The 225,576-nt window shown below is 35.2% G+C and overlaps 1 protein-coding gene across 4 annotated transcripts; it reads left to right on the forward strand.

Moving 5' to 3' along the window:
• The first annotated feature begins 25,227 nt into the window (after positions 1–25,227).
• Positions 25,228–207,603, forward strand: NIPBL (NIPBL cohesin loading factor). 4 transcript variants are annotated; one of them, XM_037063192.1, is made up of 47 exons: positions 25,228–25,642; positions 96,434–96,576; positions 98,467–98,632; positions 100,805–100,932; positions 103,809–103,908; positions 104,471–104,622; positions 110,241–110,401; positions 111,350–111,446; positions 115,890–116,516; positions 122,306–123,928; positions 137,804–137,986; positions 142,015–142,212; positions 142,454–142,525; positions 142,624–142,713; positions 145,182–145,285; positions 148,240–148,326; positions 150,539–150,770; positions 151,550–151,701; positions 152,268–152,348; positions 153,056–153,156; positions 154,531–154,669; positions 159,509–159,591; positions 160,183–160,315; positions 163,001–163,144; positions 165,711–165,800; positions 167,447–167,661; positions 167,769–167,871; positions 168,140–168,238; positions 168,334–168,480; positions 170,625–170,759; positions 171,591–171,689; positions 172,777–172,830; positions 183,066–183,174; positions 184,814–184,950; positions 189,925–190,065; positions 190,176–190,269; positions 190,684–190,838; positions 191,340–191,430; positions 193,735–193,908; positions 194,485–194,675; positions 196,591–196,698; positions 197,170–197,370; positions 200,299–200,445; positions 202,219–202,493; positions 203,803–203,977; positions 205,889–206,118; positions 206,634–206,727. In XM_037063192.1, the coding sequence occupies exons 2-47, from the start codon at positions 96,513–96,515 to the stop codon at positions 206,638–206,640; spliced, it is 8,094 nt and encodes a 2,697-aa protein (XP_036919087.1). In that variant the 5' UTR covers positions 25,228–25,642; positions 96,434–96,512; the 3' UTR covers positions 206,641–206,727. The 4 variants fall into 4 exon arrangements, with proteins under 4 accessions (XP_036919087.1, XP_036919085.1, XP_036919089.1 ...); XM_037063190.1 differs by having other exon boundaries at positions 25,233–25,642; positions 205,889–206,077; positions 206,634–207,603; XM_037063191.1 differs by lacking the exon at positions 25,228–25,642 and adding an exon at positions 64,323–64,368 and having other exon boundaries at positions 205,889–206,077; positions 206,634–207,603.
• Positions 207,604–225,576: the final 17,973 nt, after the last annotated feature.

The raw sequence follows: 225,576 nt of genomic DNA on the forward strand, positions 1-225,576 counted from the left end.
TATATTATAAGCCTCAATCCATCTTTTTCTCCCTGAATCAATGTCAGAAAACAATTCTTCTCTTATTAATACAGACTAACAACAAGAATAAAGGGTACTGCCCTGGCTGGTATGGCTCAGTGGATTGAGTGTTGGCCTGCAAACTAAAGGTCATCAGTTCGATTCCCAGTGAGGGCCTGTGCCTGGGTTGTAGGCCAGGTCCCCAGATGAAGGCATTTGAGAGACAACCAATTAATGTATCTCTCTCTTGCACAAAGATGTTTCTCTTCCTCTAGTTCTCTCTCCCTTCTCCTCTCTCTAAAATTAAATAAATAAAATATTTTTAAAAAAGAAAGAGTAAAGGGCAGTTTAACTTTTTAAAGTCAATTCATTAAAAAACATAGGTTAATTTATTTTATCTCAGTAATTTGATAAAATAAACTAAAGTTTAACTTGAGCTTATCATGACAATTAGCTAGGTAGCACTAACAGAAGTGTTCACTGTAGTACCATACAATTCTTAGAAAAAGATACACAGTAATGATAGTCCAGACACAATAAAAAGAATGAAAGTGAGGAAATATTTTTTTAAATATATTTTATTGATTATGCCATTACAGTCTTCCCATTCCCCTCCACCCTGCATACCCCCTCCCCCCACATTCTCCCCCTTTATTTCATGTCCATGTGTCATAAGTTCTTTAGCTTCTACATTTCCCACACTACTCTTGCCCTCCCCCTGTCTATTTTCTACCTACTGTGTATGCTACTTATTCTTTGTACCTTCTCCCCCCTTCTCCTCCTCCCACTCCCCTGTTGCTAACCCTCCATGTGATCTCCATTTCTATGGTTCTGCTCCTGATGTAGCTGTCTGCTTAGTTTGCTTCTGTTTTAGGTGTGGCTTTCTGTCCTTTCACTGTTGATATTTTTATCTTCTTTTTCTTAGATAAGTCCCTTTAACATTTCATATAGTGAGGGCTTGGTGATGATGAACTCCTTGAACTTGACCCTATCTGAGAAGCATTTTATCTGCCCTTCCAATCTAAATGAAAGCTTTGCTGGATAGAGCAATCTTGGATGTAGGTCTTTGGATTCCATGACTTGGAATACTTCTTTCCAGCCCCTTCTTGCCTGTAAGGTCTCTTTTGAGAAATCAGCTGACAGTCTGATGGGAACTCCTTTGTAGGTGACTGTCCCCTTAGCTCTTGCTGCTTCTAGAATTCTCTCCTTCATTTTAATTTTGGGTAATGCAATTATGATGTGCCTTGTTGTGTTCCTCCTTGGGCCCACCTTTGGGACTCTCTGAGCTTCCTGGACTTCCTGGAAGTCTATTTCCTTTGCCAGATTGGGGAAGTTCTCCTTTGTTATTTGTTCCAATAGGTTTTCCACTTGTTGTTCTTCCTCTTCCCCTTCTGGTACCCCTATAATTCAGATGTTGGAACATTTCAAGATGTCCTGGAGGTTCTTAAGCCCCTTCGCATTTGTTTGAATTCTTGTTTCTTCCTTCTTTTCTGATTGATTGTTTCTTTCTTCCTTCTGGTCCACTCCATTGATTTGAGTCCCAGTTTTTTTCCATCACTATTGGTTCTCTGTGCATTTTCCTTCATTTCACTTAGTGTAGCCTTCATTTTTTCATCTAATTTGCAACCAAAATCAACCAGTTCTGTCAGCATCCTGATCACCAGTATTTTGAACTATGCATCTGATAGGTTGGCTATCTCTTGTTCTCTTAAAAGTATTGGCTCTGAGGCTTTGATTTGTTCTTTTGTTTGAGCCATAATTTCTTTGGTCAGGTCACGCCTGTTACATAGTGAGGGGCGGAGCCTTAGGTGTTCACCAGGGCAGGGCAACCCAATTGCTGGGTTGTGATGCTGTATGTGGGGGGAGGGTCAGAGAAGGAACAGTGGCACTTGCTCTGCTCTCTCTGGGATTTCAGTCCCTCTGCCACTTCCCAAAGGCAAATTGGGCCCTTTTGGTGCTGTTTCCCAGGTGTGTGGGCTTGTGCGCATTCTAGGACCCTGGGAATTTCTCCAACAAACTGTCCTGTGAGGCCAGGAGCCTCTCCTGGCACCTCACCCCCGGCAAATGTTTTCAACTGGTGCTTTTAGGCTTTATTTCCTGGTGCTAGGGCCCTGGGTTTTGCAGTCTGTGTCACTGCCCATTTTTTTGCCTGGTTTAGCTTGGTGAATGTGTGACCGTGGTCAGCCAGCTGCCTTGTGCACCTCATTGGGTTGGGTCTGCTCGTTTTCTCCCCATGCCCTGGTCCACTAACCACCGCCTTTTCCTTCTGGGACCCCTCTCTACACTGGCCATCGACTCCACCCCTCCTACGGGTCTGGATGAGTGGTTTGTTGTTGTTGGACTTTGGTACAGTTCAATTTTCTGTCTGCTTTTGGTGGTGTTTTTATTTCTAAATCTTTGTTGTTCTTAAACTTGGTTGTGCGAGGAGTCACAATATTTCTACCTATGCCTCCATCTTGGCCGAAAGTTGAAATATTTCTTTAAAAATACTGTAACATGCTCTTAAAGAGATATAGTTTTAAAAAGTAGTATAACATTCACTGGATAAATTAAGAATATTTCCAAAATGGTCAGATAACAATTCTGGCCACCTATTAAGATAAAAATTATATAGCAACAGATTCTTTCTATAATATTTCTGTCTGGTCACTGAAGAATAAATCAAATCATGCAATATTAACTTGAATCAAATGTTCATAAACACTTTACCATATGCTTTATTTTTACCTTGCGTGAATTTTAATTCAAACTCCATTCCAAGAAAATTAAAACAATTTACAAATAAAGGTTATAGCAACTAAGTCAGTCTATAAAGAAGTTCTATTTCCCTATCAGCTTTATTATAGGGAACATTTTTATTTTTTTAAAGTACACTGTGATATTATAGAACACTATGTCATAGGCACTAGCATCAATATTAATGTCTGAGTACCTACCTAAAAATCACTATTTTGAAGATTAAATATTATTCCAGATAAGTAACTTGCCCTGGCCGGTGTGGCTCAGTGGATTGAATGCCAGCCTGTGAACCCAAGTGTTTCCAGTTCAATTCCTAGTCAGGGCTCATATGTGGGCTGTGGGCCCAGTAGGGGCTGTACAAGAGGCAAAGTATCAATGTATCTCTTGCACATGAATGTTTCTCTTCCTCTCTTTCTCCTTCCCTTCCCCTCTCTAAAAATAAACAAACAAATAAGTAAATAAATAAAGTATTTTATTTTTTTAAAGATTTTATTTATTTATCTTTAGAGGGGAAGGGAAGGAGAGAGGGAGAGAATATCAATGTAAGTTGCCTCTCGTGGGTCCCCTGCTGGGAACTGGCCTGCAACCCAGGCATGTGCCCTCACTGGGAATTGAACCGAGTTCCTCTGGTTCGTAGGTCCAAGCTCAATTCACTGAGCCACACCAGCCAGGGCAAATATTTTATTTTTAAAAAACCAAACAGATCAGTAACTTATTGACTGTGTTTACTCAGGTCCTGGTAGAGTGCCAAGCTCAACAATTTATTGCTAAGCAAAGCAGATTACTTATGAGTGTTACCCTATGGCCAGGTGCTAAATAAAAGCCAAAATAAGAGAATTATTTTTCGTGTTTCAATCAAACCTTCACATTTAAAATCACTTAATTGAATGGATTCATCAAATCGAGATTAGTGTTCATAACATCTTTGAACAGTTAAAATGTAAGCATATCAAACTGTATTTACATTTATAAACACATAATTCTGCCTGGATTTTTGCAAGTGCTATCATCCAATGGTAATTATTTTCTTGTACTTATAGCTAACACATTTTTAAAGCCTGTCAGCTCTACTTTTTAAATACATCTTGTCCCCCCACCTCCACCAATCCAAACTCCTTAGGCTCTCACCTAACTGTCCAAGGAACTTTAACTGGTCTGTCTCCCTGTTTCCACCCTTGTCTCCTAAACACAACAAAGGGCGATTCTTGTCAAGTGGGTCACAGCATGTACCCCTCTGCTCATGCCTGTCCACCGGCACCCCGCCTCACTGAGAGTAACTTTGAAGCTTACAAGCCCCAAACAGTTCTGCCTGCTGCTGGCTGTGAATGGAACCTCATCTCCTCCCACTTTCCTCTTTGCAAACTTTTCGACACTCTCAAAGCATCTTTTTGCTTTTCTCTAAGCATCTCGGGGCTTCAAAAAGTACTCTTCTCCTGCCTGGGTCATTCTTCCCCAGAGATCTGTGTGGTTCCCTCCTTGTCCTCACTGACAGTTCTGCTCAAAAGTTGACCCTCTGAGGAAACGTCTGTCACCCCTCTATCTAAAGCAGCACTCATTTCTTTCTCTGGCCCTCCTGGTCTGCTTTCTTATCATCGCCCCATGTGTACTTACTCGATGGTTTATTTATTTTGTTTGTCTCTCTCCCCGTGGTATGATGTAAGTTCCAGGAGAACTGGGATTTGTCATTTGGCTCCTTCTCTCAGAAACTCCACTCTTCCAGAAACAAAATATCCTTCTTGCTGTCTTAGAACATGCCAAGCTCTTACTCATCTTGCACATCTTACTGTTCTTTACTCTTGTTTTGTTTTGGCTTAGAAAACTGTTCCCCAGACACTCACGTGGCTCACCTCTCCTTTCATTCATGTCTTACACACGGTCTCCGCAGAGAGGTCTTGCTCCAGCCTTCTGCCATTGTTCTCCACCCTGTTTGTTTTTCTTCACAGCACTTATCACACTAGCATATTCAATATTTATTTGTTCTTTTCCTTATTGACTGTTTTCACTCACTACAATATGAACTTTCTTGATCATCACTGCATCCCTAGCATTTAAAATGGTTCCTCAATAAATATTGGGTAGGTGTTCAATAGATATTTGTTAACAGAGTGAATGAATAAACTATAAGAGATACTTTGAATGACAAGAAATTGGTCTTACTGATACCTCTCCTCATATCTAATCATTTAACTGCTTTTATTGGAGGATGGCTCAGGCTCATCAAAATAAATGTTTTTAAATGTAACTAATAGCCTTAAGGAAAAATGTATTGATTCAAGCCAAATGTACTGGTGTGGCCAACTTGTGTGCAATATAGTTTGGCTAACACCCCCTAAAGAGTAGTCCATAAATTAAATGAACAAATGACTAGGTTTTTCAATCTAGGTGAAATTTGTCAACGTATTGAGATGCAACCTTTATTGTTGCTGTAACTATAAAAAGAAAAATATCAAGAAAAATAATAAATATTAGGTTTTGCTTTAAATTTCAATCATTTCCAAATATGTTCTCTGTTTAGATCCTCACAATCCTGAAATAGAGGTAAGGTGAGGGAGTATGCCCAGAGGGTGGATATACCATGAAATGTAAATTTCAGGACCCCTCATTTGCATGATGCTTCTAAGAACAGGCCCTGGATATGTTTTTGATTTATTTTTCTTAATATGATCTCCATGTGTTGTTTTTTAGAGAGATGTTTTTGATCACCTACACCAAATGACACGATGTTTCAAGAACACCCTGAAGAATGAAAATATGTTGGGTGAAGAGCACGCAGGAACTTAGCTCCTGGGAAGAAGGAACTGTGTACTGAGGACCAGGGACTGAGTTTTCCTGAACTAACAAAGTGAGGGGCGCATGCTGAGACGGAAAGTATGGATAGAGGTCAGATCGTGGAGGGGCTGAAAAGCACGTTTAGGATTTCGGACTTATATTGAAGTGACTTTAGCCTTGAATTTTTATTTTTTTAAAGTTTTATTTTTATTTATATTTAGAGAGCGAGGAAGGGAAGGAGAGAAACATCAATGTGTGGTTGCCTCTTGTGTGCCCCCAAGTGGGGAACTGGCCTGTAACCCAGGCATGTGCCCTAACTGGGAACCAAACCGGTGCCACTTTGGTTCACAGGCCACGCTCAATCCACTGAGCTACGCCAGCCAGGGCCTACCTAGGCTTGTATTTTTAAAAGATCATTCTAGCTGCAATGTGGAAAATAAACACATTTTAGGGCCAATGTCAAATTTGATTACACCTGTGAAATGACTTTAAAGAGAAAGTGAATCCAGGCATTGAGAATAGAATGTGTTGTTCAGTACTTTTCTGAACAACATGCTGTTGTTCAGTGTTCTTCACTAAAAGGTACATTTTCTTTGTTTTACAATTTTTACAGAAATTCAATTATTCCATTTTTTTCCTATTTTAAACCTCTAGAAAAACAGTAAATTTTATCACGATTATGAAAGATTAACACTAAACACAAAGAAAAAGAAAGCCTAAGGCATGTAGTAAAAGCAAAGAAATATAAACTGAAACCAAAATACATTTCTTTTTTATGCTTAGTAAACTAACAAAAATTATTAACACTAAAAACTACTAAAGCTGAAATGGAATAAAAACACAAACAATTTTACTGGTATTCTCCATTTGGAGAAAAATATAATGCTAGGTAACAAGTGTTGCATGAATGTTTATACTCTTTGATCCCATAATCCCAATTTGGGATTTTTTCCCCCAAAGACTGTTTAAGAATAAAGCTTTCCAAAAAACAACATTCATGGAGGCTTTAGCCAAAAACAGTGGCAGTTAATAGTGACTTATATCCTAAGGCAAAGAGGCACAGACCTGGTGATGTTTACCAGGATATAAAAGTCTGAGGTTAAAGCTGGGTATACTTTTCTGATACTGGAGATTTCAGAGTGGGTTACTTTCCTTGGGCAGACTAGAGTCTGTGTGAAGGTTCTGGGATCTGGAAAGAATGAGATGATGTGCAAAAGGATTGTCCCTTAGTTTAGGGTTATTTTCTGGTTACAGTATTGTGAGGCCATGACATTCCAATGAAATTTTTCTGGGCAGGCTTTTGTAAAACTACTTTTGAGATGGCAGAGGAGAAATCACTCAAATGAAACAACGTAACATGCCTCAGAAATTGGTGGAGGTGACAGCCTGAGAAAAGGTATCAATTCCATACAGAGGTATCTTTGAATTTTTATACTTTATAATACAATTCTATAACCAAGTAGCAATGTGCAGATTTAGTAATTTTGAATAAATATGTGTCTAAAATACATTTTGGGTAAAATTACAAGGCAAATAATTCAGAGAAACATGTTTGCTTTTGTTAATATAAACAAAAAATTAATACATTATGAAAGAGTTGTTACAAATAATTAACGCAGGTGGCTTGCTACCACAGAAAAATATGTAGATGACATAAAAATGCCAGAAGATGAAATGCAAATAGACAATAAACAGCTTAATTAATAACAAATATGCAAGAAAAGAAAAACTTTCTGGATAGTCGAAGTTTAAAAAAGATTTATAATAGTGATGTTGAGAGTGTTGAGAAATGAACATTCTCTCATACTTGACAGGGTTATAAATTGATTCCATATTTTGGAAGGCAGTTTGAAAATATATACCAAACTTTTAAATGGGTATAATTTTTGCTCCAGCAATACTGCTTCTAGAAATGTATCCTAAGGAGATAACCCAGCAAATACTTGAAGATGATATAATAAGGATATTCTCTCTAGTATTATTCGTGTGTTATGAAAAAATTGGAAACACTGTAATTGTCCTTGAGTAAGAGTTGGTTGATCAAACAAGTTATCACCCAACCATATACCCAGCCCTATGGAGTCATGGCATTGGAAGTTATACATAGCATAATGTTTTGTCAGAATGCAGTGCACAAAGCAGTGTGCAGGTAGATCATCCAGTTATTTAAAATCATATGCAAGTGTGTACTATAAGATGGCTAGGAAATTGTTCAACACAATATTAGTGGTGCTTTTCTCTGAATGGTGAGATTTCAGGTGATTTTACTCTCTTCACTCATGCCTTTGTATATTGTTTTGATTTTTTAAATTTTATTATTAAAAAGATTTTTAAAATTTATTTTTAGAGAGAGGGGAAGGGAGACAGAATGCGAGGAAGAAAACACCAACGTGTGGTTGCCTCTCTCGTGGCCCCCACTGGGGACCTGGCCTGCAACCCAGGTATGTGCCCTGACTGGGAATCAAACCAGAGACCCTTTGGTTCACAGTCCATGTTCAATCCACTGAACTACACCAGCCAGGGCTGTCTTGATTATTTAAACAGTAACCATGCATTACCATTAAAGTCAGAAACACATAAAACTCTTCTCATTTGAAAAAAAAATACCACGTTTTATTTCTCACTTTAAATTCCCCAGTGTGTGCTTTTTATTTAGAAAATTATTCATGGACATCCACTTTATTCAAATCATTGTCAATTCTGTAAAAAGTAAAAGTAAAACTGGTTCATTGCATTGTGAGCATCCTAACGTCACTACAATTTCTTTTAAAAATATTTTCTCTTTTTTTCCCAGTCTTTAAAGAAAATCTATTTGGACCAGCCAGCTCTTTAAATGAGAAAATTGCTTCCCCTTTACTATGATTTACAGCCCCTGCCCCCGCCTTCTCCGCGGCGCACACGCGCCCGCACACACGCCACACACTGAGCCACCCACGCAACCGCACGCACGGCCCGGAGCGCAGCGCAGCGGCGCCGGCCGAGCGGAGCCCGGACCGCAGGGCGGAGAGACGGCCAATGGACGCTCCCACTTTTCAGAGCGGCGGGGGGAGCCCCCTTAGAAATATAATTTACGCCACTAATTAATAAAGGAACTTCACGATCACCAATGAAAGACATAGGATAAGTACAAATAAACCAGAGTGTGCTATCAAATGCCTGAATCTGAGGTGAAAACCTGAAGTTGAGGATTCCCTGGCGCTCTCCTACGGGAACTCGCCGGGCGGAATGGTTTAGCCCGAGGCTTCCCGCTCAGGTAAGAGGCTCCACAGTTCTCTCCTCCGCTCCCCGGCTCCCAGGCGCTTCTCCGTTAGGTCCCCGGCCCCGTGGGTGGGTCCTCTCCCAGGAGCACAAGCACCCGTCCTGCCCTGGTCACGAGTTCCCCCCCAATTTGCACAGCAGATAGAGAGGCTTCGTCCTGGACCTGCCCCCTCAGGTGTGCAGGAGGTCGGGCTGGGAGGGCCCGGGGGACGGGAGTGCTGTAAATAGCACCTGCACGTGAACTTGGCACGCGCACGGTTTTAGACCCCCGAGAAAGTGGGCGGGGGGAGGGGGAGGGAGAGCGAACGTCTCGGATTTACCGGGGCAGCCCTGGTTTCGTGCCAACACGGTCTTCAACGAAGGTGATTCCTTAAATGTAAGTTTTCTCTTTTAACGTGGGAAACAACTAGAGGAGCATCCCGTGCCCGCATTTTGGGCTCCTCGCCGGAGCCTGGCCGAAGGGAGAAGTCGAGGCTCCTCCACGAAACGGGAGCAGCGGAGGTTCGGGGAAGAGCCGCCAACTTTCGCCCAGCGCCGCCCGCCCTGCGCGCTCACCGGGGACCGACACGCGTGACCTCGCCGACTTCCCACGGGAAGAAAACACGCTTTTTTCCCACGTGGGGCGGGCCACGTGCGCGAAGACACGCAACGAGTGGAAATCGGAGTGTGAGGGCACGGGCCCAGCCCGGACTCCCACGCCCGCGCGTGTCCCACGGCAGACAGAGGCGCGCTCGGCGACAGGCCGTTGTCGTCCTGGGCCGCGCGGCCGGGACGTGGCCCCACCGCGGCGGGTGCGGCGGGTGCAAACGCAGACGCCGGGGGCGGGGCCGGCTGCTCCCCTCCCCCCCCCGCCCCGCCCCCGGCTGCGAGCGTCCCACGGGGTCTTTTGCTTTGAACCAAAGCAGAGTGGAAGATGCGGAAAGCACTTTTTAAAATCCTTTAAAAGGAACTAAAATCTCGAGGACGCCGGCGACATACTAGCAACCTGTTCTCTAAAGCCTGTGATGAGCGGTCACCCGTGCGGCTGCGGCGCGCGCCCGCTTCCGGGGTGGCTTGGGCGTCGGAGGCCTGGGCTTTTCTGTTTACCTTAGGTGCTGGTGAGCGTTTACTAGGGATGAGAAAGGGTGCAGCTTAGTTTTGCCCTTTCTATAAATCCTCTGTGACCCGAGTCAGTCATTTTCGAATAGTTCATTCTTTAGTGAAATTGGTACAATCTTGTATTACCTGAGTCACAGCATATTCATTTCTTAATAAAGCAGATGATGTTTCTTGGTTTATAAGTTTGGTAACATGGAAAGCTCCATAAAAATCTGTGCAAGTTTAACTGGTGGTTTTTATTTGGGGGAGCAGGAGAGAAGTTAAAGAGTGACAGCATTTCTACATGTATTATTGCCCCTAATCTTGACCCTTACCTGTAAGAGTTAGCCACAACCATAATTTCTAATTTATAAGTGAGGGAACAGGTTTAGAGAGTTAAGTGACATTTATAAAAAGTAAGTGATTATCCTAAGTTCTAGCAATTACTTACTTAAATCTAATTTTTTAAAGACTTTATTTACTTTTAGAGGAAAGAAAGGAAGAAAGGGGGAGAAACATTGGTATACAAGAGATATATGATCAGTTGCCTCTTGTATACCCCCAACTGGTTGCCTGGCTGGCAACCCAGGCATGTGCCCTGCCTAGGAATAGAACCCATGACCTTTCTGTTTGCAGGCCTGCACTCAATCCACTGAGCCACACCAGCTAGGGCTACTTAAGTGTAATTTTTAAGGTATGTGCTTGATGAAATTCTCTATTTCACATAGAAATGAAATTTCAAATTAATAACAGCAAAGACTAGACAAAAATATAACATTTTAGGGTATAATATGTGCTTTTAGTTTATGAAAATAGGCTAAAATTGACCCATTCTTGCAAGATTGCATTTTGTATGTAAATACTAATACTTCAAATTTTTAAAACATTTTTATTGATTTTACCTGAACTAATGACTTATATTGCACAAGCTTCTTTTAAAACTTAAGATTTAAATTATTAAAAGTATTGAAAAGAAAAATGTTACATGTGTTGATTTATAAGGCAAACTTATTTCTAAAACAAAACCCCATTAGTTTTAAAGATGTCTAATGAGAATTGGGCCTGTTTTAGCCATGTGGGCCTATTTGGTATAGTTAGAAAAAAATTCTTGAACAATGTCCATTCACAGCATGCTGAAAACATTTACACACTTATTGTAATGTTCAACTTGGAATTAGGTAACGTGGTTTCCTACAGAAAATATGTTTTCATCTATTATTCCATATGAATTTTAGATTAATTTTTAAGTTCTACAAAAAGAATACCTATAGAGGACAATTCTCTTCTAGATTTTTTTATTGTTCTCAGTAAAAAGTTTTATACATTTTTATATAGACTCCACACATTTCTCATTAGTATTATCTGAAGTTTTTGTCATTGTCATTGTGCTATTCTAAATGTAATCAATTTATTTTATTTTTTATTTTATTTTTTTAAAGGGAACACTTTTAAAAGATTTTATTTATCTTTAGAGAGGAAGGGAAGGAGAGAAATATCAATGTATAGTTGCCTCTCATGAGTCCCCTGCTGGGAACTGGCCTGCAACCTGGGCATGTGCCCTGACTGGGAATCGAACCGCAATCCTGTTTCACAGGCCCGTGCTCAATCCACTGAGCTACACCAGCCAGGGCCTAGTTAGCTTATTTTAATGCAGTAAAATGGCTAGATTGTGGCAACTTGTCAAAGAGAGCTACACTGATGCTACTTTAGATCTAAAACTTTTGGTAATTAAAGGGATGCAACTTTGTCTGATCCTGTCTTGGTCATCTTGGGCTGTGATAACAAAATATCATAGACTGAGTGGATTAGAAAACAGACATCTATTTTTTACACTTCTGAGGCTGAGAAAGCCAAAACAAGGTGCTAGCAGATTTGGTTCTTGGTAAATGCTCTCTCTGTCTTGCAGATGGCCACCTTCCTGCTGTATGGCCATGTGGTGGAGAGAGGAAGCTCTAGTGCCTCTTCCTCTTATAAGGGTACTAACCCCTTCACAGGGGCTCTACCCACATGATCTCGTCTAAACCTAATTACATCGCAGAGCCCCTGTCTCCTAATGTCATCACAATGATGGTTTAGGGCCTCAACATATGAATTTGGGGAGGAACCAATATTTGGTCCATAACAAAGCCCAAATAGCTAACATGATTGTATTTCATGTTTGGTGTTGCAAGCACAATACCTGAATATACTGAACTTGAAACTGCAGAGGAAGAAAAAAAAAAAGAACTGATGAGTTGGTGAAGGAACTATAGTTATTAATGTTCAAATCAGAACATGGGAGTCGGTAAATGTTACTTGGAGTGTGCATTCATGTCCCTTATCAGACTGCCTTGTGCTAAATAGAAGCACAGAGTTTGAGGAACTGCTGAGCTATTTGACACAAACAAAATCAGAATTTCTGAAGAAATTTACATTAGCTGAATTATGCTTTGAAGTTTCTGCAGCTGACTTTAGAGTGATATATTTGAATTTTTTGAGCACATGCCTTGTCAACATGGCTCTACTTCAAGAGGAACCAGCTGAAGTGAAAGCAGACTATGTCCACCAATAATCAGTAGTATCCCTAGGACATTGAGGATAATTATATACATCACACATTTCTATTCTGAAATTTCTGGCTCTGTGGTCAAATTCTTGCAATATATGAGTCTTCCAACTTTTGTTAATTTGTATTATACTCTTTGCTGAAACAGTGGAAGTGAAATCTGAGGGCTACTTTCAGTAATGTAAACTTGAAGTGACATTGAGATGTTTCTTGTCTATATATGTACGGTCTTTGTTTTTATTTAACAGATTTATTGAGACAATTCACATACCATAGAATTCTCCCATTTAAAGTGTACAATTAAGCGGTTTTTAGTATATTCACAGATATGTCCAACCATCATCACAGTCAACTTTAGAACATTTTACCCTGTACCCTTTAGGTATCATCCCTTTCATCCACTCAACATGCTCTCCACCCTTGCCACCCCCCCCCCCCCCCCACACTTCCTGGGCCCGGCAGCTTTAAGCAACTGCTAATTTACTTTACCTATTGATTTCTCTATTCTGGATTTTCATGTGAAAACAATCATATAGCATGTGGGCTTTTGTGACTGACATATGATTTCAGGATTTATTCATTTGCAGCATCTATGTCTACTTCACTCCTTCTTAAGACCAGATAATACATGATGGAGCAAAAGTAGGTTTACAATTATGAGTTTATTCTTGTATTATTATTTATTATTTTCTTGCCCCACCCTGTATATCCCAAAATGGATATACTGCATTTTGTTTACACATTTTTCAGTTGATGGACATTTAGGTTGGCTCTGCCTTTGGTAGATTCTGAATAATGTTATTATAAACATTTGTGTATATATTTCTGTGTGGGCATGTTATCATTTCGTTTGGTTATATCATAGGAGTAAAGTTGCTGCGTCCTGTAGTAACTAGATGTTCAATCACTTGAGGAACTGCTTGCTTCCCAAAGTGACTGCACTACTTTGCATTCCCACAAGGAGTGCATGATGAGGGTTCTGGTATTTCCACATCTTTGCCAATACTTGTTATCTGACTTTTTTATTCTCACCATTCTATCCGGATGGAGTGTTAACTCATTGTGATTTGGATGTTTTTCCCAATGATGACTAATGATGATGAACACCTTTTCATCTGCTTAGTGATCATTTGCATTTCTTAAGAGAAATATCTATTCAGATCTTTTATGCATTTTTAATTGGGTTGTTATTGAATTGTAAGAGTTTATATATTCTAGATGCAGATCCTTTATCAGATAAGATTTGCAAATACATTCCCCATTCTGTGTGGGGTTTTTTTCATGTTCTTGTGTCTTTTGAAGCAGTTTTTAATTTTGGATCCTAATATATCCTTTTTTTTTGGTTGCTCATGCTTTTGTTGTCATACCTAACAATCCTTTGCCAAATCCAAGGAAATTATTTCCCCTATGTTTTCCTCCTAGAGTTTTATAGTTTTTGCTCTTATATTTAGGTCATTGATCCATTTTGAGTTAATATTTGCATATAGTATGAAGGATCCAATTTCATTCTTTTGAATCTAGCAAGTTGTCCCAGTACCATTTGTTGAACAGCCCTTGGTTTCTGAGCAAAATTTGGTCTGTTGTGTAACAGTATTCTCACTGGTTTGTCAAAATTTATTGAAGACTAGTAATTGGCCAATAATCACACACTTTCCTATGAATAAAGCTGATTAGACTATTTGGATAGTGTAATACTAAGTATTTTTGAAGTTAATAGATTATAGTTCTATTATTGTTATGATTTAAAGTGTATGTGGCCTGCAGACATGGATTTCTGATTGTGGGTTACTACCAAAAAAACAGATCTCTGGAATATATGTTTTGCATAATCTTCACTTCCATCCTGTTATGCTATTTTGTCTTATTACTAGATGACTGGAATGATGAAGACTGTGATATTACCCTTGACTTGAAGAAGTCAAAATATGTGGGGACAATAGAATCCAGTGACTGGATAGATATTATACGAGAGGAATATTAGTAAGAACATCAGGATTGAGAAGGAATGATTTAAATGAAACAGCCAGAATAGTCAGAAGTGTGTATTGGATTGGAGTGGCACCTTAGGGCCAGTACAGTCAGAAACTACTTAGAAAGTTTGGAAGCTGTAACTAAACTTTCTAGATCTGAGATACAAGTATTACATAATGTTAAGAATTTGCTGCTTAAAAATAAAATGTCATTAACCTTTTCTCTTCTTTTTGGAAATCAACCTCTGGTCTATTCTCCCATTTCAAGTAAAATATAAGAGAAAGACACAGTAATTGAACAACTTCCAGGATTAGATAGTATAAGATGTTATAGGTTGATTTTAGAATCAAGAATGTATTACAATATTTAACTAAATGTCATAAATAAAAAGGGTTCTTTTCAAAGTATTGGATTATGAAACCATAGCAATCTTTGGTAGCTTGCTTTTTCATTAATGGTCCCTGTAATTATTTGTACATTTTATAAATTCTCCCTAGGTTTAACTCTGTGGCTTCAACCATCACTTTTATGAAGATGGTTCTCATGCCTTTAGCTTTATCTCCTGAGTAGCCACATATATTTTCAACTGTCCACTAGATATTTCTAAATGGAAGTCTAATAGGCAACTCAATTTTAATTCATCCCAAATTTATTCTTACTCCTCTCTGCTCTCAGCCTACACTTTCTCCTGTATGTCTATCTTATTTAATGACACTGGAATCCACCTAAAGAACTAAACCAAAATTGTCAGTAATGCTTGAGTTCTCCCCTCCTTTTCATACTTTATATGTTCATTGGTGAGAGTCTTCAATTCTACTTTATCTTTTTTAAATCTGCCTCCTCCTCTCCAGCTCTGTTCCCATAGCCAAGCGCTCATGTCTCACCTAAGAGATTAGCTTTCTTACTGATTCACGTTTTTCTAGCCTCTCTCACATTCCACCCTTTCTTCATTCAGTTGCCTAAACTGCTGTTTTAATTGAAGTAACAAAAGTAATATGGCCTCACCAAGAGTCCAGATGAGAGAGTACTGTTTTTATTAGAGGATGAATACTCAGCTGGGCACATATTTCTAAATTGTATGAAACTTCTAGGTTCCCCCAAATTTCATGAACCTTTTCTAATGCAATATGTACTTTCTAATGTTAATTTGCAGTTATTCTAACATGCAAATTTCATCATATTGTCTTTGGGGTAAAATCCAAACACTTTGTTCTGGAGTAGTAGGTCTCAGTCCCTTCACCAAAGCAATTTTCAGATATGAAATACAAGGAACTTTCTCATGCACATTTATACATATATAAGTAATATATTTTTCATCTCCTTTCGACTGATTTTCTCCCTTCCTTTCTCTGCCTGGAAAGTTATTTCTCTTTCACTAACGTCCTCACCTATGAAGCTTTCCCCAAACCTCCAGGTATCTTTGGTACTTTCGTAACACTTTTGACGCAGTTCACTGTGTCATTTACCTCACTTTTAAATTTGATCTATTCTTCCACTGGACTTTGTGTTACATGAGGAAAGAGAGAAAGGTTATTCATTTGTATTTACTGATTCTAGCACATAGGTGCTGGGCACAGGCTTATGGAATGAAGAGTCTATAATAAAAATGTGCATTCACAAGAACAATTTATCCCCCAACTCTGGATGTGCCAATTCAAAATTTCTTTAAGAAGCATGCTCTCTTCTGATACACTTAGAATATAATAACATTTTTAAAAAATTAGAAAATAGGAGAATCATTTATTCAGAGGTCATACTTAACTCATAACATATGGGATATGATACTTATATGATAGAATAGTTTCAAACCAGTTTTGGGGTATTTTGAAAGAGCCAGATTTCACAACTATGATGTTTTACAGCAATACCATAGCTAGAATTGGGGGCAGGGCAGGGAATATAAAACAGAAAACTGTACTTGAGTAAGAATTAAATAAAAAAAATAAAAACACAAGGAAAAAAATACCATAGGTAGAATTAAAGTTTAAAAGGTCTAATGTAAGCACAAGATTAAACATTAAATCATGATCAATTCTAAGCTCTTAGCCCAAAATACTCAAAAAATTGTACAGGCCTATAAGATGTACACTAAGTTCTTCAAATTAAAAATACTTTAGCATAATGAAGTATTGTCAAGGACTACTATAGATCTTCTAAACTCATAATGTAAGCTATTTTTTCCAAACATCAAGCAAAAGTTATGTACTTTGCCTGGTTTGGCTCACAAGGAATCATCATATATATTGGAGAAAGCCAATGGATACTGATGGTAGAATTAGGAAGAATACTGAAAAAGCTATACCAGAGAGGTGCTTTAGAAAAGGTACAGAATTCAAGCCCTGGCTGGTGTAGCTCAGTGGATTGAGCGCAGGCCTGCAAACCACATGATCACGGTTCAATTCCCAGTCAGGGCACATGCCTGGGTTGCAGGCCAGTTCCCAGCAGGGGACTCACGAGAGGCAACCATACATTGATATTTCTCTCCTTCTCTTTCTCTCTAAAAAGATAAATAAATAAAATTTAAAAATCTTTTAAAAAATTAAAAAAAAGAAAAGGTACAGAATTCAATAGTGTAACACAGAAAACTGATAAATTAGAAACATTAGAAACATGACTACAAAAAGTTTGGGTTTTGGTGCTGTTTTTTAAAAAAGAAAATATTAAACACCTGAAGAGCAGTGTTAAAAACAGTAATTCACGCATGGGTATACATTCCTAACTAAAATTTTGTATTTAATTTTTTTTTAGGGAGAGCAAAATTCATTATTCAGACCTCCTGATTTTGTTCACTGGAAGTCACATCCTTGGTGATTTTCCTAATATCATCATTCCCTACTCAGAAGTAAGGTATGAGCTATTTTCCTTCCTTTGTTTGGTTTTGGGTTTATCATTCTAAAATGCAAATTTCATCATACTGTCTTAGGTGTAAATTTCCTTACCTGTTGAGTATGGGGTAAAATCCAAACACTCTGTACTGGAAATAGCAGGTCAAACTTAGGAGTATTAAATACAAATTAGATAAAACAAAAAACTTACACGAATATTTAATAGGATCTTAAAATTTTGATTTTGGTTACAAAGTTAATGTTTTTTTTAAAAGATTTTATTTATTTATCTTTGGAGGGGAAGGGAAGGAGGGAAGGAGAGAAATGGCAATGTATAGTTGCCTCTCATGCGTCCCCTCACTGGGAACTGGCCTAGCAACTTGCCCTGACTGGGAATCAAACCTTGATCGTGTGGTTTGCAGGCACATGCTCAATCCACTGAGCTACACCAGCCAGGGCCAAAGTTAATGGTTTTTATAGGACTTTTATATAAGTTAACCCATTATTATGCTTATCAATAATTAAATGGTTCATGGCAAAGCTATTGCTACCTTATTAATGGAATTTTTAAAATATTATAATATTTTTCAATGGGTGGAAACAGTAACAAAATAAAAATATAATTAAAAATGTCAGACTGTTTATACAATTCTAATAGCCCCTATCAATCACAACTTCTGTGTAAAAGCAGCACATTAGTTGTAGTAGTACAGGTTGAACTGCTTTTTTGGCACAGAAATGTTTCTAGGGCTGATAATGGATTAATTTTACTTCTTAGATATCACTGCAGTGATAAACTAATTTGACACCAAATGCCAATATACTTTCCAATATATAATGACAGTATAAAGTTAGCATTATAAAAGAATGGAGCTACACAGTTTACAATCTACCTTTTATTACTTAGTATCAAATTATTTACTTCTAAGTATCATCTACTTGGATTCAGTAAGTTGCATATCAAATTTCTATGATTTTATGTTCACAAAGTATTAATAAAATTAAATCATTCAACAAGATTTAAGAATTTTGTCTAGTTTATAACAAAGATATGCTCCATGTCCTATGGAGATGTTAAGTGTTCAAAAGTAGGTTTTTGGAATGAATAAGCACATGAGCAAATGTAACTATAGCTAAAACTCATCTGAATCCAGTCCTTCTATGCTTTGGACAGTGTATTTTCACAAACATCATGAGTAAGTGGCTAGACTAGCAGAATTGAATTTACTTAACTAAAATTGCTTGGGCCTTTAAACATTTATTTTGATGCAGTTAGCTAAAACCCAGCTGTTATAATTTTACTTCAAATAATAATTTTATCAGGCATTTTGATGTTCTTGGAATATATTAAATAAGCTGCCAGTATAGTTATCAGTCATTATGTTCCTCCAAACATGTCACAAAATAGGTATGACTTTTTGTTGGGTTAATAAAGGGTAGTGAAAACAATTCCACTTTCTATTTTTAAAGTAAAAAAAAAAATCTCATTATCTTACTATAATCATTTCTATTAAAATTTATCCCTTGCTTCTTAGGTTGTCAAACTGCATATAAATTTAATGAAAAGTCAATCTACTTATTTGTGTAAACTTTGTAATTTTAAAAAGTGCCTATTTAGAGTCTAATTTCACTCTAAACAAAAAATTGGATTAAAGAATGGTTCACTGTTGTATCTGGCTAGTAATTCTTTGTGGCTCTAAGGTACTGTTTACTATGGTTTTCCATCTTAGGCTATAATAGTGAAATACTTCTACTTGTATATTTCTACTTTAATTTCCTTTGCTTAATGGTTGATAAGCTTATCATTGCTTTGCTCTGACCCACCTAAGTTTTAGTACTTGTAGTAGGAAGGAAATCAATATAATAGCATATTTTCAATCCATTTTTAACATCTGGTATTAAAGAATTCTTTTATGCCAAATATCCTATCTCTGGGCTGTCCTTAACAGAAGTATTTCCTTTCAGTTTGCTTCCTGTGAGGTGATTTTGATAGTTAAAATTGTCGTCCTATCTACATCTGATACATTTTTAGCCTTTCTATACTTTAGTTGGCTTTTTGGTAAACTAAACTCAAGAACAGCTGCCAAAACAGTCCAACTCAAAACAGGAAGTCATGTGGTCTTCCTTTGTACTCCTACCTTTCAGGACTGACTTGGCTCCCTCTGCTGGTTAGTAATATAATTTCTTCAATTCAACAGGGTATAATATATATTATGTTAGTAAAATACTTGGGAATAAGCCTTGGTTCAATAATTGACTAGAAGATTCTTATTTTAGCTCCCTAGGAAATTTTGTGTTTCACTAAGATTTTAATCAAAACAGATGTTAAATATCCATAACTGAAAGGGAGCTAGCATCATGTCTGAAAGATTTGAATGTTCTTAAATAGATGTGCACAAGATTACAATAATAAAATCTATTCTGAAATAAGGAAGTGTTCAAAATCTTATTAAAACATTTCAGTACAACATATTCCCTACCTTATTTTCTGTATGATATTTTTCACCACGTATACAGTACATTGTCTTCGTTTCAAATTCTACACATTTTATTCATTAAAAAATTCTGTACAAAATTTTAAGTACTTAATTAAATATATGAATGAGTTGGATGTCAAATGAAAGTTAACCATTTACTTAAAAAAATTATTATTTACTTTGACTAGAGAGAAAAACCATACTGAAAACTGGTTAACATTTTGGAGGAAGAAAAAGTTTCAATCATTTTCAGGGAATAAATTCTTATAATAATTACTCTGTGAGTAATGGGGAGTAATGTGAGAAGATGGGAAGATTATAAACCGATTTTTTGCCTTATATTTGTTATTTTGCTGTATTGGGCATTTGAAATTAGATGTGCTATAACAAATCAATAAGAAAAGTCAAAATCTAAACATAGCAAATTTAGCTCCATGAGGAAAATAATTCTTCACAAATACATTTTACATTTTTACATAGTTTACCTACTTTTTACCTTAAGATCATCTTTTTGAAACCAACTATCAAATCCCCTAGTACCTCCTCTAAAATTCCTTTTTCACAGGCAATCAGAACTTCCTAGTGTTTTTTTTTTTCAATTTTCTAGTGGAGGAATAAAAAAATAAACTGCACATTTAAAAAAAAGACACCAATTTGTTCGGCCTATAATCCGCATTACAAAATATACAGGGGTGGGCAAAAGTAGGTTTACACTTATGAATGGAAAGACATGCAGGTTGTGATTATTATAATGGTTTTATTAACTCAAAAGAATGTTACAATGGCGCGGTAAACCTACTTTTGCCTACCCCTGTGTTACAAAGTAACCTAGCACATGCACACCCATAAATGAAATGTTCATGTAAAAGTTATAGACCTTATCATCTGTAATGTACTTAGATTTTCTATTCTCTTCTACATTTTAAATAAAATATGCTTGTCACAACCCACTGAATTTATTTCATGACTCATAATGGTACATGACCCAGTTTTAAACCAATGGTCTAGGGAAGAAACTCTGAAATGAATATCACAACTACTCCTTCCATACCTATTTTAGATGTTTTTAATGGATTTTGTATTCTTCCTTCATAGATAAAAACAGTTTAAAATCAATGCTGGTCCAGATTAGTTTACTATTAAAATACATGTATAGTTTAATTCTCTGGTTCACATTCAGCATATGTGTAGGCTCCATTAAGATTAGACTTCTGTGAAAATTTAATGACTAAATAATTTTATACTGAAATTATAGTTCAGAAATGCATTTTTTGAGGATGCTACCCTATGCAATGCACAATAAAGCTTGTAATCTAGTGTAACACATAACTGGTCACTTTGATTTAGGAACATAAAGCACATACATGCAAAAATGTAAACAATAATATAGGAAGGTCATAGGACTATAAATGGATGGCATGGACAATAAACTCCATGAATTTAGAGGGGAAAGGGATTATTGAAAGGACAAAGCTTGTTCTTTAAGGACAAGAAAGTCATCCAGGGGAAAAATTATTCATTTCTACCATCTTAACATAAATAAAATATGTTGAATAATCTTCATAGATACTATCACAAATCTGATTAAGTTGACATAATCAGATTTGAGGGGGCGTAGTGGGGTATTTACTTTAAAAACTTGAAGTAGGAACTTATTTACAGACTGTTAAATTGTTTGATATTTTTGTAGCTCACCCTCAAATCAACATCTATAATGAACTCTTCAAAGTTTCTTAAGATAAAAATCACCGCCAAAGTAACTTAATTATCCTAAATATGAAATAACTTTGGTAGAAACAACTTTGAAATGTCAAAAACATACAAATGCTATACAGCCTTTACTTTTTTAGTATATTTAAGAAATCTGTTCTTGTAAGAGTTAATTTTGCCCTGGCTAGCATGGCTCAGAGGACTGAGCTGGTACACCTGTGGACCGAAAGGTTGCCTGTTTGATTCCCAATCAGGGCATGTGCCTGGGTTGTGGGCCAGGTCTGCAGTTGGGAGTGTGCAAGAGGTAGCTGGTGGATATTTCTCTCCTCTGGTTCCCCCCAGCCCCATCTCTAAAAATAAACCAATAAAACATTTCTTTAAAAAAGAGTTAATTTTATCACTAACAAAGTATAGAACTGGTGGGCATGAAATATTAAAATGATTTTCTAAAAATTTTCATTGCTATCATTTTATGAGAAATTGTATTTTTCTTAAGGATAAGTATTATCAGTAAAAATAATTCATAATCTGTTAATTGCACCAATTCCTCCTGATAAATCAATAGTTAATATTTAAAATCCACTAAAAATATTTTATTAAATATACAATTTATTGATCAACTATAAATCAACCCATATTTGACAAAGTCTCAAAAATGGAAGAGCAAAATAAGTGGATAATGTTGAGAAAAATAGTAATTAGGCAAAACACCCCAAAAAACAAAAAACAAGAAATGAGACAATAAAATCAAGAAAACGCTAATATTAAATTGATAGCTTGTACACAAGATCTCAACTTGGATACTTAAAGTTTGGCAAACAAAACACATTTATTTAATACAGAGACATTCTAATATGCACTGAAACAATTTCTTTAACTCTATGATCTAGAAAAAGTTGGTATAAACTGTATGTAAGTTAAAATCTTAAAGGCAGAGACCTTGTCTGTTTTCACTCACTAATATACAGGAAGTACCTATCATAAAGCTAATGAGCACTTAATAAGTCTCTAATAAGTAAATGAGAGAAGAAACTGAAAAATAAAATAGCTAATATTTGAAAATAAATGCTACAATAATGCCAAGACTTCAGTTACCCAGACATCCAAAATTATAGTTTATCAGGAACATTTTAAGTATGGATATATAGGAAGATAATTGTGTTTCCTTGAGTGAATTGAAATTTTAAGTGTTTTGGAACTGAATGAAAAACATATTCCAACCCTCTGTATAACACTTAAAGCTGTTCTTAAAGATTAATGGAAAAACTTATACTTAATAGACTGTTGGGTTTATTAAACAATGGCTAATTAATTAATGGTTATAAAATAACTATCAAAACTGTCTTGTTTAAAAATTCCATAAATGACTATTTATAATTTAATAGCCAAAGCTTTATTGCAGTTTCTAGTTTGCAGGTATACTTACTTATTTTAAAAGGTCTGTTTTTTCAGCCACCAGGAAATAAAAATTCTCAATTTTTTAATAGTTTTAAAAATTAATTTATTGATATACCTAGAGCTATCATAAATGTATATAAATGAACAGCAAGCTAAAAGGTGAAGTAAAAAATCTCCATACTGATCCTGCCCTAAGCTTCACTGACCTTTTCTTCTGAAGGAAACTGTAAAAATAAATCTCACTAGCCTTTGCTTTTTCCTGACAGCGTAAATGAGTAGTAACCAGAGTAGCCCGATGTGCGCCTTTATATAAGGCCTCAGAAACACGCACCTTTTGAATCACTGACTGGCACACATTTTGTGTGTGAACTTGCTGAATGAACTTTTCCAGTAGCGCTGCATTTGGGCTAAGCCAACCAACTCTTAACTTTAATTCAGTGAAAATAAGCATGTATTTTGCAAGAAAAAAGGGCAGTGGGATGAACAAGTCGGTTTGTAATTCAGGAAGAGGGCAAAACTAATGGGCCCAGTAAGAAAACGATCACGTGATCAACCCACTGTCTGATAGCAAGCCCATTTACAGAAGCCTAAAAAACAATATTATCACTGGTTTGTGGCCTTCTGGTGTTGTGAGTTTTTCAAATGTCTAGAAAGTGCCTTTTTCCAGAACTCTAATAAATTTCCATCCCTCCCCGCTCGCCCAGTTTTCACATCTCTTTCATAAAGTTATCTGTAGCACATGAAAGTATAAATTAAGGTACAGAATTCAGAAACTGGTGTGTGCGCAGAGGAGTAGGGGGCTTATTGGCTTTTATTCATTCATTAACCGAATACTAAGCATCCACTCTGCTTAGCCACCATTCTGGGCATATTTCCTCCACAAAACACCAACGGAGGAAAACAAAACCCCTTGCCCTCCTGGAATGTATGTTTCACTGGGTAATACAGATAATAAATACGTATGGTATGTAAAATACCTGAATGGTAAAATGGGAAAGGGAACTTGCAGTTTAAAGAGTAGCCACCGGAGCCCCGAGGTGACATTTGAGCAAAAACTGGAAGGTGAGGGTGCAAGCCTTACTGTTTACCTGGGGAAAGAGCCTGGCAGAGGGAACAGGGAAGGCAGAAGTTTGCTAGGTCGCCGGCGCAGCTTCTCCCATCCCAGCGCGCCAGGCCTTCACCCTGCCAGCACGGCTTTGGCTTTTACTCTCAGCTAGATGCGAAGCCATTTGAGGGTCAGAGTAAAGGAGTGACAAGATCTGACTTAATCTCTCCAGTAATTTTTTTTGACCCAAAAGGAATAACCTGTAGGCAAAAATTCCCATTTACAATTAATATCATTTAACAAAATTCATGAAAATATAACACAAATATCGTCCCATTTACTAAAATTCGCGTACCTACTGCATTTCTTAACTACAGAATAGTGCCCCTTTAATTTATCCAAGTAAACTTAATCAAGAACTCTAGAACCATAGTTCTAGAGTGTTACAGTAAGACTACAAGATGCATGGTACGCTACACGTAATCACATTTGCGCCCCAGAACCTCAGTTTCAAATCTATCAACGAAAGGGATGTCTGAACTCGCCCCGCCGGGGTCGCGCGGGCAGCTCTCCAGCGCGCTCGGCTCCACCCACACTAAAGAGGAGCGCCAACCGCGCGCTCCAGACCGCCGCGGTCCAGCCACTCGCTCCAACAGCGTCGCCTACAGGCCTTTATCCCGACAGTTAGGGAACAGCCAGAACCACCGCCAACAAAAAGGAGGTTCAGAAAAGACCACTTATTTCCAGAAATAAATGCATCACAAACACGACTCCAGTTCGATTCAGCTGGGAATCTTCTTCACCTCCAGGGGCTGCGTTCTTACCCCGCAGAAATAATGCTGAGACAGGCGTAAAGTCCGGCCTCTTAAAAGGAGAGAAGGTGTACGATACATCCACCAGGCTGCAGGGATACCATTAAAAAAAATGCAGCGTCGCCGTCGAATCTCGGGCATCCTCTACGGGTCCGCCCCGCGCTCGGCTCCCTAAAGCTAATGACGACCCGCTGGGGCAGCGAGCGCGGCCTGCGAGCCGGGCCGGGCCACAGGGCCCCCCGTGCACTCGGCCTCCACCGAATTCGGACACCAATCCGGTCGGCCTCCAGGAAAATAAAGACCCGAGGGAGCCGGCCCCCCCGCGCCGCAGCGAAAACGCCGCTCCGCAGGCTCGTCAGTAAAAAGCAACATCCACAGCCGCCTTGAGGAGGAGGAGGAGGGCGCGGAGCAGAGCCGCTGCCGCCTGGCCGCCGACCGCGCCGGGCCTCGGAGGCCGTGCGGAACGAAGCGGCTCGGCCGAGGCCGCGAGCCGAAGTGGCAGCGGCGGCGGCGGCGGCGGTGGCGGAAGTGGAGTGGGGAAGAGGGGGTGGTTGTTAGTGTTTGGCGCCGGTGGAGGGAGTCATTCCTGCAGCTGCACTTCCGGTCGGCATTTTGTTCTGAGAGGGAGAGACGGAACGAGAGAGAGAGACACACAGGGCTCCTTACCCCCCCCGCCCTCCCCCCCCTCCCTCCGTCGGTACCGACTCACCCGACACCACCAAGCCGCAGGGAGGGACGCCCCCGCCGACTGGAGGATTGGTTCCCGGGCCGGCGGCGATGCGCCCCCGGTAGCTCGGGCCCCTGGCTGGGTGTTTGTGAGTGTTTCTATGTGGGAGGAGGAGGAGGAAGAAGAAGCAGCGATTTGTCTTCTCGGCTGGTCTCCCCCCGGCTCTACATGTTCCCCGCACTGAGGAGACGGAAGAGGAGCCGTAGCCACCCCCCCTCCCGGCCCGGATTATAGTCTCTCGCCACCGCGGCCTCGGCCTCCCCTCGGATTCGGCAGCCGATTCGCCCAGGTAAATTCCTGCTCTTTATTTCGGCGGCGGCGGCGGCGCCAGGTCCTCAGCGTCTCTCCTCCTCGCTCCCCTCCCCGCCGTTTCCTTAGCGGCCCCAGGTCTCCTCCGCGGGCGAGTCTGGAGTTCGCTCCTCTCCGGTGGCAGGCGCCCTGGTCGCGGGGCTCAGTACCCTCTCCCGGCCGCCTCCGGTGGCGGGCACGGCTCCTGCCGGGCGGCCGGGGAGGCGTAGGCCCGGCGGAGAGTGCAGGCCGCGGGCCAGCGGAATCTACTTGAGCTCGGGGATTAGGAGAGCTCCGGGCGGAGCGGGGCTGCCGCTGGTCGGTGACAGGCCTCGCCCGGGAGGGGAGCCGTGGCTGGTGAGGAGGCGGAAACAATACAACTAACAGCGACGGTGCCTGCTCGTCCCCATATTTACAACTTTCCTGGTCCCGGAGTGGGGAGCGTCCCAGTGAAACAAACAACCCCCCTTCTTCCCCCTGTGACCCTACGAGGGGAGGAAGTAGTTTCAGTTAGTGAGAGAAATGTAAATACTCCGACACGGATCCCGTGGTAATTCCTTCCCCGTGTAAAACTTGTTTGGACGTTGGAAAGTTCATAAAGGCTCCTTTTCTTTTTTTGAAGAATTAAGTCGTTCACATGAATATTTAATGCACAAGACCATAGTGTTGTAGGCACTGCATTATGTCCCCCCTCCACGCCAAAAAAAAAAAGCTTTTATGTTGTTTGACAGTGTTTGTTGCACATGGACTTTTTATTCAAAGAGAAGTATAAAGTGCTTGACAGGTTTACCCTGCCACTTTATATTTCTATGTGTTATGTAAGGTCAGTTTTAAACGGTTGTAACATAAAATACTCGGGTACTTCCTGCTTTAGCTTTGTAGAAGCATATAAAAACAATTTTAAACGTTTTGAGAATTGTGCTGAGATACAAGTAAAACCAATTTTCTTTAAAAGTATGCAAATCAAGTTTTGCTTAAAATCCCTGGGAGGTTAAAAAAATGTAGAAGGTGCCATCCTTCATGTCAGGGCAGATCTTCTTGAGGTCCCAGGATTGTCATTGGCTGTTTGTGCCCATGATGTTTGACTGTGTAATGAGAGAGGTGTCATTTTAATAGGTCAAATTTTCTGTAAATGCTGGAGAAAAATACAAGTTTTATCTTAAATTCTAATTGAAGTGTAAGTTAAAGTGTTTTGAGCTTTTTTATGGGGGCGTAGATTGGTAGAAAGGAAAACAACCAATTTAAAAGTTTTCAGCCATACAAATTGCATAGCAAGATAAATGTACCTGCGTTAGACCATTTTGATACTTTGTACTATGGTCAGTGTAGGGAAACTTTTATTGGTTAAAATGAAGCTACACTGATCAACAATGCCCCTTGTTTTATAAACTGTGGTGGTGGTACATTGGTTGGAATTTTTTTGTTTGGTAAAATTGTCATTGTAGACGAGAGTAACTTTTCTGACGGTTACTTTTGAGTTTAGTATTGTGTTTAAGATAAATTGTACCACATTTACTGCGTACGTATGGAAAAATGTTAAAAAGACTGAAGTTAATATAGCTGTCACGTACTAGGTATGTTTTTAATGCTATAAATCCGTGTAGTAGTCAGTAGCGTGTCCGTGATTTGTATTGGTCAGGGAGCAGTTTGAATTTTAAAAAGCCTGAAGCTCCTGCTGAGCCCCAATCCCGGCCTCCCTCCCTCCCACTAATCTCCCATTCCTGTCTTTGTGCTGCCAGCTTCTGTTAGACACTGTTTGCTACTGGGCCTCAGGCCTACCCTGTTGGGGGGCATGCGAATGGGGGCCTGCTGTGGGAGAGAATGTAGAAGGGAGAAACACTTAACATCTTAAGCAGAGGGTTTGGGGTTTGGGGAGGCAGATAAGGGCCTCTGTATGAATGTTTAAAAGGCCCTTACATGAACCTGTAATTGTCATTACAACTTAAAATACAGAGACATGTCAAGGGCTGAACATATTTTTGTTAAAGGTAATGGGAAGAAGTTCTGCTTGCTTAGTTTTCATCAACAGAAGGAACTTTTAGAATTTTTACTGAAAGACAGCTTGCTTACACAGATGTTTAAATCTATGTGTTAGTAATCAGTTTAGGTGACTGATTTTTTTTTTCTAGTGACTTTGGAATTAAATGAAAGTGAATTAATTATTATCAGATCTTATTTTCCCAGTTGTACATAGTTAGCAATCTCTAAGTAATAGATTTTGTAATAGCTTTTTTTATTAAATGTTTAACAGCGTAAACACTTCTTTAAAGTAGATTGAAAATGTTTTTATTTAGTCAACTAATTAAGTAGGTTATTTTTAAAGGAGAAAACATTACAAAACTTGGGTAAAACCTAAACTTGAACTTAAAATTTTTGATAATTTAGTTGGAATGAATAATTTGTGTTTCCCTAGAGATTATGAATAGCCTGCTCTACCTCCCCTGTATTGGTTGGAATAGTCATCAGTGGTTAATCTTGTATTCCCTTTACTCCTTTTTTAATTCAATGAAGGGAGACAGCTGTAGTGCTCCAGTAATCTTACATTGCTAGTTACTATATTATTTGGAGAAATATTTCCTAATATACCTAAAGGAAATTTCAACATTATGATTTACTGTTTCTCTTTAGTCCACAGACTAAAAGGCCATTCAATATTTGTTTACTAGTTATTTAAAAGCATTTTGAACCTATGCTAGGGGTCATTATAATACTGTCCATCTTTGAGAAGAAAAAAGACTATCTTTGAAAGAAAGATTTTGAGAGTCTCTTTAGGGAGGAAAAGTGCAAGTTTTCAGTATGGTCATAAATGTACTTTGGTTTTCTGCATAGTGATCATTATTAAATTTCAAAAATATTATTAGCAAAGGTATACCCATTCAAACATGAAATTTTCTTTATTTGGAGCTGGACTACCCAGCTCAGATATGAATTTTTTAAGACTTCCTAAACTAACTTCATATTTGATTTTTTCAGTAGCAATCCATCATCAAACTGCTATGCTAGAAACATTTGAACTTGTCTGTATTATATTTTGACATACTGTAATGTGGTATTTTTACCTTCTCAAAATAAGATTTAAAAATTAGTAATACAGGAGTAAATAAAAATTAAAGAATGAGTTTTATATAATTTCATTTAACTTTCCCTACCCCATTGCTTATTAAGAAGACCATAATTTGTAAGTAATTCTAAAATTTTAAAAAAAGATTTTGGCTTCATATGAAGTGATCGGGAAGACTGAAGTATTACAAGTAAAAATTCCTTTCGGAGAAATGTCACTTCAGTTCTGTTTATCACTCTTATTTGCTATAGAATGATTAGGAAGTTACTAACTAGGAACTTCATAGAAGTCTGGTAATTAAATGTTTAGTTGAAGGTGTTTATTTTAATAGCTTAAACATACTAAGTTGGCTTTGGTGATAATTTATTGTTTTTTTATAGTTTTTGAAAATCATTTAAAAATCCATACTCCAGGATATATTTATTTTAGAGAGAGAGCAAGAGGGGGGAGAGAGAGAGAACATCAAATGGTTATACGTGCCCTGATTGGGATTGAACCCACAAGCTAGATGTGTGCCCTGATCAGTGATTGCACCTGCAACCTTTTGATATATGGGATGATGCTCCAACCAACTGAGGCACTTGGCCAGGGCTTTAAAATATACTTTCTAAGTAGAGTTTTCTCTATTTTTAGTAGTCATTTATTACTACTCTTTGTAGGGGGTTTTAAAAGATTTTATTTATTTTTAGAGAGAGGGAGCAAGAAAGAGAAGGACAGAAACATCAGATTCTTGTATGGCCCAACGAGGGGGGTGCCTGGCCTGCAACCCAGGTGTGGGCCCTGAGTGGGAATCAAACTGGCAACCTTTCAGTTTGCAGGCCAGCACTCAATCCACTGAGCCACACCAGCCAGGGTCTTTTGTAGTTTTAAATTGGTCCTTTTTCAGGGTGATCTGAGTTCCTTTAAAAATATTCTCATTTCCTTGTGGAAGAAGGGACCAGTACGATTGCCATTTTTTGTTGAAAAACTTGACATCAGAGGCCACATGATTGGTATAGATTCAAGTAGTGAGTCAGTGGGAGAATAAGGGATTCCCTGACTCTTAATAGTTTTTTATTAGAGTATATTGTTTTAAGAAATATTTGAGGTCTGGTCATGCTGCTATGCACTGCTCAGTATTGACACTGATACCATTTGTAACTTTTTCAGTTATCTGAGTCCAAGGTGCTTTTCCGTCTTCTTTTAGAGAGATTGGATCTCTCTCTCTTGGTTACATTTTCTTGGTATGAAAATAGTACTTTTACATCAGAAATTATATTAGAGTAGAATTTTAGTGTTTCTAATGAATTTAAAAAGTTTTAAACACCTGGTCTTTTAATGTAAGGGCATAATTGTAATTTTAAAGAGTGTTTTATGTGGTTAGAATTTCTTGTCCAAGTAAGCAAAGTATTAAAATGATTTTAGATATTTATCTTATATACTGTTGTGTTTGGTGTAAATCTGGAGTCAGTTTTGATGAACTGAGTTTGTTATTTCATTATGTCTTAAGACATATTCCTTTCTATTCCCAAAGTGATATTATTAGGAGAGATTATTTTTGTTTTATACAGCATTGCCAGCTAGTTAATATTTTAAAGCCTTATTATTTGTCCAGAGTTGTGTTAAATATTTCCCTATAATATTATCTTATTTAATTCCTCTAAAATTAAGCTCATGAATTAGAGGTAGGTAACCATGCACAATTTACAGGTGAAGAAAATGAGGGTGGAAAGGTTAGAAAATTGCTTGCTGTCTTATAATTTTATTAATAGTAAATGATCAACTGGGTGTGTGGGGGGGTGTAAGGGGACAAAATGGTAATGGAAAAAATACAGCGAAGATTAAATAAGAGCAAATAAAAAATTAAAAATAGTAAACGATCAATCTGATTTATCAACGTATGTGTTGTGTTGATAGGGATTTAGGATTCCACATTTCTAGTTTTAGTAAAAATCTTAATATTATCCTTTGGTTGCTCATTTGATTCAGTACTTTCAAGTAATGTAGTCAAGGAAATTGTTTACTTTAGGCAAAGAACTGTAAGTAGAATTCAGGGTACATATCGTATATATGTATATGTAATATCTTTGAAATCAGCAAATCTTTGCTATCTTATATTTAAATTTGAGTTGTTAAACAATCTGATATTTTTACTTGTAATTTTTTATCTTAACTTGAAGTGGTCAAAGTATCTACATTCAGAAAGGCAAAATTCATCTTTAGGCAGTGATTTCTTTCATAGAAATCACTGTCTAGACCAGTTGTCATATCATAATGAATCTATAAAGTAATATGACTGATCATTTTTTTTTAAAGTTCCAGTATTTGTATAACCAAAGAATTTGATCCTTTGAAAGTCATCCCCTTGAAAAGTTGTACACTTACTCCAGAGCTGTTGCTGTTGCATACAGCCTTGTGGGGATTCCTTTAGCAAATACCTTCAGAACCTTTGAGGTAGTCTTTTTCTTATCCTTACTGGTAAATCTTCATTTTCAAAAGTGAATTTTAATTTTAGAGAAAGTAAAAAGTAACTTAGAACTTAGTTTAAGAAAACTAAGATTTAATAAGATTTTTTTGTGTGTGTGGCAGGCTCTGTATTAGGTGCTTTTCATTTGTAATATGTAATATTATTGAGTGATTTTCATGTGCCGGAAACTGTGCCAGGGGCTTTATATGGATTTTCTCAATTCTTTTAGGTATAGTATGAGTTTGGTTGTATTTATTATCCTAAGATATGTGAGAAAATTGAGGTATCTAATGATTAAGCAACTAGTCCAACATCACACAGGTGTGGAAGTGGAGAAAGGACTGCAGAGTTAATGCTTCACCCATCAACCTTAACCATTACACTGTATATTGTGATTTGAACCACCCAACCACCCAATGAGGTTAGTGATTATGTTATTATTTTACAGACAAGGAAATTGAGGTTCCTCATGTTTAAGAAACTTGTCCAGGGTGGCAAAGACAGCAAGTGTTAGAAAGGAGATTCCAACCTAAATATTTCCAATTCTGAAACTTCTTTCCATTTTCCCACACAGGGTAGGCTTGATTATAGAGATGTGAGATTGTTATTCTTCTATAGTTTAAAAAGAGATCTTGAAGATAATTTAAAAACAGGAATTCTGACATGTTGTGGTCAGTTATCACAAATATATCATTAGGTTACAGTCTTTTAAAAAAACATGTTATTTTACAGCACATACAATGTACAAAATGTTTGTATGTATAACATGCATTTAAAAAGGACATTATTTTTAAATACAGGGTGGGGCAAAAGTAGGTCTGTAGTACATATGGAAAATAATACTATAATTAATAAATAATAATGAGAATAAACTCTCTTTTGTGTACTCAAACCTACTTTTGTTCCACTATGTCGCATGCTTTATCTGTGTAATAGATAGCTTTTGCAAATATAGGAAAGCCAATTTATTTTCATAATATTGTGATTCTTGAATTATTTTTAATAAAAATGTTGAGCATTAAAAAATATTCCCCCAAATACATTAAATTATCAACATAAGTTATGTAGGTAAATTGTTTTGCCATTTTACATCTGTGTAACATAGCATTTAACATAAAAATACCAAACTCTTAAAGTTTTCTGTGGTGTATATTTGCCCTTGGGCAGAAAGGAAAAATTTTTTCAGTATGCAGAAACATGGAATTAGCAACATTAATTAATTAATTTATTTAAATAATTTGTTACACTTTTACACCTGAGAAATTCAGGAACTCTGACATTATTTTGAAATACTGGATTTCTTTTTGTTAGAGTTAAGGTATTTGGGTCACTTATACTTCTCAGACCTTTAGTCGTGCTGATAAAATGCAAACTTGTTTTTGATATGAGTACTGTTTTTTAAGAGTAATTATTCTAGATACCTTAAAAACTAACAGTGCTTGAAATATTAATGAATTATTAAAATTCAAACATAACTTACTCTAAAATATCAGTCTTTATGACTGTATATTTAATTTTTTATTTGTAAAACAAAAATGTCTTTGAAATTAATCACTGAGTTTTCTCAGCACTGCTCCTTGACAACCCTTTGAGAATTTAAAATCACTTTTACTTATCTTTATCTAATAGGATTGTGGGTTGCCAATTTTCATCTAAAGAAATTGATCATCTGAACATAGGCTATATGTAATTTAGTTTTTCCTTGGTGATGACCAAGTGGAAAAATGTAATGGCCTTAAAGCTACTGTTACTATTCTTTGCATTTTGAGACAAAAATTAGGAATACAGTATTTATGCCATAATCTGCCTTCCGGTTACCTTCAAAGACATATTGACATATATTTTTCTTTAACTGTACTAATCTTTGTACCCCTTTTTCTTTCCCTTTTCATATGTGTGTCTTCCTTTCTCTATCAGTGTCCATACAATCTTTATCTCCTCTTAAGCAAATTTTTACATAGCGCGGTGAATATAGGTGTTGTTAAAGTGCATGGTCCTGTAATACATTTCTGTTGATCTTCGAACAACACAGTTTTGAACTGAGTTCATTCACTTATACAGTACATAATTTTTCAATAAGTACACTTTCCTTGATGAAACCTAGAACAGTTAGAAAGGCCTAAAATTCTGAGATCTTCCTAAGTTCATAATGTTGCTGGTGAAAAAACATTGACATAATTTGTATAGCATTCCTGCTTTCTTCTGTAGTCATGTGTTACATCTCAAAGTATCAAGTTAAGGACCAGAGTTTTGTTGGTTTTTTTTTTTTTTTTTTAAGAGAAAGAGAAAGCATGTCCTTTCTTGTGAAAGTTTCCCTGGCCATTCCATTTTGTAGCATTTGTCAATGTATTACTTGTATCTCTTGATAAAATAAATTATTCCTGTGTCCATCAGCCATACTTAAATCACCAGTGCTGTAGTAGTGTTTATCCTATGTTATAGTTATTCAGCATGTTTTTGTTGAATTGATGAATTGGAATTGAGCTATATAATATTTCTTCAGGATATATTTCTAAATCTAAGATTTGTGAGGGGCAATTATATTTTTGTACTAATTTCAAAATACAATTTTGGGGGGGGTATAGATTATGACCTTGAGGCTTATTTTTGGGTGAGAGCATTTTATTTGCATACATCCTTAATGGTACATACATAATGTAACTTGTGTATAAAAATAAATCAAAGTAAAGTTTAAAAGAGTTCCTTTAGGTGTTGGTAAGGATTGTATTGTTTTGATCCCTTGGGCAATAGAATTGGAACTAAGATATTGGGGTTTTTTTGTAAAAGGGAAGTTATCTACTTTTCTTGTTTTTAGCTTGAGATTGATTTATTACAGTTTTTAAAAATGATTTTATTTATTTCTTTTTTAGAGAAGAGGGGAAGGGAAAGAGAAAGAGGAAGGGAAACATCAATGTGTGGTTGCCTTTTGTGTGCCTCTTACTGGGAACCTGTCCTGCAACCCAGGCATTAATTGAACTGGCAACCCTTTGGGTCCGCAGGCCAGCACTCAATCCACTGAGCCATACCAGCCAGGTGACTTATAGTTTTTATTTTCTTTGCTAATTTAAGTAGTATGTATAGTACTGTAGGTAAGCTAACTATAGTGAGAAACACATTACAGCACATTGAAAATGCTATTCAGCCCTGGCTGGTGTGGCTCAGTGGATTATGTGCCAGCTTGCAAAGCCAGGGGGTTGCTGGTTCAATTCCTGGTGGGGATACATGTCTGGATTGCTGGCCAGGTCCCTGGTAGCAGGCAGGTGAGAGGCAACCACACATGGGTGTTTGCCTCCCTCTTTTTCTCCCTCCATTCCCCTCTAAAAATAAACAAAATCTTCTTAAAAATGCTCTTCAACTAAAATAGTGATAATGATGTCTTAATTTTGTTTTTAATTTAAGTAAGGCTTATTGAGGTGCAATTTACACAGTAAAATTCTTTGTTTTACGTTGACAGTTTGATGAGTTTTGACAAACATACAGTTTTGCAACCACCACCACAGTCAAGATGTAGAATATTTCCATCACTCCTGAAAGGTCCTTTATATTTTTTTGTATTCGGTGTTTTACCTATCCCAGCCCCTGGCAGCCAAATCTGATTTCTGTACTAGCAGTTTTGTCTTCTCTAGACTGTCATGTAAATGGAATCATATAATATGTAGGCTTCTGTGTTGGATTTGATTCACTTAGAGTACGGGTTTTTGAGATTCATCCATGTTGTTATGTATATTGGTAGTTTATTGGTGACTGTGTTTTGAAATGAATGTACTCTTTAACTTTGATATTACTGTTTGTCAAAAATACTTTGAACAGCTTTAGACATTTCTCTGTGGCTGCTTTATTTGTGGACATAATTTTACTTGCTCATTTTTACCCCTCATTCCAATAATCTTGTAGCTGACATTATATGGCATTAATTTGTATTAATTCTGTTAGGTTAGATGCGCTACAAAGCAGGTAAAACAGACATTACCCTCTTCTCCATCATAATAAGAGCAGGTAGCATCATGTATTTGGAACATACAGCACATAGAAACTGGAGCAAGAAATGAGGGATGGTACAATAATAACTTACCAAAAATTGTGTTTATATTTTGCTTTAAGTTTAATGTTTGTTTTTTATACTAAATATAGAACATAGGTTATTTTGAATAACAGTTATTGCCTCTCTTCTAATGCTTCAAGTTAGAGAAGCAGTGCTCTTTAAAGGGTGGGCCAGATAACAGGAAAGGGGCCATTTTCTGGTCAGTTTATTTGACTTCCCAGCCCCCATCCCATCCCCGAAGACCCTTTGAAACAGCTTTCTGTCTTAAATTCAGGGATACATCAGTTTCTCCTTGTTCTTCCTCTATGTATTTGGCTTCATTTGTAGACTCTTGCCATTCTTCCCTTTGCCTGCCCTTAAACATTGGTATTCCTGAGGTGGTTTTTCAACCTTTGTTCTTTTCTCTCTTCCTATTGATCTCATCTATTCACATGACTTTTTACTTGCTTACTACCTGTGTGCTGATGACTCACAGATTTATGTCCAGTGTATATTTCTCTTCTGAGACAGAGCCAACAGTCTACCAGGCACTTCCTGATGCTCCATAAATATTATAAATTTGAAAATGTATAAATCTGAACTAAACCTTCACTTCTTCCCTACTCTTACCCCTGTCCATACCAAAAGGAAGAAAGCTGTTCTAACAACTATGTGAAGTAGGTTAATGTTTCCACTATCATCAGCTGAGTCACCTAGGCTAGAAACTTGGTGATAATGCTTGACCCCTCTCCTTGACTGTACTGCCAATCCAGTTGTTCACCAGTTCTGACATTCATAACAGCTCCCTGAAAATCCAGGGAGGACTTAAATCCAGTCCTCGTCTACTCTTTGATTCTGAGAGTAGACATGTACATAAAATTTGTCAGATGAAATTATTCCTGGCATTTTAAGAAAGATGTAGAGGTAATTGTAAAAGATGTATTTACTGTTAGGATACTCTTTGCTCATATACTTGGGCTCTGGTATTTAAAATTAAAGTGTGATCTTTGGTAACATTCCTGCTTTATAACCTAAATGTGATGGATTGTCTTCTATACTCATCTCCATTATTTCTAAAATCTGGGGCTTCTGACTTACTGCCTAATATGTCAACTAGAACCAGTTTGAACTCAGACTTTAGCTTTCCATACCTGACTTTTAGAGTACTACATTTCATGGATGTGTACATTCATATCAGTATTGCCTGTTTGTATGTTCAGGAACAGAGTCTGAGTGGAGAAGAAAATGGGAATGTGGAGGGGAGAAGAGTTAGGAAAGAGCCTTTAAATTGACTTTCCTATTTTGTGAAAACAAGTTCACTTCAATAACATTTTCACTTTTCTTGCAGATAACAAAAAACTAAAGAAACAAACGCCGTGGAATATGATACCATTCAGTTGCTAGGAATAATGCATGGCATATTCTTTTAATGGCAAGAGCCAGATATGTTGTAACTGTATTACTTGTTTGTGAATTTGGAAGTTATTGCTCATGGCTTAGTATAACCTTACAGTGCTTCTTCCTTAGAGTAAGAAGTTACTCTCCTGTTTGAACAAAACATTCTGCTTAGAGTTACTGGTGTAAGTAACCTGAATATCTCTTGTGTGTAGGACATCCTAAAATGTGATGCTGTCTTGAAAAACAAAGTAAATATTTTCTTCACTGTATCTAGAGTTTATAACTAAAGAAATAATAGGTGCTATATTTTGCTTTGGTGCTAATCACCATGTTTTTGAGAAAATGAGATCAATTCAGACACGTTTTCAAAGGCCAGTGGGAGAATCCTGCCTAGTTACTGAGTCTCTATAGTGGCTTGCCCATAAGTAAGCACTGAACAAACAATTGTTGAATACACAAATTTGTATTTCAGTTTTGGTATATAGGGTTAATTGGAGTGGCAGAAAATGGGTGGGGCTTGCTAAATATTGAGCAACTTAATAGAAGAAAGAAAACATGAAGCTCAGAAAAGGTAAAATAATATAGCATTTAAATCCAAGCTTTGGTGTAATTTAATTAATTACTTCTATCTGGACAAATAGATTTGCTTAGGTGGATAAGAGAAAGATCTCTATATTCTTTTATTCCCACTCCAGCTTTGTTGGGCTTTCATTGACTGCTAAGGGACAAATTTATAGGATCAGTGCTGAAGTGACCTGCATAATCCAGAAATGGGAGGAGTTGTTGAGAAGGGGAGCAAGGTACTACAGTTCCTTGATCTTTTCCGTTATTTATGGTTTGTAGTGTATGTCATAGTGCTATTGCATGTCCTCATTGTTCAGATGAGGGGGCCTAAAAACTAGAATTTGAAGTGACTTATAATTTATAAGTTGGTGACTATTTTAGCATGTACTGTTTGAGTCTGTACTGTTTTACCTAGCTGTTGAGCCATGTTGCCACCTACACTAATTATTGTGGTTTTACTGATTCTGATGTTTTCTACTAGAAGACAGCCACAAAAATTTTAGTGTTTTTAATAAAGTTTTATAGTTCAGCAACTCTTCATGCCCATAGTTTTCTTGAAAACTACTTACAGTTTTCTGGAATGTTAAGTAAGGCTAAATTGTATAATTTAGAACTTAAAAAATTTTAAGAACCTCAAAAGTTAAAGACATTTTTTTTTCAATTATAAAATGTGAAGAAAAACTACATGCTTTTTGGAAAAGAAAACATTTAGATAAATGAAAGAAGGGAGTAGTTCCTAGAGATACAGTTGTAGTTAAGGGATCATCAGTCTTCAGGAAAAAGTGAAAAGTAGATGGAACATACTAAAAAGAAACATCAATTTTTACATAGATGCTATTACTTAATCTTAATATTTGAAATATGAAACATCTAGCTGGATATAGACATGGCACATTCATTAGACATTGAATGTTTTCTACATGTTGGGACCTGTAATACTTTAGAAGTGGCAAAATAAAGACTTCAATCGTGATTTCAAGGATCTTACAGCTTAATATAGACAAATAAAGAAAGATAGTGTTACGTTATCCAGGTTAACAAAGAGTACAGTAGCAGTATTGGGGGCAGGGAACACCTAATTTAGAGTAGAGGTAGTATGTAAACTAAGTGTTTTAGTTCATCAGTTAGACGTAGGAACTTGGGGCAATGGTTCAGTATTGGAAACTGCAGATACTTAGATTATGGGAGCGCAGGGCTGGAAAAGGAGTGTACCAAAAGATTTGAAACCACAGAGAGGGACAGAGTTCAAATTATAAAGGAATGTATATGCTTTCAAGCAGTCTGCATTTTATTTTAAAGGCATTGGGGAACCAAGAAGTGAATTGTTTAGTAATGAAGTATATTTTGCATTTGAAAAATATTTTTTGGCACGGAAATAGACATTAGATAGTAGGCAGAAAGAAAGGAGACAAGGAAGGCCATTTAGGAATTGATGAGGTCCTCAATTAAGACAATGTGAATGTGGAGGAGAAGTTCATAACATATTAAGGAATTAGCCCGGGTGTAGTTTGGTGTTTATATGTAGGTAGGTTGGGTAATGGAGAGTGAAAAGAGTCAAGGATGCCTCTTTGATTCTCAAATTTCATACCTCTGGGACTTGGAGTATGGAAGTTCCATTCTTTAAGATTAGAGGAGGAGAAGGTTATACGAATTGGGCAGCAGGGATGTGGAGGAAAGAAGGGAAGTTATGCTACAGTTTTAGGCATGTTGAGTTCAAGCAAACTATGGGACATTGAGGTATATGGTGAACATGGGATTTAAATACTTTAAGTTTTCAGAGCTCAGAAGACATTAGGCTTTTCTTTGGCAAAGCATATAATTATGAAGTGATTATTAGAGGATTATTTTCATGAGAAGATGTTTGTAAATCTATGTTAACTTTTTAAAAGGCTATATAGTCCTGGTTGGTGTGGCTCAGTGGATTGAGTGCAGGCTGCAAACCAGTCGCCAGTTGGCGATTCCCAGTCAGGGCACATGCCTGGGTTGTGGGCTAGGTCCTCAGTGGGGGCCCTGTGAGAGGTAACCATACACTGATGTTTCTCTCCCTCCCTTCCCCTCTTCTCTAAAAATAAAGAAATAAAATCTGTAAAAAATAAATAAATAAAAATAAAAGGCAATATAAGATTTAATTGTAAACCATGTTGAAATCCTAGGACTCCTTGTTACCTCAACTAAGAAAGTCCAAGATAATATTCACTTTATTATTATAGTTCTGGAATACAGATACATGAATTAGAATTAACATGGAGCTTTTAAGGCCAAAATAAGTAAAATTAATTTGGCTGTCTATGAATAAGAATACAACCTACCAAAAACTGTATCACTGCACATTTTGGGCAGACGGGATATTGAAAATTTAGTGGCTTGGTCAAACAGTTGTAAATAACTAATGGTTATTTGAAAATTACTTTCAAGGCTAACTTAGAAGGTTCTCTTCAAATACTCTTAAAAATGGTGTGATAGATACTATGAGTTTAAAAAATATCTCACTTGTTTTGAATTACCAGAAGATAACAATACCAATATTCCCCCCTTGAGGCTTTGTTTTCCAGTATATTGACTATAGTGGTATGAAGTGAGAATAACAGTTAATGTTCTTGTATGACTATTTTCTATTGTGCATTGCTCTTCTTAAAGAGCAATGTCTTCCTAGTGTATCTATTTATCTAGCTTAATCTGAAGACTACCTTTTTAGTTAGTTTTCTATGAAATCCATAAACATAATACAGTCTTTAGTGAGAACTTTGTTACTTTGCTCATGAAAGATTATTTAAAAATATAATTAAAGGTCTTTTTAAGTTTTACAGATTTTTAAAATTTTAATTTTTATTTACAGTTCACATTGAATATTTTGTGTTAGTTTCAGATGTACAACATAGTGGTTAGACAGGTCATATACTTTACAAAGTGATCCCTCGGATAGTTCAAGTTCCCACCTGGCACCATACATAATTATTACAATATTACTGACTATATATATTTTCTATACTATACTGTGACTGTTTTGTAGTTACAAATCTGTACTTCTCAGTTCCTTCACATCTTTCACTCAGTCCCCCAAACCCCCTCTCTTCCGGCAACCATCAGTCTGTTCTCTGTATCTATGCATCTGTTTCTATTTTGTTTGTTTATATTGTTGTTTAGAGCTCACATATAAGTGAAATCATATGGTATTTATCTTTCTCTGACTCACTTATTTCACTTAGCGTAATACCCTCTAGGTCTATGCATTTTGTCACAAGTAGTAAGATTTCATTCTTTTTTATGGCTGAGTAATATTCCTCTGTGTGTGTGTGTGTGTGTGTGTGTGTGAGTGTGAGAGAGAGAGAGAGAGAGAGATTGAGATTGAGATTACTTTTTTTATCCATTCATTTATTGATGGGCACTTGGGTTGCTTGCATATCTTGGCTATTATAAATAATGCTGCAGTGAACGTAGGGTTACATGTATTCTTTCAAATGAGGATTTTAGGTTTTCTTGTGTATATACACAAAAGTGGAATTGCTGGGTCCTAAGGCAGTTTCATTTTTAATTTTTTGAGGAACCTCCCTACTGTTTTTCATAGTGGCTGTACCATTCTGCATTCCCACCAACAGGGGTCCCTTTTTTCCACATCCCCGTCAACACTTGTTTGATTTATTGATAACAGCCATTCTGACAGGTGTGTGGTGATATCTCATTATGATTTTAATTTTGCATTTATCAGATGATTGGTGATGTTGAGCATCTTTTCATATGTGTGTTGAACATCTGTAAGTCTTCTTTGGAGAAATATGTATTCTGGTCCTTTGCCCACTTTTTAATTGAATTTTTTGTTTTTTGGGTGCTGAGTTGTATGAGTTCTTTAAGTTTTGGGTATTGATCCCTTATCAGAGGTATCACTGGCAAATAAATTCTTCCATTTAGTGAGTTGTCTTTTTGTTTAGTTGATGGTCTCTTTTGCTGTCCAAAAACTTTTTTTGTTTTAAATAGTCACACTTATTTTTCTTTTGTTTCCTTTGACTGAGAAGATAATTCAGAAAAAATATGGCTAAGAGAAACATCAGAGATTTCCCTACCCATACTTTCTTCTAGGATATTTGTGGTTTTGAGTCTTACATTTAAGTCGTTAATATATTTTGAGTTTATTCTTGTGTATGGTGTAAGAAGGTGGTCTGGTTTTATTTTTTTGCATGTATCTATTCAATTTTCCAAATACCATTTACTGAATAGACTGTCTTTAGCCCATTGTATGTTTTTGCCTCCTTTGTCATATATAGATTGACCATATACGTGTGGGTTTATTTCTGGGCTTTCTGTTCTGTTCCACTGATCTCTGTATCTGTTTTTATGCCAGTACCACACTGCTTTGATTACTATGGCCTTGTAGGATAGTTTGATATTAGATAGTATAATACAAGATTTACTTTTAGAATAATTAAATTTAAAATGGCATTAGCTTTTCAAAAGCTACTGTACCAAAGATTATAAAGGAATCAAACTAATTTATCAAAAATAATTGATAAGGTGTCAGTGTCAAAATGAAAATTAGTGCTTTCCTTGGATCTGCGTACATCTAAGCAAATGTACTTTTTTTGGTTTTGTTTTTTCGTTTGAGAGCTGGCACATTGTAATTACCTATGGAATTGTTTCAAACCGTAATCCCTTTCTGGAGATGTAAGGTTAGTTTATAACTTTCTGTTGTGGCCAGTTTCTTAGACTTTTTAATCATTCCACAAGAGTTAATTGGATGACTCCTATGTGCTCAGCAATGAAATCTAGCCATTCAATGTTCAGACTTTTCAACTTTTCTAACTTTTACATGCTGCCTAAAAGATCCCTTAATTTTTTTTCTGTTCCATAGAGACGTCATCTGTGAGAAATAAAGGAGCAAGGAAGCACTGTGAGTGGAGTTACTAGTGTACTAGAGTTAAAAATAGAGAGAATGGAGAGATGTGTTGAGTTTTGAAGAATGGAGGGTAGTCGCTGTATTCTGGAGAGGACCTAGTAAATTTGAGGAAAAAGTTAGAGTAGCAGATACTATAAATGAAATTAACAAAGAATTGGTTAAAAAAAACTGAAGTAAAAATAAGCAAATACCAATTTGCAACAGTACTTAGAATAAAATAAAAAATCAGGAAATGACCAATCTGTTTCTAAGAATCGTTTATGTTTAAAAAGTCTAATTGAATTACCTTGTGTATTTTGAATACACACTGCTTAAAAGAAACATGTAAGATGCTTGGAAGTATGCTGTACACTTAGAGTAAGTCCTCAGCAAGTATTTGTTATTTTTGTTAGTTGACAGCTACCTTTCTCATTGTGATTTGATGGTTAAAATACCCTTTAATTTCTAAGTTAAAATCTTTTAATTTGTGACATTTATACTGAATTATTACAAAAATACAAAAGAAAAAGTAATTAAATCAGCTCAGGTTCATCTGGTATTGAATTATACATATTTCTTCATAAGATAACTTGACTATATACCTCAGATCCAATGAAGTACACGAATGACTGTTTATACAAGGAACTTGATAATCTCTAATATCTAAAATTAATTATTCCTCCAAAGCTGTACTATAACATATGATAGCACATACACTTTGTATATAAGTATATACAAATATATCTGCTATAAAATAACTCATTTTGTATTTTTCTGCTTCACACCTTTTCATCAAAACCCTTGCCTCCTTTTTTCTTCTTCTGTCCAAATCCTGTCTCCTTTGATTTTGTTTTTTGGTGGTGATAGAAGGAAGGTTAGCATAGCAGTCACGTAGCTTTTTTATTTTTTTAAGCTTATAATTCTTTCCCCCTCTGTTCCTGCCTCAATTCATGCGATCTCTTTCTCTTCTAATACATACCTGTGTGTAGGAGTTAGTTATATAAGTTATATGTTGACTTACCACATTTTCTTATTATCAAGCTGTGTTTTATTTTGTTTCATTTTCATATTATTCCTAAGTCTCTTTAATTAGATTATAAACTCTCTGAGGGCAGGGTCTGCCTGTGGTCCCTGCTAAAGTATTTTGCCTACAGCAGGCTCTTAGCGAATGTTTGCAAATAATTTACATGGCCCATCTGAACTAGTTTGAAAAATAGCTCACATTTTCACAAACCATAAAATTAACTCTTTTAAAGTAGAAATGGGCCCTGGCTGGTGTAGCTCAGTAGATTGAGCGCGGGCCTGCGAACCAGAGGATCACGGTTTGATTCCCAGTCAGGGCACATGCCTGGGTTGTAGTCCAGTTCCCTTCAGGCCAACTCCCAGCAGGGGACGCACAAAAGGCAGCCATACATTGATGTTTCTCTCCCTCTCTCCTTCCCCTCTAAAGATAATAAATAAAAAAATTTTTTTTAAAAAGTGGAAATGGTAAAATGTAATGTTTTTTTAAACATCTTTTTAAAATTTATTTCTCTTTAGAGGAGAAGGGAAGGAGCGAGGGAGAGAAATACCAATGTATGGTTGCCTCATGTGAGTCCCTTGCTGGGAACTGGCCTGAAACCCAGGCATGTGCCCTGACTGGGAATTGAACTGCGATCCTCTGGTTTGCAGGCCCCCGCTCAATCCACTGAGCTACACCAGCCGAGGCTGTAATGTTTTTTTTTAGTATAGTTGCAAGTTATGCAACCATCATCACTATGTTGTTTCAGAACATTTTTATCACCCCCCAAAAGGAACACCCCAGGCTCGTTAGCCAGCATTCCCCATTCTTCCCTACCCCCAGCCCTTGGCAGTCACTAATCTACCTTCTGTTGCTATAATTTTTTTTTAGAAATTCATCTAAGCAGAATTATACAGTGTGGCCTTTTCATGTTTGGCTTCTTTCACTTGGTCATCCATGTCATAGCATATATCAATACTTCATTGATTTTTGTGATCAAATGATATCCCATGTTATTGCTGTGCCACATTGTACCTAACTTTTGCCAGTTGATGGACATTTGGGGTTGTTTGCAACCCCAAATGTCCGTCAGCATTTGGCTATTGTGAGTATTGCTGCTATAAACATTTGTGCACAAGTTTTAGTGTGGACATATGTTTTCAGTTCCTCTGGGAAGATGCACAGGAGTGAAATTTTTAGGTCATTTGCTTCTGTTTAACTCTTTGAGGACTTGCCAAACTGTTTTCCAAAGAGGCTACATGATTTTTACATTTCCATTAACAACATTAGAGATTCAGTTTCTTCACATCCTTGCCAGTACATGTTATTGTCAGAAGAGTGTAGCCATCCTAGTAGGCGTCCAGTATCTCATTGTGGCTTTGATTTGCATTTCTCTAATGACTAATGATATTGAACATCTTTTCATGTGCTCATTGGTCATTTATAAACCTTGGGAAAAATGTTATTCTAATCTTACAGTTCTTTAATTGTAAGTTTTTAATATATTCTAAATACAAGTCCCTTACAAGATATGTTTCACAAATATTTTTTTCTTTCTGTGAGTTTTTCGTTTTCTCGATAGTGTTCTTTGAGGCACATAACTTTTCATTTTAATAGTGTCTTACTATTTTTTTCCCCTTGGGTCGCTTGTGCTTTTGATGTCATGTTTAAGATACCATTGCCTAATCCAAGGTCATGAAGATGTATGCCTGTGTCTAAGTTTTGATGTTACATTTCAGGTTAAATTTTTACATAATGATTTGTGGTAGGGATTCAACATCATTCTTCTACATGTGACGGTCCAGTTGTGACATCACCATTTGTTGAAAAGACTATTCTTTTTTCATTGAATGGTCTTGACACCCTTGTTTAAAAATGAGTTGAATGTAAATATAAGAGTTTATTTCAGGACTCTCAATTTTATTCCACCTATCTATGTGTCTGACCTTATGCCAGTACCATATTGTCTTGGTTACTGTAGCTTTGTAGAAGGTTTGAAAATGGGAAGTGTGAGTCCTCCAACTTGTTCTTTTTCAAGACTGTTTTGGTGTTCTGGATCTCTTGAATTTTCATGTGAACTTTAGGATCAATTTGCCCATTTATGCAAAATGGGCAGCTATAATTTTGATAGGGATTATGTTGAACCTTTAGACTAATTTGGGGGAGTATTGCTATCTTAAGTCTTCCAGTCCATGAGCATAGGATGCCATTTTATTTTTAGACCTTAATTTCCTTCACTGAAAATATTTTGTAGTATACAGGTTTTGCACTTCTTTTGTTAAATTTGTTCCTAAGCATTTTATTCTTTTTGATGCATTGAAAATGGGATTGTTTTCTGAATTTAATTTTCAGATTGTTCATTGCTTCTGTATGTGAGCACAGTTGATTGTTTTAAATATTTTTGCCCTTGACTGGTTTGGATCAGTGGATTGAGTGCTGGCCTGCAAACTGAGAGGTCACTGGTTTGATTACCAGTTAGGGTACATGCCAGGGTTGTGGGCCAGGTCCCCATTTGGGAGTGTGTGAGAGGCAACAGATAGATGCCTCTCTATCTGTTGACTTAAAAACCCTCAAAAATAAATAAAAACGTTAAAATTTTTATTAATTTATTTTAGAGAGGAGAAGGGAGGGAGAAAGAGAGAGAGAAACATTGATGTATGAGAGACACGTCCATCAATCAGTTGCCCTGGCATGTGCCCTGACTAGGAATCAAACTGGCGACCTTTTGGATTGCAGTATGATGCCCAATCCACTGAGCCACACCAGTCAGGGCACAATTGATTTTTATATATTGATTTTGTATCCTGCAGAGTTGCTTTGTTAGTTCTAATTTATGCTCCTTTTTCCTAAGGACAGTTTATGCTTGTTCTTCAGTGAGATTCAGGCTCCCCTTCTCCAGACTTTGAAATATTTACTACATGCAAACAGTAGTTGCAAGATAGAATTTTTCCTATTTGTCCAATCCTTTGTGACTTAAGAAAACTTGTGCACATTTGAAAAGTAAGATTAGATAGCTCAAAAGAAAGGTTGTGGCCACATTATGTAAAATTTTCATTTAGTGCTGTCTGGCTATAGCATTGGATTAAACAATGAGGAATTGTGGTTTAATATGTAAAGCAGTGTGCTTTACCTACACTAAGGGCCATCTCAATTGTTTGTTGAAGGAATAAATAAATGCTTATGCTAACAATGTATATATGGATGCAACATAAATTCTGTTGGTTAGTAATTTCTAAAGTTATCTTACACTAGTCAGTAACTGATTTTCAGTAGTCCACTTGGAAAGCTTGAATTCTTCAGGGGGGGAATAAAAAATGATTAATCAAGTACGGTAAGAGGGAATTGGGAACAGAGGAAAGAGAGGCAAGGAGTCAAAATTAATAGCTTGAAAATACAAAATACAAAAATACAAATAATACAATAATTAACAAATAATAATGCAAGAATAAACTGTTTTACGTATTCACAACTGTAAATCTACTTTTGCAGTTGTAAAACACCTGTATGTTTTCTATTTAACACTCAAAAAATCATGGCATAGATATTATCTGCATTTCACAGGTGAGGAAATTGAAATTTAGGAAGTCAAGTTTACATAGCTTAAAAGTGGAGGGAGGAGAATTTGAACCCATGTGTTTTTGATTCTAAAAAACTGATCTGCAACTCTTTATTATAATTCAGGTAGAATTAAGGCTTTCTACCTGAATTATTCAGTATTACTTCTTAAGTATACATACCCACAGTTTAAAATCCTGGTAGTACTCAAATAAGATCAATTCTAGATTGTATCACCAGAGACTTTGCTGATACAACAGGTGTAGTTTTTCAGTACCTTTTGGGGGGGATATTACAACAGGCTAGTTGTTTTTAATGCCTTAGTTGACAAATAACATTATCATTTCTTGTACTTTGTTTATAGTATCTAGAAGGAGCTAAGCAGAAAGGAGTTCTTTCTGTTCCTTTTTTGTGGTTTAGAAAACAGAAAAATTGTTTACCTAATACCTTTAATTGCCTTATTAACAATGATGATAGTAATAGCAATACTGGCTAATACAGAGTCGGGCAAAAGTACATTTGCAGTTTTTTGCATGGAAAATAATAAATAATGAATAGTAATACAAGAATAAACTGTTTTGCATACTGACAACTATAACCCTATTTTTGCCCAGCATGTATTTATTGAGCTCTTTCAAATCTTGCGTAACTTAATCCTCAGCGCAGTCCTTTGTCATATACATATGTTATTTCCACTTTACAAATGCTTAAAATGAATGTGACTCACCCAAAAGATAAAAGATACTGTAAGCAATTCAAGGTGGGCAAAATTAAAATGAACTCATGTTCCCTCTAAATTCAGTTAGATTCTGAGCTCCTTGAGGTCAGGAACTTAATATCATACTCAGATTTATTGCTTTATTTCTATTTTCTAATATAGGATTTGAGCATTATACAAGTGCCAGGCATATGCTTAGTTTTCTTAAGTGACTAAATGTGGTTGTCAGAGACTGATTCGTTAGTCTTAACCATGAACCTTGTAGTGGGAATCCATACAAATCTCATTCACAGTGCATAACTTACTCCTTTTATGGGGAACTGACATTTTCCCCATCTCTGTCAGGGTACCTGGCAAGTTACTTATTTAGTGTTCAAGTTCCAACATAATCCTTTATTTTCTGTGATACATTTTTATCTTTTTTAGGCAGGATATTCTATCCCCCCATTTCTTTTCCCTTTAATCTTTATTATAATACCTATTATGATTATCTTCTTCCCTTAGCTTGGGAATCTGATAGGTCAGGAGAGGGGGCAGTGGTGTACTGCGTCTTACTTATGTCAGTTAAACTCAACATTAGGTACAGTTTCTGGCAATTTAGGTGCTCACTAAATGTTTGAGCTGAATACATATAAACAAGCTAAAAATAGGCTTTCAGGTGAGTGTTGAGGCACTTAGTTCAATCTTGCCATTCTTAATTACTGACATTTGCTTTGTGATTTTAGGCTACTCCTTAAAATTATAACAAATCATTAGGCTGCTTTCTTTCACTAGTACTAATAATTGAGGAGTTACTAAAGCATCTCAAGATTGTGATCAGGGTGTTTTGTTGTTGTTTTTTAAGTTCATTGACATTTTTATCCTTTGGGGAAAATTTTTTTAAGAGGATATATTACAGATAAACCACATGTCCAGGAATGAGTAAGTTAAGAATTTGAGTATAGAAAATAGCATATTAGTTTAAATTTTAGGATCCTTAATACAGGGTATAAGTTGGAATTATATCTGCTCTTATACCACTTGGGATTGTTTATGAGGTTCAGTAGAAATAATATAGAATAGTAGTGCTTATAAATAGGATAGTAGTATATTTGTGCAAAAAGAATTTTATTAAACTATTAATAAACAGGAATCCCCCCTTATCTGTGGTTTTGCTTTCTGTGGTTTCAGTTACCCATGATCAACTGCTATCCTAAAATATTTAGAAAATTTTAGGAATAAACTATTTAAAAGTTTTAAATTGTAAGCTGTTCTGAGTAGTGTGATGAAATCATGCACTCTCCAGCCCATGGCATGAATCTACCCTTTGTCCAGCTTTTCCATGAGGTACATACTATTCTCCCATACTTTACATAAAAATGACCTTAAAAAGCTCAAAAGCAGAGATGCTGGCATTTCAGATATGCCCAAGAGAAGCCATAAAAATGCTTGCTTTGTTTAAGCAAAAAGGTGAAAGTTCTTAATAAGGAAAGAAAAAAATGTATGCTAAGGTTGCTAAGATCTATGGTAAAAATGAATCTTCTATCCATGAAATTGTGAAAAAGGAAAAGAAATTCATGCTAGTTTTGACCTTCTCTCAGAAGGTCAGTAGTAACCCAGTGCTGTGTCACAGTAACCTACATCATTCACCTCACTTTATCTCATCACGTGGGCACTCACCATCTGACATCATCACAAGAAGAGTGAGTGTAGTCCAATAAGATATACATTCATATAACTTTTATTACAGTATATTGTTATAATTGTTTCATTTCATTATTAGTTACTGTTAATCTCTTACTGTGTCTGATTTATAAATTTAACTTAATCATAGGTATGCATGTTTAGGAAAAAACACAGTGTATATATAGGGTTTGATACTGTCAGCAGTTTCAGGCATCTACTAGGGAGTCTGGGAGCGTAATTTACTGTACTGTAAATTAAATTATTCTTAGAAATAGTTTCAAAAACTACTAGTTATTATTGCTGTATAACAAGTTACTCCAAAATTTACATCTTAATAAGAACAGTAAACATTTTTATTGCACAATTCTTGTGGGCCAGAAATCTGTGTACAGAATAGCTGGGTGCTTGCTAAATTACAGTCAAGGTATTAGTGGGGGCTGCATTCATCACAAGGTTCACCTAGCAAAGGATCTGCTTCTAGACTACTTGGCTGTTGGTGGGCTACAGGCTTTCACTGGTCGTTGGCTGGATTGATTCATATGGACCTTGCTATTAGCACAGTTCAGAATATGACAGCAGACTTTCCTTAGAGTGGGAGGGTACTCGTGACAGAAGCAATAACCTCAGAAGTGACGTGCCATCCCTTAACCTCAGAAATGACTTAACATTAGAAGTGACACACGATCACTTTTGTGTATTCTGTTTGTTTGAAGCAAATCACTAGCTCCATGTTACACTCAGGAGGAGGGGTTATACAAGGGCCCAAGTACCAGGAGGATGGCATCACTGGGGGCCATCTTAGAGACAGTCTACCATAGTGACCTCTAGGATTAGTATGAGGAGTTAAGCATTGCAAAATTTAAAATTTAACAAAAGTAAAAGAGCAGGTTTTTTAAAAATATATAAATTACTGTTAATTCAGAAGGGTAAGTTGTCAGCCAAGAACAGAAATATGTAATGCAGTTTGTCAAAAGGTTAATAAGAAGTGAGTTGAATTATATATTAAGAAAAATACTGCTCCAAAGTGTTCTTCATGGAATAAATTCGCCTCTTGCTATATACTTTTTATTTCTGTGTTTGGTTCTGATATAAAAGTCTCTTACTGTTTAAGGGAGATCCACTAATGGAAGATTCTTGTTTGAAGATTTAGGGCTTAGTAATAATGGGCTATTGAACAGAAAAGCCTGCAGTTTGCTTATTAAAGTCAGGGTTAGACTTGACTATGAAGTACCTTCTTTGATTGTGGGATTTTTTTTTATGTGTAAAGAGCAATTTTTAATGCCTTTTTCTTAATCATTCTTAATGAGGTGTATATGTGACATATAAAGAAAACTTTAAAACTTTGAGAAAGGCAAATAGAGAAACTTTTGAAGATGCCTATTCCTAAATTATTTATTGATCTAATATTTTCAATCAAAATTCAGTGAAATGTTGGAGAAACTTGAAATAATGTTTCTGTAATTTTTCAAAAAATAAATTGTAAAATTTTTAAAACAGTTAGTGGGAAGGGGAGAACAGACATGCCTTACCATATGTTAAAACATATAATTAAGCCACAATAGCTACATCACTATACAATATATTATAATAGATAAGTCATTGAATCAGAGCAACCCTAAAATCCTAACAGTGTATCTCTGCAAGTTAAGTATATAATCAATATTATACTATATGTAATATATTTTACATAGTATCTGACAAATATAGATAAAATATATAAAGGAACTGCATCTTTAGACCTCCCAAAATAATTTTAAAAAATGAAAGTGGTACTGATACTAATTTTGTGATTCTGTCTTAAGACTAACTTTAACCAGAATGTATTTTATATTAAGCATAATCTTGGGAGATGTTTACATAATTCTTCATCTTGTTAAAATCATTGTCTTGCATTTATTAGTTTTTTTCATTAAGAATGACTTTTTCTATCAAACTATTAATGAAATAACTTTTTAAAAATTATTTCTGCCTGTGTTCATTGAATGAATCACTGAAAATGATCAGAGTCTTGGTGGCTACAAAGTTTTTAGTGTGCTATCCACTCTGATTCCATCTCCACTAACAACTTGAAAAGTTATTTAGGAAATAACATTTTTGGCAAAGTGAGATATCAGAGAAACAAGGTTCTCCCTGATTCTGCTCCATGAAGCTCCAGGTAATGTTCCAACAAGAAATCTGCTTATACTGATAAAGTGGTTTACGGCTTAACTCTTCCAAGTCTTATACCCTGTCTCACAGCACAGAAGGATGCTCTGCATACACAATTAGACCTATATAGCTTCATCAGTGGTCTTAAAATTATCTTAGAAACTGAAGCCAATAGCCCTCCTAGTTAACCTTCTTTTTTTAAATGTTGTCTCAGACCCAGTGTTATCTCCTCTTTAAAAATAGATTTTGGTTTACTTACTAGTGGCTTAAAATTGTTGATTTACTGAAAGTGGGATAAAAATCTGATTACAGTGTGTATGGACTTTTTTCATAATAATTTTCGTTGAAGTTAACCACATACATTGATCAAGTATTTTAAATTATTTAATTAAAAACCATTAATTGACTTTGTTGCAACCCGAGTTTTTATTTTGTCAAAATGTAGTTATCTTTCTCACCAAATCTTCAGTAGAAAATATAATTAATACTTAGTGATTTCTAAATCTGAGTATTGGAGAACAGGGCACATTGAAGTGTGCTAGATTTTGAATATATTCTAGAACCTTGACCCTCATGTTCTTTGAAGGAATGGTAGCTTTATAAGCACTACCTCGGTATGGAAAAATTGATCCGGAAGAAATGGGAATGAGTCTCAAAGTAGTACTAAAAATGCTGTTGTATATTTCTTTGCATGGTGGTTACTGGTAGGATGTGGATTCCACCTTTCTGTGGATTTTAAGGTGGCAATATCCAGTTTGCTACATGTTAAAATCATCTACAGGGTGACTTTAAAAGTCTTAATTTCCAGCCTTTTAAGTCCTTACAGAGTCACTATTTTCAGTCAATATTTTCACTATTTAAGTACTTGTTTAAAGCTTTCCAGGTGGTTAAGGTGTATAGCCACATTTAGGAAGCACTGCTGGATGCTCACTGAGCATCTTTTTTAGTACAGAATGTGATCCAGTAGATCTGGAAGTAGGATCTGAGAGTCTTCATTTCTAACAAACTCCCAGGTGGTGTGATACTCCTGGTCTTTGTTCCACGTTTAAAGTAGCAAGGTTCTAGAATACTAAATTGCTAGACAGACTTTAGTTGTTGTGATGTCTTTATTCAGAAAGAACTTTATTCTATTCTTGGTCTCATAAGTGCAAGATATTTTGTTAGGTGAATCCCATAAACTTTTGTACCCTCACAACATCCCTACAAAGTGTAATACATGTTTAGTATGAAAAATTCAGTTAAGTGATAAGAAAAATAAAATTAGGTAGCTACTTGAAATTAAAATAATATTTATAGCTTTGTCTAAACACTTTTGAAAGTTAAAGCCTTCAAAAGTGTTTTATCATATGCATTCTCCCACCTTAGGTAAAGAAAATGAAATATTGTGAAATATTGTGGGAGCAACATGACTAAAACTAAAATGCATTTGCTCAGAAAAGACCATAAGAAAATAGGCCCAAACATACTGTAGTTACATTAGCATGACAAGATTATAGATAATTTCCCGTTTTATCTATCGTCTAAAATATTGTTCATATATTACAATAAAAAGAAGAAAAGCCTTAAAGTTCTCAATAAAGTCTCTGAAGAGCAAGCCTCAAAGTAATTAACTCAATAAATACTTGACAATTTATATGAAAATCATCAAGATTTCAATGGAAAGATGAAAAAAGAATTGTTTACACAAATGAAAGTACAAATTGTAAATGAACAGTTGAAAAATATTTTTAGAAATCTAAACCAACTTTGATAAGGCATTTTACATGTAGCCTAGTAGGTACCTCCCTTTCCTCAAAGGAAGTGTTTTCCAGCTAATATCCAGTGCTAATAAAGCACAGCAACACTGTCATGCAACCCTTTGAAAGGCAATATGAGTAACACAAAGAAAGATAGAATTTAATATAATTGCAATAGAATACCAAAATGTTATACATACTTCAACAGCCACTATGTTACATGTTTGCATGCTGAAAGACAAATTTTAAAAGTCCTTACTTGAGTATAAAGAGATGAGATTACAGAATACTTTAGTATTTGCTTTAAAATTCTTTAACCTTGCAGATTGTCTTTTCAACTGAAAAAAAAATCAAGTATGTTTGAATTAACATACGATAGTCCTCTGGCTGTGGGGTAAGAGAACCACATTTTATATATTATAGATGTTCAGGGATTTTTGTTTTTTTGTGGGTTTTTTTTTTTTTGTATCTTGGTCCTCTTCAGGCTTTCTATAGAAGTTTTCTAAATCAGAAACCAGTCTTCATTGAGATTTGCTTTTAAATTGTCTGGTATTAAAGCCATCCTTTTTTATTCAAAATTTAATTGAGCTGACCTTATATGTAGTACAGTTATTGTACCTACTAAATATGGAACATAGCTTTAGCACCACAAGGAAATTATGATTTTAAGGAAATTATGATTTAAGAAATGGAAAGGTATTTAAAGGTATTACTTCAGAAGTGACTAAATAACTTTGTGCATCTTTTAGAAAATAATCTGTAAACTCTGGTTTCCGTTTCTTTTCAGTATCCAGGGCTGCATCCAGAATAGTACAGCCTCTGCCAAGCACGTGCATTAAATCTTGGAGAGCAAAGAGAGAAGCAGTCTGTACCGCCAGTGAGCCACGATAGTAAAAACTTTAAGCAGAGAATTACAGAAGTGGTTAATCAGATGCAGGTTCTTTAGGAACTGGAAGCCTTACGTAAGGACAAGGGAGTAAAGGAAAGGAAACATACTATTGCAAATACCTCACAGAGATGTTATTTTATTCAGATCCCACCCTGCAGTTGTTACTGTTTCCTCACTTAAAATGTGTTGACTGTCTTTACAGACTTCTTAAAACTGAAATTGAGCAGCATACCCCCCAGTTATCTACTCTCCTTATTTCCCAGTCAGAGGTGGGTGAGTGCTGTTGGCATTTTGGGCAAGACATTCATGGTGCTGGACTGGTCAGTGGTTTAGTGTCCCACTTTGCCAGTTGCAAACCTTAGGTATTATGAATACCCAAAATGTCCTCATGTTTTTCTGCATTTGTTGATGGATACCACCTTCCATTAAGAATGCATTGGTCTTGTTTCTAGAAGAATGTCAGTTAGCTCTTTTAAAAATAGAAATGTTTTATTCTACCCTGACTAGTGTGGCTCAGTTGCTTGAGCGTTGTCCCGGTCAGGGCACTTGTCTCCGTTATCGGCCTGGTCCCCTATGGGGGCCCAAGCAACCAGTGTTTCTCTCCCCCTCTTTCTCCCTCCCTTCACCTCTCTCTAAAAATGAATAAATAGGCTGTTTTTAAAAATAAAAATATATGCTATTCTTTTGGTGTTTATTTCATATTATAGTGTTTAGATTGAAATTTCACATTGGACATGAATGGTAAGGGTTAGGATTTAGTGCATTAAAATAAATATGAGGGATTTGGGGTCTTCTTTTTTCATTCCAACAGTTGATAGCTTAGAGTAATGCAAAAGAGTACCTGCTACAATCTTTTAGAGAGTAATTTGCACTGCTACATCAGTCAGAATTTAAAATGTACATGACTATTTCTCATTAACCCCACTTCAGGAGTTAATCTATCCTATAGAAATCTTGACATAAAACTCACATTTTAGGATGTGCATTTGAGGTATTATTGCTAATAAACTTACAGGTAAACAGAAGCTAAATAAAACAATTAACCAACAACAAAAAAAATACCATCTACGTAAGTGACTATAAGTAGTGATTAAATAGTTTATGGTACATACTGTACACCTACTTTAAAAAAAGGAAGTAGGAATAAACAATATGTTATTGCAGGGAAAAAAGCAAATGAGAACTATATGATTGGTATGATCCCAGTTTTGCAAATAAAATGTGTGTGGGCATGCATGTGCGTATGTGTGAGGCATGGAAGGTGTTTTTAGTATTGTTTAAACAAATACATTAAAAAGGTAGAATCAGGGTTTTCGAAGGTGGAGGAAAGACACAGTAATACTTTGTTATTCCAGAGCACAGTTTGTTCTTCCATCGTTTACTTTTATTTCCTCTGCTTCCTCTTTTAGACATCCAATTGCAGTTAGTAGGAAAGGCTTTCTCTTGAATCTCTACACAAAAAATCTTTGAAAAGATCTAGCAGCTAATGGGCCAGTAGGTAGCACTGTCTTCATGGGCACTCTAGGCTCAGAATTTGTCATGTTTTGACTGTTTCTCTTTTTCCTCCCAAATACAACAAATACATCACAAATGTCGTCACTTCAATTATTAGGTCAACCTGGAAAGCATATATCCCATATATTTTTCCTTTGTTGGTTCTTACTGTTTTTACAGTAATCTCATATCATTACTTTATGGTACTTTATAGCAGCCTATGAAACTGCTGTCATTCTTTCAGCTTCAGTCCATTCCATTTTCATGCCAAACAATGTCTCCTAAGCATGAAAGTCAGGTTTAGTACTATATTCTTGACTGTGCTTACAATAACAGTTTTGTGTTATGTAATTCTACCTGTGAACAGTATACCCCAATAAAAATGTTGTTTTTGCTATTTGTACCTCTCCATAAAGAAATAAACTTTTCCAGGAGGAGAGGACATTATTTTAGTCACGATTTAAAATTGATATATTTATGGGAAGAGCTTGCATGGTAAGTTGTATTTTAGGATTAGAATTTCTATAATGAAAAAAGTATGTCTGCGTTTTAAATACCTGTAAGTTCTTGGTTTATTTTAGTCTTTCGATGCCATTCATCTTCCCTTTGAGAAGTTGTCAGCTAATTAAGAAAAAAAGATTTTGGTATTTTGAATGGTATCTGAGACTAGCATTGGGTGAAGACTGGAATCATGGTGAAGCTTGCTCAAAATTGGTCAGGTGTCTTCTTGAGAGCAGGGATTCCCATTTAGAGAAAGTAGCAAAGATGGCAAAGCGCTTTGAGAGATATTTACAACACTCATTAGATTCTAAGATGTATCTTACTTATTATTGATTCTCTGGGAGTCAGTTTTTAATGAGCTATTGTTACTAAAAGAATGTCATAGTCCTCATGTGTGTGGGGCAGAAATTAATTTAGAATAGTTGCCTTAGAGAAAGTAGTTGGCAGTAAACTATGATTGTGTCATTCACATTCATGCCCAAACCTTTCATTTCTTAAAAGGCTTCCAGCTACCACCTACCTCCTCTAGGAAATCTTCCCTGATTTCTTTCCAGCCTTTCCCACTTAGAAATAATTTCTCCCTCTCCTGAACTTCCTTGGATCTTGCTTATAACCCTGTGCTTTTCTACTCACCTATAATTTTATATGTGTACCTTTTAAAAAAACTACAGTTCTACACTGGAAACTCTTCCTTGAGCAGAATGCATATAACTTTTTTTCTTGTATTTCTCACAGTACTTAGTGCAAGTTCTTGTGCATGGTGTAGAGACCAAACAAATGTTTCCTCATCAAACTACTTGTTTCATTTACATTGGAAAAAGTTAATGAACTGTAGCTATCATTCTTCTTCTACCCCCACCCCCATGAACTGTTTTTGCTCCAGAAGAAAAAGGCAAAAATCTTAAGGATGATATCCAGTGACTAAAGTTAGGAAAGTAATGTAACTGAAAAAGCATCAAGTGCAAGTCTAGAAGTGACCAGACGTGGATCACAGTCACCTTTCTAAATTCTGTAAGTGATTCTGGGTTTGAATTGTATTCTGTTCTTGAAAGGGAACCATGGAAGGATTTTAAGAGGTGAGTCCTGTGATCAAATTTATATTTTAAATACATTAGTATGATACAATTAGGAAGCTCTATCTAAAGATAGTAAGACTGGAAGATTGGGCCCAGTTAGGCTATCTAATCTGTTATCGGAAATAAAAAAATCTTAAAGCTCTAGAACAAAGGCAGTATGGTAGGGTAGAAGAGGATGGATTTAAGAGATACAGATTAATTTGATGTCTTTTTGGTTCTTATTTGATGTGGGGTAAGGCAGAGATGAGTGTCTTGACTAGGCTTTAGAGATTGGATGAAGTGCTGATACTTAAGTTAGAGAAGGAATACCGGAGGAAGGAAAGTAGCATTAAGTTTTGTGGTGGGATACATTTTGAGCCTGTTACATTTGAATTGTTTGTAGGACAGCCTGTTGAAGATGTCCAGCAGTTGGTTTGTTATATAAGTCTCAGGAGAGAGGCTAAGGAAGAGGTCAGGACTGAGACACAGCATGCAGGTCCAAATTAAGAGTGGTTAATATTTGCCCTGGAAGGTTTTGTAATGTAGATCTTTAAAAACCCATTCCTTTTTCAGTGATTTCTGTGAAATCCTCATTAGCCAAGATTTGTTATGGTTTACTTTCTATAATTTTTTTCATTATGAAAACAGTCTCTTATTTTTTTAAAAATTTTTATTTATTGATTTTGGAGAGAGAGGAGTGCTACTCAGCCAAGGCCTAAAAACAATCTTTTAAGCTGAACCTAATCATAAGGGAAAAAAGCAATTCAAAGTGGGCAAGGCAGCAAAGCAATTGGTATTAACTCTTCAAAGAAATCATTGTCTTAAAAGATTAAAAACAGGTTAGGGAACTGTCCTAGGTGAAAAGAGACTAAAAGAGATGTGATAACCAAATACAATGTGATCTTTAATTAATTGCATGATACTAAATTGCCCCTGTAGAAGACATTATTGGGATAATTGGGGGAAATGTAGTACAGACTGTATGTTAGATAATTGTATCAATTTTAAATCTAACCGTGATGGTTTATTGTGGGGGAGAATGCCCCTTTCTTATGGTGAAGTGTCGATACGCAGTTAAGGTAGCTCACCATACAAACCAAGTATATGTACAGAGAGAAAGGGATAAAACAAAGGTATAAAAGAAATGTGGGTTTGTAGTATGAAGAGTTTTTTAGTTATGTAAAAATGTATTTTTATAAAACTGTCTATTTTTCTTAAGTTTTTTAGTGTGGTTGAATATTAAAAGTTGAATAAGGTTGTATTTATTACACCTTTGTGCTTTTCTCCATTGATTATGGGAAATAGTTAAGACAGTAAAGCAACTGGTTTATCATGGCATTCTTCTATTTGAAACTAAGCCTACTGAGTAAATGGATTTGAACTATTATGATCTATGATTAGTAAACCCTTATTAGAATAGGGTGGTTTAACCCTACATACAGTCTTACGACAAACAAGATTTATTTTCATTCACATTACCTATCCAACAGTTTGTCAGGGAGGAGATCTGTCCTACTTCATAGGTCAAGAAGCCAGACTGATGGAGTTTCTGACAATGTATAAACTATAAACTGTATACCTGGAACTTTAGGCCTCCACAGTGAACATCACAGGAAAAGAAAGAGCTGGAGGGCCTTCCATTGGCTCTTAAGTATTTTAGCCATGAAATGACACACAGTTTATTTTCACTCTTAGCCTGTCAACCGGAACAAATTACATGGCCCTGCCCTTTTGCTAATGGACATGTGGAGAGCACATGGATGTTTGGTGAACAGTACATGTTTCACCTTTTGTAGTTCATCTTAAGAAATACTGAGTATAGATAGTAGTTTTGAAAGCTATGGATGATGGTCATTGTTGCCATAATTCTGTTTGTTAAGAACTGGGAAAATGTATCACTTTCAGTGCTGGGATTAGCTTATTATTTTTATATTAACTATTTCTCACAGAACCCATTTTATATTTACTACCTTTAAAACTATATAATAAATGTAAACTGAATTTGAGGGAAGTTTAGTGATTTGCTCAGTAACAGTATGTTATTTAGAGAATTTGTGGGCTTTTGAGATTTTGCTTTGCCATTTTCATTTAAATCATAGCTACTTTTATTTATTTATTTAGATATATTATTTATTCATTTTTAGAGAGAGGGAAAGAGAAGGAGACAAATATCAATGTGTGGTTGCCTCTCACCGTAGCCCTTACTGGGGACCTGGCCCACAACCCAGGCATGTGCCCTGACTGGGAATTGAACTGGTGACCCTGTGGTACGTAGCCCACACTCAATCCACTGAGCTACACCAGCCAGGGCATAATCATAGCTACTTTTAAATGCTAGTTTACCTTAAAACTTTATTGAGATTTTTAAAAAGGGGTTTTCCTCAGGAAGTTTTTATTTTTCTTTGTAAAATTTCCATTTACATTTATATACTTCATAGTATTTTTCAGAGTATGATCTATCAACCACTGCTATATATCCCTGTTTACAATTATTTTCTTATTCTTTGGCATTTAGTTTGACATTTCTCAGAGATATACATTCTAATGTATTTCTGAACAAATAGCCAATGTTTTGTTTGTCATAAACATATTTAGAATGTCTACATAGATTAATTAAACTTATATAGATAGCCTTTAGTACAATTTATATGTGTGAGTTGTAGCTTGAAATTAATTTTTAATATTAAAATTTTAGAACTACTGGCAATAGAAAAATTTGGAATAATTCATCTTAGGATGTTTGTTCTAAATCTGTTATAGGCAAAATCAGTTAACTAGACTCCTTACTTGACTCAGTCCCTTTTCCAACTTTTTCTACATACTGCTCTTTATCAAATTAGATAAGTTATAGGCTACAGCCCTTATTAGATGAGTTCTGAGTACAGGTACAATATAGTCTTTTTGCCCCAGTAATTTTTGATGGGAGTTTTATTTGAAAAATAATACCTTATGAAAAAACACTGAAGCTCTATTGTAACTTTAGAATCAAAGGAAGAGAATTAACATTTTAATGTTAAGAATGCGTAAAGGTTTACAAGCTTGAGTTTATTTAGCTCAGTAACTTTCTTTAACTTTGTTCAATTATAGTCCAAAGATGATTTAAAAAATAGCCACTTCTAGCATCTCTCTTAAGTGGTTTCTGACCCTTGTTTTGACACACAAAGAGTAATATAAAACTCATCACATAGTAGTGTGTGGTAACACATGCCGAAGGATCTCCAGAGCTGCCCTTATCTTTTGCAGAAGTAAGGCTATACTGAACACTACAGGAATTCTTTGCATTTGTGTTAGATTCCCTAAGGATCTCTCTGTTAGCTTGTAAGTCAGTGAAGTCATATTTTATCATTCATTATTGTGAGCACACAAAATAAAAGGAAATGCATCTGGTGTCCATTTCTTTACATCACTATCTCCAATGGAAAAATATATGTGGAATATATGCAATCAATTGTTGTGAGTGAATTGTCACTGTCATTTCATTTGTGGTAATTTTCCTTTCTTTTTTTCTCCCAAACCATCTATTTCCTGAAGAAAAGAAAAGTTAATGAGATATCTTTTCTAAATACACTTTATACAAATTTGAAGCATCCAATAAAAAGTAGGTAATTGCTTTCTGGAAGTTTCCTTCTTTGTTACAAGTTCATTTAGATGTTTGGATTTGTTTTTCTGGTAAGTTAGAAGATAGCCTGTGTTTTCTTTCTTTTTTAAAAAAAAATTACTTGTTGATTTGAGAGACAAACACATTGATTTCTTGTTTCACTTCACTTATCTATGCATTCATTGGTTGATTCTTGTATGTGCCCTGGCCAGGGATCTAACCCGCAACCTTAGTGTATCGGGATGACACTGAAACCCAACTGTGCTACTTTGCTAGAGCATGACCTGTGTTTTCAAAATTATTTACTAAATTATTGCTTTAGTTAGAAAGAAATTGATAGCTTTCTCTGAAACTTTCAAAAATACAACTAAACACCTGGCCAAAGTAAAGCCATTCACTTTTATATTGGAAATGCCAGGGTATTTATTTAATGTCAGTGCTTTTCACTAAAAGTCCTAAAAATTGTGGTCACAAATTGCATTCCACAATGGGTGAAGTAAAAATAAGAAAGCTATAATTCAGAATAAAGTACCACATTCATATACTTGCATTATCTTTATTTCTCTTGTTTTCACCATGTGCTTTTATAAACTTTATTTTTATCCTTATTTGAGAAGTATGTTTTTGAATATATCCAGTGATGAAGTTTACAGTACTTATTGCAATAGAAAAGGAGCTTTTGCTTTAGTAGGCAGAGTTGTTATATGTCAAGTACATGCCTGGGAAACTAGATATTTTTATTTGAAGTACATTTGTTTACATAAGCAGAGCATCCTCAACTTTATTTCTAACACAGCTGTGGATCCATATATGTGATGAAAAAGCCTCTGATGACATTGACATACAGATTTTAGTTCATCCAAATGTTCACAGGAATAGAATTTTTGGGTACCACACAAAAAGGTGTAGCCATCAACACTAGACTTAATACTTATTTTAGCCAAATGCAGACCTTAACGTACCTGTCTTGGATATCTCTCAAAATTATTTTATAAATCTTACTGTTAGGTATTCCAGTTTATCTTATGAATTCTGAAATATATTGTGACGGAGTTCGTATGGTGTTGTGGTAAATGACTCGGATCCTGAAGCCAGCTTTCCTGGGTTTGAATCCCAGCTCTGCCACTTACTAATTGTGAAACTTTGGGTAAAGTGGATTGTTATATTTGAAACTCACTGAAGTTTGTTTTATGCATTTAATGTTAGTACCATTTTGCCATTTCCAGGATACAGGCTGTCATTTTTTTAGCTATTACTTCAGGCAGCTTTTGGCTGGGTGTAAGGGGGTACAGATTTTTTTTTCAATATAACTATTGTACATTATACCCCTGACTTCATAGGTAAAAAGTTTGAAAAAAGAAAGAAAAGGTTTCTCAAGTGGCACAAATGCAGATGTTTTCAAAGACTAAGGAAAAGCATAAATTGATGGCAATCTATAAGCATTCTATCAATTTTTCCAAGCATTTCAACAAATAACTGTTCTAAAGAAAAACATTAAGTAATAATACACAGATGATACTCAGATATGGTGAAATCATACAAGTAGACTTTGAATGAGTAGTGAGCAAATTGTTTTAAGATACATGTAACTCAGCTTTTCATACTTGATTGTCTAAGTTTAGAGTTACCGTTTTAATTTTTTATTAGGTTGAACTTGGGAATCTGTGTTGACCGATACCTTTTTTTTCTGATAAGACACATTAATATAGAATAGGAAACAATGTTCTCAAGTGGTAATTACAAGACTATTTCATATCTGTTCTGAAAAGTGGACACAGCATAAAATTGTGTGCCACCAATCATTTCGGTTAATGATGGACCAGATATATGATACTGGTTTACCATGTAGGCTAGGTATGTAGTAGGCTATACCATCTAGGTGTATGTTAAGCACACTCTGATGTTCACATAACAATGAAAACATCTAATGACACATTTCTCAGAACACAGCCCCTGTCATTACATGATACCTGACTGACTTACATGTTCTTTGCTATGAGTAGCTATTTAATCAGTGACATCTTTAATCAGTGACTGGGGCTTTGCATCTCTTTTTGTTTTCTTATACTTTTACCCTCAGACTGAGTTTATTCTCTCATTTTAAAGTACTTTGACTAGTTTTTATAGTACCTTTGGGGGAAGTTTCAATCATAGTGTTTAATAATAAGGTTTAACCATAATGTTATAATCAAACTTTGAAGATGTTTGAGCCATACCTAGACTCAAATAGAAGTCTGCATTCTCCAAAGTCTTCTGTGAGTGCTTCCATAGTCACTTTGGTCTCCACTCATTTTTTGCTTTGCTGCAGTTATCTTTTGCTCTTCCTATTTTGATCCTGCCATTCAGGGTCTGTAAGTTACATTTTTATCATGAGTCAGGTTTAACTCATCTTTGAAAACACTCAGATTCTTATTCATTCCTTAACATCAAATAATATACTTGAATTCTCTTAGCTGATTTTTTAGTGACTTCCTACTCCTTCACACCTACCAAGAGAAACTCATTTCCATAAGTGTATATTGCTTCTGGTTTAAATACTATTTTGAAAATGGAGTAAGATATGTAAAAATCTAGGTTAAAAATCTTAAAACTAGCAAAATTATCATTAAAACCATAATAGCCTGGTGACATTAATTCTGTTTTACTGGTCCCACCAAAGCAGAGTGAAAAAAGATAGTTCGCTTGAAACTGTCTTGTAATAATGTGCCTGCCTTCTTTCTTACCATTCCATGAAAATGTTCATTCTTCTACTGGGGATCATTTTCTTTATGTTCTTCCCACAGAAGAATTAACAGTGATGATTTAGGACTTGGGATAAATCCGTATTGTCAGTTTTCCAATTTTGTAGTCTCACAAAAAATGTAGCCAGGATTTGTTTGCTTCAGTTACGTGAAGGACAGCTAGTTTACCACTTAGTAAGATCCTGTAGTTTATAAAGATATTTTAATAAAAATTCCAGGTTTCCAAAATGAATGTGACCAGTACAGAATTGATTAATGCTTAAACACTTTTTGTTTAATTTTATATTGCTTTGATAAATTGTATTTAATACAAGGAAACAAATGATTTATGTTCTATTGTTGAAATACAATGTTTTCCTCAATATGGTTCTTTAAACACAGGGTGGGACAAAAGTATATTTATATTACTTACAGTTGTGAGTACATAAAACACAGTTTATTCCTGTATTATTTATTTCTTTATTTATTTAAATTTTTTTTATCCTCACCCGAGGACATTTTTTTCATTGTCTTTAGAGAGAGAGGAAGGGAGAGAGGAAGGGAGAGAGAGAAACATCGATGCGAGAGAGAAGCATCATTTGGTTGCCTCCTGTATGTGCCTGGACCGGGATCAAACCCGCAACCTAGGTATGTGTCCTGAATGGGAATTGAACTTGCAACCTTTCAGTTACCAGACGATGCTCTGACCCACCGAGTCACACCAGTGAGGGCGTATTGTCATTTATTAATTATTGTACTATTTTCCATATAAACAACTGTTAATGTACTTTTACCACACCTTACATATAACCAGTTTCTATTACTGCCCATTTTTTTACTCCTCTCGTTTTTTATGTAATGACCTTGGATTTTGACCTATTTCTTAGAAATTGGGTCTTTATTTTAATTTCTGTACCCTTGTCTCTTACCCTAAACTTATCTTAGTTTGATTTTTGAATAAAGAAAATCATGCTATTCACAGTACAAGTTACAAATCTCATTTTGAGGTTACCCAACTTCAGAGAATATTCGTAGAAATTTTTGAATCCACAAGAGCTACATGTGAAACAAAAGTCGAGTTTGATTTTCCTTTGGCCATTAGTGAATGTTATACTTTTAACCTAGAATGAACTGTTAGAAATCTCAAGTATACTTCTGATTTCTCTGAACTCACCCTGGCTTTTTGACTATGGTATTTGGGATTACTGTATAGTAATATAAAACCTATATTTGGTTTTATTTCAGAAATTCTTGGATTTGGCTTTCCTACTCATTTTATGAAGTTGGGAAGGTAACAGCCTCTCTGAGGTTGATTTTACCCATGTATATCACTTAATTTATACGATAGAATTGTTATGCCTAAACTTGATAATTTATATACCATGGCAATTTTGTTGAGAGGATAAATGAAACATAAAAATGCAAAGCCCTGGAAATTTGTTTACCTTTCCTTACCTTACCTTTGATAAAGGGAATTTTAAAGTGTGAGTGATAATAGGACAGGCAGTATGTTTGTAGATTTGGACTGCAGCTTTCTTTTCCACTACCTGTAAGTTCTTTGGAGTGCTTTGCATTAATATCACTACATACAGTTACAGAAAAATACATTTTAAAAGAAAGATTTGTTATAACTGAAACAATTAAAGCTTGTTTTTGAGGGCCAGTGATAGTATTATCTGAGGTAGAAATTTTAGTTCCCTTTGTGAGTAAGTTGGGATATTTTCTTTCCTGATACCACTTAATTTCGTAACTAGGGTAATGTTTAATTTTTTGCTGGTAAATAGTTGTTATTAAAAACTGCTTATCAAGATTGACTTCAGAAACTTAAAAATATCTCACTTTGATATTTTTTGTTACTTGAAACCTCTGTATTTGTTTATATTACTTTACAGTTTGAATATTCTGATAAGTACTCTTTCAAAATTTCATATATAGGAGAAGCTTTTCATTTACTTACAACTTACTATTTAGTCTTAATCTTAGATACCAACTGTTTGGCTTGAATACAAGTCTAAGGGGATCTATGTTAAGTCATAAGACCCAGTTAAGACCAGTGGGTAGGTGTGAGTGTTCACTACTGTTTGTAAAAACTTTGAGTATAGTATTATATGACACTTACAGATTGAATCCTGCCAGTTTTTAGTCTTATAATGTGTAGGGTAAGATTCAGTTTTGAGAGTTTTAGTGATGATTAATTTTTATTCTAGAAATTCCTAATGAAGATGATTAACAATTATGTTTCTGAGTTCCAAGTTAGTTGTCTGCATTCTACTAATTGTCCTATAGATGGCATTGTTATAATTTGCTCACATTTTAACTTTGGATAACAGGTATTTTTCTCCTGAATTAATATTCAGATTTTTCATGTTAAATGTTACAACTATAGTTAGCATGAATGTTATTGAATTAACTTAATTTTTAGTTATTTTTAAATTATTAAAATGATTAATGTGGTTGTTTTTAAAGTTTCTTGAAATATTTGTAAGTTCATATTGTTTCATAGATTGTGAGCATTATAGAATTCGTTTTTTAATTGTGTTGAGACAATAGGTGTAGTGGTTAAGAGCATTGGTTTTAGATTTCAGTTCATATCCTTACTCTGTCCTTTATGAGCTGTGTGAATTTAGGCAATTTTGCTTAATTAATTAGTTAATTTATGTATTATTGTTGTTCAAGTACAGTTGTCTGCATTTCCCCCCTACCACTCCCCACCCACCCACCCCCGGCCATCCCCACCTCCCTCCCCTGATTCTACCCTCCCTTGGTTTTGTCGGTTTTGTCAGTTTTGTCAATTTTGTCCCTGTTTCTTTTATAGGAACAACTGTTCCTGAATCCTTTCCCTCCTTTCCCTCCCACCTCCCCTCTGGCTACTGTCAGATTGTTCTTGTTCTTAATTTCAATGTCTCTGGTTATATATTGCTTGCTTGTTTGTTTTGTAGATTAGGTTCTAGTTAAAGGTGAGATCATATGGTATTTGTCCCTCATTGCCTGGCTTATTCCACTTGGCATAATGCTCTCCAGTTCCATCGTGCTGTCCATGCTGCCCATGCTGTTGCCTCTTTGAAAGAAGTTCAGTTCTACGATAGTCTGGGAGCTGGTTAGGACAGGGACACTGTTGTCTTGTATACACTTGTATACACAATGTCTGGGACGTAGTAGGTACTCAATAAATTTGGAGCTAAACTTACTGGAGTAACATTGGTTAGTAACATACAGATTTTAGATGTGCAACTTTATAAAACAGATGTTTATAATATAACAACATCTGTGCACTCTATTGTTTGCTCACATCTGAATCAAATTTTTGATGACTGAATAATACCTATGTTGCAAGATTGCTAAGAAAATTAAATGGTAACATGAATATAAAGCAGCTAGCAACATGCATAACAGGCAATAGCTGCTGCTATTATCAACAATAACAGAAAATTCCCAGTCCAGCTAATAGATTTTTTCCCTTGACTCTCATCTCTCATATTCCCTTTCAATGATTTCTTTTCATTTCCCATCCCCACCCCAGATGTTTTCATTTTGCTTCAGTTTTCTGTGATTTTTCCTGGGCCCTCTGCCAAAGGCCTTTTCCTCTGACTGCTTACCTCCAGTATATCAGTATCTTTGTTAATATCATCAGGTTAAGAGACAATAATTGCATTTTTTACGGGGAACTATTTTACAGTGTTATTAAGCAGTTATGTTGATATCTGTCTGGCAAGAATCTAGTAAATATTAAAATTTGTGTAAACTAGCAAATTCCTGGCATCTAGAAAGCATCTAATAAATGGTGCTATATATCTGTAGTGCTGATATTAACATTTTAAAACATACACTTTTCTACTATATGAATTGTGCATCTCAAACCTATTAATAATGTTTGTTTATTGAAGTCTCTTATGTTGATTTCATATACATTATTTCATTTCATCTTTAAAATAACTCTGTCAGGTACTATTATCCTCACTTTGTATTTGTAGAAACCTTTAAAGAGGCTGAGTAAATAACCCAAAGTCATTCACACCTGTGTTTTTGCCAGTGTTCCATGTTGTTTGAATGTCATTTCTGCTTGAGGCTGAGCTAAGAGAAAGTACCTAACTTTCGTATCTTGTTGTCTGTTCATTTTCCCATCTTTCACTCAAATTTCCTGCTTTTTTTTCTTCTGTTCATATAAAAAAGAAACACAGTATTTCATACTCTGTCTCCAACTTCTGGTCATGAATTTGTTTTAATCCCCAGCTTTGTTCACTTTGGTAGGTAACATTTATGAATATCTTCTCATTCTCAAACCCATTCCTAAATCCATTTCATTGATGATTTAGTTACTTCAGTTAGCTTCCTCATCCCCTTGACCTTAACCTTCCTGACCATGAAAATAAACATCTCACTTGACTTAATCCCTTTGATTAACTCCATAAATACCTTATCACTTTTGAACACTTGTTAAATGCATCTTTGCTGACTTTTTAGTTCTAAATTTTGCTGATGAGAGTTGATTCTTTGATTAAAATTATTTGGATTTTATATTGCTTTTAGTTAACTACACTTTTTTCTTTTTCTTTTTTTTCTTTTTTTAATTTTTTAAATATATTTTATTGATTATACCATTACAGTTGTTTTATTCCCCCCTTCATTCCCTTCCCTCCGCACACTCCCTCCCCCACCGTTCTCCCCCCTTAGTTTATAACCACGTGTCTCAAGTTCTTTAGATTCTATATTTCCCCCACTACTCTTGCCCTCCCCCCTATCTATTTTCTACCTACTCTCTATGCTATTTTCTGTACCTTCTCCCCCCTTCTCCTCCTCCCACTCCCCTGTTGCTAACCCTCCATGTGTTCTTCATTTCTATGGTTCCACTCCTGATCTAGCTGTCCTCTTGGTTTGCTTTTGTTTTAGGTGTGGTTAATAACTGTGAGTTTGCTGTCCTTTCACTGTTCATATTTTTATCTTCTCTTTCTTAGATAAGTCCCTTTAGCATTTCATATAATAAGGGCTTGGTGATGATCAGCTCCTTGAACTTGACCTTATCTGAGAAGCACTTTATCTGTCCTTCCATTCTAAATGAAAACTTTGCTGGATAAAGCAATCTTGGCTGTAGGTCTTTGGATTTCATGACTTGGAATACTTCTTTCCAGCCCCTTCTTGCCTGTAAGGTCTCTTTTGAGAAATCAGCTGACAGTCTGATGGGTACTCCTTTGTAGGTGACTGTCCCCTTATCTCTTGCTGCTTCTAGGATTCTCTCCTTCATTTTAGTCTTGGCTAATGTAATTATGATGTGCCTTGGTGTGTTCCTTCTTGGGTCCAACTTCTTTGGCACTCTCTGAGCTTCCTGGATTTCCTGGAAGCCTATTTCCTTTGCCAGACTGGGGAAGTTCTCCTTTATTATTTGCTCAAATACGCTTTCCACTCGTGGCTGTTTCTTTCCCCCTTCTGGTACCCCTATAATCCGGATGTTGGAACGTTTAAAGATGTCCTGGAGGTTCCTAAGCCTCTCCTCATTTTTTTGAATTCTCATTTCTTCATTCCTTTCTGGTGGGATGTTTCATTCTTCCTTCTGCTCCATTCCATCGATTTGAGTCCCAGTTTCCTTTCCATCACTATTGGTTTCCTGGACATCTCCCTTCATTTCAATTAGTTTAGCCTTCATATGTTCCTCTAATTTGTGACTATAATCTACCAGTTCTGTGAGCATCCTGATAAACAGTGTCTTGAATTGTGCGTCTGAGAGGCTGGCAATCTCTTGGTCACTTAGGGTTATTGGCTCTGGGACTTTGAGTTCCTCTTGCGCCATCTTTTGGGCTGGTAGTGCCTGTTAAGTAGCAGGATCGGAGCCCTAAAGTGTTCACTAGCGTAGGGCAACTCAGTGGCTGGGTTGGGACGCTGTATGTGGGGGCGGGGTCAAAGAGGGACTTTGGCGTCCTGTCTGCCGCCTCAACCCTCACCGGTGCCGTAGCTGCTGCAGTCATCGGGCCCACATGTTTCGTCCCACTGCATGCGAGTGTGCCACCGCCGTCAGCCCTCGCCCCCTGGGGCCTGTGTGGTCCGTCTCACTGTGCGCGAATGTACGACCGCGGTCAGTCTGCCCCGCACCCCAACTGGTTCCGGCTGCCTGCCAGCCTGGCTCGGGGGACCTGTCCTGCCCGACCTTGCTCGCTGCTGGCTCTGCCCCTCTTACCGTCCCAGTTGAACGGTTAGATGTAGTCGGACTTCCGTATAATTCAATTTTCTGTCCTTTGGCTGTGTCTTTGTTTCTCCAAACCTTTGTTGTATTCAAACTTGGTTGTGGGAGAAGGCACAGTGTTTCCACCTATGCCTCCATCTTGGTGGAAGTCTCCTACACTTTTTCTTGAAGATTCTACTTTTGTCAATGTAAAAAGAGCCACTTCTATAATCATCTATTATATTTCTTAATATTAATTTATACTAAAATTGAGTTTATCCTTAAAAGTGCTTCTGTCAGTTTATGTCTTTCTTATGGTAGCATCATACATACCTGGGAATTACAGTAGGTGTTCAATACTAATTATAAATGAATGTGACAATAATGACAGCATTTAAGTTAGTTACACTTTAGAGAAAATTAATTTGGTTGCCTTGTAATTTTATCATTTTATTGCTGTAAGTCTTGTATATTATTTTTCTGCCCTGTTCTCATAGTAGCAGTAATTATTCTAAAGCTGTCCTTACTAAACTTCTGTCCACCACTGATGGCCCATACATGCAGGGTGTTCTGCGTACATTATCTGCAAAATTCAGGGACCATATAAAGTTGTAGAAACTTGCTCCATTTTGCAGGTAAAGACAAGGACCTAAAATTAGTTAAATGACTTGCATAATTAATAAGTATATGTGTGTTGTGTTTGTATTCTTTGGTCTCTGTCCCTTCCCATTCACCAATGTAATGTCATTGTTAATTCCTATATTTGGTTGTTAAATCAAGCAATCTCTTAAAGACTTTTATAGAGCACTTTTAGGCTTACAACAAAATTGAGATGAAGATACAAAGACATGTCATATACCCCTGGTCCCCACATATGTATAGTTTCTCTTATTCAAATCACTCACCAGAATGTTACATTTTTTTGTTAGGGGTGAACCTATATAGACACATCACAATCACTCAGAGTACCTAATTTAACTTAACTAGGGTTTACTTGTGCTGTTGGGCATTCTGTGGGTTTAGATAAATGTATGATAACGTATATACTTTATTATAATACCATAGAGAGTATTTTCACTGCTCTGAAAGTTTTCTGTGCTCTGACCATTCATTTCTCCTCCCTCTCCCCACCCCTGGCAACCACTGATCTTTATATTTACTCCATAATTTTGCCTTTTACAGAGTGTCTTGTGTTTGTAATCATATTGTATGCAGCCTCTTCAGATTGACTTGTTTCATTTAGTAACATACATTTAAGATTTCTCCTTGTCTTTTCGTGGCTTAATAGCTTCTTTGTTTTTAGTGCCAAATAATATTCTGTTGTCTGGTTATATCACATTTTATCTCTTCACCTATGGAAGGACATCTTGGTTGCTTCCCATTGTTGGAAATTATCAATAAAGTTGCTATAAACATCCATGTTCAGGGTTTTTTTGTTAGCATAAGTTTTCAACTTCTTTGGGTGAATACCAAGGAGTGTGATTGCTGAATAGTATCTTAAGAGTGTGTTTAGTTTTATAAGGAACCACCAAACTGTCTTTTAAAATGCCTGTACTATTTTGCATTCTTACCAGCAGTGAATAAGAGTTCCTGTTGTTTCACATCCTCACCAACATTTGATGTTTTTTGTGTCCTGGATTTTGGTCATTTTATTAGGTATTATGTATCAAGTAAATTTTAAAAACCAGTTGGTCTCTGTCCCTTGGATTCTGATTTTTTTTATTTCAACATTCTTTTTCTTTTCTTACTTGTATATCACTCCCTTCCTTACTTCCCAGGACAATACTGCTATTTCCTCTTAATTGCATATAACTTGTTTGTTTTCCAGATGGAAAGAAGTCATGTCTTTATGCTTCAATTTATTAACTATTTTTAAATGTTTAGTGAGAACTTGCCTGTTGTAAATTATAAACTGTTCAGAGTATGAGATTTTCACAGAATGAAATTATGATTCAAAAACCTTAAAATAGTTTTATTACATATTGGAGCTGGCTGTCATAATCACAGAAAGATAAAGTAGTTATCTTATAAAGTAGTTATCATATAAAGTATTTATATGTTGTCATTTAAGCTATAAGGAATAAAATGGGACATAGGATTAAAATAATAGATTTGATTTCCAGAAGAAAAGGAAAAGAAAACACAAGTGGTATTAAATCTGAAATGAAAACTTCTTTGTTGCCAATTTAATACAAATGATCTGAATGTTCTAGTTATTTGTTGCTGTGGAACAAACTAACCTACAACTTATTGTGACTTAAATTTACAACCATTTTCTTCTGTCTCTTGATTTTGTGGGTAAGGAATTTCAGGTAGTACTCAGCTTTGTTTATGTGGTGTTGATGGAGATTGCTTGGAAGTAGTAAGCTAGCCAGTCTCTATGGTATAAGATGGCTTCACCCAATGAATGTCAGCCACCTTAGTGGAGCTGGCCAGAGGCTGGGCTCAGCTGGGACATCAACCAGAGCAAAGAATCACAGAACACAGACTCACCACCGTGGCTGTTCTGTGGTAGTCTGGCGTTTGACATGGTGGATCAGCGCTCCCGGAGAGTGCAATAATATGTTGAATGAAAGCTGCAAAGGTTTCTTATGACTCTGGCTTGGGAATCCTAGGTCATTTTTGCCAAGTTTTATTTGACATGAAAGTCACTGAGGTCAGTCCAGATTCAAAGTGAGGAAAATTAGACTTCACCTTAGTGTGAGGACTAGGAAAGAATTTGTGGCCAATTTTAATTTCCCATAGCTTCTCATACCAATTATCTTAGATTGTGTAAATTCAAGTGCAAAATGAATTGGTGGTAGAGAGGGCAAATGGTTTCATGTATTTTCTACTAATTTAAACAATTATTGTTAGAATCAGGGCAGCTATAACTGAAGTTGATCTTTTCCTATATACATTTATTGATTTGATTGAAAAGGAGAGGTTGGTTTTGTTAATATTAGAACTATAAACCTTATCTCTCTATATATGTACATTCTTCATTTTATATTTGTTTTATGATTGACAATGTAAAATTATGTTCTTCATCTCACAAGTTCAAGAATTCACTTGTTCAATTCTCAAGTTCAAGAATTATATATACGAGATCTGGGAAGATAAAGAATCCTCTGCTTAATTTTATAGCTTGTGAGCCAACATTATATCTTTTTGCACCAACTTACATAACACTAAATATTATAAGTTATGTTTCCTGAAATAAAATATAGGCTAGTATTAAGGGTAGAAAAAACCAATTAGGAGACAATGAGGATGGTGCCTTGGGAATGGTCGAATTCCCAGATTATATCCCAAGGTATATTTTGGAGGTAGAGGCTCATTATCCAAAAGAAAGAAGAAAAAAGTGAAGAAAAAAGTCAAGAATAATACCAAGATTTTTGGCCAAAGCAGCTAGTGTGAAGAACAATGTAAGGAACTCATTTTGAAAATACTCACATTTGAGGTACCTATTAGACATCCAAATGGAAGTGTCACATAGGCAGTTGAATATACCAATCTAGAGTTCAGGAGAGAGGTCCAGGCTGGAATCATTAGCATATATGATGTTTAAAATCCTTGAGAGAGGGAAATCACCAAGGGAGAGTAAAGAATGAAGTGGTTGAGGAGTTGAAAATGAGAGTTGGCTAAGAACACGAAAGAAAGAAAGAAAAGACAGGAGTGGCGGTGTTAATGCTTGATGGGGCAGAACTTAAACTACTAAATCATTAAGTGAAAAGACATTGGGTTAATGGGTAAACAAAAGGAAAGTTTGTAAAAAAAAATACAGTGAGCCAAACTTTTATGAACCCAACAATTAGCTAAATACGTAAAGCCAAAAAAATAAAATGTAAAGACAACTTGACAAAATACTGTGTGTACATGTGTATGTGTGTGTATATAGATTTAATACACATTTTTAGTCCTAGACACCTCGAAGACATAATTGGAGAGGTATTGAAAAGAGTAGCTAACAAGCTGAATAAAGGGATACATACAGAAGCTCAAATAAAGAATATACATTTAAAAAGTGAAAGTCTCCCTTTTGGTCTCAGGGAAAAATTTAAACCTTGCTCTCTTTTATTTAATTCTTTTTTAAAATGTGATAGTAAGAAATGATCCTGGACTTCCACCAAGATGGAGGCATAGGTGGAAACACTGTGCCTTCTCCCACAACCAAGTTTGACTACAACAAAAGTTTTGGAGAACTAGAACACACCCAGAGACCAGAACACGGAATTATATGGAAGTCCGAGAGCTACGAACTGTTCAATGGGGACGGTAAGAGAGGCAGAACCAGCAACGGAGCTGGGTCGGGCAGGACAGATCCCCCGACCTAGGCGCTAGGCGCGCAGGCAGCCCAAAGCCAGTCGGGGTGCGGGGCAGACTGACCAAGGTCGCACATTCGCGCACAGTGAGACAGACCACGCAGGCCCCAGGGGACGAACCCAGTGGTAGAGGGCCGACAGCGGTGGCACACTCGAGTGCAGTGGAACGAAACGCGTGGGCCATTGTCCCTCTTTGACCCCGCCCCCACATACAGCGTCCCAACCCAGCAACTTAGTTGCCCTGTTCTAGTAAACACTTTAGGGCTTTGATCCTGCTACTTAACAGGCACTGCCAGCCCAAAAGATGGCGCAAGAGGAACTCAAAGTCCCAGAGCCAATAACCCTAAGTGACCGGGAAATTGCCAGCCTCTCAGAAGCCCAATTTAAGACACTATTTATCAGGATGCTCACAGAATTGGTAGACTACAGCCACAAATTAGAGGAACATATGAAGGCTAAACTAATTGAAATGAAGGGAGATGTCCAGGAAACCAATAGTGATGGAAAGGAAACTGGGACTCAAATCGATGGAATGGAGCAGAAGGAAGAATGAAACATCCCACCAGAAAGGAATGAAGAAATGAGAATTCAAAAAAATGAGGAGAGGCTTAGGAACCTCCAGGACATCTTTAAACGTTCCAACATCCGGATTATAGGGGTACCAGAAGGGGGAAAGAAACAGCCACGAGTGGAAAGCGTATTTGAGCAAATAATAAAGGAGAACTTCCCCAGTCTGGCAAAGGAAATAGGCTTCCAGGAAATCCAGGAAGCTCAGAGAGTGCCAAAGAAGTTGGACCCAAGAAGGAACACACCAAGGCACATCATAATTACATTAGCCAAGACTAAAATGAAGGAGAGAATCCTAGAAGCAGCAAGAGATAAGGGGACAGTCACCTACAAAGGAGTACCCATCAGACTGTCAGCGGATTTCTCAAAAGAGACCTTCCAGGCAAGAAGGGGCTGGAAAGAAGTATTCCAAGTCATGAAATCCAAAGACCTACAGCCAAGATTGCTTTATCCAGCAAAGTTTTCATTTAGAATGGAAGGACAGATAAAGTGCTTCTCAGATAAGGTCAAGTTCAAGGAGCTGATCATCACCAAGCCCTTATTATATGAAATGCTAAAGGGACTTATCTAAGAAAGAGAAGATAAAAATATGAACAGTGAAAGGACAGCAAACACATAGTTATTAACAACCACACCTAAAACAAAAGCAAACCAAGAAAACAGCTAGATCAGGAGTGGAACCATAGAAATGGAGATCACATGGAGGGTTAGAAACAGGGGGGTGGGAGGAGGAGAAGGGGGGAGAAAGCACAGAAAATAGCATAGATGGTAGGTAGAAAATAGATAGGGGGGAGGGCGAGAATAGTGGGGGAAATATAGAATCTAAAGAAATTGAGACACATGGTTATAAACTAAGGGGGGGAGAATAGTGGGGGAGGGAGTGTATGGGTGGAGGGGGATGAAGGGGGGGAATAGAACAACTGTAATGGTATAATCAATAAAATATATTTAAAAAAGAAGAAATGATCCCCTTGTCTTGGCTTTATCAAATGTTTATTGATGCCTGCCACATGCGTGCTTGGTTACAATGTAGTAATATACAAGATATGCCCATTTTCTGCCTTATTAGAACTTAGTGTTCAGGTAGAGAATTAGTTATAAAACGGCTAGTTATTTCATTATAGTTTTAACAAATGCTTTTTGGAAGAGCACAAAGTATTTGAAGATATGTTCACTAGAGGGCATAATCTAGTCTAGGAAAGATCATGGAATACTTCTCTCAAAGAGTGGAGTGGGAATTAGACCCATTGAGGTACTGGGAAATGGGTAGTTTTCACTTTAGGAGGTGGATGGCTTTTCAGGTTGAGCCCCAGAAGACGTCTACAACTAAAAGAAAACCAGTGTGGTTGCATTACATTGAAAGATGGAAAGGGTTGCATGGATATGAGCCTGAGGAAAGATGCAAGAGGTAAATAAATCAAAGCAGTGTTCAAATTCCTTGAATCAAACCAGATAATCTGTCATTATAGTTGAAGAAGTTAACTGAACATTCTTTCAGAGGTCACAAAGTGATGCCCTGTAGGCCAATACCTCCTGCAGATTTTTTTGCTTGTTTTTTAAAAATAAACGAAAGTGGCCAAGATTTAATACAGGAATCCATATTAAAAAGAAAAAAAGGGAGGAGGAAAGAGGGCAGATAGCTAACTTATCTTGAATTCTAAAAAGATCTGGTGATTTGACCTGAATGCCCAAGTGACTACAAGCAAGTAGAGTGGCTGCTTTGGTCATTCAGTCTCCAGATTGGTACTTCCTTTTCTTATTTTGTATATCCATCTTTGTTTTCACTTATTTAGAATAACTTCATGGTCACTGTGGGCATTCAAGTTTCCAACCCCTACTTTAACAGTACATCTCTGTGCCTCAGGTATTGGGAGCTGTAAGCTTTGATAACAGAAGGAAAAGAGCTTTTCTTGATCAGGTAATCCTATTTTGATAGAAAAATCTTTTTTGAAAAGTCAGTTTGGTTGTGCATAATATATATACTGTATACACATACATACATATGTATAAGTGCACATAGTAAAATGCTTATTAAGCATAACATTTATTCAGTATGTAAAATGGTTTGGTATTGTAATAGGCATTAGAAATATAAAGGTAAATGATAATGTCCATGCCATCAAGTAGTTCATAATTTAACATGAAACTCAATTCGTAAATAATTAATTACAGTGTAGCATAAATGTAAAAGTAAAAGTATGCGTTAATATGTAGGTAGCATGAGATTATACAAATCAGAGTTTTAGAAGAATAACTCAAAGATTTGAAGATAGAGTAGGTAGAGCAGGGTGATCACTTTCACGTTGCTGTAATTAGAATTGACCACAAATATCTCTTTAGAGATATCTAATTAAGTAAGTATATATAGTAATAACCCAAATAAAAATTATCAGGAGTAGATTAAAACTATATTATTAACAATGCTATTTCCTGTCTGCTATAGAAATGACTGTAGTACAAACAGAAATAATATTATTGGGATCAGGTGGTCAGGCCAGTTAGAGAATCATCTAAATATCAGTGTTCTTGGCTTTTAGAACTTCCTCAGCAGTGTCTTTCATTCTTTATTTTCCTCCTTTCTTCCTTCCCTCCCTTCTTTTTCTTCTAATTTTTAAAAATTTATTGATTTTAGAAGGAAAGGAGAAGGGAGAAAGAAACAGCAATTTGTTCCACTTGTGCATTGATTGGGTGATTCTTCCGTGTGTCCTGACTGGGGATTGAACCTACAACCTTGGCATATTGGGACAGTGCTCCAACCAACTGAGATGCCCAGCTAGGTCCTCTCTTATTCCTTTCCCTCTCTACTTTTCCTTTTCTTCTCTCCTTTTTTCACTTCCTTTCTTCCTTTTTTAAAAACTCTAGTTGTGTTGTTTTTCATGTCAACATAGTTCATAGTCAAATTCTGTGTGAAATTAGCACCAAATGTTGCTACAATCACTGAGTCCTTTGCAGTTTCCAGTCTTTTCTTTGGATGACTGTCCTAACCAACTCCAGGTCTTTCCAGCTTTGCTTTTGTCTCTTTCATGTTTTTAACATAGTGTAGGAATTCATTGAGGAAGATAGACTCTTAAGCAATAGAAATGCACTTTCTTTATCTTCATTATTTCAAGTTATTTTTAAAAAATCGGTCCCTGTAACTTTGTAATACAAAGTTTTATGAAACATATTTTAAAACATGTGTTCTCGAGAATGTTCTTGGGTGCGGGTGGGTAAGGGTGGTCCAAAAAAAACCACATATGTTCTCAGAAGGGATGATATGACCCCAAAAGGGTTACAGATGGTTGAGGAGAAATCTTAAACAATTTATAAACACTGGTTTATATTGAAGTAACTATGCATCAGATTGTAAGAAAACAAGTGTGATTAGGTAGAGGAAAGATTCTAACAGCTGGAAGGAACTGGACAGTAAAAACTGAATGAGAAGCTAGATTTTAGTATATTTTGAATTGTACTTTGTATTGGTAAAAGGTCATTCAAAGCCAGATGTATTTAAGCATTTTAAACTAGATAGAAATATTTTATACCACACTCTTAATGAAGCATATTGTAGAGTCATTGGATTCCAGTGAAACATAAACTGCAACCTGATTGCTACCTTCTTGGTTTTGTATAACATTGAACAACTATTGTCTCAATGATTTTTTATTTAGATCAAACACACATTTTATACTTATTGTGGGGTTCAGACATTACTTACTGCTTTTATTAAAAGCCAACATTAGTTTTATAGAAATATTCCTTTTTTAATTTTTACATAGGTTTACCCCCCTATCCGAACACTGTAAACCTCCTGACAGAAAACATTTTAGTCTACCAGAAACATTACAGTTTCCAGTTCTTTTTTAAAATATATGTTATTGATTATGCCATTTCAGTTCTATTCCCCCCCTTCATTCCCCTCCACCCTGCACACCCCCTCCCCCACCATTCCCCCCCTTTAGTTTATGACCACGTGTCTCAAGTACTTTAGATTCTATATTTCCCCTACTGTTCTTGCCCTCCCCCCATCTGTTTTCTACCTACCACCTATGCTACTTATTCTCTGTACTTTCTCCCCCTTCTCTCCTCTTCCCACTCCCCTGTTGCTAACCCTCCATGTGATCTTCACTTTAGCTCATAATTTCTGTCTTTGATCCACTTGAATTAATTTTTGTGTATGGTATAAGGGTCTAAGTTTTTATGCGTATGCTATCCAGTTGTCCCCAAACCATTTGTTGTTACTGTTTATGAAAAATCAATCTAACATAAATATAAGGATTTATTTCTAGAATCTCAGTTCACTTCATAATCTATTCTTACACTTATTCTTATACTAATAACAAAAGTTATTTTGATTACCTTCATACAGTGTTTTGAAATTGGTTGTAAATCCTCTGACTTGGTCCTTTTGCATATTGTTTTGGCTCTTGTAGATCCTTTGATTTCCACATAAAATTAGGATCACCTAGTTTCTTTTTTTTTTTTTAAACCAGTTGGGATTTTTAAAAGATTGTGTTGGACCTGTAGATGAATTTGAGGAAAATTGCTGTATTTAACTAACAATATTGAGCCTCCATGAGTCATGGACTCATGAGCATGGAATGTTTCTTTATTTGTATTTTTCTCTAAGCAATATTTTACAACATTATAAGACTTTTCTACTTCTTATATTTTTTCCTACTTATTTTTGTGGTGTTATTTTCAATGGAATTGTTTTCTTAATTGTTTTCATATTTTTGCTAGAATATAGAAATGCTACTGATTTTTGTGTATTGATCTTACATTTTGTGATCTTGCCAATAAGCTTGTGTATTAGGTCTTATAGTTTTTTAGGGGTTCCTTCAGATTTTCCACATATGTGATAATGTCATCTGGTGATAAACAGGTTTACTTCTTTTTATTCTGAATCCATGTATTTTTTAATTTAAATTTTATGTTTAAGTTTGTTTGGGGGGGGACATTACAGCACTGGCTAGATCCTACAGTACAGCGTTCAGTAGAAGTAGTAAGGACAGATGTCCTCATTCTTCAGATATTTGGGGGGAAGCTTTCACCATTTAATATGCTGGCTGTAGACTTGTCATAGGTACCCTTTTAATAAGTTGAAGTTCCTTTGTATTTTGAGCTTTTTAAGCATAGGTATGAATAGGTATTTATAATGAATAGGTATTGGATTTTGTCATGTGCTTTTTCTGCATCTCTTGAAATGATCATGTGGTCTTTGTGTTTTATTCCATGTATATAGTGTTTTAGATTAATTGATTTTTGGATGGTAAACCTGCCTTGCATTCTCAGGAAAAATCTCACTTGATCATAATGTATAATGCTTTTTTATATGTTGCTGCATTCAGTTTGCTAATCTTTTTAAAAGGATTTTTATATTTTATATTTATGTTCACAAGAGATACTGAGCTATAGTTTTCTTGTGTTTTCTCTGTCTGGCTTCAGTATCAGGCTAATGCTGGCCTCATACAATAAGTTATTTCTTACATATATCATAAGCTTCATTGGTGAAACCATCATTCCTAGGCTTTTTTAGTGTGAAGATTTGTAATATGTGTAGTTCAATGCCTTATTTGTTAGAGATTTTCTAATTTTTGTAGTCATTTCTCATAATTTGACTTTTTAGGATTTTTCTCCTTTTTAATATAAGTTCTTTCATTTGTTATTTTAAAGTTGTTCATAATATTCCCTCATGATTGTAATTTTTAAAGGGTCAGTATTATTTTTCCTCTTTTCCATTCCAAATTTGGTAATTTGTGTCTGCTTTCCACATTTTCTTGGTCATTCTAGCTAAAGGTTTGTCAGTTTTACTGACTTTTTTTTTCTAGAGAGACAATTTATGAAGTCATTCACATTTCTCTTTTCCTTTGTATGGTTTTATTTCATTCATTTTTACTCCAGTCTTTTATTTCTTGTTTTGGATTTAATCTGTTTTTTTTCCCTAGTTTTTTAAGGTGTAGAAATTTAGGTTATTGATTTGAGGCTCCCCCCAATATAAGCAGTAAATGCTACTTTAGTTGTATCTCATAGTTTGATATGTTGTGTTTTCATTTTTATTCATATTCAACTTTCTAATCTTCTTTGACCTATGGATTTTCTCAGATTTCTTTCTGTTACAAACTTCTAAGTTTGTTCTATCATTCAAGCAGCATCATTTTATGATTCTAAATTTACTTAGATTTGTTCATAGCCCATCATGCAGTCAGTTCTGGAGAATGTCCTATGTGTGCTTTAAAGGAGAGTGAATTCTGATCAGTTGAGTGGAGTGTTCTAAACATGTAAGTAAGGTCAGATTGGTTGATAGTGTTGTTAAGGTCTTTTATATCCTTGCTGATTTTCTCTCTAGTTCTACTTTATTCGGTTCTGTTTTTGCTTCATATGTTTGGCATCTTTGTTGCTAGGTGTGAATGATACTTTTATAAATATTATATCTTCTTGATGTATTATTGACTCATGAAATAATTCCTCTTTATTTTTGGTACTATTTGTCTCAGTCTATTTTATCTGCTCCTTACATGGCCATTTCAGCCTTCTTACTGCAATTGTTTGTATAGAATATCCTTTCCATTGCTTTACTTTCAACCTGTTTGTATCTTTGAATCTAAAAATGTGTCTTTTGTAGAAGTAATGTCCTGAGTGTAATAATTAATCTCTGCCATTTGAGTGACATGTTTAGTGTATTCCCATTTAGTGTGGTTATTGATGATTGGATATATGCCTGCCATTCTTTTTCTGACTGTGTGTGTGTGTGTGAGAAATGTTCTTTTACTGCACATTTAATTTTCTTGTTGATTTTTTTTACCATTTTTGAGATTTATTTTTTTAGAGGTTGCTGTAAAGATTATAGTATACATTTCAATTTATCACAAGCTACTCCAGTAGTTGAATTTTTATCTCAATATAGTACTTACTGGTAAAGAAAAATTAAACTAGCCCTGGCTGGTGTAGCTCAGTGGATTGAGCACGGGCCTGCGAACCACACGATCGCGGTTCGATTCCCAGTCAGGGCACATGCCTGGGTTGCAGGCCAGTTCCTGGCAGGGGCGAGGTCCCAGCAGGGGATGCATGAGAAGCAACCATACATTGATGTTTCTCTTCCTCTCTCCTTCCCTTCCCCTCTAAAGATAAATAAATGAAACATTTTTAAAAAAAGAAAAATTAAACTACATTTGTCTAGAATGGTAGTACTAAGTTTAAAAAGAAGTACTGTTTTCTAAAGAATCATAAATTTTTATGCATTGATAATTCCGTTTATTCTGTGTTTCTAAGCTATGCTATTGTCAGTTCTAGTGTGTTTTCAATGGTAGTTAACTATCCATGTCAGTATTTAGAATTTATATCTAGCTAACTATAGTTTCAGAACCTATATTGAGTTTTGTTATTATGTGAGTTACGCGGTTACTATAAACTCCCAGTTTTTCTGTTACATCAGCTGTAGTAATGATATCTCTTCCCACTACTGATCCCCAAAACTTTACAAATATACAGCATTCCTATTTCTTATGTAAAATATCCTAGTTAGACTAGAAGTTAGACTGGTAACCTTAAATTTTCTTCCATCAAAATTCAGTGATTCTGGGACTTCCGCCAAGATGGAGGCATAGGTGGAAACACTGTGCCTTCTCCCACAACCAAGTTTGAATACAACAAAGGTTTGGAGAAACAAAGACACAACCAAAGGACAGAAAATTGAATTATACGGAAGTCCGACTACATCTAACCGTTCAACGGGACGGTAAGAGGGGCGGAGCCAGCAGCGAGCAGGGTCGGGCAGGACAGGGCCCCCGACCCAGGCGCGCAGGCAGACGGGAACCAGTTGGGGTGCGGGGCAGACCGCGGGCGCATATTCGCGCACAGTGAGACAGACCACACAGGCCCCAGGGGGCGAGGGCTGACGGCGGTGGCACACTCGTGTGCAGTGGGACGAAACGCGTGGGCCCGGTGACGGCATCAACTGCGGCACCGGTGAGGGCCGTGGCGGCAGGCGGCGGACAGGACGCCATAGTCCCTCTTTGACCCCGCCCCCACATACAGCGTCACAACCCAGCGATTTAGTTGCCCTGCAAGACCAGCGAGAGCCATTGTCCCTCTTTGACCCCACCCCCACCTACAACGTCACAACCCAGCGACTGAGTTGCCCTGTTCTAGCAAACACTTTAGGGCTCTGATCCTGCTATGGAACAGGCACGAACAACCCGAAAGATGGCACAAGAAAAACTCAAAGTCCCAGAGCCAATAACTCTAAGCGACCAAGAAATTGCCAGCCTCTCAGAAGCACAATTCAGGACACTATTTATCAGGATGCTCACAGAACTGGTTGATTATAGTCACAAATTAGAGGAACAAAGTTACAAATTAGAGGAACGTGTGAGGGCTGGACTGATTGAAATGAAGGGAGATGCACAGGAAACCAATAGTGATGGAAAGGAAACTGGGACTCAAATCAATGGAATGGACCAGAAGGAAGAACAAAACATCCCACCAGAAAGGAATGAAGAAATGAGAATTCAAAAAAATGAGGAGAGGCTTAGGAACCTCCAGGACATCTTTAAACGTTCCAACATCCGAATTATAGGGGTACCAGAAGGGGGAAAGAAACAGCCACGAGTGGAAAACGTATTTGAACAAATAATAAAGGAGAACTTCCCCAGTCTGGCAAAGGAAATAGACTTCCAGGAAATCCAGGAAGCTCAGAGAGTGCCAAAGAAGTTGGACCCAAGAAGGAACACACCAAGGCACATCATAATTACATTAGCCAAGACCAAAATGAAGGAGAGAATCCTAGAAGCAGCAAGGGATAAGGGGACAGTCACCTACAAAGGAGTACCCATCAGACTGTCAGCGGATTTCTCAAAAGAGACCTTACAGGCAAGAAGGGGCTGGAAAGAAGTATACCAAGTCATGAAATCCAAAGACCTACAGCCAAGATTGCTTTATCCAGCAAAGCTTTCATTTAGAATGGAAGGACAGATAAAGTGCTTCTCAGATAAGGTCAAGTTCAAGGAGTTGATCATCACCAAGCCCTTATTATATGAAATGCTAAAGGGACTTATATAAGAAAAAGAAGATGAAAAAGATGAACAGTGAAAGGACAGCAAACTCACAGTTATTAACAACCACACCTAAAACAAAAGCAAACCAAGAAAACAGCTAGATCAGGAGTGGAACCATAGAAATGAAGAACACATGGAGGGTTAGAAACAGGGGGGTGGGAGGGGGAGAAGGGGGGAGAAGGCACAGAAAATAGCATAGATGGTAGGCAGAAAATAGATAGGGGGGAGGGCGAGAATAGTGGGGGAAATATAGAATCCAAAGAACTTGAGACACGTGGTTATAAACTAAGGGGGGGAGAATGGTGGGGGAGGGAGGGTGTGGGTGGAGGGGATTGAAGGGGGGGAATAGAACAACTGTAATGGTATAATCAATAAAATATATTTAAAAAAATTCAGTGATTCTATTTGATCAACAGTTTCTCTGGGCATTGTAATATTCAGTTTGATACATTTACATATGATAATTCAAGACATATTCACGCATAGTTGATTGACATCTGATTAGATAGTAGACATTTTTTGTTTCTGGGCTTTGGTCTTAGAGGGATAAGAATTTAATCTCAATTTAAGAACTAAAAGGAGGCTTGTAAATTATGCAGCCATACATAACATGCTGAAAGTAGAAAGTTTGTTTTTAATAGCAACATGGTGGTAATTTTTTGTAAAGAATATAATTTTTTAATGTAATAAGCAGAGTTATGGTTTCAGAAATCAATAGTGAAAATTATCCAATTCCATTCACTTCAGCACAGAAAAGACAGCAACTGGATTTTATTATTTAACTTGCCTGTTTCCTCATCAGCTATCAGCATTTATGTTTGATAAGAAGTTAGTAATAGTATAAGCTTTTTATGGATCTGTATTGGGTTTTATCTGTCCCTTTTGATCAAAGATGGACTGATAATGACAGACTTTTCATTCTCTATACAGAAAAGATACAGCATTTGATGTTTTGAAACCTGTATTTTATGATTAGTTCATTGAACATGAGCTTATTAATTTAGAAAAATATACATCCTAACTTATATCATCCTTAATTTATATACTTATGTCCTATAAAATGGCAGAGTGGTAGGGGCAGGGTCCATTATAAATCATAAAAAGGTTACTATACACAGTGTGAATTAGAAATCACTTTTCTTTGTTTATTTCTTCCCCTATAAGTTGAACTACTTAAAATAATTTTGAAATGTAGCTCTTAGTAAGGAGCTGTTTGTTATTGTTTTAAATTGACTTTTAAAAAGTTTATCCTCCCTGAAAAGCTGTCCCACTATTTTTTTTCACATTCATCAGTCATATTATTTAATGGTGGTATCTGGTTCTGTTGCATTCTTTTGTGGGTTTTTAAACCAATTACAGAACTAGAGCCTGAGGAAAACATGGTGTCTTGGTCCATTTAGGCTGCTATAACAGAATACAATGGACTGGTTGGCTTATAAACAATAGAAATTTATTCCTCACTGTTCAGAAGGCTGGGAAGTAGATAAGTGTGCCAGCAGATTTAGTATCTTTGAGAATCCCCTTCCTAGTTTGTAGATTGACATCTTATTGTGTCCTCACATTGTGAAAGAGGCAAAGGAGCTCTCTGGAGTCTCTTTTATGAGGGCTTTCATCCCATTCATGTGGGCTCCACTCTCATGACCTAGTCATCTGTCAAAGACCCCACCTCCAAATACTATCACATTGGTGATTGGATTTCAACATATGAATTTGTGGGGATGGTGAGGGGCAGTGATGGAACATTTAGCCCATTAGTATATGGTTTAGAGCAGGAGTGTCAAACTCATTTTCACCAGGGGCCGCATCAGCCTTCTGGTTGCCTTCAACTGGCCAAAATAATTTTAGGACTGTATGAATGTAACTACTCCTTAACTGTTAAGGAGTTGAAATTACATTCGACCTTTTGCAGGCAACCATGAGGCTGATGTGGCCCCCAGTGAAAATGAGTTTGACACTCCTGGTTTAGAGGGAATAGATCTGAAAAAAGGAAGGCTTTTAATTAATGCCAACTTTAGTATGAGATAATGTTTTATACCCCACAGAAATGTTTACTTATTTTTTTAAAAACCTGTTTATTATGAAAAGTTTTAGTCAAATACATGCAAAGTCAACAAAGGAGTATAATGAATTCCTGATGCCCATTACCTAGCTTCAACAGTAATCAACTTGCTGACATTGTAATTTTGCCTGTGCTTCCACTCATTCTCCAACCACTTTCACAGTTTTTTTTTGGGGGGGGGGTTGTTTTTGTTTTGGAGTTTGGTAGTATTTACATATACTGAAAAACAGAACTCTTAGCTTTGCAATTTGGAGAAATGTGTATGCTTATGCTGATTAGCATGAGGTCTACCCAGAAAGTATCCAGCCACATAATATGAAAATCAGAGACATTTATTGAAGAAGATACGAAATACAAGAAACATTGTACACAGGGCAGTGATGCCTCAGTCTCCTTCAGTGTAGGCACCTTGGGACCTCACGCAGTTTTCCAAATCACCATCAGCTGCCCTGTCGTATTTTCCTGAATCATTGACAGTCTGAACTCTCTTCCCTTTCAGTGGTGATTTTAGTATCAGAAACAGCCAGAAGTCATAGGGCACCAAAATGGGCTGTAGGGGAGTCACCTGGGAGATGGGATGTTTTACCAAAAAGCTTTACCCGAGACGTGTTGCCTGAGCAGGTACCATATCATGATAAAGCTGTGGATCACCACCTGCCCTCAACATCTGCTTTCTGAATCATTGGAATAGTTTGTATGGAGGGATACTCTAGTTTAATGCAAAATTTGATGCAGTTTCATTGCTCTACTTGCTCCATCATTTTGAATGTGACAGACACACAGTACATATGCTCACTCAACAGTGTCTACTGCTCCCACTGACTAGTACGTTGAAGTTATTGTTCATGCATGTACATTCCAGTCCACTCTCCTTGGCCGCCAGGTTACATCAATGTTGTGCAAACCATTCTCATTATATTAACAGTGGTTGGACGTTTTCTGGACAGACCTCATAGTCCCATCATGATATAGAACATTTTCATCACACCAGAAAGTTTCTACCCCGCCCCTCCCCCACTATTGCACAAATTGATACTGGACCTTAGATACTGCTAAGAAAATGAAAAGACAAGAAAAGACTGGGATAAAATATTTGCACAATACATATCTAGTACAAGACTTTTATCTAAAGCACACAAACCATACTTTCAAAAGTCAACAGGAGGATTGCCAACTTCTGGTCTAGACCTGTACTTACTGGCATATCAAAGCAAAGATAGCAGAAGTTCAGTTGGGTATGTCAGTCAGTTGGGTATGTGACTCTAGTGTACTGGAAGATGTCAATTTGGGGTCATCATCGCACAGGCTCTATGGTAAAAATCATGGCATTGAATGAGATCAACAACAGATGAGGACAGGAGGATGAGAAAGATCCAAAATAGGATTCAGGAATGGCCAATATTGGGTGAGGAAAAACTAGGAGAATGTGTGGTTCTAGAAAACAAAGATTTGTTCAAACAGTAGAAAGTGATCAACTGTGCTGAGTGGTAGGTCAAATCAGATGAGATCTGAGGCTTGCACATTGACATTTAACAGTGTAGATGCTATTTCTAACCATGGCAAGACATCTGGTGGAATGATGAGAATAAAATCACATACAGTGTAGTTTCAAAGAAGGTAGAATGAGAGGTGAATATAGAAACTGAAGAAAATTTGCTGTTATAGGAAGCAGAAAAAATAAGTAATTGGAGGGGGATAACGGGGTCAAGGTAAGGTTTTTGGCAGTTTTGATTTTTGTGGGAGTAGGGAGGGTTATCAGTATGTAGTGTGTGTATGCTGATTGTAATGATTCGGTAAGAGCTAAAATTGATGGTGCTGGAGAGAGATGAGAGGTGCTAAAACGATATTTTGGGGGAATTACACCAGAAAAGAAATCGGTAATGCAGATTATGTGAAAGTGATCTTGATTTTTTTGCATGTCTTCTGTGTGTACTCTTTCTTTCTCAGTTGCCTTTTTTTTAGATACTTTAATTATGATCTTAACCTGTTGAACTAGTATAATTTTCTGTAGTATCTGAAACATACTGTCTTTGTTCTACTAAATTGTCTTGAAGAATTCATTGTTCCTAGGAGCAGTGTCACATAATGAAGATCAAGAAAAAAGTGGCCAGTTTCTTGAAAAGATTGTTAGGGCAGCCAAATTTCAAATAGCTAACAGAACCAAGCTGGCTGATAAGACTGTTACATACTTTTGTAATTTAGTATTAATGTAGAAGTCTTGGTGTATCCAAGCTTTCCTTATATGTATCCAAAATAAATTTCCCTGTGTTTAAGCAAAAAAAATTATAAACTTCAGGATCTGTTGCTTTCTAATGGCGTTGAATAATCAATTGAGAAGAATCTGTCTAAACTTTGATAGACCAGTATAAAAATGTGGATTTAAAATTTTTACAGTAATTGAAAGTGTGCCCTCTTGTGGACTATTCAGTAATTTTACATAAGTGTTTTATATCTCAGATTGAATTAATTATGTATCATCAACTATGTTATGGTCAAAAGTCGAGGTTCTATATGTTGTCATTCTTTAAGACCTAACCCTTCACAGTGGAAAGAAATAAAATCTCTGATTTTTCATTTCTGATACCAATGCATGAGAAATAGTCTAATGGTATAAGATTCAGTCCCAACCTTTATTAGGGCCTGGAGATAGGCTGTTTCTTTTGCAGTGGAAAGGTGAGAACATTTTTGGTGTGTTGGGAGTTCAGTAGGAACCCAAATAATTCATATCAGCACCTGGAAATGTCCTCCATGGTCTTGCTGTAAAAAAGATTTTAATCAAATTCAGGGCTCAGGGATTTTTTTTTTCCTGATGCAGCACATATGTTTCCATATTTGGTTTGATCAGACATCATGTAGCTACTCTGCAGGCCTTTGCAAGTAATTTGTACTAGTAATCAGCTGGGAACTTTTCAAATGATGAGAAGTTTTATTAAGGTTACTTTGTATAGAAATGCATGCATGTGAAAGAAACTGATTAGCCCCTGCCAGGTAGCTCAGTTGGTTAGAGCATCACCCTGTTACTCCAAGGTTGCAGGTTCTATCCCCAGTCAGGACACATACAAGAATTAACCAGTAAATACGCAAATAAGTGGAATGACAAATTGGTATCTCTCCCTCTCTCCCCCCTTCCCTCCCACCTTTCCTCTCTGTCTGAAATTATAAATGAGCAAATACATACATACATACATACATACATACGTATATAATTTGGTAAGAAGAAAGCTGATTATACAATAAACATTTTATTAATTGTTTTGTTTCTTAATGAACATACACATATTCTGTTAACTGCTTTTGAGGCACCCTAAATCTAAACTTCATTTACTTATTGTTGACTTCTTTTTCTCTTCATAATATTACTCAATAATGCAACTGTGGCCTTCTGTTACATATTATATAATATGATATAGCCACATTTTTGGAACATACACACAGCACTCACACATTGATATCCAACAGGGGGGTCAGGGTTCCAAAAGCAAAGCATGTGTCCAAAGAGAGTTTTTGTCCAACCTGCGGCCCAGGATGGCTAGGAATGCATCTCAACACAAAATTGTAAATCTACTTAAAACCTTTTTTCTGCTCATCAGTTTTCATTAGTGTTTGTGTATTTAATGTGTGGCCCAAGACAACAGTTCTTCTTCCAATGTGGCCCAGAGACGCCAAAACGTTGAACACCTCTGCTCAAAGCCATGTTTTATTTTGCATTTTTCTTATTTAGTGGAAATAATTTACAACTATAGAAAAGCAGACACGGTTTAAAGAAATGAGAGTTTTCACAGGGCAAGTGATTGGGAACTCTTTGCTTTTGAGCTAGGATTTTGAGGAAGATCTTTTGGAAGTGTCCTAAAGATAATTTGCTGTTGAATAGTAGCAAAAAGGAGTCTGAAGGTAGCTTGACTAAAGTGAAAGGAATTTGTTGGAGAGGCTCCAGTTTTTAGAAAGTCACTGTTTCTTATTTAAAATGATATTTAAATAGTGCAACATAGTTCCTGATCTAGCCTCTTAGAATGTATATTCTGCCTATTTCCCAAAAGAATTTGAGGCAGTTTATACTATTAACTATAATATAAACTGAGATAATAAAAAATATACCAGTTTTATGCCCTCCATCTCTCCCCCCTTAGAATAACATTACTAAGGAAGAAAAGTGTTAATTAGATAAGTAGTCCATGTATAGACCATTTCAATTCATTCAAAACAGTGTTAATAATCATACAAGATAACAACATAGTGTGAGATTACTGACCTACAAATCCAAATATCTGTATTCTAGTCTTGAATAGGTCAGTCACTAGCTGTGAGACCTTAAACAAACATTTAGTTTATCTGAGGAACAGTTTCTTTTACCTTTTACTGGTTTATCGTTCTGTCATAGCAATATAGATATTTCCAAGTTTTCTGTCCTTTAGATAGATATGCATGAGAATGTAAGATTTGTTTAGAAATGCCTGAGGTCAAATCCCAGCTCTGCTAAGTGCTATCTGTGTAGTAATTGGCAAAGCATTTAGACTCTGATCCTTCATTTTTGCACCTGTGAGGTAGAGGTAATCTTCACAGCTTTCTTAGTTTGGTATGATAAGGAAAGGATGGGTTAATGTTTGGTACGTAAGAAATGCTAAAAAAGAATTCCTTTTATAACCATGTCTCATCTCATCTATTATTATAATTGAACCATCATTAATCCTCTTTGGACCATTTCCATATCTGTGGCTGTAGTTCTCTTGTCAGTTCCAGAACATCTGACTTCCCATTTCAAACATCTCCAACTAGGAAATACATTGGCATTTTCACCTGAATGAGTCCATAATCGAACTACAATTACCTGTCTATACTGTAGTATTCTTCCAACAACTTTCTGCCTCCATTCTCTTTACTGCCCCATTCTCCCTGTCACTCTTACTAATCTTACTGAAAGTTTAAGTTCACTTATATGAAACTTTATCACTTATATATGTAACAAAAGATCACCATTTCCTAACAAACTCCTTTGTGGGCTCCAGTTCACCTTTCTGGCCTTAAGTGTTTATAAATTCACCTTGCATAGCTGCTAGTCTTTATTAGTATCTAGCACAGTACCTTCATACAGTAGATTCTTAATACAGGTTTCATAGATAACCATTTGACTATCCTAGAGAAATTTATGTACAAAAGCAGCCACTGTTAGAAGACTCATTTAATGCTTTTTACTTTTATACAGTTTATATGATCACTTTTATTAATTATAAATTAATATTCAGTAGGTTTTAAAAATTCCAAAGTAACAAAAATGAGAATTTCCCTAAATCCCAGAATACCTTCTCTCAACTGTTCTTACTGGCTTGAACATATATTCTTAAAGAACCTTTTGTCTTGTTAAAACATTTGTATAAATGATATAAATACATTTGAAAGTTATTTTAAATACAAATTGGACTTGAACTTTACACATTGATAGTCTTTTAATTAGCAGTAAATCTGTATTTTTTCATGAATTTTAAGAATCTTTAGCATTTTTAAAATTGATGCAGATTGTGAAGGAATTAAAATATGTAGTTACAGTAAAATTGGTTAGGGTTTTAAGTCATTGATTCTTTTCCTTTTCTCCCTCCGGGAGATTTACCCTCTTTACATTTCCATGGCCAAACTAAAATTTTAAAGGGTAGAAACTGTTTCCATCTTAACTACTGCACTTTGCTTTCCTAGCATAGTATCTGACACAGTGACACAAAATAAATATTGAATGCATCATCCTAAAGGGCTAAAATTCTGTAGTATTTATACTACAGAAACATTGTGTGTTCTTTTGGATAACATTTGTAACTCAAGGAGTTACCTGTACAGGATTGGATGAACTTAAAATTTAAAAATTATTTTCACTATGAGGTGAAAGGAAAATGCTTTAGTTATATCAAAAAAAATGAAGCGTATTTTTCTGGAGAAAAGCACATGGTAGAATTTTAAAGGAATTACAATTATTAAGTTCAGGCCGACTGAATAGTTGTTACGGGAAAAGTTACCAAATTGACACCTTACATTTATTGTACACTTACCTCATCATTGATATACTTGGAGGAAATAAAGGGTTTGTTCTTGACCAGAATTATTTATTAGAATGTCATTATGTCAGTTTTAAGAAGTTGTGAACATAATATAAACATACCAGAGTATTTACTTATTCAAGATTGATTTTCTTCAGGAGTTTTGCTTACTGCTGTGTAGTCCAGGTCAAGAAGAAAGTTGAGGAGTACTTGAGGTACCATGGAAATTTGAACCAAGATTTGATGTTTCATTAAAGCTGTCAAGTAATATTGAAAAAAGAATTATATGTATCTGCATATATGAACTATTTCTGAGATAACATAGGTAACAAGAGCAAGATGCAGAAAGTGTATGATAAATATCAGCTCGCATTTATTGACTCTTACTACATGCCCAGCTCAGTTTTAGTTACTTTACATGTATTAATTCATTTCATTCTTATGACCGTAGTATCAGATGAGGAAATGGGTGCAGAGGGATTCAGTAACTTTTCCAAGGTTACATTCAGTAACTTTTCCAAAGGTGCTCGTATTCAAATCCAGACAGGCTGTTCTCTTTCTTCCTTGACTATATATTGTGACTACCTCCTTTCCTCTCATCTATATTGATTGTAAAATGTGATTTTTTAGTTGGTGCATAGTAATCATTCATGGATATAACATTTATTATACCAATAATGTTAGCTAGTAGTATTGTAGTTGTTACATAAAGTGTCCATTTGCCAAACAGCCTGAATTTGACTCCTGTTCTAGGTGCATGTAAAACCTTAGTAAAGTTATTTATTCTGTCTGTATGTCAGTTTCCTCATAAATAAAACTGCATTATTAGTATACCTCAGTGTCACATAAAGATTAAATGAAAGCACATCTAAAGTGTTTAACTGATTTTTATTACATTGGAGATGCTCAGTAAATGTTAGTTATAATTTTTATCAGTTTTTCATTACTAAAAGTAAAACTGTTAAGACTATACACATTTTTTGGTTATAGGATACAAAGTGGCTGTCTAGGAACGTTTATATACCATTAGATTATGAAAGTGCCTTTTATTCCAAATGCATCCCAGTTTGAATATTATAAGTTCTACCAATACTGTTTTATATGCATTTCTTTTGTTTGCCTAAAGGAATCATAAAATTTGAAGTAAAATTAAGTGAACAAAGAACTAGGGTCTTTAAAAATCTTGGCAGGTACTTACAAGTTCCTTTCAGACTCATTATAATTGGCATACTATCTTCCACGAATTAACCATTATTCAATTAACTATCAAGCCATTCTAAAATTAGTCTATAAATGATTTCTTCCACATTTGTGTGTGTTTGATTTACAAGTTAGATTTTTTTCTGCCTTTTACTGCTGGTACTTATTTTAGCTAACTTATTATTTAAGTAATCGTGGGTGGGCATATCTAGCACTAGTATACATATCAATATTTATAATAGTATAGTGAAATGTACTGGAATTTCAAATAAAAAATTATAATAGAGCTTTCAGAAGTAGTGATTATTTGTACTGAAAAGACCCCCTTTCCCATAATTCACCTGTTTCCCTTCTGTTCCTCTCAAACATGTGGTATTTTTAAAAGATATTTAAAATTTTTTTTATTTTTTAAGTATTTTTTAAACATTTAAAAAAGATTTTATTTGTTCTGGCTGGTGTGGCTCAGTGGATTAAGTGCCATCCAGTGAACGAAGAAAGGGTCGCCAGTTCAATTTCCAGTCAGAGTACATGCCTGGGTTGCGGGCCAGCTCAATAGGCAACCTACATTGATGTTTTTTTACCCCTCTTTCCCTCTCTCTAAAAAAAAAAAGTCATTTAAAAAATAGAAGAAGATTTTATTTATATTTATTTTTAGAGAACGGGAAGTGGGGTAGAAAAATGAAGGAGAGAAACATCCAACCAGCGACCTGGCCCACAACCCAGGCATGTGCCTTGACCAGGAATTAGACTGGCGACCTTTCGGTTTGCAGGACGATGCCCAAACCACTGAGCTAACACTATTCAGGGCTTACGCATGCATTTTTTTAGTTAGCAGTAAAACTGTTAATTTTCTGGAGCACTTACTATGCCAGATAGTATGTGAGGTGATTTACATGCATTTATTTCATTTTCTTCATCATTTAAGAAGTGGGCTACTTTCTTCACTCTTCCTAAATCTGCAACTTTCAAACTGCTTTGCCTTAGTGACTCACTAAGACATTTTACCTTGACTCACAAGGTAGTGTGCAGTGTACCTTTATATTTCTTTCTATTCCTTCCATCACTCTCAGTGTTGATCTTAACCCTCTAAATTTATTTTGTAATCCACTAATTGATCACCATTCACAGATTTTAAGCAAAACACTGCCTTAACAGACAGTTCTAAAGCACTCCGTAATCTTCTTTCCCATTTGGTTACCATTTCATTCTGGACACATTATTCCCCAGAGATAATGACTTTCAGCTTCAGTTTCAGCGGTTTTATCAAAGTGTACTTTCACAGAGCCAGGTAGACCAAACATTGCCCGATACAGAGCCAGAAATGCCATGTCTAATTAATTAGGGATGTGTATATTCATTTTTAGAATTCTAGGAATTCTGGTTTTTGATGGACCCTGGTCACATTCCAGCATAAGGTAGTAATATTTCCACAGTTTACTCATATTTTTCCAAATCCGTGACTTTCAGCGAAAATTATAAAACCACTTCTACCAGAGTCTTCTGCTATTCTTCAAAATCTTGGATTCCAATGAAAACAGCATAGCTCAGTATGTGATCTAAAGATCTATGTCATCTACTCAGTACATACTTAAAGAATTTTAAATCAAACACACATTGTTGCTTCCCTTCCTTTCTCCCAGTTTTGAATTGACAACAGAGTATTCGAAAGATGCTTTATTATGTTGCTAAGAAAGCACAACCTTATGGTTAAGTTTATTAATCTTTTCATTCATGTGTGGTAACTAATAGATGTAAATTGTTATTAGTCTGAAAATCTCCAGCATAGGGTTGGGTTTGCTTTATATATTACCTAGGATTTTGGAAAACAGAATAAAGTTGGGTAGCCCATGCATGATAGAACCTTCTTGCATATGTTCTCTATGGGTTCCAGTCATCTCAATTAAAAAATTAAACATGGTCACTTGTTACTTAATCTGCTTGTATATGGCAGTTTACATGTACAGCAGTGAGTCATGTGTGGGGTAACAAGATACTTTTGTGCTGTTCTGTACATAATTTTCTTTCAATAATTTTTCCCATCCATTACTAAGCATAAACTTGACCTTGCTTATTAGCCTTACTTAGGAAAATTATTCATTGTATTTTGGTGACCTCTGTCAGGTTTTACATTCTGATTCTATTTTTTTAAGTGCATAATACAATTGCTAAATATGTAGTGTTTCTTTAAAATTTCTTTAGTGATGGTTAAACAACCAATAACTACAGAGAGTCCACAGTGAAACAAAAGGACACTATAAGATAGCCAAAGATACCTTTTCTGTACTATTTACTGTCCCATTTGCTTTCACTGGGCTTCTGCTATCATATTTTTATGTCAGTCACTCATCAAAGGAAAGCAGTATTATTTTCCTTGACCAGCTGCTAGAAAAAATGAACATATAAAGGTCATTAAATTATAAAGGAAAACAAAAAGAAGTGATTACCAAAAAGACAGGATAGTTGTTACCTCTAGAAAGAACTGCAGTCCTAGCCTTCTGGATGGTGGCTCTGTTTAACCACACTCATGTTCTGTGAATGTTTGTCAACATACATTTATAATAAATGTGTTTGAGGAAAAGGAAAATTCTTGATTTTAACTACCCGTAAACCTCTAGTTTTAAACCTATTTTCGAAGTTCAGATAAAACGTATAAGTAAGGGGAGTTAGCAGTGTTGCACTGTTTTGAAGTTTATAACTCCAGAAACTTACAGGTTCTCTCAAAAGTGACTGACAGCAAGTACAACCTCAAAAAAGGGAAACATTTAAGCTGAAAATTACAATTCAGCTTTCTGTTTTAGCACTATGTTTTAGTTGATGTGACATGGAACCTCTATTTACTGATTAGTTTATAGTCATTCAATTAAGGCATATTTTGATAAATGCGCACTTATTAAAGTATTGTCTTTATTTTTCAGAAAAGTTATTATACAAGTACTGTTTAAGAAAAGATGAATGTTCCAAAGCTACATATTGAAATTAAGATGATAAAAATTTGGGAACCTTGAATATAATAATGGAAAAGATGTTCAGGAATTTTATAAAATGTCTAAATACACACATCAATACATTGTGATAAAAGTGAATATCTAAGTCAATTAAATCATTGCAAAGGAATATTAAAATGTTAGCAACTCAAGTCTTTGCCCTGTATATGATTATATATTGATTATTTGATTGATTGATTGATAAGAACCATACAGTTATGGGAAGATAAGCACATGAACATTAAGTAATTATGCAAGAATGAAACGTGTTTCAAAAAATATCACAAAGGCATATATAATTTTTTACTAAAAATGTTAGGCAGTAAATATGTTGTTAGGATAGATTTAAAGTAGGATGGCTTTTAGCTGAATTTGTATGGGGTTTCATGAAATCGCGGACACTTGCCATGGATCTTGAAAAATTATAGAAATTGAACTAAAGTATAAATGAGCTACCTGGGTAGGGAGATGTGTTAGAAAATAAATAGCAATAAGGAAACACAGGGTAGATTCAAAGGTATTTGATCAGCTTAATTGGAGAGGATGATTTATGTAGGAAAGTAATGAGAGACACAGCTAGAAAGGCAAGTTGAAGCTAGACTTTAATGTGTTTATGATATGGAAGAGAGTTATAATGCTTCTCAAAATTGAGTATCTTTGTCTACTAATACAGCCTTCTGGTAACACATATTCTTGGGCCAGATTGCTTTGGTTCTAGTCTTTGCTCCACATGTCAATTTAAATTCCCTATAAATTACTTTCCTCAGTAAAAGGCAGAAAATAATAGTACTTATCTTACTTTGTTGTGAAAACTAAATGAGTTAATATATGCAAAGCACTTTGTAGTGCCTCACATAGTAGTTTATGAATGATGGCTATTATTGTTACATAAGACATTAAGAAAAATCAAAACTAAAAGATTAAACGTAGAAGAAAAGCAGAAAAAAAATTTTAGAAGCTTTCCCGATACGTTACTTTTCCCAAATACGTTACTGTATTTGACATATTATAAATAATTGTATCTTTTTCATTGCAGTGTTTGGGAGATGGGAAGTAATGACAGCTGGCACCTGAACTAAGTACTTTTATAGGCACCACCATTCTAGAACTTCAGGATGAATGGGGATATGCCCCATGTCCCCATCACTACTCTTGCGGGGATCGCTAGTCTCACAGACCGTAAGTTTGGTTAATTTATCTAAGTTACGTTCCACTGTGTGTTAACAATGATTTCAGAGAAACTGTAACATAAATTGTTTGTAACAAAATAACAAAAATTTTAAGTTTATATTTTGAAAGAGAGACATCATTATTTCCTTTGATTCATTGGCATATGTGTGAAAGTAACAAAACTAGTCTAGTCAGCTACCAATAGGTAAGATCTTACTTTGTGTTTCATCCTAAGGACTCATTAAATAAATGGTAGCGTGTGTTTGTGGTTTTGTGTGGTAAAGGAATAAGTGCAAAAGTAAGGACCAAATAAAATAGATAAGACATTAAGAAAAGTCAAAACTAAATAACATTGGTTTGCATAGAGAAACTAATACAGACTTTTTAAAAAGCATTTATAGAAATTAACTGAAACTGCCCTTCAACAGAGAAAATTTGGCAGCTAGACAATCTAATTTCTTAATGATAGTTATTTTGAATGTTATGTTCATTATCTGTTGGAGTTTGTCATAGATATCAACAGCCTATTTTACTCTGAACAGTTAAGTTTAAAAGAATATTGTCAGTCTTTTGAGATTTATGTAGTGTAACACTTTTTTTTCCTTTTTACAGACGTACTCTTTTGGTGGGCAACTCTAATTCTTTGTCCATAATGGTTCCCACAAGCTATCCACAATATTAGCCCCTATGTCATCCTACTTGAATAAATAAAAAGATAAAAATGTAAGAGGAGGATAGAATGTGAAGAGATGTCATACTTTTTTTTTGTGCGTGGCATTGTGCAAGACTTAGGGCTTTATAATAAAGGAGCTATGTGAAAATAACTTCAAGAAAGGTTTTTATCTATGTTCAATATCCCCCAAATACTGTTTTTCTGTGAATTTCCAGCTGGTTCCAGCGGGAATGAAATAGATGAGCACAGCTTTGAGGTTAGGAAAGGAGCAGGCTAATTTATGTAGTCTGAGATAATAAGGAAGTAGCTGGTTAGGTTAGGTACCTCAGGTAAGAAAACTTTTAAAACTGCATTTGGTTTTATCACATTGTTATAGGTAAGGCATAAACTCATGTCACCTATAGGAGTGTAAAATCAGATACAGTACCAGGGGTTTCTTTTTATTTGTCCTCCCATTATCTCCACAAGTAATAATTTGTTTCCAGGGCTTCCATTCATAAAAAACGTATTACCAATTGGGGCTGAGTAGCACAATAGTAATATTTGTAGGGGATTAGAAATTAAGCCAAAAACAAAGACATTTTAGTTAACTTTCTTTTAGTTTAGGCAAATGATCAAATTTACATTTTGTGAAGAGTCATTAAATAGTGGAATTTAAGCTACTGTAAAATGTTTACTGTATGTTCTTTTGTTTGCCATTTAGATTAGAATGGAGAAAGGAGAGAATTATTTAGGAATTTATAACTTAAGCAAAAAACCTTAGATAATCTTCCTCCAGAATCCTATTCTATGAATGTTTTCCTACTAAAGTAAGCTATTTATGTTTGTATATACTTAAGCTTTTAAGAAACATGGTATTTTTCTATCTGGTGAAGAGTCAGGTGTTGTGATTTATTTAAGTGAGGGTACTAGTGATTCTGATAACTCGTATAAACAAAAATAGATTAATTAATGTCTCGATTTTTGGAAGTTACTTTGTTTTAACCTTACCTTTTTGGCTACTTATTAAATTAATAAAAACTTGAGACACGGAAATCAACATGAATATGCAGGAGCTGAGTTTTATTCTCAGAAGGTAGTATAATCTATTATGATCTGAGTGATGATTTGGGAGTTTTGTAGAGTTTATTGATATTGGTAACTTATTTTTAATTCTAAAACATATAAGCACTAAGAGATTTATTATAGTCACTCAGTCTCTAATAATCTGATTTTATTTCAAATAGTCCTGAACCAGCTGCCTCTTCCATCCCCTTTACCTGCTACAACTACAAAGAGCCTCCTCTTTAATGCACGAATAGCAGAAGAGGTGAATTGCCTTTTGGCCTGTAGGGATGAAAATTTGGTTTCACAGCTTGTCCATAGCCTCAACCAGGTATCAACAGATCACATGTAAGTACAATGTAAAATAAAGTAACCTGTTTTGTTGTTACTAAGAGACTCAGTATTCCTGGTTTTACTTTTTATTTCAAAAAAATTAGATATTTGGTTTATTTTTAAAATATATCAATACCCAAGTGAGAATATGGCCTCCTGTGATGAAATATTAATGAGAATTAAATAGGCCATAGTACTTTGAGACAACAGTTTTGACTCATGTTTTGTGAAGACTGTTTTCGGTGGTTTTGGAATAATCTTGAGATATCCATCATGATGGATCTGTGCAGAGGTCTTCACGGTATCTTTCTGTTTTTTGAGGGATGGTGCTACTAGGAATGGTGCTACTGCTATCTTTGTTTGGACATGCTTTTCATGGGAAGTTTAAAAATGGCTCAAAAGACATAACTCCATGGAAGGCTACTACAGATATAAACTTCAATTATATAGTTTATTTATAATTTTTTTGCACATAAGTATACTTTTTAATTTTTTACTGCAAAAGCAGTACATACAGTATCTTAACAGCACAAAGTAATCTTAAATGATTTTTTAAAAGTTAAATCTCTCACCCTGTCTGTTTACATTCCACTACATAGTGGCACTCTGTGTTTTCCTCTCATTTAATTTTTTTAGATTTAAATATTCACTATTTAGAGAAATGAGGAAAGCACATTATAATGGAGAAGTCCTTGCCATTAGATGCAGTACATACTTTTGGGCCATTTATAATGCCGATGACTGAGGTGAAATCCTGAATGTGAATTCGCTGATGGAGAAACTGAGATAATGATTAGTGAAAATCAGAAGGAAGTGTAGTACTAATATTTTGTCACTCCAGAAATTTAATGATGTCTAAATATTGCATCATTTGTTATGCCCATGCAAGCTTAACAGTTTTCATCAAACGTTTTAAGAGATTAATGGAATGGTACATCATATAGTTATGATTTATATTATAGAGAGCTACTTTAAGGTTTCACTCAGAAATTGAATCTTATCATTGAACACCATTTTTGTAAGTCTTATATTTATTGAGTTCAACAGTGACATGTAGTATGTAAAATTTTAAGTATTGCCTGTATTTAATTTTATCATTGATCTTCTATAGTTATGAATTTAATTTGCCTCTTACTTTCAGGTTTATTGGAAATTGTGACTATGGTCCTGGCCATGTAACTCAGTTGGTTAGAACATTGTCTTTATCTGTCAAGGTTGCAGGTTCAGTCCCCCATCAGGGCACATACAAGAATCAGCCAATGAATGCAGATGCATAAACAAGTGGAACAAATTGATCAATGTTTCTCTCTCCCTCCCTCCTGCATCCTTCCGCCCTCCTTCTCACTTTTCTTCCCTCCTTCTCCTCTTTTTCACTTCCTCTCTCTCTCAAAAAAAAATGTGACTATTCTTAACCACTCTCTTTGGATTTTTTTCTTCCTCATGACTTTATTTGAAAAAATATATAAGACGGTAAATTACATAATCTCTGGGTCTTAACTGATGTGTCATTAGTATTTCAGAGGACATTCTCATATTCAGATGTAAAGGAGAAAATATATTCTAAGACTGTGCATAATTACCACTTCTATACCCTGCTGTTATTTTGAATAATTTAGAGTAGACTCTGCTTTCTACTTTGACACTGATGTGAACATTCTTTTTATTTATTTATTTATTTATTTATTTATTTATTTATTTATTTATTTATAGAGGGGAAGGGAAGGTTGTAAGGCAATGTATGGTTGACTCTCATGAGTCCCCTGCTGGGAACTGGCCTGCAACCCAGGCATGTGCCCTGACTGGGAATCGAACCGCGATCGTGTGGTTCGCAGGCCCGCGCTCAATCAACTGAGCTATGCCAGCCAGGGCCTGAACATTCTTAAATAAGCTTGTAATGTCATAAAATATGTTTTGGGCTTTTTTTGTATGTGTGTGTTTAAAATAAAATGAGGGAAAAAGTTGTTCTTGGAAAAATTCTCCTGTTGTTTTTCATAAGTCTGTTTCTTCTAGGATAGCGCCTTTGAAAATCCATCGAAGTTTTAAATACACTGCATGATTTGTTTTTATACCATGTCTTTCTGACTCAGCCTTTTCTGAATTTCACTATTGAATTGCTATCTAACGTAGAATAGGAAATTCTTAACTGATCACTGTTTTAATTTTTGATATTTATTTTTTCAATGCCAGAGAGTTGAAAGATAATCTCGGCAGTGATGATCCAGAAGGCGACATACCAGTCTTGTTGCAGGCCGTCCTGGCAAGGAGTCCTAACGTTTTCAGGGAGAAAAGTATGCAGAACAAATATGTACAAAGTGGTGAGGTTCACAGTAATTGAATTTTGCATAATATTTATATGAGTTCATATCAGAACTTGTTTAACATATATTAATTAAATTGAACGGTCTCCTTTAACAAGCTAACCTATCATCTATGAATGCTGCATTGATATCCTGAATCAAAACCAAGAACAGGAAGGAAACTAAATGGAAACTAATATATTTGCAGTTTATTTTTTTGTATTTGCAGTTTAATATGCAACTAAATTTCTTGAAAATCAGACAAAGTTTAAAGTGTATTTTGTTATATATTTCAGAATGTGTTAGTTTACTCAAAGAGTTTTAGAAATGGTTTTAACTTTAGAAAATTGCATAATTGATATGGAAGAAGTGTTTTCATTAATCAAATAATAAGAATATTTGCAGAGCTTTTTAACATGCAGTACATGTATAAATATATCAGATATTAGTTTTGTTATTGATGGTGACTACATTTATGGCTATACAATAAGTAACTGGTATAATGCGTCTGTTGCCCTAGCAATAGAAAAATGGGTTTATAATAAGTTATTATTAAGGATAAGCCTATTCATAATATGTATTATAAAAGTCATAAAAATATGATGTCCAGCAAAGGTAGCATTTTTGTGTGGTGCAGGAGCACCTTTGAGTTAGGAGCATTGTTTAGCCTAAAGCTTACTAAATTTTTCAAGCCTAAGTACTTTGCAAGGCTCTCAAGATTAAAATAGGGGAGAACTTCTGAAGGTTTAATTTACTGCATTGATTAATTGTTTTAAAAACATTGCCAGATTTATTGGAAGCACCTCCATGAAGCACCCCATTCCATCTCCCAGTTTTGTTTTGTTTTGCTTTTAATAGTATTTTTTTGTTGTTGATTTTGTGGATTGTATGTACATTGTGTTTTTAAAACAATTGCATATTTTATTATTCATTACTCAAAGAGAATCACCTCTGCCCAACTCACCTTTAAGCAGATCGTAGGTAGGTAGGTATTCAGGGCAAGACTATATCTTCACCAGAACTAATAAGCTAGATTGCAGTAATAGGAGACATCTGAATTTTGAAAGGGAAATGAGAATTATACTTGTTTTGAAAGATGGCTGGAGTGGAAGACAATATGGGGAGATTGTTGGATTGGAAGATAGACTGATAGGTTAGAAGCATGTAGTTCAGGATAATGTGAATAACCAATTGGGTAAAGGAAGTCTTTATCCAATTTTTGATAACTTATATTTTTAAACATTTAATTTGGGTAGTAAATCATTCTACTAAAAAATCTTCTAGTAGAGTAATTTACCTTTCAGTCACATATTTTGTGTTCAATACTACACATACAGTTTAATTCAAACTGTATTGTTAGATTCATTTTGTATTTTTTTATCGTTATTCTATTACAGTTGTCCTATATCCTACTTTGTAAAAACGTAAACTAGCATTTAACACTTAATAGCATGTTGTGATTTTTTTCTAACCATTTTTCAAGTGTTATAGTAGCTTTAAAATTGTAAAAGGTGATTCTGTCTAGGTGTAAATGTGAGTTGCATGGAGAAAATTTAATAATGCACATTTTATTTATATTTCTTTGTAATTTTGAGGTAATCAAAAAGAAATATTAGAATTTCATTTCTTTTTTATGTATAAAAATTGTTGCTTTCAAACTGGTAATTCCAGCTTGTCCCAGTGATGAGTGTTAATTCAGGATTTTTTTAAATCTTCCAATTTATGGAATATTGCCATCTCTGTTTTAAAAAATTCATTAACAGTAATCACAGTAATTAAATTATTAAGCTATGGAAGATATAATTTGGTATTGAATTTGATTTGGAATAGAAAGTTCAAAATTTGAAATTTAAACTATGTAAAGGAAAACACGGTAGTCTTACTGATAACTTTGAGGTGATTTTGAGCCCTCATCTCATTCAACCACTGTCAGAGAGCTAGAATGCCTTCTGCAGTAGTCTTGGCAAATGAACATGTAGCTTCTGTTTACATGTTTCTGGTGAAAGGCATTTCTCATGTCAATAGCAAGAAATGAAATTTGGGAATATAATATGATGCTTGAAGTTCCCAAAAAGATTGACTGTGCATATCATAAGAAAGTTCAGGGTTAATCATAGGTTTTGTCTTTGATCTTAAAATGTCTAAGTAAATGAATTTTTCTTGTCTCCTATTTAACAAAATGCCTTTGTGTAACTGTTGAAGGAACAGTGTGTAGCTTGAAAAGAAATGTGAGAATCTGAAATGTACCTCCAGATTTCCTCTCATCGATCAAATATTTATTTAACCCTTAATATTTGGCAAAGAATTATTGTAGAAGAAAGAATAGGAGCATTTTGTTTTGCATAAAAAGACTTTCAGATGGGTTGCAGCTGCTTAAACTTTTGGCCCCTAAATAAAGAACTTCTAAAACCTAGGTCTGAAATAAAAAACAATGATTTAAAAAAAGAAAACTAGTTTTGAATCATAATGAAATGAATAGAATATTGTGAAATAAAGCTCCTAAGGATGAGAGATGTACGTAATAAAGTATTTCACTTAATTGAAAACCACCTGGAGGCCTATTATAGAGGGAAGAGTGAGTAGTATTTGATCTGGGCGTAAAGCAACTTCTAAAAGTTCTTTTAAATTATAAGTCTAAATATTAGGACTTTAAACGAAGCAAATAAAAATTTCTTAAAAATTTAATCTCTATATCTGCTTTTAGATTGGTTATGTAGTAAAAGGATATTTTGACCGAATTGGTTGAACTAAACATTACAGTTTCTGCATTTTGCCCTTCAAAATGAACAGCTTAAAAAAGAACAAAGATCTTTTGAACGTGAAAGGTCAATTGATTTAAATCATTTAAAGGAAACAAAAATTAATATGGTTGCCATCTTTGTGTGTGTTTTTAGGAATGATGATGTCTCAATACAAACTTTCTCAGAATTCCATGCACAGTAGTCCTGCATCTTCCAATTACCAACAAACCACTATCTCACATAGCCCCTCCAGGTAATATATTTATTATTTGATCAAGTATTGTTTTCTGTGGTTCATATACTTGTGAATATACAGAGTATACATACATGTAGATAGTGGTGAATTATATGTAGTTAAGAAGTTAAAGTGCTTACTTTAGTCTTAAATAGTAACCCATGTGAACATTTACCTTATATGCATAAATGCGGTAATACAGGAATTGATCTATCATTTTAGTAACTTAATTTTACTAACTGTCTGTCAAAGAGACAGAAGAATGTGTTACTATAACGTGTGTTTGAGGTAAGAAAATGTATAGAGTAGAACTTGGGCAGAAAGCCTTTATATAACTTAAACAGATGGATACTTTCCTGCAAGTAAAATAAATTAATTACTCCAGTTGTTATAAACTGTTTAGTGTAACTCTTAGATTATGATTTGTGAATGATTTTTGTGTATCTGACTTTTTCAGATTTTTTGTTTGCATAGATTTTAATTTAAATAAATTGGAATTTGTAGAATTTTATGACAGTGAAATTTCAAGGAATAGCCTATTTATTGTATATCCTAATGTTTATTTGGATTTGGCTTTTAGCCGGTTTGTGCCACCACAGACAAGCTCTGGGAACAGATTTATGCCACAACAAAATAGCCCAGTGCCTAGTCCATATGCCCCACAAAGCCCTGCAGGATACATGCCATACTCCCATCCGTCGAGCTACACAACACATCCACAGATGCAGCAAGGTAAGAAAGCTGGTTGTTTACCTAAAGGGAATACCTAGTATTCCAAGCCAATTCATTTCTTTCTTTTAGAGTTTTCAAAACACAAAGTAAAATACTATACTGTATACTTGTCAACAAACATTCCTTTTAAGATATGGCTTAAGTTTTTATCATTTGGGAGGTAAAAGGATCAGTGTGATTTTGACTCTTTGGATTACGTTTTTATACAACTGACTATATTTAGTTCTGAAATTAGGAACTGCTTTTTAATTGTGCTTTCTTCCTACAGTGGCACTAAGTCAAAGAAAAATTATATTTTAATTGGTAAATATATATAGTATGAAGATTTTCCTATACAGTAGATACAGTATAAATAGAAGAAAATTCATCTTATGTGTAAAAATTTCTGGGATTAGATTAGTTCTCAATTGAAGGCAGGTGTGGATAGTTGATTTTTAAGGTTATATTTTGCTCAGGATGCATGAAATGGCTGCTAAGTGATTTATTATTAATATAAATTTATTTGTATTTTGTGGGAGAACTTTTTAAAAGTAAAAAAGATAATACAACAAATATCTGTGTTTTTGTCTTCCATCATTAACAGCAAATTTTTATCATTTGCAGTCAGGCATTAGTTTCTATGTGTATTTTTATTTTTTATTATGCCTGAAGTTGAAACTCTTCATTTATAAACTTTCTAACTATAAGCTTTTAACTTAGTCATCCATCAAAACAGCCAACTTCTGGCTTCCCAAAGTTAGAGAATGAAGTACTAGGTTGAAACTGTTTCATACACTAACACAGAGAAAAACTAGTAGACAGATCACACATTTGAAAAAGATACCTTCAAAATGACAAAATTTAGTGGGAGTGGTAAACACAAGGATGTGCGCCTGTGTAGACTGATACTAGTGAAATAGTATATTCTGGCACACGTAGTTATGAGGAACATTTTAAATATAATTAATAGGGGGACACATTTGTTGCTTATGGAAATGTCCACATACATGTAAGTATGTATAGGAAAGAACATAGGTTTTTACTCTAAATACTGTTGTTTTTTTTAACAAGATAAAACCAGCTTTTTCAGAAAAAATACGTTGAATTCACAAAATCAAAGGAGAAACTTGGTTTGGGGGCCTGTTCAATTATGTGTCATTTCTTGGAAATTCTTGGACACTTGAGGAACTAAAGATGTAACTCAGGGGTTAGCCCCACTCAGATATAAAAATTATTATAAACAGGAAAATTTATTGTGGTGAAGAACAAATGGGTGGGTATATGGGACAGAAAAGAATCCAGAATGAGGCAAATATATATGGGAATTTAGGGCATGTGAAGGTTACATTTAAAACACTTTTTCAACTTTATATTACAAAAATTTAACCATGCAAAAAGGTTGAAAGATGAGCACAATGAATCTCTTCACCGACAGACATCATAACTTTTTGCCTTAAGTACATCTGCTAAGAAGAAGGAAATTATCCTCTGTAAACACCAACTGTAATTATTTACCCTAAAATTATTAAGAATAGTTTATAGTATCATGTAATATCTAGTCTACATTCAGTTTTCACCATTTGTCCCAAATATGTCATTCATAACCTTTGTCTTTTCAAAGCCTAATCTAATCTAATTCCTCACACTTTGCATTGGATTTTTACATCTCTTTTTCCCCCATAACAGTAATTTTTGGGGTTTTTTTTTAAGAGTTTGTGCTCCTTTTGTTGTAGAATATCTCTTATTCTAGACTTCACTCTTTCCTCATAGTGTTGATTAATTTGCTCATATATTCCTTATATTTCCTATGGACCAGAAGTTATCTTTAAAAGCTTTATTAGTTTCTAGTCATATATTTTTGGCAAGACTACTAGATAAGTAAATAAATAATGTGCACTTCATATTGCATCACATCAGAAGGTACATAATGTCGTGTGGTCCCAGTATTAATGGTGTTTAGGTGGTGACTACTTTGTATAAGTACATTTTTTTTTTTTACTCTTTGCAGTTAGCAAGTAATCTGAAGGGGGATATTTTGAGATCATGTAAATATCCAGTTCCTACTAATCTTTTACTGAAAGAGTTTAGTGTCCAATGATTCTTATTTCATCAGTTTTCTAACCAGTCATTGGAAAATGGTGATTGTTTTTAATTGTCGTTCTAAGGATGGCATTTTTACATCAGTATATAAGAAGAGATTGTTTAATAAACCATGTTGTATTGATTGGCTAGGCATTTGAAAATTTTCAGTTGGATTTCTAGATAATCTTGAATGTAAATGTTCTAGATAGGTGAATTATTTACCTGTTCATTTGTATTGTAAGTAGTGAAATTGTAAGGCAAAAAACATGGGTGAATTTTTGGTAATTACTTAAGAGTTGAGAAGGCCTTATTTCTACGCAGACTTAAAACCTGGATTCTAAATATGGAAAATAAAATGACTTAGTTATAAATGTGTGTGTAAGAGGAGAGAACATAAATAAGGACAAGTAAATATGGAGAAAAGCATTTTTTAAATTTATTACAATCACAAAGTACTAATTTTTAATATACTAATATCTTTAAAAGATTGATAAAAATTAGACAAAAGTAAACCAAAGAAGTAAACAGATAATTTGCTATAAAAGAAAAGCAAATTGGATACAGAAAGGTTACATACATGAAAATTTGATCAACCTGTCCCATAATTAAAGAGATGTGAATGAAAGTTAAAATGGAATACCATTTTATATCTATCAGATTAGTAAGTACCTTATAGATATATGATACCTAGAATCAACAGTGTACAGGGAAAATTGAACTCACAGTTTTCATAGAGGTATAAATTGGTATAACCTTTTTTAGAGAATAGTTTGACAATATCTATGTAATTTAAAATGCATGTACCTCCTTCTATAGTTCAAAATCCAGCTCCTTTAAAGAGGATGGGGGTGGATAAAACTACGCCTAGGCAATTTCATCACAAGTTCTAGCAAGCATTCAAGGAAGAGGTGTTCTAATCATAAAACATTCCAGTTATTATCTATCAACATGGGAACAAAATTTCTAAATATTACCAAACCAAATAAATAATGTTATCAACCAACATGTATGATAAAATTGGACATATATGAGAAATACATGGATTGGTTAATATTAGAAAATTAATTCAGGTTAAGAAGATGGGGATCCTGTGAGCCTCTTACTAAGTGCCAAAAGAGCATTTAAAAAATTTTTGAACTTCCAGCCCTGACTGGGTTGCTCCCTTGGTTAGAGTACCATCCCAACATGCCAGGGCTGTGCCTCTCCTGTCAGGGCACATACAGGAATCAAGCAGTGAATGCACAAGTGAGAGGCGTAACAAACCGATGTTTCTGTCTCTCAATGCTCAGTAGTAAAATTTAACTTCCACTTAATGATTTTTAAAAGTTTTTCACTGAATAGATTAGGACAACCTTATTCTGGCAGCCTTTTCCTGATAAAGACTATTTTACTAATGATGAAAAATTAGAAACATTTTTATTGAAATCCAGGGTAGTGTATGAGTGCTTATAATCATCACCTTTATTTAGTGGGTGACTTACTTGACTACTTAGTGTGAGTGTCTTAGTCAATATAAGAAGATAAGCATAAAATATATATATATACGTACAATTATTGGTAAAGAGATGAAAAGTATTATTTTCGGTTGATACTGTTATCTTCATAGAAAATTTAAGAGAAGCTACAAACAGGGTAATAGAATTAATAAAAGTACTCCACACAGTTACTGGATACAAGATCAAAATAATGAATTGAATTGCATTTTTACAAGCCTAAAATAGGTGATTTTAAATATACTTCTAAAATATTAACAGTTTCAAGGAAAACCATAAGAGACCTAGGAATACTCTTTTGTGGAGAAAATTATAAAACTTTTTATAGAGATATTTTTTTAAAACCTAAGAAAGGAAAGACTTTCCTGCTACTTCACAGGTGGAAGGACTCAATAGGGGACAGATAGGAATTTTTTTCAAATCTATAAACTTAATACCACATCAATAAAAATCCCTAGCAGGGTTTTTAGGCAGTTTAAGCTACTTCTAGGAATTCATGTGAAAAAAATAAAAATTCAAGAATAGGCAAGATAACTTTGAAATGAAATGAGATGTAGCTCAATCTAATAGGAATCAAGATTTATTACTGCTCCAGACATGGAAAAGTAGAATATGATGAAATGGAGATTGATAAAGAGGTCTTGGAACATAATAACCATGAACAAATGGAACTTGATCCATATGGTATTGTATCTTAATGGAGAAAGAATGGTTTCTGAGACAGTTATCTATATGGAAAAAGGAAAATTGGGATTCCTGTCTCATACTACTCTTAAAAATAAATTTTATGTGGATTAAAGATCAAGGAAAAACAAGACTTTAAAGGAAAATATAAGAAACTATACTTTTATGACTTTCTCTTAATGAGGGAATCTGAATGGCCAATACCTATGGAAGGATGCTTGGCTTAACTGTTAATCCAGGTCACAACTATAAGTGACAGTCAAGAGACATTTCTCATTCTCAGACAAAAATTGTTGGCAAGGATACAGAACAGTAAAAACTGTCCTGTACTACCAGTGGAGTACAAATAGACATAAGTAACTTGGCAGGCTATTTGTTAATATTTGGCACGGTTTCAAAATTGACATATCCAGCAATTTCACTTGTTAATACATTTGTTACCAAAAAAAAGTCTTGTACAAGAATGTGCCTTACAGCATTATGATGACAAAAAGCTATCTAAACATGTAACATAAGAATAGATAAATTGTGTACATTTATTCAACAGAATATATATAATGTTTTTCAAATAAATGAATTTATAACTACATGTGTAAAAAGACACATTTCAAAATAATATTAATTTAAATGCAAGTTAGAGAAGGATATATGCCATTTACATAAAGACAGTGTACAAAACATCACTAGGTATTTAGGGGTATATTCACAGCAAAGGTAGAGTGAACTCTAAACTATAGTGTTACTTTTAGGGGGTAATCGAAAGGAAATAGAGGAGAAAAATATGCTAATATATGGAGAGCGTCAACCATATCTAATGTTCTACTTCATTTTTCTGAGAAATGCACCATTAGGCCATTTCTTCATAGTGTGAACATCATAGAGTGTGTTATATATAGAGTGTGTAGCCTACTGTACATACCTAAGCTATGTGGTATAACCTATTGCTCTAGACTACAAACTCATATAGTATGTTATTGTACTGAATACTGTTGGCAACTGTAACACAGTAGTAAATAGGGTTTGTGTATACCAACATCACCACAAACAAATAAATAATGCTTTGCACCACAACGCTATGATGTCCACAACATTATGGTATCACTAGGTGATAGGAATTTTTCAGCTCCATTATAATCTTATGAGACCATCATCATATATGCTGTTCATTGTTTACTGAAACCTCATTATGCCACGTGACTCTAGATCCAAATGACATGTAGCACAGTGTTAAGATTTGATCAAACTCTGGATAGTTAGTACATGAGTGCTAGTTATATTATTCTCTGTAATTTTTCTATGCTTATTTCTTGTGAATAATTGTCCTCTAAGAATTTTAACAGTTTATTTTTTAAAGCTTTTTTTTATTCTTATTAATTTCAGCATCGGTATCAAGTCCCATTGTTGCAGGTGGTTTGAGAAACATACATGATAATAAAGTTTCTGGTCCGTTGTCTGGCAGTTCAGCTAATCATCATGCCGATAATCCTAGACATGGCTCAAGTGATGACTACCTACACATGGTGCACAGGCTAAGTAGTGACGTATGTAATATATTAGTTGTCATTAAGGTAATAAAACAGTTCTAATATTTGTCTCATAACCTAGTATTTTAATTCCATAATTTAAAGTATATCTGTTGTCAAGAATTATACTAGGTCTGAGAAAATAGATATGAAAAATATGGTTTCTGTACCCACAAAGCTTAGTCTACAGCAGGGTTGGTAAACTGGCCAGTAGGCTGACCCACAAACTAAGAATGGTTTTTACATTTTCAAAGAGTTTAAAAACAACCACCACAGCAAAGAACATTATGTAACAGAAACTGTATGGGGCCTAGAAAACTTAAAATATATATTATCTGTTTCTTTACTAAAAAAGTTTGCCAACCCCTGGTCTAGAGGTTTAAATTCTTAATAAAATAAAATTTCATTTTTAAATACATGCTCACATAAAAATGTTCTCTTATATAATGAACCTTTACTTACTAGCACTTAGCTCTTTTTCCCTCTAAATCCTGTATAAAACTTTTCTCCTGAAATTTAATGTTACTTTGATGTTGTTGAAGTATTTCATGTTATTGAAAATTTGTCTTGTTATTGACTTGGTGGTATTGTCACATACCACCAAAGTTCAGTGTATCTAAGGAAATACCAGAGATGACAGTGGCCTCTGCCCTTGAGACATTCACGGCCTGGTAGGGTAGGGTGTTCACAGCTCCTTTTGTAGAAAATAGCAAACAGAATTGGAGCGTACTAGTAATACCAGTTTTCTTATTCGTTGCCATGCGTAGGCTGTTGATTCTTTTGGATACAGTTTCAGTTCTTCTAAGATAAACTACGGAGAAAACAGGAAAGTGCAGAAGAATTATGCTATTGAATTGGTACCAACACTTTACCTGTCAGTAATTTATGTCTTTTATTGGTTCTCTTTAAGATTTCTGTAAAGCCTCTCCTATCATTCAAGATACAAATTTTATACTCTATTCTTAGGATGGAGATTCTTCAGCATTGAGGAATGCCGTATCCTTTCCATTGAGGTCTCCACAGCCAGTATGCTCCCCTGTTGGAAGTGATGGAACTCCTAAAGGTATTATTGTAACTGAAATTTCTTTCAGGATTTCATATTTCAAGTTGAATGAAGAACTCAGGCTTCTTAATGCAGCTATCAAAACGGATTGTTGTTTTCATTTATCGGAGGGAAAAAACCAAGTCTGCACTTTCTCTATAAAATATTGATAGTGTTTTTAGGTACATACAATGTAGTCCTCATTGAGAAATCCAGTGCTCTTTACAAACCACAAATGTCTTACCTTACTTAGACATTTGAAAGTATTGATCAAGCGTAGTTCGGGACTTCCGCCAAGATGGAGGCATAGGTGGAAACACTGTGCCTTCTCCCACAACCAAGTTTGAATACAACAAAGGTTTGGAGAAACAAAGACACAGCCAAAGGACAGAAAATTGAATTACACGGAAGTCCGACTATATCTAACTGTTCAACCGGGGGACGGTAAGAGGGGCGGAGCCAGCAGCGAGCAGGGTGGGGCAAGAAAGATCCTCAGACCCAGGTGCATAGGCAGCCCGGACCCAGTTGGGGTGCGGGGCAGACTGACCGCGGTCGCACATCTGCGCACAGTGAGATGGACCACGCAGGCTCCAGGGGGCGAGGGCTGACGGCGGTGGCACACTCGCGTGCAGTGGGACGAAACATGTGGGCCCGGTGACGGCAGCAGCTGTGGCACCAGTGGGGGCCAAGGCAGCAGGCGGCAGACGGGACGCCAAAGTCCCTCTTTGACCCCGCCCCCACATACAGCGTCCCAACCCAGCCACTGAGTTGCCCTACGCTAGTGAACACTTTAGGGCTCTGATCCTGCTACGTAAAAGGCATGAACAGCCCAAAAGATGGCGCAAGAAGAACTCAAAGTCCCAGAGCCAATAACTCTCAGCGACCAAGAGATTGCCAGCCTTTCAGATGCACAATTCAAGACACTGTTTATCAGGATGCTCACAGAACTGGTTGATTATAGTCAAATTAGAGGAACATATGAAGGCTAAACTAATTGAAATGAAGGGAGATGTCCAGGAAACCACTAGTGATGGAAAGGAAACTGGGACTCAAATCAATGGAATGGAGCAGAAGGAAGAATGAAACATCCCACCAGAAAGGAATGAAGAAATGAGAATTCAAAAAAATGAGGAGAGGCTTAGGAATCTCCAGGACATCTTTAAACGTTCCAACATCCAGATTATAGGGAAAGAAACAGCCACGAGTGGAAAGCGTATTTGAGCAAATAATAAAGGAGAACTTCCCCAGTCTGGCAAAGGAAATAGGCTTCCGGGAAATCCAGGAAGCTCAGAGGGTCCCAAAGAAGTTGGACCCAAAAAGGAACACACCAAGGCACATCATAATTACATTAGCCAAGACTAAAATGAAGGAGAGAATCCTAGAAGCAGCAAGAGATAAGGGGACAGTCACCTACAAAGGAATACCCATCAGACTGTCAGCAGATTTCTCAAGAGACCTTACAGGCAAGAAGGGGCTGGAAAGAAATATTCCAAGTCATGAAATCCAAAGACCTACATCCAAGATTGTTTTATCCAGCAAAACTTTCATTTAGAATGGAAGGACAGAGAAAGTGCTTCTCAGATAAGGTCAAGTTCAAGGAGTTGATCATCACCAAGCCCTTATTATATGAAATGCTAAAGGGACTTATCTAAAAAAAAGAAGATTAAAAATATGAACAGTGAAAGGACAGCAAACACATAGTTATTAACAACCACACCTAAAACAAAAGCAAACCAAGAGGACAGCTAGATCAGGAGTGGAACCATAGAAATGGAGATCACATGGAGGGTTAGAAACAGGGGGCTGGGAGGAGGAGAAGGGGGGAGAAGGCACAGAAAATAGCATAGAGAGTAGGTAGAAAATAGATAGGGGGGAGGGCAAGAATAGTGAGGGAAATATAGAATCTAAAGAACTTGAGACACATGGTTATAAACTAAGGGGGGAGAATGGTGGGGGAGGGAGTGTGCAGGTGGAGGGGAATGAAGGGGGGGAATAGAACAACTGTAATGGTATAATCAATAAAATATATTTAAAAAAATAAAAAATAATAAAAAAAGAAAGTATTGATCAGTTTTCTCTATCGTCTATACCCCTCCCAACAAAACTTACTTGACATTTGATCTACCTGTTTTCCTCCTACTTCTTTCATAGATTTTTTTCTTAATTAGCTCTTCTCTCTCTTTTTTCAAGATTTTCATTATTAAGCTGTCTTTCATAGTACTTTTTTTCTTGGCTGTTTTACTCAGTTTTGGTAACAACATTCATTACTTTTGCAAACACATTTCCCAAATTTGTATCTTTGGCTCTAGTCATTTCCAGGAAAAACTTTCTCATGTCTAGCTGGTGTTTCACATTCATGTTCAAAATTGTTCTCACTTTTTTCCTGCCATTCTTGTTTCTTGTAATGCTATCCCAGTCCTGAATCATCTTAAAGTCTTCATACCTCTTAGGTCGTCATTTATCACAATATGGCCAAGTCACTGTTACTTCCTTAAATCTCTTACATTAATGTTCATCTGCTTTCACATCTAATTAGAATCCTGTATTTTCTCTATGTTCTAAGTTAATGGGTGATCTTTCATGGACCCTCCACTAATCTCCTCAAGCTATTAATTTATACTTTTTCTGACAGTTTATCTGGTGCTGTCTTATGGACATGAATTTTATATTGTTTATCTTTGAATTACCAAAAAACCTAGTATAGTGCTTTGTGTATAACAGATTCACAAAATTATGAATTTAAGTTCAGGTTTGGGCTATTTTTTGAAGTCTGATTATTTGAATTACCAGTTTGTTGGAAGAGAAACTGTACTCCACAAGTAAAGAATTAGCTAGTAATTAATTTTAATATAACTGACAGTAAGTTTTCCCTATTCATGAGAATTCCTAATTATAGCCATCTAAAACATGGACTGGTCTACTTCTTATTAATGTAAAGATATTTTTTTTCACAGATTCTGTTTGAACTCTTTGATCAGGACATTTTTCATGAGGTGAAAGTTGAACTTTTATGAACCATTCAAATTTTATAATTCTGTAAATTTTCAGGAATGAAAATAACCCATTTTCTGAAATGAAGAGCAACTTCCAGAGTACCTCTATTTGTAGGTTAGCTCACAAGCATTGTCAGGGTGAGAAGTTATTCAAACTTCCAGGGAGAAATAACAGTGGGGATAGATGGTTGATCTCGTTAACCAGCCCATTTTTTCTTTAACTCTTGAGGATGGATGAGTGGGTGGGTAGATGGATAACTCTAGATTAAAAAAAAGAAAACTTTAGAACAATTTCGCGATCACATTATCAGAAGTCTACTTCTGGTCACGAGGTATGTTTCAGCTAGTTTTAAAGGTTGAGTGAATCATCAGTCTAATTTGATTTTTAGGTGAATTATTGGAATTTGAAGTTTGTTTAAAATATTCATTATATATGTAATTTGCCACATCAATTTTAAATACAAAGGCAGTATGGTGTATTATAATCCAAACATTAAACAAATCTAGGTTTAATTTTTTTTCAGGATTGTTAGCTATATAACCTTGGGCAAATTTTTTAACCTCTATAAGCTTCATTTTCCTTTTTTGCAAAATGGTATTGATAAAAATACTCTTCAAGATTTTTGTGAATCAGTTAAATGAATTGATGTGCAAAGTACCTTGTGCAAGCTCCAACACAAAATAAATGGTCCAAAAGTGTTAGTTTTATTTTTTTGATGTCCTATATAAGCTTCATCTAAAAACACTATTTATTAATAAAACTTCAATCTAACATTTGTACTAAATTGCTTCAATAACATGTTTATCACACTTTACATTATATCTAAGCTATGTCCTCTAAAAAGTTATTTGTATATATCACACTTTAAATATGTTAACATTGCTCATTGAAATGATATAGAGAAAAAGAACACCACATAAAGGTATGTAAGTCAATACTTTACCACCAGTTTGTGAAGTATAAAAAGACTAATAATTGTAATTTTTTCCATTTCCTTTTTTATACCAGTCAGTATTCATGAGTGTAGTCAGTAGGATTAATTTATTATTTTTTTAAATTTGACAGACTTACTTTTACTTCAGATACAGTTTTCTAGATGGTCACTGAGAGAATAGAGATCATCATGCCCAGAATATTTGTGTTGTTCCACCTTTAGAAACAGTGAGCTATTTTGTTGTTTTCAAGCTTAGTATTTATATTTTATTGGCACAAAAATAGAAACAATACTTGTCTGGAAAATGATACTCATAGTTCAGTACAAACCTGGATCATCTCCCAGCAGGTTGACCGGCCATGAGGGGCAGGTCTTCAGGATTTTTTTTGTCTTTTCTAGATAAGTAGCTTGGACTAGATAATTCTCTAATATTTTTTCTAGCATCGCTATATTATCACTTCTTATTTCTATCACAATATATGAAAATATAAAGCTAGCACAAACGTTCATTCCTGTCTGTTGAATTTTGTTTCTAGGGTCAAGACCACCATTAATCCTACAATCTCAGCCTCTACCTTGTTCATCACCTCGAGATGTTCCACCAGATATCTTGCTGGATTCTCCAGAAAGAAAACAAAAGAAGCAAAAGAAAATGAAATTAGGCAAGGATGAAAAAGAGCAGAGTGAGAAAGCTGCAATGTATGATATCATTAGCTCTCCATCTAAGGACTCTACCAAACTTACATTAAGACTTTCTCGTGTAAGGTCTTCAGACATGGACCAGCAAGAGGATATGCTTCCTGGTATGGAAAATAGCAATGTTTCAGAAAATGATATTCCTTTTAATGTGCAGTACCCAGGACAGACTTCAAAAACACCCATTACTCCACAGGATGTAAACCGCCCACTAAATGCTGCACAGTGTTTGTCGCAGCAAGAACAAACAGCATTCCTTCCAGCAAATCAAGTGCCTGTTTTACAACAGAACACTTCAGTTGCTACAAAACAGCCCCAGACTTCTGTAGTACAGAATCAGCAACAGGTATCACAGCAGGGACCTATATATGATGAAGTGGAATTGGATGCATGGGCTGAAATTGAGCGAATAGAGAGAGAATCGGCAATTGAAAGGGAGCGCTTTTCAAAAGAAGTTCAAGATAAAGGTAAAATAATCTCATTACTACCACTTCTTACTCTGGGCAAATATATCATTATAATGTCAAAATCGTTTTTTAAAGTTACTTTTTCTAATTGTATTTTATAATTCTTTGTCTCTCTTCAATTACATGTTTATTACTGATGCTCATACCTTAGAGACTTAGTTTCATTTTTTCTCTGAAACAACTGAGATTTGGTAATTCTATGTCACAGATCCATCTTTTATATACCAAGTGATTTTTTTCTGTGCTTGTCTACTTAAGTGAACATTAGCATTTTTATATCATGTGCATTTTTCACAAGTTGTGTTAATACAGTTTTGCATCTTCAGCTTTTTTCTGCCAAAACATGGTTAACTATTATAGAATTAATTTGAATCACTACATTTAAGAAAAGTTTGTGTATATGCATATTATGCAGTTAGATTTTTCCCTTGGTTTTTACTCCTACCACTTCTTAATAATGTGACTTCTTTTTAGTAAAAAAATTATGAAAAGAATTTTAATTTAATATTAAATAGCAAACCTTAAGGATCAAAGATCTTTTGTTTGTGATTATAGTCAAGTGTTCACTTTTGTCTGACTGGTATATTAGTATGGAGATTCAAGATACATGTTCTGTGAATTAATGGGCTTTTTTTCCTGCGTTATAAATAATTATAATCAAATAAAAGTAGCTTTCTATTAAATTCTTGACTTTTTAAGAGAAATGAATTAGTGATTGAAATTAGTAATATGACGTATGAGTTTGCTGTCTTTACAGATGCATATATATATGTGTGTGTGTGTGTGTGTTTGACTATCCAATCCAAAGCATACTTTATAATTTAACTTTACAAATATTCTACATTGATTTAGTTTTTTTCATATTTTTTTAATTATAAAATAAAACTTAATGTTAGAACTCATTTTTATATATGACTTTTTTATATGTGACAGGATCATTTCTAGGTAATTCTGTTTCTATGCTAAGAAATAAACTGAAGATTTGTGTTTTATTTCCTGTCTGTCATGATGGCTTTTTTTAATGTTAAATATTTTTTAAAGACTATGTTTACTAATTGTTGCATTACAATGTTTACTAAATATATAAATCACAGACAAATGCAAGTAAAAAAATTGATATTGATTGGGGAACTGGTTTTCTTTTAAACTAGTAAATCATTGACATTAAGGATGAAATATAGTGTTGTTTGTTCTTTCTCTGCATAGTAGTGTGGGGTTCAGAAAATAAATACACCATATGGGTTCTAAAATGTATCTTCTCCTCTAATCTCTTATAAAAGTATATGTATATCAAATGAAGAGAGCAATATTACTTGGCTTCTCTTGATAATATACTCATTTCTGAATTCTATGACAGTTTTGCAAAAAAACATAAAATTGTAATTTCTTGACCAAGAATTATTAGGTGCCTTGAGAGCCAAATTTTTTCATGACATTTTCATCTACATTTTGGAAAATTGTGTTCTTAAAAGTATAATTTTTTAATGATTTTTTAGTTGGTGGTGGTAACAAACAGAGGAGATGGTGAACTGGATTTTGTTTTTTTTTTTAACTTTCTTGAACTTTTATTGTATCGGATTTGTTGAAACCAAAGTTTGTACCTTTAAAACTTGAATGAAAATAAGGATAGTAAAGAAGGCTAATTGTCTGTTAGCAAACATTTTAGACCACTAACTTGCCTTTGGGAGAGTAACAAAGTCAACAAACAGCATACTGTTCTTTCAGAAACTTGTAATATATGTTTTACTTTTAATTATCTAATCAATTTTCTCTGTGACCTATGATGGAGTGGCTAAATATAATTAAAAGTTTAATGAACAGAGCTGACAGAATTTCAAGCTCTGTAAGTTGACTTACAGAGATATCTGGTACTATAGGATTAAAAGAAAAAATGTTTATAGAGCTATCTTACTTTTAGTTTGCTTTAGACGAATTTAGTGTGTATATGGGCTCTGCTGATTTTGCTGACCTGATATAACTCGTTTTCTGACAGCCATGTTCCCATTATTTCATGGCTTTATTTGAAACCTTTTGGAATGTAGGTACCATCTTATACCTTTGATTTGATCCTTGTAATTTTGTATTCTGTTTCTGCATTGTGTGATGGGATAGTCTTTTATATATAAGCAGTTATCTTGAGATTTTGGAAAGATTAAATGTTTGATATGTTGTTACAAAGTTGTAGGTGAGGCCATAAATAAAAACAAAATTTTCTGAAGTGGTGGTTTTTAGTCAGCCCTTGAGAGATGAAATACTTTTTGAAATGAATTTATCACTAGTAAATTTTAGGAGTAAATAGTAAATTGATATTTACTGTATTCTAAGGTTTGGCACTGGTTTTAATAACCATTGCATTGGTGGAGGTGAGGACCAAACAAGACTATTTTGGTCTACTGAGAGCTGTTCTTTAGGGTCTGAGCTTACTTGCTGTTATATCCTTTTGTCGTGGGAGAAGCATTCCCTTCAATAGACCAGGAATTAAAAATCTTACTTTGTAAGGTTAGAAATATGGTTGTTTGATAATTGTAGAATTCGAGAAAGGGGATAGAGTACTCTTGAGAAATATTTTACCCAGGCTGTGGTAGAAGCTAATGTACCTCTTGTGTTCCACACATAGAAGACACTTTTTTGGCTGCTGGATATTTATTTCCCTTTGTCCTCTTTTTCCTTCTTTGGACAGTTTTATATATACTGATAGATTAATTCTCTGTAACTTAATATTTTATAATATTTCTGAAGGACTTTTCTCAGTCTTTTGCTTATATTTTAACATCTATAATTATATAAATTAATTTTTAAAGGCTATTCATCTTTGCTTCTGGAATAACCTATCATAAACATTAATATCTCCTTCATGTGCTGAAAATTCCTGCTTTCTCTTGTCAAAGAGGGGTCTCTTTGTTATCTTTGCCTGATTTCACCTTTTCCCAAGGTCCACTTTCCATGTTAGCAAGTATAAGGAATGGCCTAGCTACACTAATGTTTTTTTATAACGTTATAATATTCTTGCACTGCAACCTGTATATGAAGAAAATTATTACCTACTGTCATTTGGAATAAGAGATAGGGATTTTGAACAGGAATAGAACAATTTTCAGGGCTGGGACATTTTTCATAATTGGCTATTACGTGTACAGTTGTGCTTTCTACTTCTAAGTATTTTCATTTATCACTTGTAGTTTTAAGCAAATGATATACTTTGTTTCTCATAAGTATAATCAAGTTAAGAATTGCTCTAAGGGCTGGATCTTATTTTTAGAATTTAGCTTCTGGATGGCAAATATTGTTGGTTTTGAAATTGTATCTTTTTGTAAGCGTTATCTTCAGGAAGATATGCATTCTGATAGCTAATCTTATGGTTCCCAATGCTAAACAGGGCTTAAAGATAATGTGTCTAAAAAATTAAAATTTCTTCATGGAGATGGCTTTCTATAACTAGTTGGAGGTTATGATGTAATGAAGACTGATAAAAGAAGTGGGTAGACCAAAGTGACCTATGCAGATTCAGAGCCACTTTATAGGAGTAAGTTCATGTTGGAACTGAATTAGATCAAGTGAATCAGAACCTGCCTTCTCTTAACGTGTACGAGAATCCTTATAGCAGTAATGGAATTTTTCCCGGTTTTACAGAAGAGGTAAAGTACTTTTCATAGGTGAAAAATTAAGACAGTTTTTAGCAATATTTTATGCACAGTGCAGCAAATTGTAAGATCTTTCCCAATCTTAATGCATTAGTCTTGTGCAGTGCTTTCAGAAGTTTTTATTATAAATGATTATAGCATTTATAGTTTAAGATAACTAAATCAGACATAATTTCTTTGAAATTAAACTATTTGCTAAGTAGGTAAATGATCTATAAACAGTTAAATCCTTTAAAATTTACCTTTCAAGATACTTTAATGTTTTCCTAAAAGCCAGATTGCTTATATTAAGAGGGTGAGCCACAGATTTCTGGAGAACATTGTAGTTATAGCTATTAAGTGTGCTTAGGTTACCATTTTATAGCTTTCACAAAGCATAATTTTTAAAAAATACAAAAAATTTACACTATTTAAATTTCTAAATTCTATCATAAAGGTCTATGGAATAAGTATAATGTGATAAAGTACCCTATTCATGAGGTAATAATTATTGGGTGTGCCCTGTGGCAAAGTATAAAGATTATTTTGCATGGCAGAACTTTTAAAAGTAGAATTTCATAAACATAAATTTATTATTCTGTGTGCTTTTTTTTGAGGTATTGCTGCAAAAAGTTTCATATAAGTTTTTACCAGGTTGGTTTTAACTAGGGAAAACAGTCTAATAATAATATACTTTATTATTACTGCTAATACTACTACTACAAGGACAATGATGACGTCATCACATAGTTGTTTTGCAAATGCAGTGTGTGTGATGGTAGATCTGATTTCTGAATAACTGAAGGAGATTGACTCAGTTCTGTAAAATTACTAACGAATATCTGAAGTAATATTTAGTAATATTTGATTGGATTTAAAGCTGGATGAACTGCTACTTCTTTCTTTGAAAACAAAATAATGGATCTTCGGCATTATAAAAGCAGCATTGCCATTAAAATTTTTTTCAAAACTTGATTTCCTCACAAGAAGGGGCTGTTAGTCTAGTGGTCAACTTGACTTTTATCCTTGTCATGCTGTTTTGCTTAAAAGATAGCACAGTAACAACTATGTAACAGTCCAGAAGTTCTCCTGTAAAAATGGTTTAAAATGACTCTCAGGTCATAGCCAGGTAATGTAGCAAGTAAATATTGAAGCAGGAAAACTTCAAGATGCTATAATATAATCATTTCCAAGAATTGTTTAGAGATTTAATTTATAGAAAATGACCTAGCAGCCTCCTAAGTCAAATGAAATTATGCACAGAAATACACAACCGTTCACAGTTCCTTGTCATTTTATTGTGGTGGATTTGTGTATGTGCATATTTTTATCTTTACATTTCAGATTACTATAAATAATTTGTTACTGAGGCCAAGATATAGACCCCTAGAAGTTTACATTGAAAAGCTAAAGCATTTTTTCCTTAGTGGAAATTGCTTAAAGCAAGATTTTATCTAAAAAGTTCTTACATGCTTTTATTTTTATACTTACAATGTTACCTTATTTTAAATATACTTCTGTGTGTTAGCTTTAAATTCCATTTGTGTTGTTGACACCTTAAGAATTTGAATCCTGGATCAAAGGTTAATAATAAACTTTTTTTTACTACCTTTGTTTGTGGGGTTTTGTTTTGTTTTCATTGACATGATTTCTGTTTTCTCTTGGGTGATACTCTTTTCCATACTTATATATTGTTAACACTTTCTATTTAGTATGTTAGCAGATTTATAGCTGTTCATAGTTTTCGGTTAACTGTTTTAATGATCATAAATGAGAATACATGATTTATAACTGGTTGCTGTATTGATACAAAGAATCTGGTTTATATTTAACATATACAAACAAAAATATATGTTTGTATTTAATATACTAGGTTCCATTTATTTTATATTCTTAGGCTTATTTATATGCTCAACCAAGTATACTGTTAAATTTCTTATACTATAGTCACTAATATTTATTGAGGTAGAGCAAAATGGATTTTTTTAAACATTGTTTTAAAAATACTGTCATTCCTGCCTACTCTTTTATATATGTGTATTGACATTTGCATTCACCACATTAAAAAAGAACGTGACTTTTAAAAAATAGTCAAAGTCCATATGGTTTTTTAATAAGATAAGAATATATGTCTATTACTGATACTGAATATTTATCTTTAAATTTCAGATAAGCCTTTGAAAAAAAGAAAACAAGATTCTTACCCACAGGAGGCTGGGGGTGCTACAGGAGGTAATAGACCAGCTTCTCAGGAGACGGGTTCTACGGGAAATGGGTCAAGGCCAGCATTAATGGTTAGCATTGATCTTCATCAGGCAGGAAGAGTGGACTCTCAGGCTTCTGTAACTCAGGATTCAGACTCCATAAAAAAACCTGAAGAAATCAAACAATGTAATGATGCACCTATTTCTGTTCTTCAGGAAGATATTATTGGAAATCTTAAATCTACACCAGAAAACCATCCTGAGACTCCTAAAAACAAGTCTGATCCTGAGCTTTCAAAGAGTGAATTAAAGCAAAATGAAAATAGATTGGCAGAATCTAAACCAAATGAAAACAGATTGGTGGAGACAAAACCAAGTGAAAGTAAGTTAGAAACTAAAATTGAGACACAAACAGAAGAACCTAAACAGAATGAGAGCAGAACTATGGAATCCAAACAAAATGAGAGCAACACAACCGAGCCTAAACAGAATGAAAATAGACTGTCTGACACAAAACCAAATGACAACAAACAAAATAATGGCAGATCAGAGACAACAAAGTCAAGACCTGAAACCCCAAAGCAAAAGGGTGAAAGTCGACCTGAAACTCCAAAACAAAAGAGTGATGGGCATCCTGAAACCCCAAAACAAAAGGGCGATGGGTGTCCTGAAACTCCAAAGCAGAGAGGTGAGGGCCGACCAGAAACTCCAAAGCAAAAAAGTGAAGGTCGGCCTGAAACACCAAAACATAGGCATGAAAATAGGAGGGATCCTGGAAAGCCATCAACAGAGAAAAAACCTGAAGTGTCTAAACATAAACAGGATATAAAATCTGATTCACCTCGGTTAAAATCAGAACGAGCTGAAGCCTTAAAGCAGAGACCTGATGGACGATCTATTTCTGAGTCACTAAGACGTGACCATGATAGTAAACAAAAATCAGATGAAAGGAGTGAATCAGACCGACATCGGGGAGATCAGTCTAGGGTTCGAAGACCAGAAACACTGAGATCTTCTAGTAGAAATGAACATGGCATTAAATCTGATGGTTCAAAACCTGATAAACTCGAAAGAAAACACAGACATGAATCGGGGGACTTGAGGGAAAGACCATCTTCTGGGGAGCAGAAATCGAGGCCTGACAGTCCTCGTGTTAAACAAGGAGATTCTAATAAGTCAAGACCCGATAAGCCTGGTTTCAAATCACCAAACAGTAAAGATGACAAAAGGACAGAGGGTAACAAGAGTAAACTAGACAGTAATAAAGCACACCCTGATAATAAGGCAGACTTTCCAAGTTATTTGTTGGGGGGCAGGTCTGGTGCATTGAAAAATTTTGTCATTCCAAAAATCAAGAGGGATAAAGATGGCAATATTACTCAGGAGACAAAGAAAATGGAAATGAAAGAACAGAAAGACAAAGTAGAAAAAATGGGATTAGTTGAAGACCTAAATAAAGGAGCTAAGCCTGTAGTTGTCCTACAAAAACTGTCTTTGGATGATGTTCAGAAACTTATTAAAGATAGAGAGGATAAATCAAGAAGTTCCCTTAAACCTATCAAGAATAAACCATCAAAGTCAAATAAAGGTAAGAATAATTATACTGATGTCATTTGTATTTTAATCAGTTTTACTTTAAGTGTTAGGGTTATGAAAGATTTAAAAAGGAAATTTACAAAAATTCAAGCACTGCTACATGAAAAGATAATAGTTATATAAAAGAACAGTTTTTTTCAGTAATAAAGTTCTCAATGAAAAATTTTTTTCTCCTACTTATACTTGAACTATTCACTGTAGTCATAATTTTTTCTGTTTGGTACAGAGATAAGTTCCTTTGCTATTTAGTTATTTTAGGTGTTTTTTGAAAATTGCTTGTCAATCAAGTGAATGATTAGAATGGTTGTATTTTAACAACTCTTAAAAAGTTGTTTTGGCAATAGAGATATTCCATTCTGTGAGGTAATAAATTGAATTATACAGTCCCAATACTGTTTTCTTACAGACCTCTCTCTGAGTTCACTAATGATGAATAGTTTGAATTTATATAGTTTAGTAAGTTATATAAGGGGTTGCTTATCTTTTCAGGAGAGGTCGTTAGTTATGTTTTATTTTTAAAATATATAGTTTTGCTCTTTTCTGTGGAAAAAGTAATAGGAAATAGTGTTTACCTCAAATTGGGTTAAATAATTGTGAGGATTGTGGGTTTTGTTTTGTTTTGTTTTTGGCGTGGTTGCTGACTTAATTCTCCAATTATTTTGAGTAGGTGGTATTGTTTCGGTGTTGGGGAGGATAAAAAGGTCTTGAGTGCTGAAAATAAAGTAGCAGTTTATGCAGAAAATACAATTTTGTGTTCCTTTGTATACTACCATATATGTGTGTGTGTGTATACATATATATACACACACATGGTTTTTTCTTTTTTATGATGCTATGTGGCAAAATTTATTTAGCCCATGCAACGTAAATACATTGAGATATAGTTCTTTAGGCAATAGAAGAATATGATTTTCAAGTTCTAATTCTGTGAAAGAAGCTCATTAAGTAAGAACTTAGATTTATACTTATAAGCAAATATATGAAACTTTAAAATTGTGCTGTCCAAACAATAGTCATTAGCTTTATTAGTCTTTTAAATTGAAATTAGTTTAAACTAAAATTTAAAATTCGCATCCTCAGTAGCTACATGTGGCAAGTGGCTGGCTACCTTATTATTGCAGATAGAGAACGTTTGCATCCTCACAGAAAGTGGCATTGTGTAGCACTGCAGTGTATTCGGAGATATAGAAGGTGTAATGGTTATTTTTGTAAAATACCATGTGCCTTGTCTATCAAAAAAAGCTTACTGAAAACATAGTGTTACTACTAAAAATTCTATTTAAAAAAGTGGCTTGTCATGACTATTTTTATTCTTACTTGGTCTTCATTAAACATTTACTTTTCATGCTTATTTGGTTTTTTGTTTCAAAAGTGAGATTGCTTTTGAGTTGCTAATATTTGTACTCTTTTAGTGAAACTTTCAGATTTTAAATTATGGAGTCAGACTTACGAAAAATAATTGACTTCAGTTTTAATTAATAAATTGTTTTTATTATCTAACTTGAGTGCATCTTTTTGTAAAAGAGGTTGTGAAAATGTAGTGGCTATCGCTTTAACTGTTCTCCTTTTAGATATTGTTTTTAAAAATTCTTGTTTGAAAGCTTGGGAGTGGTACATATGTATATATAGTAAAGAGTATAGTTACACAGTTTTAGAAAGGTCAGATGGAAAGTGGTACCCTCTTGTCCTTTGATCTGGACCGTCTTTTTCTCCCCTGCCCTCTGTCAGCTTATGCTAGCCTTGCTTTTCTAAACTCTGTTTTAACAAAGAATCTTTACAACTGAACATCAACAAATGAATATAGCTCCTAATTAGTAACTGCTGTTTTATTTCCCATTGTTTTTTACATGTAATTTCAGTGCCTGTGAATGTAAACTTTTTAGTACTAATCCTTGTTTCTCCTAAGTGTACTTTTAACATTAATACATATACTTGATATGTTCTTTTAGTGAGTAAGTAGGCAATCTGGGTGTGTCTGCCTGTGAGAGTAGTGTATGCATATGCATGTATGTGTATTTATATACACATATTAATATCTGCAACTATAAGTGGACCTTTTATGAAAAACATTTCAATACTTAGATTTAGTTCATGAAAGCATATAGTTTTTTTGGCTTTATACCTTAGAATTGGTATGTTATTTTTAGTAATGTATTAATTTTGGCTTTATTTCAGATCTCTGCTGCTGAGTTAGCAATTGCAGTGTTACATATTATGGATTTTTTAAGTTAACATGCACTGTTGTAGACTACTGTCATGTTGTAATACATTTTGCTTGGGATTTACTTTGGAGAGTCACAGAAAATCACCTATTCTGGCATATTGGTGTTTTTCTAAGTAAAGGAATTAGACTGAATTAATGCTGGGATACTTTTGTAATTAATTCCTAGAGTCAGAGTTCTTGGTTGGTTTTTCTTTTTTAGAAGAACCACTAATTTTTATCCTTCAAGTATTTTACCTAATGTTCATATTTAAAACATTCATTCTTTAAAGTTACTTGAAATTCATTGAATATGCTTTAAGCTTGGAAATTTTGAATGGTAGGGCATAGATGTAAGACTCCTGGTGTAGATTACTTATTTTTTGTCTTCTGTGAACATATTAAATGTAACATTGCTACATTTGATTTTTGTTGGTATGTGTGTATATCCCTAGTACCTAGCATAATACCTAATATAATACGAGCATATTAAATGCCTACTTAATGGGTAGAGACTATATTGCCACCATGTTCAGAAAAGGCTTTTGTGTGTAAGTTAAAATTGCGTTTTCATCCATTATGCTTCCATCACTAGACCCTCTAGCTCAAGAGCTACATAATTTTCAAATTTCTGTTCCCTAAATTTTGTAAAAATCCTTTTACCCCCATCAACTGTTTAGTTTGTATTAAGGTCCACAGGAGACCTACTTATATTCATGTCTGCTTAATTTACTCTTTAATTTTGCTCTATAATTATTATCAAAGTGGCTCAGTGTCAGTTCTAATCTCTTGCTTCTGTCATCTTCCCAGTCTTTAACCACCACCTTGTTTCTTCCTTGCCAAGTGGAAGAATGAAATTGGGGAACCAACATAACCTTTGTAAAGCTTTTAACATTTTAAAAGTGTCTGTCTGTTAAAATATGTTCAATGCAAAAATGATATCTTTATTTTTAAAATATTTTTACCAAAAATATCATACTAATATACCCTAATGAACAATATGTGTAAGTCATGAGATCTTTAGGACTGTCATGATCATCAATTAACATGTCTTAAAAATGTTGTTAGCAGCCTAGTGTCAGTAATTATACATTAACAATCTGATTTTGATAGTTTACATTCCAGTGTCTCAAAATAGCTTAACTTAATAATATCCAAGGAAATCACGTGTATTTCTTCCTTCCCCTACTTCTCTCCAACTAGTATATTGTTTTTCCATGACTTACCCTCACTACTTTCAAGAAATACCCCATACCACCAGCTATTTGAGATTATGGTTTTTTAACTATAGTGCTTATTTGATTAGCTATTAATTTTAGTTGTTATTAAGGACATTTATTTCACCTTAGTTTTTACTGTGGCAGTTACACCGCCAAATGTTGGTCACTAAAATACATTAGCTAGTTGACTTTATGTAGCACTGAACAGTCTAGTTGGATTGCATTTAGGACTCTAGCTTTCTGTAAAATCGGAGAGAAAATACTGTTTCTGAGAGTGACTTTTTGGCATTGTTTATGAATTCCTAAGTTGAGGAATTCTTGGTAAAGTATATATGATTGTAATATTCAAAATTTTTAGTAATGCTTCCATGGAAATTTATTCTCATTTGGTTAGTTTTATAAAATACTTTTCTGAAAAAGCTGAAGTTTTTAGTTTTGTAAAAACTTTACTAGTGTGGGACTGCAGACTGGTACAACCATTCTGGAAAACAGTATGGAATTTTCCAAGAAAACTAAAAATGAATATGCCTTTTTGACCCAGCAATTCCACTACTAGGATTATACCCTAAGAACACTGAAACACCAATCCAAAAGAACCTATGCACCCCAATGTTCATAGCACAATTTATAATAGCCAAGAGTTGGAAGCAACCTAGGTGCCCATCAGTAAATGAATGGATCCAAAAACTATAGTACATTTACACAATGGAATTCTATGCAGCAGAAAGAAAGAAGGAGCTACTACCCTTTGCAGCAGCATGGATAGAACTGGAAGGTATTATCCTGAGTGAAATGAGCCAGGCAGTGAAAGACAAATACCATATGATCTCACCTTTAACAGGAACCTAAACAACAAACAAGCAAGCAAGCAAAATATAACCAAAAACCCTGAAATAGAGAACAGGCTGACAGTGACCAGAGGGGAGAGGGGAGGAAATTTCAGGGGAAAAGGGGAAGGATTCACAGGAACAAGTATAAAGGACACATGGACAAAAACTAACAGGGGTGGAAATGGGAGGGAGGTGGAGAGCACGAGGCGGGGGGGGTGAGCTGGGATGGGAGTAAAAGACAGAAAACTGTACTTGAACAATAATTAAATAAAAAAAAAAACTTTACTAGCAAGAATATCTTTAGAAAATATTTAGAGTATATTTATTATAAAAGTTTGCTTAATATATACTTAGCTGTTGGTGAGTGCGATTTCCCAGCAGTATTTTGAAAATTTTTGTCCATGATTTCCATGAATAATTTTTTGGTCCAAAATTTGCTTAGTAGATAATTGATATTGATATTAATATTAAAGAGGTTTATTAAATAGAAATTTTTAAATAAAAATTAAATGTGTTAAAGTATGCTAATGGTGTTCTCTCTCCTTTCCATTCCATATCTCAAGCCAGTCTGAGGACATAGCTTCTATAAGGTTTTTCTATCTGTAGATTGAGGGGTGAGAAGATAGCAAAAAATTCTGAGAGAACCTGCTCCTGATTATGAAGAAATAGTCATTACTCAAATGTACTGAGTTCTCTTTTCTAAAATAACTTACAAAAACCTCCCCTGTAAGATCCTGATACAGATATTAAAACAATAAATACCTACTTGATATTATAATGTAACAGTATATAATTAGTTATATTACTATAGCAACAATTATATAGTATAATGTATCGTAGTATATATAATATAATGCATAGTATAATATCTCATGGTATAGTATATCAAGTAGTATTCATTATCTTAATATCTATATCAAGCTTTTGGGGGCAGGTTTCAGTAACATTTTTAGACTAAGAAATTACAGTGTAAGAGTAATAGTATACAAAAGATAATATACAATATACAGTATTATAGTAGTGTATAATATAATATGATACAATATGCAGTGGGTCTTTGAACAAAATTAACATTAGGGGTGCCCACCACTATGTAGTTGAAAATTTGCATATAGCTACAGTCTACCCCTTCACATACATAGATTCTCAAAGATAGGGTTGACCTTTGAGTACATGAGTTTGAACTGTATGGGTCAGGTGAATTATGCTGGTCAATTGGGAAAAAAATTGTATATAAGTAGACCCACACAGTTCAAACCTTTGTTATTCAAGGCTCAGCTGTACTATAGATCCCCTCCCCTACCTACAAGGTTTGGCATTCTCTTCTTTTGGGCTGACTTTGAAAATTCTTTATTAAGCCCAACGTACACTGCAGTACAGAGAGCACTGAAATCAGATCCTTGAACAAATCATAACCTTTCAAAGCCTTGGTTAATTTACCCTTAAAGTGGAGAAACCAGTTCTTTTCCTATTTCATACAATACATACATATATGTATGTATTGTGAAATGATTACCACAGTAAATGTAGTTAATATTAAGTACATTTTACATAGCTATAATTTTTCCTTGTGACAGTAACTTGTAAGATTTGTTTTTTTAACAATTTTAGATATGCTATACAGTACTGTTAACGATAGTCACCATGCTGTATGTTACATCCCCAGAACTAACTTACCTTGTAACTAGAAGTTAATACCTTTCGTTGGCCCATTTCACCCACCACCCACCCCTTACCTCTGCCAACCACCTGTTTTCTATGAATCTGGCTTTTTTATATTCCACATGTGAGATCATACAGTGTCTTTCTCTAACTTATTTCTCTTAGCATAATGCCCTCAAGGTCCATTCGTGTTGCAAATGGCCTGGATTCCTCCTTTTTTATGACTGAATAATATTTTATTGTATATATACCACATTCCTTTATTCATTTATTCATCAATGGACTAAACAACTTTGGTTATTTCTACATCTTGGCTATTATAAACAATGCTGCAATGACCGTGGTAGTGCAGGTATCTTTTAGTGGTTTGGTTTCATTCAGATATATATACCTAGAAGTAGAATTACATGATCATATGGTAGTTTTTATTTTATTTTATTTATTTTTTGAGAAATCTTTATTTTTCTACAGTGGCAGCACCAGTTTACATTCCTACAAATAAGTGCACTTAGGTTTCTTTTTTTCCACACCCTGGCCAATACTTGTTATGTATTGTCTTTCTTCTTTTTTTCTTTGTATAATAGCCATTATAACAGTGCTAGGTAATAGTGATATCTCGTGGTTTCTATTTGCATTTCCCTGAATCTCGAGCATCTTCGCATATAGTTGTTGGCCATCTGTATGTCATCTTTGCAAAAATGTCTATTCAGATTCTCTGCCCACTTTTAATTGGATTGTTTTTGTTGTTGCTGTTACGTGAATTCCTTATGTATTTTAGATATTAACCTCTTACCAGATATGATTTGTAGTATTCTATCCCATTTGGTAGGTTCCCTTGTATTTTGTTAATGATTTTCTTTGCTGTGCAAAAGATTTTTAGTTTGAAGTCCAGTTGTCCCTCGCTGTATCGCGGGTTTTTTAAAACCCGTGATGCACTGAAGCCACAATAAGTGAACTGCGATATAGCAAGGGATGACTGTATACTTCACTGGTGAGTACCCATGTAGAATTTTATATGTTAAAATTAGATAGCATTGAATCTGTAGATTGCTCTGGGTAGCACAGACATTTTAACAACGTTAATGCTTCGGATCTGTTTTTTTGTATCTTCAGTTCCTTTTATCAATGTCTTACAGTTTTCAGTGTACAGATTTTTCACTTCCTTAGTTACATTTATTCCTGTTTCATTCTTTTTGATGCAATTGTAAATGTAATTGTTTTTTCAATCTCTTTCCAATAATTCATTGTTAGTGCATGAAAACATAACTTATTTTTGGTGGAGTCTTTAGGGTTTCCTGTATATAATATGTCATCTGCATGTAAAGACAGTTTACTTCTTTCTAATTTGGATGCATTTATATCTATCTTTTCCTTAACTGCTTTGACTAGGACTTCAAGTACTATGTTGAGCAGAAGTGATGAGAGTGGCATCCTTATCTTATTTCTGATCTTGGAGGAAAAGCTTCCAGCTTTTCATCATTGAGTGTGCTGTTAACTGTGTGCTTGTCATATGTAGTCTTTATTATGAAGAAGCTTGTTCCTTCTGTACCCTGTTTGTTGAGAGTTTTTGTCATGAAGTATATTGAATTTTGTCAAATACTTTTTCTTCGTTTATTGATACGATTTCTTTATTTTGTAATGTAAATCACACTGATTGATTTGCAGATATTGACTGATTCTTGCATCCCTTGAATAAATCCCATTTAAATCATGGTGTACAATCCTTTTATTATTGAACTCCGTTTGCTGACACTTTGTTGAGGGTTTCTGGATCTATGTTCATCAGTGATACCGGGCTGTAATTTTCTGTTTCTGTAGTGTCCTTGCCTGTTTTTGCTATTAGGATAATGCTGGCTTTCTAAATGAATGTGTTCCCTCCATTTCTTTTTTTGAAAGAATTTGAGAAGGATTGGTATTAAATCTTTTTAAAAAATGTTTGGTAGAGTTTATGAGTGAAAACACTTTATCTTGGACTTTTCTTTGTTAAAAGGCTTTAGTTGTTTGCTATTTTTTTCCATTTTTAAATTTTTTTTGTTGTTCAAGTACAGTTATCTGTGTTTTGGCCCTGTCTCTCCCCCTACACCCCTGTTAAGAGGTTTTTTTAAAATTACTAATCCAATCTCCTAGTAATTTGTTTAGATTTTTAAAATTTCTTCATGATTAAGTCTTGGTAAGTTGCATATTTCTAGGAATATATCCGTTTTCTCCAGGTTGTCCCATTTGTTGGTATGTAACTGCTAATAGAAGTTGCTTATGATCCTTTGTATTGTGTGATATCAATTTTAGTGTGTCCTCTTTCATTTACAGTTTTACTTAAATTCTCTCTCTCTCTCTTTTGTAAATCTAGCTAAAGGTTTGTCTTTTTTTTTTTTTCAAGCAGTGTAGTTTCTTTGACCTGTTCTCTTTTTTTGTCTATTTCATTTATACTCTGATTTTTGTTATTTTCTCACTAATGTTAGCTTTGGGCTTAGTTCTTTTCTTTTTAATTCCTTCAGATAAAGATTAGGTTGTGCTTTCTACCTTTGATTTTTCTCTCTGTGTACGTATATCAAGGAAAGGATCATTTGGTCCTGCTTTCTACTTTCTGTGTTAAGTAGTAGTAAATTGTCATTTACATAATGGACTTCCTAGAAAGCATGTTTCTTATAGTTCTTTCTCATAGTAACTTGGTAGCTGCATAGAAAGTGCCATTCATATCAAAATTGTGGTACTTAAAACCAGATAGTTATTAAAATCTTTTGCCTGCTTCATCTGTAGTAGTGATTTTTCAGTTATTGTAAACCAGTACCTTGTTATTTTGTCTTCATTAAACAAACCAGTTTGCAATGACCTGAACTGCACAGGATATAACTATATAGGTTATATAGTTATATATAGGTGGGTGGCACTGTGTTCCATTTTGAATAAAGTGTGACATAATATAAATAAAGGGCCAGCAAAATTTCTTTGTAAGCACCCAAATATTTCAAACTTAATGGGACACTTGTCCATAACATTGTACGCTAGGACAAAAGCAACCATCCACAAAGTGTAAATGATTGCATCGTTGTATTCTAATAAAACTTTGTATATTCAAAACAAGTGGAACCCTGGCTGGTGTGGCTCAGTGGATTGAGCACCAGCCTGCTAACCAAAGGATCACTGGTTTGATTCTCAGTCAGGGCACACAACTTTCAGCTTCACTGAGCAGGCCAAGTCAGCTTCCCCCATAGGGGGCAAGTGAGAGACAACCACACATTGATGTGTGGTTTCTCTCCCTTTCTTTCTTCCTCTCTTCCCCTCTGTTTAAAATAAGTGAAATCTTAAAACAAACAGCAAAACAAGTGGAGGGGCAGATTTGATCCTTCAGACTGTAGTTTGCTGAGCCTGATAATAGATACAAAGTTGAAGTTAATCTATAGGTGAATTTGATATTTTTCTAGCTTTTATCCAGCATTTATTAATGTAATATGAAATTAGCCAAGTATAATATTTTAACAGGATATTTAATATTTGTGTGTACTTATTTACACATGGTGGGACTATATATTATTAATATATAATTAATATAAATATATAACATATATACTTATTCATTTAAATTGCCTTTTAAATATTTTATACTTCTCACAAGTATATAATACTTGATCAGATTGATTAAAATACTAAAATAACAAATCTCAACATGTGAATTTTGTTGTTCTTGATTGCTTTTGTTTGTTTCTATATAACCTTAACATATTAAATAATTAATAGTATTTTAAGCTGAAGATTTCTCCCTTAAGTTTGATAGGACAAGAATATAATAGTGACATTAACACTTTGCAAAAATGATTCAATTCATAACTGTTCTCTTATACCTTTCATATAAACATACAGAATAGTTCTTAGATGATTTTCCTTCCCTGTCTTCCCTTTTCAGCCCATCTTACAAATTATTGCTAAAGTAACATTTCTAAAGCATATTCTGATTCTTTCGTTCCTGAAAAGGATTATTATATGAGCTTTACCTACTTTTCCAGGATTACATATTTTGTTCCCTATTGAATGTCTTATTCTGTCTAGAGCAGACCACTCAGACATTCCCAGATTTATTTCTCCTGACTGCTAACTTCTCTTTCTTTGCCCCTGTCCTACAGCCTTCTCTCGGTAATTCTTTACATACAATCATTGACGCTTTTCTTGTTTCTCTAAAATTTCTCTCTTAAGTTAGTGTAACATATAAATTTCTTTCTTTCAACTCCTTACAAGTACACAGATGCAACATGGTATACCTATCATTTTGCATTCTGTTTTCTTTACATTTAGTGTCTCTCTTACCAACATAGTTCATAATTATCCTTAATGTCATCTACTCTTCTACTGTGTTCCCCCATTGTTGTATATTTTGATGTTACTTACAATACATAAAATTGATCTGAATGTCTTTCCTCATAGAGCTTTTGTTGTTTTGTTCTCTAAATGTCCTTCGATAAATTTCTACTAATGGTATAAATGGGTTAAATGGTTTGACCACCATTTGCTGTGTGTTATATTTTTCTACATTGTCCCTGATTGAAGTTAAAGATTTATTTGATGCTGTTCCTCTAATATGGGTAGGTTATTGAAATAATTGTCACTGAACTACATTATGCTTGCCTAATTTTATGGCTTATAAAATGGAAGTTTATGTGGCTTTTCTTGATTCATTTCTGAACATGACTGGTTTCTATTGCTGAAGCTTTAGTCCTAAAGAGTTCATAAACTGAGGTGGTTTATTTTTAATCTTAGGGTTGTTTTCCCATTCAAAACAAAACACATTGTTATCAAGTCAGTGAATTTGGGACTTCTTAGTCTTTTGATGACTTCTGGTTTCAATAATCTTGTAAATGTGCAAATATGAGTAACTCACACTACAGATCCAAGATGATTGCTCAAATATAGCACTTCTAGCAGTTAGGGTATTCTGTAGTCTTATTAGAGCCAAAAATAGAGGCACACTGTATCTTACAGAAGATATATCTGCATAAGCTGGAAGAGGAGGGTACCTCATAAAATTGTGACTACATGGCATTATTTCTCAAGTCAGTAACTTAACATTTTATGGACTTCAAACACCTGATTTAAAGAATAAAATTGTAAGAATGAGAGAAATTAGGTAAGAAAGAGAATCATAAAGTATTAGCAGTCTCAAGTTTTTAAGAATAAAATAGCTCAGCAAACAATAATGTCTGTAATCATCAATCTAGTAAACAGTAATGAGACATTATGCTTTCGTTTAAAGGATTATTTCCTAATTTGGGGAAAAGAACATAACCAAATTTGTCATAGGGATCATTTGAACTACTTGCTGTTTATTCATTTTTGTTTAAACTGAATCAGTTATCTGAACCTCAGTGATGTAGTAAAGATTCTCTGTGTGAGTTCAGGAAGGTCAAACATTTTATTTCTTACCCTTTGTGATCAAGGGACCTGGCTGAGTCAATTTATAGTGTTTTATAAAAAGGAAGAAAGGATGTTGTTAATTCAGAAAATATGTAAACATGTAGATTGACATTTCTGTGCAAAGTGAAACAGGGTTTCCTTTTGGAGGGCAGTCCATTGAGATACATTAACCATTGCTGTATTTTAAAAAATTGGATCATCATCAGAAATGAAATATTTGGTCTTTGAATTACGTTGATGTAACTTTCAGAGTTATACAGAGGTTAAAATGATTTGCAGAGTAGTATAGCCCTTAAATCTGATAGTATTCTTTTTAACTTAGGGAATAAGGGACAGTAGACTATAATGAATAAACTGAATAAAGTTTGATGCCTGCATTATTGAGTATGAGACACAGTTTTCTGTGTTTGCCTGTTAAGAGGAATTTTTTGTAAGAGAGAAACTAAGCAGAGGCTTTGCTCTGGGTATATAATAAACCACTATAAAGAGAGTACAAGTACCAATATATATCTTAAACCTTGATTACCTATTGTATACTTATCTTCAGGATAGTTTTAATTCTGGGATATTAGTATCAAATCAGTATGACTTTGTGAATGGGAATTTAAGCAGAATATAATCAGTTAGGTAAATCTGCTTTTTAAAAAAAATCTCATGATGAACTAAAGGCCAAATACATGGGTTATTTATATTTGTAAGCCAAAAAGATTATGTTTGAGGCAGTACAAAAAATTAATTTTTATTTTTTTAAAAAATTCAAAAATGTCTTTATTTTTCTATAAAATATAGAAATTCAGACACTAGCCAGGATGTATCTCTGTAAGTAAACATAGGAAATTGAACCACAAAGTTAGGTAATCAGAAAGCATTTATTGACTGTCCACATGACCTATAAGTATGTGGAATGGGAAAGATAAATACTAGGAGACATAATTCTTCCATCAAAAAACTACTTACTAGAGGTATTGAGAGCATTAAAGATTTTTAAATGAGATGCAGAGTATGTTTACATTGGGGCTGAAGAAATGGACAACCCAAAGCTACAACTTTTTTTTTTACTTCTACCAATGTTCTAAAAAGTGGACCTCACTGATAAATGACAATTAAATTAAGAAAGCCAATACAAAGAAATGTTGCATGATTTGAAAATTACATAGATAATTTATATTGAACACTAGTATATCAGGATTCTCAGAAATGAAATCTTTGAAATATTACCAGTCATGATTATTACCTCTTTGTTGGGTAAAATTGTTGTTGTGCATATCCTTAAAAGACTTGAAGACTAAAGGTTACTGAAATAACTTCCTTATGATGTTGAGTAAAAGTGCTATAAAAAATTTAAAAAGGATTATTTTTCTATTGAGACTAATAATTTGTTTTCTATTCGGAAATTATTAATTTTGTGTATTTCTGAGGCTTTGAAATTGTCTTAATTGGTACCCATTTATTTTTGTCATGACTTATTTTTATTTTTCACATTTTCATTTGAATGTTACAGTGTTAATGTTGATTATAGTCACTAATATTCCCTGCTATAAACCTGTATGCTACTCTTTGCTCCTAGTTCCTAAAACTTAGCAGGTAAAACCTCATTTTTATACTTGTATTAAAAGATTTACATGAGTAGGTAAAGTTAAAATTGTCTTCTTCAGTAGTCATCAAGAATGTGTTGTCCTCAAAAATTGATTTTGCTACTTCTACTTTATTTTTAGTTCTCAACAGGATATTATAATATATTTCTTCATAACAGTTGCTTTGGGGGGGGATTAGGTAGTATTATGTTAATAGTTTTTATTGTATTGATATACATCCTGTCTTTACTGTTTCATTGGAAAATATGAACTTATTTCATAACAGACTTGAATCTACTATTTTTAGTTGTAGATATTTGTATATTTTAAAATATTTTTGTTCTTTTTATCCTACCTTTCATGTTTCTGTTATTTTTAATTAAATGTATATGTGTTATCTGTTTGAGGAAATTTTCTCTAACACTAAAGGCATTATCTTCTCAAATAGACATTGATAGCATATAAATAGACATTTAAAAGCATATAAAACTCTTGTTCCATCCACTATATACAACTACCAGGATCATACAGGAAGACAAGGACATGATAAGTGTCCTCAAATTCTTCTCATTTATACTGATGGATAGCACTGCTTTCAAAATATCTGCTTCAATTCTCTCTAAATCAAATCTGGGTGCTATCAAGAAGGTGAGATGTACCCCTTATCACAAATACACGTGATAATGGCAGTGGATCTCTGGATTCAGAAAGGCTTGTCAGGAAAATATTATATTAAAAACTGTTGATATAACTACATACTATTGTATTTTTTAAATTGTTACGTAATGAAATATATTTAAAAACTGCATTATCAGTTTAGGGTTAAGACTTACAGTTATAAATGACTGTTTTATTAAAATACAAAAGTGACTTGACAAACTTTTGTAAATACTTCCATTTTATTTTCATTATGGTAATTTAGTTAAAAACTCTGTTTTATCTTTAGATTGACATTTCCTTCTTGCCTTTCATTAATAGGTAGTATAGATCAATCAGTGTTAAAAGAATTACCCCCTGAACTCCTGGCAGAAATTGAATCCACCATGCCACTTTGTGAACGTGTGAAAATGAATAAACGCAAGCGTAGTACAGTTAATGAAAAGCCAAAATATGCTGAAATCAGTTCAGATGAAGATAATGATAGTGAAGAAACTTTTGAATGTAAGTATCACATAACTTTATTATTACTTTAGAACCAAAAGGCAGATTAATGTGTTTGTCTCATTTATAATTGGATTAGCAAGAGTACAGTGATCTTAATTTGTAATAATATAGCAAGATTTTTTTCTTTATACGTAAAACATGTATAAAAGATGAGATCAGTTGGCACCAAGAAAAAAATCTAATCTACGGTTAGTGTCAAATAACACATATGCATGTGTATATGTGCATTTAGCAGACATTTATTGAGCTCCTCCTATGGTATATGCTAAGCACAGAGAATAAAAAGACAAATAAGATGTGGTCCGTCTTTGAAAAACTTTTCATTCTAATGGGGGGGAAATGTAAACAATTGTAGTACGGTGATAATAGTAAATCCAGGGTGCTGTGGGAGCACATTGGATTGGCATCAGAAATCATACTGGGGGTTCAGGAAATGCTTATTGGAGGAGGTGACACTTGAGTCTTAAAGGACACGTAGGAGATAGCCAGGTGAAAGATAACTTAAAACCATACTATCACTAAATTATGAATGGATTAGCACATTGCTGATTATCTGTGTGGTTTGCACCTGGCTTCTCTTTTTTGCCCAGCTGTGTCCTGGAATTCCTCCCTTGTTTCACTGTTTTCCAGAGCTGGCTTCTTCACTACACAGCTACCTCTCTACAACACTGTGATCACCTGTCTTTGCACTAGACTTACTATGCCTCGCCTGTCTTCCTACTGGTCCACTGAAAAAGTTCTTCTCTTTTATCCCTATCTTCCTTCTTCTGGAGCAAGAGAATTGAGCCTAGCCAAGAGGGGTCAGCAACCTTGTTTGACTTAAACGGCATTCAGTGGAAACAGACTATGGGAGATCTTCACTTGTGTGCCAACTGACTTAGTCATTATGACCAAAAGAAGTGGGAAGACCACCAGTGTGTTCTACCTTTTCCACCTAGTGTCCATAGATTGAGGTGTGACAAGCAAGGGCAGGAAAGACAGATGCATGCTGCCATTTTTAAATGTATATTGCTGATGGAAGCTCTTCACCTGCTCCAAAGTTTTCAATCAATGTTCATTTACTCTGATCGTCTTAAAATTGTGAGCTCTTGAGCTATGAGCAGTAGATTATGAATACTGAACAAATCTGAACAAAGTTTTAAAATTGAAATAAAATATATAGCAAAGTTAATCTGACATATTTAATTACATGTATACTTGTTACCGCTTGTATTATGAGATGTATTTACATATAGTATATTTCAATGGCTAAAGTTACTAATTTTATTATAATCAAACATTTTGTTCATTTGGGAATATATGCACTGGAAAGGGAGAAGAGAAAGGAGATCAGGTGGCCTAGAAACTTACTCCCTTTTATATGCATGCTTCTCCTCCCTCTTCCCTATCCCCCTAATACATCACCCATTTCTAAAGGGAATAGCTAAAAAGAAGTTAGTTAATTACAGATTGATTTCAAATCATACTTCAACTGTAGTTCATTGAGAGTGACTGTTTGCATTACTAAGCTGATGAGAATTCTGAAGCTACCTTACAATTAAGTAGAAAGGACAACATGATCAGAAATGCCCATGTAGTGTAAAGTAGGGGAGGGAACCACCCATGCTTCATGTTTGTCATCAGTGCAGTCACTGTACTTTTCCTTGTTTCTATTATGAGAGCTGTTGTCTTATCTTAGAGGAGTACAGATTCATATTAAAGCCTCGGATCCCCTTGTATCTATGTCCAAGTATATTAAAAACTAATATTAGTTAGAGACCCTTATCTTCAACCCCTGATAGGAATAAGAGAAGTTTCTCTGGGTTTTGCTAGAGATCTCAAAGCAGATTCCTGTCTTTCTTGGTTTATTTTTGGGCCATAACATAGAAATGTTAATGTTGGGGCCACTGATTTTAGTGATGAAAAGACTCCAGTTGATAGTTGACAAACAACTAGATTGTGATTGTACCTCAAGAAAGAGAATATAAAGGAAACACAGTGCAATACAAAATATAGAACTAGTATGAACATACATAGAAAGCTTATGCTGCTTTGACAGAGACTTTCAAAAGTACAAAATTTTACTGTAGTTTAATCAAATTGGTTTCCCAAAAATCTAAAACTAAGGAAATAGTTTAGTTGAAGGAGAGAGGGGAAGGACTGAAGGGTAATTTTGAAACTTCGGTCACACAAATTTGGAAGCCACAGCTCAAATATAAGATCTGGGGGAGGGGAAGGGAGATATAAGAAGCTAAAGAGAGATAATAGGAGAAATTTGTATATAAGAATAAATTCTGTTTTGTGTACTCATGACCATAAACCTACTTTTGCCCCACCTTTTGTATTAAGTCCCTCCCTACTTCCAGGGTAATAAGAGAAAACTGAAGGAACAAGCCAGTCACAATGCATTGGGGTCCTGATAGCCTATTGCAACACTTAGTGTCTCATAGAGGTTGGGTTTTTTCTAATTTCCATTCCATTTTCATCTAAATTGCCTAAAGTTTAATAAATTTTAACAAAAGTTTTCATTGCCTAAAAATTACCACCAATACAGCATAATATATATACTTGCTAAAAACTATAAGATTTTTCAAGCATGTCTCATAGACATGAATGCTTGAAATATATTTCTTATGAAATTAATTAAAATTTACTAAGACAGAGTAGGTCATATTTGAGATCATAGAATACTGTTTTCTCACCAAGTTTGTTGTTATTCCTGAGATTTGGTAGGTATTTCAGTACTTGTTGGAAAAAAACATTTAGTGAATGGTATCCATAAATAGCCTGTTTCTCTGACACACACACATACATACACACCCCTATTTACATTTTTATATAAGGCAAGCCCTCCCTACAAGCATATACTCGGGCATACCCTAATAATAAAAGGAGAAGAAATTTTACCTTTTCCTTATATGTTTTAAAGTCAAATTTATGCCTAATCATGAAGAAAATCACTGAAGGTTTAAATATGTTCATTTACATTTGGCCTTTTATGAATCATCTTGCCCTGTCAAGCCTATGACCACAAAGAAAAGGAAACAAAATTATCTTTTTCTGTCATACTGTCAGTAGATTGGACAGAAGGGTCCAGAACTAGAAACTGAATTAGATTGTTGAATAGGAATAGCTGGGGTGGTGTGTAAGGGTAAAATTAACCAGGGTATAGATAGACATTGATTATCCACACAAGGACATGGGTACAAGCCTACATGGACCAAGGTTTGGCTTCCTTGAATCTAAACCAGATAGGGGACTCAAGCAAGAATTTTGTTTTAAGTATTTGAGAATTGATCTTAGTTGGGGAGTCTGAAATAGAAGCCAGTTACAAGAAAGCAAGGGAGTCCAATTTAGATCAACAGACTAGAAAGTATTTCATTGTCAACAAGTGGTCACAACAGCTAGTGTATGATCCCAAGATGTAGGACACATCAGTTCTCTATTTTAGTTTTAACTTGGTGGTACTGTACCCTAGAGCAGGTATGGTAAATATTTGTCACTTCTATTGCTCTCCATCTCCCAGTGAACAGACATTTCTAATGAGTCACTCAGTTGTGGGCTTAATTTGGCTGTTAATTGATTGTATACATGGTTACCAATATTCTGTAATATTTTCAGTAGTTTACTTTTTCCTTCTTACCCTGTTCCCCATCAAGAATCCACATGCTTTAAGATGTTTCTGTTTTCATCCAAATCCTAGATAAAGATTGCTTTACATGCCTTAATTAATCCAAAAGTTCAGATATTGTCTCTACTGACACTGAATACCTCTTTGAAATGAGCACTGTGGTTTAATTCAGACAGCATTCATATCTTTATATATTAGCAAACCAAGTTCATGTAAAAATCTTTAACTCTAGATAGCTAAAATAAGTGATAACATTTCTATACCCTAGTTTATATTTCTGGTTAAACAGAATGACTTGGAATTTCCTAGTTCCATATGTGTAGATTTTCGCCCCCAGGTAGTTCATTTTTAAAGTGCAAGTTTGAATGTTATTTTTAAATGAGGTAAAATATTTGTCATGGGGATTTGCTTCTAGCCTCTAGGAAACGACATAAAAAAGATGATGATAAAGCTTGGGAATATGAAGAGCGAGACAGAAGAAGCTCTGGGGATCATAGGAGAAGTGGCCACTCTCATGAAGGAAGAAGAAGTTCTGGTGGTGGTCGTTATCGAAACCGAAGTCCATCAGATTCTGACATGGAAGATTATTCTCCTCCTCCCAGCCTTAGTGAGGGTAATTCATCAGTATCAACAGATATGTTACATAAGCCAATTTAAATTTAGGGCTATAACTTTGAAGAATATTTAATATTTTATGACTTAATTAACCATTTTTAATCAAGACAAAAATGTGTATTTATTTTGGACTAGCAATGATTATCATTTAAGTATTTGATTAATGGAAGAAATCAAACAGATGGAAACATTTTAAGTTGTCATTCCTGCATTTCCGTATTTATTTTTGTTCCTTTTAGTTGCTAGAAAAATGAAGAAAAAAGAAAAACAGAAGAAGAGAAAAGCTTATGAACCAAAATTAACACCAGAAGGTAACATTTTAGTTCATTTCTTTTTATTCATATTCTTCAACTTCCATTTTTCTATTTGGAATGTGGATATAATAAGCTTTTTTTTTTCTGTGTTGCAGAAATGATGGATTCTTCAACTTTTAAGAGATTCACAGCCTCAATAGAGAATATTTTGGATAATTTAGAAGATATGGATTTTACTGCATTTGGTAAAATAATTTTTAAATATATTTATCTCTATAAAATCAGTTTAAAATACTATATTTATTTACCTATCTGCCAGTTACTCTAGTGGATTCAAAGGCATGGTCTGTGTTTTCAAGAAACTTAAAATCTAGCTGTGAAGTCAAGTCCAGTCTATGTTATTAAGCAACTGAAAACTTTGGTATAAAAATCAAGTATTAAATAATTAGATAAGTATTAATAGTGTCTCAAGAATCCCGAGAGTATAGCCTCCACAAGTTAGAGTAATTAAGGAAGTCTTTGTGCAGATGAAACTTGAATAGGCCCTAGGTATGGAAGGAAGCTATAGTAATGATGTAAAAATAGGAACCCATTCCTCTATAAATTTATCCTAATACCCAATGTGTATTGAATAGTGTTTGTCAAAAGTATGTTAACTGCTAGAAATGCAAAAATAAATACCTCAGCCTCTGGCTTTAACTACAGTAAGTCCTCACTTAATATCCTCAATAGGTTCTTGGAAACTGACTTCCAGCAAATTAGTGTATAATGAAACCAATTTTACCATAGACTAATTGACAGAAAAAGAGTTAACATCCTGTGGCAAATTGCTGGTCACAAAAACGTCACCAAATTTCTAAATAAAGACCCAAAACACTTCTACCATTAAACATTTGAAATAAATGTGAGCTATACACAGATTTAAGAAAGATTAATAAAAACAAGATAATTATTTTCCAGTCGGCTCATTCCAATTTAGGAAAGCAAGTGGTTGGAGTCTATCCCAGCAGCTCAAGGTACAACGTGGGACCAGCCCTGAATAAGATGCCCTTCCATTACCAGGCATATTCACACAAACCCATACTCACTCAGACAGAGACAAATAGACATGCTGATTAACCAAATACGCACATCTTTGCAATATGATAGGAAACCCTAGTGCCCAGAGAAAACCCACATAGATATGGGGAAGACATGCAAAGTCCACACAGACAGTGGACCCAGGTGAGAATCAGTTGTTTGTTTTCCTCATTAATGTTATACCAAACAACGTAGAACAAAATGAAGTTATTCAAGGACCTTCTGTAATACATAGTCTAATATGGAAAACAAAATAGTAAACCAATTAAAATACAATATAATTAATATAGTAGTCATATATTTTATAATAATATGTGGATATCATAGCTATAAAATATAAAATTCAAAATATTAAATTTATATAAAAATATGGCTCACAGTGTTCAGAGCTGCTCAACAATTTTATGCCACCTTCAGCTGGTACAGACACTAGTGCCTAATTTATACATAAGCCATATGGGATATGAGCACTTTTTATATGAGTTTATCTATTTGAAAATTCCGTAGAAAATACATTACCCTTTATCTTGAAAGTATTTGTATTGTGACAGTTTCTTGCCTAAGTATCATTAATGTTTTTTTCCATTATTTGGAGTATCAGTTCTTCATTGCTAAAACTTCCCAGTTGTGTGCTGAGAAACCTTTGTCTTCCTCTGTAAATAATACAGAGAAATCAGTTACAAAAGTGGGGGCAGAGTAGTGTTGGAACCCAAGGTTTACAGGCATGGAACTGTTATCTTCTCTACACCCAGAGGAACATGGTTAAAGAGAACTTAGTAGGGAGAAGTTGTAGAGTGAGCTGCCTTGATAAAAGCAGTGACCTTTTGGCAGAGGTCAAGGTCAATTTAAGGAAACTTTTCAAGGAAGGAGTCAAGGATATAAATACCCTAACCTTTGCTCACCTTCTGTTTGATCTTCAGACAGGGCACCCCACTGGCTATAAGCCTGTGCAGAAGCCCAGTGGGCAAGGGAGACTGTTGAGGTCTGTACAGATTAGCCTCCTAGGGAAAAGAGTTTGGCTGAGGGTATATTGAAAGTTAGTAAAGATGAGATAGCTTATCTCCTCTTCCCATCTTAGTTGCTGTCCTTTTAATTAGGGTTTGCTTGAGGTCTACAGAGGCCTCTTAGGTTATTGTTTAGTTAGTTTTGTTTTGTTTTTTAAGTTTTTTTTTTTTAAAGATTTTATTTATTAGTTGTCTTTAGAGGGGAAGGAGAGAGGGAGAGAAACATCAATGTATGGTTGCCTTTAGTGGGTCCCCTGCTGGGAACTGGTCTGAAGGGAACCTGCCTGCAACCCAGGCATGTGCTCTGACTGTTTTTTAAGGTTTTTAAAATTTATTTTTAGAGGGGAGGGGCGGGAGAAAGAGAGGGAAATATCAATGCGTGGTTGCCTACCACACACCCCCTACTGGGGACCTGGCCTGCAACCCAGGCATGTGCCCTGCCTGGGAATCCAACCAGTGACTCCTTGTTTTGCAGGCAGCCACTCAATCCACTGAGCCACACCAGCCAGGGCTGTTTAGTTTGTTTTAGAAGTGTTTGTATGTCCAGAAATTTTATTAAAAAGTTAAGCTTACTATTTCGAGCTATTTCTTTTACCTAAACTGTTCGTTTGTTTGATTTGGTTTGTCAGGTGATGATGATGAAATTCCTCAGGAACTACTCTTAGGAAAACATCAACTTAATGAACTCGGCAGTGAATCTGCTAAAATTAAAGCAATGGGTATAATGGATAAGGTATCTCACTAAAGTAGAGTTTATGAATTTACTTAATATCTAATGTTTAAAGTGTTCAAGGTAAATTGCAAAGTTACATAAAGTAAATAATCAAAGAAAATTCATGGTTGCTTCTGAGAGTCTAACCTGAATTCTTTCTTTTTCTTTTTTTTTAACCTTGAATCAAAGAAATATTCTGCACATTGTTCTAAAGGAAATCATTTCATTGAAAGAGCCATCGATCTCTTCATGTTTTTATTTTTTATTGTCTCAAAAAATTAGATTATTTACATGCATATATACACTAAATTTTTTCTGACATTTGCTTTAATCACTTACACTTGTGAAAGAGTAAAGCTACAGTCACATTAAGTCCATAGGCTCCTTGCTGCAGGCTTTATAATCTGTGAATTGTCTTTCCTAGGAGCTGTCTGTTGCTCAGTAGTCTCATTGCACTGATGGAATTGCAGGATATTTTTTATTGTTAATAATTTCAGACAACAGTGACAGCATCAAGGAACTGCTTCCTATAATCTTTATGAGCCACCATTCACCCCCTAAACTATTGCATGATTTCTATGCAAATACAATTTTTAAAGGAATCACCTCTTCTCTTCTAATCAGGCTCCCTCTTGCAGAAAATTATCTACTCTAGGTCTTAAGTTTCCTAGTCTGTAATTTAGAGATAATGATTTGTTCTTCAAGAATAGTGAAAGAATTAATCAAAAATTATCTTTGCCTATAGAGTTTATTCTAAACAATTTAAACTTAGTTTTCAATTTATCATTTTAAAGTAGACTGTAAAACATTTTGATGTTTCACAAGGTTAAGATAATCAGGTATTTATTTTATATTCATTTATGTATTGCCTATTACCAAATAATAAATGTGCCATAAATTTGATGTTTTTATTAAGCTATAATTGACATTTAACATTATATTATTTTTAGTTATACAACATGATTTGGTATTTGTATGTATAACAAAATGATCACAACATATGTAAATCCAGTTAACCTTCATCATCACAATACAGTTTTTTTTTCTTGTGATGAAAACTTTCAAGTTCTACTTAGCAGCTTTCAAATATGCAGTTGATCCTTGAACAACACTGGTGTGAACTGTACAAGTCCCCTTATACATGGATTTTTTTTAAGTAAACACATTTCCTTGGTATATTCAGGTTTCACAACCTTGGATTGAAAATACTCTTTTCAAGCACAGTTTGTTTAATTCACAGATGTGAAAGGCCAACTGTAGTTAAGTTTTGGGGGAGTCAAAGTTATACACAAATTTGGGGCTGCACTGTTACGGGTAGGCATCCTTATTCATGTTGTTCAGGGATCAATTATATAATGTATTATTAAGTACAGTCACCATGCTATACATTACATTTCCAGGACTTATTTTTTATCTTAAAGCTGAAAATTTGTACCTCTTGACCACCTTCACCCGTTTTGTCCACCCCCACCTGTGACATCCATCAGTCACTTCTCTGTTACCTGTGACTTCAGTTGCTAGTTGTTGCTTTTTACATTCCAGATGTAAATGAGATCATACATTATTTGTCTTTCTCTATCTGACTTGTTTCTTTAGTCTATCCACAGTCCTCACAGTCTATCCACAGTCCTCACAGTCTATCCACATTGTCACAAATTTTCTTAATTTTTAGGGCTAAATCATATTTCATTGTACATATATGCTGCATTTTTTTATCTATTCATTCATTGGATAAATCAGTGTTGGACACTAATTGCTTCTATTTCTTGGTTCCTATAAATAATTCTGCAATGAACATGGGGTGCAGATTATCTTTTTTGAATTAATGTTGTTATTTCTTTTGGATACATACATAATTGCTGGATCATATGGTAGCTCTGTTTTTACTATTTTGAGGAACATTCGTACTGTTTTGTATAGTGGCTGCACCAATTTACATTCTCACCAGTAGTGTAAAAGGGTTCCCATTTGATTTTTAAAGACAGGCATCACATAGTTAACTGAGAATTAATGGCTGTTGGTTTACATTGATATTACTATGTGTAGTGAGGGTATATTGATTTATCTTGTACATAGGAATATGGCATCAGTTTTCTGAGGGGCCACTGCCAATTTTAGGTTTTAATTCATAAGTTCCACAATTGCATGTAGCTAAGAATATTCTTTTTCAAAATTGAATTTGCTGAGTATTTTCAAAGTATCAAAGGTTTACCAAAAGTCACAGTAGTTTAATCTATTGTTAAAACCCAGCATAAATAATGAAAATATACTTATGTTAGTACTTTGTTTGATCCTCCCATTTGACTCTCTGGCTGATTTGGGTGTGAGTCCTCGCTGCACACTAGTCTAAGAGACCTGTTCAATCGAAAGACTGTAAATACCAGTTGCCTCCTGGCTGAACCTCTAAATCAACTAATTTTTTTAAACAGAAGAATAATCTTTGTAATAAGTAAAATAGGACATATTAAAATAATAAGATTGCTACTAAATAAAACAATGTATTTTTTACATTTGTAACTTTTATTTACAATTTTATGCTTTTGTTATTGAAAATACTATCTTTGGTTTTAAGACATTTGCTGAATAACATTCTAATGTGGGAACTATGCTATAATGAAAATAACAGATCTTGTGTATGTGTGTTTTACATGCATGTTCAGTGTCACTGGCACAAAAACTGGGTGCCAAGCATCAGAGCAAACTTAGTCTTGACTCACTGTATATAGTTAAGGGTTAAGAGTTAGAAACATGCGTATGCCCATTGTGTATTTGCTCTCCCATCATTCAGAACAAATGATTGATTCTCTATGTAGTTCAGACTTGAGGATGTAAGTAGGAAAGTTTCCTTTCTGTTCTTTAAGAGGGTGGTAATATTATATACTCCATAGCCTAACAGGGATAATTCTACAGAATGTTTCTTGAATAATTAGTACTTCTACCAATGATGGATAAAAGAATTTATGTTGCTGTTTCAGCTTTCTACTGACAAAACTGTGAAAGTCCTAAATATCTTGGAGAAGAATATTCAAGATGGGTCAAAGCTTTCTACTTTGTTAAATCATGTAAGTTTAAGATCCGTACTGTTTTTACCCTTACTGTTGTTAAGATATATTTTTCCATGGGAATTTTGGTTTATAGGGAACATTCCAAATTTTATTAATTTCAGCTTGTTACCACCATTTACTAGTTACATTCATCAGGCTTGCTGCCAGAGTTGTACTTTTAGAAATCCCAGATTGATTGTACACGTTATCAGTTTACAGCTCTGACATAAAGTATGAAAAATGATGACAGATATAAATTCATTTAATTTAAAGGACTGTTCCTTTATATTATGCTTTTCCTTGTGGGAGTGTGTGTGTTTAAAATGTCTTTTCATTTAAGAAGTAAATGATAGAGGGTAGTAATTCTGTTGACCTTCCCTGGAAAATTAGTTAGAAATCTTATGCTGATTTCCTAATGTATCCTAAAACATTAATTCTTAGATGCCATTTTTATACCTAGCTCAAATGGTAGTCAAAAGATTTAGATAATTCCTGTAAAGTGCTTAAGAATGTCTGGCATGTTGTAAGTTCTCAGTAAATGGTAACTGGAATTGTTATTACATTTTAGCTGTGTATATCAAAAGCACTTAGAACATGATATAATACTTTATGAACTGATTTAAATTACATTGCCTGAGATTTGCCTTCCTAGCATTATAGTAGACATTCAGAGTCATATGCACATTCAAATTGATCTTGATATCTCTTTCATTAATGAGTAGAAACATTGATGTTTGTAGCCATTTAATATAAGAGATAAAAGAATTGGGAAAAGTTTTGAATTATTGAACTTTCATTTTTAAAAGCCTGATTTCAAAAACAGTGTATTTATTTAAAAATTTTTCCAAAACGTAAAGAGCACAAAAGGTCCATATTCTTATTCATCAATAACTATTGTTAACATTTTTGATGTATATATACTTCCATTCTCACATGTAAATAAACACATACTATTTCATATATATTAGTATTCTCATACTAATACATATATATTTCATATATGTACTGGATTTTCTCTTATGAGGGACATATTCTTGATGTTTTCGGAAGCCACAGGATTGCTAAGTGATGTACTTGGAATAAGAAATTGTGGGGAAAAATCTTCAATGGCCTATTAAATATATCCATATTTTCCAATTCCCCCTCTAAATTCATTTTTGAATGATAAAAACAAAAAGTTTAGAGAAACCTATACTGGTAGTATGCTCCGTCTTTAGTCTACAAGGTTGTTTTTGTTTGTTTTGTTTTTTAGTTTAATTTCACAAGAAATTGTGATAAGTATCATCAAGGATCTAGAATTCTGGAGAGCTAGCTGATTCAGTCTTAATGAAATCATTTTTATTTCTGGAAACATTAGCATTATTTAATGTGCTATAGATCATCTTAATGTTTGGCATGAATGATAAACCTCTTTAATGGACTCTTCCAAACAGCAATTTTAATATCAAAAAAAAGCTACTTTATCTTATTTTTAAGTAGGTAGGTAAGAAATAAAATGAGAGAAAGCTGGAGAGTTAGGAAAAAGGTAATCAAGTTTTTAGGCATTAAAGATTAGAAAGCCCCTCTCTGCTTTAATTACTTTATTTATAAAGCAAAACCCTCCACTATAAGTAAGATTAAAAGTACCTCATCACAATTGCAATGCAGGCTGCTGATGTGTAAATTAAAGTGTGGTCTTCAGTCAGTTGTTGAATTATTCATTTAAAAAAATAAATTATGTTTTCAGTGGTATGCATAATCATTGCTTTTAATCTCAGTTTCAAAAATGCAGTGTTGTTGGAAAACAGGTATTAGAATGATAGGAACATTTTACTGCTTTTAAATAAGGCTCTACCTTTTGTTATTGTTAATTTTTGCTTTGATCTCACAACTACAATCAGAGTTTATAAAGTTCTTTTGACTATCATAATGCTTATACCCCAAATACAAAGTTAATGTATATAATTATAGTCTTTAGCTAAAATCTTAGATGTAGATACAGTACACAGGTAACGGTAACTATAACTTTGTCATTAGAATATCATCTAGTGGTGAAATTAGAAAACAGTATATTATGTTGAAACATAGTAATATTAGTATTTCTACTTCATTCCTAATGTTTTTAAAGAATATACACACATCAAAACTCTTACCATGTTTTCCACCTGTGAAAATCAAATATATCATAATTGAGGGTTTTTTTGTATTTTAAGGAATAAATGTGTTTCATTTCATTAACAATGTTTTATAGAATAACGATACTGAAGAAGAAGAAAGGTTATGGAGAGACCTTATTATGGAGAGAGTTACAAAATCAGCGGATGCCTGTCTTACAACTATCAACATTATGACATCCCCTAACATGCCAAAAGCTGTATATATTGAGGATGTAATTGAAAGAGTTATACAGTACACTAAATTTCATTTGCAGAATACACTTTATCCTCAGTATGATCCTGTTTACAGATTAGATCCTCATGGAGGTTAGTTTTCCCTTTTATATTGATAGTTTTTTAGTATAATATCAAAATAATCTATTATATAATTTTACCATGTTGGATGGATCAGAATGCAATGACTTAAAATGGCGTACAAATTAGATTACATAGAATGTAATAAACACTGCCTTTGATTTGACTAGAATATAAAGTTTAGTTAACCCAGTGTTTGTTCAGTTATTTCTTTAGCACCTATTTATGTATAATAAAGTAGTGTCTACTGGTCAGGGAAGAATCCCAGATAGTATAGCTTCTGGTTCCATTTATCACTTTCCCTTAATTTTACCCAAAATATTAGTTGTCTATAAAAAGGATTGACTCAGGATACATATTCTTTCTTTATTTAATAACCTTTTATAAATGAGCAGTGAAATAGTTAACATGTATATGGTTGAAGAGAGGAGGACAAACTTGGTTTCTGAATAACCTACATTTAGTTACCCATTTAATAATTGCATATTAACTTAAAGGGAAATAGAAACTTACTATCTTATAATCTTACAATTAATAAAATAAAAAGGAAGTAATATTTTAAATACAAGAATTTAATAGCCATTGAAATGTGTCATACAGTGCTGTTAAAATAATGTTTACTCTCTAACTAGATATACCTAGAGTAATTTTCTCTTTCAATAATATCCAGCTTTATTTACCAGGTTTTTATGTAGGAAAAAAAGTGTATTCTTTTAATTCAGAAAACAGTTGTATTACTATTCATTAAAAATTGTTAAAAGTTTATATATTTCTTGTTTTGAATTTTTTAGGAGGCATATTAAGTTCAAAGGCAAAACGGGCAAAGTGTTCTACTCATAAGCAGAGAGTAATAGTAATGCTTTATAATAAAGTTTGTGACATTGTTAGCAGCTTATCAGAATTGTTAGAGATCCAGCTTCTTACAGATACAACAATTCTTCAGGTAAGTTATTTTGAAGCATTTTCATATTTATGGACCAAATGATTTAAGAATAGAGAGTCTAATTGAGTTCAGTGTAACCTCACTCACTTGATAATAATACCTGCACTGTGTTAATTTTTTTTCATGCAGAGTATGTATCTTAAATTGAAATAAATTCAAGGGAAGTTTTAAAAAGAAACATTTTGTGCAGAAGATAGGTGAACGAATGTAGTATAAATTCCAAACCCTAATTCTTTGAAAGATATATTATCATTTTCCTTAAAATATGCCAGAACATTTTTATCCAGAATAGCAGAAATATTTTTTGTTTCTTTATATTTCTGTGATATTTATCAATCTAAAAGGTGGAGATTAGAGGAATTGCAGCTGTGAAGGAAGGTATATGCTAATATGTTTGAAGATGAAAGGGATCAGAGAAAGAACTAGGTGCAGATTAGTGAACGGAAGTAAATGCCCTCTTAGTGTTTTGCAGTAAGTTTGAGAATGTTTTAGAATTTAGTAAGGTAGACTGTTACTGAAATCAACTAGAGATGTGTACTAATTACGCTTTTTATGGGTGTGTGCAGGTATCATCAATGGGAATAACACCATTTTTTGTGGAAAATGTCAGTGAACTGCAATTGTGTGCCATTAAGTTAGTCACTGCAGTAAGTATAATTAATTCATATTTTTAGTTTATCCCCCAAGAAAAATATTGATAACATTTAATCCAAACTTGTAAAAATCAATGCAAATTTGAGTTTTCCATCGATTCATTTCAACATAAAAACTGTTTCAGTGTCCCTTAGGTTTTAAGCACTTCTAAATACTTAAAAATATTTTAGTTAGTGCCCTGGCTAGTGTGGCTCAGTTAGTGGGAGAGTTGTCCTGTAGACCGAAAGGTTGCAGGTTTGATTCCCAGTCAGAGCACACATCCAGGTTGTGGGTTTAATCAGTTGTCCAGGCACGTTGGAGAAAGCAACCAGTTAATGTTTTCCTCTCACATTGATCTTTCTCTCTCTCTCCTTCCTTGACCTCTTTCTAACAGCAATGGAAAAGAAATGTGCTTCATAAGGATAAGAAACAAAAAATATATATTTTTAGTTGGTAATCTATAATATTTTCTTTAAAATCATAATTGTTTAAAATCATTTGAATCTTTCTGTACTCTGACTCCTATAAGAATATTATTAATCATAGAAAAGCAGGTTATTTCAGTCATTGCTATTGAAAATGTTGAAAACATTTTCATTTTAAGTGAAATGTTTTATATTGCAATTTTTTATATTTTATATTTTTATCACATAGTATTATTTTTGTTCTACTTCTAAATAATTATAAAAACCTTAATTTGGAATCTTGTAATACTAAACAGGTATTCTCAAGATATGAAAAACATAGGCAGTTAATTTTGGAAGAAATTTTTACTTCACTTGCAAGATTGCCAACCAGCAAGAGGAGTTTAAGGAACTTCAGGTAATTATAGCAAAGGTCAAGTATAATTGAGAGCTTCATTATATTGTAGCCTTTATATATTTTTCATTATTTCTGTATAATTATTTATTTTAATATTCAAATAAAAGAGAAAGGGTTCATTCAAATGAGAATAAGAATATCTTAGATGTGTGGAATAACAATACGTATTTGGGCGAGTTAAATTCACTGATTCTCAAATGTAAAGATCTATGGCAGGGTTTTTCAGTCTTGGTGTTATTGACGTTTGGGGCCAGATAATACTTCGTTGTGCAGGGCTTTCCTATACTTGGTAACTTGGATACTTAGCAGCATCCCTGACATCTCTACCTACTAGATGCCAAGAGCAACACCCCTCCTCCCAATAAGTGACAACTAACATTAGGTTGGTTGATAAATATCTCCTGAGAAGCAAAATCATCCCTAGTTAAGAATCACTTGTCTATGAGAAGAGCAATAAGAAAGCGGCTGTAAAGAGTCAAAGGAAGTTTAAGGATTTTACACTAAGGAACTTGCATTTAATACTTTATATAGTATGAAGTCACCCAATACTGTTTTTAAAAGAGTCAAAAGATTACTCTAATAGCAGTGTAGAAAGTAGACATGAAGGTTAAACGCTTTAAACCACTAAGCACCAAATAACTAAGGAATGTTGTCCACTGCTGTGGTTAGCATTATTGCCTTTGTTGTCATAGGTAATCATCATCATTAGCATACCTATCATTATGATATTCCTGAGTGAATAAATGTGTTGATCTGATATATAGAATTATATTGCTTTCAAGGCTGCCTTCTGTAAAATAATTATTATTATCTTAATTTTTGAGACTAATTGTGTATTGAAAAACATCTATTGTACCTGAAGAAAAGCTATCAACATGTAAAATAATTCCTATGTTTTTATCTTTATAACAAAAGATTGAGAATTTGATTTTTTATATTCTATCCAATAGAACTTACACTATAGCACAGATGATTAAGAGCTGACTATATCAGATATTAGTAAGAATGAGTACCACAATGCAGGGGCATTTAGAAATCTGGAAGATTTTCCTCATTTAAAAAATTATTTTTAGAAGTATTTTATATTTTTCATTATAAATGTTTTATCTCTAGTAAACATGGAATGTGGGAAGAAATATTATTAAATATTTTATTTTCCTTTGTTTTAATTATCTAAGTATGTATAGGGATTCAATTGGCATTTTTTTCTAATTTACTAAAAATAATTAAACATGATACTACTGTAAGCACTAAAGCTAATGCCTAGAAGTATTGGTAATGAAAGCATCCTGAAAGTTAAAGGTAACAGATGACATGCAAAATGAAATTCTCTTTATACTCTGTATGATTTAAATATTTTCCTTTTCACTAAAGGTTAAACAGTAGTGACATGGATGGAGAGCCTATGTATATTCAGATGGTTACAGCACTGGTTTTACAATTAATTCAGTGTGTAGTACACTTGCCATCATCAGAGAAGGACTCTAATTCAGAAGAGGACTCAAATAAAAAAGTAAGAAATTTTTATAAGTTTTAAAATTTTGTACTTTTATAGGAAAAAGTACATATATGAGGGTGGACCCCTTGTAGTACATGCTTCCCACTCTAGGTGAGAGTTCTCAGAACCCATTTGTATCAGTGTACCAGGTATTGTTGTGAGAGGTTGCATTCAGCTTTGGTGAATATTTTTTTTTAAGATTTTATTTATTTATCTTTAGAGGGGAAGGGAAGGAGAGAAGGAGAGAAATATCAATGTGTGGTTGCCTCTTGTGGGTCCCCTGCTGGGAACTGGCCTGTAACCCAGGCACGTGCCCTGACTGGGAATCGAACCGCGATCGTGCGGTTCGCAGGCCGGTGCTCAATCCACTGAGCTGCACCAGCCAGGGCTGGTGAATATTTTTTAAAGACTTTCAGTGTGTTTGCCCATTTCATTATGGGCGATTTATAAGCGCACCTGCCCACACTGCACTGAGTGTTTGGCAATTTATGACCAAAAACATCATTACCCCCTTACCCCCCACCGTTCCATTCACCTGATCTGCTCCAAGCACCCTTTTTTTGTTGTTGTTGTTTCCCTGAGTGGAAAAAAAAGCCCTCAAAGGGAAACATTTTGCTGAAGTGGAAGAGTTGAGACAAAAAACAAGAGAAGTGTTAAAAGGCATCAAAATTGACAAGTTCAAAAACCTGTTTTTGAGCAGTGCAAGAAACATCATCTCATCAGCTGTATTGCATCAAAATATTGTATTATACTTTGAAGGTCACCAAATTTTAAACATCCAAGAATAAATACATAAATTTTTTTAATTTAAAAATTTTTTATTTCTTTACTTTTAGAGAGAGAGAAAGGGAGGGAGAAAGAGAGGGAGAGAAACATCCATGTGTGGTTGCCTCTTATGTGGCCCCCACTGGGGACCTGGCCTGCAACCCAGGCATGTGCCCTGACTGGGAGTCAGACTGGCGACCCTTTGGTTCACAGCCCATGCTCAATCCACTGAGCTACACCAGCCAAGGCTTCTCTGCCATCTTATAGAACTGAAGTTCTTATTTTGGGCGTCATAGCTGGGCTTTAGGACTTGCATTCCGTTTGAGACTGTTACTATCTGTCAGTGATAAAACAAATCATTTTGATCTGAGTTTGCTTTTTCCACTGTGAAATGGTGATGATGGTACCTAACGAGCCTACCCTACCGATTCGTAAGATTCAAGTAAGATATTGAATGTGAAAGTGAATATTATAATATGTAATACCTATATTAATATATAACATAATTGTAATATAATTAATGTATAAAATGAGTTTATGACCGCACAGTTAAGTAAATTAATTATAACTCAGATTTGTTTTTGGTTAGTAGATTTTATACCCCAACACTTGGTATTGCTTCAAACAAGTCCAAAAGAAATAGGAATAAATTATTAAGTAAAAAATGCGTATCAAAACAGGTCCCTCTTGGTTCTCCTTCCCCTCCTAATCCAATCATTTTCTCTCCACTCTTCCCTTCCGTAACCATCCACAAGTATCACAAGAGTGTTTAATCCTTCCATTTATATATTTATCTGCCTGTATTTGATGCAGAATTCTTTTTCAAATTTATATAAGTGATATCCTGACATATTTACAGCTAATTTTTTTCTCAACATTGTTTTAGTAGATATAATTTACTAATAGATTTCTTTTTGACTTGAGGTAAACACATATAACTATATCACAACTTTGAGCAAGAGCATATAATTAGAAAATATTAAATCATAATGTACATACAACTTTACTGAAATTTGTCAGTTTGCTCAACAAAGTAGTGTTCCAGTTTACATTCTTGCCTTTTGATTTTACCTATTCTGACCAGTGTGAAATACCATGTTATATTTTGCATTTTTCTGGTTAATCATGAGCTTTTTCCTATATTTATTTGCCCTTTGGTTTTCAGTCATTCAAAACTTTGAATGACTGGTTTATACCCTAGCCCTTAAATCTCTAATGAAGGAGCTGATTTTTTTTGTATTGTGTTCCAGTGTTTCATAAACTTAGAGCTTGTGATGATTTTGTATTTTCAATCACTTTCTTGTTCTGGCCTAGATCATGATAAGCAACTATTAATATTGCATTTGTTAATCACATTTGTCACTCTTACATATTTTAATACACTAATATGAACTAAGTATTTTAATTTTGTTTTTTAAAGTATTAAAATATGTTTAATAATGGCAGTTGTAGCCTTTCTCTTTATATATAAAACAATACTTAGCATTTTAGTATTTAAATGTATTACCAGGCTTATAGCCACAGTTGTGGTGTAGGTAAACACAGCTCACCTCCTCACACAACCACGTCAAAATTATAACTAAACTATACATCAGTCATCAGTCAGAGCCATCATAAATGAAGCTGAATGGAAGTCTTATGACTATGGAATTAAAGAAGAAATCACATTGAGACTAGTAGGCAGGACAGAGATGGGGAACAGGCTAGTCCCACACATGTATGGCAGATGGAAATCAGAGGGATATTTCAGGAGTGAGAGGTCCCAGGCCCCCCAAGCCCAGGGTTTGAGTTCTAGGAAGATAAGTCTCCATAACATCTGGCTGTAAATCCAGCAGACGTTGAGGCTGTCAAAAACAGAAGCTTCTGCAGTCCCGGGCTAAAGGGCTCATGCATAGGCTTACTTTGGACTCACTGCCTCTGAGCTCCATTTACAGGGCAGCAGCTTGAAAGTCACCAGAGCCACATGGGGAGGATCTGAATTGTCCAGCATTAAAGTGAGAGCTGGGAGGGAGCTTTCTCCCCGACAGAAGTGCTGGCAGAGACCATTACGCCTTTTACAGCCCTACCCCTTACCCTGTCCTCACTCCTGAACAGGCAGGCACTGTATCTGATACTTTATTAACCTAACTCACTCTGTTTGCTCCACTCAGCCTTCAGGCCCACCCAAGCTTTTTACAGTGGCTTTTCCATAAAACTGACTTGTCTTTACTCATGCTTCAGATTTTCCTAAATTCTCTCAAACAAGCAGCAGCTGGCTTCAGTGAGCCCCATACCTCTCACTGAGTTGCCCCAGGCCAGGCACTAGCAGCAGCTGGCCATGGTTCACAGCTGGGCCTCTCCTGGGCACCTCTAAGCCCAGCACAAGTATCGGCCATCTGCATATTGCTTTGTAGCTTATGCTGTGTGACTCTGGAAAAAACAGGTGGTGGCTGACCTCGAACATGGCAACAGCAATCAAGGCTCAAATACAAGAGGAAGGTGTACATAGCCCATACAGCGGGAGCACTTTGAGTACCCAGCTTCAGTTATGGGGGAGGCTGTGCCACTGGAATATTCAGGACACCTACTATACTAGGACACTCTACCAAGCCTGGGAGACATAGCAGCCCTACCTAATACATACACACAAACACAGGGAAGCTGTCAAAGTGAGGAGACAAAGAGGGCCAAATGAAAAGAGGGGAAAAAACCCCAAAACAGAACAAAACTCCAGAGGAAGAACTAAATCAAATGGAGACAAACAACCTCCTAGATGCAGACTTCAAAACACTGGTTATGAGGATGGTCAGAGAACTTAGCAAGAACCTCAACAGCATATAAAAGACCCAGTCAGAAACAAAGGATACATTAACTGAAATAAAGAACAATTTACAGGGAATCAGTAGTAGAGTGGATGACGCTGAGAATCAAATCAGCAATTTGGAATATAAGGAAGCAAAAAACAACCAATTAGAACAGCAAGAAGAAAAAATTCAAAAAGATTTTTCCCAGAAGTGTAAGGAACCTCTGGAAAAACTCCAAATATACCAACATTTGTGTCATAGGGGTACAGGGAGGAGGAGAGAGCAAGAAATTAGAAACCTATATGAAAAAAATAATGACAGAAAACTTCCCTAACTTGGTGAAAGAAATAGACATACAAGTCCAGGAGGCACAGAAAGTCCCAAACAAGATAGATGCAAAGAGGTTCACACCAATACACATCATGATTAAGATGGCAAAGGTTTATACAAAGAGAGAATCTTAAAGGCAGCAAGAGAAAAGCAGTTAGTGGCCCGTCTGGTATGACTCAGAAGCACCACACAGTGATACTTTTCTTCCTCCCTACATTCCCCTCTGTCTAAAAATAAATAAATAAAGTCTTTTTAAACAGTAAAAAACAGTTACCTCCAAGGGAGCTCCCATAAGATTGTCAGCTGATTTCTCAAAAGAAACTTTGCAAGCGAGAAGGGATTGGTAAGAAATATTCAATGTGATGAAAAGCAAGGATCTACAACCAAGATTACTCTACCTAGCAAAGCCATCATTTAGAATGGAAGGACAGATAAAGAGCTTCCCAGATAAGAAAAAGCTAAAGGAGTTCATTATCACCAAACCAATACTACATGATAATGTTAAAAGGTCTTCTTTAAGAAGAAGAAGGTTAAAAATATGAACAATAAAGTGGCAGTAAATACATATCTATCAATAACTGAATCTAAAAATATAAACGAGCAGAACAGAAACAGAATGATACAGAGAATGTTTTGATGGTTGCCAGGTGGGAGAGGGGTCAGGGACATGGATGAAAACGGATTAAGAAGTACAAACTGGTAATTACAGAATAGTCATGGGGATGTAAAGTACAAAATAGGGAATAGAGTAACCAAAGAACATACATGCATGACCTGTGGACATGGACAACAGTGTGGGGATTGCGTGAGGAAGTAGGGTGGCAATTGAGACAACTATAATAGTATAAACAATAAACTATAATTTAAAAAATAAATACATTACCTGTATTCAGTAATAACATAACATTAGCAACTTTTGCTATTTTATTTGTTGGTTATTTCTTATCTCTGTATAAATTTATTTTTCTCAATCTAGGTTGACCAAGATGTTGTCATTACCAACTCTTATGAAACGGCCATGCGAACAGCTCAAAACTTTCTTTCCATCTTCCTTAAAAAGTAAGTGTTGTAATCTTATCTAATTTTTATTTTGCCCAGTGTAGAGAATAGTTTATTTTAAGTAAAAAATGAATCCAATTTTCTACCATAATCTGAACCTTGTTTATATCTTTCTGGCTCTTGATTTTTCTTAATCTTTAAAATGAGGTACTTGGAATATTAAAAATCTAAAATTTTGTGAACTTGCTTATATGTTGGACTCCAAAAGTTAAAGTACTAGATTGGAATTCTGTACTTTTTTTTTTTTTTTTTTTTTTGTAAATTTTGGGGCATGCTAATTGAATAGGAAAATTGTAGAACGAGGCTACTTAGCCTCCATAAAAATGTATGGTAATGTCATAGAAAAACAGTGGTCATTTTCCAAAATGTGTTATTCTTACCAGAAAGCAATGTTAATAAATTAATTCCCTATAGTGGGGGGGCCAGGGGGCGATGAAGTTTGAGAAATAATTTATTTTAAACCATGTTTTTATGTACTCTCCTAATACTTTGTTATTAGGTATATAGAAGAGAAAACTCAGCAAAATTTCAGTCATATTGGTCAATAAGTCACCTAAATTGACAGCCTTTTTATTATTTATCTTTGAACAGATGTGGTAGTAAACAAGGTGAAGAAGATTACAGACCCCTATTTGAAAATTTTGTTCAAGATCTTCTTTCAACAGTCAATAAGCCTGAATGGCCAGCTGCTGAACTACTCCTTAGTTTGTTAGGGAGACTGTTGGTAAGAGTATAGCATTTAAAGATTATTAGATTACTAGAAGACAACATAATGAGGATGTACTCTGATTCACAGATGATGAATTCTTTAAAAATGTGTAAGGAAATATGACCATTGCATCTCTATTTTTGCATGTGCATAATTGTACACAATATTGTCAGTACCTTGTAGAAAACCAAAATGTTGTGACTTTGGTGCTTTCATTTCATTACATAAAATAATAGAGCCTCAGAATCAGTTGGGTTTTTTTGTTGTTGTTCTGTTTTGTTTTTTATTTTGGGGGGTGTTTTTTGTTTTGTTTGTTTGAAATTTTTATATTATTAGTTAAAAGCATCTCAACACTGAGTCATAAGTTATTGTAGCTAATTCATTTCAAAGCATGAAACTGATTGACATGACTGTAATTTTTTAGAGTATTTTGAAAGACATGACACTTTTTAGTCCTCATGTAACACAGTAGGGAAATGCAAAAAAAAACTGATTTTTTTGTTGTTGTTTTTACACTATTTTTGGACTTATGCAATACACATTTTTACAAAGCTCTTGGGACTTTATTTTCTGTGAACTGGAAAATAATAGTTTTCTACAACCAAAGTAATGTTTTATAGGCATCAGAAGTCCAGCCTAAGAAATCCCATTTTTTACGAATTAACAGCTGAGCCTTTTTTTTTATTGATTATACCATTACAGTTGTTCTATTCCCCCCTTCATTCCCCTCCATCCGCACACTCCCTCCCCCTCCATTCTCCCCCCCTTAGTTTATAACCACGTGTCTCAAGTTCTTTAGATTCTATATTTCCCCTACTATCCTTGCCCTCCCCCCTATCTGTTTTCTACCTATTGTCTATGCTATTTTCTGTACCTTCTCCCCCCTTCTCCTCCTCCCACTCCCCTGTTGCTAATGGAGGTATTTTTAAAGAGTGAAGAACACCTCCATGTGTTCTTCATTTCTATGGTTCCACTCCTGATCTAGCTTTCCTCTTGGTTTGCTTTTGTTTTAGGTGTGGTTGTTAATAACTGTGAGTTTGCTGTCCTTTCACTGTTCATATTTTTCATCTTCTTTTTCTTATATAAGTCCCTTTAGCATTTCATATAATAAGGGCTTGGTGATGATCAACTCCTTGAACTTGACCTTATCTGAGAAGCACTTTATCTGTCCTTCCATTCTAAATGAAAGCTTTGCTGGATAAAGCAATCTTGGCTGTAGGTCTTTGGATTTCATGACTTGGAATACTTCTTTGCAGCCCCTTCTTGCCTGTAAGGTCTCTTTTGAGAAATCTGCTGACAGTCTGATGGGTACTCCTTTGTAGGTGACTGTCCCCTTATCTCTTGCTGCTTCTAGGATTCTCTCCTTCATTTTAATCTTGGCTAATGTAATTATGATGTGCCTTGGTGTGTTCCTTCTTGGGTCCAACTTCTTTGGGACTCTCTGAGCTTCCTGGATTTCCTGGAAGCCTATTTCCTTTGCCAGACTGGGGAAGTTCTCCTTTATTATTTGCTCAAATACGCTTTCCACCCGTGGTTGTTTCTTTCCCCCTTCTGGTATCCCTATAATCCGGATGTTGGAACGTTTAAAGATGTCCTGGAGGTTCCTAAGCCTCTCCTCATTTTTTTGAATTCTCATTTCTTCATTCCTTTCTGGTTGGATGTTTCATTCTTCCTTCTGGTCCATTCCATTGATTTGAGTCCCAGTTTCGTTTCCATCACTAGTGGTTTCCTGGACATCTCCCTTCATTTCAATTAGTTTAGCCTTCATATGTTCCTCTAATTTGTGATTATAATGAACCAGTCCTGTGAGCATCCTGATAAATAGTGTCCTGAATTGTGCTTCTGAGAGGCTGGCAATCTCTCGGTCGCTTAGAGTTATCGGCTCTGGGACTTTGAGTTCTTCTTGCGCCATCTTTTGGGCTGTTTGTGCCTGTTATGTAGCAGGATCAGAACCCTAGGTTTTCACCAGAGCAGGGCAACTCAGTGGCTGGGTTGTGACACTGTATGTGGGGACGGGGTCAAAGAGGAGCAATGACGTCCCATCTGCCGCCTCCCGCCGCAGCTGCCACCGTCACTGGGGCCCACGCGTTTTGTCCCACTGCACTCGAGTGTGCCACCACCATCAGCCCTCCACCTCTGGGTTCGCCCTCTGGGGCCTGCGTGGTCCGTCTCACTGTGCGCTGATGTGCGACCGCGGTCAGTCTGCCCTGCACCCTGACTGGGTCCGGGCTGCCTGCGCGCCTAAGTCGGGGGATCTTTCCTGCCCGACCCTGCTCCGCTGCTGGCTCCGCCCCTCTTACCGTCCGTTGAACGGTTCATTGTTGTCGGACTTCCGTATAATTCATTTATCTGTCCTTTGGTGTCTTTGTTCTCCAAACTTTTGTTGTGTTCAAACTTGATTGTGGGAGAAGGCACAGTGTTTCCACCTATTCCTCCATCTTGGTGGAAGTCCCTCACAGCTGAGCCTTTATTTAAAGAAAGTGACTATGTTCTTAGGTTTAAGCTATAATAATTTTTTTGTGAAAATGTTCAGAATGCAGAAACTCACTAGTCAATTACATTGTAGAACAATATCACAAGAAAATTTTTCTATTTCAGATGATATGGCATAGATTTTGAATTTATATACTAAATTGTTATAGAAAATATAGTTATAAACTGATTAAATTATACCAAAATTTGCTTTATTTTGATGTATAGGTTCATCAATTCAGTAACAAGTCAACAGAAATGGCTTTAAGAGTGGCATCTCTTGATTACCTTGGAACTGTTGCTGCGCGATTGAGAAAAGATGCAGTCACAAGCAAAATGGATCAAGGGTCTATAGAGAGAATTTTAAAACAGGTATTGAGATAAAGGATTAAAATTATGGAGATAAATAATATTTAAGTACTTTCTTTAGGTATGTCATTTTGCATGCCATTTTGTAGGTTCACAATCTACTTCTAAAAGTGGGCTTTTCAGAAGCCCTACTAGTAGAGAAAGTCGACACTTAGGGTGAAATATGTCTACCATGAACATTTAAATGATTTACATAAATCTTTAGTTTGCTTTCTTTTTACAGACTCTTGTTACAAGTATATGATGCTATTTTCCTTTTGGGTTAACATGTTTCATTTAAATCTTTAGTTTACTGTGATACTGAGTTTTTCACACTCAAATTGTTTTGTACCTTTGAATGATTTCTTTTGATTTCTTTTTCATACTAAAGATTTTATTTATTTATTTTTAGAGAGAGGGAAAGGGAGAGAAGCATTGGTGTGGGAGAGAAGTATCAATTGGTTTCCTCTTGCATGCCCCTAACCAGGAACCTGGTCTGCAACCCAGGCATTTGCCTTGACTGGGGAAGTGAACTGGCAGCTTTTCAGTTCAGAGGCTGGTGCTCAGTCAACTAAGCCACACCAGACAGGGCAAGGACTTATTTTGATTTTATTACATAGGAGAACTTTCATGTTTGCGGGCAAAAAAAAGGTGGTTTCTTGCAGCACTTACCCTTTTTTAAATATGGATGAGGTGGTAGTAATACCATGTTACTTAAGAAAATTGGTAGGTAAATCTGCCCTGGCTGGTGTAGCTCAGTGGATTGAGCACTGGCCTGCGAACCAGGCGATCGCAGTTCGATTCCCAGTCAGGGCACATGCCTGGGGTGCAGGCCAGTTCCCAGGATGGGGCACACGAGAGGCAACCATACATTGATATTTCTCTCCTTCTCTCCTTCCCTTTCCCTCTGAAGATAAATAAATAAAATCTTTAAAAAAGAAAAGAATATTGGTAGGTAAATCTCTAATCTGACCACATACAACCGTTTTTATTTTTTCTACTTTTTAAAAATTGTTCATGACTTTGTCTATGCTGGCCATTAAAAATACCTCTGATTTTTTCACTATACTTTATATTTCAAAATAATTTTAAAGTTAACCAGAAAAGTTTTAAGATCAGTTCAGAGAGATTCCATAAACTTTTTACCGAAATTTCTTACTTGTTAACATACTTGCTTTATGTTTCTTTTTCAAAATATACCTTTATGTGTATATGTAGGTATGATTCCTTAAACAGGTAGCACCAACATTACTCTCAACTAGGAACTTGTTAAAATGCAAATTCTTACGACTCTTTTTCGACCTACTGATTCTGAAACTGTAGGGGTAGAGTCCAGCAATCTTTGGTTTAACATATTTTTCTTGTGTTTCTAATGAATGCTGAAGTTTGAGAATCATTACTTGATGTATATTTTTTAAAAACAAGAACTTTCACTTAAATATCCACAGTATAATTGTCAAAACCAAGACATTACTATTAGTACAATACTGTTGTTCCTTTTTAATAGGTTATAATTTGTTGCTATCATTATTTTAATGCTCAAATTGTCTAGGATTTGACCAGTGAGAACACCTTTAAATTGGCTTTTGTATCTTTTTGATACATTCGTATCTTCCTTTGAGGATTTTCTTACTTTGTGGCACAGCCGTGGAATCAGCCGTTTCTCCAAGTACTATTGGTCCCTTTAATTAGAAAATGGTAGTTTAGAAACCAAGGTCTAGGTACTTAGGTGACTTTCAGTATTTCTTAGAGTGGACCTGGGACCTATTATTTGTCACATGGCCAGGTAGATAGTACACTATAAAACTAGAGAGCAGGAGTCATTCATATTTTTATAGCTCTTGACATACATCCAGATTGCTTTTGAAAGTTTACAGTGTACTGGTTCACAGTGCTATGATGAATTTCTGAATGTATTCATTTTACCGTTCTTCTAAAACATGAGTTATTCTTACCCTTGTTTTTTCTGCTCGTATATGTTTTAAACCATGTATTTGCCATTGCACTTGGCCAAATCAACAGTTTAAGCTGGAGACGTGAATGTCAACTCACAGTTAATTTCTTCTCTGTATTCTTGACAGGACCTAAATATATAGTTCAACCAACCACTGTATATTTAATATCCTGTGTGAACTAAAGTACTATTTTTATATTAATTACAGATAAAAATTTTCTCTTCCAGATGGTTTTTAAATAATATCCCAAAGAAACCCATAACACATAATAATACAGATAATAACCATTTCCATTTGCTAGATTAAAAGTTTGGAGTTGTCTTGTCCCAAACAGAACAATAGTGCCAGGACCTTTCTACCTCTGAAGAATAAAAACTCCATTCTGATCATTTTGGTCAGGTACTTATGAGCTCCCTGAACGAAAAGATAGCACGTAGTTCATAGAAATAAAGGACAGCCTCAGCTATCAATATATTTTTCAAAAATTGTATTTTTCAGTTACTTCATTTAGTTGCTATACTTATATTTTCATTTTTATCCTTTGTTAATTTTCCTCAGATTTGTGGTTACAACTAAAGAATTTATTAAAGTATATTAATAATTTTATTTTGTTCTTACTTGGCTTATTTTTATAGGTTTCTGGAGGAGAGGATGAAATCCAACAATTGCAGAAAGCATTGCTTGACTACTTAGATGAAAACACTGAGACTGATCCTTCACTAGTGGTACGATTTTTTTGTTTTGGGTTTTGTTTTGTTTTTTGTTGTTGTTTGGGGTTTTGTTTTTGTGTTTGGGGGTTTTGTTTTGTGGTGTTTTTTTGAAATATCACATGTTTATTCAAATTGGGTCTGATAGAAAATTGTATGATGAAGAGGAAGATTTTTTGGAATATCAGTTTTTGAAACAGAATAGTTGATAATCCAAACAGAAAAGAATGGTATTGATTGATAGGTCTTTATGAAATTCTGGTACAGATATTACAGTATGCCAAAGTTGTGTAACATGAGAAACATTTGTAAATCTTTCCACGGGTTATCTTTAAAACTAGGCTAGATCATTGGTCCTTGCAGGGAACCTGGCCCAGGTGGTACAAGAGGTAATGTGTTAGCATATAAAAAGGAACTATTAGAATTTTAGATGTGTATTTATTTTAAATATGATTTTTAAATCTGTCTTTATGTATGGTATAGTAAGCATCAAAAATATCAGTGTAATGGGCCCTGGCTGGTGTAGCTCAGTGGATTGAGCACAGGCCTGCGAATCAGAGGATGGTGGTTCGATTCCCAGTCAGGGCACATGCCTGGATTGCAGGCCAGTTCCCGGCAGGGGACACACGATACATTGTGTGTCCTCGGCAGAGGCAACCATACATTGATATTTCTCTCCCTCTCTCCTTCCCTTCCCCTCTAAAGATAAATAAATAAAATATTTATTTAAAAAAATATCAGTGTAATGAGTTCCTATGTAAATTTAAAAATTTATTTTTATTGATTGATTTTAGGGAGGAAGGCGGTGGTGAGAGAGAGAAACATCAGTTCTTTGTTTCACTTATTTATGCATTTGTTGGTTGATTCTTGTATATGTCCTGGTCAGGGATCAAACTCTTAGCCTTGGTGTGTCTGGACAGCATGCTAACCAACTGAGTTACAGGGCTCGTATGTAAAATTTATAAACTTTATAAATTTTAGAAAACAGTGTGCATATTAGGAAACAGTATGCATATGTTGGGATACTTTTTAGTTTTTTAATTGTATTTTCTTGATTATGCTCTTACAGTTGTCCCAATTTTTCCCCCTTTGCCCCTCTCCACACAGCATCCCCTACTGCCTCAGGCAATCCCCACACCATTATTTTTTTTTTAAATAATGGGGTGTATACAGTCTAAAGAGATTGGAGATAACTAAGCTATTTAGCCAACTGCTGAAGGTTTTCAATCATTATTGAAATGAACAAATTTTAAGTATGACTCAGCATTAAAATATTTCAATAATAATTGCTGTGTATTTCTTGAAGTTGAGATTTGGAGAATAACTAGAGACTTCTACCTTCAGCGTTTCATCCATTTGTTCTAAACTCTTCTAGTTGACCCATTAGGTGTCTAATTTTACTGATGCGATACTGTCCTTAATTAAATCATCTACAGTAGTATCTTAGATTTTATATGGTTGTGTTTATCAAATTATCTTTTGATATTATTTTATTGGGACAAAGTAAAATAATGGTTCTTATCATTTAGATATTCTAAACATTCCACTTTCCTTAAAATCTGGTTTTAGCTGATGGAAGTCGTTTTAAAATAAACCTTAATATTTGTATTCCTGATTATGTACTAATTTTATCAAACTCATGTCTTGTCTTAATTTCTTTTTAGTTTTCTCGTAAATTCTATATAGCCCAGTGGTTTCGTGACACAACTCTGGAAACAGAAAAAGCAATGAAATCACAAAAAGATGAGGAATCATCTGATGGAACACATCACGCAAAGGAAGTTGAGACGACTGGTCAAATCATGCATCGAGCTGAAAACCGGAAAAAGTTTCTTAGAAGCATTATCAAAACCACACCTTCTCAGTTCAGCACGTTAAAGTAAGATCCAGAGAAAAAACATCTTTACTCTCTTAGTTCTCTCTTTGAAATCTATTTACCTACTTTACAAAATAAATAAATAAAAATTTAATGACTTCTTGTTGCAGGATGAACTCTGATACTGTGGACTATGATGATGCTTGTTTGATTGTTCGATACTTGGCCTCTATGAGGCCGTTTGCCCAGAGCTTTGATATTTATTTGACACAGGTAAACTGGACCAGAATTCCTTATACAGTAATACTGACTTTGCTAATGCTGGATACTTGGTAGTACACGATGTTTCATTATTGAGAAAAGATAAAGATCATGAAAGTAGCATTTGTTTCTATGTTGACAGTAGGTATTTAACTCACTTATAAAAAACTTAAAGGGAGGTAAATATATTTATTTTTATTCTTTTGCTTGTTTGCATGCTGTATTTTATTTGAAATTATGTGTTCTAAAATTTATGAATATGTCAATGTTTGCTTGGCAGATCCTTCGAGTTCTTGGTGAAAATGCAATTGCCGTTCGAACAAAAGCCATGAAGTGTTTATCTGAGGTGGTTGCTGTAGACCCCAGTATCCTCGCCAGGGTAAAGAGGAGCACAGATGATTCTTTTTTGAGCTTTCTATTCAAATTAAAATATTAGCTCTAAGTGTCAATTGTATCTTCTTTATTTTTCTTTAGCTTGATATGCAGCGTGGAGTCCACGGGCGATTAATGGATAACTCCACTAGTGTCCGAGAAGCAGCAGTAGAATTACTAGGTCGATTTGTCCTTTGCCGACCTCAGCTTGCTGAGCAGTATTACGATATGCTGATTGAAAGAATATTGGTTTGTTTGTTTTTTTGTTTTTATTATGATTCATAAATATAATTTTGTTTTCCTAGTACAATCTGTAAACTATACATTTATATTTATATTTCCTAATCTGTGAACTATAGCAGCTTTTTAAAGAAGGACACACTTTGCTCTGGCCAGGTTGGAACGTTATCTGTACACCAAAAGGTTGTGGGTTCAATTCCCAGTCAGGCCACATACCTGGGTTGGGAGTTCCATCCCCAGTTGAGGCATTAACAGTAGACAACCAGTCAGTGTTTCTTTTCCCTCCTCTTCCTCTTTCTAAGTGTATCCTTGAGTGAGAATTTTAAAAAAGGACTGCTCAATACTGTAAAATAAGTCGTTGGTGAAATTTGGATTCCTTTTTTAGTCAGTATTTGCTTTTGACTATGTCAGTTTATAATGAGTAAACAGTAGGAACTACATGGCATAGTTAAGTATAAACAAATTATTTCAGCAAGAGCTAATTATAGAACTTGGATATCTAATAATATTTTTGAATTCTTTATGTGTATCTGCATGATTTCTTAGAGCTGAATTACAACAAGCAAGTTAAACCAGAAAGTCATTTGTATCTGAAGAAAGACATTTGCAAAATTAAGAAATACTGTTCTATAAGATACTTAATTTTCTTGTATGTCATGGATTTCTCTGGCCTGAAGCATTTTCCTGGAACATAAAAGGGAACATTGGCATTACTAGATAACTCTGGAATCTACACACCACCCACTGCAGGCATTTTGACTTCTGTAACTCACAGAGATGTATTAGACACAGGAGTTTATTACCTTTAGACTGGTAATCAGAAAACTGTAATTGAGAGTTATGGATAACTTCAGCTTCAACTAACGTAAAGTCTTGTTTGAAACAAAGAATTTAAGGAAAGAATGGAAGTTTTTTTTTCTCTTTTTATTGCTTCAATCTTTTCAAGAATAAGGGGTATAATCAACAGGATTCTCAAAGCTAATTAACTCTGATAGCATATGCCCTAGCAGTATATCATACAGTATTTTCACAATTGCTAAACTGTATAATGAAAATAAATTTGTACAATCAGTGTTTAATGGTTTTTATTTATTTTAAAAACTCTTATAATTATGAAAATTTGTAAAGGTAGAAATAGTATAGTGAATACCCATGTATCCACCAACATATGTCATCTATATTTTTTGCTAACTTAGTTTAAATTAAAACATTTTGTTGCTTCTCTTACATATTTCAGCTGAAGTCTCTAAAAAACAAGAGTACTGCCCTCACCCAATATCTCATTCAACCAAAATATCTAATAATCAGTTCATATTCAAATTCTTCAGTTTTCTCAAAATTTCACAAAAATTTCTCTTTCAGCTTTTTTCCAATCTAATCAAGATCTTGCTTTTGCTGGTCATGTTTTAAAATGTAGGATATTCTGCCCTGGCTCAGTGGGTTGAGCGCTGGCCTGTGAACCAAAGGGTCGCTGGTTTGAGCACTGGTTCCCAGTCAGTGCACTTGCCTGGGTTGCAGGCCAGATCCCCAGTGTGGGGTACAGGAGAGGCAACCACACATTGCTGTTTCTCTCCCTCCCATCCTTCCCCTCTGTCTAAAAATATGTAAATAAAATCTTTTTAAAAACAAAATAAAAGTTAGAGTATTGTCTAACTGTTTTTACACACTTTCTCTGACATTGACCAGGTTGGTTTTATTATTACTCATTGTTTTATTTAATTAATTATTTTGTTTCTTATATTTTCTATAAACCATAAGATAGTAACAACGGTTTGATTAGACTTAGGTTAGACATTTTTGTTAGAGTGTTTCATATGCTGTTTGAATGCCAGGCACTATTCTAAAAGCTTCACGTCAGTTACCCCATTTAATTTTAGCAAGTTTATACTCTAGTATTGTGTTCAGTGCTATTTAGTGTTTTTTCATGTATTGAATATTGTATTTTAAAACAATGACAAGATGATAAAATAACCTGTATTTATAGTAACATCAGTAAGAAAGCATATAAAGAAGAAATATATAGACCATGCTTATCATGTTAATATATAGTGACTATACTGCTTGTTAGTATTTTCTAATTTAATTTTATCAAATTTCATACACCTAGACATACTGATATTTTTTGACATTTAAAAGTATCTTTCTGTTCTTAGGATACTGGTATCAGTGTCAGGAAAAGAGTAATAAAGATTCTGAGAGACATCTGTATTGAACAACCAACATTTCCAAAAATTACAGAAATGTGTGTAAAAATGATTCGCAGAGTTAATGATGAAGAGGGCATTAAGGTAAGATAAAACATTGACTACTTTAAAATTCTTTTTTCATTAGTGTTTTAAATCAGATGTTTATTATATCTAGATTTTGTTGATTTAAATATATAGGGGTTGATAAAAGTAGGTTTACGTTTGTATGGAAAATAATGCAATAATTAGTAAATAACACTAGAATAAACTGCATTTCACATACAATTGTAAATCTAACTTTTGCACATCCCTGTATATAAAAATTTACAAGTGAATCAATATTTTTAGATTATAAATTCAAGAAAAGACCTACTTTGATGCATATTTATTTCTAGATCTTGTATTAATTAATAATATCTGATTTTTTCCGACAAATTCAGCACTTATAATATTTATTTTTATTGCAGGGATTGCATTATATATAGGAAATTTATTATCAAATTAAAGTTATTTTGATTTGCACATGGTGTATACTTGGTTTTCTAAATTAGTAGTTTGTTGAAACTTTAATCCTCAGTTTACTAGTGAATTTACATGTTATATGATTGTCTGAATATTTGTGTTTTTCTAAGTAACTTCTGCAAAAATAGTAAAAGTGTTTTTTAGTTTGATCAAAAATAAGTATATATTAAGCAGAAGTTCTAGGCCAGGCATAGTGTCACCCATATAAAATATTTACCAAATAAAAAGTAATTGTAATTTTAAGAAATTGGTGATTTGGTAATTTTTTAAAAACTGAAAAATTCACACCAAAAATTCTCAGTAGTTGTTTCGATAAGTTACTTATAGCCTTCTGTTAGGCTTTAATAAGAATTTGAGGTTGAGAACTGTCATGTTTGTTATAAATACTTAGTTTGATTTTTTTCCTTCTAGAAATTAGTAAATGAAACATTCCAAAAACTCTGGTTTACTCCAACTCCACACAATGACAAAGAAGCAATGACAAGGAAAATTTTAAATATCACTGACGTGGTAAGAAGGATGCAACAAGGGAGTGGTCCCTGTGGGTCCCAAACTAGTGGTCTACCCCATTTTATGAAGGAGGGGCAGTAATGAGACATTTGATTAACCTTGACATTTCATACTACTTCTCTTATTTTATGTTTCTGGAGATACTCAAGGGATGCAAGTAAGGTGAGGTTGGTGTTTCTACATAGCCCCATTTTTTGGCATTCATTGATTTAAGCACCAATATTGAAATTCTTCATATTCCTCTAATGATTTGAAACCTCGGAGGGAAAGAAGTGGGTGATGAGTAGATACAGTAAGCCCAAGGATGGCAGCCTAAAATGAGATAATAATTCCTACCTATCCCTGGCTGGTGTAGCTCAGTGGGTTGAGCATGGATGGGCCTGCAAACCAAAGGGTAATGGTTCCATTCCCAGTCAGGGCACGTGCCTGGGTTGCAGGCCAGTTCCCAGCAGGGGGCACACGTGAGGCAACCACACATTGGTGTTTCTCTCCTCTCTACTTTCCTTCCCCTCTTTTCTTCCCTTCCCCTCTAAAGATAAATAAAATCTTTTTTTAAAAAAGAGAGAAACTTAAAAAATAATAATTCTGACCTTTTTTAGGACACACAAATTAAGATTAGTTTCATTATGTTTAATTCTGCAAATAAGCTATAAATTTTTAACATCATGATGCTTTTTATATTTTGAGCATGAAAAATTTTATATTATCAATTACATGATTATTTCTCTTTCACTGGTGTCTTTAAGTTTGTTATTTAGAAGGAAAATATAAAGCAAACACTTTTTTGTTTTAGAATTTACAGATGTCTGAGAATGTGTGATTCAAGTTATTATTTGAAGTGTAATACCGCATTTAATATCTCTACATTATACTAATTATTTAATGTATTCTAAAGTATTTTGAAAATAAAATTCTTAAACATTACTCAATTACTGGCTTACTGAAAATAATACTTTAAAAATAAATTTTTTAATTGAGGGCATTGATGAGGCATTTGTATAATTAAGGCTAAACCATAACAAAAGTATATTTTATTCAGAATAAATAAGTTTCTAATTTTGATGGTTTTACCGTATTTTTTCTATAGGTTGCAGCATGCAGAGATACTGGATATGACTGGTTTGAGCAACTCCTTCAAAACGTGAGTATTGTTTTGATTCCTGGTAACAGATAATGTGAAATTTAATAGAAGTTCTTTGTAGACTGTGATATAATAGAACTTCTTCAGTTATTTTTTAAGTATTTGCTTTTTGGTAAGGATACTTTATTTCAATACATTAGACTGAATGTTTTGGTTAATACCCCTATTTCATCTGTTAACTAATTATAATGAGTAAGTTTTCTAAATCAGTAATTGAAATTCTGTCTTCCCTTCCAGATAATTATTTTTTCTTGTTCCTTTAATCTAAGTGATAGACATGAGATGTATAAATAGATGTACAGATTGCACTAAATATAACTTTGCATAATTTGGCATATTCTAAAACATGTAAAATTTCCTATAGTAGTGCAGATTTAAACCACATTTCATGTTCTTTTAAAATTTCATAAATAGAAATGTTCCTTTTTCTATAAATTTTATTTGGAAGTTTTCACATAGAAGTACCTATCATCCAGCTTCAGAAATTATCAGCAATTTGTTCAGTCTTCTTTTATCTTTATCCCTCTCCCATCTTTTAATTTTTTTTTGCTGTAATACTTTTAAAACAGTTCTTGTACTTTGTATCATTTCACTCATGAACACACTACACTAGTATCTGTCTCTAATAGAAATTACTTCAAAAAATAATATCATTGTTATCTATATCATAATAAATATTAATAAATTATTCCCTAATATCTAATACCTAGTCACTCTTTACATTTCCCTGATTGTCTCAAAAATATATTTTTATAGTTGGTTTGCAGTTGTTTTGGTAAGTCTCATAATCTGTTATAGTCAACCCCTCACATCTCCCTATTTCATACCACTACATGCTTTTCTGTAGAACTACCCATATTCTGGATTTCATAGATCTTTTCCTTCGGGTGTCATTTAAGTTGTTCCTCTGTCCACCATTTTTTCCTGTAACTTCTTACATCTGGAGGCTTAGTAATAATTGAAGTTCAGTTTTTAGAGTAAGGCGCAAGGACACACTTCATAGGTGATTTCTGAGTATTACTGCATCACATCACAGGCACATAATATTTGGTTGTCCCATTGTCAGTAATCTCTGAGTTTAGGTGTTGTCAACCTGATGCAAATATTATAGTCTTTCCAGGTTGGTTTTAAATGATCATTACCTAGATTAATTATTTCCATTAGAAGGTGCAAAATACTGATTTTTTTCTAATTTATTTGTTTCATATTACTTAGCTGGGACTCTTTTTAAAAGCGGAATTTTGTTCTGATTAATTATTTATTACTGAGAAATACAGTTCATACAGGAAAGACAGGGGAAATGCTTGAGTCCTTTCCATTACTTAGCAGTTTTCAGAATAATGAGCTTTTTTGTTATCCTGCAAAGATGACTGATCAGTTTCCTATTTTTTAAATATCAATATGAACTAACAGATTTTTGTGTTTTTTATATATTTTAATTTATTGTAATCATAATTATTTTTGAGGCTCAGATTTTCCTATCTTTGTCCATTGTTAGTCCCTTCAAGTTGGTCATGTATCCTTTTGATACAACCTTTTTTGTAACCTGAATAACTTCTGCTTCTACAAAATGCCTCATACACATCTTGTACCTTATATGCACCAAACCTGAAGTCATTCATTCTTTTCCATAAGCCCTAAATCCCTTCATTGGGAATAACCTCAGTGCTGTGGATATTTGCTGCTAAGGGGTATCTTAGCTTTGGGCCTTTTAAAAATATGTATTTCTTAGAAAGAGAAAAACAAATCAAGAATTTATATTGATGTTTTTAATTCAAATTTAAGATCATGAGATTTTTCTTTGATTTTATTCTTTCTTTTAAGCTAAAGATTTTGGTTTCCAAGAAGATCAACATAATATTTATTTGCTTTGCCCTACTGTATTAAGAGTAAGGTTTCTGTCCCTGGCTGGTGCAGCTCAGAGGATTGAGTGCAGGCCTGCAAACCAAAAGGTTGCCAGTTCAATTCCCAGTGAGGGCACATGCCTGGGTTGCAGCCTAGGTCCCCAGTAGGGGGCATGCAAGAGGCAACCACACATTGACGTTTCTCTCTCTCCTTCCCTTTCCCTCTCTATAAAAATAAATAATAAAATCTTTGACAGTTTTTAAAAAGAATAAGATTTCTGGATACAGCTTAAGATTTTTTGCATTTTTTAATCTATAGCTCACTAAAGATACACCATTAGAAGTCTATCTTGAAATAACTTTATTTGATTATGTCAACAATTTACTCTATTAAAGTCCATTTGTTTCTGTTTATTTTAAAATTTTTAGCAGTACTTTTAGTAATAAAACAGCGTTTAATAAAACAGTTGTTTGCCCTGGCTGGTATAGCTCAGTGGATTGAGCACGGGCCTGCGAACCACATAATCGCGGTTCGATTCCCAGTCAGGGCACGTGCCTGGGTTGCAGGCCAGTTCCCAGCAGAGGACTCACGAGAGGCAACCACACATTGATGTTTCTCTCTTTCTCTCCTTCCCTTCCTCTCTAAAGATAAATAAATAAAATTTTTAAAAACCGGTTGTTTATTGAGGCCTAATTTACATGCAGAAGATACACAGTTTGATTAATTTTAATAATTATATACAAAGATGGAACCTACAGCACAATCAAGATGTAATAGAATGTATCACCTTTAAAACCTTCCTTATGCTTCTCATCCCCTAATCCTAGGAAGCCACTGGTCTACTTTTTGTCACTGTAATCATATTGGAGGAATTCATTTCAGTGGAATTATACAGTTTATAGTATTTTGTGTTTGACTTCTAATTAAGAAGAGAATGTTGCTGGTGTATTGATATTGTATTCCTTTTTATTGCCAAGTGCTAATAATAGTATAATTAATTCACAAATTTATGGACTCTTGAGTTGTTTCTGGTTTGGACTGTTATGAGTAATGCTACCATGAATATTTGTGGGCAAGTTGTGTAGATGGGTGTTTTTATATCTCTTGTGTAAATTCTTGTGAGTGCCATTGCTGGGTCATGATGTGAGTGAGAAACTGCCAGAACTGATTTTCCAAAGTGGCTGAATCATTTGCACTTACATCAGCAATGTTTCTGTTGTTCCACATCCTCATCAATACTTGGTCTTGTCAGTCTTTTTAATTTTATCCATTCTGGTGGTGTGTAGCAGCAGTATGTTGCTTTTAAAAATTTTTTAAGATGCATTTTCAGACACCTTCGTGGTGTTTGCTTATGGTATTCAATCTATAACATCTTAGACTCTCTTTATAAATCATCTTTCATTTCATGATTATTACATGTGTATTTGATATCAGTACCCTCTAAATCAAATAAGTATGTTATAAACTCTTACAACCATCTTTACTATGTCAGCCATTCCAAATTGTAATTTCTAGAAGGCTGTATAACCATGTTTTATCTGATAATTACAATAAACAATTAAGAATTAAGTGTAGTTGTCAGAAATGTTATTGTATTCCTGAAAACAATCTCTAAGATAATATTCCTGTGTATTATTGGCAAGTTAGAAGCGGAAAAGAGATAACTAGATGTGTAGTCTCTCAGCAGTGCTTTTATATTCTTTATATCATGTCTCTCTGGTCTTCTTTTATTATTTAGTTACCCATTTAACTTTTCCTCCCTGTTCTACACTTTCCTACTTTATTTTCTGCCAACAGTTTACTTTACTAGTGGCATTGTGGCTTTGTGAAACAATAATGAGATAAGAATGAAAGCTCAAAATACTTAAATACACATGAAAGAGACATAACCCCTCAGTGGTTATAACAACATGTATACATAAGTTTTAAGAGAAGCTAGGAAAGATAGGGAAAATGGACTGGAGTTACTATAATTGAGTCAGAAATAATTAGCACATTTACTATCTTTATATGAGCTCATACACACATTTCATTCCTTCCAATTTCAGATATTTCTCAATTTTATTATTTTCATCATGGGTTGGCTTCTTATAGATCACTGATTCTCAATTTATGGAATGTGGTTTCCTAAGGAAACTTCAAGTACTGCATGAAATAGCTTCAGATTCATACATGCACCAAAAGAATTCACTGACTAAAATTTTTGTTTGTGTGTGAATGCGTACATACATACACACACATAATAGGTGGAGAGTTTGGCAGAAGCATTACTTGTAAGGAAGGCAGATCTGTTTCCAGAATAAGTAAGTGTCTATTCCAGTAAGAACAAAATGCTTTCCTTCTATGACAGAAGCAGTCTAATGTGATCAACCTGCCAGCAGGTAGCTAACTGATCACCCAGGGATGGTTTCATATCAGGGACTTGATGTTGTCTCTGCTGCTGGCAGATGGGACACTGAGCAGTGGCCGTAGCCAGGTCAGCCTTGATGAAATGGAAGTCCAGTTCGCTGCACCCATGCATGACTTCCATGCCTGCCACCATCGGTAGTTTGTTCAGGAGCCCATTGGGTGATGGAAAGAGTGGCTGGAGAAAGAGGCTGATACCCTCAGGGAAGTTATCCGCAGAATGGGTCATTCTCTGCAGTTGATTATTAAAATCCTCCTCTGCCAAAGTCACCTTTTCATGAATTCAAGTGGAAAATGAGTATCATCACATTTTTACCCATTCAGACATATGTATGCACATGCCTCTTTCCATTATTGTTCTTTATTAGTCCCTGACCATCTAGTCAAATCATTGGCCAGAGCCCGTGAATTGGCTTATAATTACATATCTGATCACTTCTCCAAGGAAATTAAACAACCAGATGTACTGCTCAGAGTACTGCCCAGTGGAAGAATTGCCCTTCACCAGTGTCCTTTAGGGAAGCCCCAGAAAGTGGCAGAATTGCTGCAGCTGTCCTCTTTTAAGAGGCATCTGCATGTTGTGCAGGACCCTCTGTAAACCAGGCTCATCTTCTCTTCCTCTGTGAATTGATCATAAGGAACTCCCTGTGAAGCCACAGGTGCATCCTTCAAGTCTTCGATGGAGTACAATAAATGGAGTACATTTATTCCAATTACGTATTTTAGAACTGGGGAACAAAACCACAGGATGAGTTTGGGACCTATGGCCTCACTGCGAAACAGACCTTTGGATCACCTGATTTTTCTAAGTCCCAGCTCTAGTGGGGCACAGTGATGGTTTGGGTCTCCTGGAATTAGTTTACTTTCAGAGCTAGTGCCCGGTAATCCCTAAAAGGTCTGATAATTTCCTTCTCCCTACGGGACAGTTTACCTAGTAAAATGCTCTAGGTCCTTTTAGGGAAGATTGGGGCTGGGGGCAGTAATTAACAGTGTGAATTTTCAGAAGTCTGTGGGACCCCCTCATCAAGAGGATTCCTCAAAGAATGCTGTGGATTGAATATTTGCTTCTCTTCAGAATGACTATGTTGAAGCCTACCTAATAATGTGATGGTATTAGGAGATGGGACCCTTGGGGGTTAATTAGGTCATGAAGGTAAAACTCTCATGAATCAAATTACTGCTCTTCTAAGAAGAGACATGGGAAAGATAATCTCTCTGCCGTCAGCCATGCAAGGACACAATAAGAACATAACCACCTGCAACCTGGATGCAAGAGTATCTTCTCCAGAAACTAACCGTGCTAACACCTTGATGTAGGACTTTCCAACCTCCAAAACTATGAGAAATAAATTTATGTTGTTTTGAGACACCTAGTATATGGTATTTGTTATAGCAGCGTAAGCGAAGACAGAAATGGATACCAAGAAATGGGTTGCTGCTGAAACAAATACAAAGAAGTGTGGAAGTGACTTTGGAATTGGGTAAACAGTAGAGACTGGAAGATTTTGAGGCACATACTAGAAAAAATTGATATTATTGTGGAAATACATTTAAAAGCAGTTCTGGTGAGATCTTAGAAGGAAAAGAGGAGAGCCAGAGAGAAAGCTTTTGTCTTGGAGAGCACACATAATCATACAGAATGTTGGTAGAACTGTAGGTGGTCAAGGCCATTCTGATGAGGTCTCAGATGGAAATGAGGAAGATGCTATTGGACAACAGGGAAAGGGCAGTCCTTGTTATAAAGTGGCAAAGAACTGGCTGAATTGTGTTCTTGTAATGTTTTGCGGGACACAACTTCAGGTACAGTAATGAAATTATGTATTTAGCTGAGGTGAATTATAAGCAAAGGATGGAAGGAGCAGCTTGGTTTCTCCTGCCTGAGTTTATAGTCGTACCAGGGGAAACCCTCCAAACCAGAATTTATTAAAAATTGTGTATTCATGCTTACATGTTTGAATCTCAGTCACATTCAAAGTACTCTTCATTTAATGCAATACACCTATCGAGACTTTTTTCCACTGCTCAAAACATTTTTTAAGCCTGTAGATTTTGTTGCCTTTTAGTGCTTCTGCTGTTTTTTGTTTCATCTCTTCCACATTGGCAAAATGTTTCCCTTTGAGGACTGAGAAACAAAAAAAAGTCACTTGGGGTGAGACCGGATGAATAGGGAGGGTGGAGCATGGGGGTCATGCCATTTTTGGACAAAAACTGCTGAATATTCAGCGCTGTGTGAGCAGGTCTGCTTATAACTCACCCGTCATGAAATGGGCAAACAAACATATTGAAAGAGTCTTCCAGAAAAATTCACTGAAGCAAAACTCATTTTCTCACAACAACGCCAGCTGGTACACTGATACAGATGGGTTCCTAGAACACTCATTTAGTGGGGGAAGCCTGTATTACAATGGATCTGCCCTCCAGAAGACCATTCTGGGTTGGGGGGGCTTTTTTGAGTTCCTCTTCATACTTTTCATTTCCATCAACCTATGAATGGGTTTAAAAACAAAAAAACCTGAAACTGATTTATCCATAGCATTTAATAGTGCTTCACATCGTAAAGTAATAAACTTGATATCTGCAGCAACATAGGTGAATAATAAGAACATTTATGCAAAGTAAAGAAAGCCTTGCACAGAATAGTCCATAGTCCAGTTCCATTTGCATGAAGGTTCAGGAGAGGCCAACTGGTCTACATTGGAGAAAGTCAGAGTAGTTGCAGGGGTCAGGGGTCAACTTGGGAGAACTAGGAGGGAGCTTTGCTCTGATGGTCATAGTCTATCAGTTCTTCCAACAGTTACCAACATTACCTGCGATTCGTTAGGCAAGTTCTGAGGCTTTACCCCAGACTTCAGTAATCAGTAACTCTGACAGTGGAGCCCATCATTCTATGTTTAAATGGTATCTCCAGATAATACTGATAGATATGCTAAAGAAACCACTGTTTTTTGGTTGGAGTCTTAGGTATAATGGTGAATGCATTTAATAAAACTGAACAAATGTGCACTGAAGATTTAGACATTTCATGTACATTTTATCTCAAGAGGGAATAGGGGTGGTATATTGATCTCTAATTTACTTTGAAATGCATCAAAAATAAGATCTGTTTATACATATTTATAACCATATTTATATACTCTGGTTTAATATCACTGTGTGTGTGATTTGACATTAAAGAATAAATAAGTAATCATTTCAGGACCGGACATTTTATAACTTCTAGAAACTTAATATCTGACAAAGTACAAAAGTTACACTAAATGGGAGAATGTTACAAGACATCTCATCAAAATCAAAAACAAAATATTCACCAAATATGTCAAGGTGATTGTAAAATGTGTATGGAAAAGCAAAGACCTAAAAGTAATTGTTACTTCTGAAAAGTGCAGGAGTGCTGTTTGGCTTACCAAGCAGCCGGACTAATTTTTTTAACAAGGTAATTAAGATTGTGTGGTATTAAAGAAGAGCTAACACCTTCCTTCTCGAACTATTCTACAAAATTCAAGAGGAGGAAAGACTCCCAAGCTCATTTTAAGATTGTGTGGTACTTAAACAGACCAGTGGAAGAGGGTAGAGAGCTCAGGAGTAATCTTCCATACATATAGAGTGTAATTGCTGTAAAACGGAACCGGCGCTAGGTCGATGGGGAAAGGGTTTTCAGCAAATGGGGCTGGGACAGTTGCTTATCTGTAACAAATTTTTTTATCTCTACTCCAACTCAACAGTTCTTACTGTGTACATTTAAAAAGAATCTTTAAAACTTTTAGAAGAAAATAATATCTGAATACATTTTTGAATTTTGAGTCACAAAAGCCATTAACCTTAAAAAGAGATTGATAAATTTTACTGCATTAATATGAAGAACATGTAGGAATCAAAAGACATCTTAAAGAAAGTGAAAACACAAGTAAACAAACTGAGGAAAGATACTTGACATATGTACATGTAATTGGAAAATGATCATTAGTAAGAAGATTTAAAGCTCTCCTCACCTACAAAACAATGTAAGGCCAGAGTCCTGGTAGGAAAATGGATAAAAGTCACCAATAGTCATTTTGTGGCGGAAATAGGATATATGATCTATATGGTGTTCAGCCTCATTAGTAATAGGGGAAATACAAATCAAGACCACATTTTACACTTACTTGACTGGCAAAAATCAAGAATTCAGATGATGGAGAAGAGATGGATTAAGTAGTATCTCTTAAAAAGTGCTACTAGTAGGGAAAATATTACAACCAGTTTTTAAAAATAGCATCATTTCATAAAATTGAATATTCATATGTCCTATGACCCAGCAATTCTGCTATGAGATTTATACTCAATAGCATTCTTGCATATGTGTGCCAGAAGATAAATGAGTGTTCATTATATTACTAAAATTATCGTTAACCTATCTCCAAAAGAATGAATAAGTGAATCACTATATAGGCACACAATGCTTGTGACGTAGTGGTGAAAATAAAATTGTTACATGCAACAGCCTGGATTACAGTTGGTGACATAACGTTGAATGAAAAAAGGCAGGAAGATGTAGAAGACTACATCCAGTATGACTCCTTTCAAAAAGTTGAAAGTGAGGTGAGACTATAAATCAGTATATAGCTTAGACTGTGTTTTAAAGGAGAGAATAACATTCTTCATAGTGGTTACCTTGAAAGAGAAACGGGAAGATAGCATAAGAAGAGAAGCACATTGGTAAATATAAATTACTGGAAATACTGTTCTTGAGTTGGTATTGTTATAAGCACATAAAAGGGCACATACCGGTATTGATAGTGTGTCATGACCAAAATTTATTATTAATACTTTTGTGTATATTTGATGTCTTGGAAAAGAAAAAGGAGAAACAGGAATGCAGGGATTGTTTATGCTCCTGCCTGGAAAAGACCAGGCCAGCATGTGATTTTAATAGCTACTTAAGGAATTAAGTTACAGAGCAGGACAAAGAAAATTTGCTGTTCTGAGTTGAAACTGAGTAAATTGAAGACTTCTGCTTTGATTTACTTCTTTAAGTTTGAGGTGGAAGCAATGTATGTGTTATGTTATTCTGATTGCTGTTAGTTGATTTAAGTCATCCGTGTATCTTGTAGTGAAAGTTTATGTTTTCCAGCTAGTCACCTTTTTTTTAAGTTAAATTAATTTACATTTTTATTTCATTTTAATTCCTAAGTTATACTAATCATACTTCAAGTGTTAAGTAGTTGCATTTGGCTCAAGGCACCCATATTGGACAGTACAGATACAGAACATTTCCATCACTGCAGAAACTCTTCACAGAAATTAAATGCACATTTCAGTTTCTTTAATATCCCCAGAATTGTATTAGCTAATCTTTATTAACAAAGTAAATATGCCTCAGGTGACTTTGCCATTGCATTGGCCTATGATTATGAAAGATTGGATTGGTTGGAGTTTTGGAGGGGGTGTTTCGGGAATGGTTTGGCTGCAGTTAGACTGATCTTTTCCTTATTTCTTTATTTTTCTAACTTTCCTAACATTGTTTTTTGATAATTTGACAAAGAATAACACAGAAGAAATCTGGCTTTATGTTTTATAAGTCCAAGATGTAAGGTGTAATTCAGACATAATTACATAAAAATATGTAATTAAACCATAATAAATTTTTAAGATATTAAAGGACTTGGAATAATGAGGAATGGAATTCTGATCCTTTAAAATAATTCAGCTAGCATTGAGTGATACTCTTAAAGGAAGGTCGCCTTTCTTCTCTCTCTCCTATCCTACCTCAGGTCCTACATACAGCACTTTAAGTACTTCTTGCTACAATTTTTTGACAGTATTTGTAAATTATTGGTTTAGAAGTTATTTTAAAACATTTGTTTTATTTTTGTTAATTTGCATTTAGTATTAAATTGTTAATAAATTGAAACGCTTACTATTTATGAACACATTTAATGCATTATTATTGTTGTTGAATGAATAATTATACTGGGATCTTTTTTTTTATATATACACATATGTAGTTGTTGAAGTCCGAAGAGGATTCCTCATATAAACCTGTGAAGAAAGCTTGTACTCAACTTGTTGATAACCTAGTTGAGCACATTCTTAAATATGAGGAATCTCTAGCTGGTAAGATGATTTATATATTGGTCATTAAGTTGATTATATATTTTAAAATACTTTGAGCACATTTCTCATTTTTGTCTCTGGCTCTGCTTAGCCTAATAATGAACTACTTCACTTTTAAATCTGTTTTTTGTTTGATGTTGTAGCCTTGATTATGTTGTTAAGGTTGACATAGGCCTCATCTCTTTCACATAGCTTTCAATAGCATGTAATTTTAGATGTCATATTGAACAGGAATAAAAAGCCCAGGGGCTAATACATATTTAGCTAATTGCACTTATCCAGAAACTGTTTGATATCTCATAAATTCTATAAAATTTTCTCTCAGAATGAAATTGTTTTAACTATTATAAAATTGTTTTTAAAAGATTAGTAGTACATTCTTAATATCATTTATAATTGTTATATAAAAATGTGCTTAATCTTGCCTGAGCTAGAAAGCTATTAATATTTGTAATTAAAAATTCCTACTCTGGCTGGTGTACCTCAGTGGATTGAGCACAGGCCTGTGAAGCAAAGGGTCGCCAGTTCGATTCCCAGTCGGGACACATGCCTGGGTTGCAGGCCAGGTCCCCAATGGGGGATACATGGGGGGCAACCACACATTGATGTTTCTCTCCCACTCTTTCTACTTCCCTTCCCCTCTCTCTAAAAATAAATTAAAAAATATTTTTTAAAAATTCCCTAAGTTCTTAATATTTTATATTTATTACACTTATCAGCGACAAATCTGAAATTCTTAGCCAAAACATAAATAATTATATAAAACTATAAAAGTCATAATTGATACGTATTGCTTAAAGCACACAGGACTAACATTACTTCCCATTTGCCTGATGTCTATTAATGAGGAATAATAGTCAGCCTCGGTCATTCTTTGATATTTGGGGCCAATTGCCTCTTACAGAGAGAGAGGTACATTTATGGCACCTAAGGAAATTGTTGCTACCCTTTATATTTTTATGCAGTTTTTTTTTCTTTAATTTTTTTTAATTTTCCATGTGTACCTCTTTTTATTTCCTTGTTTTCCCTATTCTAGAGTTAAAGGGTGATACTGTTGTGTCAATATTAAAAAGTTGCTAAACCCCTCTAAAAACTAATTAGCCACCCAAGAACCGTTGTTATCTCCTAACTAGCAGCAGCACTTAGTCTTCCTTTCTAATGTAGCACTGATTCAACTTAATTTCTCACTTCCAACTTTTAACATTCCTCTACATCAGCATCTCTCTTTTCCAGCATCTTTAAACACAGTATCACCTCAGCGAAATTGGTTTTTTACCCCCTTTGCTAACTTTCTTTCTCATATTCACTTTCATCCATTTTTAGATATAACTAATACCATGTTTATTTCCAAAAGCCCATCCCTAAACTTCTGAGCTTCCATTCTACTTTTTAACACCAACCCTCCTCCCCTTGGGGAAAAACTTGCCTTCTGTAGTGTTGCCTTTTTTCCTTTATTCTTGGTATATATAATAAAGACAAAAATGAAATGCAGAAAATCTAGTATCATAAGAAATATTAATCAGTTATATTGAGGCATGTATTGAATCTATTCAGGAATGGTATTTCATAATTTAAATAATAGTTTAATTTTCACTGCCCTGTTATATTTTAGTGTCTTATTTCTTGTTTGTTTTTCCAGACTCTGACAATAAAGGTGTGAATTCTGGAAGATTGGTAGCTTGCATAACCACTTTGTTCTTATTCAGCAAAATAAGACCCCAGCTCATGGTTAAACATGCCATGACTATGCAGCCGTACCTTACCACTAAATGTAGTGTAAGTATAGACCTGTTCTGTGTTTCTGTTTAGTAGAAACCGTGTACTGAGTATTTTAAATTTAGAACTTAATGTGTGTCATTCGCATTTGCACTGACAGGGCAGCTGTATCATGTACTCAAATTTTTGTTCTGGTATTTGTGGCAAGTTACCTATAAACATTATTTTTTCAATTTATTATAAATAAAGTTCAGGCACCATTTTTCTTTAAGCTTCTCAAGCCAAACCCTTAGTATATGCTTACTAAATGTTGTAACTATTGCTGAGACCTCAAAGATGAAAGAGGCAGAATCCGTCATTAAGAAACTTCCTATCTTTTGGATTCTGAAATTGCTTTTCATTTTTCAGTTTTAGTATACTTGAAACATTTATTTTTATAACATAGTATATTGAACATGGAAAATCTAGTGTTATTTCAGAAATATTAGGCTGTTATTTTAAATTAATATTATACATCTGGTTTCCTAAAATCCATTGTGAAAATTAAATAAAACATTGCTTAAGTAATATATTCCAGCAGTTCATATGGCAGCATGGTTAAAGTGGCCTATTGAAACACTGAATTTTAAAATACTTTGAAAACTTTAAAATATAAATAGTTTTACCCTGACTGGTATGCCTCAGTTGCTTGGGTGTTGTCCTGCAAAGCAGAAGTTCACTGGTTCAGAATCCAGTCAGGGCACATTTGGGTTGTGGATCCTTCCCAGTCGCCTCTAGAGTATGGACTGTAGTGTAACTTGTACAAATAGTCTTCATTTACACCAACATTTTTTAAAAGTTTGTATTGATTTTTAGAGAGGAAAAAGAGGGAGGGAGAGAGAGATTAATTTGTTGTTTCAATTATTTATATGTTTATTGGTTGGTTCTTGTATATGACCTATCTGGGATTGAACCTGCAACTTTAGCATATTGGGATGACACTGTAACTAACTGAGCTACCTGCCCACGGCACACCAATATTTTTGAAAGCAAGCTTTCTTTGAAAACATTTTGTACAAGTTTTTATGCATATATATATATAATATATATATATACACATATATATACACACACACACATAAATATAAGCTTTATATAAAGTAGTCCCCTGTATTTGCAGAGGGTACGTTTCAAGACACACACACACACACACACACACACTATCTAAAATCACAGATAGTAGCAAACCCTATGTATATTGTACTTTTTCCTAGGCATACAGACCTTCCCATGTAAAGGAAACACTTCATGGCTTTTCTTTGGCATTTCCATATTGCCAGCATCACTCCTCTTGTACTTTAAGGGCATTACTAAGTAAAATAAGGGTTACTTGAACACAAGCATTGCAGTCCTGGGAGAGTCAGTCTGGTCAATCAAGATGTCTACTAAGTGACTCACAGGCAGGAAGTGTATGCTGGACAAAGGAACAGTTCGTGTCCTGGACAGGATAGAGTGGGATAGCACAAGATTTCATCACACTACTTGAACAGCATGCTATTTAAAACTTTTGTATTGTTTGTTTCTAGAATTTTCTATGTAATGTTTTTGGGTTAGTTGACCCCAGCTAACTAAAACCATGGAAAACAGGCCTAGCTGGTGTAGCTCAGTGGATTGAGCACGGACCTGTGAAGCAAAAGGTTGCTGGTTCCATTCCCAGTCATGGCACTTGCCTGGGTTGCAGGCCAGGTCCCCAGTAGGGGACACACAAGAGGCAACCACACATTGATGTTTCTCTCCCACTCTTTCTGCTTCCCTTCCCCTCTCTCTATAAATAAATAAATAAAATATTCAAAAAATAAATAAAACCATGGAAAGCAAAACCACAGTTAAGGGGAACTACTATAAGCCTATCTTACATATGAAAAATGCCTTTCTCAATTTGTTTTTTATGTCCTACCGCCATCTAATTCTTTCTAGTCTCAGGATAAGCAACCCGTAATAACCTACATACTTTATTCATGTTTAATTGTGGACACACATAAATAAATGGTTGACTGGGTTTTTAAAAAGTTCAGGTCGTGTTATCTACATTTCTATTAAGCATATTTACTGTGTGAAGTTACCCAATACATATGAGGTCTGTCCAGAAAGTATTCAGCCACATACTATAAAAAATAGAGAAATTTATTGAAGAAGAAACAAGAAACATTGTACAAAAGGCAAATGACTCCTCAGTCCCCTTCAAAATAAGCACTTTGGGACAGCACACAGTTCTTCCAGCATCTGTCCCACTGTTCAAAACACTCTGCAAAATCCTTTGTTGGAATTGCCATCAGCTTTCCTGAATTATTTCTCTGAAATAATTTGCCATCGTATTTACCTGATTCTCATGGACTGTTTGAAATCTCTTTCCTTTCAAAGGTGATTTTAGTTTTGGGAAAAGGCAAACATCTCAGGGCACCAAATCTAGGCTGTAGGAGGGCTGACTTACCTAGGTAACTTGATGTTTCATAAAAAAATTCCGTAGTGGCTGAATTAACCGTGGCTCGCCTTTTTCTGGACAAACTCATATTTATAATTCATTTTTTTAATGACTACATAGTAGCCATTTTATGGTTGTTCTGTGATTTATTTAGCCATTTCTTATTTTTGCAGGTATTTAAAATGATTTCTACTGATAGCTACTACAAATAATTCCTTAATAAGCATTTCTGTTCATAGACACTTGACCCTTGAACATCAGTTTGAACTGCATGGGTCTACTTATACACGAATTTTTTTTTGGTAAATAAAAGAGCCACCTCCTAGTTTCTGCAGATATTGCATCTGTCTATTAAACCATCCATGGATTAAAAACGGTTTTCTCATTCCCATTTGTGGTTGAACTGTAGATGTAAGGAGCCAACTGTAGTTAAGTTTCTGGGGAGTCAAAGCCTATATGCAGACTTCACAGCACCTGGTTTGGTGTCCCTAACTCCTCAGTTGTTGAAACGATCAACTGCGCTTTCAAATACTGGTGGCTGTTTTGGGGGTGACTAATAGATTCTGAGGAATGGACTTGCTAAATTAAGGGAATTGTTTTGGTTTTAAATAGATGTTGTCAGATTGCTGGTGGAGGTGTTGTATAGCCTCTTTGGACCAGTACATGACAGTCTGTGTAGTTTTTGTCCTTTTTGCCAGTCTAACAGGTATAAAGATACAGTTTATTATTGCTTCAGTTACCCTTCCCTGATTTCCAAGAAGGTTGAGAATTGTTTTTATGGTATTAACCAACTGGACTTGGTTTTTTGTGATTTAACTGTTTGTATCATTTGCCCATTTTACCTTTGAATTGAGCCTTGTTAAAAAATACTCTTCAGCCCTGGCTGGTGTGGCTAAGTGGACTGAGCACCAGTCTGCAAATGGAAGGGTCGCTGGTTGTATTCCCACGTAGTGCACATGCCTGGGTTGCCGACCAGGTCTCCAGTAGGGGATGCTCAAGTGGCAAACACACATTGATGTTTCTCTCTCCATTTTTTCGTCCTTTCCCCTCTGTCTAAAAAAATAAATAAAATCTTTTAAAAAAAATACAGGCTGCTTGAAAGGAAACATTCTTAGCGTTAAAAAAATGCTCATCGGTCTAAATGTTTTAAATATTGAACCATCTTATGCTATATTCATTTTAAATATTCTTAGTATTATGTTCTGTTCTTCTCCTTTACGATTTCTATCTCTCTTTAAATTTTTCTCCTAGATTTTAATATACTTATCTCAATTGATTTTCCAGGCCACTAATGTTGAGAGTTGTTTCAAAAAATGTTACTATATTGATTTAAAAAGTAAAGTTTTAGCAGTGATTCTCAAATGAATTTATATTATATGACAAAACCTCTTCCATCCCTAAACCCACTTTAACTCATTCCCTATTGATTAAAGGGGGTAGGAGTGTGAGATGACAGGGGGCAACAGGACTTCAGTGTTATTTAGAAGTATTCATCTTACCTAGTTTTTTAACTTAATCCTGTGGGTATGCTGAAAGTGAGGATGAATGTAAGGTGGGAGAGTTTTTAACCAGTGACGTAGGAAGCTCCAAGAGTCCAAAACATGTATCAATAGGCTATGGCTATTTTTATTGATAGATAAAAGTGTATGTTGAAAACTTTACTCCATACCCCAAAATAATAATAGTAAATAAAAATAAAAGAGTGACTTTGGCTGATTCCGGGGGGGGGGGGGGGGATTGGGTGACTAGAGGATGGAGTTGGAGATTTTTTGTTGTAAATACTATAATACTTTTATATTTTTAAAAAATGCTTTACTTATTTTTTAAATGAGTTAGCTTTTTAATCAAAGCTTTAAAACTTTAAAAAAATTAAAAATTAATTTTAATACAGTATTTTAATTTTTTAATTTAGTTATTTTCAAGTTTTGTCTATTAATAGACAGTATTTTTAATTTTAAAATAAGTCTGTACCTTTTTTAGGAGACTATATTTTCATCTGTCATAAAAAGGATTGACACAAGGCTTCTCAGCCTACTGACATTTAGGGCCGATCACTCTGTGCTGCCAAGAACTGCTCTGAGCATTATAGGATGTTAGGCAACAGGCCCTATTCATACCCCTTCCTTCGCCCTTTTTGTGACAACGAAAAATGTATCCAGATATTGCCAAATAACCTGTGGGAGGCAAACTCTCACCCCCAATTGAGGGCTTGTAGGTTAACATACCCCAGTTTGAAAAATACTAATCTTAAAAACTGTACCAGGCTTGGTAAAATTCTCTATTCATATTTAAACACCTTTGTTCAGAATTGACTTACATTGTGTTTTGGGGGGAAAAACAATAACTATAACATCGTGATTAAGTGACCAAAGGTCACATGGTATGTTAGTGGCATAGCTAAAATCCAGGTTCCTGACACTGAGGCTTTTTCCTCGATACCTTAAAGCTCTTTTCTAATGGTTTATTTAACTGGAATTTTACATGTTGAATACTTTAATCCACAAATACACAAAACAGCATATTGTTTCTTTTTAGATTTTGTTATTCATAAAGTGCTAATTTTATCCTTGTAGACTCAAAATGATTTCATGGTTATCTGCAATGTTGCAAAAATCCTAGAGCTGGTGGTTCCACTGATGGAGCATCCAAGTGAAACTTTCCTTGCTACTATTGAAGAAGATCTGATGAAGCTGATCATCAAATATGGCATGACTGTAAGCATCTCTGTCTTGATTCTCTTGAAGTACATACTTCACAAGTGATAATCACGTTTTGATTTGTCTTTAACTTTTGTCTAAACGATAACCTTTTCTGTATCTTTTAGGTAGTACAACATTGTGTGAGCTGTCTTGGGGCAGTTGTAAATAAAGTGACACAAAATTTTAAATTTGTATGGGCCTGTTTCAACAGATACTATGGTAAGTTCAGTGCCTGCGCTTTAAAATTGTTCTGCCAGATTCTTCAGTGTGTCCAGCTCATTTTTAGTTCACCTAATAAAGGGTAGCATCTGGGGAAGTAAGAGCTGTGATTGTCCTCTGTGGTCCACTCTCAGAAGTATTTTCTAGTGTCTTCTGTAATCTCTTAATAACACGATATGATTACTTCAGAAACGTATCTTCTCATAAGTAAATGTTGGTAAGTTCTGCCCACTATGTAAAATAAAATTTAAATTTTAACTTTTTAGGCTCTAAGGAGTGTTCTCGTAATTCTAAACATACTTAATACTTAGAACCATTAGTAAAATTAAACTGTAATTCATTATCAATAATTATTTGGACATAATAATTCAAGGACTGAGTGCTTATTATAAATAAATATTGCTTTATCATCAGGTGCCATTTCAAAATTAAAAAGTCAGCACCAAGAAGATCCAAATAACACTTCACTTCTAACAAACAAACCAGCACTTCTTAGATCACTTTTCACTGTTGGAGCACTATGTCGGCATTTTGATTTTGATCTGGAAGATTTTAAGGGTAACAGTAAGGTAAAGATCTTCATTTTAATTACTTAGTATGTTGTAATAGAATAGAACTGTATGACCCTGTGAGCAGAAAATGACTGAAATGATCCAGGATAAAGGCAGTATTAATATGGTATGATGAACATTCTGACAGTGTTGCTCAAAATATGGTCGTCAGACGGCTTCTGATCTTCGAGTTGTTTGTTATTGGTCTATAAGAAGACAAGCACAACTTCTGTCAGCTTTATAAGAGTAAGCACACTGTTCAAGTCAGCAGCTGAGCGTATTTTTAAATTTCTTAATGAGGGAGCAGTATGTTATTTACATTCTGGTACAAGCTTCTTTGTCATAGACCTTTTTTTTCAATGCCACTATTCTAAAATGTATCATTTTATAAACTTATGGTGACTCATTCTTCAGAAAAATTTGCATGTGGAAGTTCTCATTGTTTGCTTTAGGTTTTTTTCCCTTTATATTTGAAAACTAATCTTAGTTACTCTTCTTTATGAAATATTTTCTTCTTAGGTTAACATAAAGGATAAAGTACTTGAACTATTGATGTATTTTACAAAACATTCAGATGAAGAAGTACAAACAAAAGCCATCATTGGTCTAGGTAAGTTAAGTCTAAATTTCATTATAGTTTTAGTTGTTTGAGAGGTTGAACATGTTTTAAAACATTGTGAGTCTAAGCAGTTGATTTATTTAAGTGTGTTTCTAATTGTAGTAGGGTCTGGTACATAGAATACAGGGGGTTAAAACACCTGGTTGCCATTTCTGGCTCTGCCAATAACTTCCTGGGTGACCTTGAGCAAGTCATTTAATTCCCTCTGTTGATCAGTTTCTTCATTAACAAAATAGCGTCTCTTTCCCCTACTTTATAGGGTTTCATAAGAATACTCATTACAGCACTTTGATAAAGAAAGATGATTTAGAAGAATTTTGTGTTGCATATCTTTTAAGTTATTGTTTCTCTTTTGAAAGCTTTGTCATTATATGTGCCTGCCATTTCTAGTTAAGAGAGTGGGCAGTCTACACAGACTTTTACTCATAGAAGTATGTGGTAACCAACCCAAAAGAAACAATTTGGATATGTATCTGTCCCATTTTATTTTTCCAGGAACATTGATTTAGTAAATGTGTGCCCTTAAAGAAGGTTAGGGTTTATGGCTTATCTGAAAGGATAATGGAATATGGAAGAAATGTGAAAAAGATAGTATTAAAGTACCTGAATTGAATGCATTTTAAAACAATACAAGAAGAGTACTCTGTCCATGGTTTTGTTTTTTATTGTTTGTTTTGTTTTGTGCAAATATATGCAAAGCTGCTCAATAAAGTCAGTAACTTTGAAACTTTATTTTGGTAGCATTAACAAGGTTTACAATTTAATATGTATAGACAATCATTTATATTAGTCTTTTGAACTAAAATGGGTACTTAAAGTTTCTAAGTCACTCGAATCTGATTAAATATTTCTTTAAATAAATTTAAATTGTTTTTGCATTCCTCCTTTTCTTTCAGAAAATTACATATAGCAAATATAGTAAAAATTCAGATTTCATTTACTTGTAAGTTATATTGATACAGTATTACCTTCATGCCAAATATGTACCTCTGAATATTTGGTGTGGACATAAGCTAAATAAAGTGATAAAACTAAGAGTGTTACGTCTAATTCAGAGAACAAATACAGTTGACCCTTGAACATCATGGAGGTTAGGGGCATCTGCCCCCAGACAGTTGAAAAGCTACATATAACTTGCCTCCCCATAGGGAATTGATTGCACAACTCCTCACAGATACCAGAATCCGTGATGCCCAAGTCCCTTATATGGAATGGCATAGCACAGTGCATACAGTCAGCCCTCCACAGCCACAGATTCCCAGCCGCAGGTCAAAATACTGTTGGTTGAATTCAGGGATGTGGAACCCAGGAATACAGAGGGCCCACTGTATATTTATTGGGGAGGGTGAGATGGAAATGCATGTATAAGTGGACTTAAGTAGTTTAAACCCAGGTTATTCAAGGGTCAACTCTATGTAAATTTTAACTTAAAGAAGCAGTACTATGTGGAAAATAATGCCTCTAGACCAGTTAATGAAAGCCATCTTGCCTGGGCCATAGTTATCCTGTGTGACCTTGGGCTAGTTATTTGATCACTCTATGCTTTAAGTTTAGTGTTATTTGGCATCAGTAATACTTGGTATCATCAAGGATCTTCATTTTATCTTACATAAATAAGCATTTTATACAAATAAACATAATAGTATTTTGCTACTTATTAACTTGTTATAGAATTCAGCTTTATGGCTTCTTTATAATGCCATATGAGAAATAAATGGAAGATATTTTTCGCCTTGGTTCATTTTAGAATTATTCTGTTTCATCAAATGGATATATTTCAATATATTTTTTAAATAATGCCAATATAGTACCTTCTGCTAGAGATCTAAAAAAATGTTTGCAGACATTACCTCTTAAATCCTGAAAACATCCCTTTGAGGTAGGTGGGTGGTAAATATTATTGTCCCCATTTTACAGATGGAGAATTGAGGCACAGAGAGATTATGTGACTCACCCAAGGTCACACTACAAGTCAGTGGTGGAGCCAGGAATAGAATCCAAGACTCCTGTCTCCTAATCCACTCCCCTAGCCACTAGGCCCTGCTCCCTCCTCAAGGTTTCCTCTTGTGTGAAATTCTCCTTTGAAATGCAATTTCTTGTTTTTAATTCATGGGGAAAGAAGTACCTGCTCTAATACTTCTCTAGGTAAGGCCACTAGCATATTCTTCCAGTCATTTTTAAGTTTTAATTTTTGAAATAAGGCGTTCTTTATGTAATTTATCAACATTTTCATTAAATGCTATATTTAACTTTAATATGAATATATCAAGAGGGGTTTTTTTTCCTCTTCTTTAGGATTTGCCTTTATTCAGCATCCAAGTTTAATGTTTGAGCAAGAGGTGAAAAACCTATATAATAATATTTTATCTGATAAGAACTGCTCAGTAAATTTAAAAATACAGGTGTTAAAAAACCTCCAGACCTACCTACAAGAAGAGGATACACGTATGCAGCAGGCAGATAGAGACTGTAAGTGAAATGTATTTTTTTAACATTTTATTTATTTCTTTTTAGAGGGGAAGGGAAGGTGAGAAGGAGAGAAATATCAATATATGGTTGCCTCTTGTGAGTCCCCTGCTGGGAACTGGCCTGCAACCCAGGCATGTGCCTGAACCGCGATCGTGTGGTTTGCAGGCCTGCACTCAATCCACTAAGCTACACCAGCCAGGGCTGAAGTGTATTTTTTAATGTAACAGTGTTGCTACACTTAGAATACTTCGACTCATTTTTAATTCAGATATCTAATTCAGAGGAGACTTTATGTCCATAGCTAGGCTTAAGGATATTCATAAATTCCCTAAAATAGTTTGCAAAATTTAATATATGTGTATGCATTACATTTTGAGTGAGGAGAGGGATTTAGTTCTCATTAGGTTTACCGAGGGACATCTGACAGAGACCTCCTCAAAAAAGGAAAGAAAAAAAAGATTTAAGAGCCATTGAGCCAGAGCACTAACTATAACATTTGTGCTTTCAGTCGCTGTCTGATGTGGTATATTTAAGCAAAGTTTAGTGTACATGTTCTTAATATGTTTACTTTTGTAGGGAAGAAAGTTGCAAAACAGGAAGATTTAAAAGAAATGGGTGATGTTTCCTCAGGGATGAGTAGTTCCATCATGCAGCTTTACCTCAAACAGGTGCTTGAGGCGTTTTTTCACACCCAGTCAAGTGTTCGCCACTTCGCCCTAAATGTCATTGCATTGACTCTAAACCAGGGTCTTATTCATCCAGTCCAGGTGAGTATGTCTTAGTAAGCAAAACTTACCAAAAGAACCAGATTTGTTGTCATTTGATGACATTGTGATTAGAGAATGAGTTCTTTATTCCTCTTAGTTACTTTTTTCTTTTTGGTCCTAAACTCTTGAGTCCAGGTTTTAGCCCTTCTCATAGGTTGTCATTAATGCAAAATACCTAAATATTTATAATGTCTCTATTAAAGAAACTTCCCATTTATATTGGCAGAATATGTACTTGGCATGATTTTCTATGTAGGAATGCTAGATTTGTTTTAATATTCATTAACTCTTATCCCAAAGAACCAGCAACATGTAATATCAGGAGAGTTAACTCTGGTAGGAGTGTAAATCTAACTTTTAAACAGGGTGGATTTTAATCCACAGAAAATAAATTATGTAGTCTGAGCTCAGTTTCTTCATCTTATAAGTTAGAGTTAATATCATATGCCCACACCTCAAAGCATTGATATGAGTACTAAATGATGCAATAAAGACATATTAGTATACTAAGGACTGACTGTTAATGCTGATACAATAGTGTATATATGATAGGTTCAGGAGCATGCAATATGCTAGAAAAGTGAAATTATTAGATAACCAAAGCCTGTTACCCTTCAAGATTTTTATTTTGGCTGTTTTTTTGTGAAACTTTTAAAAAAGTATGTTATGTGTAAATACGCTCTGTTCTCTCCTGTGTCCTGAAACAAAGCGCAGTAATGAAGCATGCTAAACGGTGTTTAGGCTGTTTGTATGGCTCAGGGTTATCACCATCCAGATCACCTATTAAAATGTACAGTGGTATGTTGAGACTCGAATTTTTGAGGTACTTACAACTTTACTTGTATTCTGAATGGCCTCAGGTGGTTGGTGCTTTTTATTATTATTATCTGCTTTTTAAATTTTTTCTTTTAAAGTTCACCCTTAAATTAAAAAGTGTGGGAGTGGTGCAATGAACTCCTTTATACTCATCACCTATTATTTACCATTTGTTAGATTTTTGCCACATTTGCTTTATCTCTTGGTCTTCATACATATAATTTTTTGCTGAATAATTTGATGGTAAGTTTCAAATATCACTGTTCTCTACTTCTAAATACTTTAATATATATTTTCTAAGAATAAGGGCATTCTCTTATAAAACCATAATGCAGTAATCAAATTCAGGAAATTTAACATTGATACATTATTATCTAATATGTAGTTTTGTTTTCAGATTTGGCCAGTTTACCCAGTAGTCTTCAGTGGCCTTTTTTTCTCATTGATTTGGAATTTAGTTCATGATCATCCATTGAGTTAGTGTCATGTCTACTTTTTTAATGGTTTATTTATTTGTTTGCTTGTTTATTGTTGTTTTTCTCCCTTACTGCTATCTGATTCATATTCACCTAACTTGGTAGTGGTGTTTCTTGACTTTAGAAGTACAATAAACTGGCTGTTACCACAATACTAGCTATCCAGTCATTGAAGCTATATCTAAAATCAGCTGTGTAGTAAAATTTATATTTTTTTAGTTTTGAGTATATAAGACAAATTACGTGCTGCCCTATTTTATCTTTACATGGCTAATTGAGTCAAGCTTGAAAAATTATTGGATAACACATTTGTAGTATATATCACAGTCTTAAATGGATATTCTTAGTGTTGAGGCCCTTTATGTTTAAAGCACCCTAAAGTCACACTGAAATTATTGAAATTTCACCACATCAGTATTTTTGCTTATGCACCAGTGCTTTTTTGCTTTAAGCTAAATTTAAGGAAGATTAATCATTTTTAAAAGAACACTAAAGCATGGCATTTAAAGGCCTATGAAACTAAATATATAAATCCCAGATACACAGCAAGTTTTAACATATATAAAGATACACATAGAGCTTTTACTACTGTGATCTCTTATAAATTCTGTTTTTATTTCCAGTGTGTACCATATTTAATTGCTATGGGCACAGACCCAGAACCAGCTATGCGGAACAAGGCTGATCAGCAGCTTGTGGAAATAGACAAAAAATATGCTGGATTTATTCATGTATGTATATTTAAATTGTATAACTTAAATTTAAACCTTTTTCTGTAGTAAAAACCATTTATTTGGTAACTGTCCTGTCCATATTCCTATTAGGATAAAATATTTTGCTTAGTACCTACTTAGACATGCAGCTAAGTTTGTCCCCCAAGGTATTTATTCTTGTTTAAAATTTACTCTTAAGATTGAGCTAGAGGTGATGGATAGTCCAGCAGGTACAATGGCATGCATGGGTTCTAGTCCCTACTGCTTGACCTCGGGAGTAGTAGCTCTTTTGCGTCTCGATTTTTTCCTTCTGTAAAATGAGGAGATTTTAATAGATGATTTCTAATGTTCCAGCACTTGCATTCTGTGATCTTATTATTTATATAAGAAAATCAAATAATGAGTTAACCTCAGACTGTAATGCGCAAAGTACATTTTTAATCTGACTTTTAATTTTCATGACAAAAATGAGGCTATTATTGATTTCAGATGAAAGCAGTGGCTGGTATGAAGATGTCTTACCAGGTACAACAGGCAATCAACACATGCCTAAAAGATCCCGTGAGGGGTTTCAGACAAGATGAGTCCTCTAGTGCTTTGTGTTCACACCTTTACTCCATGATCCGTGGGAACCGCCAGCACAGACGAGCCTTTCTGATCTCTTTACTCAACCTCTTTGATGACACAGCAGTAAGCACAAAAACGTATTATTTTAAGGAAATAAATGTTCTATAAATTTTAATGCCTAAAGTAGTCACAAGTTTTTTAATATTACAGTTTTAGTAAATAATAGTGACTATGTTAAATGTGTTTCTTTGAGTCTTCTGTGTTAATTATATAGGCAACAATTGAGCAGGAAATTTTACATGGGAGTAAATACAGTGAGAGGTGGGTAAAGTATAATTGTGTCTTCATACTGAGTATCCTATAAACTTTGATAACAGTTCCTTCAAGCATACCTTTAAATAAAGTGTATCGAGGGATAGATTAGGTAGGTAGGTAGATAGGAAGGAAGAAACAAAGATAAGATGAAATTTTACTTGTTTCTGTGAGACTCAGATATTGTTAGAATAACTCCTCTAGGATTTTGGCTCTTGGCATTTCCTTCGTGTTTAAATGCACTTCCTTAATGAAGAGCCCACGTTCATTTGTGTAATTGCCTGTTGCTTCTTTGGGCTATTGCACAAGGGGCATTATCTGGCAAAAAAAAAACCAGGTCATCCTTAACTTTAAGCTTACCTCTTAATTTATTCATTCATTATACTCAAATATTTACTCATCACCTGCTATATGGTAGCCATTGTACTAGGAAATGAAGTTAAAACAGTAAATAGGACATGTGTGATGTGTGCCCACATAGAGCTTAGAAAATATATTATAAACATCTATTTCAGAAATAATTGGGTATAATTTAATCACCACCACCACCATTATATCATCAGCATTAAGCTCTCATTTCATATGAGATATTGTGCTATCAGTCCAAAATGGTATGATAATAAGTGCTCTTGCCCTTAATGGGTCTTCCCTCCAGTTGGGGAGAGAGACACAAAATAAAGGAAATATATAATAGTTAAGGTTAGCATCTCCCGAGTGCCAGGTGGTTTGAGTCAGTGATATTGCTGTAGTTTTTTTTAATCTCTCCTGAGCTGCATTCCTGTGTGGTTTCGTTGCCTGCTGCATGTCATGGGCTTGTGTTCTATCACCTCAGCATGTAAAATGCTAAATCCAGCTCTCGTCAGTACTTTCTTTTTCCTCCAACAAAGGATGTCAGAGGAAAAGCAAATTACTGAAATCTTAGGGGGATTAGATGAGATGGATCTACTATTTGAGGCAAGGATAAAAGCATGAATAAAGGGACAAAGATAAGAGTATGTGGGAAATAGTGGACAGGTTGTTACTTGGAGCACACAGGTCATAGTGAGGCATGTTTATGGGAGTTCTTCTAGACAGTGGAATTGCCAAAGAGCATTTTAACATTGTGTTTACATTGAAGGTAATACTAATTAATCTATTATGACAACAGTAGAAAAGGATAAAAGAAATTTTGTGAGAAACACAAATGTTTTGGCATTGAGGTCACATTGAGGTAGTGAATTAATCCATTGTGATGGCAGTAGGAAAGAAACGTGAGGGAGGAATAAATAAAACTGAGAAGAATAGTCAAAGGATAACTGGATATTTTTGTGCTAAGCACTTGAAAGAATAATAGGATTGTTGCTAAAAGCAATTTGAAAAGGAGTTGGCTTGAGCAGAGTATAGAGGAGGAATAGTCAAAATGCTTAGAAAACTGAGGAGTGAAGATTTCAGGAAGGAAAGGGTGGGATGATAGTATTCATGCTATTAAGTCTAGGAGAATGCAAAGTTAAAAAACAGGGTGCGATATTTGTGGATAAAAATGCTCAGGCAGGGAGGCACAAAAGATTATTTTAATTAAAGAATAGTAGGGAAGACCTAGAGGAAACATCTCTAGATTATTATTTTAAGAAATTTGTTTTTTGGAAGGAAGGAGCAGTGTTGGACCTTTTTTATGGTCAAAGTTGAAGAGTGTTCAGAGTGTTTTTTTTTTAAGGTTTATTCAGAATAAGTCTGAACATTTATTTTCAGTTTTAGGAGGGGGAAAATAAATATGGGCATGTAATGAATATATATGTATAAAAATTACAGGTTTAAAACCAATATATGATGTAGGGTTCTATGCATCTTCCTAACTTTAACATTTAAGTGTTATACATATTTAACAATAAAAAAATAGAGTAAGAGTCTCATGAATATCATACCAAGTTTAGCCCATCTGTCCTGTGGGATTATTGTACTGCTGCTGCTATTGGGTATTCTGTGGGAGGGAGTGGTTTTTTATTACTGTTTTTCTTTTTTTTAAAGGTATAAATGTTTTAAAGGAATTTAAATGGTAGTAATATATCTTTCAGTTTATATTCTGTATGATCATGAAATGCTGAAAGTCCCTATTGCTTCTTTTTAAAACAAACTAGTAGCAGCCATATTTTTTTCTTCAAATTTTATCTACCTGAGAGTTTTTATAGTGTGAAACTGTGGTAGCACTGTCAAAAGGACTCTGATATTCTAAGTTAAATATACATAGGAAACTGAAAAACGTTTTATGAGTATAGAATTTTGTGGGGCTTTTTAACCCGCGTATTAGTACTATAATTATCGTGTATTTTTGAGGGAAGTATAGTAACTGTGTGTAAGTGATCTTCATATGGGTTAAGCTCTTAGAAACATAATGACAAACAGTTATGAATTTGTGTGTATATTATCTGGCATGATATGGATTCATCATGAAGATTCCGTATACTTTATAAGAATGTAAAGGGAATTCCACTTGGATGCACTAAAAAAATTCACCTCTTCTTTTCTCGAGGTACTGTGGTATAAGTCATTATGAAATCTCTTAAAGTGGGTATGAAGTTTTTTTATAAAATCCATACCTATTCCCCCTCCCTTTTTGTTACTGCCCTCTGTCTTTACCCCTCCCCCACTTTCTCTGAAACATTAACTGAGGTGAAAATGTCCAGTAATATTTTTTCTTAAAAGGCATTTTGGATGGGTTTTGAGATTAGCCACTAAATGTGTATGTTTTTTTTAAATTTACAGAAAACAGAAGTAAATATGCTCTTGTATATAGCAGACAATCTAGCCTGTTTTCCATACCAGACACAGGAAGAGCCGTTGTTTATAATGCATCATATAGACATTACACTCTCAGTTTCTGGTAGTAACCTACTGCAGTCATTTAAGGAGGTAAGTTACACACGTTACTGTTCTTCATGTATCTGCATCTTTCACAGTGCAGACATGCAATTTTCACTGTTTTGTTTCTCATTGTTCTCTTTACTCTTTTCATGGGCATATAAAATCTTTCTAAAACTTACTGAAATCTGGGCAGTGCTTTAATTGGCTGGGGAGGCAGTGTGTTGCTATTTCCTATCTACTAAGAAACACCTAAAACCATTTTATTTCGGATCGTTTGGGTGGAATATACACTCCCACATATACTTACATATAGATATACTTAACACTTATATGGATTGTTCAGTTGTTAAACCACCCCACTTCTTTATTTCTCTCACTTTTTTAGAAATTTATTTATTTTTAGAGAGAGGGAGGGGGAGAGAAACATCAGTGGGCAACAGATATATCAGTAGGTTGCCTCTCGCACACCCCCAACCAGGCACCTGAAACCCAGGCGTGTGCCACAACTGGGAAAGAAACTGGTGACATTTCATTTTGCAGGCCAACACTCAGTCCACTGAGCCACACCAGCCAGGCCTATTTATCTCTTGACTTTTAAGTGTTTGGTGACTATTCACACGTTCATTTAAACCCTACTTTAAAGTAACTTGCAATTCTACAGACCTGGTAATGCTGTAGATCATAATAGTACACTTGAAGAGATCTAGATAGAGATACAGATAGCTTCCTGAGAAAGAAACACAGAAAGTGCATAAAGCCATTGATTTCCTTATCCTTATATACCAGCATCATAATTAAGTTGGTATGTTTTGTGCCTAAAACTTTACTGAGTTTGTTATAAACCTATGTCTTTCCTTCATGGTTTTTTAGGAGGAAAATGTAATTGGCTTAATTATAAAAGCACCTGGTATAGCACTGGGCACATACTTGGCACCCAGTGAAATTTTCATAGGTTAACTGGAATATTTTCACGTACCTCACAATACAAGTAGATCTCATTTTATACAGTCACGTTGCTCAAAAGTTAGCCTCCTCAAACTAGTAAGTGTGGAATATATTTTAATACCTAAGGGGGGTGGGACTACATGTAGAAATTTAGGAGGCCCCACTGTAGACCTGCTGAAACAGATTCTACTTTTTGAACAAAATTCTTAGGTGTTTAATATACATGTTGAAGTTTGAGAAGTTAATAATTTCCCAGGAACTTCAGCCATTGTATTATCTTATTTTACTTCACTTACTATTGTGCATATACTTGTATGTTCTACTGTTATTTAACATTGCATGTAATCTAGTCTTTTTCCCCTTTTAAACCCAGCTGACTTTGCTTCTTTTTAAAAGATAACAGTTTCATAAAGTACAAAGAAACAATTTAAGTATTTTAAAAAATTACCTATTGCTGAAAAGTTCTTGAAAGGGAAATATTAATAAAAGCTGGTGATGTTCAAGCCTATTGTCTTCTCCCAGTTAAATTATAATTACTGCTTTTCTTCTGTATTGGCTCATCAATACCAAATTAATACTTTTATAGTCAGTTTATCTCATTACTTTTCTATAAGAAAATTGTTCCCCTTTGAATGATATTTCAGAAGGGGTTGGAGGTGGTTACAGAGAGGAGATTATACATGATTTTATTTAGTCTTGGAGCTTAGTATTTCCCCCAAGGGTTAGACCTCCAGTCATTTATGGAAAGGCAAAAGGTTTCATTACATAAAATATTGACGTGGGGATGCTTTTGGAAGCTGTTGAATGGAGCATATGTATATTTGTGGCATTTTTTAAAATTGTTTTCTTAAACAGAATAATTTCCCTTTTTTGCAGTCTATGGTAAAAGACAAAAGGAAAGAGAGAAAATCATCACCTAGTAAGGAAAATGAGTCAAGTGAGAGTGAAGAAGAAGTTTCCAGGCCTCGGAAGTCACGGAAACGTGTAGATTCAGATTCAGACTCAGATTCAGAAGATGATATAAATTCGGTGATGAAATGTTTGCCAGAAAATTCAGCTCCCTTAATTGAGTTTGCAAATGTCTCCCAGGGTATTTTATTGCTTTTAATGTTAAAACAACATTTGAAGAATCTCTGTGGATTTTCTGATAGGTAAGGGAGAGAATAAATTTTGTTCAAATAATGAAGAAATATGAAACCCTGTTTTGATTGAATGCTTACTTTAATATTTAAAATACTCATTTTTAAGGAGTTTGTTTCTTTTTATTGCTGTATAGTATTTTGTTGTATAATACTGAGTTGGCCAAAAAGTTTGTTGCCTTTTTTCCATAAGATGGCTCAAGTAGCACTTACTTTAACTTCATTCAAAATAATTTTGTTAACATTGTATTGTGACAGTTGTCGTATTAGCTGCATTTAAAAAACACCAAAATTGATGAATTTTTGTGTAGCCATTTTAATATTGAAGATGGAAGAAAATAAGTAACTTTTTGGCATATTATGCTTCATTTCAAGAAAGGTGAAAACTCAACTGAAATGCAAAAAAAAAAATGTATGCAGTATATAGAGAAGGTACCGTGACTGAATGGATGTTTTAAAAGTTGTTGGTGAAGTTTTGTGCTGTAGCTTCGTCACTGGATGATGCCCCACAGTCGGGTAGACCAGTTGGAATTGATAGTGATCAAATCCATACATTGAGAACAATCAGTGTTCTACCACATGGGAGAGAGCTGACATACACAAACTATCCAAATCAATAAAGTTACTGGTGAAAATGACAAATGCGTCTTTTATGGAAGAAACTACATGAACTTTTTGGCCAACCCAGTAGAGCATGTTTCATCTAAAGGGCTCAGGTATTATTCAGAGGATCATCAGCCTATTGCCACAGAAGAGAGTGGACACAGTGTGGCCCACAGCTCCCACTTTTTCAGGAAAAGCTATATAACCCAATTTTTATGAGAAATATTTTGATACTAAATGTTGGCAAAGTAATTTAACAATGAGGTGTTGGGGCACTGCTAAGGAATTGAAAGATTTTTAAACAGAGTTGTTAATATGAAACAGACTCGTAAGTCATTCTGGCTGCTGTGTAGGGAATAAATAGTTAGAGGGAGTGGGAAAAAAGGGGAGAAGGAGGTATAAACTAGTTAGGTTGTACTGAGTCATTATACTAAAAATATCTTATAATCACAATCATGGTATTAAAAAGTAGGTCCCAGAAACTCATTTAAATGATGCCTCTATTCAAGTAAATACTCAGGGAAATGAGAACATTATTTTTTTTAATCTTTCCCCTTATACCTTTACTTTTGTTTTTTAAATTGTTTGTTTTGTGTACAAGTTCACTGATTAAAATTTGTGTGACAAAAAGTTAATTATTAGTAAATAAATTTTAGAAGCAGTTTAAATGTAAAAACCTGAAAATATTTTAGTTAATGGTTTTGTTTTCCCAAAACAGTAAAATTCAGAAATACTCTCCATCTGAATCTGCAAAAGTATATGATAAAGCGATAAACCGAAAAACAGGAGTTCATTTTCATCCCAAACAAACACTGGACTTCCTGAGGAGTGATATGGCTAATTCCAAAATCACTGAAGACGTGAAAAGGAGTATAGTAAAACAGTATCTAGACGTGAGTAGTAAAACCAAAATATATTTTCCTTCTAATCATGGTTTTTTATAAAACATTTTGGGAGGGAGTTAGCTATCCTTCTTGACCTTGAAGATAAGCTTTCATAAACTATCAAGATTATTTTTTCTTTTTTGGTCTGGTTTTAAGGAGTTACTTTAAGCTTGCTTTCCCATTTCATCCATCTAATTATTGCATCTTAATAATTTTTTTTCTTAAAGAATGACCGCTAACCAGTAATTTTATTTTAGCGAAAATAAAAGTTTTTAGGCAAGTTTTAGGAAAAAGCCATGCCCATTTATATATTTTTTTAAATTCAGTGGATTACTACATGGTGTAATTTTCATAAAAAGAAAAATCATGAAAAGTCATCCTCCTACCCTCTTTAGAGCCATTCTGTTCTTCTCCTCTCTGGCAACCAATATCACTACTTTTTCCTGTATAGTTACAGAAGTCTGAGTGTGTGTGTATTTTTGTATTTCTCTTAATGTATACTCACTTCACAAGTATGAGAGAGTGTGTGTGTGTGAAATGTGCTTTCAAAATGTATTTTAAGAATAGCCCTGGCTAGTGTGACTCAGTGGATTGAGCGCTGGTCTGCAAACTGAAGGATTGTGCTTCCATTCCTGGTTAGGCTGCATGCCTAGGGTGCAGGCCAAGACACAACCTGTCAATGTTTCTCTCATACACTGATGTTCTTCTACCTCTCCTTCCCTTCTACTCTCTCTAAAAATAAATAAGTAAAATCTTTGAAATTTATAGAATAGACAGATTTATAGAGACACAAAAATAGAGTAAAGGACCAGGCTGTGACCGGTGTGGTTTAGTGGGTTGGGCATCATCCTGCAAACCAAAAGGTCACAGGTTCGATTCCCAGTCAGGGCACGTGCCTGAGTTGCCACTCACCCTGTTTGAGGGGTGTGAGAGGTAACCAATCAATGTCTCTCACACATATCCATATTTCTCTCCCTCTCTTTCTCCCTTCTTTCCTCTATCTACAAAAATAAATAAAATCTTTTTAAAATAAATTTTTAAAGAGAAAATCAAATGAAGTGTACCAGGGCTTATGGGAAGGAGGAATGGGGAGTTATTGAATGAATACAGAACAAAAAAGTTATGGAAAACGTTTTAGAAATGATGGTGTAATGGTTGCATAACATTGTGAATATACTTAATGCCAATGAATTGAACACTTCAAAATGATCAAAATGGTAAATTTTCTATTCTGTATAGTTCACCACAATAAAAAAATTAATGTTTAAAAATGTTTTTAGAGACTGTTTTTAAAAATAAAAATAAATTTATTTTAATCTACTTAAAGCAGTAGCTGAACATAAGTAATAATTTTTTTTTACCCAGAATGAAACCTACACAATGGTTTTCATGTTACTCATAGACTGTAATTCTTAAACTTTAAAGTTAAAAATTACTTTAGTTCTCATTATTTAGTACTCATTACTTTAGTTCTCAAATTTTTGTTTTATTTTTTTAAGATTTCATTTATTTATCTTTAGAAGGGAAGGGAAGGAGAGAGAAATATCAATGTATTGTTGCCTCTTGTGTGTCCCCTGCTGGAAACTGGCCGCAACCCAGGCTTGTGCCCTGACTGGGAATCAAACCACGATATTCTGACCATGCCCATTCATTTGTGTGTTCTCTACTTAACACAGTACAATGGCTGGATCATGTAGCAGTGAGAGAGACTGTTTAGACTCCAAAGCCAAAAATATTTACTCTCTGGCTGTTCACAGAAAATGTTTGCTAGCCCCTGACTTGGACAGTAGCTAAAGTGTATTTCACCCACCGAACTAAATTTAGGAAAGAAAATTTAAAAGAAAAGAATGTGTTTAGGGATTTAATAGTCTTACTTGAAATATTTACTTAAAATTCTAAATTAATATCTGTTCTTTGTAGTTCAAACTTCTTATGGAACATCTGGACCCTGATGAAGAAGAAGAAGAAGGGGAGGTGTCAGCTAGCACAAATGCTCGGAACAAAGCAATTACCTCGCTGCTTGGAGGAGGCAGCCCCAAAAATAATGCAGCAGCAGAGACAGAAGATGATGAAAGTGATGGGGAGGATAGAGGAGGAGGCACTTCAGGGGTGAGGCGGAGGAGGAGTCAACGTATTTCGCAGCGTATTACGTAAAATGATTTTTATGTGCTTATATATGTCAGTCTTTTACATGTACATCAAGTAATGTAATACTTATGAGAGAAAACATTTTGTAGATAGAGATTCTCTACTTAACCATTTATACATCGTTTTGTAGAAAGTTTAACATAAAAGACAATAAAAAAGAAAAAACAAATGAGATTTATTCAGCATAAAGGGGTATTAATTTTTCTTTGGATTGTATTAATGTGTGTTGTTCTTTTTATTGTTGCTAAGGTTTATGTAGCTTTATGGTTCATATGTATATATAATTTTATATATCAATAAGAGTAAAGACACGGGTACAAATTAAGAGTTTTATGGTTTTACAAGTGTGTTAACCCCTTGGCGCTGGCGGTCACAGTGCGCCTCATTGCTGGCAATGGAAGTGTGCTGGGAAATCCCAACTCCCGGCGTCAAGGGATTAAAAGCAATAAAAACAATAATTTCACTAAAATTATTTTGTATAACACTTGGTCTTTTTTCCCCCCTCCCAATGTTTTAGTCATTGAGAAGGTCAAAACGAAATTCAGACTCTACGGAGTTGGCAGCACAGATGAATGAAAGTGTTGACGTCATGGATGTCATCGCTATTTGCTGTCCAAAGTACAAAGACCGACCACAAATTGCAAGAGTAGTACAGAAAACCAGCAGTGGCTTCAGTGTTCAGTGGATGGCAGGCTCCTACAGTGGCTCCTGGACTGAGGCTAAGCGCCGTGATGGCCGCAAACTGGTGCCTTGGGTAGACACTATTAAAGAGTCAGACATTATTTACAAAAAAATTGCTCTAACGAGTGCTAATAAGCTGACTAATAAAGTTGTTCAGACTTTACGATCCCTGTATGCCGCCAAGGATGGGACTTCCAGCTAATGAATTTGTATATGCAGCCAAATTTACAGGAATTTTTTTAAGGCAGAAAAACTTGAAATATCAACCTTCTGGCAAAAAAAATCAGTTTTATGAAGAGTAAGAATGGAACCTGGGATGCAGGAACAAAAGAAGGAAATGTTGGGCAAACATTTTTGTGGGAGCTCCCTTCGCTGTTGTGCAGCAGAAACAGATTCTCAGTTCATTTTTACTCCCACTGTATTATAGTTTAACAAAAATTGTTTATATCTTGGAAGAAACTTTCTGTTTAAAAATAAACAAGTGAATGTTGGAAATTAGTCTGTTAATGTTCTTAATAAAGTGTTCTTGGAGTCTAACCTAGCAGCGGATGGCTTTCTTTAGCTTAGCCCAGTTTCCAGGGAAGCATTGTTTTTTCCAGGCTGTAAAATGGCAGGATCTCCTGGATATATAATTTATTCTGTTGAAAAAAAAAAGCATGCAGTATCTATGACCTATCTGCAGAAGGAGTTTTTGTAAATGTAGATTTTGATGTATTAGGTCACCCTGAAAACAATACAAGTAAAGGGATCCCCAGGCAATCTGGTGGAGCGAATACTGCAATAAATTTTTTTACTTCTCTTTGTTACTTGTCTGTTTCCATTTGAATTTCTTATTGTAAAGATCTGTTTAAATTCATTTATATTATTTTTCAGTTTTTTATGTAAAATTTATTATATCACTGGTTTTCAAAGCAAAACATAAAATATTGTTTATACAGTTTGTATAGGCTGACTTCTGAATAATTGGTATCTATTATTTTCATTCCCATAAGAGGGTGTAAACAGTTAACTCCAGGGTTTTATTGTATCCTGCAATATTTAGTATTAACTATATATGATTTAGCACTGTGCCAAACACATTTTCAAGAGTACATTTTGATATAAAAAGAAACTATAGTTTATTCCTTGTATGCTTCAATTTCTTTCTAGTGATGTCAAAATGGTAATATTTGCCTTTTTTTAAACTGAATTCTGTGGGACAAAACTAGATTGGGTTTCCCCCCCTTGGAGTTTGTTTTATCAGCAAGTGATTTGAGGTGGCTGTGGAAATAATATGCTTTATTAAAAAGTAAAATACCAGTTAGCATATAGAATACAAAAATATGAAGATGTGGGTAAAAAAGTCAATTTTGAATGCCATGAGCCTAACATGTAATGATGCTTGTTGTAATTTAATTCTTATAAAAACTCTGCTGATTAAATATTTTATACCTACTTTGTAGATAAAGAAAACAGGCTCAGAAGGATTCAGTAATTTGCTTGCAAATGTTATAAAAGAGATTTAAGTTCAGAGTTGGAATAAATGCATCCTATTACTCGAAGCAAATTGAACATCAGGCATAAAGAAGGTGGTCTTTATAGAAAGTAAGCATGTTCCTAAGGAACCTTGAAGTATAAATACTTGGGGATCCTATTTGGAGTGAGCATTAGGAGGTAGACACACAACAGTAGTAGGGCTATGTCACAGGTGATGGTTGCAGATGAATTGTCATGTTTTTAAGAATTTTTCGTATATTCTAAGTTTCGTATTTTAGTTAATATAAGCCAAATGTTGATATAACTCATAAGCCTTAACCTTTAGATATACAAACCAAAGTATTCAAAAAATAGATTTCTCAAATATGACTTTTGGGGTCTTAACACAAAATTGAGTTAAGGCTTTGGCTGTCAAATATACAAAATCGAATTTTTTGAGTATATTGGAGATTTACAAACTTCTATCTTAATCTATAGTTTGTTAATACTGTAGTAAGCCATATCATCTTTATTGACTTGTATTGAAAAGTTGTTATATTTGGTATAAAAATTTTCAGGTACCCTTTAATATATTAATATGAAAGCTTAGTATTTTCTTATTTAAATGATTATTTTGACAAAAAATGGGTAGTTTAAAAATATATACCAAAATACAAATGCAGAAAACAGAATTTTGTCTCTAGTAGAAGAAATTATGAAGTTTTAGAGACAAGTAATATATAGCTTACTCTGTTCAATTGTTTAGTATTTCGATTGTTGGCAGGTAACTGAAGCACACAGACAATTTTTGATGACTAGTCTATCATGAATACAGGTAAGTCAAATTTTTTGTGCACTATAGATTTTTATGAACAGCAAGCAAATTTATCATGTTCATTTAGGAAGTAAGCTTAACTAGGAAGTATGGTTATCCCCCACACACCACTTCTAGTTACACAATGAATTAATTCTGTTTACTATCCCAATGTCCAGGTGGTCTACATCTTCAGAAGTATTAATGTAAACTGAAAAAAACAGTACTTTTGAGAACATAAAACCAATCAGATCATTCGTTTGACATAGTAGTATAATTTGAACACTTGATAGTAACTTTTACTCTATAAAATTTTTACTTCTTTGAGTCTTTCACTCTTTGCCTTGCTCATTTTAAAAGTAAAGTTTAATTTCTTAGCAAATTTTTGTCATAGGAAGCATATTATTTATTACATAAATATACATTATTTTTATTGATTTGAAGCTTTTTCTAAATGCATTTCTAAGCCCTGGCTGGTGTAGCTCATTGATTGAGCACAGGCCTGCGAACCAGAGGACCGGGGTTCAATTCCCAGTCTGGGCACATGCTTGGGTTGCAGGCCACTTCCCGGCAGAGGACACACAATACTGTGTGTCCTCAGCAGAGGCAACCATACATTGATACTTCTCTCCCTCTCTCCTTCCCTTCCCTTATTTTATTTATCTAAAGATAAATAAATAAATGTATTTCTTATCCTATTGGTCCTGACTGAGAAACAGTTGAATGAAAATTTGATATGATAGAACGGTCACTGACCAAAGAAATTTCAATTGGCATAGTTTATTGACCAAGTAGTTATAAAATCCCCATGAGCTTTGCGTAACATCCACCACCCTTCCTCTGAAAGACTCCCTTTGTATGTGGGCTTCATTGCTCAAAGTAGCGCCGTATACACAGAATTCTTTTTTCTTCATTAGAATTCTTTAAACTATCTTCACTTTTTTAATGGAACCACCACATATCTCACTGAGTTTCCATCATTCTAAATTTGGTCAAGTTTATTTGAGCTATAGCCTATGCACTTTTCTCCCTCCTGTTCTCCTAAAATGAATCCTGGACATTGTATTATTTCACCTATAGATACATTAATTCTTGATATCAAATAAACAGTGTTTTCAGTTTTCTCCAAATGTCTCTATTTTTTAGGTCTTAATCCATAGGTTTCTTCATCTTTTATTATTTGCAAATTTTTCATGAAGAAACTGAATTGTTTATGCTTGGATTCTTAAGAAAATTGTTGATTTTAAATCGAGATACAACAGTTATTTTCTGGCTTGTAATCCTTTCCCTTACCTCAATTTATTGTGAGAGGCACTGTCTCTCTTCCAAACGCATGTATTTTTTGGAGGCTGCATAACCAGAACAGAGGTACCATTGTGGACATAATGAAGTGAGGTAGGTTCAGTTTTCAGAAAGATTGTGATAAACATTTAATCCTTTGAATTTTAGTTGGCAAATGCCAAGCAGGCAATTAGAGATGAGCTAAAGTAGGGAAACAAGTTTAAATAACAGATTACTGTGATTAAAGATCTTCTGTTAGAAATTTCTGTTAACTGCTGCTTGAAAGATGTGGACTGCAGGCTGTGGTTATTTTTATTTTATAGTTGATAGGCATTACAGTTTTTTAATGGAATTTCATTTAATTTCAGCCACTTAGAGCCTTAGAAATGAAGTTATTTTTGTTACTTTATCAAATAGTTCTAGCGTGTTTGTCATGAACAATAGCCTTCTGTGTAAGTTTGTCTTGATCATAATTTGCTTATAATTTAGGGCTTAACCTTACTAGATTTAGGTCCTGGAACAAAGAATAGGAAAAAGTAATTATAATACATTTGTCATAAAAGCTCAACCCAATGGATCTCAACACTCCATAGTTTTAAAAAGTATAGTGTGGAGCAAAAGTAGGTTTACAGTTCATATGGAAAACTATCATAATTAAGAAATAATACGAGAATAAATACTTTTGTGTACTCATAAACCTAGTTTTGCTCCACCCCATATTTACAGAATCATGTGATATGAGGGAGCTGAGGAGTCACTGAACCAGGTGATCTTAGCCACCAAATTTCATGGCTGCCTTTGAGAATCGAATGAAAGCCATGAAATCTTTCCTTGAAAAACTGAACAAATTCATACCCAGAACTGTGCATTCAATTCCAAGGGATTCATGGTCGTTCGCACCCCAGTTCCATGTATAACTTGACTTGCAAATCCACATACTATATTAGTAGGTTAAGTGATGCTTCTAATCCAGATCCTTTTCTTTTTTTAAAATTCTTTTTTACACTCAATGTTATTTTGTCTTAGTTTCAAGTATACATTGTAGTGCTGAACACTTCTTTTTAAGAAGGTGAAAGTGAGGCTCAAAGAGATGAATTGATTTCCATAAACTGCACACCTACTTAGTACCAGGGCTAAGAGCACCCTCGGGATCTTATCTTCCAGATCAGTTGCTCTCACAAGAAAGGTTTCATCTGGGAAGTCCTTATTCAGTCACCTGTTGAAATGTGAATGTACATAGACTACTTAATGATTAAATGTTGTAGTTCTTTTATACCTTTTTGAAAGATCCACTTTTTCTATTCTCAGATTTTGAGACACCTACTATCCTATTTGATAAATGGAGAGGTAAAATACAGCATTCTATGTGTTCTATTTATATTTTAATTCTATTTTTAACTGGCTTGATGTAGAAGGCTAAAACTTGGATTGGTGAAAAGAATATTAACTTTGAAGTCAGGAGACGTAGTCTGAAGCCATGTGTTTTTGAACTAAGTGTAATATGAAGTTTGGTAAATAAAAGCACTTAGCATGTTTTTTGCGGGAGCTTATTTCAAAAAATTTGAACTTACCTTTTGTGCTTTTGTGGATCATCAGAATGTTTGGTGAAGTAGGGAGCTGGGGGTACCAAATTCTGAAAGTGGTCAGCACAGTGCAAAGAGTAACCAGGGTGTGGATAGTGCAACATCAAAAGATGAAGTTTTAGAAAGTAGGAGAGGGGAACATACAGTTTTGAGGACTTATATTTTAATGTGTAGGCAAGAGGAGGGCTTTCAGCAAGGGGCTAAAGAAAGCTCTCACTGGTTGCTATGTAGATGATTTGAGGCTATCTGGAAGAGGATGCTAATGGAATAAGTCTCGGAGATGTTGGGACAGTGCTAATGGTAGAGATAGAATATTGGAGAGATTTCAGGTGTATTTAGGAAATAAAAATGGCAGGGCTTGACTGAATCAACCAAAGGAAAACAGACATCAGGGATATCTCAGGTTTCCCCACTTTGGGTGACTGGATTCAGTTTTACATGTGTTGAGTACCTGTGGGCTGTTCAGGTGATGCCCAGAAAGTGGGAACATGCACAAGCATGACATTTTCAGGGGGAAGTTTGGGCCGAGGATAGATATGGGACTCATCAGCATATAAGCTTCAGAGTAAGCAGCACAGAGCCAAAGAAGAACCTTGGAGATGTCCCAACATTTAAGGTGCAGTGAGAGAGATAATTTTGTGGAGGAGACAGGAGAAATGATTAGAGGAATATAGGAAGAATCTAAGGGGGTAGAGTTTCAAGAGAGATGAAGACTGGAAAATGTTTGATCCAGCCATTAATGATATAAATGGTATCCTTTAGGGAGAATAGTTTCAATGAGAATTAGAAGAAAGCCAGATTGTGGCTGAGTTGAGAAATGAATGAGAATCATGGGAGAGAGTAGTTGGACAGAAGAGAGGGACAACAGAGTACTGAAATGCTGAATAATGAAGCTGGAGAGAAAAGCAGTTGATAAAAGTCCTAAAAAGCCACATTCAAGAGTTTGGACTCTTCCCTGGCTGGTGTTGCTCAGTGGATTAAGTACTAGCTTGCAAACCAAAGGGTCACCAGTTTAATTCCCAGTCAGGGCACATGCCTGGTTTGCAGGCCAGGTCCCCAATAGGGGCATGCGAGGGGCAGCCACACATTGATGTTTCCCTCTCGTTCTCCCTCGCCCTCTCTCTAAAGATAAATAAATAAAATTTCTTTAAAAAAAAGTTTGGACTCAACATCTGATAGAGTGCTTATCTGCATTTTCTTTAGTTCTGTTTCTGGAATTTTGTTCTCTTCTTTCATTTGGGCAATATTTCTTTGTCTCCTAATTTGGGCAGCCTCTCTGTTTCCTATGTATTAACAGAGGACTGCTTTGACTCCCTGTCTAACTAGCATGGCCTATTGTAGAAAAGGGCACCTGTGAGTTGGATGGGGCAGAGCCTTAGGTGATTACCAGGGCAGGGCAACCCATATGAACCAGGTTGATGGGAGTCTTAGATATGGTGTTGCTGCTGTATGGCTCTGTGGGGGAGGGCTCAGAGAAGGGACAGTGGACACTGCCTGGCCTCTGGAATTTTGTCTGTGAGGAAGCTGTTCCTTGCCACTCATCCTGATGCTAGACACTTGAGTTTGTTCCCATATGCCACTGGTGCCCTTCCAGCTGCTGCCTGAGAGAGCCCAGAGGGAGTGGGTCTGTGTAAGTCCTAAAACAGTTGTCGGCCCTTCAAAAGGAGATGCCTGAGAATCTCACAGTTCTGCTGCCCTAACCCCCACTGGGTTTTACAGCCAGAAGTTAAGGGGACTTACCTTCCTGGCACTGGAGCCCTGGGATGGGTAGTCTGATATGGGGCTGGGATCCCTCATTCCTGAGGTGTCCCTCCCAATTCCTTTCCACCACACATGGGTGTGGGACCACCTATTCCATGCCTCTGCCCCTTCTACCTGTCTGGGTGAATGTGACTTCTTAAATTCTTTGGTTGTCAGACTTCTATACAGCTGGATTTTCTGATGATTCTGGGTAATAGGGTTTTGTAATTCTTGCCGTGGTTGTGCGAGGAGATGAGCTGTGTCTACCTGTGCCTCCATTTGACTGGAAGTCTCCCACATTCAGGAGTTTGGAAGGGCTTTATTTAGGGTGCAGTATGCTTGGGGCTGTTGGTCAGAAAGATCACTTACTGCCTACCATGTAGAGAATTGTATTAATGCCAAACTATGTATAATTTTTCTCCATAGAGCTCAGCTGTACAACAAAAACTAATGTTTCATTGAGCAAGCATTGAAAGTTTGGGGTATCATTGAAGAACTAGATTAAGAAAAAAATGACAGGATCAAGGTTCAGTCTCCATGAAGTAGAGGACATATAATGCGAGTAGCAGAAGTGGAGTAACAGGATGACGAAGTCAGAGAAGGGAGCCTTGTCTGGGGTTCTTAGGTTCTGGAAACAAAGTGCAGAGTGTGACCATAGGAATTAATTAGTAAAGGTCGGCCTCAGATTGTAATCACAGGCAACAGTCTGCACTCCTTTCCTGAACTTAAAACGCTGCATTCTTTTTTTCCTCTTGTACTAATAGTCTTGTACATCACTTGATATTGACCATGGTTCCATTATTTTTTTTTTTTTTTAGTTTTTACAGATTGAATCATTTGACAGTTGCTGGGTGCCTACTGTGAGCAATGAACTGTGCTGGGTCCGTGGCAGTAACAAGCTTGTGTTCTAGTGGGAGAGTCAGGAAGTGAACCCCAAAGTACACAATTATTCAGTAATCAAATTACAGCTGAAATGAGTGCTCGAAAGTAAAATAACATCATGAGAGCATGCAGCACTAAAGTAGTCTGGAGGGCAGGGGAAGAGCAGGAAGTCCTCCTCCAAGTGGAACTAGCCTTCAGATAAAGCCTGACAGGTAACAGATGTTAGAGATACCAAATTATGTTGGTTGAACCATTGAGAAATGGGAAAGAATTTTTTAGTTGTTCCAGGAATTTATTCTATAGGGACATGATGGTTGAGCTCTGAAGTCAGAGGAGACAAAAGGAAATGAAGGATGCAAGGAAAGTGGCAAATTGATGACACATAGGTGACAGCATATTCAGTGGCCCTGAAATAAAGAGCACATCCCCTTTAGAAGCTTCACAGTTCCCGTGAATGGCAGAAAACAAAGGGAATGAAGCTGATGAAATAGATGGGCCAAATCATGCTTTTGTAGGTCATGTTATGAATAGGTCATGTTCATTCCTATGAGCGATGAAAAGCCATTAAAGAAATTAAGTTGGGTGGGAGTGGAATGGGGATTTGCACTGATGATATCAGATTTACATTTTTAAAAGATCACTGGCTACAATTTATACAGTGTTTGGAGGTAGCCAGAATGTGTTCCATGTGAAAGATGATAACTTGGGCTGGGGTGATAATAAAAGGAGTGAAGTAGTCTCATTTGTAGAACAGTGTAGGATGTGTCAATTGGTCGCATAGCTCTGTTATAATTGTAACAAGGAAAGAGTGGTTGTGAATTTCCTGAGTGAGATTTGGTAGGTGAGACAAGTATTCCCAGAGAGGTATTCATGTAGAAGACAACGTGACTTGCCCTTGGATCATCTGAAGGGTGGCCCGTGAGGTGTAACAAATTTGAAGTGAGGAAAGGAATCAAAAGATGTGACACCCCAAAAGGGGAAAGGGAGGGGTGTCTTGGCAGATTTCTGCAAAGCTGAAAACTGTCAATTGACTCTTGAAATGCTGCCTTTTATACAATTCAAAGTAATTCCAAGGTAAAATTTTAATGAGGCAGGTTTTTAATGCAATAATAAAGTTTCTATTATTAGTTTATTTTTTCTTATTTAAAGAAGTAGTTCCTTGTCCATAAAAGACTTGAGCTCTTTTAGTTCTTTCCCTGATAGTTATATCCATATTTCTACAGAATCTACTGTTACGATCTAGTCTAGACCTTATATATTGAATTGTATTAATGACCTATTGACTTTTTTATGATGAGGACTTGGCTCTTACACTGTTCCCTGCTCCTTCCAATATGGAGATCACTGTATTTAAGAAGCATTTTTGGTATATAAAACTATGTAAATGTTCAGTCAGAGCCAACATTGAGTGTAATATTATTGCATACATTTCCTTTCTCATATACTCTTTTTATTTTCCTTTTAGTGGAATGGATTTGGTTTTTCACTCACATAATATTTTTTGGAGTATTCTTCCATAGAGTCCATTCTTTTGAGTCTCGTCTCCCCTCCCCCTCCAGCCCCAATTCCTTCAAGAAACTGCTTCCTGGAGCTCTCCTTTTGCACCAATCTAAACTGAATTTCCGGAGCTGCCACAAAGGTGCTGCGCTGGCCCTCTCTCATCTGTCCTCTGGTTGGACCCAGAACCTGTGTCTGGAACCCCTGCCTTCCCAGTAATGCCGAGTTTGCTTGAGTATATCCTACAGTAGCTTCCTAAGAATGGACACATAGCAACTAAACTTCAGAATGGGCAGATGTCTGAAGATGCCTTTAGTCTTACCTGATTATTGATCAATAGCTGGGTCTAGAATTCTAAGCTGAAAGTTTTCCCTTCAAGAGCATTTTCACCATAATCTAGCTTCTGCTTCTACATCAAGCTGTTAAGATGGCTGCCCCTGTCCTGGTTACTGTTCCTTTGTCTGTGGCCTGCGCTTTACCTTCCTGGAAGCTTTTTCAGTTGTTTTCTGTATTCCTCTCATTCTAAACTTCCACTATGATGTTTCTTCATGGATCTCTTTCCAAAATTCACTTTGGGGCGCTGGTTATAGACTCCTGACTAGAGTTCAGAACTATAGAGTTCTGAATTATAAATTAGAGACAGACAGATGGAGATGGAATCAACAGCTTTATTGTCAGTAGAGCTGGAGTAGGGAGCATATTGTAGCCTGGATCCGAGACTACAGGCAAGCTTACTGTCATCTGTCCCAAATCTAGACCTTGAGATCCTGCAGCTCAGGGGTATTCAGCAAGGCTAACTAACGCTCTAATCTGTTTAGCCTACTTACTGAAAGACAAAGTGCTGCCCCTAACTCATCAGGCACCAGGAGGGACAGAGAATGAAGTCATACATCTGCTTGGGTTTTCCTACATGTATTGCACTCGTTTTTAGAAGTGGGCGTTCACTGACGTTGAACTGACAACTCACCTGAAGTGTGAGTCCCCATTAACCCAAACAGCCTCATGGAAGTGTGAGAATAGTTTTTCTTCTGTCATTGAGCATTCCCAATTGTTTTACTCTTAAAATACCATTTTCTCTATTCTCTTAGTGACCTGTTTTCTGTATTATTTTGCCCATTTAATTTGCATTTTCTCCAAGTGTCAGGTGATGCCTAACTATCTGTTTAGGTTTTAGAATAGAGTACTAAAAGTTTTAAGTTCAGAGTGTGTAGGTGGATTTCATCGGTGGGCTCCACTCTCGGACAAGTGGTCAGCAAACTTTCTGGTAAAGTACAGAAAATAAGTATTTTAAGCTTTGCAGCTCATAGGGTCTATGTAGCATCTATTCAATTGGATAGTATGTAAAAGGAGGGGCAGGTTGTGTTTCAATAAAACTTTATTTACAAGAACAGAAAGGCTGGATTTGCTGACCTCTGCTCTAAGGTGATCAGACGGGAAGCTGGATCCTGCCCGGGACATAGCTGCAGGGAGCTCTTCACACAAGGGTGCAGAGATGGAGAGAGACAGCTCTTCTATGAGACATGAAACGATTGACCCACCGTGCCCCCTTTTGGGCTTCTTAAGTTTGCTCGTCATCACTTTCCTCTTTTGCACAAATTATGTTATAGCTTCCTCTACCCTCATACAACTGTTGCTACTTCTCCCATCCTCTGCAGTTCTCTTGGTTTACATGGAATTACACATTGAAAAATCCTTTTATTATCCTTTCACCTGGGTCTTGAGAGAGAGAAGGAATAGTTTATCAGTTTACTATCGAGGAGCCATTTTTAAACTTTTAATACTGTAGTGATTTTAATTAGTTTGCTTTTACATTTACTGGCTTTGAAAGTATTTTAAATACTTCTTTTTAAATTAGTATGCCCTGGCCAGGTGGCTTAGTTGATTAGTGTGTTGTCCTGACATATAAAGGTTGAGGGTTTGATCCTCTGTCAGGGCACATACAAGAATCAACCAGTGAATGCAGAAATACATGGAACAACAAATCTGTGCTTGCCTCTCTCTCTCTCTCAAATCGATAAATAAAAAATTTAAATAGTATTGTTTTTTAAATCATATATAAAAATTTTTTTCCTGGTACTAGGTGACTCTCACCACAGAAGTTGGCCCAAGGCCCACAGATACAGGAACAGGCTGGGCCGTGGAACTTACCAGCCTTTGGGAGCAGGGTTTCTTTCCTGTCAGGTGTTCCCTAGGTTCGATCAGTTTATAAAACCAAAAGCATTTTCATTTCCATTAAGATCTCTTTAATGGCTCAGGACCACAGTCCAGATGGGGAACCCCCACACACCATCAAAGGATCAGCAAGGCTTACAACAAGTGGGGTTTCCGGGGGGCTGCCAGTGTGACTTCTGTGCAGTTACCAAGTGCATTTTCCTTCCTTCTGCTTCCTCAGCAAGGTCTGCTTTCTCATGGGAGGGCTAACGAGACACAAGCACGAACATAATTATTTACATTGTTGACATAGAGAATGGTACGAGCTGTAATGATTTCTCATTGGTACATCAGACATTTGTTGAGTATAGGCTAGAAATAGTGGTGCTGAAATGAGAAAGACTGAAGTCAGTGCTTTTTACCTGGGCTAGTAGGGAAAACCTGGCCAAAGCTTTGTGTTTAAGCTTCCTTTGCTGACGGATTCCAAACTCACCCAGAATAGAAGTAGGGCACACAGGTGTGGCTTTGGTTTCGTGGTAAACTACACTGTTAACGTGTTTTCTAATGAAAAGGTGAGCAAAGTAAGATTGTTTTGAGAAATTAGGGAACTCTTGATGATTGGAGGTATTCCTGAGCATGGTCAGTGCTTAAGATTTATGTACAGAAACTGCTTCCTTTAATCCCTGTGTGACCGGCATGAAATCTAGACCCTTCCTTATAAGTAGAAGAGTTGGAAACACTCATTTAATGGAAATCGTCATATTGCCGTTTTTGAAGACTGAGGACTTATTCAAGCTAGAAGCAAAGACTTGTCTAGGATTATCTGTCGTCTGCTGATTTCTCTGCCCTCTTCCATTCCTCATTTCCAGGTTTGTTGTATGGATGTGAAGTTCACAGAGACTCAGAGAAGACTTCTGCTTCAAGCTGTAGTGGTCACTGGGTACCTGCCTGCCTGCACCATAAAAGTGGACAAGATATATGTGAGGCAACTGCTTTTATTTTTTACTTTTAACTTTTTATTGACTTTTGAGAGAGAAGCGAGAGAGAAACATCAATTTGTTGTTCCACTTATTTGTGCATTCATGGGTTGATTCTTGTATGTGCCCTGACCCTGGATCGAACCTGCAATGTTAGCATATCAGGATGATGCTCTAACCACCTGAGCTACCTGGCCAGGGCCATGAGGTGACTGCTTTTAGACTGGATCCTCTGCTTTTAGATGCAGAGGATGTTGATCCTCAAGAGAAGGAAAGCTCATGAGGCGAGTCTCATGAATGCCTAGTTCTCTGCCTACAGATATTTTCCTCTCTCAAGAATAATGAGCTAGAGCCCAAGCAGACCACAGTGGTCCCGCTGAGCTGAGGAGGCAGAGATCAGAGTAGAGCCAAAACCAAAGAAAGCTGTAAAGAGAGGACCCCCCAAAGGACTGTGTCCCCCAGGACAAGAGCTGAGCTGCATGTAGTTACTGAAGGTTGAGCGGGAACAGGTACTAGAGGGTGAGAGTGCTGGAGAGGGTTGGTGGTCCAGCCCAGCTGGAGTAGTGAGGAGATCTGGCTGACACCTCGTTAGAGGGTTGATCTTAGAAGTAAAGAAAGACCCTGCCTGAGGATAAAGGATAGAAAAAAATACCCTTCAGCCCTGGCTGGTGTGGCTCAGTGAACTGAGCACCAGCCTGTGAGCCAAAAGGTCACTGGGTCAATTTCTGCTCAGGGCACCTGCCTTTGTTGTGGGCCAGGTCCCTAGTTGGGGGCACAACCATATCGATGTTTCCCTCTCTTCCCCTTCTCTAAAGATCAATACAGTCTTTTAAAAACTACTTCAAAAATGAGGGCGAGATAAAGATGCCATTTGCTTACTGAAATCAGGTGAACAGCCAGAAGATCTGCCTTGTAAGAAATGCTGATGATCTTCGGTCTGAAGGGGAATGCGAGAAATTTGGATCTGCAAGAAAAAATGAAAAAGTTCTGGGAGTGACGATGTCCTTAATGTTGAAATCAGCAGAGGGCAGGTAGAAGGAATTACACTATTGTAGAACCAGTTTGTTTGTGAAGTGAGGAGGGTGAACTGTTGAGAGTAAACGTGGGGGAGAGTATGACCGTCTGATAAGGGAGGGGTTTGTGTAGCCCTAAGGCAGCAGTCCTCAGACGTGTTGTTCTCTTTATGTCCAGAAAGTTACTGAGGACCCTGAGGAGCTTTATTCATGTGGGTACACACACAAAGCAGGTACTGCTGAGGCGATTCCCCAATGAAGCTGGTACGCACCTGCACCACACAGTTCTGACACTGGCCCTGACTGTGTGCCCCATGCTGTACTTGACACCCCGTGACTGCTTCGTGATGACCAATCTGTGCTTGTTGATCCCTTCACCTTTTTAACCCAGCTCCCCAGCCACCATCCCATTTGGCAGGCATCAGTTTGTTCTCTATATCTGTGAGTTTGTTTGGTTTATTTTGTTTTTTATTTTTTTATTTTTTATTTTAAATGTATTTTATTGATTATACCATTACAGTTGTTCTATTCCCCCCCTTCATTCCCCTCCACCCTGCATGCCCCTTCCCCCACCCTTCCCTCCCTTTAGTTTAAGACAATGTGTCTCAAGTTCTTTAGATTCTATATTTCCCCTACTATTCTTGCCCTCCCCCCTATCTATTTTCTACCTACCATCTATGCTACTTAGTCTCTGTACCTTCTCCCCCCTTCTCCTCCTCCCACTCCCCTGTTGCTAACCCTCCATGTGATCTCCATTTCTATGGTTCTGCTCCCGATCTAGCTGTCCTCTTAGTTTGCTTTTGTTTTAGGTGTGGTTGTTAATAACTGTGAGTTTGCTGTCCTTTCACTGTTCATATTTTTTATCTTCTTTTTATATATAAGTCCCTTTAACATTTCATATAAGGGCTTGGTGATGATGAATTCCTTGAATTTGACCTTATCTGAGAAGCACTTTATCTGTCCTTCCATTCTAAATGAAAGCTTTGCTGGATAGAGCAATCTTGGCTGTGGGTCTTTGGATTTCATGACTTGGAATACTTCTTTGCAGCTCCTTCTTGCCTGTAAGGTCTCTTTTGAGAAATCTGCTCACAGTCTGATGAGTACTACTTTGTAGGTGACTGTCCCCTTATCTCTTGCTGCTTCTAGAATTCTCTCCTTCATTTTGGTCTTGGCTAATGTAATTATGATGTGCCTTGGTGTGTTCCTTCTTGGGTCCAACTTCTTTGGCACTCTCTGAGCTTCCTGGATTTTCTGGAAGTCTATTTCCTCTGCCAGACTGGGGAAGTTCTCCTTTATTACTTGTTCAAATAAGTTTTCCACTTGTTGCTCTTCCTCTTCCCCTCTGGTACCCCTATAATTTGGATGTTGGAACACTTAAAGATGTCCTGGAGGTTCCTAAGCCTTTCCTCATTTTTTCGAATTCTTGTTACTTCACATTTTTCTGTTTGGTCATTTCTTCCTTCCTTCTGGTCCACTCCCTTGATCTGAGTCCCAGTTTCCTTTCCATCACTATTGGTTTCCTGTGCATTTCCCTTCACTTCAATTAGTTTAACCTTCATATGTTCCTCTAATTTGTGACTAAAATCAACCAGTTCTGTGAGCATCCTGATCACCAATATTTTGAACTGTGCATCTGACAGGTTCGCTATTTCTTTTTTGCTTAGAGTTATCGGCTCTGGGGCTTTGAGTTTTTCTTAAGCCATATTTTGGACTGTTTGTGCCTGTTATGTATGAGGAGCAGAGCCCTAGGTGTTCACCAGGGTGGGGCAACTCAGTCGCTGGGTTGTGATGCTATATGTGGGGGTGGGGTCCAAGAAGGGCAGTGGTGGTCCTCTCTGCTGCTTCCTGCCACTGGGGTCTGCGTGGTCTGTCTCACTGCTCATGAATGTGTGACTGCGGTCAGCCTGCCGCCTTGCACCCTCACTTGGTTCGCCCGATGCTACCCCACTCCTGGGATCCATCCAGGGCTGCCTGGGCGCCTGGAGTCGGGGGATCCTTCCTGCCTGACCCTGCTCCACTGCTGGCTCCACCCCTCTTACTGGTCTGGTTGAACGGTTCTTGTTGTTGGACTTCCCTATAGTTCAATTTTTCTGTTCTTTGGCTGTGTCTTTGTTTACTAAACCTTTGTTGTATTCAAACTTGGTTGTGGGAGAAGGCACAGTGTTTCCACCTACGCCTCCATCTTGGCAGAAGTCTGTTTGTTTTGTTTTATAGATTCCACATATAAGTGAAGTCATATGATACTTGTCGTTCTCTGACTTATTTCACTTAGCATAATACCCTCAAGGTCCATTCATGTTGTTGCAAATGGTAATATTTCATTCTTTTTTATGACTGAGTAGCATTCCATTGTATGTACGTACCACATCTTCTTTGTCCATCGTCTGTTTATGGGCACTTATGTTGTTTCTACATCTTGGGTGTTGTAAACAACGCTGCAACGAACGTAGGGATGCCTGTATCTTTTCGAATTAGTGGTTTGCGTCTCTTCAGATAAATACTCTGAAATAGGATTGCTGGGCTGTGTGATAATTGTATTTTTATTTTTTTAAGATTTTATTTATTTATCTTTATAGGGGAAGGGAAGGAGAGGGGGAGAACATATCAATGTGTGGTTGCCTCTTGTGCAACCCAGGTATGTGCCCTGACTGGGAATCAAACCATGATCCTTTGGTCCACAGGCCTGTGCTCAATCCACTGAGCTACACCAGCCAGGGCTATTTTTAATTTTTTAGGAACCTCATACTTTTCCACAGTGGCTACACCAATCACCATTCCCACCAATAGTGCATGAGGCTTCCCATTTCTCCACACTTTTGCCAACACTTGTTGTTTGTTGCTTTATTGATGATAGCCAATCTGACAGGTGTGAGGTGATAGTTCATAGTGGGTTTTTTCCAAAGATTTTATTTATTTTTAGAGGGAGAGAAACATCAATATCCGAGAGAAATATTGATTGGCTGCTTCCCCCCCACACCCCATCTAGAGACCAAACCTGCAATTCCAGCACGTGCCCTGGTGGGGAATCAAACCAGCAACCTCTCGCCTTGCAGGATGATGCTCAACCGACTGAGCCACACGAGGCAGGGCTCACTGAGGTTTTAATTTGCGTTTCTCTGAAGATTAATGATGTTGAGCACCTTTTCATATGCCTGTTGGCTATTTGTATGTCCTCTTTGGTGAAGTGTCTATTCAGGCCCTCTGCCCATTTTTTAAATTGGACTCTTCGGTTTTGGTTTTTGTTTTGTTTTTGGTGTTGAGTTGTAAGATTTCTTTACAAATTTTAGATATTAACCCCTATCAGATGTGTCATTGGCAAATATGTTCTCCCATTCAGCAGGTTGTCTTTTCGTTTTTTTGATGGTTTCCTGTGCTGTGCAAACACTTTTTAGTCTGATGTAGTCACCTTGGTTTATTTTTCTTTGGTTTCCCTAACCATAGTAGGCATATCCAAAAAATATTACTGAGAACAGTGTCAGAAAGTTTACTACCTATGTTTTCTTCTAGGAGTTTTATGATTTCAGGTCTTACATTTAGGTCTTTAATTGGTCTAATTTCATTCTTTTGCATATATCTGTTCAGTTTTCCCAACACTATTTATCGAAGAGACTGTGTTTGGCCCATTTGGGTCTTGGTTTTTATCCATTCAGCCACCCTCTGTGTCTTTCGATTGGAGCATTTAGTCCATTTACATTTTAAATTTGTTTTTCTTTTAAAATAAGTTTTTTTTTAAAGATTTTATTTATTTATTTATCTTTAGAGGGTGAGGAGAGAGGGAGAGAAACATCAATGTATGGTTCCCTTCAAGCGGCCCCTGCTGGAGGCTCGCCTGCAGGGAACCAGCCTGCAACCCAGGCATGTGCCCTGACTGGGAATCGAACCACGATCCTCAGGCTCGCAGGCCTGTGCCCAATCCACTGAGCTACACCAGCCAGGGCTAAAATAAGTTTTCATTTTTCAGTTGTAGTTATACTGTTATAATATACTACATTATACTAGTTATAATATACTACGATATTATATTAGTTTTAGCTGCACAACCCCGTAATTAGACATATATAACCTTATGGTGTGATCACCCCAATTAATCTAGTACCCATCTGACACCATATATGGATTTTACAATACTATTGATTGTATTCCCTATGCTGTGCTTTATATCCCCATGTCTGTTTTGTAACTGACAACTTTTACTTCTTAATCCCGTCCCTTTTTTCACCCGTCTCTCCAATCACCCTCCCATCTGGCAACTGTCGAAATGTTCTCTGTTATCTATGAGTCTGTTTCTGTTCTGCTTTTTCATTTATTTTGGTTTTTAGGTTCCACATCTAAGTGAAATCATATGGCACTTGTCTTTCTCTGTCTGACTTATTTCAAGTGAAATCATATGGTATTTTTCTTTCTCTGACTTATTTCTCTGAGCACAAACTCTTAGATCCATCCATGTTGCTGCAGATGGCAAGACTCCATTCTTTTTATGGGTGAGTCATATTCTACTGTATAGATGCACCACTTCTTCCTTATCCGTTCATGTATTGATGGACTTCTAGGTTGCCTCCTATCATGGCTTCTGAAAATAATGTTGCTATGAACATATAGATGTATATGCCTTTTTCATTTAGTGTTTTGAGGTTCTTTAGATTAAATACTCAGAAGTGGAATTGTTGGGTCCTTTGTCCAGTTATAGCCTTTGTTGTTGTTGTTTTTATTTATTTTTATTTTTATTTTTTTAGAGAAAGGGGGAAGGGAGGGATAGAGGGAGAGAAACATCAGTGTGTGGTTGCCTCTTATGCACTCCCGACTGGGGACTCAGCCCACAACCCACGCATATGCCCTGACTGGGAATTGAACCTGTGACCCTTTGGTCCACTGAGCCACACCAGCCAGGAGCCTTTGTTTTAAAGTTTATTTTGTCTTGTGTGAGTATTGCTACCCCAGGTTTTTTTCTTCATTTTTTCTATTTTCACAAGATATCTTTTTTCCATCCCTTTCAGCCTGTGGGTCTTTCAGTCTGAAAAGTGAGTCTGTTGTAGACAACTTATGTAAAGATCTTGTTTTGTTATCATCAGCCACCTATGTCTTTTGATTGAAGCATTTAATCACTTGAATTGAAAGTAACTGGATATGTATGTGTGTGTATATATATATATATATATATATATATATATATATACACATACAGACACACACATATATAGCCTTTTTATATTTCATATTTAAATTTTTATTGATTTTAGAGAGAGACATAAGTTTTGTTGTTTCACTTATTTTGTACTCATTGGTTGCTTCTTGTATATACCCTGACCAGGGATCAAACCCTCAACCTTGGTGAATCAGGGTGACACTCTAAACAAACTAAGCTACCCAGCTTTTAATCAAACATTTT

The sequence above is a fragment of the Sturnira hondurensis genome, unplaced genomic scaffold (assembly GCF_014824575.4).
Source record: "Sturnira hondurensis isolate 20B ecotype Veracruz unplaced genomic scaffold, ASM1482457v3 Scaffold0014384, whole genome shotgun sequence".
Lineage (NCBI taxonomy): Eukaryota > Metazoa > Chordata > Mammalia > Chiroptera > Phyllostomidae > Sturnira > Sturnira hondurensis.

Excerpts from the sequence above, each read along its gene's own strand:
- NIPBL (XM_037063190.1), top strand. The coding sequence starts at position 96,513 with ATGAATGGGGATATGCCCCATGTCCCCATCACTACTCTTGCGGGGATC. Across the intron at positions 100,933-103,808 it reads GAACAAATATGTACAAAGTG|GAATGATGATGTCTCAATAC; the intron begins GTGAGGTTCACA and ends GTGTGTTTTTAG. Across the intron at positions 163,145-165,710 it reads TAGAGAGAATTTTAAAACAG|GTTTCTGGAGGAGAGGATGA; the intron begins GTATTGAGATAA and ends TTATTTTTATAG.